The sequence below is a fragment of the Ornithorhynchus anatinus genome, chromosome 13 (genome assembly GCF_004115215.2).
Source record: "Ornithorhynchus anatinus isolate Pmale09 chromosome 13, mOrnAna1.pri.v4, whole genome shotgun sequence".
NCBI classification, from domain to species: Eukaryota; Metazoa; Chordata; class Mammalia; order Monotremata; family Ornithorhynchidae; genus Ornithorhynchus; species Ornithorhynchus anatinus.
Genome location: NC_041740.1, coordinates 41,115,430 through 41,369,066, shown reverse-complemented (window position 1 = coordinate 41,369,066; position 253,637 = coordinate 41,115,430). Strand labels below are relative to the sequence as shown.

The 253,637-nt window shown below is 52.8% G+C and overlaps 1 protein-coding gene and 2 long non-coding RNA genes across 7 annotated transcripts; 2 read left to right on the top strand and 1 right to left on the bottom strand.

Moving 5' to 3' along the window:
• Positions 1-12,564: 12,564 nt before the first annotated feature.
• MEIS2 (Meis homeobox 2) lies at positions 12,565-136,213 on the bottom strand. 4 transcript variants are annotated; one of them, XM_029078195.2, is made up of 13 exons: positions 136,062-136,213; positions 134,377-134,609; positions 132,507-132,648; positions 131,960-132,010; positions 131,597-131,647; positions 130,506-130,655; positions 119,165-119,279; positions 82,180-82,325; positions 50,535-50,611; positions 17,755-17,813; positions 16,233-16,343; positions 15,860-15,953; positions 12,565-12,698 (listed from the first exon to the last, which is right to left on the bottom strand). In XM_029078195.2, exons 1-12 carry the CDS (start codon positions 136,071-136,073, stop codon positions 15,895-15,897), a joined length of 1,206 nt encoding a protein of 401 aa, XP_028934028.1. In that variant the 5' UTR covers positions 136,074-136,213; the 3' UTR covers positions 12,565-12,698; positions 15,860-15,894. The 4 variants fall into 4 exon arrangements, with proteins under 4 accessions (XP_028934028.1, XP_028934030.1, XP_028934029.1 ...); XM_029078197.2 differs by having other exon boundaries at positions 16,233-16,322; XM_029078196.2 differs by lacking the exon at positions 136,062-136,213 and adding an exon at positions 135,175-135,277.
• A 3,145-nt stretch (positions 136,214-139,358) lies between these two features.
• On the top strand, positions 139,359-140,690 carry LOC114816196. 2 transcript variants are annotated; one of them, XR_003763966.2, is made up of 3 exons: positions 139,359-139,779; positions 140,197-140,322; positions 140,514-140,690. It is a non-coding gene; the product is annotated as an uncharacterized LOC114816196 (long non-coding RNA). The 2 variants fall into 2 exon arrangements; XR_003763965.2 differs by having other exon boundaries at positions 139,363-140,322.
• Positions 140,691-222,153: 81,463 nt separating this feature from the next.
• Positions 222,154-244,652, top strand: LOC114816226. The gene is made up of 2 exons (XR_003763990.1): positions 222,154-222,339; positions 244,489-244,652. It is a non-coding gene; the product is annotated as an uncharacterized LOC114816226 (long non-coding RNA).
• Positions 244,653-253,637: the final 8,985 nt, after the last annotated feature.

The window sequence follows — 253,637 nt, the reverse complement described above, 5'->3', positions numbered from 1 at the left end:
CTCTCCCCGCTGACCCCTTACCCAAGTCCTCCCTTTGGCCAGGAACGCCATTCCCTTTCCTATCCAGCCCCACCTTCAAAACCTTATTAAAATCTCCGCCAAGAGGCCTTCCCCGACTAAGCCCCCCCATCTCCTATTCCTCCTCTCTGCGTTGCCTAAGCACGTGGATCTGTCTCCCTCTCTAGACTGTAGGCTCGTTGTGGGTCAGGGAATGTGTCTGCCAACTCTGTCATATTGTAATAATTATAATAATGTTGGTACTCGTTAAGCGCTTACTACGTGCCGAGCGCTATTCTAAGCGCTGGGGTAGATCCAGGGTCTTCAGGTTGTCCCACGTGAGGCTCACGGTTAATCCCCATTTTCCAGATGAGGTCACTGAGGCACAGAGAAGTTAAGTGACTCGCCCACGGTCACCCAGCTGACGAGTGGCAGAGCCGGGAGTCGAACCCATGGCCTCTGACTCCGAAGCCCGGGCTCTTTCCACTGAGCCACGCTGCTTCCCGGGGACTTAGTACGATGCTCGGCACACGGTAAGCTCTCAATAAACATTACCGATAGATGAATCATTTGATTTTATTCAATTGCATCTGAGTGCTTGCTGTGTGCAGAGCACTGTACTAAACGCTTGGGAGAGCACACATAACAATAAACAGACACATTCCCCGATATTAAGCCCACCCGCAGCCCAGCAGAAATTATGAGCAGAACTTTATTCTCTCCCATTTCTCCTACCTGTAACTGATTTTAATGCGTCTCTCCCTCTAGACCGTAAACTCCTTGAGGACAGGGATCCTGTCTACCAACTGTACTGTCCCAAATGCTTAGTCCAGTGCTCTGCACAAGGTTAGGTGCTCAATAAATAGCACCGATCGATTGACCACTGTCCTTTCAGGATCCGAGTGTTGTAGGGTCCCAGGGCCAGTCGCGTGCATCTAGGAACTCAGTGAGGGTCAACGGGCCGTTCTCGAGGAGCTGATGATGATAGTATTTGTTAAGCTCTATGTGTTAGCACTGTTCTAAGCACTGGGGCAGATACAAGCGAATCAGGTTGGACACAGTCCCTGTCCCACGTGGGGCTCAAAGTCCTCACCCCCGCTGTACAGATGAGGTACCAGAGGCCCAGAGAAGTCAAGTGACTGGTCCAAGGTCCCAGAGCAGACAAGTGGCGGAGCTAGGATTAGAACCCACGTCCTACTGACTCCCAGGCGCAGACTCTATCCACTAGGCCACGGGAGCCGGGTTCCGGGCTTGGAGTGCAGATGCCGCTGAGGGGGGCTGAGAGATGCTCTCCCCCAAAGAGCCCTGGGGTTCCAGCCGGAGAGGAGCTGGACGGGGGGGGGGGTCCCCTTGACCAGGAGGAGGGGAAACTAGAAAGATCCGGGTTCCCAGTCCCCCACCACCCCCTGGGACCCCGACAGCTGAGGCTTTGCCGCCCCTGCCCGCCCCCCTCCGGACTCCCCACGTCCACCGGGACCCCCTGACTGGGCCTCGGGCCCCAGAGAGGGGAGTGAGGGACGGGGTCGGGAGGTGGACGGAGGAAAAGAGCAAAGCCACCCCAACATTGCCCCGCACCCCAAGCTCGGGGCGCGGGGGGGGGGGGTCCCCTCCCTCTACCCGGGGCCGGCAGGGCCCGAGCGGGCCGGCAGGGGGCGCTGCGCGGTCGCCTGTAGGCGAGGCGGGAAGGAGGACGAGGACCAGGTCCTGGACCGGGACCCCTCCCCCCGACCCCGGCCTTGCCCCCTGCCCCCCACCACGACTAGGGGCAAAAAACAAAGATCGCCACCCCTTCGCCCTCCCTCCTCGGACTGCCCCGGGGCCGCCGATGCCCCCCGGGCCACTTAGCCCTGGCCCCCCGGCCCCTGCACACATACACACACCCCCCCCTCCCCACCCCCCCATTAATGGCGCTTATTACAGGCCGCCAGGAACAGTCAACATTTTCTCCGCCTGTTAGTTCCGCTGAACCGAGCAAGATTTATCGGCCTTCTCACACCGGAGCCGAAACGCGCGGTCTCCCCGCCTTAGATAAAATTGGTCAAATGTTGATCCCCCTGCAACCACCCAGCACTTAGGCTAGTGATGGGAAACTAATGAGAAAATATCAGCTCGCCCGGCCCGGGGGGTGGGGAGGGGGCGGGGAGAGCCCCGCCAATTAACGCTCAGCTGATTGAGGGAGGACTAGAGGGGCAGGGGGAGGGGAGTGGGGGCTGGGGGGCGATGGGGGGAGGGTTGGGCCCAGGGGGACCTGAGAGTAGGGCAGGGAGGTTCGGGGGGCGACTGTGGCCCGGGGGGGGGGGGCATGTCGAAGAGAGGACTGGGATCGGGGGTGGGAGGGATGGACAACGGGGAACTCCACTCTACTCGAACCTCTGTTTAAAATGTCTCTCCCTCCTCAGACCCCCTTCCAGCCCCCTCCCTTCCCACCCCAGCCCCCCGCCCCTCACCCTCAATGTGCTTTCTCTGGGTCTCCCCGCCTCCCTCCCCCCCCCCCCCCACTCCCTTTCAGCATAAATATTAGACCTCTCAGCGACGTGATTGAACTAATTAGGAAATTTACATCATTAAGTCTCAGGGAGAGAGGGGGGGAAAGAGAAACAAAATGTGTCAGTCATTTTAAAGGAGACAGGCACCAGTGGAGTGTGAAGAAATCGGCTCTAATTCAAAAAGGCGGCCAGGCAGAAAAACCCTCAACGCTCCCCGGCTAGTTATTAATCAGAGACGGTTTCTCACCGCCTCTCCGCCTCCGTCTCGGTCTCTTGTGTGTCAGCCTGTCTCTTCTCTGTCTCTGGTCTCTGTCTCTTCTCTGTGGGAGTGTGTGTGTGTGTGCGTGTTTGTGGGTCGTAGTGCGGGTCTCTTTTCTCTCCTGTGACTGTTTAGGTGACTCTTCCCCGTCCCTGTCTCCGACTCTCTCTCTCCTCTGAATCTCTGCGTCTCTTTCCGTGTCTCTCCGTCTCCCCCTCCTGAATCCCACCTCCCCCTCTCCCCCTCCCACTATCCCCCCGCCCCGCTTCATTCACCCTCCGGTTTCCACCAGCCCATCTTCACCTGCCGCCCGAGACACCGAGCCGTTTTTGGGGAAGGGACAACCGGGGCATCACCCGAGGGGGGAATGGAGCCCCCCATCCGGCCGGCACCCACCTCTTTCCAGATAAATAAATAGCCGGAAGCGTCGGACCGTGCTGCTTTCCCGTTCCTTCTTCCGCGGAGCAATGCTGGAGCCCCAGCCGGAGGCACCAGATCAAAGTCTGTGTACCTGGATGCGTGTGCGTGGGTGTAACGGTGGGTGCGTGTGACTGCGTGCACGGGACTCGTGGGCCTATGTCCGTGTGCCCTGGGGGTGCTTGTGTGTATGTCTGGGCGTGTATAATCATGCTGGCATTTGTTGAGCGCTTACTGTGTGCCCGGCGCCGTTCTAAGCGCTGGGGGGGGGGGGGATACAAGGTCATCAGGTTGTCCCACGTGGGGCCCACAGTCTTAATCCCCCTCTTCCGGATGAGACAACTGAGGCACAGAGAAGTTCGGTGACTTCACACAGCTGACAAGTGGCAGAGCCGGGATTAGAACCCATGACCTCTGACTCCCAAGCCCGGGCTTTTTCCACTGAGCCAGTCTCTGGGGGTTTATGTTTGGGTCGTGTACCTATGTATATACGTCCGTGTGCATGTCTGTGTGTTTTGTAGGTGTATAGAAGGGTGCGAGTGTGTAGTTCTTATGTTTGTCTTACCGCCATCCCGGGCTCAGAAAGTTTCGTCCGAGGAAGGAGGACCCAGATCTCCCCCTCTCCGAAGGAATCGAGGGGAGAAGGGAGCGCCCCGCCCCGAATCTCGAGCCGGACCGGGGAAGAGGAGGGGAGGGATGTCGTCGGGGGGAGGGGGGAAGGAGAGGGATAATTATTTTCGATTAGCCCCAGGCTCCCAGAGAGGCCAGGTGCACTGGCCGAGGCCGAATTTGGGGAGGGGGCGGGGCCTAGTGCTCTCCTCCTCCGCCACCGCTATACCCGGGCTACAGTCTCTTAATAATGTTGGTATTTGTTAAGCGCTTACTATGTGCCGAGCACCGTTTTAAGCGCTGGGGGAGATACACGTAATCAGGTCGCCCCACGTGAGGCTCCCAGTCTTCATCCCCATTTTACAGATGAGGTGACTGAGGCACCGAGCAGTCAAGTGCCTTGCCCAAAGTCACACAGCTGGCAGGGATTAGAACCCGTGACCTCCGACTCTTAAACCCGTGCTCTTTCCCCCGAGCTAGGCTGCTTCCTCGTGTGCCTTTACGATCAACGAATCCCGGGGGGAGAAGAGTCTTGGGGGGGGGGGGTACCTGCTCCGGACCCTAAAACTCCCGTCCACACGTATACACACCAACACACACAGTTCCTAGGCGACGGGGAGGGGCGGGCATTTCCCGGCTCTGGAGCAAACCGTGACCCCAACTTTCAAGTCCGGAATCGGAGGAGGGGGGCGGCCTCTCCAATCAACCCATCGATCAATCAGTCGATGGAGGCTGCGGCGATAAAGGGATGAGGCGGCAGGTTCGGAGTAGGCCTCGGCCCCTTCCCCGAGGAGGGAGGGGGGTCCAGCCCCCTCCCCGGCCTCCTTCAGCCCCTGCCTGGGGGGAGACCCCCCTCCCCTCTGGGAGTCGGGGGTCAGGGGGCTGCGTCTCTGCCGGTCGGGACCCTCGGGGGGGGGGGCGGCGGGAGGGAGGGGGGGGTCGCTCTGTATTCGGTGGGTCCCTCATTGATCGGTCGCTGCCGCTAATGTAATTATCCCGGTCAATAGGGGCTGCGGGGAGAGTCATTATGTGACAGTGACAGTGATAAATGATCCCCGCCTCGGAGCCCCCGCCCCAAGGTAGCCATAGAAACACCTGGGGGGCGGGGGCGGCACAGAATAAAAACCCCAACCCCCGCTCCCACCCCCCGCCCCCCCAGGGGGCAGATAAACAGCTGGACAGCCGGGCGGGGAGGGGGGAGGAATCAAAGCTTCCCCCAACCGCAGAAAGGCCCCGATGAAACTGAAATGCAAGGCTGGAGGTGGGGAGGGGGCCGGTGGGGCGGGGTTTGATTGCTAAAACTGCGGGCCGCCCGGCCCTGACCCCGCCGGCGCTGGGGTCGGGTCACATCCATCTTCGCTGTCACCCGCGGCGGCCCCAGCAGCGCCGGGAGGGACGTTTCCCTCCGTCTGTCCCCTCCCCCGCAAACGCCCCCCCGGCCCCCGGAGCCCCCCACGCCCCCACGCGCGCCGAGGCTGCGTGGGAAAAAGCGGAATGAAGCGCCGGCGTGGGAACGGGCGGAGGGGCGGGGACAACCGCCTCGGATCCTCGATATAAAGCCCCCTTCCCCCCCTTTCCCACGCCCCTTCCCCCGGCCGGCGGGGCGGGGGTTCCCAGGAGCTCCCGGAATAAAAATAATAATAATGATGATGATGTTAGGTGTTTAGCGCTTACTATGTGCCAAGGACTGTTCTGAGCGCTGGGGTGGACACGAGGTGATCAGGTTGTCCCACGCGGGGCTCACGGTCTTAGTCCCCATTTTCCAGATGAGGGAACTGAGGCCCGGAGAGGCTGAGTGAGTTGCCCAAAGTCACCCGGCTGACGAGTGGCAGAGTCGGGATTCGAACCCACGACCAAGAGAATCTGCGCTCCGCGCCCCCTCCCCCAGCCCCCCGAGGCCCCGGGCTTCCCCCGGGGCTGCGGTTACATCCCTGGGACCCCTCCCCGTCGCCAGGCACCCCGGCCTCACCCCCAAAATGCTGCTCTCCGCCTTCTCTCCACACATCTCTCTGTCTCCTCTGTCTCTCCAGTGCTCTCAGTCTCCTCCTCTTTGTCTCTCTCCTCTGTCTCTCCATCATTCCCTCATTCCCTTCTGTCTCTCCATCGCTATCTCCCTCTCTCGCCTCTGCCTCTCCATCTCTCTGCCGCTTCGTCCTCCCTTCATCTCTCCTCGGTCTCTCTGCCTCTGTCTCTCTGCTATCTCTCTGGATCTCGCTCTAGAATCTCTTGGACTGTCTCTGTGTTATCTCTCGGGCTGTCTCTGGCTCTCATCTCTCTCTCCTGTCTCTCCACCCTCCCTTAGCCTCTCCTCTGTCTCTCCACCACTCTCTCAGTCCCTCTTGTCTCTCCACCCTCCCTTAGCCTTTTCTCCGTCTCTCCACCGCTCTCAATCTCTTCCCTCTTTCCATTACTGTCTCGTTGTCTCTCCGACGCCCTCTGAATCTCTCTCCTCTCTCTGCTTCTCCCGTCCCTCCATCGTCCTCCATCTCTCCTCTTTCCATCTCCCATCCAGGTTGTCTCTGTCTCTCCTCTGTCTCACCATGCTTCTCTCTGTTTCTGTCTCTGTCAGGCTTTCTGTCTCTGATTCCGTCTCCTCTCTCCCCATCTCTGTCTCTGTGCATCTCTCTGGCCTGATCTCTCTGTTTCTTTCTCCCCTCTCTGATTCTCCACTTCGGTCAGGCTGGGGGTCCTCGAAACTGCCCGTGGGAGGCCAGAAAGTACCCCGCCCTTGCCCCTTCCCCAGCTGACCCCGGCCGTCACCCTCGCATCTACGGACGATGGACCCTTCTGTCCATCTGGGTCCCAGGTTAAACACTATCGGCCCACCAAGCCGATATTATCTATCAGTTCTCAGTCGATCAACGATCAATTCTTCTGGCTCTCGGCTCTCGGCTCTCCATCAGCCATCGACCTATTTTTCAATCCGAGCGTCTCTCCATCAGTGTATCAATGTATCGAAAACTCTCGGAATCTATGTTTCTGTTTCTCTACCAGTCAACCCTATTGTTCAATCAATCAATCAATCAATCAATCCAGCTGTCACCCTACTCTCTATCCATCATTTATTCTCTCTCCCTGTCTGTCTCTGTCTCTGCCAACTTTCGGCTTGTTGTCTCTGCTATCTCTCGGGCTGTGGCTGCCTCTCTGACATCTCTCGGGTAGTTTCTGTCTCTCTGCTATCTCTCGGGGTGTCTCTGGCATCTCTTGGAGAAGGACCGTGGCTTAGTGGAAAGAACCCTGGCTTGGGAGTCAGAGGTCATGGGTTCGAATCCCGACACCGCCACTTGTCAGCTGTGTGACTTTGGGCAAGTCACTTCACTTCTCTGGGCCTCAGTTCTCTCATCTGTAAAATGGGGATGGAGCCTGTGAGCCCTCCGTGGGACACCCTGATGACCTTGTATCTGCCCCAGCGCTTAGAACAGTGCTTGACACATAGTAAGAGCTTAACAAATGCCATCATCATCATCATCATCTCGGTCTGTCTGCTATCATCTCTCGGGCTCTCTCTCTAGAATCCCTTGGGCTGCCTCTGGCATCTCTGGGATGTCTCTGTCCTGATATCTCTCGGGCTGTCTCTAGCATCTCTTGGGCTGTCTCTAGCATCTCTTGGGCTGTCTGCTATCTCTCGCTCTCTCTCGAATCTCTTGGGCTGTCTCTGCCTCTCTGGCATCTCTCTGCCTGTCTCCGGCTCTCTGCCATCCATCCCCCACTCCCCGACCCGCTCCCACCAAGCTTCCAGGAGGGTGAAGTGGGGAGCGGGGGGAGAAAACAGTGGGGCACAGAGGGGATTTTCGCAGAGAAATTGAGGACCGAGGGAGACCAGCTGCGTCCTGGGCTCGGGACCCAAAAGTCGGGCCCCCCTCCCCTCCAGCTGCCCCCAAACACCCGATCCTCTTCTACCCGGGAGGAGAGGAGCCCCCACCCCCTGCCAAGCGAACCCCAGCTCAGGTCCTACTCACGCGCCTCAGACCAAAAGTTCACATAAGCGCTTAGTACGGTGCTCCCATAAGCGCTCAATGCATACGATTGAATGAATTATTTAAATCTCGACCGCTTTTCCCATTCTGAGCCCCCCAACTCCTGCCCCTTCCCTCCAGAACTTCACTCCTGTCCTCCCCCCTCCCCACAACCTTCTGTTTAGAAAATACAAACCAGGAGATCTTGGACGGTGAAGTCACTTTCTCCTCATCCCGGGGTACAGAAACTCTCCCCCTCTCTGCCCCTCGGGGACAGATCGGAAATGGGGGACCCTCCTCCCTCTCCCCCATGTCTCCCACCCCTTTCCCTCCCTCCCCCCCGAGAGCCTCCCTGCCGCCTCTCCCCTCTCCCTGACTCCTCTCTTTTGCTGAGCCAAGGAATTTCTCTCGCACCGCGACCAAGGCCTCGCTATCAGTATACAAATATTTGCATGTCTAAATTTAGAGGCAGAAAATTAAGATTTGGGGGAAAATGCTAAGGTTGCAGATTTAGATGCACAGCTACCAGACAAGGCCCACGACGACTCACCTAATTTATCCGACAGGAACAGGTGAAAGATGAACGGCAGTAGCCATGTGAGACTCCGAGATTGGCCACTAAGATGGATTTAAATAAAAAAAATTCTGGCAACCTCTTCTATTAAATGAGATAAAAAAATTCCTGCATCCAACCTGATTTCCTTATATCCGCCCCAGCGTGTAGTACAGTACTTGGCATTTAGTAAGGGCTTAACAGATGTTGTTATTATTATCATTATTAATTGTTAAGGAATATATGATTATTAATAGTGGTAATAATAATAAACTCCTCAGCTTATGGACCCTCATTCACACATAAATAAAGCATTCCATCTACCCTCCAGAATGGAAGCTTGTTGAGGGCAGGGATAGTGTCTACCAACTTTATTGTATTGTTCTCTCTCAAGCTTCCAGCGCAGTGCTCTGCTCACAATAGAGTGTAAGCTCCCTGAGGGTAAGGATCATGCCAACTCTATTGCATTGTTCTCTACCTAGCGTTCAGTACAGTGCTCTGCACACAGTAAACTGCAAGATCCTTGAAGGCAGCAATCTCTTACACGAGACTCACCCAAGCATTTAATATAGTTCGCTGTACACAGTAGACGGTAAGATCCTTGAGGGCGGGGATTATGTCTACCAACTTGTATTGCGCTCTCCCAAACATTTAGTACAGTGTTCTGCATGTGGTAAATGCTCAATAAATATCACTGATCGATTGAGTGATTGATTGAGAGATGACTATAGGGCTACTGACCAGACGCCTAAGGGACCGCAGGCTTTTCCGAAGCTTGATGAGGCCTTCTGGTTTTGAATATTCAGGATTCCATTTCATCTACAAGTTTTGGAGTGAGCAAAAAAAAAAATGAGATTTAAGAATACCAGTGAGTATTTTGTACCCTTCAAAATTTCTTGAGCTGATGTGTAATAAAACTAAGGAAACAACAGAACCCAGAGCCCAATCTTTATTTTGGCAGAGATCAAATATGAATGGATTTATCCACAATAATGTTCCTCCCTGTTATGGCTTTTTTGCATTTGGATTTTCCCCATTTTTCACCCTTCCCTCAGCTTCCTAGCACTTATGTACATAACCGCTATTCATTTATTCGTATTAAAGTCTGTCTTCTCATCTAGGCTGTAAGCTCGTTGCGGGCAGGGAACGTGTCTAACAACTGCCTTATAGTGCAGTCTCCCAAGCAATTAGTACCGTGCTCTGCACACAGCACGGACTCAATAAATTCCATTGAATGATTGATTGATTGATGGATCGAACATTCGGGCAAAGAAGCAGAGGTGGGCGGGCGGGAGATCGTGAAGGTAATCTTCATTCGATCGATCATCAATGGCATTGACTGAGCAACTTCGGTGTGTAGAGCACTATCCTGAACACTTGGGAGAAGCCAACAATAATAATAATAATGTTGGTATTTGTTAAGCACTTACTATGTGCCAAGCACTGTTCTAAGCACTGGGGTAGATATAGGGTAATCGGGTTGTCCCATGTGAGGCTCACAGTCTTAATCCCCATTTTACAGATGAGGTCACTCAGGCACCGAGAAGTGAAGTGACTTGCCCGAGGTCACGCAGCGGACAAGTGGCGGAGCCGGGATTAGAACCCATGACCGCTGACTCCTTAACCCGTGCTCTTTCCACTGAGCCACGCTGCTTCTCTAATAGAGTTAGTAGACACAACCCTGGCCCCCCGAGGAGCTTACACTGTCCTGTGTGCCGAGCACTGTGGCGAGCACTTGGGAGAAGCCAATAGAGTCAGTAGGCACATCCTCCACCTCCGAGGCACTTTCGATCAATATTTACTGAGCTCCTACAATGTGTTGAGCTGTACTGAGCACTTGGGGGGTCCATTAGAGTTAGTAGATATCCTCCCTGCCTTCGAGGAGTTTACAGTCAACTATATTTATAGAGTGCCAAACCCTGTTTCAAACACTGGGGAAGAGTCCAGGAAAGATAGTAGACCCGCTCCTTGTCCTCAAGGATTTCACAACCGGTAGTGTTTCTTGAGCACTTGCAGTGTGCGGAGCCCTGTACTAAGAGCTTGGGAGAATATAATAATAATAATGTTGGTATTTGTTAAGCCCTTACTATGTGCCGAGCACTGTTCTAAGCGCTGGTAGATACAAGGTAATGAGGTATGGCTCACGTAGGGCTCACAGTCTTCATCCCCATTTTACAGATGAGGGAACTGAGGACCAGAGAAGTGAAGTGACTTGCTCAAGGTCACACAGCTGACAAGCAGCGGAGTCGGGATTAGAACCCACGACCTCTGACTCCCAAGCCCGGACTCTTTCCACTGAGCCACGCTGAGTATAATAGAGGTAGGAGACATGATCCCTGCCCTCCAGGAGCTCACAGTCAATAGTACTGAGTGAGCGCTTACCGTATGCAGAGCACTGAAATGAGTCGTGGGCCAAGGATGGAGAAGAATCTCTCAGAGCCTTCCCCCGTGGCATGGGTACATGAACACACGCGCACACTCACACTTTAATTCTTCCAAGGGTTTTCTGTCCTAGGGGCCGCCGGGTGGAACGTACGGCCGATTGGTCCCGACCTCATCTACATTAGGAACTGAAATCCCTCAGCCTCCTCTGAACTTGGAGGTAAAGACCTCATTTTCAGAACCACGTACACTCGCCCAAGGCAGTCTCTCCTGGAAACGATAAACACCACAAAACCCTACCAAAAAAAAAAAAAAAAATCAAAAAATGAAATATTTATTACCGCATTTTGTGACTTGAAACACCTTTTTTTTTTTAAACATAACGTCACAGTCCTCATACAAGTATTTTAATGTAAATTTGACAAAGCTTAAAGGTAACAGCATTTTCTTCTAGTGAGGGACACGTGCTGAGAAAAGAAGAAATTCATGGACATACAATACCAATTCCACAGCAGATCTGATACTAGCAAAAACATTCTTTTTTTTTTTCAATTGAGGTAAACACATAGAATATCTAACATGAAACAATTAATAGACCGAACTCTGTACGAAGTTTTACAGTTATCCTCTTGCTCGATTGGTCTTCCCCGGCTTGGAGAGTTCGTGATCAAAGTTCTAGGCCCGGCGCCGAGGCCGTTCGTCCGTAACGTTTTTTGTCGTCGAGAAGCGCTGCCCGACTTTACTGATAGATCCAAACCGAAGGCTCAGAAGTCCTGGAAAAATCTGTCAGCTCTCTTCGTATCTTCACCCTCGAGGCTCTTTGACGAAGAGTCCAAATAATAATAATAATAATAATAACAATAATAATAATTAACAATAATAATAATAATTATCGAGATCGGCTTATGAAGCACAAACCATAAAGATCTGTTCGAAACTCAAAGATCACACTGAAGAAAGAACAAAAGCCAGGCATGGAACACATTCTTGGAGCTGGACTTTGAGTCCCAAGTCCAGCAAAACTCTCCTCCTTCGGCTCTGGAGAAGCTGTTCTCCAAAATATTCCACCATCTCTCCTGGACAGGGACATTACTGACGAACCAAGATAGTCTTTTCTTTTGGGGACAACACACATAGTGTGGAAAACAAGGATATATTTTTTTTTTCTTCTTCTAAAACTATCTGAGGCAACATAATGGGAGCGATCGACAGAAATGTACAAGTTTAACTTAGTTCCTATGTTTATACTACAGTAGTTATAACTCTCAGAGTCTCTTTCTGCTTTGTTTTTGTTTGTTTGTTTTTTTTTCCCATCGGGCAGGACGAATTCAAGGAGCCCGTGATTTCTCGCCCAGGTTCTCCTCCGGTCCACTCTGCGGCTTGGTGACGAGCGACCAAGGTAAAAATAATCACAGCGGTCTGGGATTCCGTATTGAATGTCAGCGTTGGGTCAGAGTTCCAAAGTCTTAAAATAGTTTTTCTTTTTCGTGTGTGTGTGTGTGTGTGAGTGGTGGGGGGGGTTGTTGGTGCATGCGTGTGCATGCGTGTGCGTGTGTGTTTGTTTGTGTGTAGTTTCCGGTTCAGTGCGTTTCTTCCCTTGAGTTCCCTCAGACGATCGGCCACGAACGTCTGGAGGCCGCCCGCCCGCCACCGTGAGCCCACTGCCACGGGCCCACAGCCACAGGCCCACCGCCACGGGCCCACCGCCATGGGCGATGATGAATTGGACGTTTTCGGGGCGAGGGGTTTCGGGGTTGGGATCGGGGGGATCTCTGTACTGGTTCGGTCATTCCGGGTGAGGGATGGGGACCTGCCTGTATCACCACGGCTGAGGGGTGGGGACACACCGGCGAGGACGGAGCCGTCGGGGCGGAGGGCGGCGGTGGACGAGGTGGTGGAGGGGGTGGGTGGGGGGGGGTGGGCCCGGGTCTCGATGAAGGAGGGGGTGGGGCCATCCGGGGTGAGCTGTCACTCGGGCGAGGTCCCACCCATCCCCGTTTGGCTTTCCTGGGAAACACGAGTCCCTTGGCTGTGCAGACCTGGAGAGGGATGGAGAGGGAGATTGGGGGGAGCAGAGAGAGACAGAAATCCAGAGGGAGGAATGGGGGAGGGGGGGAGGGGGAGGGGGGGGGAGGGGGAGAGGAGAGAGAAGAGGGGAATCGAGTGGGAGAGAGAAAGAAGGGAGAATGGGAGAAAAAGGGGAGAGTCAGGGGAAAAGATGGGAGGGGAGGGGAGGAAGAGCAGTCGAGAAAGGGAGAGAGAGCGGAGAGAAGTTAGTCATTTACCAAAGCATATACTGCCTTTTCCCTTTCCCCAACAAAGATGAACTGGGAAAACACACACACACATACACACACATCCACACACACGACACTGCAAATCTTCTAAATTTAGCTACAGAGCCGTGCCAATGTTTGCAGGCATTCAAATTGTCGTTTGCATTTAATTTCATCACACGGCCGTATAATGCAACACAACAGAACTAAATATTTAATGCAGCCAAGTGTCATAAAGGGGCAACATTCCGTCCAAGTCCTCTCGGGGGCACTTCCTCGGTAAAATGCAACAAGAACGAAAAACTCTAAAGTCAAATTTGCCCCGCCCCATGGAGCGATCTCCCTCTCATCCTGCAGAAAAAGCACTGCAAAGGAGCTAGCGACACAACTCGAAATTTGACTGCATCTGCATTTGCTCAAGAAGAATTATTATGCGCAGGCGAAAGTCCAGTGTGTGTGTGCTTTCGGGGGTGGGAGGTAAGGGTCGGGGGGCGAACTGAGGTTTAGATTTCCCAGTGCCTACGGGTGAGGGAGAGTGAGTGTGTGTGTGTGTGTGTGTGTGTGTGTGTGTTTTATAGGGGGCCTGGTATCGCTCTGGCAACAGCCGGCCAAGGAGATCGCAGGGGTCAGAGGTCAGATGTGAAGGCAAGGCCAGCAGGCTCGCACAGCGGATTATACCTGCAAACCCAGGAGGCTTTTGGGGGGAGGCGGGGGAAAGCCAGGAACCACATCGCGTGGCCTCGAGAGCGGGACGGGATGGGGGGCGGGGCGGGGGCGGGGGGAGCGATCCGCGTCTGGGGCCGGTCCTGGCCGTTTCCCCTCAGCAGAATCTCGGGGGCGCCCGGTCGGAGAAACCCAACAGATGTTTCCGACCCCGTAAGCTGGTGACCTAGAGGCTCAGACGCCGCGGTAGCTTGGTCCAGGAGATCCGAGGCCCATTATTAACGGACAATCATGCGGTCTGCCTCGTCCCAGTCCTCTGTTTATTCCACTCCTAGAAGCCTGTGCAATGGATGATGTTAATTAAGTACCCAATATACCATATTGTGTGGCTGCATAATCAAATCAAGAGAGGATAATATTCTTCTGTATTAAGCTATTAATGTAATTGGTCATGAAGCATAAAATATGTTATGTAATTAAATAGGCTAGAAATGATATGGCCTTATATTAAGAACTACCCAAGCTGAGCAAATGTTTTCTCTGGTGCTGTTTTAGGGGACATTGCTTTCGACATTTTTGACAGCGTCAGGAGGGGAAGAGAATGGCTCTCTTTCCCTGTGCTCGGCCAAAGGGACACCCCCCCACCCCTCACCCCGACTCCCCCCCCAGCCCTCTCCCCAGAGATGGTCGATAAACCTCTGGCCTCTATTTACATATAGAGGGTGATTTAATCAAAGATACTTGTTGTTCTACTCTGCCTCATTAAACAAGGAAGTTTCTGCCTTGGACGAGATCTTCTCTGCTCTGGTGTCTCTCCTCCCAGAGCCCCATCCAGTCTGCAGACTCCGGATTTTTTTTTTTCAGATGCCAAAAGCACTTGAAGCTTTAAAGTCCTGATGGGCTTCCGTAATCCTAGTTCAGCCGTTCGGCACTGGTGAAAAATCCAGTCCTCCGTCTTCGGCTGCTCCTGGATGTCTCTCCCTTTAAATTTATCGACTGGCTTTGCCTGGCTTTCTGTCTCATGTCGAAAGTCAGTAGGCACATGTAAAAAATAATCAAAACACACCAAACTCCCTGGTGAAGAATCAATGGTGTCATTGCTGTCATAGATCTAGACTGTGCATAATGAACTACAGCATTTCATCTTTGCATATAAGATAATTTGGGCATCAATCCTTGCCTGACAGATTTATGTCACTCAAAGGACAGTTCCACTTTGCTTTTTTTTTTTTTATCGCTTCTCTGAGGCCGGCTTAATTTCACTCCAGTCAACTGGCGCCCCAACACGCTAAATTCCCTTCCCCCCAGTTGAAAAGTCCCGCGTCGCGGTGATGGCGGGAGACTCGGGACCCTGCTCCCCCGTCCCCCTACTCCATCTCGAAGGGGAGAAGGCCCTCCTGCTGACCGGTAGCCCCGGAGGACTGCTGTCACCTGCCCCTTTCCGAAGGGGTATAACGGGGGGCAATGCTGAATGGCTGCTTCTTCTGAAGAGCCAGGCTTCCTTTTGGCATGGCAGGCCTCTCTGGGAGGGGAAAAGTAAAAGCGGGGGGCGGTGTCTTGGATTTCCCAAGAAGGAACGAAGTGCTCGGGGAAGTCGGAAAAAGGAGCGGTGCTCAGAGCTAGCGACTACCGGCCTCCTGCCTGCCCGAGGGCAGGCCACAGGATTTGTCTACGCCTCGGTTTCCTCCTCCGTTTCCCAGAGCTCTCTGTGGGCAAGGGTGGTGTCTACCGACTCTACTGCATTGTACTCTCCCAAGTGCTTAGTGCAGTGCTCTGCACGCAGCAGGCACTCAGTAAATACCACGGATTGATCGATCGTTAATATGGGAACATCATTCCCGTTCTCTCTCCCTCTAGACCAGGAGATCCCAGTGAGTCAGGCCCTGGGTAATAATAAGAGTAGTATCTGTTTAGCGCTTACTATGTACCAAGAGCCCTGCTGAGCCCTGAAGTAGATACAAACGATCAGCTCCCTCACAGGGCTCACAGTCTTCATTTTACAGATAAACTAACCGAAGCCCAGAGAAGCGAAGTGACCGGACCGAGGTAACGCAGCAGATGAGTGGTGGAACCGGGATTAGAACCCTGGTCCTCTGACTCCCAGGCTTGGACTCTTCCCACTAGGCCACGGCGCTACCCACGCTGCATCCCACGCCGGGTCCGATCGGACTCTCCCGCACCTATCCCGGTGGTCAGCGCAGCTCTGGCACAGGGTCAGCACCCAATGGATCCCGCGACCGCCGTGGTCACCGTCTACTTACGTCCCCTGGCTCGGCGCCGGGTTCCCGCGAAGAGGTTACATGTAGTGCCACTGCCCGTCCATACCCATGTTCATGCCCATCCCGCTCATTGGCCCTGGACAGGAGAGAGGGGAGAGTCCACCCGGTCAGAGGTCAGAGCGCCAGCGGCCAAGGTGGGCGGGGGGAGGGGACGGGGGGGAGAGAGTCCGGTCAGAGGCCAGAGCACCAGCAGCCTTTGGTTTAGAGGGCCGAGGGGAACTGTGGGCATGGAGACACAGGAAGCAAAACGGAAGAGGTTCGAAAGCATCCTGGTCTTAAAGGTGAGGCCGTGACCCAGGCCGCCCCCTCCCACCCCCCGACGCAGAGGAGGCAGGCGTGGCCGCAGTGACCTTACCTGCAGGCCGGATCCCCATGTGCTGCTGGCCGTCCAGCACAAAGCTGCCCATCGGCTGACCCTCCGGACTATACGCTGCTCCCTGACTCACTGAAGGATCAAGAAGAAAACCTGATTGTAGTCAAAACCGGGGTCACAGAGGAGAAAGAAGAGAAGACACAGCAGGCGTCAGCAGCCGTTCCAGGTTCCAGGCTCCGCTCGGAAACCCTTCCTGCCCTGTTCTGGGCCGGGGGTGGTGGGGGGGGAGGGGGGCTTCGGCCCCGGACTGGGACCGGGAGCTTCTCTCTGAAGGGTCGGTGGGGAGGGGGCCTAGTGAATGGGGGTGGAGAGGGGGGCTCTGCGGACAAGTTTCATCAGTCATGTGTTTCCTGACCAGCCTTTCTACTGGGGAGAGGGGAGGTGTGAACTGACGCACGCGTGGTAAAACCCGTAGACACACGCGCACATCCAGGCACACACAAGAGCTCTGGGCCGCTCTGGGCCGCTCTGGGCCCCTCGAGGGCCACCACCCATGCTGGCCCTGGAGATAGTGACCTGGGCTGGCTCTCTTGTTTCCTGGCCCAAGACCCCCACCTCCCACCGCCCCCCACCATCCCCACACACACACCTGGCAGTGGACGGAGGGCTTCCAGAGCTGGGGGGGAGCAGGGAGAAGGGGCAGGGGCCGGGGGGGGAGGGGGGGTCGGGAGATGATCTTTTCAGAGAGAAAAGATCTTTTGGAGAAGCAGCGGGGCTCAGTGGAAAAAGCACGGGTTTAGGAGTCGGAGGTCGTGAGTTCTAATCCCGCCTCCGCCACTTGTCAGCTGTGTGACCTTGGGCAAACCACTTCACTTGTCTGTGCCTCGTCTGTAAAATGGGGATTAAGACTGTGAGCCCCACATGGGACAACCTGATTACCTTGTATCTAGCCCAGCGCTTAGAACAGTGCTTGGCACATAGTAAGCGCTTAACAAATGCCATAATAATAATAGCAATAATAACAATTTTTAACCCTTTAAGATGTAGCAGTCGGTAAAGTCTCCGAGATGTTTCATCTTTTGTGACACCCCTACATACACACACGCATACACCCCACCCTCCCCCTGCGGCCCCTACCTCCGCCAGCGGGGAGCCGTACGCACTGCTGTGTGGGTGTGGGGGGGGCTCCCCCGGCCCAGCCTGCCCGGCAATGTGCCGGGATGATGATGATGATGGCATTTGTTAAGAGCTTACTATGTGCCAAGCTCTGTTCTAAGCATTGGGGTAGTTACAAGGTAATCAGGTTGTCCCACGTGGGGCTCACAGTCTTCATCCCCATTTTACAGATGAGGGAACTGAGGCACAGAGAAGTTAAGTGATTTGCCCAAGGTCACACAGCAGACAAGGGGCAGATCCGGATTAGAACCCATGACCTCTGACCCCCAAGCCCGGGCTCTTTCCATTAAGCCACGCTGCTTCTGTCAGGGGCACGTGGAATAGCCGGGCTCCTCGGACCGGCCCGCATGGGCAGGGCCCGGAACTCAAACGCCAAGGTGGTGCTCACCTGCTCGGTTGGACTGATCGATCATGGGCTGTACTATCCTTCTCCGGGCATTGATGAACCTGCAACGGTCAGGACAGAGCGGGTGGTCAGCGGCCCCGTGGGGCGGGGAGCTGGCTTGGGGGATCACCCCATCCCCACCCCACGCACCCTGGCATCCCGGCAACCCCCTGCGACCCCTTGGCAGCCCTGCGACACCGCCGCAAACCTGCCATGTCCCGCAGCTCCCGTGGCACCCTGCATCGCCGCTTCAACCTTCCATCCCCCGCAATCCCGCAGCAGTCCCGTGAGTGGGGGAGATAAAAGTCGCGGTTTTTAAACCCTGCAAGGATTCCCGGACGAGCGTGGACCCGAGTGGCCAGGGCGCGGGATAGAGCGGGAGCCTCGGGGCAGACCACCCCGAGGTGGCGGCTGTCCTCGGAGTGGCAGGGGGTGGGGGGACCCGGTGGCCACTTCACCTCGCCCTCATCCCCATCCCCGGGAAATAGGGGCTCCCCCTTCACCGCAAGAGCCACTTCCGCCTCTCCGCGCCTTCCCGCAGAGGTGATGTCCACTCCCTGGAAAGCGTCACACCGGCCCTCAGAGACCAGAGGCGATGTCCACTGTCTAGGGAACGCCACACCGGCCCACAGAGACCAAAAGAGGCTACGTTCACTCTCTGAGGAGTGCCACAGCGGTCCACAGAGACCAGAGGTGAAGTCCACTCTCCGGGGAGCGCCACGCTGGCCCACAGAGACCAGAGGTGATATCCATTCTCCCGGGAGCGCCACACCGGCCCTCAGAGACAAACAGAGGCTATGTCCACTCTCTGGGGAGGGCCGCACCGGCCGCGGGGCCCTCGCGATGACCGGGGGCGATGCCCATTAGATGAGCCCCGCTGCCCCGCGGCCACCGCCCAGGAAGCCCGGGGTCACGTGGAGGTCAGCACCGGCTGGGGTCGCTTCGGCCCGAGGACAGACGAGGGAAAAGCAACAACCACAAGCCGAGACACCTTTCGACTCCCCGGGAAAGGCCGCCCTGGCAGGGAGGGATGGGGGTGGGGAGCTGCAGGGGGTGGGGGGTGGGGGGCAGGCGAGTCTGCAGGGCCTCCATCTAATTGTGCTGGAAACCCATGCCCCAGTGCCTACTTCATATTCCTTTAATGCTCAATAATTACCCATCAAATATTCATGCGCAAACTGAGTAAAACCATAACGAAATCTGCTTTATTTCCCCAAACTTAATAAAAACAGCCATTTCCTATCACTGCCGGGCCCCCTTGTCCTCGTGCCTTTAATGATGTGTGCGTTCTCCCACACATTTGCAAGAGAGAGAGAGAGATCTCCCCTCTCCCCGTTTTAAAAGATGACATTCTAGAGTTTATTCCCAGGCTTAATTCCAGCCTCGTGTTTCTATTACACTCACCCAAGTGCTCCTCGTAGCGCTCTGCACAGAGTAGGGACTCTGCACAGTGCTCTGTACAAAGCAAATGCCAAGTACAGCACTGTAAACGGAATAAACACCTAGTACAGCACTTTACACACAGTAGGCATCCAGCACAACGTTCTGCACGGAGTAGGCAACTGTTACAGAGCTCTGCACATGGGTTCCGTCGATACTATTCCGAGCCCGCTGTGGCCACTACGGGTTCAGAGATCTCACCTCCAGGAAGATCAATAAATCAATCGTATTTATTGAGCACTCAATGCGTGCAGAGCACTGTACGAAGCAGTTGGGCAAGTACATCACGACAACGTAACAGACACATTCCCCGCCCACGAATTTAGAGGAATCGAAAATGAACACCTCTGGCTCTCTCCCCCTCCACGTTCCCATTTCTCTTTCAAGTCTTAAACCTGAGATAAGCAGAGTGGGCTAGTGGGTAGAGCACAGGCCTGGGAGTCAGAAGGACCTGGCCTCTAATCCTGGCTCTGCCACTTGTCTACTGTGTGACCCTGGGCGAGTCAATTAACTTCTCTGTGCTTCGATTAACTCATTTGTAAAATGGGGATTAACACTGTGAGCCCCATCTGGGATAGGGACTGTGTCCAACCTGATTATCTTGTATCCACCCCAGCACTCAGTACAGTGCCTGGCACATTATAAACGCTTAAGAAATACACACACTCTCTCGGAAAAAATGAATAAATAAACAGTGGCGACTTGTGGCCAGCGCTGGAGGCCTCCTCCCGGCTCCGGGCCCCTCCTTCGGAAATGGTGCATCTGTGCGGCAGCCAGGAGTCCCGCACGGAAGGGTCACTTTCTCCGGACCGCCCGCTGGACCCCGGACCCCGAGGCCCTGTATCTGCACCCAGCAAGGGGGAGGAGGTTCCCTCTGGGCAGGTGAAAAGAAAAATTGCCAGAACAGCAAAGGACTTTTTTTTTTTTGCATTTTTCTGTTTGTTTCCAAAACAAAGGCCTTCTTTAAGCCTTAAGAGAATATAACACAGTTGTCAAAAACATCCTCTGCCTCAAGAGGCGAAGAGGCGAAAAACAAAGGGAGATACTGCCTGTTCCCCCTTACCCCCGCCCCCCCCCCCCCCGTGGTCCCCTCTTGAGATGGTGATTTCGCCTTAGCTGAGTTGGGAAGGCCGGGGGCCTGAGGACCCCCAAGATGATCATCATCATGGTATCTGTTAAGAGCTTGCTCTTGTGCCAAGCACTGTGAGAGCCGCTGGGGTAGATAGGATACAGCCGGTGGGCTTCATTTTCCCACCGTGCTGCCCCCCACCCCCTGGCGAGCCGGCCGGGGGTGGGGGGCCTTTAATCAGTAAAAGTTAAAGCCCAGGGAGATGAGCCGCAATCCTGATAAAACTGTTTTCTCTCCTCCCGGGAGACTCTAATGAAAGACCCAGATGGGATGGGGCTCGGGGGTGGGCGGTGGGGGCGGGAGGTGAGGATGGCGGGACCCTCCTTTATGGACTTGGAATTCCAGCTTGTTTCCCCCCCTCTTTTCCCAGCTGCCCACTTGTTAAGCAAAAATCGGAATTGCCATTTCTCCTCCCCCTTTTTAGTTTCTCCCCTTTTTTTTCTTTTATCATTCATATCTGGTGACTCCTCGCTTGCTTCCGTCTCCCCCTCCTAGTCCCCACCGCCGCTCTCCAGCAGCCTTGGGTCTCGGCGGGGGTCTCAGCAGGCCCCCCAGCCTCCCCCATCTTCAAACGAATAATTAAAGGGAAGGGTAAAGGTTGACCAGAAGGCCAATTCTCTGGTTACCGGGTCAGAGTGTTTACATTAAGGGGAAAAGCGGGGTTCCCACTCCTGAGCCCTTTGCAACGGTTTTTTTTTTTTAACACAACAATGGGTGTTATTGAGGGCGCATTCTGCCTCCTGGGGAAAAGCGGGCCAGCTGGTAGCCATGGAGTGGACTTGAGGTTCCTTGGGGTGGCAGAAATGGCTTTTTGCGGTCATCTTTTGCCGAACCGGGGCTTGGGGAAGAATGGCCGCCTCCCCAAATCTTTCTCTTCAAAGGGCAGCCAAAAGGTTGACTACTGCTACGCAACTGCTTTCTCAAACTAGTCCATCTATCAAAATCAATCAGTGATATTTAATGAGTGCAGAGCAATGTACTAAGCACCTAATTCTTGCAGCACCTACAGGTGGGGAGGGGGCAGGGGTCTGAATTGACCACTTAGGAGAGTGCGACAGAGGCAAGACAGAAGGGAGACACAGACCCAAAATAATTTGCCAGTAGGCAGAGAAAAAGGAAGAGAAAGATGGATAGATAAAACAGGGCTTGAAATAGTAGTGTGGCCTAGTGGAAAGAGCCTGGGAGTCAGAGGACCTGCATTCTAATCTCCCAGCTCCACCACTTGACTGCTGGGTGACCTTGGGCAACTCATTCAATTTATCTGGGTCTCAGTCATCTCACCTATAAAATAGGAATTATGACTTTGAGCCCCTTGTGGGCCATGGACTGCGTCCAACCAGATTAGTACGTACGTTGCATCTATTTATATTAATGTCTTTCTCTCTCTCTCTCTCTAGTCTTTAAGCTCTTTGTGGGCAAGGAACACGTTTACCAACTCCGTAAGTTGTACCATACTTTCCCAAGTGCTTAGTACAATCTGTGCTCTGCACAAAGTAAGAACCCAATAAATGGGAAGGATTGATTGATCTATCCCCATGATTAGGATGGCGCCTGGCACAGAGTAGGAGCTTAATAAAAAGCATCTTTTAAAAAAAGAAAGTCCCTTCACTTCTCTGTGCCTCGGTTCCCTCTTCTACAAAATTGGGATTCAATACTTGTTCTCCCTCCTATTTAGAATGTGAGCCCCATGTGGGAGCTGATTATCTTGTATCTGGCCCCAGGGCATAGTACAGGACTTGGCACACAGTAAGCGCTTAATACCACAATTATTAATAGTAGGGGAAGTAGGTCAGTAAGCTCCCAGGTGCTCCTGGTGGTGGTGAGGGCTTAACCGGTGAGGTGACAGTCGAGAGGATGTGGGCTGGATGGAAGAAGATTAATCAGGGAAGACTTCCTGGAGGAGGTGAAGTTTCAGGAGGCCAGTGAAGATGGGGATTGCTGGGAAAAAAAAAAATCCTCAAAAGCCCTTTCCAAAGTCCCAGCTCTCCGTTACCAAGGAACCCAGTCCGATCTCCTTTCCTCTCCAGAGCAGCATGGCATAGTAGATGGAGCAGGAGCCTGGGAGTCAGAAGGTCACGGGTTTTAATCCCGGGTCCCCCAATTATCTGCTGTGTGACCTTGGGCAAGTCACTTCACTTCTCTGGACCTCAGTTACCTCATCTGTAAAATGGGGAATTATAATAATTACAGTATCTGTTAAGCGCCTACTCTGTGCCAAGCACTCTTCTAAGCGCTGGGGTAGATCTAAGGTAATCAGGTTGTCCCATGTGGGGCTCACAGTCTTAATCCCCATTTTACAGACGAGATAACTGAGGCACAGTGAAGTGAAGTGACTTGGCCAAGGTCAAAGGACAGACAAGTGGTGGAGGCGGGATTAGAACTCACGACCTCTGACTCCCAAGCCCGTGCTCTTGCCACTAAGCCATGCTGCTTCTCTTATAACACAGAGTCAACAAAGAGATTTCTAGCGGTTGGGACTCCACTGGAAACAGAATTACTTTGAAAGTTTTACTCTGGACATTAAGATCCCGCTTCTCTAGAGAGACACCGACGGAGAAGAGTTGGGGAAGAGTCAGCCCTGATCGGATTGTGCGTTTACTTTGTGGTCCGGGTCTCTGGCATCAAAAGAGGAGGTCTCCTTTGGCAGACTCTCCGGAGCGCTCAATACAGCATTTTGCAAATAGTAGGTAGCAAGTCAACAACATTATGTGCCCAGGGCACCGGTTCGCACAGAGGAGATGCCCGGTCAACAGTTTTTTAAAACATCCGCCTCCCCCATTTGATTGTAAACTTTAGTGTATTGTCCTCTCCCAAGTGCTTAGTCCATTCTCTGCACACAGGAAATGCTCAATAAATACCACTGATTAATAATAACAATAATAATGTTGATGATGGTATTTGTAAAGCACTTACTATGTGCCAAGCATTGTGGTAGATACAAGGTAATCAGGTTGTCCCACGTGGGGCTCACAGTCTTAATCCCTATTTTACAGATGAGGTAACAGGCGCAGAGAAGTGAAGTGACTTGCCCCAAATCACACAGCTGAAAAGTGGCAGAGCCAGGATTAGAACCCATTGGAAAAGCCCGGGCTTTTTCCACTAAGCCATGCCGATCGATTGATCGCCTGTACTAGACGGGCATCCGGTACAGTTTTCCACAGAGGGTAGGCACCCAGGGCTGCTCTCTTCACTGCAGGCTTCCAGTAAAGTCCTCTGCAGACAGGAGGTGCTTGGTACAGAACTCTGTGGACAGTGGGCCCGGCCTAGGGGATCCAACTCAGGCCAGGGAGGCAGAAGGACCTGCGTTCTCATCCTGACTCCACCACTTTTCTGCCGCGTGACCCTGGCCAAGTCACTTCACTTCTCCGTGCCTAAATTCCCTCATCTGTAAAATGGGGATTAAGACTGTGAGCCCCATGGGGGACAGGGACTGTGTCCCACCTCATTAGCGTGCATCTGCCCCGGTGATGAGTAGAATACCTGGCACATATACAAATACCATTTTTAAAAAATAAGGCGTTCAGTGCAGCGCTCTGCAGATAAGTAGGATCCCAGTACAGTAGACACCCAGTACGGCCGTTCTGCACACGGTAGGAGCCCAGTACAGCGGCTCAGCACACCGCACAGAGTGGGAGCCCAGGACAGCAGTCTGGCACCCGGCACGGGGCTCTGCCCTTAGTGGGAGGCCAGGACAGCGCTCAGCACACAGTGGGAGCCCTCTGCTGACAAGAGGCGCCCAGTACAGCCCCCACCATTTGGGCCGATCGATTTTCCGCCAACAGGGCCGGCCGAAGCCATCTCCCGGCCCTGCCAGGGGGAATGGGTGGGGGCGAGGGACGGTGGGCAGGGGCAGGAGGTCGGGCTTTGAGGGGGGCGGCTCCGTTGGGATTTCTGTCCCGAGGCAGCCAAGACGGACCGAAGGGGGAGGAAGAGGGGGCCGCATCTCCCCTCTCTAACAGGAACAAGCTTTGACAGCGGCAACAGGAATTTTCTCGGCCCCGCCAGCGCTCTCAGGCATCTCCTTTGACGCTCCGTCCCGCCCCCTCCCCGGAGCCCCCCGCCCCGAGTTCTCTGCAACGCGGTGCTTATTGTAGAATTGAGCCTCTCTCAATAGGCTGGACTGGGGCCAGCCGGCCTGGGGCATAAACACACCTGTGTGAAAGAAGGCTGATTGTAGCAACCAGACCCAGAGCCGCCCCCTCCTCCCCAGCTCCCAACCCCCAGCCCCCCCAACACGCCCCTCCCCGCCAGCGGCCCGGGCCCCATTTCGGGCGGCCCTCGGCCAACACGAGGGCCCTTTCAGGCAGAGAGAGGCCCAGAGGCCCAGCCTGTAAAAAACGACCCCTTTCCCGCCCCCCCCCCCCAACTTCGATCGGCCTCCCCCTTCACACCCCAGATCAAACCCTCAGAAAGAACGTTTTTCGCCCCGAGCAAAATCATGATGATGAAGGTATTTGTTAAGCGCTCACTACGTGCCGAGCTCTGTTTTAAACGCAGGGATAGATACAGGGTTATCAGGCTGTCCCACGTGGGGTTCCCAGTCTTAATCCCCATTTTACAGAGGAGGGGACTGACGTCCAGAGCTGTTAAGCGGTTTGCCAAGGTCACACGGCAGACAAGTGGCGGAGGCGGGATTAGAACTCACGACCTCTGACTCCCAAGGCCCGGGCTCTTTCCACTAAGGCTGGTGGCAGAGAGGCTTCCCGTGGGGGCACGGTCGGCGTCTTTTCAGGGCCACCTCCTCCAGGAGGCCTTCCCTGATCGAACCCCTTCCCGGTCCTGCCATCCCACCTGCGCCCGTGAAGAGTCATGTACTCGTTAGCGACGGATTCGTTCGCTTGTGCCTGTTATTTCCAAACGGCTGCGCGTCAGCCATGTTCTACCTACCTGTCTCCTCTTCGGGATGACAAAGTCCCAGTTATTTCTCCCGAACGCTCCCCCAGGGGTCCAGTACAGTGCTCTGTTCATAGTAGACACTCAGCACAGCACTCTAGGCACAGTAGGCACCTAGCAAGGCACTCAGGACAAAGCAAGCACCCAGCGCAGTGCTCCGCATCCAGTAGGCCTCCAGTACAGCACTCTGGGCACAGAAAGCATCCGACATAGTGCTCTGTGCACAGTAGGCTTCCAGTACAGTGCTCCGCAAACGGTAGGAGTGTAGTGCTATATCGTTATGACGTTGGCATTTGTCACACGCTTATTACGTGCCAGCCCGTTGTGGGCAGGGACTGTCTCTGTTGCTGAATTGTACTACCCAAGCGCTTGGTACAGTGCTCTGCGCACGGTAAGCGCTCAATAAATACGATCGAATGTTTTAAACCCTGGGGTAGATACCAGTGAATCAGGTCAGACACAGCCCCTGTCCCTCCTGGGGCTCACATTCTAAGTAGGAGGGAGAACAGGCATCGACTCCTTATTTTACAGTTGAGGAAACTGAGGTGCCGGGAAGTTCAGCGACTTGCCCAAGGTCACACTGCGGGGAAGTGCCAGAGTCAGAAGTAGAACCCAGGTCCTCTGATTCCTAAGTCCAGGCTCTTTCCACTAGGAAACAGTGTCCCTTCTCCACATTGCTAGATACACTGTAAATGATCGGGACAGTGCTCTGCACAAAGTAGGAACTGAATACTGGGTTCTGTGAGCTCTACCGGGTGCTTTACTATGGGCAGAGTGCTATGCCGGGCACCCGAGAACACGCAGAAGAAGTAAAGAGAAGGCCGCTGCTCTCTGGCAGTTCAAAGTCTGCTGGGGAGTCAGGCAAACACAAATGGCAAACATACCATAGGAATAAGAGTAACAGCAGGGATACAGAAGTGAGCAATTCAATAAATAAACAGAGACTAAACGGAGGAATTCCCTCAGCAGGGTGACTCATGGGACGACCTGAGAGGTGGGGGGAATTGGGGACTGGCAGCTTCCACGTTATTATTATTACTATTAGTAGTAGTGACTATTATTATTATTATTATGAAATTTATCAAGCGCTTACTAAGTCAGGCACTCTTCTAAGCATTGGGATAGATATAAGAGAATCAGGTTGGACACAGTCCCTTCTCCCCCATGAGGCTCACAGTCTAAATAGGAGGGAGTAGGATTTAATCCCCATTCCACAGATGAGGTAACCGAGGCACGGTGCTTGACACAGAGTAAGCGGTTAACACGGGGCTCACAGTCGAAGTAGGAGGGAGTAGGATTTAATTCCCATTTTACAGATGAGGACACGGAGGCACAGAAAAGATAACCGTCTTGCCCAAAGTCTCACAGCAGGCACGTGGCAGAGCCGGGTTTAGAAGCCAGGTCCTCTGCCTCCGGGCCCACGCCCTTTCCACTAGGCCGCACTACCAAGCAGGGACTCTCAAACCCGTTCACACACATACCTCCCCCGTGCCCCCGTTCTGGTAATTTGGAGTTGCCGTGTTTGCAGCAGCGGAAAATGGGTCTCCCCTCCCCCTTCTCTCCCGTCTCCTCTGCCTCCCCCATCTCTCCCACCTCTCCTGTCAAGCAGGGTTGACCGGGCGACTAGGTAAGCGGTGGGTCCCGGGGTCCTGAGGGTCATATTCCTTTGGATGCCCCATCCACTGGGACACGACCATGAGGTGGCCCCTGATCTCTGCATCTGGAAATGCTCCCTCACCACACCCACGCACACGTGCTTGCACACACACACGTGCACACAGAACCCTGTTGTCTCCCCACCACCTGTGTTTTGTCCACCTGGGCAGATCCGTCCCGTGGGGTGGGACAAAGGTCGCCTGGCTCCTCCTTCAACCCGCAACGTGGCACCAGGGGAAAACCCTCGACAGGGCAGTCCTGGCACGAGGCCAGCAACTCCTCCACTAGGTCCTAATCCCGGCTCTGCCACTTGCCTGCTGTGTGACCTTGGGCAAGTCACTTCGCTTCTCTGTTCCTCCACTTCCTCATCAATCGCTCAATGGTATTGATTAGGCGCTTAGTGTTTCCAAAGCACTGTACTAAGTGCTCGGGAGAGTACAGTAAACCGAGTTGGTAGACACGTTCCATGTCCGTAATGAGCAGACAGTCTAGAGGGTCTGGTCTCTTTACTGCTGTATTGTACTTTCCAAGCACTTAGTACAGTGCATTGCACACAGTAAGCGCTCAATAAATACGGTTAAATGAATGATTGAATGGCTGCGGCCTCCTGAAGGGTGATCCCAGGAGCCTTCCCTGACTCTCCCCCGGGGGGATTCTCCCTCACATACTCCCACCCGGAGGCATCTCTCCCGATTTAACTTTTATTGGACAATTTGTTCAGCCTCAAAGCTCCAGCCTCAAAGATGCGACAGAATAAATCCGCCCTTGAGGAGGAAGGGAGTTCTGTGTTAAGAGCCGAGGTCCAGTCCTGTCATTTAATCGCAATGTGTTTACCGGTAGTGCGTTGTTTTGGGGAAGCCAATCCTCAGGGGAGGGGAGGGAGGGCAGAAGGTGAGAGGGAGACAGGGAGAAAGAGGCTGAGAGAAGAGACAAGGAGACCTACAGGGAGAAAAGTAGTAAGGCCTAGTGGAAAGAGCACGGACCTGAGTTCTAATCCTGCTCTGCTACTGGGCTGCTGGGTGACCTTCACTTCTCCGAGCCTCGGTTCCCTCTTCTGTAAAATGGGGATTAACATCTTGAGCCCCATGTGGGACAGGGACTGTGTCCCACCTGGTTAGCTGGTAATGATCCCAGTGCTTAGTTACGGTGCCTGGCACATAATAAGTGCTTAACAAATATCACTAAAAAAAAGAGGGAGACACAGAGAGACAGAGACAGAGAAGAGATAGGTGGAAGGAGGAAAGAGAGAGAGAAACACACACTGATGGAAAGAAGAGACACCCAGAGCCCCCAGAGGAAGGAGAGATAGAAGGTGACTCACCTAGACAGAAGAGACATCAGAAACACATGGAGAGAGAGGGAGACACATCCAGAGGGAAGATAAACAGAGATACAGGGAAAGAGGAGAGGCTGGGAAGACCTAACCAGAGGGAAGAGAGTTAGAGAGCAGAGATTTAGGGGCAGCCGGGGCAGGGAGGGGCAGAGGGAGGCCTAGCGAGGGGCAGAAAAGGGGACCGTACCTTCGCTGGTGTCTGTCGATCGTATTTACTGAGCACTTACTGTGTGCAGAGCCATGTATAAGTCCTTGGGAGACTACAATGGAACTATATAACACACACCTCCGCTGCCCACAACGACCTTATGGTCTGGAGGGGGAGAAAGATATTAACAGAAATAAATGAGAGATATGGGCATAGTGGTGTGGGGCTGGGCGGGAGGGGGGGAGGGGGAGATGAATAAAGGGAACAAGGCAGAGTGTCGCAGAAGGGAGTGGGAGAAGAGGAAAGGAGGGCTTAGTCAGGGCTCAGCGGATGTCCAGCGGTGACTTGTGTCTCCCCTCTCCAGTCTCATTCCCTTAGCCCAGGATGTTCACACCAGCCTTGACTCAGGTCTACCTCACCGGGGTGGGCCACAGGGCACTGGACCCTATTAGCCAAGGACTCTGTCATTCAGCACCCAGCAGCTGCAAGTCCAGGCTGGGAAACCGGAGCCACGGACTTTTCTGGGTGGGGGGCATTTGTCAAGTGTTACTATGTGCAGGCACTTTACCGAGCTCTGGCGTAGACCCAAGATAATTGGTTGGACACAGTCCCTGGAAGACAAGTGACAGAACTGGGATTAGAACCCAGGTCCTCTGACTCCTAGGCCCATGGTCCTACTCTGTGGGTCTGCAGGCTAGGCAAGGGGGGAAGAACTGCCATTGCTCCTCTCTCCAACTCTGACTGTTACCTCTCCAACCCTGACTCTCCCCTAGTGACGCAACATGAATCAGACAACACCCCAACTCTCCCCTCTCCATCCCTGACACTCTCCCAGTGACCCAGCATGGACCATGAGACATCCCTGACTCCTCCTTCTCCAACCCTGACTCTCTCCAAGTAACTCCCATACGACACTCGTGATCACCCCCCAGTGACCCATCAGGGACCATCCGACACCCCTGACCCTCCCCTTTCCATTCTCTACCCTCCCTCCAGTGACCCAGCACGGATAATCCAATACCCCTCATTCTCCCGTCCCCACCCCTGACTTCCTCCCAGTGACCCAGCGCAGACCGTCCAACAATAAGAGTGAGTTGAAATCGTCAGGGGGTGGATTGAGGACTCGGGAGAGGGGAGGGCAAGCGTCTCTCACTCTCCAACCCCACAGACCGAGTGCCCCCTCCTACCCAAGAGGCGGGCATCCCAAATACCCTCTGGAAACCTGGACAGCGCCTTTCTCGGCTGCTGTCTTTTTTTCTTTTTAAAAAATGGTATTTGTTAAGCACTTACTATGTACCAGGGATTGTACTAAGTGCTGGGGTAGACACACGCTAATCGTGTTGGACACAATGTCCCACATGAGACTCACAGTTTTAATCCCCATTTTACAGATAAGGTAACTGAGGCGCAGAGAAGTGAGGTGACTTGTCCAAGGTCACACAGCAGACAAGTGGCAGAGCCAGAATTAGAACCTAGGTCCTTCCGCCTCCCAGGCCCGTGCTCTATCCATTAGGCCATGCTGCTTCACTTCTAATGGGCACCTTACACAGCTTCTGGTTTGGTCCCCATACTGGGAGCACCTCGCCCCCGTTCCCCCACCCCAGCCTGCTACAACATTTCCCTGTCCCCATAACCTGTAACCTCCCTGACACCAACTTTCTTGTCTACCAACTCTATCGTATCTTCCAAAATGCTAAGTACAGTGCTGTGCACACAGCAGGCGCTCAGTAAATGCTGATTATAAGCTCCTCGAGGGCAAGGTTCATGCTCTCCCAAGCGCTTGGTCAATACCACAGATCGATGGATTGATTAGGGCCCTTGGAAGTTCTCGGGCCTGTTAACCTGCAGGCCAGATGAGCAGCAGGAACCTGACTGCAGAGCGAGAGCCCGTTTTTCTGTGCGCTGCGTTTGCTAATGATTAGTTACTCAGCAGGAGCAGTGGATCGCGCCCATAAATAGCGGCAGGGAGACAAGAGGGCATATCGATCCGCTGCTCTCGAGTAATTTTTTTTTTTTGGTATTTTAAGTGGTTACCATGTGCCAGGCCCGTTCTAAGCGCTGGGGTAGATGCAAGCAATCAGGTTGGACACAGTTCATGCCCACACGGGGCTCACAGGCTTAATCCCCTCTTTACAGACAAGGGAACTGAGGCACAAGAAAGTACCCAAGGTCACACAGCAGATGAGGGGCAGAGTCAGGATTAGAACCCAGGTCTTTCTGACTCCCAGGCCCTTTCTCTATCCACTAGGCCACATTGTTTCCCAGGAGTAATTGGCCTGTCCAGGGTCCCACGTCGAGGGGCGGCCAGTGCCCGGACCAGAACGTGGTGCTCTGGGGGCGGGGGGAGGGGGACGGGGAAGGGACGGTCTGACCCCAGACCCCAGACTCCAGTGATGGAAATCCCCTTACCGAGAAGACAGCCGACAGGAGGGGCAGGTCCGATCGCACCCGTGCCCTCCGCCTCCCCCCATGACCGGCTACCATGGTCCTGGGAGGGGGTCCGTCCCTGCTGTTGCCAGCATCCTCCCCCCTTCTGCTTCCTGGCTCAGGGACCACCTCCCCACACCCCCTCTCCCACCCCCCAGCTCCCTCCCAACCTGCTGGGTTCTCCCTGCGGTCCAAGGCCGTCTGGGTCCCAAGGTGGGGTCCTGCTGCTCCATCAGCGGAGAGTCTGGTGGACCGTGGGACAGGACCCCAATGGATCAGCATTCCCATAATCCCAGGAACCGGCCCCTCTCCCTCCCCACTTTATTATGGCATCTGTAAAGGGCTTACTATGTGCCAGGCACCAGTCTAAGTCCTGGGGTAGACGCAAGCTAATCAGGTTGGACACAGTCCCTGTCCCACGTGGGGCGCACAGTCTTAATCCCCAGTTTACAGATGAGGGAACTGAGGCCCAGCGAAATGAAGTGACTTGCCCAACATCACACAGTAGACAAGTGGCAGAATGGAGATTAGAACCCAGTTCCTTCTGACTCCCAGGCCCGTGCTCTGTCCCCTGAGCCACGCTGCTTCTCAAGACTCCTACCCTCTCTTTCCCTCTTCCCCCCTTCCCCCTATAATGCCCTCCTCCCCGTCCCCTCTCTCCCCCGGCTTCAGCTGATCCACTCACGGAACAACTCATGCTCGTTTTCCCTGTGTATAAACACAACCGACAGCTCAGGCGACAAGCCCACCTCGAGAAGCCTTGTAGGGCATTCAATATTGTGTCTCTTTGGCACTCATTCTTGTATCCCTCAAGGCTGTCTACCAATCCCTTTGTGAGGCCTGAGCTCTGGCTCCAGCAAGACCAAAAAAAAAAAAAAGCAGGAGAAGAAAGGGGAAGGAAGAGAGAAAGAGAGAGAGAGGAGGGAAGAAAGGAGGGAAGAAAGGGGAGGACGGACTCCGGTGAAATGACGCCGCTTGGTCTCATTTCAGTCAGCTTTTGCTGAGGGCTATAGAGTTGTGAGCTCATGAACACAGTTGGGGGGACTTGGGGGGCTGCGTGGATGTAGGAGTTTGGTGGGGGCTATAGTTTTGGGTTTCTGGGGGGCTGTGTGGACGTGAGGTTTTGGAGGTTGGAGATTTGAGGTTTTGGGGGCTGTGTGGATGTGGGAGTCTGGGACTGCAGTTTGGGGTGTCTGGGGGCTGTGGTTTTGGGGTTCTGGGGGCGGTGTGGATGTGAGGGCTGGGGGCCGCTGTTTGGGAGTTCCGGGGGGCTTTGTGGGTGTGGGGGTCTGGGGGCTGTATGGATATGGGAGTCTGGGGGGGCTTGCAGTTCTTGGCGTCTGAGACTTGATCTGGGGGTGTATATCCCTGATATCCCCGAGAATATCCAAACCGGTAAGGAGGCTGCGGAGGGGGACCGCGAGTCCTGCCATCTCAGGACCGGGAAGAGGGTTTCTTGGGGTCCCCTGGGGCCCCCCTCCATCAGGGCGGGGAGGGGGCAGGTAGGCCCGGGGTGCGGAGGCCGGGGAATTGGACGCCGCGGTGGATTTCTTCCCCCTTTCCCGTCATTTTCTGAAATCTGATTAAAAAAAAAACCCCTACCAAACCCAGCGAAACTGATTGTCTCTCCACTGGGGGAGGCGGCCGGGGCAGTAACCCCCGACTCGACTTTAATTTGGTTTTAATTTTATGGGTCCTGTTTTAACGGCGGATTTCCAGACCTTTATTTCTCTCCCAGCTCTTAGCAAAATGGGAGCTCATAAACACAAGCTCGGCTGTAGAGACTCTGCTATTCCAGCCCAAAGTATTTCCTCTTTTATGGCCCTGGTCTTTCCATCTTACTGCGTTTGTGCGTGAGTCACAAATCTCTCCGTTATTCCAGCGTGTGACATCTTCGCTCGTTTGGCGCTGCTCATTAACAAACAATACTGCTGTGAAATTGGTTTAATGACAAAGTAATAAAATTGCTATTCTGCTCACAGAATGCCTAAGGCAGTTTCCAACTCCTACAAGGCTTTACTGTGGATGCCAAGATACATTAAGCTGCTTATTCGTAAAAACTGCATCAGGCGTTTTTTCACCGACTCCTTCGCCTATCCAGCCCCTGCTCCTTTTTATCTTCAAATAAAAAGATATATTTGCTTATGTTCTTCCAAGCTGTCAGATTTTTACTTTCATGCATATTTCTGCAAAATGAAAGAGTATTTCATTTCCTCCACCCCCGCCCCCGCCACCCCACGAAAGGTCGCTTTGTCCCCACCGCAAGGGGTTTCTGGACGGAGCCCCCTCCCCCCCTAAATGGGGCTGGGGGGGAGGGAGGGGGCAGACTTATTGTCCTCTGTTAGGGGTGGGGGGAGCCGGAGCCGGGGTGTACGGATGGGGGGCGGGACCCACCGAGTCTGGGGGGGGGGATTAGGGGGACGGTTAGGGGACCCCCCTCTATGCCAAACTGCGGAGAACTGAGGGAGACCCCAAGGGGGGACAGAGGGACCCCAAGGCTTGTGGGGGGAGGGTAGAGGGGGACTTCGACCGGAGTGGGGATGCAGCCCAGATCCAGGGGTCGCCCCCCGACCCTCCCCCGGGGGTCGGAAAGGAGGGAGGGAGGGGGTCCCCACTATAGAAGGAGCGGGAAGGAGAAATCCCTTCGAGGGGTGGGGGGCGATTGGAGCCCAGTCTCTTCAGGGGATCTGTTCTCACGGCCAGTTACCCGTCCCTGGGGAGGGGGAAGGGTCTCCCCTTCCCCCAGTTTCCCCCTCCCCCATCTCCCATCTCTCCCCCTTTCTCCCCATCTTCCCCACTGCTCCCTTCTCTCCCTCCTCCTTCTCCCCGGCCCCCCTTCTCCGTTCATTAATTCGATCGTATTTATTGAGCGCTTTCTATTGCAGAACACTATACTAAGCGCTCGGAAAGTACAATACTGCAATAAAGCGAGACAATCCCACGACGGGCTTTCAGTCTGGGGTGGGGGGGGGCGGCGGGGAGGGGTGCAGGGAGGGAGCCAGACATCAGAACAAGTAAACAGGCAACAAGACGAATAGAATTATGGATTTATACACAGAAACTGCTGGGGAACGGGGAAGAGGAAAGGGAGCGAGTGGAGGGGACACGGAATAATAATAATACCAATGAAGATGGCATTTGTTAAGCGCTTACTACGTGCCAAGCACTGTTCTAAGCGCTAGGGTAGATACAAGGTAATCAGGTTGTCCCACGTGGGGCTCACAGTCTTAATCGGATGAGGGAACTGAGGCCCAGAGAAGTAAAGTGACTTGCCCAGGGTCACACAGCCGGTAAGTGACGGAGCCGGGATTAGAACCCACGACCTCTGACTCCCAAAGCCACGCTGCTTCGGAAGAGAGGGGGGAGCTGAGGAAGAGCTCTCTTCATCCCCCTCCCCTCCTCCCTGCTCTCCATCTCCCCTCCGCCCCCCCCCCCCCACCGCCCCCGTCTCCTCTCCCCTCGACCCCCGGGAGGGAAGATGGGGATGGGGGAGGACCCGCACTCTCTGACAGGTGGGAGGCCCCGGCTATTACAACCGGGGCATCTTCCCCCGGAGATGTAAATAAACACACCGCCCGCCGATCGATCCCTTTCCTTACTTTGACACGGCGGACACTCACGCTACCAATTTTCACTTCTCCTCTTTCCAAGGCCGCCGCACTGAAAGCTCCCGCCCCCATCCGCGCTCCTTTATACGGTCATTATCGCCGTGGCGATTGCGGGCCTTTGGCGGGATGGATGTTCTCCTTGCTATTATTGCTGTTTTGGTTGTTTCTACTATTGCTGTGGCGGCGGCTATTATTGCCGTTGTTATCGTTGCTGTTGTTATTATTGCCGTGGTTATTACTGCTGTCCTTATTGCTTGTTTTGGTGGCCGATATTGCTGCTGCCGTCGTCCTTCTCATTGCCGTGGCGGTAATTATCATCATCGCCGTGGTTAATCTGGGGAGGGGTAGAATCTTCTCCAATCGATCGACTGAGCTCCTAATAGGGGCAGCTCACTATACTGAGTCCTTGGGAGCGTCCAATAGAGTTAGGAGACAAGACCCCGGCTCTTCGGTGACTTGCGATCAGTGGTATTTATTGGGTGTCTACTGTGTGCGGAGCACTACTATAGTTAGTGCTTGGGAGGCGGTGATTCTAGTCTGTGAACTCCCCGTGGGCAGAGAGAGTGTCTGCCTACTCTACTGCGTTGCTTAGTACAGTGCTCGGCAAAGAGCAAGTGCTCGATAAAAACCAGCTGTTGATTGATTGATTGATGCCACTGAGTTAGGAGATGTGATCTCTGCCCTCGAGGAGCTTGTAATCGGTGATATTTACTGAGCGCCTCTTGTTGGCAGAGCACTGTATTAAGCGCTCGGGAGAGTATGATACGACAGAGTTAGTAGACGTGATCCCTGCCCGCAAGCAACTTGGAACATGTAGCATTTTTTGAGTGCTTACGGTGGTGCAGGGCACTTGGGAGAGTGCCGGAGAGTCAGTAGACCCAGTCCCTGTCCTCAAGGAACCAGAACTGGAGGGGGTAACACAACCTCCCCGTGAGGCAGAAAGAGTAGGTGGGCACCATCCCTGCCCACAGATTAAAATTACAGTCTCCAAGGCATTATATTCAGCAGTGCTCTGCACATAGCAGACACTCAATAAATACCACTGATTAAAAGTCCCTTGAGTGCAGAGATCGTGCCTACTAACTCTATTGGACTCTCCCAACCATAGTGAGCTGAACACAGTAGGAGTTCAATAAATACCACTGATGGACTGAAAAAGACTCCACCTTTCCAAAAATTATTATTCCCATTTTTCAGATGACAGAACGGAGACCCAGAGAGGTTCGGTGACTTACCCCAAGGTTACTCAGCAGGCCAGGGCCGAGCGGGGATTAGACCTCTGGCCCTAACACAAGTCTTGGGGTGACTGGCCCCTTGAAGGCAGCCATACCGACTGGCTGGGAGTGGAATAGCAAACAAGCAGCCTTCTTGGAGGGTCGGAGGGAGGGGGTAGACAAAGGAAGCCATCTCTTCCTGGTAGTCTTCCCCGATGAATTACTAACCTCCCCAGATCACATCCCCGACTGTCCCCCTCAACCCTTGTCTTCTCACAGTTCCTGGTTGCAATGAAGCACTTATGGGCCCCCCATCCCCATCCTACCCCCCGATTCAGGAGGCTGACATTTGAAGCAGTTTTCCTGGAAGAAGACACGCGCTGACAGCTCAAGTGGGAAGGGCTGCAGGGGCTCGGATTTGCTCTTGGAGCCACTTCCTATGTTCTGACATCTAGTACAGCCCCCTGCACTCATCAGGCACCCAGCACAGCCCCCTGAACACAGCAGGCATCCAGCACGGCCCCATAAATACTGCAGGCATCCAGCACAGCCCTTTGCACATAGCAGGTACCCAACACCATTTCCTGCACATAGGAGCACCTAGCACAGATATGATAGGTGCCCAGTACAGTCCTCTACATCCAGTGGGTGCTCTGTAGAGTGCTCTATACCCAGCAGGGGCTTAAAAAATGGTGAAAATGATGGCGACAAGAGCAAACCAGAATACGTTGGGCGGGTTGGTTTTTTTTAATGTTTTCATGGTATTTGTTAAACTCCGATTATATGCCAGGCACTATACTGAGTGCTGAGGTAGATACAACATAATCAGGTTGGACACAGTCCATGTCCCACGAGGGGCTCCCAGTCTTAATCTCCATTTTACAGATGAGGTAATTAGGGCACAAAGAAAGGAAGTGATTTGCCCAAGGTCTCACAGCAGAGCCATGGCAGAACCCAGTTCCTTCTGACCCGTGCTCTATCCACTAGACCACGCTGCTTCTTTATCATCCTTTCTCCCTCCCATTCCCATCCCCAACCCCAAAGACTAATGAACCATGAATTATCGTCCCACAGAGCCTGGACCAATCGCTGCCTTTTTGCCCTGGTCAGCCCATCCCCTGGCGAAGAGGACAAAAGCTGCTGCTCTGGGAAACTTCCTTAGGAATTCTCCTTCGGGAGGTTTGTCAGTCAGTCAATAGTCAGTCGTACTTATTGAGCACTTACTTTGTGCAGGGTACTGAACAACGCACTTGGGAGAGTACAATACAAAATATACACATACATTCTCTGCCCACAACGAGCTTACCTTCTAGAGCGGGAGATTTGGTCTAGAGGTTTGGTAGACTCCTTGACTTCATCCCAGGAAGGGAGGGAAGGGAAGGAGAGGTTTTCATCTTGGCTAAATGAATTTGGCCCTGCAAGACCGGCAAACGAACAGCAGACAATCCAGACCCTTCACTGGCCAGGAAAATGGGGAAAGGTAAGAGAAAGAAAGAGACGCAGGGTGGCCTACTGGAGACAGCATGGGGCTGGGAGTCGCTAGCACCTGGGTTCTAATGCCAGCTCTGCTACTCCTCTGCTGTGTGACCGTGGGCAAGTCACTTCATTTCTCTGGGCCTCAGTTACCTCAGTTATAAAATGGGGCTTAAGACCGTGAGCCCGACGCGGGACATGGACTGCGTCCAGTCTGATTAGCTTGTGTCTACCCTAGTGCTTAGTACAGTGCCTGGCACGTAATAACCACTTGACAAATACCATTTTTAAAAAAAAACTTCAAGTGACCGTCAGAATTACAATCAAGAATGAACTGGGCTGGTTGAAAACAGATACTTCTGCAAAACCTACTACCTCTAAGGTGCATTTTACTCCCTAGTAAAGCCGATGATGTTCCGTGAAAAGATGGGTGGAGGCCGGAATTCCAGGGGGACAGGCTGCAGCCCCGGAATTCTGACCCTGAAAGGCCCTTTCAGAGGAGGAATCAGCAGGGGATGTCAGAGGAGTCTCTCCGGTCAGATCCCCAACACCCCGCTCGGCCTTGATGCCCGCAGTCTCGGGGCCGACCAAGAAGGGGCACCCGCCGCTACCTGAGTTTGCTTCTTGGGTCCGATCAATCAATCAATCCTATGTACTGAATGCTTACTGTGTGCAGAACACTGTACCGTGTGCAGGGCACGGGAAAGTAAAGTAGAACAATATAACAGACACATTCCCTGCCCACAATAAGCTTACTATCTAGAGGGGGGCTTACGGTCAAGGGGATCTTCTCGCTTCAATTCACTTGGAAAGTGAATTGCACTTTCCAAGCGTTTAGTACAGTGCTCTGCACACACTAAGCGCTCAATAAATCCGACTGAATGAATGGGCGTGTGGGCATGCACTCGGCGTCCCCCCCAATCCTCCATCACACTCCACGCGGAACAGAATCAACCTTCCTCATTAGTGGCAAATTAGCAATCCCAACATGAGCGGGGCCGAGCTGGCCAGAAGCCTTCCTCCACCTTGTGTCTCTTCCTCCTGCTGCTTCTCCTCCTCCTGGCAACCTGATCCATCACCACCGGGCCTGGGATGAGAACTTTCTCGTCTCCCCACCCAGCTTCGGGCGCCCCACTCCAACCGACTGCCTGGGTTCAATTTCTGAGGTGGGGTGGCAGTCGTAAAGGGAAAACAAACTGATAGAGGGGGACACTGAGTCAGGCGTCTGGGAGGGGGTGATGGGGGAGGTGGCCTGAATTTGGCCCCAGGAGTGGCAAACGAGCCATTAATCATTTGGAAACAGCGTGGCCCAGTGGCTACAACCTGGACCTGGGAGTTAGAAGACTCTGCCACTCATCTGCTGGGTGACCTTAGACAAGTCACTTCACTACTGTGGGTCTCAATTATCTCATCTGCAAAATGGAGATTAAGACTGTGAGCCCCACGTGGGACAACCTGATTCCCTTGCGTCTACCCCAGCGCTTAGAACAGTGCTCGGCACATAGTAAGCGCTTAACAAATACCAACATTATTATTATTGTTAAGTAGGACGGAGACTGTGTCCAACCTAATTACTTGGATCTACCCCAGTGCTTAGTTACAGTGCCTGGCACATAGTAAGCGCTTAACAGATGCTTAACAATTAGTCAGGCAGAGGATCCCCCTTTTCTGGGAAGAAAACTTTCTGTCCAAAAACTATCTCCGTGGTTGTTCACAACAAGGACCAATGCAGCCTAGATGAAATCCGGCTTCCAGGCGGCAGTGGGGAGAAAGTGACTGACTGTGGGATAATAATTATGACATTGGTTAAGCACTTACTAGGGGCCAGGCACTGTACTAAGTGCTAAAATGCTAGTTAACTCATATTAACCCATTTGATGCCCTGGTGGTTTCATGTACTTGGCTTCCGGCTGGCTGGGGCCCTGCCGGGAGGGCTAGAAAGGGCAAATGGGGCAGAATGGAGTGGGGTTGGGGGAGGGGCGTCCCTGCCAGGAGAAGCCTACAAACATCTAGAGGTGGAACTCCAACCAGCGTGATCTCTTCTACCCAAGGGGGAAGGGGAGGGGTTTGAGGAAAGTCCCATTGGAAGACCAAGATGGTGGGAGGATTCTTTTTTAAGGAGACACAGAATCTCTCTGTCTGACTGTTGGTGTTGGTGGGTCAGGGCAGGGAATTATCTCAGGCTAGCAGCGTTACCAAAAACAGGCCACTGGGCTAGCACAGATGATCCCCGGGGCCAGGATAAGGAGGTGGCCAGAGATGGAGGCAGTAGGGGCTCAGGAAATACTGCAGTAATTTACTATTGTCATTATTATTATCGTTAATATTAACAATTATAATATTTATTCAATGCTTACTATGTTCCAGGCACCATACTAAGTGCTGGGGTAGATATAAGGTGATTGGGTTGGACACATTCCCTGGCCCACATAGGGCTCACTCTCTTAATCCCCAGTTTACAGATGAGGTAACTGAGAACCAGAGAAGTGAAGCGACTAGCCCAAGGTCATGTAGCAGACACCTGGCAGAGCCTAAATTTGAACCCAGGCCCTTCTGATTCCCAGAGCTGTGCTCTAACCACTTAGTCATGTCTGTACCTCGGGGTCGTGAGCATCATCATCCCCATGATGGGTCGGCGGAGCCGAGCAAACAGATTCCTGTCTGGTGGGGGGTGGTCCCCCAGAAGCCCCCCCTTGAAAGCGACCATTACCTATGGCCCCATCTCCCGTCCCCAGCTCTTCCCTCCCCTCCAGGTTCTCCCCAGTCGGGTCCTTCCCAGGGAATTGGTATTTATCGTGTGCTTACACTGGGCTGAGCCTGGCAGCCAATGTTGGGTTGGAGCAATATATAATTCAATCCAACAGCCCCCACCCTACCTGGGGTTCACAGTCTAAGGAAGAGGAGAGCGGGGGCTTTATCCCCATTTTACAGAGATGGGAACGGAGGCCCAGAGAGGTTGGGTGACTTGCCCGAAATCACACAGCGGGCCAGGGTCAGAGCCAGGGCCGGAACCCAGGGCTCCCGACCCCCACCCTGCGCCCTGACCACCCGGCCGCTCTGCCAGGACGGCATCAGGTGTCGGGCCCTTCAGGGCACTGGGGCAGAATGGCCAACGATTTCTGCTAATTTTAACCGCCTGTGCGGTCCCGGTCCAGAAACGGCGAAAGAAACACAATGCGTAAGTAGATTTTACACCACATTAGAGTTGTCCAATTTCTCATGTTCTAAATTTTTCTGCATGGCTGCAGCCAGGAAGAAATGCATGTCTAGCACAATTCCACCAGCAGCTGCAGCTGAGACTTCACCGTATCGGAAAGGAGGCTTGGTTGCAGTCGGGGGGAGGTTTCTCCTAGAGACTGCAAGCTCCTAGAGGGCAGAGATCAAGTCTAACAATGCCTTCGGATTTCCCCCAACCGCTCAGTACAGCGCTCTGCACCCAGTAGATGCTCATTAAAATATTATCATTATCGTACTGGTCCCAAACACTATACTGAGCTCCGGGGCACATATAGGATAATCAGATTGGATGCAGTCCCTCATCCCTCATGGGGCTCACGGTCTGAGGAGGAGAACAGAATCCCCATTTTACAGATGAGGAAACCGAGGCACAAGAGAACTGAAGTGGCTCGCCCAAAGTCAGATTGCAGACACGTGACAGGAGCCTGGATTAGAACCCAGGTCCTCTGACACCCAGGCCCAGGCTCTCTCCGCTAGACCGCCATGCCGCTTCTCAGTAAATGCCGTTGATGCGTGAAACCTTTCACATAGAGGCAGGGCACAAACCCAAGGCTCTTACTCCTGCAGGGGGGAAGACAGGACAAAGTCTCGAGCCCATCAGTTAGCGCCCCGATCTCGGGATGCTATTTCAGTGACGGTACACTCACGGCAAATTGACGGCCGTCTCTCCCCACTCCGCCGACGGATCTCTACCAAATCTGCCTCCTGCTACAGAGCCCGGCAGTCCCACCCCATCTCGGAAAGACCCCCGCCACCCACCCCCTTCTCAGCCCAGCTGATGCCCCGTCCCTCTCATTAACAGACACAAAACTTCTGCTGCTCGGTGCTTTCTGCGGTTTGCCTGTGGCCTGCGTGAGCTACGTCTAGCTTTCTCTCACCAGAGAGCCAGAGAGAGCCCGTGAGAAGGGGGGGAAGCCAGGGAGAGGTGAGGAAAGAGGGCAAAAGCCAGGTGCGGAGAGAGGCGAGGAGAGCCAGGGAGAGCCGGGGAGAGCCGGGAAGAGCCAGAGAGAGGCGGGGAGAGGGGGAGAAATAAAATAATAATAATAAACCCTGCCAAGTGGATTCAGTTACAAGTTCATAGCCAGCTAAATCATTCGCAATTTTATGCTACTGGTTATTTCAATTTAAATGTTTGTAAATGTTCCTATTAAAGATGGAATAACCACTCCCCCAGTGATCAAAATGAAAGATTGGCACGGATAAAAATATATTGTAACTTGTTTAGAGCTGCCACGGGGGATGGTTACCGCTACGTCGTGCCTACTCGGGGCTCCGTCTCTCTCCACTGATGCCCGGTATGGAGGACGACGACGACCTCTGCCCTCCACCTACTGCCCTCCGACCTCTAACTACTGCTGGCTGCCCTCTGCCTTATGCCCTATGACCGATGCCTTCTGCCTCTTCCCTCTGCCCACTGCCCTCCGACCTCCATCCTTTGCCCTCTGCCTGCTCCCTCCAACTTCTGTCTTCTTCCCTCCGCCCACTTCCCTCTGTCTGCTGCCCTCTGACCTGGCTCTTTGCCCTCAGACCTCACTCTAGGACTTCCGTCCTCTGACCTCTTCCCTCGGCTCTGTGCTGGGCAGATTCCTGACGGCAGTCCGATGGAGCCCCTGAAGGTTCTGAGGTCCCCAGCCACACCACGGGTGCCCCGACTTGCACCCGCAGCCTGGGCCCAACCCCCACAAGGTATGCAGCAGAGTGGCTGGATTTTCCTGGGTAGGGACCCCCATGGTAGCCTCTGCTGGGGCCCCAGCAGGTCCTCCCCTTCGGGAGGTCCTCCCCTCCCCTCCCCGTCCGAAGACCTCAGACACTGGACTGATCCAGGACCAGAGAAGATTGGAGGAGCATCCCTAATCATTAGGGTATTTCTTAGGCCCTTACTATGGGCCAGACGCTGTGCTAAGCATTGGGGTGGATGCAAGATAATCACATCGGACCCAATCCCCGCTCCCCGCCACGGAACAGGGAGGGAGAGCAGGGAGCTGATCTCCATTTTATAGAGGAGGGCACTGAGGCACAGAGAGGCTAAGTGACTTGCCCGAGATCACAGAGGTGGCCAGTGGCAGAACCCAGGTCTCAAGACCCCCAGTCTCTGTTTTGCCATCTAAGCCCAGGGCTGTGCAGAGGCCCATGACAAGGCTGTGGAAGAAAGAAGCCTGTCCTCTTGTCCCTGGGTTATTCACATGGAGAGTGGGGGCGGAAGGACTTTTCTAGAAGGCTAAGAGGGCATTAGCAGAGGGAAGAGGGGTTAGGGTGGTGGAAACTGGCTGAAGAATTGAGGGAATTTTCTGGATATTTTGGTCTCAAGCTCAACCTCCCTCCCTCTTCCCCTTTGGTTTGAAAAGTTGGATTGTCAATTTCTCAAGGGCAGGGGATGTTTCCTGTTTTTTTCCAAGCACTCAGTGCCATCTTCTGCACTCAGACCCATGCTTGATCCACTAGGTCACATAACTTGTCACTCTCTCTGCCACACACACCCTAGCAATCGCACACTCTCCCGGCACCCGGCACGGTCACGCTCTCCCATATTTTAGTAGTGGCCACTGGAACCCTAAATGGTTATGATGACCACCTCCTCAGGCGGCGATCTGGCTGACAAAGGCAACCTTTACACTACTGTGATGCAGAGTAAACTGTTTATACAGTGAGGTAACAGATGTGCAGTGAGACAATGGACTTTGGTTAGATAGAGGACGGGTAGGGAGACAGCAGACGTGCCTTGAGACAGCAGGTGTGCAGTGAAACAGTGGATGCACAGGGAGACAGCAGACATTTAGCAAAACAATAGGATGTGCAGCGAGATAGCCAGCAGGCAGTGAGACGGAAGACATGCAGCGAAAGTGGACATGTAGTGAGATAGCAGATGTGGAGGAAGCAGGATAATAATAATAATAATGTTGGTATTTGTTAAGCGCTTACTATGTGCCGAGCACTGTTCTAAGCACTGAGGTAGACATAGGGGAATCAGGTTGTCCCACTTGGGCTCACAGTCTTAATCCCCATTTTACAGATGAGGGAACTGAGGCACAGAGAAGTTAAGTGACTTGCCCACAGTCACACAGCCGACAAGTGGCAGAGCTGGGATTCGAACTCATGAGCCCTGACTCCAAAGTCCGTGCTCTTTCCACTGAGCCACGCTGCTTCTCCACGCTAGGATGGCCTAGCGGATAGAGACCTGGCCTGGGAGTCAGGGGGATCTGGGTTCTAATCCCTGCTCTGCCACTTGTCTGGTATATTATCCTGGGCAAGTCACTTCACTTCGCTGGGCCTCAGTTACCTCATATGTAAAATGGGGATTAAGACTGTGAGCTCTATGAGGGACAGGGACTGAGTCAAACGGGATTAGCTTCTACCTACCCTAGTTCTTAGTACAGTTCCTGGTACATATTAAGCACTTAACAAATACCATCCAAGAAATGTGTTGCAAAACAGTGGGTGTCCAGTGAGACAGCAAATGTGCAGTGAGATAGCAGACCCAGTGAGACAGCAGACATACAGTGAGACAGTGGACGTCACACATGGGGAAAACAACACGGTGTAAAATTCACCGTCATATTCTCGGTTGGGATACTGCTAGAATAAAGCACCAGTTCTTGGCCTGTCATGTCTGTGTTTGTGTGTCTGTCTGTCGCATGTGCCTGTCTGAAGTTGCTTCCACAGGACCCAGAAAACAGCCAGCCAGTGGAACATCTGGCTGATTCCCTCTGAGATGGAGAGAGAGTCACAGAGAGACAGGTAGAGACAGAGAGGTAGAGAGACAGAAACCTACACGGGAGACCCACAGAGACAGGGAGTGAGTCCGCTAGACTGTAAGCTCATTGTGAGCGGGGACCGTGTCTTTATCAACTCTGTCACACTGTACTGTCTCAAGCACTTAGTCCAGTATTCTGCACACAGTAAGTACTTAGTATATCCCACTGATTGAATGAAATGGTAATGAAGTCTGTTCCTTCCTCTGCCAACTGAGCTGAGGTGGACTTAAGCCCAGGTCCTTGCAGGGAGGACCATCCTCTTCCACCTTCCAGGACTCCCTCTTCCCTCAGGCAGTGGCTCTTTGGGCGGCCCGGCAGTCTGGACCATTGGTCAGCCGGCGAAGGCCTCCGCTCTCACTCCCCTGGCGGGGACCGGCCGGGTCCATGAGCCGAGCCCGAAAGCGGGTGGGAAACTTCCCCTCGCGGTGGGTTCAGGGCAGCTGGGATGGTGGGGGGCTTGGGGAGGGGGGCGTGGCGTGATTCACCTCACTCTCAGGCCAGCCACAGTGCAAAAGGCTGGCCCGGGAGAGCTGTCGGGGTCAGGGGGGCCCAGGGGCTGGCCGGACCCTTGAGCGGGCCAACGACGACCGTGAGTCATGTCCAGAGAGCAGAAAAAAGGCCCCTGTGACCATCGCAAGGTAACAGCCAGCAGGAAATGGAACTGGCAGTCAACTCAGAAAAAACACTTCTAAGCCCTTAGAAAGAACACATACACACACACACACACAAACGCACACGCGTGCTTGCATACCCACACACTTATACATCCCCCCCAGGCACACACCCCCATAGGCAGATACCTACAAACGAACAGATTCCCCCCACAGTCACGTACCCGCGTAGACAGACACTCACACACACACACACAAACATGCACACATGCATGCACGCCTGCTCGCTCGCTCTCTGCCCCCGCCCCCAGCCCCAGCACCCAGAAGGCGGAATTGTGCGTCATTCACAGCCAGTCAGGACACATTTCTGGGGTTTGGGGGTTGGGGGCCGGTAGAGCTGGGAGGGTGGGGAGGCTGAGGGGGCCCGGGAAGGACCCGGGGGATGGGGCTGGGAGGGCTAGGGGACCTGAGGGGCTGGGGGCGGGGTGGGATTTTTGGGACTCTTAGGGTTTAAAACCTGGGCCTGCACCTGCCCAACGAGTTTTCTCTCTTTTCTTTAGAACATAGGGGAAAAAAAAGTCCTTTCAGGGCTGGGAGGGCGTTGGAGTTTCTGGGGCTGGGAAGGTCTCCCCGGAGGGGCCCCTGGGCTCCGGACCAACCCCAAACCACTCAGCAAATTTAGGGTTATCACTTCTGTTCGGCCCCAGCCCCCAAACCCAACCTCACTCTGCCCCTCCTTGTCCTGTCCCATCGCGCTCCACCCCATTCCAATACAGCGCTCTGCCCCTCATTAATCAAAGTCTTACTGAAGCCTCGAATAAGCCTCAAATCTCCTCAAAGAAGCCTTCCCCAACTAGGCCCTCATTTCCTCCTCTCCTACCTGCTTCCGCATTGCCCTTGCACTTTGATTTGCACCCTTGATTCACCCCTCCCTTAGCCCCTTGGGGATTATGTCCATATCTTTAATTTATTTATTTCTATTTTCGCCTGTCTCCCCGCTAGACTGTAAGCTCACTGTGCTCTTGTCAACCACCTCTGCTTTACTGTACCCTCCCAAGCGCTTAGTTCGTGCTCCGCACCCAGTAAGCACCTAATAAATACGAGTGATTGTTCTACTGATGGATTTTTGAGCGTTTGCTGTGTGCAGAGCACTGTACTAAACGCCTGGGAGAGTACACTCCATCAAGGAATCTCGTACAGCTCTCTGCAAACAGTGGGAGCCCAGTGCATACTCTGTACTCAGTAATTGGCTTTAAAGTTCTCCATCACCTTGCCCCTCACCTCCCTTCTCTCCTTCTAAATCCCAGCCCACGCACTCAGCTCCTCTAGTGCCAATACCCTTCTCACTGTGCCTCGTTCTCACCTGTCCCGCGGTCAACTCCTGACCCAAAGTCATGGCCTGCAACACCCTCCCTCCTTAAATCCATCAGACAATCACTCTTCTCCCCTTCAAAACCCTACTGAAGACACAACTCCTCTGAAAGGCCTTCCCAGACTAAGCCTCGCTTTTCCTCAGTTCCTCCTCTCTTCCGCATCACCATGACTTCTCCCCCTCCCCACTCTGCAGCACTTATGTATATATATGTCAATAATTCTATTTATTTTTATTGATGCCTGTTTACTTGTATTGACGCCTGTCTCCTCCCCACCCCCTTAGACTTTGAGCCCGTTGTGGGCAGGGATTGTGTCTCTTTATTGCTGTATTGTACTTTCCAGGTGCTTAATACAGTTCTCTGCACAGAGTAAGCACTCGATAAATATGATTGAATGAATGAAGTGCCCAGCACAGTGCTCTGCATACAGTAAACAAACACCCAGTACAGTGCTCCACATATAGTGGGAGCCCAGCAGAGAACTCTGCACACAGTGGACATCCAGTACAGTTCAGTACTCTGCATCCAGCAGGCGCCTAATCCAGCATTCTACATACAACTGGCACCCAGTCCAGTGCTTAGCACACAGTGGGCAACCACTTAACAGTCCAGAAAGTAACTGTACCCAGGGCAGGGAAAAGATAAGGGAATCGAGGCAAAACTGAAACCAGCCGGTCTGGCAACTTGTCAGGAGCCGTGGAAGGGTGCGGTGAGAAGGACATCAAAGCGGATAGGACACGGGAAGCTTTCCAAATTCCTCTCTTGCCCCATTTTCCTGCCGGTAACCGAGATTTCCCGGAGGGACCAGTAATTTACTTTAATGTTTGTCTCACTGGCTTGGCTGTCAGTTCCTTGAGGACGGAGATCCTGCCGACTAATTCGGCTGTACACTGCCAACTGCTGAGTACAGCATGCTGCCCAGAATGGGCGCTCAGTGAAGACCGTGGATCGATTTTTTGGTTCTTGACTGGTGATTGAGCTAGCACCGTTTCCCCCAATCCCTGCTCCCTGGTCTCCGCGGTGGTTAGGGGAGCTCAGAAGTCTGGCTGGGGTCTTGCCTGAGTTTGAGGGGAATGTTCTGGGGTGGGGTGAGGGGATGGGCACTGGCCCGAACACAGTGCCGGCACGAGACTAACCTCAGACAGCTTCTCTCTCCCTGTGTCTTTCTGTCTGACTCTGTCTCCGTTTCCATGCTCTGCTCCTGCTCTCCCTCAGTTTCCCCTCTTATTTTCACCGTCCCCATGTGGGACAGGGACTGTGTCTGACCTGGTCGTTTTGTATCTACCCCAGTGCTTAGCACAGGGCCTCCAAGCTTTCTACCAGCTCGCTTCCTCTTACCTTTCTCCCTCTGCTCCCATGACACCCCAGCTCACTTTCTTTTCTCCTCAGAAACATCATCCTCAAGGGCATTCATTTCACTTGACTGCATGCCAATTCCTGCCCTGGGCAGCTACTGAGTGAAACGCACTGAACCGGGTACCTACTGTGTATTGGCCACCTCCAGTAGGTACCTAATACAGCACTTTGCTCACAGTTTTTACTTAATACAGTCTTGGCCCTTAGTAGGCACCTGGTACAGTCCTCGACACCAAGTTGGCCCCCCAGGACAGTGCTCTGGGTTGAAGTTGGAGCCGAGAGGTCTCAGCACTCAGTAATCACTCAACGGTATTTATTGAGCACTTAGTGCTCAATAGATACAGTTGTTGAAGATAATGACACTGCTGAGGTGAAGAGTTGTTCCATCTGCTGGTGAGGAGGTGTTCTGTCCACACCGCTGGTGGAGAGGTGTTTTCCATCCTCTCCAGTGGTGAGGAGGTGTTTTCTGTCTACACTGCTGGTGAGGAGGTGTTCTGTCCACACTGCTGGTGAAGAGATGTTTTCCCTCTTCCCCAGCGGTGAGGTGTTTTCCGTCTACACCCTTGGTGAGGAATTGTTTTTTGAAACTACCGCTGCTGAGGAGGTGTTCCATCCACACTGCTGGTCCAGAGGTCAGCAGAAGAACAATCACTCTCCTTCCTCCCGATGGCTTCCCCCAAAGCCCAGGATGTCTAGCTGGGAGGGACAGCAGCCTGGGCCTCTCCTCTGTCCCCCTCCAGGGCAGCCCGGTGTTGGGGGACCCACTCTCTGCAGCCCGGCCAGCCCACCCTAGGGACCCCTCTCGCCGCTCTGGGTGGCCTAGCCCGGCGCAGCTCGAGGAAGGGGTTCCGATGACCACGCCGGTTCCCAGGGTGTACTTTTTTCTTCTTCCCGCCCTCTCGGCTCTTGGGGACGACAAGTGCGTGAGTGTGTGTGTCAGCCAGCGAGTGAATGTGTGTGGGTGCACATGCGAGAGTGTATATGGGTGAGCGTGAGCGTATGCAAATGCGTGCGTGAGGGGTACGTGCGTGTGAGAGAGCACGGGGGGCCGGTCCCTTTCTGGGTTGTGGCCTAGGAAGACCACTTCTCCAGGAGAGCTCCCCCAGTCCCAGGCCTACACGTGCTGGCCCCCAAGCGCCCAGCCCAAAGGGGGCTGTTGAACGGAGCTGGGGGTCCGGGCTGGGGGGAGGGGGCGCAGGCCCCGGGTGGGAGGGTTTTCCAAGCCCAGATCTGCCCCCCTCCCTCGCCCCAACTGCCTTTTCTTTTCAGGTTAGGCAGTTTATTTCCGCATTAATCACCCTGACAGCGCCAAAGCAACTCAATTTTCTGCTTCTGTAGGTAGGTACATCACCACTTTCTGTACCGCGCTGGGCCTGAAAAGGGCTGCCGCTAAGCTTTGGTTACTCGGGTAATTGAAATGCACTGCACACTACAGGGTGCATTAAAGTCAGATAACAGCGGTTCCCGGGGCCAATATAAGTAGCTTGACTTCCCCGGAAAAAAAAAAAAAAGAAAAAAAAAATGGCCTGACAGATAAGGCAGACAAACTGGCTAATTCTCCAAGCATGTCTCTCATTGTGATCCTAGAAAAATGAGGAAAAAAATGAATCACAGAGAACCACAAAATCAATTGACCCTAAGGTAGCTCATCAACCAGCAGGGCTGATAAACCTAAAAGCTTTGTTAATGTCTGCCTGTCTGTATCCCACAGATAGAACACTTTGTAAATGAACCTGCTTTGATAAATATATTAAGGAAAGCTGTGAATAAAGGCAGCGACTTCTCATTTGTAAATACAACCCCTGCTACATGGAATTAGAATGATAAAATGGAGTTCCGTGTAATTAAGTTTGTATAAGACCTGAAATCCGTGCAAATACTTTCCCTGAATTTTGAAAGAGAACTGTCAGTTCAATTAATCTGAACATCACCCCGAGAATGTACTGAACAAAATTAAGCCGCCGATAAAAGCTGGACCCGTATTTTGATAAGTAATTCCTATATCATTTCTTGGCCGCTGTGATCATTTTATTTAACACCCCCCCCTCCCTTCGCCCCCTCCCTCGGCGATGCTCTAAGCTTCTTACAAAAGGGTGGGTGGCACCCCACATCGCCCAGAACCGGGGGCTGCTGTGCCATAGGACGGGAGAATCGGGGGCACGAGGGTGGGGGTGGAGGGACTCTCTCCCAGCCTGGGGTGAGAAATAGCAGAGGGAATAAATTCCCATTAGGAGGAGGCGTTTTAAAAAACCTGTCTCTTCCACAGGCCCCAGAGCCTGGACAAAGGGAGCTGGCTGAGGCCGGGGGGCCGGGGGGTCAGGAGCCTGGGAGCCCGGGGCTGGGATGGGGCAGACCACCTGAGCTTCCCTGGGCCGCTTTCGGTGGGATGGTTGGGGCCCGGAGGAGTAGGTTCCGGATCAGAGTTGGAGGCGGAGGCTGGGAATGTGGAGACATGTTTGAAAAGGCCTCAGGAGGGGAGAGGGAGAGAAGGGAGTTGGGGGCTGGGGAGCCGGGTGGTTTTGTGTGCTTGTGTGTGTCGAGAGAGAGAGAGAAAAACAGAGATAGAGAAGGGAGAAAGAGTGAGAGAATGGATGAGAAGGACAGAGGAGAGATAGGAAGGAGGAGAGTGAGAAAGAGAGAGGAAGAGAATATAGGAAAGATGAGAGAAGAGAGCGAGGAGGAAGACAGGAGGTACCAAGAAAGAGAGAGGAGAAAGACGGCAGAAATAAGAAGAGAATAATGGGAAGGAGAAAAAGACAGGAAGGTTACGAAAGAAAGGTGAGTAAGAAAAAGACAAGGGAAAATGAGAGAAAGGAGAAAGAGGAGGAGACGAGAGAAAAATGGAGGAAGAGGGAGGTGCAGGAAGGCAGCGCAGAGATCTTCCAAAACACTCTGCCTGGTTTTCCTCCCCCTGCCCCGCCCCATCTCTAAGTGTTCCCTTCAGCCCTAGAAGTGGACCGAGCCAGGAGTTGTGTTGTCATCCTCCTCCCCCCACCCCGCACCACACGCGCACACACATATACACACACAAACACACACACTATTGCTTCGGTACCGGAATGAAAACGAAAACAATTATTTAGAAACTGCCGTGCAGCAGGGGAGCCAAGATATCGACCGGCGGGTCACTCACCAGTTGTTTACTTGAAGGATGGTGAGTCCAGTGTCTTGGGCTAGCTGTTTCTTCTGCTCCTCTGAAGGGTAGGGATGCTAATGGAAAAACAAACGTTTTAGAAGATGAATCAGAAGTTAAGGAAGACACACACACACACAAACACACACAGATACACACATACACCCCCCCCCCCCCTTCAGCCTGCCCCTGCCACTTGGGGTGCTCAGTGCCTGCCGCTTGGACATTTTCAGAACAGCAGTTCTGCTTTTTTTCCTTTCTTTCAGACCCCCAAAGGCAGGAGCGACAGCTGTTTTCTGACAGGGATGAAGAGCAAAGCCAAAGACGGCTGAGTTCTCCACCCCACGTCCTCACGGCACATCTTAGAACTCACGCCAACAAAAGAAATGTACCAATCAGATGTGCGGTTTCTGTTTTGAGATCTGCCTGAGGTTGAAGGATTTTTTTGGGGTTTTTTTAAAATGGTATTTGTTAAGTGCTTATTCTGTGCCAAGCACCATACTAAGTGCTGGGTAGATAAAGCTGATCAGGTCATACACAGTCCATGACCCACACAGGGCTCAGAGTCTTAATCCCCATTTTAGAGATGAGGGAACTGAGGCCCAGAGAAGTGAAGTCACACAAGGTCACACAGCAGACAAGTGGTGGAACTGGGATTAGATCCCAGGTCCTTCGCCATCCAGGCCCGGGCTCTTTCCACTAGGCATCACTGCTTCTCGGGCATTTAGGTGATCAGTTCTCACTGGTTCTCTCGCTGACACTAACCCCCAGAGAAAGAGGCAACGTGGCCCAGTGGGACGAGCACGGGCCTAGGAGCTGGGAGACCCTGATTCTAGTCCTGGCTGGCTCCTCCAACAGACCCGCTGAATGACCTTGGGCAAGTCACCTAACCTCTCTGGGCCTCTGTGTCCTTATGGGAGAGAAGAGGGTGAACCCCACGTTGGGGGTGGGGGACAGGAAGACGGGACAGGGACTGGGTCCAAGCTGTTATCCTTGAGTCTGCCCCAGTCCTCGGCCCAGAGTGAGCACTGCACCAAGGCGGCCACGATGAGAGATTTATGAAGGATTTCCCAGAAAGCGCCGGGACATCCTGCACCTGGAGGATCCCCCCGACAGGTCGGAGGGCACCGCTCTCTGCCAGTGGTTCCACGGAGCTGACCGGCCGGTCGCGGGCTCAGAGAGAAAGACGGCCTCACTGTTGGTGATGGTGATCTGCGGACTGGCCATGGCCACACACGCTACACACAACGTGTACCGACAAGCCACTCCCCCGCCGCCCCGTCCGGTAGACACGGGAAGGCACCGGCCAGCACCCACGGAGAGCATAGCGGGCAAGCGGCTGCCCCTGCCCCACGTCCCAGCTCACAGACGCCCAAGGCCATCACGCACCTGACTCCCCCACATGGCTCCTGGGTCTACCTGCCAACCCCTCCCATTAGATGGACCCCCGCCATGCCCTGGCTTCCTGGGGCGGCACAGAGACCCCAGGTCTTGGAGCATTGAGGCCTCTCCATACCCACCGGGTCACAGCATCCAGCACTTGGCACAGTGCTCTGCACACTGTAAGTTCTCAATACACGTCATTGATTCAATGGATGGATTAATCGACTCGAACCCGGCTCTAGTTTTGACTCTGCCCCAGCCTGCTTGGTGACGTTGAACTAGTCACACAAGGATAGTAAGCAGCAGCAGCACTAATAACAGTACTTACTGAGCGCTCAGTAGGTGCAGTGCATGGTACTGAGCCCGTGGGAAAGCCCGACAGAAGCACAGGACACGTTCCCTGCGCACAAGGAGTTTCCACTTTAACGAGGGAGATAGGCATCGATCAATTAATCAATCCAAGGTATTTATATTGAGCGCTTACTCTGGGCAGAACACTGTACGTGATTCCTGCTCTCAGGAGCTCACAGTTTAGTGGGCACAAAATCCAGGCATAAAAATATTTACCAATAGAGAAATTAGAGTAATTAATTGACTGTGCAGCTGTTGTAAATGTATACACAAGTGCTGAGAATATAATAAATATGTACTCGCAAGAAGCAGTTGATGGGATTCAGATTGCTGACTAACCTCTCAGTTCCCCACACTATTTGCTCTCCCCTCTGTGTCACTTAACGCACCTGGGCCTCTACCCCTTAATAATCTTGCGACCCACCCCATCCCCATAGCACTTATGTACCTGTTCTCCCTCCTACTTAGACTGTGAGTCCCATGTGGGACCTAATTATCTTGTCTCTATCCCAGCATTTAGTGCAGTGCTTGGCACAGAGTAAGCACTTAACAAATACAACTATTATTATTATTATCTCCTACTCTGCCACTTCCCCTAACTATAATTTCACATTTGTCTCCCCTCCTAGATTGTAAGCTTTGTGTAAAATAATGGTATCTGTGAAGTTCTTACTATGTGCTAGACAATGCACTAAGCACTGGGGTGGACGCTAGCTAATCAGGCCGGACACATTCCATGTCCCACATAGCCTCAATCCCCATTTTACAGATGAAATGACTGAGGTGCAGAACAGTAAGTGACTGTCCAAGGCCTCCCAGCAGAAAAATGGTGGAGCTGGGATTAGGTCCCAGGTCTTTCTGACGCCCAGGCCTGTGCTCTATCCGCTAGACCACACTGCTTCTATGCTCCTTGAAGGCAGGGAATGTGTCTACCAACTCTATAACATTGTACGCCCCCAAGTAAGTGGCAAGAGCACGAGTTTGGGTGTCGGAGGATGTGGGTTCTAATCCTGGCTCCGCCACTTGTCTGCGGTGTGACCTTGGGCAAGCCCCTTAACTTCTCTGTGCCTCAGTTACTTCATCTGTAAAACGGGGATTAAGGCTTGTGAACCTCAGGTGAGACAACCTGATTACCTTGTAACTCCCCTAACGCTTAGAACAGTGCTTGGCACAGAGTAAGTGCTTAACAAATACCATCATTATTATTATTATTACTACAGTGCTCGGCACACAGTAAATGCTCATAAATGCCATTGATGGATTGATGGCTTAATAGTCCACGCATTTCTTTTCCCGGTGAATCTCTGGGTCTCTATTTCCTTCCCTGTAAAATGGGAATAAGAACGCTGCTCTCTCTTCCTGTAAGCTCCACGGGAGACAGGGACCGTGTCGAATCTGACGGTCCCGTATCTATCCCAGCGTTTGGTAGAGTGCCTGGCATGCAGTAAATAAGTAATCACAATAACAGCAATGCTGCTGCTGCTGATGATAGTGATACTAATGGTCAGTGATGATGGTGATGACGACGGTGGTGATGACATTGGCGGTGATGACAATGGTGGTGATGGTGTGGATGGTCTTGATGGTCACGATAATGGTGATGATGGCAATAACGGTGGTGATGGTGGTGTGGATGGCGAGGAGGATGATAATAGCGATGATAACAGTGACTGCGACGATGACGATGGCGATGGCGTGGATCACGACGATGGTCGTGATAATGGTGATGGAGGCAACGATGGTGGTGGTGGTGCTGCTGTTGATGATAGTGATGACAGTGGTGACTGGGGTGATGGTGATGATAGCGGTGAAAATGGTGACGGTGGAGATGACGATGGTGGTGGCGATCATGATGGTGGTGAGGATGATGACGGTGGCAATGACAATGGTGACGGTAGAGATGGTGATAATGGTGATGGTGGCGATGATGATGGTGGTGAAGATGATGGTGATGAGGATGGTGACCGTGGCAATAACGATGGTGATGATGATGGTGATGATGGTGACGGTGGCGATGATGAAGGCAGTGAAGATGATGGCGATGACAGTGATGAGAATGGTGACCGTGGCAACGGCGATGGTGATGTTGATAGTTACGACTGGCCATACCCCACAGGGACGTTGGGATATGAGCTCATTGATGGCATTTGGGGAGAGAAGACAAATCCACCCTTGTGGTACTTGACTTCCGATTAGTGAGAGGAGGGGCACCCCCTTCAAGGGAGACCCCAACTTGAAGAACGATGACCCAAATAAATCAATTGTATTCACTGAGCACTTACTGTGTGCCGAGCACCGTACCAAGCATTAGGAGAGTATGATATAACAGTTAAGACACATTCCTGAGCTTACAGTCTGGAGCCACAAAAGTCACAAGGTTGAAGGCGCCCCCCTCCTCTCCCCTAGCCAGCGAAAGGGGTTAACTCAACATGGTGCGGGGATGAGGGAGCCGGGCGTTTGGTTTTCGGCAAACGCGAACAAAGACGGACGACGAGGCTGTGTTAATCTGGGTGAAGGATACGATGAAAACCCATGTTTTCTGCTGGCTGCGAGGGTGTTGACACATTTTTGGCACAGGGACTGCCACCCCCGCCCCCACCGCCCCCAATCCCGATCCTGATCTGGAGAGCGGGCGGTGAATACAACCCAGACTCTCCCTCTCCCTCCAAAGCCGGTCCGCATCGGTCCTGACCCCTTTGCTGCCTCCAAAACCACCGACGGCCTCTGGCCTCGGCGCTGGCTCAACTGGAGTCCACAGTCCAATGACCACTCGCAGCCAGCGCCCGCTATCGGTTAGCCCATCATCACTCGTGCCTGCCATCAGTCACGCCTGACGCCGGTCGTGCCCGCCATTGGTCGCGCCTGCCATCGGTCATGCCCATCATCAATTGCACCCATCACCAATCACGTCTGCCATCGGTCACACCCATCATCGGCCATGACTGCCCTCGGTCACATCTGTCATCCGTCATGCCCATCATCAATCGCACCCATTACAAATCGCGCCCCCAGTCGTGCTCACCCTTAGTCATGCCCACCATCAGTCATGCCCATCATCAATTGTGCCCATCAGCAATCGCGCCCACCAGTCATGCCCACCATCAGTCATGCCCAACCCCCATCGTGTCCACCATCATTTATGTCAGCTGCGAATTGTGCCCATTACCAACTGTGTGCCCCCATCAGTCACACCCATCTTCGACTGTGCTTGCCATAGATCACCCTCTGCCGTCGTGACAAATGCCGGCCACCTGGTGCTGCCCCTGGAGCCCCCGCCGTTCTCCTGGGGACGGAGATGGTGGAGGCCACAAGAAGGAGAGAGTTGTACTGGTCAGCTATCTTGTGCCCTCAGGGAGCTTACAATCTAATGGGGGAGATGGATGGACAGACAGACACAGATTGTGTGCAGAAAGTGGGAGCAGGAGGAGAAACGAGGACAGATCTGGAAGGACCAGAAGAGTGATGGGAGGAAGCAACCGAGGCTAAATAGCTGACCGTACTGTACACCATGGGCACCTGGGGCTCAGGATTGAGCCGGCCAGATGTCTGGGGAGCCATCTGGGGGCCACTGGGAGTTAACCAGGGAGGGCTTCCTGGAGAGGCAGAGGGGCAAAGCAATCAACTAATCAATCAGTGAGAAGTGGCATGGCCTAGTGGAAAGAGCCTAGGCTGGGAATTCAATTGTAAAACCAGCTCCACCACTCGCTTGTTGTGTGATCTTGGGCGAGTCATTTAACTACTCTGTGCCTCAGTTTCCTCATCTGTTAAATGGGAATTCAATGCCTGTTCTCCCCCTTACTTAGGCTGTGACCCTCATGAAGGCCAGAGACTGTGTCTGACCTGATTAACTTAGGACAGGGCTTGAAAAACAGTAAGCGCTTAACAAACACAACACCATCACCACCAATAATAATAATAATAATACACCAGAAGCACAATACTTGTGCCCTCCACTCATGGAGCTTACACTCTAATGAAACTTGAATGGATCTGAACAGTCTCTGTGGCTTCAGAACCGAGGAATTCCTGGCCCCTCAGTTCCCAGAGCTGATGGGACTCTCCCGGCCTCTTCCCCTCCCCCCAACCCCAAATTTCCCAAATCATAAGATGGCCCACGAGCAGTCAGTATCCAGAGGGGCAATGTGTTTTCTATTAAATTACAAATGCCCGTCTCTATTCAGGGTCCCGGAGTGGGCTGGGCGGAATTCCCCCCACCCTGTCCGTCAACGTGCTCTGACACTTAATTAGAACAGACACTGTATTGAAACAATAAATGTAGGGGGGGAGGGGGCACCAGACCCCTCTGCTCTAGTGGCTAAATGTCCAACCAGCTTGGAGTTGAAATAAAACGTGTGTTTGGAAACTGGAAGGAGATCCCCTAGCAACAATTTGCCGTCAGTTTCCACCTCCTAGGGTCAAGACTATCCAGCCCCTAGTCCAAGGGTCCTGGGAATCCAGCTGGAGGGTGCCTGAGGTGTCCAGAGGGAGGGACCAAGGATGCCAAGATTGCCTGGTACCCGAAATCCAGGGACTCCTAGCACCGGCTGGGTCTCTTACCAGCTCAAGACCCCTTGGCTGTTGCCTTCAGCTTGGACACCGGCCACCATCCAGGGCGCTTGCTGGCGTCTGACTGTTGTCCGGTACTAGCCTGCCCCAGTCTGGCTTACTGGTTCTCTGAGGTCACAAGACCCTTGGACTAGGGGGTCCTAGAGGAGAGGCTGCTGACCTTCCTTTTTACTTGATGCTCGGCCCCTGCGGTAGCATGGGGCATTGGAGGGAGAGTGTTTTCAAAGAGGGGCTAGCCCCTGGATGACCAGATGGGCCTCGGTTTTCTCACCTGCGAAATGGGGTGGGATGTCTGCTCTCTACCCTGCGGGGCTGTGGGGAGACGCAGTGCGATCACAGGGGTGAAGGTACTTTGGAAAAGTGGAAATACTGAGCAAATCTACCATATCGGGGAAGGAATCTCCCCTCCCTGCTCAAACCCCTGCTGGTTCTCTTCTCCCTCTCCTGCGACACTGTTTCCAGGAGCCTTTTGTGGGCAAGACGTCCCTGCTGCTCCCCCAGCCTGGAACCCTCTGCCTTCCCAAATCGGCCAGACCAGAGCTCTCCCCTCCTTCAAAGCCCTTCTGAAAGCCCCCTGGAAAGTCTTCCCTGATTGGTTTTCACATCACAAGTCATACGAAGCCAGCAGCCCCCTCCAGGCCTGACGTCCCGCTCCCACCCTCCCTCAGAGGTGTTCTTCAATGGAACATCCCATGATTTCCTTCAGTTTCTCAAGTGGTCGCTATTTTGACAACTGTCCCTTCTGAGAGCACGGAAACTCCTTGTGAGGAGGGACACTGTCTCTTCTGTGTTGTACCTCCCATGACAGCGGGCACTGCACTGGACGGGGGGGTGTCACACTGGACAGTGTGGAGCATCACACTGGACAGAGGTGGGACACGCTGGACAACAATTGCTCAGGACCTTCTGTCCTGTGCTGCTGCTCCAGTCTATCATTATATTGTCCTCTCCCAAGAGCTTAATACAGTGCTCTGCATACAGTCAGTGCTCAATAAATCTAATCGATTTAAGTAAGAGTAAGAGGCTCCTGGGATACGGGGAGGAGTCCAGCACAGCTCCTGCCAGGGGATCTGGAATGAGTGAACGAGCAAGCGAGAAAGAGGAGAAAGAAGTTGGGGCAAATCAGGGCAAGCCACAGAGGATGCCGGGGGCCTGGGGGGTGGAGGTCTCAAATCCAAAAATGCCCCGAGGGAAGGTTTCCAGAAGGGCTAAGGATATGTTGGAGAAGCCAGTACAGCTGGAGGAGCCACATCCCCTCCCCCCTCCCACCCCCTTATACATACTCTACCTCTACATCCCCAACCACCCCACCCTCCCGTGGGGGAAGGAGCTGGATTCCATTGTAGGAATGGGGGAGGGCAATGAGGCCGCACAGAGGGAGTCTCCTCACCCCAGGCCCCTTTCCAATTCAGCCAACAACCAGGGGGAACCCCCAAAAGGGAAACCAAATCTACTCAGGAAATTCCTGGCTTTTCAAGTGGGGTCTTTCCAGTGTGCCATTCCAACAATTCCTATATTGATGACACCATGCCAGGGGAGGGTCACAGGGGGAGAGAGGAAAGAGGATTATATATGAGGTGGGTGTGGGGAGAGGGTGAAAATTTGTCCGAAGGCCACGGGTACCAAAGGCCTGCCTCACTCTCGGAGAGCCCCCGGGACAACTGTTCGAGAGAATGAGGCCTGAAAGGGTACACTGGACATCGCTGAGACCCTGAGGAATTCGGGGAAAAGAGGAGGGCCCTGGGACCACACCGAGTACATCCCTGCCACCTCAGCGGCCAAGCGGACGAAGAACAAGGAACGTATTCAAGCGGGACTCGACTTCCATAACGTCTAGACAAGTTCGGTGCTAGCAGCTAATCTTTTGACAACTACCTTATTTAACAGGTCCAGACACGGTGACACAGAAGGCCGGGTTCGAAGGGAAACGAGGATTAGCAATTAGCCCATTACAACATTTCTTTAATAGCCTGGAAAAGTCAGGAGAAAAGAAACCCGGGGAATATTAAGCCATTTTTAAGAAGCGGGATTACGAGTCACTGTAAACAACCGCAGAGCTGCCGGCGGAGTCGGAGATCATGTGGGAGACACAGGCAGTTGGGGTCACTTCCCTTCTGGAGGGCCTGGGGAGCCCTAATGGGGCCCGGAAAGGTGGAGCAGCTTGGAAGACACTGAGAGGGAGGAGGAGGAGGAGAAGGAAGGATGAAGGCGGAGGAGGGAGGTGAAAAAAGGGGAAGCAAGAGGAGTGGGAGGAGGAGGAGAGAGGAGGGAAAAGAAAGAGGAAGGAGAAGGGAAGAGGGGGAGGAAGGAGGAGAAGGAGAAAGGAAGGGAAGGAAGGACTAGAGGGAAGAGAATAGAGCAAGGAGGAGTGGGGAGGAGGAGGAAGAGAGGAAGAGGAGAGAGATGAGGGAGGAGGAAGAAGGAGGAGGAGGAGGGAGGAAAGAGGAAGAAGCAGATTCTGGACTGAGAAACTCCAGGTTAGGCAAGACTGTTTGAATCCCAGACAGGTGCCCTGTGGACAGTACTCCTTCCCAAGTTCAGATGGCAGTGACTTCTGTCCAGGGTGACTACCAGGCCCAACAGACAGCAAGCTCCGGGCATGGTTGGGGGGATCCTAGGGGGCCCAGGCCATGAGGAAGATGGCATCACACCAGTCAGTTGTCACGCATCGATCCAATACCATACAATCTTGAAGTCTGCCTCCGCGGGCCCAGAGGTGGGCTCCTCCTCCCAGTCCCCGGGGACACGGTCCCCACATCTGAGCCTCGGGAGTGGTCAAACAGTGGGCACAAAGGTGTCCGATGCCAAATGGCACAGACCGGCTGCACCCCAGCCAGTCCCCACAGGGTCAAGCCAGTTCCCCTCATGGGACTTTTCCCCTCTGGTGACCCTGGCACCAGCTTCTCCTCGACCCAAGTCGGCAGAGCCGTGTGAGACGATGCGGGGTGTTCGGGGATCAGTGGGACTTCTGCTCACCCACCATGCAGGCTGTAAGATGGCGGCACAGACCCGCCCTCACCAAAAGCCAAGTGTGGTTACGAGGGGCCTTCTGGGGGGTGCCCCCAGCAGGCCCGAGGCTTGTAAAGGGGGAGAGATGAAAGAGCTGGTGCCAGGAAAGGGTCAGAAATCAATTATTTTTCTCACAAGCCTTAGCGACTCGCATTATGCTTAATGCACATGCTTACAGGGCTTCACTCTCCGAGGGGTGAACAGGCAGGCGTTTGGATGCTGGAAGTAAGAAGAGTTTTTCCCGCCCCCGCAAGCCCCTTGCCCCACACCGGGGGGGGCTCCATCTCCTTCCCGATCTGTTCTCCTTTTCCCCAAGTCCAAGGGTTCGTGTCTATCCACTGTGTTCTACTCTCCCAAGTTCTAAGTCCAGTGCTCTGCACACGTAAGCACTCAAGCAATACTGTCGATTGATTGATTGATGGATGGCTTGATTGCCCACCCCCTCCGCCTCTGCAAACTCGCACCCACCCACGACACTTGTGTCCAGTGCCACTTGAAAATCAGACTGCGGAGGCAGGCAGCGCGGCCCAGTGGAGAGAGCACCGGGCCGGAAGCCAGGAGTTCTGGCTCCGGTCTGCTGTGTGAGCGTGGGGCAGTCACTGTGCCTCTCTGGGCCTCAAACCTCTTCAAAATGCCTGCGTCTCCTTCTCTTTGAGACTGTGAACACCTCACGGGACAGGAATGGAGTCCCACCTAATTAATTTGTATCTGCCCCGGTGCTGAGCACAGTGCTCAGCATGCAGTAAGTGCTTGCTAACTATCATGATTAATCGATATACCCCGGCTCTTTCACTTGGCAGCAGGGAACGGGCAGGTGTACAGTCGCTCTTGTCAGACCCCCTCCCGCAACCTGGACCCTCGTGCCGACCCCCCCCACCTCACCCAGCCGGAGGAGGGGGCTGCGGGCTCCATGGGTTTGGGGTTCAGAGAAGCAGAATGAAGGATAAGCAGGGGCAGCAGAGAAGCCGAGATTTCTGGCCGGGAGAAGTGCTCTCTCCCGGGAGAGACCAGACTGCGGTCGGTGGGATGCTGAGCCAGCGGAATCAGTCATCCGCCTCCAAAAAGATGTAAGGAGCTTAATTTGTTATTCGGTGTGACCCCTCTGGACCAGCCGCCGTCAAGGATGCCCACAGGTGTCAGGGAGTGTGTTCACTCTGTGCCCAGCACCGTGCTCAGCGCCAGAGTCGACACAGGAGGATAGGATGGGCCGTGGTCCTGGCCCGCCACGGGGCTCCCAGTCCCAGATGGAGAGAGGGGAAGCAAGAGGGCTGACCCCCGTCGATGGGGGAGCTGAGGTCCAGAAGGATTCAGCCACTGGCCCCAGGATCTCACAGCAGGTTGGGGGGCAGAGGCGGGCCTAGAAGCCGGGCCTCCTGCACTCTTAGTACCAAACCTTGCTGCTGAAACGTAAATTCCAATGTTCGCTCCTTCCCCCTCCCGCTGCAGAAAAAACACCTCACTGTGTGTGACCTTCAGCGTTTCTGCCTTTCCGAAAATCCAGAAGCAGATAGTATTTTTTTTTCCTCCTCAAAAAAGGAGGAAAGCTTTGATGTTGCACTTGTAGGTGGGGAGGGGTTCAGGGCAAGGCTTTAGTGACATTTCCTGTTAAAACACATTTCCCTCCAGTTCTTTCCCTGGAGAAGACCAACCTACCACTGGAGATGAAATTAGCGCCTCCGGGCTCCCTCCCGGGCCCGGCGGGGGTCTGCGCTTTGGGCCCGGGGAGCCCCCGTCGGGTCCCCTCACTGCCCGAGAGGCCGGGGCTGCCTTGGCAGAGACCACTTTGCGAGCCTCGCTCTGTTCTCTCAGAGACCCTCGCTCTCTAATTGCTCTTGCATCTGTCCAAATTGGTTTTAAATGACTCTGATCATAATGGTAAGTTTTTTATTAAAAAGATGTTTTTTTAAAAAATTCCAGTTTGAGACATTATTGTTCTGAGCCAAAATAATTGGCTGTTATGTAATTCTTCATGGGGTTCGCTGCGGGCTGCTAACTGTCCCCCTCTTCCCCCCCCACACCCTCCATCACACCCATCCTAGACCACCCGGCAAAGCTAACTAAAGGATATGTGTGTCGGTACACAGGTAAACACGACCGCTGTCCCACCCGCACACTCACAACCAGCAATGAGGACAGAACATGGGACAGAATCCAGAGACCTGGATTCTACTCCTGGCTCTGCCCATGGCCTGCTGTGTGAGTCCCTCCCCCAGGCCAGTTGATGAACCTCTCTGGGCCCCCATCCCTTCTCTTGTACAATTCAGGGAGGTCAGATCGCTGCCCTCCCTCCCTCTGAGACCAAGAACCCCGCAGGAGGACAGGAACGGCGTCCAGCCTGATAATCCCGTGTCTACCGGAGTGTTTCACACACGATAAGCATTTGGTAAAGTCCCCAAGAAATCACTTACACAACCCACGTGCTCCCCTCCAACCCGAGTCACACACGTCACCGAGGTTGCCCCTCTTTTCCTTCCCACATGCGGACACGGGCAGCATCTGGGCCCACGGAAACGGGACCGCTGATGACTCCGGTGAACGCTTTTATCCCTCGCTCGAAATTCCAAGATCAGCCTAGCCCCAATTCATGAGAACGAGACCCCGGACCTCACAGGGCTCCATATTAGACCATTAGATATCTAACTACCTCTGAACAATTTCAGTGCATTATCTCGTCTTCTCCCTGGGGCACAAACTTCACTCGTCCATACTTTTAATATATTTTGTCTGCATGAAGCAGATCGAGTTATTACATGCCAGCGGATCACGACTACAGGAATCTCATTGCTCCACCATAATGCGAGTAATATCTCTGCTCTCCACAGCGCGGAGAGGAGACGATCCAACAGGGGCAATTTTAGAGTAAATTAGCTGGATGGCTTTGTGTCAGACAGGCTAGCCGTTTGCACTTAGAAAATTCAAATAGCGCCCTCCCCTCACGGTCCCCCCAGCCCCCCACTCACACTCGGAATGCACGAGGGGCCAGAAAAGGGCAAATCTACACATATTTCTTTGGAATAAAAACCCCAGCTTCCTACGATACGGGCAGGTGAGGGTTCCTTCGGAGAAATGAATCCTCCCTTCCTCTGCGCTAGGATGGGTTTTTCTATTTAAGACTCTGCATACCTTATTCATTTTTGCCATGGCACTGCAGCCTCCCAGCCGGGAATTCATCGGCTGCGTGGAGGGAGGGATTCTGGGATGGAGATTTAACAGAAAAAAAAAAAGGAGGATTGAGAAGCAATTGACCCCTGAACCTTTTACCTGCATCACAAGACCATTATGCTCTTTTCTTTCATTAGCTTTGTGCTTCCGCGAGGCTGAACAGGAACTGGGGGATCCTTAGCCCTTGTCCCCAGAGGAACGGCGAGAGCCGGCTCGGCTTACAACAAGAAAAAAATTGGAAACGCCGAGCCGGAGCCGTTCGGAAACTTTATCGTTGGATTACGCGGGGGTCGCGGGCTGGGGGAGGCACGTGGCCTCGGGGAAAGAGATCAGAACGGGGTGACGCGCATTCTAGTCCCGGCTCTGCCACTTGCCTGCTGGGTGACCTTGGGCAACTCACTTAACCGCTCTGGGCCTCCTCTCAGTTTTCTCCTCTGCACAATGGGGATCAGATCCCTGACCTCCCTCCACTTTAGGCCACGAGCCCCGTGTCTGACCCGATTCCCCGGTGTTCACCCCAGCATACAGTGCCGAGTACCATCATCATCATCACGATCACCGTCTGCCGGGGACTGTCGGTGGACAAACGGACCGGGAGTGGGGAAGCCTGGGGTGAGGGGTCTCTCTCCCACTTCTGCTCCAAACGGCTTCAGCGACCAGAAAGGTCTGGGCTCTGGTCCCCCCCCCCCCGCATCCATCCCCAAGCCACCGATGTGAAAGTCTCCCAGCAGTTGACCCGCCCTCCCCACCCCAGCCATAGGCATCGCTGACCGTGAAGTGCTGAGCCAGGAAGTCGGAGCTATTGCCAGCGGCTTGGCCATTTAGGCGGGTCCTAACTAAACAAACGGCAGGGAGAGGTCATTAGGCCCGGAGACTAAGATGGTTTTGACGAAGGCCAGCTGCCCTCTGTTGACAAGGGTCTCAATTCTTCTCAGCAGCTCTCCGTGTCTGTGCTGGAAGAATGTGGAGCTGTCTTCGGCTGGGGGTAACAGCACTGGGGGGGCGGGGGATACGCAACCTTCACCGGGACCCTCCCCCTCCTCTTCCTCCACTTCCTCCTCCTTTCCTCATTTGTCTCTTCCTTCTCCATGGCTTCATTCTCCTCCTCCTCCACTTCCTCCTCCTCCATCCCCCAACTTCCTCTAGACTGCAAGCTGCTCCCCTGGACTATAAGCTCATTTTGGGCAAGGAACGTATCTATCAATTCTGTCATAGTGTACTATCCTCAAGCGCTTAGTACAGTGCTCTGCACACAATAGGTGCTCAATAAATATGATTGATAGATACAAATTATTTTCCCCAGAGGCGGATGGAAGGAATGGTCTGAGGTCTCAGGGTTAGTGAGTGACCCTGGCTTGGCTTGGCTCTTGACAGAGGGATCAGGAGAGGGGGAAACCAGTCTTTGGGGGCGGGCCCCAGGAATGCACGAACTCTATGTGGGTGTCCTGGCCCTTTAACCCGCAGAAGGCAGGGCCCCCGCAGAGTCCCGTAGAGACCCAGAACGGGGTGGGCAGATCCACAATAAATGCCCTTATTTATCCACTCTTCCCTCCCTCGTTTACGCATTCATCTCTCACTTATTTACCCATTCATCGCTCCAAACCTTTGCGATGGGCAGCGGGAAGTTTCTGTGAATGGCTTGTGCTTGTCTGCCCCCGTGTCCGACCAGAAGCTCCTTAAGGGCAGGAGAACTGTCCCGAGTGCTCAGGACCACCCTCCATGCACAGGTAGGGGTTCGGTGGCCCGGGGGACCCAGCCACCGGCCCACCACATGTCCGGCCCACCACACAGTCATCTGGAATCCCCATTTGGTGACATCTCCTCTTCCTCCCCCCTTCCTCCTCCTGTCCTTCTGTCCCCGCTCCCTCCAGCTTGTGACCTGCAGTAAGCCATACATTAGCCACTGGACTTGTGCTCCAGGTCTTCTTCGAGCCAGCTCCCCGAGACTCTCAATGGTCACTGCCACAACTGGGATGAGCATCCCCATGGGGCTGGAGGATTTGGAGGAAGAGGGGAGGGGGTGGGGGTCAGGGGTCAGCCTAAGGGCTTGGGGGCCAGGGAGGTCACACTCTTCCTGACACTCTCTGAACAAGAGGGGCCGGGAGTCAAGCTGCCCTCCCAGCTCTGAGCTTCCCTCCCACCACCCCAGGGGTCAGGAAGCCTCAGAGGTCAGAGGTCAACACAGCACCCTTTCCTGACTCGGTGCTGGGAAACCCCCTGGGGTCCTGCTTTCTGCCGCCACAGCCACGAGGGGTGGGTGGCCTCCCTCCCCCTCCGTCCTCAGTGCCAGGTCCCGAGAGGCTCGGGCAGGCAGCTAGGAAGCTGGGAGTCACCTCCCCCCGACCCCGGACCTCAAACATAGGTTCCCATGTAAACCGAGTCAGCAGGTGACCTGCAGGAATGTGGGAAAGGGATGATACAAGATAAGCTGATGGGGCTCTGTGTGTGTGTGTGTGTGTGTGTGTGTGTGTGTGTGTGTGTGATTGCTGCAGGAAGGAGAGGGGAGAATGGGAGAGCAGAGAGCCCGAGGAGAGAAAGAGGGAAAACGGCAATTCACACAGCTGATAGGGAGGCAGCTGGCCCTGGAGGCCACAGTGTGGAGTTGGGAGTCAGAAGGGTTGGGGCCTGGTCCCAGCTCGGAGCCTGGTCCCATCTCTTTCCCTGGCCTGCTGTGTGACCAGCAGCAAGTCACTTAACCTCTCTGGGCCTCAGAATCTTCAGCTGGGGATAAGATCGATGGGGAGACTTGTGTGGGCCGGGGACAGTGTCCAATCAGATAAGCCCGTATCTTACAGCGTCAGTAAGCCTCATTGGCACAGTAATATGACTGTGGGAAAGGAAGAGCTGATAAAAGAAGTACCACAGGATTTCTTTAAGGACCACAGTAACCTACCTGTGTAGCTAAATGAATCTGTTTACAGTTGCTCATTCTGTTAAGCTTTTGCTTAAGGGGTCTCTGCTAATTTGTCAGACACCCAGAGCCAAGACCCTAAGCAATAAAGCTCTCTCAAGAGGGATTCGGGGCTATTTTTTCCTGATCCAGAATCCCCAAGCACAGAGTCTTGGAACGTGGTCAGTCTCCCACTATCCGCGCTGAAGCAGTGCTCGCCTCCTCCCCGCCCGGTCCGTTGCCGGGTGGTGGCCGGGCGGGGAATGGATGCCGGCAGGACACCAAAGCGGCTTCGGTAGGGTGACCCGAGACTGGGAAACTGAAAGTCAGGAGGGCAGAGGAAACCCTTCATGACCCTGGCCCCGGGTGACGTCAAACACTGCGGGTTCGCTCCGGACCAGAGAGGCTCTTTCTATCCATCACCTACGGGCAGCAGGGGTAGTGAATAAATTTATTTTAGAGAAGCAGCGTGGCTCAGTGGAAAGAGCACGGGCTTTGGAGTCAGAGGTCATGAGTTCGAATCCCAGCTCCGCCACTTGTCAGCTGTGTGACTGTGGGCAAGTCACTTAACTTCTCTGTGCCTCAGTTACCTCATCTGTAAAATGGGGATTAAGACTGGGAGCCCCACGTGGGACAACCTGATTCCCTTGTGTCTACCCCAGTGCTTAGAACAGTGCTCGGCACATAGTAAGCGCTTAACAAATACCACCATTATTATTAGTGGTATTTAGGGAATGCCTAAGTGCAGTAATGGTATATTTATTGAGCACCTATTGGGAGTGAGGCACTGTATTAGACACGAGGGAGAAAGTCCAGCGGACATATGAGACTGACACCCTCTTTCCAAGGAGCGGGCTTCGAACTGGCTCTTTCCAGGCAGCTGGTAAATGCCCTGTACGGAAGCAGCAGCTCTCCCCTGGAGGCGGTCAGCGTGACCCCTGACCTTTAACAGGAGGGAATCTAGCCACCCATGCCCCTTTCCGGCCCTTCCCTCCTCCTCTCCCCCAAGGCCAGAGAGGGAATAGAACTGCTCTGAACCCATCCAAATCTCCTCCTCCTCCCCTGGCGGAGGTGGTGTTCGCTGTCCCGCCCTCTGTCTCCGGTGCAGTTTAGATACCTGTGATCGCCCCAGTGAGACCCAGGGGGTTTGGAAACAGAAAACCCATCCCCTCTCGCCCCTGGACAGGCCGCCAGGCTGGTCTCGCCCACTAAAGTCACTCTAAAAGCCATTTCCTTTCCGTGGCCTCGTCTTCCACCAAAAACTCAGGCTTCCCCATGGTTCTTCCCATTCCTGAGCAGAGACTGGGGGTGTGTGCATGTGTGCATGCATGTGTTCAGATGTCTGTGCTCACGTATGCATGCCTATGTATGTACACCCCTGTGAGTGCACATATGTCTGTCTGTGCTTGTGTGTGCGGAGAATGACCAGGGATCCTGACCCTGTGCTAGCTCCCTGTATCTTGGAGTTAGCCTAGCTTACCTACTTGTCAGTCAGCCAGTCAAAGGGATTTATTGAGCGCCTATTGTGTGCACAGCAATGTACTGAGCACTGGGGGAGTACAATATAACAATAAACAGATATATTCCCTTCCCTGTTCACCCTCCCTTTCAGAGGAGGGGCAAGGGAATGGCCCAGCCCTCTTCTTTAGTGGTATTTGTTGAGCACTTACTATGTTCCAGGCTCTATACTAAGCACTATAAAATCTAGTCAGGTTGGTCACCGTCCATGTTGCATGCACATGGACCTCACAGTCGTAATCCACATTTTACAGATGAGGTGAAAGAGGAGTGAGGTGACTTGCCCAAAGTCACACAGCAGACAAGCGGCACAGCTGGGACTAGAACCCAGGTCCTTCTGACTCCCAGGCCCTGAGAAATTACCTTCTTCTCTCCAAGTCCCTCAGACAAAGGCTCTATCAGCCCCTCGAGGGAAAGGATCGTGTCTACTAACTCTACGATATCACCCGGTGCACGGTGCTCAGTCTAATGCTCTGCACACATCAGAGGCCCAGTCCATACTAGCGACTGACCGATTGGCTGAAGCAGCTGCAGCTGGGCTCCACTTCTTGTTTCTACAGCTGCGGTATTGCCCCTGCACTTTCCCCACCAACACCCGCCCCACCATAAGCCCATCTTCCGGTGAGACGCCAAAACCTCAAGGCCAGTGGGGAGAGGCGGGGACGGGAGAGCGGGAGGAGGAGGAAGGTCAAAACTGGGAGGAGAAAATGACTTCTACCACCGACCTACCCTTCCTTCATCAACAATAAGACTAAGACGCTCCTCCACTAAGGCAACCCTATGTCAGCTTCTTCAGCCGCTTTCTTGGTTAGACTGGTGCCCTCCCTCATCTTGAACCCTAACCCTTCCCCAGCCTTCCATCCCTAAGGTGTTCGTCTTTGGTCATTTCTGGGAAAAGTCTAAAAGGAGCCTGCAAACTAGCAAATCAGCGCTCAGAGGTGGATGGAGCTGCCCCTTTCTGCGGGGGAGAGACCCCAGATGCTTCCCTGGAACGGTCACGCCGGGGTCAACCACGAAGGCCCCGGGCTTCTCCCAGACCCCCCAGCCTACAGTCTGGGCCCAAGCCCCCGCCTCAACCTTCTTTCATTACTCCGGAGAACCTTAATGGTTTTATGACCAAACATTCTTCCTCTGGATAATCTGAGCAAAGTGCAGCCTTAAACTGCCAATGTCTGCCTTGGCCGGGCTGCCCAGCCGATCGGATTTCCCAGCAGCCACTGCCCCGCTGCCCTTGCCCGGAGCCCGGGTCAGGCCTGTCGCCACTCTCCTAGTTGTGGACGCCGCCGTCCTTTAAACGGGGGGGTTGGGAGGCCAGCCCCCGGGGAAGGCCCTTCTGTCATCAATTCCCACCGCCCCCAAGAATCCTGCCTGACAACTTACTTCTTTAATGATCCCATTGTGAGCTCTCCTGCCAGATTGATGGGTGGGCTTGCCTTTCTGTCTGGAGAACAAAGCCCAGCGGAAAGCCATTCAAGATGCCCGCCTGGTGCCCAGCTCCTCCTGGAGGTGCCTCTCCTGGCCTCGGAAGGCCAGCCGGTCTCCCTGGGATCCAGAGGTGTCCACATAAACACCTGCCCATGACCCTTGACCTCTCAGTGCACAAGTGAGTGAGAATCAAGCCACCGGACCAAAGCAGAAGGAATTCCTGCGTCCCCAGAAATCTCTGCCCAGCACCCCCACCCCCGGGCTCGGCTCCAGGGTGGGAAGCGGTGGGTAGGGTGGGGGGTAGGGGTCTCCGGGAGTGCAGGGTGAGGTCGGTTGGGACTTTCTGCTCTAATCGACCGATGAAAATGGTCTTGGAATGTTTCAGAAAGTTTTTCTGCTGCTAAAAGGCAAAGTTTGCCATTTGTTAGAAAATGATCAAAGCAATTTTAGCTTATTTAGCACAGGCATTAAAGCTGCTGCCTGAAAACACATACGCACACGTATACGCATACCATGCGAGTGCACACACACACACATACACACACACGAGAGTTGGTTCACCTAGACATTTTTCCACTACCTAAATCAATCAGTGGTATTTTTGAGTGCTTACTCTGCACAGAGCACTGGACTAAGCATTTGGGACAGTACATTACAATCGAGCAGGAAGACAGGCTCCGCTCCCTATCCACTGCAAGCTTGCGGTCTAGAGGGAGAGACAGACACTAATACGAATCAAGAATTTATACTATATCAAATACCCCAGAAAAACCCATCCAGGTATAGTGTGGAGAAGTGGAAGTTTGTCTGGCTCATAAGGGGCTCCAAACCACAATTTGGAGTTTAGCGCGCACCTCGAATTTGTAAGCTTTACTCACCCCACCCTTAGCTTCACAGCTGTTTTAAAAATAATAAGAACAATAATAATGATTATGGTAGTTGCTAAGCATTGATTATGTGCCTAGCACTGTTCTAAGCACTGAGATAGATATAAGATAGGCAAGCTGGACAGAATCCCTGTCCAACATGGTAGGTAGTGAGATTTAATTCCCATCTTACAGAGCAGTAAACTGAAGCACAGAGAAGTTAGATGACTTGCCCAAGGTGACAGCAGACAAGTGGTGGAGTCCTCTAACTCGGAGGCCCAGGCTTTTTCCACTAGGCCATGCTGCTTCTCATCTACATATCTGTAATTTATTTGAATGCCTAAGGCACAGAGAAATGAAGTGACTTGCCTAAGGTCACACAGCAGACAAGTGGCAGAGCTGGAATTGGAACCCATGACCTTCTGACTCCCAGACGCTTGCTTTATCACCTCTGCCATGCTGCTCCTCACAGTAGGCACCAGTACCACACTCTGCATATAGTAGACACCAGTACAGTGCTCTGCACACAGAAGACATCTAGTACAGAGCTCTGCACATAGTAGACACCAGTACCATGCTCTGCACCCAGTAGACAACAGTACAGCAAGCAGCACACAGTAGATACCCAGTAGCGTGCTCTGTGTATGGCAGGCACAGAATAAGGCACAAAATAGAGAAGCAGGGTGGCTTAGTGGATAGAGCACAGGCCTGGGAGTCAGAAGGTCACGGGTTCTAATCCCGGCTCTGCCACGTCTGCTCTGTGAGCTTGGGCAAGTATCTTAACTTCTCTGGGCCTCAGTTACCTCATCTGCAAAATAGGGATTAAAAGTGTGAGACCCAGGTGGGAGAGGGACTGTGTCCAAACTAAGGTTTATCTATCCCAGTGCTTAGAACAGGGTTTGGCATATAATAAGCGCTTAACAAGTACCATAATAATTATTATTGTTCTTCTTCTTATTATTATTGTTAATAATACGTCCTGATGATGCTGGGGGTGGTGATGGAGGAAGAGGAAACTCATGCCACCACCGAGAATGGGTGGGAATCTCCACGTGCCAGCTCTCTCAAGCACAGAGGGCCCTCTCAGGGGAAACTGCAGCGAGGAGCGGGGATTTCTGGCTCCGGGTTATTCTGGCCGCTGGTGAGAAGCCCCTTCGCGGTTTTATCCGAGGCAGATATTCCCTCCAGGCGGCGGCGGAAACTTCCGCTGAAGCGGACTGGTGGCACGGACACGATTAACTTTCCTCCACTGCCCATCGGTGGCAGGTTAAATTTCTCCTAACAGCCTCTGTGGACGCGTGTGATCTCATCGCAGTATATGAAGCATGCCCGGTAAGAGGAGCGCGGATGGGTTGTTCATTCAATCTAGCGGCAGCAAAGATCTTACAGGGGCCGGACGACGGGGAGGTGGACTTCGAGGGCTAAGTCCTTGGACAGGAGCCATCTGGCAGGGAGAGAAGGACTCGGGTACTAATCCTGGCTCTGCCACTTGTCTGCTGTGTGACCTTGGGTAAGTCACTTCACTTCTCTGGGCCTCAGTTACCTTATCTGTAAAATGAGGAATAAGACCGCGAGCCCCCGTGTGGGACGTGGACTCCATCCAACCTGATTAGCTTGTATCTACCCCAGTGCTTATTACGGTGCCTGGCACAGTAAACACTTAACAAACTTCACTTTAAAAAAAGTCAGAGTCTGGGTAAGGTGCACACTCTTCACCAAACACTGTGCTAAGCACTGGGGAGCTCCCCATATTAACAGATCAGACACATTCCCTATCCTACTTGGGCTTCCCAGCACAAAATCTACAACTGCCTGTCTCTTGCATTAGATTAAACGGTACTTCCCAAGCGCTTAGTACAGTACTCTGCACACAGAAAGCGCTCAATAAATACAATTGAATGAATGACTGGGAGCTTCCTGAGGGCAGAGATTGGGTCTGTCTTCTGGTGCGCTTAGCACAGTGGATGCAGAGAACTATATTGAGCACTGTACTGGATGTTTGGGAGAGCACAGTAGGTAGTAGCCACGAGCAGAGATCTTATTCTCTTGCCGGCCAAGAACTGTGACTGTTTATCCCTGTCACAAACTCCAGGGAAGGAAATTTACTACTAGACCCAGAGCGATGCAGAGGGAATTAATCAGTAGCATGGCATGAGCACCCTCTATGTTCAGAGCACTGTACTAAGCGCTTGGGAGAGTACAACAGAGTTAGTAGACCTGATCCTGGCCACAAAGCACTGGGCTGAGACTGGAAGAGTCCAGTATAGTAAATCCTGCCCCCAAGGAGCTTACGGTCTAATGCACGCAGAGCACGGTATTGAGCGCTTGGGAGAATAAAATACGGTAGACTCAATCCTTGCCCACAAGGAGCTTACTGTGTGCAGAGCACCACACTGAGCACTTGAGAGAGTACAGTTGAGTAAATAGACACAGTCCCTACTCTCAAGGAGTTTACAATCTAGGAGGGGAACCAGATATTGAAATAGTTCACAGATAGGAGGCTGAAGAAGTGACTGTGATTATAGTCGAGTCCTTGAATGGTAGGGTGTGTAAGTCTTTATATTCAAAAGCAGTAGGGTGACCGTGAATGCAGAGACAGAGACACTGAGAGATAGGAGACACTGCGCTCCCTGTCCCTGGCTCCAGGCCCATTTCCTCTCCAGACAACAGTTTCGTTTAATTCATATTTTCTGGCTCCCCATCTAGACTGTAAGTTCGTTTGGGGCAGAGAATGTGTCTAATAAATTGGTTATTTTGTACACCCCAAAGCTCTTCGTACAGTGCTCTACACAGAGTAAGTGCTCAATAAATACAACTGATTGATTCTCGTTTCTTCTACAGTAAACCATCACAAAGGACATTATCATCCCTACAGGTGTGAGAGCTTCAGCCAGTCAGCAGAGGCACACCCCTCTGGCCCCAGCATATTCTGGAGATGCACCCAGTACAGAGGCTGAATTCAGGAAACGTCTAGCACAGCGCTTCGTATTCAGGAGGCACCCGATGTAGTGTTCTGCGCACAGTAGACACCTACTACAGTTCTCTGTACACAGTAGGCATGCCCCAGTGGAAAGATCACGGGCCTGGGAGTCAAAGGACCTGGGTTCTAATTCCGACTCGGCCGCCGTGTGTCCTTGGGCAAGTTCTTTCACTGCTCTGTGTCTCAGTTACCTCATCTGTAAAATGGGGATGAAGAGTGTGAGCACCATGAGGGACCTGAACTGTGTCCAGCCTGATTAGCTTGGGTTTCGTGGGACGGTTTAGTTTTTAGTTTAGTGTTTAGTTAAGAGCCTCACGTGGGACAACCCGATTACCCGTTATCTACCTCGGCGCTTAGAACAGTGCTCTGCACATAGTAAGCGCTTAACCAACATTATTTAGTACAGCGCCTGGACACATAGTAAGAACTTGAGAATTACCATTAAAATAAAAAAGTAGGCATCCAGTACAGTGATCTACTCACAGTAAGTGCCCAGCACAGCAGTCTTCATACGGAAAGTAGCCAGGATAGACCCCTGCACACGGGTGCCTCGAATAACGCTATAATTTATTTTAACACCTGTCTTCCCCAACTATACTGTAAAATTCTTGAGGGCAGGGACAGTTCCTGTAAAATCTTCCTGTAGATTGTAAATTCCTTGTGGGCAGGGATCGCACCTATGAACGCTTAGTACAATGCTCTGCACAGAGTAAATGCTCAATAAATACCACTGATTGATTGATTAAGCACACGGAAGGCACGATTAGGTCCATTAGGTCCGTCCTCCCCCAACCCCCCTGTGGGGAGGGAACGTGTCTACCAACTCCAGTGCTCTCCCGAGCTCTTAGTACAGTGTCCGGCACAAAGTAAACGCTCAGTAAATACCACTGATCAGGACTTCGAGAAAAAATGTAACAAAGGAAATTCCATCCCTGTAGAAATGTTCCGAGCCCCACGGGGCCATCACCAAGACGCTGAGCCCGGGATTCCGGGTGAGAAGATCCTGCCACTGAGCTGTGGTGGGACCCCTGGTCGTGCCAGGACCGGGGGACGGGCTTGGGGAAGGGGGGGAGGCTTCGTGGCTGGGGGGGGGGGACGGGAATTGGGGGATGGGGGCGGGTATTGACGGAGGGGGAGACGGGAGGGTGGGAGCCGCACGTTGGGAGGGGGGTTTGGGGTGGGGTCTGTGCGGGCCTGGGCCCGGAGAAGGTCTGGGGGCGGGGGGCTGAGGGCTGGGGGCCGGAGATTCCGTCTGTGTATGTAAATCACCGCCCGCCGCCGCCTGTGCGATTCACCGCCCGCAGCCTACTCTTCTGTGACGAAGGAGCGGGCTTAATTTGGCGGTGATTATGCGGTTGCCGGCCCTCCAAACCCTTTTGAACTTGTAATTGCTGCCGGTTTAAATAATGAACATTAAGGGGAGGTGGAATCATAAAACTGTGGATAATTACCATTTTTTTTTTTTTTTTTGCTTTTTCCCTTTGTTTCCACCCCTCCCGACTGCACGGAAACACAGGCCCCCTCCACCCGCCCGAGCCGGCCGAACCCAGGCCTCGGCTCGGCTCCGAACTAGGGCGGCGGGGAGGAGGGGCTTGGGGGGGAGCGGGGAGGGCTCGGTAGCGGGCCGGGAAGGAGGAGGTGGCGATGGCAGCTGTGGATATTTGAGGCGGGCCGGGGCGTCTGGACCTCAGGGCCGACCCCAGAGGTGGGCAAGAGGAGGAGCAGAGGACAACGGGTCGGGTCTAGGCCCGGCCAACCGGTCCTGGGGCCGGGCCCCCCTCCCTGCCCCTGGGTCTGGGGTCCCATTCAAAAGACCGAGGGAGGGGGACGTGTGTGTGTATGTATGGGTGTGTAGAGGTTCCCCATTTTTTTGCCGGACGCGTGCACATGTGTGCACGTTGGGGCTGGTCTGTGTATTGGCCTGGCCGGGGGTGGAGGGGGTGCCCCACTTTCTTTACTGCTCGGGATACAGGAAAAAGCCGATGCCGTAGGGGCGGGGGACGATTTAGGGTTAGGGTCTCTCCCCCCACCCCCCTCTCGTTGGGCAGACGGCCCCAGGCCGGCTGACCCGACTCCCATTTCATTCATTCATTCTTTCGATCGTATTTTCTGAGCGCTTACTGCGTGCAGAGCACTGGACTGAGCGCTCGGAAAGTACGGTGATCGAACAGACCGTCGACAGGGGGGAAGAAGGGGGTCCGCTCCTCCTCCCCGCCCTCCACCCCAACTCCCAGCCGCAAGGGCGGACTGAGATCCAGCGGTGCGCCCCCACACCTTCCGAACCAACAGAAGGCCCAACCGGGCCGGCCCACGCCACCGCCGGTCCCGGACAAGGCGGCCCGGGGAGATTGGGGGACCCTCGTGTCTCCCTGGGCCGCGAGCGGAGGCTGAGGCCCGGACCCGCGGGGAGGCCGCACCGCGCCGTAGCCGCTCCTGGAAGCGACGGCGATTTGCGGTGCCTGGGACAAGGGGAGCGGGGAGACCCCGGGACCTAGGCGAACGATCTCCTAGGTCCGCCTTGGAGAAGCGCTGCCCTGCCGCGATGAGCCCTCCGCGCTCGACAGAACGCGCAGCCGGGCCCTCCACCCGTTCAGTGAAACGCATCAAGGCGCCGCAGACGCGCGGATAACGCGCGGGGCGCGGCCCCTCCGCCTGCCCGCAGCAGGGAAGAAGCTCCGGGGAGAATTCGCGAAACCCACCCGAGGCACCACATGTTTCCAAGGGATCATCCTCGGGAAGCGCGCTGGTTCATTTTTGGACACAGCCTTTCGCACCACACATCCGTCGTGAGCTCCTTGTGGGCGGGGATTGTCTCTCTCTACCTTTCCAAGCGCTTCGTCCAATGCTCTGCACACAGTAAGCGCTCAGTAAATACCACTGAATGAGTGGACGGGCGCTAAAGGGTCCCAGGCACGCACCGTTTTCGCGTTGGGGCTGCCCGCTCTCTCAGGGCCGAGGGGCACCACCTCACCTGCAATCCCACCTGCTCCGACCTCCCCCTCTCCCGGGCCTGGGGTGGCTGCCCTGGCAGAACGCACCCCGGCGCCAAGGCTGAACCCCTCAAAGGGCCTGGGACCAGAGGCTGTGAGATGAAGAAACACCTCCAGAATAATTCAGACGCAACCGGACATGCAGCACAGTGTTCCACACAAAACAGGCGCTCAGGACTGTGTGGGGGAAAGGAGACGGGGTGGGGGGAGAGAGAGAGAAGAGTGGGAGAGGAGAGACATAGGAGAAAAACAGGAGAGAGGGAGAGGAGAAACATAGAAGAAGACAGGAGAGAGAGACAGTGGAGAGGAGACAAAGATAGGAGAGACAGAATAATAACGATGACATTTGTGAAGCGCTCACTAGGTGCCAGGCACTGTACTAAGCCCTGGAATGGAAGAGAGGCGGAGCCAAGCAGGAAACCCAGGAACCACTCATTCTCTGGCCCCCCTTTACAGCGACTCTTCAGTGGTTTCTTGGAGTCCACTATAAGAAGACCGAGCCCGAAGACTTCAAGTTCCTTGATGGCAGAGACCGCATCCCTTCTACTACACGTTCCCCTGGCAGAGTGAGGACTCAACATCAAATGCAAGACGGGATCACGGACAGTTGGCATTCTGGTACCTCATCGGCCTCCTAGCATTCAAACTACACTCAAGCTACTCTGGGCCGGACATGGGAGGAGAAGGAGCAGTGTAGCAGGCTTCCCAGACAGCTGCTGTGTGGAGAGCCGAAATTGGGACGCTGAAAGCCAGGAGGGCGGAGGAAGCGTTTTAAGGACACGGTAAAATAAAGTCGCAGACAGTGCTGCATCCCAAATGAAAACCGGGAGATAATGGCCGAGGACAGACCAGCAAGGAGCACTACCGTCAAGAAAGGAGTAATTCTAGTTGAGCAAAAACTTCCTCTGGAAGGAGAGACCGGGAAGCGCAAGAGAAAACGGCACCGGGCACTACAGACATTAAGCACAACAAGGGAAAACCTCTCTGTGTGCCCGATGTGGCCGGGACTGTGGATCCTTAATAAAAGCTTTAATAAAAACCGTATTAAAATCTCCTCCAAAAGACCTTCCCTGAGTAAGCTCTCAGTACAGTGCTCTGCATACAGAAAGCTCTCAATAAATACGACTGAATGCATTTCCTCTTCTCCCATTCCCTTCTGCGTCACCCACACACTTGGATTCGCATGCTTTATTCACCCCTCCCTCGGCCCCACAGCACTTATATTCTTCTCCATCATTTAATTCTTTATATTAATGTCTCTTTCCCCCCTGCTATACTGTTATTGTACTCTCCCAAGCGCTTAGTACAGTGCTCTGCACACAGTATGCCCTCAATAAATACCACGGATCGATTGATCCCGCACTGACCTTTTCAGCCCACACCTAGAGGTGAACTTCAGGGGTGTCTTCTTCAGATACAAAGGACAACTATATGTCTATGTGTTTTCAAACACATAGCAGGCACCCAGTGCAGCACCCTGCACCCAGTAAGAATCCAGTTCAGTGCTCTGCTCACCTTAGATGCTCAGTACACTGCTCCACACACCATAGACGCTCAATAAATGCCGTCGTCGAAAAAGATGTTGCACCAAGACATAAATGTGCTGTGTGCTCCCTCCAAACCAAACAGCACTTGCCTAGACACACTGGGATGGACCCCACACCCAGCTGAGATGTCAAGGGAGCCCCAATTTTTTAGCAACAAAGGCCACCCCCATGCCCCCAACACCACCACCTATTCTCTCCCAGCAAGCCAACGCCGAGGGAGGCAGATGCCCGGAAGGCCCGGCCTCCCCCAGCACCACTGGTCCAAACCTCTCCATCCGTCAGCTGGAAGGCTTCGGCTCAATCAACCAATCAGTGGTATTTATTGAGCACTTACTGGGTGCAGAGACTGTACTAAGTGCTTGGGAGAGTACAGTGTAACACAGTAGTTAGACACATTCCCTGCCCATAGTGAATTTACAGACTAGACGGGGAGAGAGACGTTTAGGTGCGGACAGGCTTGCAGGCTGCCTGAGGGGGAGAACGGCCCCCAGTAGCAAAAACCACCGGCCGCTCTGACCCCACTGCCCACGCACCCCCCGGTTCGGGTCCAAAATCGCTATGGAGATGGATAGAGGGTCAGAATCTCCAGACATGGGGCGAGGGCAGGCTGTGGGCACCCGAACCGTCTTCCCAGTACTCAAGCCCCCAGGACTGACAGCAGAGCGCAGACTGATGTCACTTCCTGATGCGGCACAGAGATGAGCCTGCTCCGGGAAGCGTGTGGGCGCATCTGCCCAAATCATTTGCAGATGTTGTCTTCCAGGGAGCAGGAAAAACAAGATGGGCAGGGCCCGGATAGGGCCAGGGTGGGGGCTGGGGACCGTGCAGTGGGGATAAGGGGGATGGGGTCTGTGGTTTGGGCAGTGTATCGGGGGGGGGGGGGGGCGGGGGAGGGGAGGATTGTGGTCTAGCATTTTCCTTTTGGCCTCTCAACCTCCCTCTGCAGGAGGGATGTGTTGGTCCCCATTTTGCAGGTAAGGAAAGTGAGGCCCAGAGGGGCTGAGACAGGTTCACCCTGCAGGCCTGTAGTCTGGCTGTCCCCGGGTGTGCCCAGAATTTCTGTTCTCCCCTGGCTGTCCAGGGGAGGTGAAGAGAGGTGGGAGAGCCAGAGGGATGGGCTGATAAAGCCCTCCCCCAATTCTGATTAAGGGTTTGATCACACCTCTAGACACACAACACACACACACACTCATACACACACACACCCTCTGCAGGGTCCCCACAAAGAAGGACTCATCCTCAGAAAGATAGACAAGACCAACCCCTGGCCTGCTGAGTGACCTTGAGCAAGTTGCTGAGCCTCACTGAGCCTGAGTTTCCACATCTGTCATATGGGGAGAATGACCCCTCCTGCATGTGGTGGTGAGACTCCAATGAAATGGACTCTGCCCTTTGCCCCCCAACCCCTTCCAAACACACACACACACACACACACACACCACCCAAGGAAGGGAGTACTTGACAAAGGCGGAAAATGTTGTTTGTGCTCCTCTGCTGTATGGAAGGATGACTGCCCAGGGGGGCACCAGGGGAGCAGGGAGATCTGGGGGGGCAGGGATGCAGGGGAGCCCGAGAACTGGGGATTATGATAGGAACCTGGGAGAGCAGGGGAGAATCCGGCACAGCAGAGGTTAACAATCTTGCCCGTTTAGAAAGGGGTGATCACAACAGATCCAGCCTCAGCGATTGTGGGACGGAGGGGGAGGGGAGGGACAGGAAGGGGAAAGGACAGGAGCAAGGGGAGAGGAGGGAGGGGGAGCAGTGGGACAGAAGGGGAGAGGGAGGAGGGAAAAGAGGGGGAGGAAGGGAAGGGGAGGGAGAAGGAGGAAGGGGAGGAAGTGGAGGAAGAGGAAGGGAAGAGGAGGGAAGAGGTGAAAAAGGGAAAAGAGGGGAGGGGGTGGAAGGGGATGGAGGGGAGGGAAGGGGAAGCAAGGTTCTTGTTTCTCGGGGTCAGCCGCTTCTGGACGATGAAACTGAGGCTGTGGACGGGACCCCGTGGGGCCACTGGGGAATTGGCCCGTGCTTGGGAGAGCAGAAGAGTGGGCCACTCCTTCATATCAGCCGGTCTAACAGTGCAGTGGTCAGTGAAGGCCGGCTGGCCATGGCCGGTCTCCAGCCCTGCTCCTAGTGCCCTGGTGCCCTAAGACCCGAATGTGCCCGCTGCACAAATTAAAACTATGGGAGCGGCCAGGCAGTTCCTCTCTCTAAGGAGGTGGAGTCTGTAGGGAAGGTTGGAGTGGGCAGGATGAAGCGGGAGAGGCCAGCCAGAGGACCTCCCGTGGGATCAGTTGGCCTTTGTGTCATTCATTCATTCATTCAATCGTATTTATTGAGCGCTTCCTATGTGCAGAGCACTGTACTAAGCGCTTGGAATGTACAATTAGGCACTGTGCCCAACTCTGTGAAAGTGAAGATCGTTCTTGCCAGGCCCAGGCCCCAGGGCCCAAGGCACAGGGTGCAGATCTCAGGGCACAGGCCCAGAGGAGATGAAGGGGAGGAGGCAACCCCTCCCACGCCCAGCCTGGCAGACCCAGATGGAGGGGCAGAGCCTCCCCGTGGCCCAGTGAAAGTGACTGGGTGGCAATTAAAAACATTTGGCTCCCAGCCCCAACTCTCACTATAGCATGAAAAGTCCCTTCTCCTCCGCACTGAGATCCCCTCCTAGATGACAAACTTTCCGAGTTCGTCAAATCCCAGCTGAGGTGGCCTACCAAGGAACAGCCGCAAAGTGATTTGGGTCTTTACGAGATGATGAAGAGCGGGGGAGGGAGCAGGGCAGGGGTTACCCCGACTCATCCGGAATAGATAAAAGTGATTAAAACCCTCCAATTACCCTTGATGGATATGTAATGGTTTTACACCCCTTTCAATAAGTCAGTATTTTCCCAGGACGAGTGATGTTGTCTTTGGTTAAGTGAGCAGCCAGAGATTCAAATTCTGTCCGATTCCTTCTGGTGGAGTAGCCCAGTCTCCATCACCAACCGAGTCAGCAGCTCATCCCGGCTCACAGTCCTCCCCGCTGCCCTGGCCCTTCATTCCAGATGATGGTTTGGGCATTAGTGATCGCCCTCCCTGCCCTCCTGCCTTGCTGTCACGCCTGACTCACCAAGCGCCCAGCTCTTCCTCCCCCAGGCCGGCTCCCAACCCCCAGCCACCTGCACACGTGAATGGGGTCTCCCAGTTGTCCCGTGCCCCGCCGGAAGGGTGCCCCCAAACCGGGCCAGGCTCAGAACTGGGCTCAGACAGGCCTGAGATCGCCATTGCCTGTCTTAGTGGCTGAGCAGTTGCCAGGCATTGCTGGGGCGGAGCCCTTTTATGGCAAGATATGCAAAATACTTGATGTGGTCAGGGAATGTGCCTGTTTATTGTTATATTATACTCTTCCAGGCGCTTAGTACAGTGCTTTGCACACAATAAATGCTCAATAAAAATGACTGAATGAATGATTGACAATGGCAATTGCTTATTTTCCTGTTTCCAACTGAACAGGAGAAGGTGAAGGAGGTGAGGGGTTCAGCAAGAGGGTGTCCTGAGGCCTGCGGAAGGGCTGATCACTTTCCATCAACACACACACACACACACACACACACACACACACACACACACACACACAACCTTGCCCCAGCTGTGGACAAGGCTGGCTTTCATGACTATGGGCTTGAAATAGACCAAGAAAAATATACTCTTTGAACCATCCTCCATCCCGGTGCCTTTGAGAACCTGTAATCCTCCATGGTTGTTCTTTACTCTAATAACAATCACTGGGCTATTATTAAGCTCTTACTATGTGCCAAGCACTACAAAGAGCTGGAGTTAATACAACATAAGCAGATAGGACACGGTCCCTGTCCCACACAGGGCTCATACTCTAGGGAGAAGGGAGAATCAGTATTTCATCCCCATTCTACAGATACTAAGGCCCAGAGAAGTGAAGAGTCTTGCCCAAAGTTACGCAGCAGGCAGGTGATGGAGCTGGGATTCGAACCCTGATACTCTGACTCCCATGCTCGGTCTCTTTCTGCTAGGCCTGCTGATTCTACCCACCACCCTGTCTCCTTCCTGAAGCTGCACTAATGCCCTCTCCCCACCAAACCGACACGTCCACAATGCTCTCAGATGGACGGTGACCACTCTGTGGCCTCCAAAGGTCTTCTTCGGTGCCACCCCTGGGCCATTCTCAGGGGCCCAGACCCAGGCACTGGCTCCTGTTCTTCCCAGCCACTGTTCCCCAAGTCATCTAGACTGGACTCCAGACCCCCCCTCCCCACCCTGGTCCCAGGCTATGTCCAAATCTGAGAGTGTCCAAGCAAGGATGAGCGGCACCAGGCCCGTCTGACTGATGGCCCTCTCCAGCCCGGCCCCATGCTGCCCAAGAAGACACTCAGTGAGTAGTGAGTCTGCCCGAGGGCACCATGAGCTGCCCAGGAAGATGCTCAATGAGGAGCAAATATGCCCGGAGGCCCTCCGAGCTGTCCAGGAAGATGCCCAGTGAGGAGCAAATCTGCCCAGAATCCCTCCGAGCTGTCCAGGAAGATGCCCAGTGAGGAGCAAATCTGCCCGGAGGCACTACGAGCTGTCCATGAAGATGCCCAGTGAGGAGTGAGTCTGCCTGAGGGTGCCCCAAGCTGCCCAGGAAGACGACTAGAGAGGAGCAAGTCTGCCCAAGGGCACCCTGAGATGCCCACTGAGGAACAATTCTGCCTGGTGGCAACTCGGGCTGCTCAGAGAGATGCCAAGTGAGGAGCAAGTCTGCCCGGGGGGCACCCCAAGCTGCCCAGAAAGAAGCTCGGTGAGGAGTAAGTCTGCCGGGGGTGGGGGGGGGGGGGGGGGGGGGGGGAGGGGGTGGTCTGTGACCCATGCCCTTGAGAGCTGCTCACGGGCCAGCCTCACTGTCCAGTGACCCACCGGGCTGCCTAATAGGCCTCTGGGAGGGGGGTCCCCTCTGGGGACGCACTTACCGTGAGGTGCTGGAAAAGCCAGGCCCGCATAATGTTGGTGGCCACCTTGGGGAAGATGCCGCGTTTCTTCTGACGTTTCTTGTCTTTGTCGGGGTCGTCGTCGTCCCCGGTGCCGGGGGAGGCCACGCTGTTGTCCAGCCCATCCCCTAGGAGGTAGAGCGAGAGGGTGTACGTGTCAGCCGGGGCCAGTGCGGGCCGGCAAGGGCCAGTGGGGGCCGGCGGGGGCTACCGAGCCAGCAGAGGACCAGGGTGGGGAGGGGCACTGCGGAGGTAGCATGGTGGATTCAGGCCTGCGGCCGTCCCTACCCCGTCGGGCCCTCTGAGTGTTAATTCCCCCCACTGCCCCGGCCCACCCCACCACCGGGAACGCCCAGGTGCTCGGTGCCACCACCGGACGTGGGCTCTGGCCACGGGGAGAGCCGGCAGGGAAGGGATGCCCGTCATCAGAAACGCCCTGGGCACAGCGGGCCCTGCCACTCCGAGCGCATCTACAGCAGATTCCTCCACGGTGAGCACTGTTAAAGTGAGCACACCTAGAGCGGGTACCGCCCTAGGGAGCCCTGTCGCAGCGAGCACCCATAATGGAGCCCACCCCAGTGAGCACCAGTGCGGTGGTCACTGTCACGGTGATCACAGCTACTAAGGTCACCTCCCCAGGGAGCACCGCCAAAGTGAGCCCACCTCTGAAGGATACCGTCACCGGGAGCACTGTCACGGGGAGCACGGAGCTGCCCTGAACGTTCCAGGCCCATCTGCACGGGGGACGAGGGCGGTGCCGATCTCTCAGACAGAAGCCCAGATCCCAAACCTGTCATTCCCCAGCCCCCACGCTTCCCACGCTTCTCGCTCCATCCAGCAGACGGGTCCGGCGCGAAGGACCGGCCGCCGGGTCGATCGCTAGCATTCAAATAAAGCTGAACACGAAGAAGAAAGGGAGGAGGAAGAGGAGGAGGAAGAGGAGGTGGAGGCGGAGGAGGAGGAGGAGGAAGCGGGGCGAGGGGCGCAGCGGGCTTCCACATCCCTTCATCCGAACTTTCTCTCAACCTTTTCTCTCTTCTGTGCTTTTCCCCGGCATTAATTGTGCATTAGCAAAAATCATTTACTTTTAACAGTCCTAGTTATTTTTTCTTGCCCTCCGGCACAGATGCCTTGAAAGCATCCCCTAGCAGGCATCTAAATTATGTATCTGAAAAACTCTTCTGGCCAGACACCCTAAGACTCCCCAGCTCTATCCAATTCAGACAAACCCGTCTCCCCGTTTGGGGGTAGGCGTCAATCACGAGCCTCGGCCCCCGCCACAGCCCGACATTAATATTTGAACTAATAACTTTAAGGAAGGGGACCGACACGCGATTCGACTGGTGGCTTGATCCGATGCAAAATGCATGAAGGGGGCCGGACGAGGGGAGAAGCCCCCCGTCACGTCTCGGCCCCGGGAGCCCGGAGGAGGGCGGCTGGGCAGTCGGTGGAGGGTCTTTGGGTCCCTCGCTGAGAGACGGTGGCTTTTGTCACGGCAGAGTGGCCGGTCATTAGCCGCAGAGGCCATAAATCCCAGGCCGAGTTAGAAACCTCGTCCGAGGAGGCCTAAAACAATAAACCCGGCGCGGCGGGGGGCTTCCTCCCGAAGCCCACCCCCTGGCCGGCGGCGCCCGGCCTGGTTTCGGGCGAGGACTGGCTCACGCTCGCACGTGGAAGCCCCGCGCCCGGGTGGCTGCGGGTGGCGACTGCGGCTGCGACTGTGGCGACCGCCTTCCTCGCCCCCCATCCCCGGCTCGCCCCGGCCCCCACCTCTCCGGCCGGAGGAGGGGCGGGAGATTAATTTTATTGACATTTCCATTTTCGCAGTAATGCGATCTCCTCGATCACACAGAGGGGAAGACCCTCTCCGTTTAAGGGCCTGGTGGCACTTCGTTACAACCCTCCCCCCGCCCTCTTTCTCCCCCTTCGCCTCCCTCCTCCTCTCCGGCAGCCCCCTGCCCTAAGGTACGCTACTTCGCTTCTCTCCCTCGGGACCAGACATCAGAACATGACCCTGTATTACTGCGATTTTCCCCCTGCCTTCTGCTAATGACCGAAAAAGAAAAAAAAAAAAAGGCAAGGAAGACAGGGGAATTGAGGGGTGAGGGAATAATCCAAGAATGAATCAAAGATCAGGGGCAAAACCGGTATCGGATATTCAAGGGAGCTGTGGATTGGATTCTCCGTTACTGGCTACCCCCCACCCCCCCCACCAGACACACACACACATCCACACACGAGTTCCACCCTGCAAGGCAAATTCTCCTAAACACTAATGGTTTCTGACGGCTCTCTGGCAACTTGAGCGCGTTAACCTGGGCGGCTGAGCCTCTGAAACCCCGGCTCGGCCCGGCTCTCCTCAGCTGCTCCTGTGACACAGATGGAGAGTGACCATTACGGGCTGGGCGCTGAGCCTTGGGGATCTGAGGTGCTGGACTGTAGCCTCCGGCAGTTTTGAAAAGCAGCACCCCGAGATGGGGGGCGGGAAGGAGGGAGGGAGGCGGTGGGGGGAGAGAGAGAGGAAAAATAAGCAGCGGCAACAGAAAAAAAAAAAATCCTCAGAAAAGTGCAGGTCTGAAGACAGTTTGTCCGGTTGCCCCTGGACAGAGAAACCTTTGTTTCAGGAAACAACAACAACAAAAAACTGTATTCCTTTGAACGCTTCTTCTTCCAGCATGTCCTCCTAGATTAACTCCCAGAGCCCCGGTTTATCTCGACTCCCTCCCACCACCCCCCAGCACGAATTCCCGTATTCACACACACACACCCCCTCCGCGGCCGAAAACGAATCACTACATAGTTCGGCGGGATGTATCGATTCACACACTCATTCTTCCATCGATTCACCTTACCCAGCTCCTGCTAAAATCCTCTCTTGTGTTCTTCCTCCCGCTCCTGCCCTGTGCACATCACCCCTGTCTGTCTCCCCGCCGTAGGCCGTCAACCCCTTGAGGTTGGGGAGATTGCCTTGGGTTTCCCGCGTGCTTCCGCTGCCCCGAGCGCTCAGCACAGTGCGCTGCACCAACAGGGGCCAGATAAATACCAGAGGCTGATTGACTGACGGGCAGGGGCTGGTAGCCAGAGAGCCTTTCTTTCCGTGGCTTCCCAGGGAGAGGTGGCGTGGTCTAGTGTACTGAGCGCTTAGTACAGTGTTCTGCACACGATAAACGCTGGATAAATACGATTGAATGAACAGTGGACGGAGCTGTCCTGCCAGGTGATCGGGTCTAGACTGTAAGCTCCCGGTGGGCAGGGATAGTATCTCCCAAATCTGCTGAACTGTCTTCTCCCAAGCACTCGGTACAGTGCTCTGCACACGGTAAACTCTTAATCCCATTGATGGACGAGTTGATCCGGGCCTCGGTGTCCTCCTCCCCGGTTCAGTGGGGATGAGCCCTCCTGCCCCCGCCAGCTCTCCTTCCCCCTTAGGCTTCAAGACCCTTGGGGGTTGGGGGTCCATGAGGAGTAGTGTGGCCTAGTGGAAAGAGCACGGGCCTGGAAGTCAGAAGACCTGGGTTCCAATCCCGGCTCTGCCACATATCTGCTGTGTGACCTTGGTTAAGTCACTTAACTTTTCTGGGCCTCGGTTACCTCATCTAGAAAATGGGGATTAAGACTGTGAGACCCATATGGGACGGGGTCTGTGTCCAACCTGTATCTACCCCAGTGCTTAGAACAGCGTTTGGCACATAGTAAGCACTTAACAAATACCCCACGTTATCATTATTATGCCCAACCTGATTATCTTGTTTCCAACTCAGTGTCTGGCGCTCAACCAGCAGCTCAACTAATGTTCCCCGAGTGAGTGGGGCCAGGTGTATCTCTTGGGTGTGGGCTGAGGTTGAGATGACCCATGTTGCTTCCCTGGTCAACCCTCACCAGAGATTTGAATGTCCCTCTTTGTAGAGGCCAGAAACCAGAGGGGTGTTGGGGAGGGGGGTGATCCCCACCAGTTCTCCCCCTCTAGACTGTAAGCTTGTCGTGGTCAGAGAATGTGTCCGTTCTTATACTGCACTCTCTCAAGTGTTTAGTACAGTGCTCTGCACACATTAAGCGCCCACTAAATACGGTTGACTTGGAAAGGGGCCTCCCTTGGTCTACAGTCCCCCAGATTGACCTCTGCCATTCTAGGGTCAACCAGTCCGGGGTCAAGTTGTGTCCCTCCTACCTCCCCACCCCCAAGGCCCCAGGGCTGTGCTCCCCACGCCTCTAGCAGCATGGAAATCTGGGGAATCAGTGGATGGGGGAATGAAGGGTTAGCCTGGCTTACCTAAGAGCTTGACTTAACCTTGTTGGGCACAGAGAATGTCTACCGACTCTGTTATACTCTTTTATTGTAATAATAAAGGTGGTATTTGTTAAGTACTTACTTATGTACCAGGCACTTACTAAGCGCTGGTCTGGATACAAGCAAATCGGGTTGGACGCAGTTCCCGTCCCACATGGAGCACACAGTCTTAACCCCCATTTTACAGATGAGGTAACTGAGGCACAGAAAAGTGAATTAACTCGCTAAAGATCACTCAGCAGACAAGTGGAGGTGCCAGGATTAGAACCCAAGCCCTTCTGACTCGCAGGCCCGTGTCCTATTCACTAAACCATGCGGCTTCATATTACACTCCCCCACGCACTTAGTACAGTGTTTTGCACACAGTAAGCTCTCAATAAATAAATTGATTAATAGATGTGGGGGGTCTGGTGCCCCACAAGGGCCTAAGCTGTCCAATAATAATAATTATTATTATTACCATATTTGTGAAGTACTCTCTCTGTGCCAAGCACTGGACTAAGTACTGGAGTAGATGCAAGCTCGATCAGAGTGAATGCAGTCCCTGTCCCACATAGGGGCTCACGGTCTAAGGGGGAGGGACAACAGGTGTTGAGTCCCCATTTTACAGAGGTGGAAACTGAGGCCCAGAGATTTGCCCAAGGTCGCACCTTGGTCCTCTGACTCCCAAATCGGCAGTCTCTCCACCAGACCATGCTGCTTCTCTTCGCTCCTGCCCCACGAGAGGCAAACACTTGGATTCTTTACCTTGGGCATTGTCAGATGCCGGTGGAGACTGAACCCAGCTTCGCTGCGTTTGGCTCATTTCATCCTCATGTCTTCCTTGTGCAGGAGGAGGGAGAACAGGAATCTCATCCCGGTTCCTCTCCTGGCTCCAATCCTGGCCCTCCCAGCCTGGACGTCGCCCCATCCCACCTCCTGGCGTGCCTCGATTGGGTCCCTGACATTGTCTCAGGGTTCATTCATTCACTCAATCGTATTTATTGAGCGCTTACTGTCTGCAGAGCACTGTACTAAGCGCTTGGAAAGTACAATGCGGCAACAGATAGACACAATCCCTACCCAGCAACGGGCTCACAATCTAGAAGGGTTGCATCCGGATGGGAACCCCGGGGATCCAGTGGGATTGTTTATCTGCCGGACAATTGCGACCAGCTCTGAGGGCTTTCCCAGACTTGTAACAAAAACAAAAACAGCAATCACAATAATAATAACAAAAACAGGAATAGTATTTGTAAACGGGGCTATGACTGGGTGTCAGCCACTTGGCCTTGCCAGCCCAGAATTCACAGCCCAACAGGGGCATCAACACACCTAGAGAAAGTTGATGCTGGTCACCCTCCTGGACACATACACTTGCGGTTGGCATGGACCATCTGACACCCGTGATTCTCCCCTCTCTGACCCTGAATCTCCCTAGTGACCCAACACAAAACATCTAACACCCCTGATTCTCCCCTCTCCGCCCTTGATCCTCCCCCAGTGACCCAGCCCATACAACCCAACTCCCCCGACTCTCCCCTCTCCATTCCTGACTCCCTGAAAGTGACCCTGCATGGACCACCCAGTTTCCGCTGCTTCTCCCCTCTCACGCCCTGACTTTCCCCCACTGAGCCAGCACAGACCATCGTCCATGGATCTGTCCAAACCCCCCTGGACCTGCAGGTGTTTCCGGTGTCCCGGCTCCATTTGAGAGCAGATTCCCTGTCCTCGCCCCCGCTCAGGGAAGAGGTGTTTCCGGCCATTTGCTCTGACCTCACTGCCCTTGAACTCCAGCTCAGAACAGCCCCCAGAAACAGTGCCTTTCCTTCCTTTCCCTTGTCCTGCGGGACGGCTTTGGGGGGACCACAATTCTCCGCATCCCTCATTCATTCATTGAGCACTTACTGTGTGGAAGGCACTGTATTCATTCATTCATTCAATAGTATTTATTGAGCGCTTACTAGGTGCAGAGCACTGTACTAAGCGCTTGGGATGAACAAGTCGGCAACAGATAGAGACAGTCCCTGCCATTTGACGGGCTTACAGTCTAATCGGGGGAGACGGACAGACAAGAACTGTACTAAGCGCTTAGGAGAGTACAGTACAACAATAAGCAGATAACATCCCTGCCCACGGTAAGCTCACAGTCTAGAGGGGGAGACGGATATTTAATGGATGTAAATCAATAAATGATAAATAAATTACGGGTTATAACTATTATAATGATTATGGTATTTGTTAAGCAGTTACTGTGTGCCAGGCACTTGTACTGAGTGCTGGGGTAGATACAGGGTTAATTGGTTTGAACTCAGTCCCTGTCCCACTTACTCCCCATTTTACAGATAAGAGAACCGGGGCCCAGAGAAGTGAAGTGACTTGCTCAAGGTCACACAGCAGGCAAGTGGCAGATCCAGACCCAGGTCCTTCTGGCTCCCGGGCCGTTGCTCTATCCACTAGGCTACGCTGCTTCTACATAAGTGCCTTGGGGCTGTTTCTGCCCTTTTGGGGGGGGGGCATTTGGGGATGGGGGGAGGAAAGAACTCGGGACGACACAGAACCACAGGCCACAGCCCGAGAGGGGGTGTCACCCCCACAGCCACTGCCAATAGCCCCAAGATATGTGACACTCAACTCTGGTGGGACCCTGTTGTTCTAGCTCCTTCACCCGTGGGGTATCTCACATGGTCATCCAGCATGGTCAACCCATATGGCCTCCCCGCACAGTCTCCCCACTTGGTCATCTTATACAGTCCCCCCTCATGGTTTCCCTTCATGGTCTCCCCACAGGTTCCACCCCACATGGTCTTCCTGCGTGGTCACCCAATATGGTCACCCCACAGGGTCTCCCCACATGGTGTCCCTGCATGGATTTCCCGCGTGATCTCCCCGGATGGTCTCCCTGCGTGGTCTTTCCACGTGGACACCCCACATGGATGCCCCCCCACAGTCGCCCTGCATGTGCCTTCTGCTCCACGGCTTTGAAACTGGGATATGGTGGAGGGAGAGCATTCTGCCACCAAATTCATCCTCAGTGATAATACCCTCTGTTTTGGGTGGCTGCCACGGGCAGAGCACTGTGCTGGACACCTGCTGTGGGCAAGGCGCTGTTGTAGGCACCTAAACTGTCAAAGGAACCCTAGAAAGTAGCGGGGAAGAAACGCGAGGAAACCCCGAGCGATTGCACAGTCACTTCTGTGAAGCAGCCTGTGTAGTTTAGTGGAAAGAACCCGGGCTTGGGAGTCAGTGGTCACGGGTTCTAATCCCGACTCCGCCACTTGTCAGCTGGGTGACTTTGGGCAAGTCGCTTCACTTCCCCGTGCCTCAGTTGCCTCATCTGTAAAATGGGGATTCAAACTGGGAGCCCCAGGAGGGACAACCTGATGACCCGGTATCTCCCCCAGCGCTTAGAACCAGTGCTTGGCACACAGTAAGCGCTTAGCAAATACCATCATCATTATTCTTATTCTGTCTGGGCGACAGCGTGGGGCCGGAGGGACCTACTCCGGGAATGGGATTTCCCGGGGAATTTCGGCGCGGGTTTGAAGCCGGGTTTGTGGGCGCGGTGGCCGAGATGAAACGCTGCGGTCGCAGACCACATTTGCCGACCGCTGAGCCTCTCCCGGCATGAAAGGGAGGAGAGGGGGGAGGACCCGGCCACCTCCTCCACACGCCACAGTCCGGGAACGACAAGCTTCCCGGCCTTTCCCCGGGGCACTGCAATCCAGGGAACGGAGCACGGACCTCAGGAGCGTGGAGTACAGGAGCACTGGAGCATGGAGTATGGGAGTACAGGAACACAGGGAAGAGAGTACGGAGAGCAGGAATACAGGGAACAGTGAATGGCGCGCAGGAGCCCGGAGCCCGGGAGCACAGGACACAAAGTAATAATAATTATTACTATTATTATTGTATTTGTTAAGCTCTTACTATGTGCCAAGCACCATTCTAAACGCTGGGGTAGATACAAGGTCATCAGGTTGTCCCATCTGGCGCTCACAGTCTCAATCCCCATTTTACAGATGAGGTAACAGGCACGGAGAAGTTAAAAGTGGCTTGCCCCAGGTCACACAGCAGACAAGAGCAGGGAGCCCAGGAGCATAGAGCACAGAATATGGAGCACAGGAACACTGAGCAGAGGAGCAGAGGGAAGCCCAGGTCCCCCGGGACAGGGAGCACGAGGGGCATTTAGCTCTCCCAGTGCCAGCTCCCAGAGCATCGGGAGGGCGAGTTTGGGACCCCCGGGACTGCGGACCCAGGATGTCCCCCCCCCCATCCAGGGAGGCAAGACGAGGCGCAGAGCCGGGGACAGTCAGCCCCGCCGCGGACCCTGCTCCTGGACCCTCGTTTCCTCCTGTGGCCCCTCTGGCGAGGAGCAATTCAGACCTCAGAGCCCCGGGATTGTGAGCCCACGGACACAGAGGAACACACGCGCACACACCCGCAGACACACAAAGGCGCACAGCTTCTCACACGTACAAAGGCACCCACCGATTCTCACGCACACATCCCCACACAAAGACACACAGATTTTCACACACACACACACACACAGAGTCTCACCCGCCCAGATACCCAGGGACCCACACAAACACACAGACACAAAGACACACACACAGATGCTCACACACAGGCACCCAGACACGCGCACGGAGAATATCACACACACATATTCACTCATGTGCTTGTGGAGGCTGTGGGGGATGGGGGGGGGGGAGAAGAGAGGAAGGGCCGGGGGGACAGGGGGAGGGGGTGAGACGGGGACCCAGACTGTAGCTTGGATGGAAACGATTTCACCCGCTGCCTGGAAATCCGAAGTGTAAAAACAGGCAGATGGACCCATTTGTAAATGTGGCTGTGTTTTTGGCTCCGGCGGGCGGCGTTACCAGGGTGGATCCATTAGCCGGTATTTTCCCCAGCTCTCGGGATCCTGCCGCCGGGACCCCAGGCTCCCAGCCCCGCGGGCACCTCTCACAGACCACGGGGGCCATCCCCCGGCCGCCGCGCCCGGGACCCAGCCGCTCTCCCACTGGCTTCCCCCCCCCCCGGCGGACCCCGAACGGCCCAGAACCCCCGGGCCTCGCCACCGACGCCGTAATCTGGGATTTCCGAATGCGTTTTGTAGTGTTGCGGCTGGGTTCCCCTCCGCTGATGATAATAATAATAATGACGGTGGGATTCGTTAAGCGCTTACTATGTGCCAAGCACTGTTCTAAGCGCTGGGGGGGAGATACAAGGTCATCAGGTTGGCCCACGTGGGGCTTCATCCCCATTTTACAGATGAGGCAAGTGGTGATGCGTCCTCACCCGTCGTCGAGACAAGAGAGGAACCGGCCTGGGAGTCGGAAGGACCTGAGTTCTAATCCCGCTCCGCCGCTTGCCTGCCGTGTGACCATGGGCAAGTCACTTCACTCCTCTGGGCCTCAGTTACCTCATCTGTAAACTGGGGGTTAAGACTGTGAGCCCCACGCGGGACAGGGACTGTTTCCAAGGTGATTAGCTTTTATCTGCCCCAGCGCTTAGAATAGTGCTTGACACATAGTAAGTCCTCAACGAATACTATCACTGTTATTACTATTGTTATTATTAAGGGAGGCACGTCGAACCGTGTAGGGGACAGGAAGCAGGGGGATGCGGGGTGTTCATTCAATTCTCCCGCCTCCACCCCAGGGCTCAGCACAATGTTTGGTACGCGGGGAGCGCCCCCCGTCCCCGTCCCCCAAAAATAATTTAAAAAATTGCATTTGTTAAGCGCTTACCGAGTGTCGAGCACTATACTAAGCTCTGGGGAAGATACAGGATACAGGATAAAATGATTGGACAGAGCCCCTGTCCCACACAAGGCTCACAGTTTAAGTAGGAAGGAGCTTAGGGACAAGAGCGTAGGCTTGGGAGTCAGAGGTAGTGGGTTCTAATCCCGACTCCTCCACTTGTCAGCTGTGTAACTTTGGGCAAGTCACTTTATTTCTCTGTGTCTCAGTTACCTCATCTGTAAAATGGGGATTAAGACTGTGAGCCCCGCGTGGGACAACTTAATTACCTTGTATCTCCTCCAGCGCTTAGAACACCGCTCGGCACATGGTATAATTATCATTTATTATTATTAACAGGTACTGGATCCCCATTTAACAGATGAGGTAACTGTGGCACAGAGAAGTGAAGTGACTTGCTCAAGGTCACTCAGCGGATACGTGGACCGGAACCCAGGTCCTCTGACTCCCAGGCCAGGGGTCTATCCACTAGACCACGCTACTCCTCTCCGATAGTCACAACCATGGTTGGGGTTCTGTGGGCAAATCATTTCAGCAGGTCCCCTCCCTCAAACGACCCCCGCCCGCAGGGCACCGGCCACTATACAAAACACCAAGGCTTAGGGACCCCCGTTCACTGAAATTACCCAGATCATTCACTAGTGGAGAACCAGACTGTGCCCCCAAGGCGTCCCCCCACCCCCACCTCAATCTCCACCCCCAGCTCTCACCTCTCTGACTCGATGAACAGTGTCGGACCCTGAAGACCCTCCCCATTATAACTCGCCCGCGGGCACTCTCTCAGCGAGGAGAAGGGGAGGGATGGGAGGGAGGGGAGAGGAGGAGGAGGGGAAAGGAGAAGGAGAAGGAAGAGAGGAGGAGGAAAGGGAAGGAAGAGAGGAGGAGGAGAAGGAGGAGGAAGAGAGGAGGAAGGAGAAGGGGAAAGAAGAGAGGAGGAGGAGAAAGAGGAGGAAGAGAGAAGGAAGGAGAAGGGGAAAGAAGAGAGGAGGAGGAGAAAGAGGAGGAAGAGAGAAGGAAGGAGAAGGGGAAAGAAGAGAGGAGGAGGAGAAAGAGGAGGAAGAGAGAAGGAAGGAGAAGGGGAAAGAAGAGAGGAGGAGGAAGGGAAGGAGAGGAAAGGGGAGGAAGAGAGAAGAAGGTGAGAAAATAGAAGAGGGGAAGCAGGGGGAAGAAGGGGAGAAGGAGGATGGGGAGGAGGCAGCAGTGAAGCTGGGCGTTTTGTCCCGAGGCTGTACAGGTTTTTGAGTGGCACGGAGGCGGTGGCCAGGGCCGAGGCCCAGCGGAATGCCCACCCGCCCGCCCGGCCCTTCCCGGCCCAGCCCGGCCTAGAAATATGTGCCGGACCTGCGGGACATTCACTGTCCGAGCTGGGCGGAACGGGCTCAGCCGCCGTTACATCTCCGCGGGAACAAATGGCCGTGGAGCCCAGGGGTGCAGGCACAGGGGCCCCAGAGCTAAAGCTGGCAGAGGGAGGCCTGGACCGTCCGTCCTCTTCCCCCCCCCCCACCCCTCCCGCCTCCTCCATCCCCTCCCCCAGGGCCTTCCTGCCGGGCCCGGCCAACGGGGGCGAGCCCCGGACCCCTGGGCTCCCAGACTCCGGGCTCCCAGTCCCTCAGCCCTGACACGGAAGGCCTCTATCTGCCAGTCATCCCAGGAATGCCTCCCATTTTATCATTTCCTTCCTGACGTGCAGAGACACACAGACAGAGACACATACACAGACAAGAGATACAGAGAGGAAAGAGAGACAGAGATGCACAGGGAGACAGAGTGACAGACACACAGAGCAGAGACACACACAGAGATACAGGGAGACAGACACAAAGAGACACATATAGAGACAGAGACACACACAGAGACGGAGACAGAGACACACACAGGGACAGAGGGAGGCAGGCACAGAAACACCCAGAGAAAAAGGCAGAGACACACAGGGACAGAGACACACAGGAATAGAGACAGAAACTCAAATAGAAACAGAGACACACACAAAGGCAGAGAGACAGAGCTGCACGCCATGACAAACATGCACAAAGATACATACAGAAACAGAGACATACAGTCAGAGACCCAGAGATACAGAAAGAGGCAAAAACACACAGAGTCAGAGATATAGAGACACACAGTGAGAGAAACTGAGAAACGCAGAGAGACAGGAAGCGGCAGAAACTCAGAGGCAGAGATTGACAGAAAGGGGATTTGCAGAGACGGGTGCTGGCAGCTTTCTCACCCCGTGTAAAGGCTAAAACTCCAAACCCTCAGGGGGAGGCATCAGGAGACTGGAGAGCCAGCCAGGGCCAGGCCCCAGGCCACAGAAACCAAGGCATGGGTAGGGACGCGGGACAGGAGCGCAGCACGAAGCTCTTTAAGAGATAGGGTCACCTCCCTGCCTGGCCCGGCCCTGCTCTGCCCTCCTTGATCCCTGAGATCTCCCCACCTCCCCGCCCTCACTCCTAGACCCCGAGGGGGTGAGCCCGTCCACTCTGCTCAGTTTCAGCCCACGAGGCAGCCCCTCCGATGGAGGACAGCATTGTGGAATGGTGTTCAAAGTATTTTCTCTCCTTCAGTAATTACTTTCGGGTAACTGTAAATATAAATAGTTGTTATTCTGTTTAAATTTTTAATCATGCAAAATATTGTCACAGAAAATGTCCTTCTGTTGCAGCCTAACTAGGATTTTCCTTTTTAACAATATCTGTTTATAGCCAGTGGGGCCTATTTTTAGGGTTTTGAAACCGGTTTCGTGGAGATGCCTCGTTGCCATCTCTGAATCAACAAGTCACGAAAGCAAAGAGGTGTAGCCTCTGACCTCATGAAAGATGGAGAGGGAGAGGAAGGCTTTTGTCCAAAACCAGCCCAAGCCTTACAAATTACAGCCATCATGGGCCAAGCCCTGTGCTAAACGCTGGGGGAGATACAAGATAATCGCTCAGGCCGGGGCATGTGGGGCGAAGTTCTCCGCATGGGATTGTCTAGGTCAGACCTGTTCCGTCACCTCGCCTCAGGGGTTCCCAAGCACTGCTTCCTTAGAGAGGCCTCCCGATCGATCCCTCACTAATACTGGCCGAGTGCCCACGGTGGGTGGAGCACAGTACTAAGGACTTGAGAGAGTCCAATAGAGTTAGTAAACCCGACCTCTCCCCTCCAGGACTTTATCAAACTCACAGTTATTGAGCCTCTTGAGCACTGTACTGACCACTTGGAATAATTCTAATGAAGTTATTAGACCCTATCCCCGCCCTCAAAAAGTTGACCATTAACTAGATTTACAAAGCATCTACTGCCAACAGGACACTGTACTAAGTGCTTGGGAGAGTTACTAGGCATGACCTCTGCCCTCAAGGAACTTACAATCAATGTATCTGCCGTGTGCAGAGCACTGTACTGAGCACTTGGAAGAGCAAAAGAGAGTAAGTAGACACAATCCCTGACCTCAAGGAGTTTACAATCTACTGTACGCAGAGCACGCACTGTACTGAGTCCCTGGGAAAGAACAATGAAGTTAGTAATCAGTCATATTATTGCAGACTTACGGTGTACACTGTACTAATTGCTTGGGAGAGTACAATTTAGCAGAGTTGGTAGATGTGATCCCTGCCCACAACGATCTTACAGTGTGGAGGGGGAGACAGACATTAATATAAATAAATAAATTCCGGCTGCACACGTAAGTGCTGTGGGAGTGAGAATGGGATGATTAAAAGGTGCAAATCCAAGCACAAGAGGGACACACGGAAGGAAGTGGGAGAAGAGGAAATGAGGGCTAGGTCGGGGAGATGGGCCTTCAACAAGACTAAATTTTAGTAGACAAATCTCCTGCCCTCAAGGAGTTTACAATCTAGCAAGCCGGGGTAAAAGTAACCCTGTGTAGTATCTATAAACTGCCCTTTGTTTTCAAACATCATCCAGTTTCTGGGAGCTGTGGGAACCCTTGTGGGCATTTACTGATGGTTACAGGAGAGTAAAGTTTCAGAGAAACACGTTATCTGTAAATCATTTTTATCCATCACACCGACTGGACTATAAAATGGACCGGATCGATCATTTGGCCACTGTCCTACCTGGGAAGGAAGTCCTATTACCGCATTTCCCCCAGGCTTTCCAGCGATGGCCAATCTGATCACCTTGCAGCCACCGCGGAGCTTAGTACAGAGTAAACACTTCGCACAAAGTAAGAATTTAACAAATCAATCCGTGGTATTTATCGAGCACTTACCGTGTGCCGAGCACTATAATAAGTGCTTCGGAGAGTACAAATACACGCCATCATACCAACGTCATCATCATCCTAAAACCTGCACAAAAGTATTTGTGGCTGCCATTTTGGAAGAGGCGACCAGTGGGAATGACCCATCTCCTTTGATCCTCTGGTGAGGGAGGGGAGGAAACAGGGGTTGTGGAGGAGGAGGCTCTTAAAGAGGGGCAGCTTGTAGGCGGGCCCAGGTCCATCGGAGATGCTCGGGACTTGCCTGGGCCGTTAAACGACAGCCATCTGCATGGAGGCGGAGTTTCCACCAGGGCCGAGAGGGAGAGGTTCGCCTGCCAGCCCCTGTTCCCACTTGGTGTGGCACAAAGCCCCTCCGGCTGATCTGGGCCACGGCTCTCCCGTCTTGGGAATGGCCATTTGTCAACCACTTTCAAAGACGATCCTCCCACTCCCACTCTTCCATAAGGCGGGGGAGGGGTGGGCGTTAGGGCCCATAAAGCTACGCGGCCCAGTGTCCTTCAGAGGCTGCTTTACCAGCCGCGGGGCCCGCTGCTAAAACCTGGGCCTTGACGGCTGCCCCTTAAAGTAACTCCTTGGTTAGACTGTAATAAAGATAATCACTTCAGGGGTTATTTGTTAAGCTCTCACTGTGCCAAGCACCGAACTAAGCTTTGGGGTAGATAGAAAACCACCAGATCGATGCGGTCCCTGACCTATAGTGGGGCTCATAGTCTAAGCTGGAGAGCGGGTAATGAATGCCCATTTTACAGACGAGGAACCTGAGACCCAGAGAAGTGAAGAGACTTGACTGGGGTCACTCGGCAGGCAAGTGGCAAGCCGAGATTAAAACCCGGGTAAATTTCTTGAGGGCAGGGATGGTCTCTTCTATCTCTTTTACTTTTACTGGTCTCCCCCAAGAGCATACTGAAACACCCTACCGTCGGTAGACACCCAGTAAAGTGCTTAGCCCACCACAGGCATACAATACAAGGTTTGACACACAGGAGGTGTCCAGTACAGCACTCTGCCCACCACAGGTGCACGGTACAGTGCTCTATACATCATAGGTGCACAATAGGGTGCTCTAAGCCCCCTAGGTCCACCGAAGAGTGGTCTACACTCAGTAGACACCCATTACAGTATTCTGCACACCAAAGATGCTCAATAAATACTAGAGAATAAATGAGCGAATGATTGGGAGCAAAAGACTCCAGGTGTCTCTACCCAACCCTGGCATGGCACTCTGGCCACTGAACGTGCCCCGGGGGGCGGGGGGGAAGGAACGCCGGGCTCCTGGGGAAGAAAAGGGAGGGGGCTGCCGTTTCCCGAGAGACGGGATGGGAGGGGAGGAGAGGGGGCTGTTGGGCCAGCTGGTCGCTTCTCACACCTCCAGAAAACTGCCCTGTTCCCTGGGCTCGCGTCTGCTGCCACGAGATCAGATCGAGGCGCTCCCCCGTCAAACAGCTGCCTGGACGGACTCTGCTGAGTCTGTAGATTTCCAGGTCTCAAACGCGCGAGGGGAGAGAAGCCACCACTCTCTGCGATGAAGGCGGCAAAGACGCTCTGGAGAGGAAGGCTGGACGTGGAATGACCAGCTGAGGGCAAGCTGCACCACTCAATCCGCACTGCACGAGGCGGCCCCAGGCCCACGCACCCCATCTTCCCGGGACGGGGGTTGAGGAGGGAGGGGGCAGGTGGGAGGGAATTAGGGCAAAGAGGAAGGGAGCTAAGGGAGTAGAGAGAGAAGAAGAGAAGGGAGCAAGAGAGAGGAGACGGTACAGCACTGTGCACACAGTAGGTGCTTACTACAGCACTCAGCAGCCTCCTGGTTCAGCGATCTGCACGCAGGCGCTCGCTAAATACTAACAGTGATGATGATGATGATGATGACGACGACGATGATGATGACCACCCCATTTCTGTATGTGCCACATTTTCTGGGGACATTTCGCACACTCCCCCATGACACAAAGAGAAAGGGAGTCACTCGACGAGGCCCATTTTAGCAATAAAAGAGTCACTCCACTCAGGCTTTCCTCCCGACCGGCTGCCCCCACCCCTCCCCATACCGCCCCTCCGGCCGAGCAAGCTCTCCGATAGCTTTATCTCTGTACGGGCAGCTGATAAAGAGGCAAAGTGGAAGTGAGGCTGGGCAGCGGAAGCCGGGGCCTCCGATAAAGCGCGGAGATGCTTTTGTACAAAGTCAGCAGCTAGAACTGTGGAACAACTGTAAGGGGGGAAGAAAAAAGAAAAAAGAAGCCTTTGAAACCAGTCTGGGAGACTCGATTTCCAACGGGTGGAGGGTGGAGGAGGCGAGGGAGAGGAACAACTGAGGCTCACACCCCTTACGGCTCCCCCCGCGCCCGCTCGGCCTCGGGCTTGGGGGCTCGAAGCCTGGACCTGCGGTAAGCGCAGCCAGAGCAGGCTCGAGAATGGAAGGAAAATGGCCAGATCTCCCAGACCCTAGCCGATTCCGCCCCAAGGCCTCGGGATGGGTAGATTCTCCCGGGGTTATGTCGGCAGCGTGGTTGTCATCTGGGCTGCTGGAAGTCACGTACGTGGCTGGGACAACCGTGGGCTGCTTGATGCCTAAATGAACCAGGAGATTCACCCACACTGCTGCCATGGGGACAAGGACTTGCCCCTGAACCTTGCCAGTCTGCCCCGGCTCTGGCATTTTCCCCCACCCCGGAGCTCCCCAGAGTGGCAGCAGGAGGGGAAGGGCAGGGCTGGAAAGCAACACCTTCCTCAGGGTTCCACTACGGCGCTCTGCCCACTTAAGGCATCCAGTTCAGCGATTAAGAAAGAACAAGAAACCGCCCCGTTTTAGTGGGCAAACTCTGCAATCCAAGGGTCCACCCTGGTTGCCCCGATGTTTTGGGTCCAACTCACCAAAAGTCGCCCACCCAGGCCAAGCCAGGAAGACTTTGCGGTGATAAACTGGGTGCGGTTTTTCCGGCCTTTAGGGGAAATGAGACAGATCCTCCCCGGGGGGTGCCTCTTGTGACTCCAAGAAGACACTCCCAGCCAGGTTGTCTCTGCCTGAACCCCGCTACCGTCCCCAGACTATACCCCCACCCCGGCCTCCGTCATTTCCCCGGCCCAGAGCAAACACCATCACCGCTAGTCAGATGGCTTAGTGGATAGAGCACGGTCCTGCGAGTCAGAAGCTCTAATCCCGGCTATGCCCCTTGTCTGCTGTGTGACCTCGGGCAAGTCACGTAACCTCTCTGTGCTTCGGTTACCTCATCTGTAGATTGATAATAATATGGTATTTGTTAAGCGCTTTCTATGTGCCAAGACCTAGATTAAGACTGTGAGCCCCATGTGGGATGGATATTGTGTTTAACCCAACTTAATTGTATCCACTCCAGCACTTATTACAGTGCCTGGCACACAGTAAGTACTTAACAAATACAACAGGTATTAGTCATAACATTAGTAGCAGTAGTCCGCAGCAGTAGCCCCAGTAGCAATAGCGTCTGCCGTAGCTTTCTAGGAGGGTTAATGACTCTGGGAGGAGGAAACGAGTTAAGGACACGGTAACAGAAAGCCTCATAGAGCTCTGTGTCCCACAGGGCGAGGCTAGACCCGGCTGGCACCCCGCCATCCGGAAATGGGCCACTCCACCGGAGCCGAAACTTCCTAAGGAACGAGAGACAAGAAAGCGGGAGAGAAAACAGCGCCAGGCGCGGCAAAAGGGATGACGGCACAACAAGGGTCGGCCATTTTGTGTGCTCCCGGGACCACGGATTCCTGCCTTGACTTCTTTGGCCATATATGACCCCCGGAAGTGAACCTCACCTGCCTCCTCTGTCGAGCACACAGGCCGACTCGGCATGCGTCAACAGAAAAGGCATTTATCTAGAGCTACGCATGTACTGAACGCTTGGTTCGTCCCCCTGATAGAAAATCCGTGAACCGTGATGCGGAGGAGGGAAGGGGAGGCACGTGGGGCCACTGTCCTCTCTAGTTCTCAAGCAAGCATGACGCCCTGGTGTGTCTGACCCCACAGTTCACTAGCCCCCGTGGACCCGGGCTGAGCAGGACGGGAGCCGTCCATCCTCCTGTGGGTCCAACTCCAGCTCCACCTCCTCCATTACAGAGGAATTAGTTAACGAGCCCACTCCCGCCCCCCCGCCACCCCTCCACCACCACCAAAATACGCTAATTGGCCCCGGAGGTTATTTAGTTGCTCTAGAAGACTTAAAAAAAATACCTCCATCTCCCGGGGTGATTCGTTCGCCTTTCTCTCTACCAGCCCTGGCACCCTGGGACCGCTAAATTACATACTATAATTGCCATCAAATATCTGTCCCATCAGTGAATATCTCTATTAGCATCAAAATCCCTCCCAACTAGAGTTGCTCCGTGTGTTATTAAACATAACCGGTTCTAGGTGCTGCTCGGCTAATTACTCAGGATGAGCCCGAGGAAGGAAATGTGGGTCAATGTTAAATTAATTGGAATGAGCATAGAAATTAGCAGAGCAAACTGCCTCGATTTTCCTACCCAGGGCCTCTCTTCACGGAGAGAATAAAAACGGGCATTACCCAGCGGAGGCCCCCGGCTGGGGTGCCTGCCAAGTGGGGCCCCCGAAGATCTGGCTCCCAGGCTGCAGGACGGTCTCGGGACGCCAGTCCGGGGACAGGGAGGAGGCCCGGGCTCCGGAGGGAATTTCAGGTTCCGTGTTTTTCCAGGCACGGCAACCTCTCCTAATTGAGCCCCCTTTCGGGGATGGGCGGGGCCAGGGAGATAAGCTCACCTCATCCTCCTGGGGGCAAGAGAGACTGCCCCAATCTGAACCCAACGAACCGAACCAATTCTTTTATATGGTACTCTTCCAAGTGCTTAATATAGTAATCTACACGTAGAAAGTGCTCAACAAATACGATTAATTGATTGACTGTGCGGCGAGAAGGTCTCCACGCCACCCGGTCGGACCCTTGGGGCGCAAGGCCACCCTTCCCCGTCCAAGGCACGTTTTCATTCACTCATTCAATCATATTTATTGAGTGCTTACTGTGTGCACAGCACTGTACTAGGCACTTGGGAGAGTACAATATAACAATAAGCAGCCACATTCCCTGCCCACAACAAGCTTACATTTTCTCCCTCAGAGGTGGGGAGGGAAGCAAGGGAGATGGGGACCACCGCCTTCCCAAGGCGGCCTCCCAAGGCCAAACTGGTCATCCCCCTGGCAACTGCCTCAAACCAATCCGCCATCTTGGATCTCAGAAGAGAGCACACGCCGGCTAAGCGCTCAGCGCAGCACCTTCCCCAGTGGGAACTCTATATGAATACCATTTCCACTAAAAATAAATAACACAAACACCACAGTCCAAGAAGACCTCTGCCAGTTCTGTGGACGATCATTATGGTATCTGCACAGTGCTCGCCGAGGAACGTGACAGATAGAAAACCACCAGACTGGACACCAGCCCCGTCCCCCAGGGCACTCCCAGGTGAAAAGGGAGGGAGAATGGGGATGTCAATCCCACTGCATGGTTGAGGACACCAAGCCCCAGAGAGATTCAGTGTCCCAGGCCTCGAACCCGGCTCTCTGGGCTACCTGTCGCTTGCCCTCCCCCCCGGGGTCGTGCCACCTTCTCCGAGGTGGGACTTGTACCAGTCTGCCAGGCTACCAGCCCTCACTTATCATTCAGGTGGGAAGAGACAAGTAGGGCCGACGCCAGCCCCCTCACCGGGTTAATGCGGATTCCCCGGCCTCCTCAGAACAAAACTCCCCGAGTTCCTCATTACATGAAGCGAAAAGGATCTCCTCAAGGCCCTCGTCGGTAACGGGGAGATTACTGAATTGATGGATCCTTAGTTTAAAATGCAGCTGTTTTATTCTGCTTTAGTAATTAATTCTTTTTCCGATACCGTATTGATTAAGCGTAGACCCTGATAAAGTTCAAACTGAGAAGGCTCTCCTGTGGCACATCTCTACTGGCTCCACGGCTCAGGAGAACTTCCTCCAATTTCTTGAACCTCCGCTGACCGCCGAGCCAATGAGCGGCGCTCCCTTCCCCCCTCCGGCCCCCACCCTTTGCCCCCCATAAATTAGTTAAGCCGTGCAGAGCTGTATTCTCCGATTGTTGCTTTTGTCTCTCTCCTTGCTGACTGCCTTTTCACTTTTGCATCCTTTGTGCTGCCCCAGACTAAGTCACAGAGCAGCAGTGACCCTGCTTAAGAGAGACAACCAAGGGGGAAGAAGAATTTGGGCAGACTGTGGGGGTTTGGGCATTTCTCCCCCTCCCCCCGGTCCCACCCTGTTCTGTCCAGCTGAAGCTCCCCTGGCCAGCGGCCGTGGCCGCCGAACTGAGCGATCGGAGACCGGGCATGCAGGCAGGCGGAGTACTGGACTTAGAAGTCAGCACGGAAATAGAGGCAGAGGAAAAGGTGCACGGCATGGTGCTCTGCACAGTGCAGGCACCCAGCACAGTGCTCTGCACAGTGCAGGCACCCGATATAGCAATCTGCACATTGCAGGTGGCTGGCACGGTGCTCTGCACACTGCAGTCACCCAGCACAGTGCTCTGCACACTGCAGGTCCACCACACAGCTCCCCGTATATTGCAGGCACTCAGCACATTGCTCGCATCCAGCACAATGCTCCGCATACTGCAGGCACCCAGCACTTCAGTCTGCACACTATAGGAGCCCAGAACCATGCTCTGCATACCGCAGGCACCCGGCAAATACTGGTGGTGATGAGTGAGGGTGTGGGAAGCATGTAGAGGCCTCCCCTGTACTGCTTAAGGGGTGCTCGGTCCACAAATCAAGTGAACCCTTCAAACGCCTCCAACCAACTCAAGAGAAAATCAGGGGGCGAAGCCGGGAAGAATGACAGACCTTTAAATAGATCAAAGTTGCTCTGCTCCCAGAGGAGTGCTGAAACACAGACAGGAAATGGTAACTGGGGGTTGAGCCAAAGGGAAGATTTAGGCTTAAGAATGAAACCCAGCAGGAGGTGTTGGCCGGTGTTAAAGGGGAGCAAAATCAGACTGGCCGTCGGGTTGACACAGGGGCTCGCCCTGGTGTCTGGCCCAGCCCCCCGCCCATGACTGGTCCCCGGCACAGGCCTCTTGGGGGAGAGAAGTGACAGAGCCTCCATGTAATCCTTCCTACTGTCCTCTCCCAAACCCTTAGTACAGTGCTCTCCACCCAGTGAGGGCTCAATAAAGAAGCAGTGTGGATTAGTGGCTAGGGCCCGGGCTTGGGAGTCAGAAGGACTTGGGTTCTAATCCCGGCTCTGCCACCTGTTTTCTGTGTGACCTTGTGTTACTTAACTTCTCTGGGCCTCAGTTACCTCATCTGCAAAATGGAGATTAAGACCTCGAGCCCCATATGGAACAGAGACTGTGTACAACCTAATTAACTTGTAACTATCCCAGCACTTAGAACGGTGCTTGGCACATAGTAAACGCTTAACAAGTAACATAATTATAAATGCCAGTGATCGACTGACTGAGAGGTCCAGAGAAGCTGGCAGACATTCATTCATTCAGTTGTATATATTGAGCGCTTACTGTGTACAGAGCACTGTACGAAGCACTTGGGAGAGTACAGTAAAAAAAAATAAACAGACGCATTCTCTGCCACAACAAGCTTACAATCTGGACCCCTAGTTCTTTCCGGCTGAACCACTCAGGAAACATGCAAAAAGAAATGGGAAATATTCTGGAGGGTGTCTGAGGGAAGCTCAGAGATCAGCTGCATCTACGCCAGGAAAGGGGAGTGAACTATTACGGCAAAGATTGGGGCCGTTTAATAAACACCACTGCTTTTACTGCTACGAGCGGATCCTCGATAAAAACTGTTCTTACCCCTCAACTCTCCAATTCAAGAGGGCCGTATGCACCTGACCTTCGACCCGGGTCCAAACGTCGAGAGGACCAGAGCTCCCAGCTGGGATGCCCTCTCAAATTAGAGAGTTAGAGATGACTGCTTCAGTACTGGGGGGAGGACCTGCAGGTGCGGAGGATGCTGGAAGACTCTTGTCCTTGAACCCCAGGCCCAAGGCGGTCCCTCGATTCCCCAGCCAGTAAGATCTGCCTTCCACCAGAGGTTAGAGAAAGGGGGCCAGTGCAAACCTTTCCTGTAATTGTGGCGCAGTGGCAGGGTGGGAGTGCGGGGGGCAGGGGGAGATTGTCATGAGGGGAATCCGGAAACACAATGGCCTTAGGGGAAAAACACGGGCCTGACGGGTCGTAAAATCGGCTCCAATTTTAAAATCGGCTCCGCCACTTGCTTGTGTGACCCTGGTCGAGTCACTTGACATCTCTGGGCTTCATTTTCCTCACCTGCTAAATGGGAAGAGGACCCTTGTTCTCCTTCCTTCTTAGACTGTGAGCCCTATGTAGGACGGTGACTGCGTCCGATCAGATTATCCCATATCTACCCTAGCACCCTGAGCAGTTCTTAATAAATATAATCGTTGTTGTGGTTTACTGTTGATCGATTGATTGATTTGACACCTTCTGTTGCTTGCCAAGGCAAAGCAGCAATAATTGCAAAGGGTTGTGCTGGGAGGGCAGAAATACCCTAACTGTGGTATTTATTAAGGGTTTACTACGTGTCAAACATTGGACTAAGAGCTGGGTGAGGTCCAAGATAATTAGGTCAGACCCAATCCTTGTCCCTCATTCAAAGAAGTGGCAAGTCCTCTGCCCACAAGGCTCTTACCTCACTTCTTCTTTTCTTCTCTCCCCTCCCAGTTGGAACTCATGGAGAGACCCCTCCCACTCCCTGCCCCAAGGGGTGTGGGCATGCAAGAGGAGGGAGGCAGAGGTAACTCTGACTGCAGAGGTCACTACCCCTTTTTCTTTTCTCCCCTGGGCTGCCCAGCAAGTCTGCCCTGCTTGGCTGCCATCTTCATGCACTCACCCTCCAATGACTCCTTCCCCTGCTCCGACTTCTTCCCTATCCTAAGAAGCCTCTCCTCGAACCCGTGACACCCTCAAGTTATCACCCTATCTTCTTCCTCCCTTTCCCGTCCAAACTCCATTTCCTCTCTCTCCTCAATCCCCTGCAATCTGGCTTCTGCCCCCTCCACTCCACAGAAACTGCCCTTTCTCTCTCTTTTTTAAAAAAATATTTGTTATGCACTTACTATATGCCAGGGACTGTGCTAAGTGCTGCAGTAGGTAAAAGCTAGTCAGGTTGGACACAGTCCCTGTCCCACAGCCCTAATCCCCATTTTATAGATGGGGTAACTGAGATACAGAGAAGTTAAGTGACCTGCCCAAAGTCACTCAGCAGACAAGTGGCAGAGGCAGGATTAGAACCCGGGTCCTCTGACTCAGAGGCTCATGCTCTTTCCCCTAGGCCATGCTACTTTTAAGTCTATCTCAGTTCTCTAGGGTTACCAAGGACCTCCTCCCTTAGTTACTTCCCCTACCTGAAATTTATTTTACTGGCTTTTTCTCCACTGGACTGAAAACTCCTTGAGGGCAGGGATCATGTCTACCTGTTCAATTGCACTCTCCTCAGCACTTAGCATAGTACTCTCTGCACAGTTGTCTCTCCCAGAGGCCGAACTAAGGGGGAAGAAGATTTTTCCCAAAATTAAAGGGGAAAAAAACCTGCAAATGATTCAGAGAGTATCTTTTTCAAACCCCCCAAAATCCACACTCTGAATATTCATAGACCAGTAGACCAAAGACCAGCAGGCATTTAACGGATATGAATTAATTGACCAAGATGATAATGAACTATAAATACCAGAGTTTTGATTCCAGGACTGTTGGGATTAGACTAGCACTTTACACAAGAATAGTCAATGTCTGGAAGACATTTCTGTGAGAAAAATTGCTTCTACATGATTGAAGATTGCTCACCCCCTCTCAGGAGCCTGTGATTCATTCTTCCCACTCTTCCCAGTCTGGCCAGCCTGTCTCAGCACAAGGGTATTTATCTGTTTACTGATTGTCTATCGATTCACCTGTTCGCTTATGTCTTTTGTTTATTAAACTGTTCTCTCTCAACTCTGGTGGAGTCGTCAGGTTATGCTACCGTTTCCCCAGTTTGGGCTGTAGGCTCCTCAAGGTCAGGGATTGCAAGTGCCCAGTTCACAGCATGATACATGGCAGGAGCCCAGTCCAGAGCCTGATACACAGCAGTTGCTCAATCAAGTGCTCAGCACACGGGCGAATGTCCTTGGGTCACCATTGTTGGGGCCTTCGAATGGAATGGATAGTAATAGTAACAATAAGATTATAACAATAAGAATAGTTGTATTTGTTAAGTGCTCACTCTATACCAGGCACCGCTCTATACGCTGGGGTACCTACAAGCTAATCGGGTCAGAGTTGTTCCCTACTCAACATGCGACCCAAGGTCTAAGCGGGAGAGAACAGAAATTTAACCCCCATTTTATAGATGAGGAAACCGAGGCCTAGAAAACTGAAGTGATTCGCCCAAGGTCACCTAGCAGACAAGTAGTAGCTGGGAGAAATATCCAGAAAACCCAGATTCCCCAAGGAGCCCCAATCACCTTGATTGACACATGCTTGCACACGCGCGTGCACACACACACATTTGCAAATTCAGGAAGGGCCCACAGGGGCAATGTGCAAACCCTGAGGTCAAACCAGGGTCACCTCTGAGGGAGCTGCTCCAGGTGACCCTAAACCCTGGCATTCCCCGAACCCCATCAGGGCCCCTTCCCCCGATGAAGTCTCTGAAGCCTAAGTAGGAACGCAACGTGGTCTCGTGGGTAGAACATGGGCCTGGGAGTCGGAAGGACCCAAATTTTAATCCCGGCCTCGCCGCTTGTCTGCTGGGTGGCCTCGGGCAAGTCACTTCAATTCTCTGTGTCCAAGTTACCTCATATGTAAAATGGGGATTATTACCGTGAGCCACATGAGGGACATGGACTGTATCCAACCTGATTAACTTGTATCTAACCCAGTGCTTAGTACAGTGTCTGGCACATAGTAAGTGCTTAACAAATACCAATAGAAAAAAGTAAAAGAACGATAATCATTTCAGACCATCCCTGTTGCACATTCCGTTCACAGACGAAGAAGTGAGAAAACTGGGAACTTCTCCCCATTTTCCAGATGAGGAGTCCGAGGCCCAGAGAGGTTAAGTGAGTGGGCCAAAGTCACACAATACACAGGTGGCAGAGCTAAGACCAACACCCAGGTCTCCTGACTCCCAGACCTTTGCTTTTCCCATTAGACCATTAGACCTCACTGCCCTAGTCCACTAAATTAAAAGCAGTGTGGCCTAGTGGAAAGATCCCAGGCCCGGGAGCCAGAAGGACCTGGGCTCTAGTCCCGGATTTGCTACTTGTCAGCAATGTGACCTTGGTCAAGTCATATAACTTCTCTGTGCCTCAGTTACCTCATTCTGAAAATATGGATTAAGATTAGGAGCCCCATGTGGGACAGGGACTGTGTCCAACCTGATTATCTTCTACCAACCCTGGCATTTATTACAGTGCCTGGCACATTGTAAGCACTTAACCGATACCATTAAAATGAAAAAAAGTCCCTCTTTCTGTGCTTTTCCTTTTCTCCACAGGCAGTAGGCACCTAATAGAGTGGAGAGATGTCTAGTACAGTATGTCGCACCTAGGCCAAAAGAAAGGGTGGGCCCAAGGAGCGGGAGACTCAGGTTCTAGTCCCGACATCACCAATGGGGCCGAGCCGTCGGCGGGGACGGTCTGCGGCCGAGGGACCCTGGGGCGTTCCTCGAGGGGGACGGGCCCGGCGAGAATCCCGGCACATGGCCAGCTGATGTGGGCAGAAGTGACCGCGGTGGCCACCGAGACCTCCGCCGCTCCCGACCGGAGTGACCGGCGGGTTTCGCTCTCGTGCGTAGGTTGGGCTGGGCGAGGTCACGCCTCCAATCAACCTCTGTCTCTTCCCTGGGAGGCTAGATCATAGCCAGGGAAAATTGGGAGGTAAATACCTAGATAAAAACCGGCTCTGACATTAAATGGTTTGTATTATTGCCGGCTGAAAGATCAAAACAGCTTTTAAAACACCAAATTGAAAACAAATGTCCGACTGCGGGGATAGGGGAATAAAAATAGCTGCAGCCTCCGTTTCCCCCAAACAATATGAAATTCCTAGAAACTTTTTGGTTGGAAAGGAGGGTAGGGAAGGGAGGAAATTACAGAAAATGAAATCAAAGCACTGACTCTTCTTTCAAGGCTGAGCAACGTCAGTGAAGAGTAGAACTCAGTTCTGCTGGGTGACTTTGGGACCATCACTTAACTTCTCTGGACCTCAGCTTCCTCATCTGGAAAATGGGGATAAGGTCTCTGCTCTCCCACCACCTCAGGCAGGGAGCCCCTCGGAGGATGGGGGCTGTGTCTCATCTGATGGTCATTTGCTCTCTTGGTGTTTGGTGTAGGGCCAAACACAGAAGGGGCACTGAATAAATGCCTTACTAATAATAGGACCCCGTATTAGATACTCCGGAGAGCTGTCCAAGCATTTAATATAGTGCATGTCATATCCTAGGCATTCAGTAAATACCCTTTTCTACTATTACTACCACCATAGAGGAGCCTGCCTGGACAAAAATCAATGGAAAAATCATTATAAGTCAGTCAGACAAAGGTATTTACTGAGCCCTTACTGTGTGCGGAGCACTGTACTACGTAGTCATCATGTTAACAGACTTCAGGTTGTCTGTTAAACCGCCCCCAGTCCCTGGGGCACAGACCCCCTCCCCCCCCACCCCAATTTCATCTGCCACAGAGCCATGGAAGGGCCCTGATAGATCACATTCAAATCCTTCCTAAAATCCCACTTCCTCCAACGAGCCTTCCCTGATGGATTTCCCAGCATCCTGAGCCAAATTAATCAACCATTTAACCAGTGGTATTTATTGAGCAATTACTGTGTGCAGGGCATTGTACTTAGCCCTTGGGAGAGGGCAATACAATCATCTCTTGAACCGACTCTAAACCTTTGGAAATATTTACTCCCTCCTCAGCAATCGTGTGTGGTTGTATGTGAACTTTTCTGTCTCTCTCCTTAGAGTGGAAGCTCCCTGTGTGCAGGGAACGTGTCAGTTGACTAGTCTGTACTTCTCAGAGGCGCCTAGTACAGTGCGCCTCACCAAATGGACAGTCAATAAATACTACCGTTTCTACTACCACCTCACCCCTGCTCCCCAGTGTGGGCACCTTGGACAGGTGGACGGGTCAATCAGCCAGTCAATCAGTGGCATTTATTGAGCACTTACTGGGGGCAGAGCACTGTACTAAGCACTTGGGAGAGTACAATATAGCAGAGTTGTTGGACACGTTCCCTGCCCACAGCTCTCTTCCAATCAACCGGTGAAATTTACTGGACACTTTCTGGGTGCAGAGCAATCATTCAATCAGTGATATTTATTGAATGTTTACTGGGCACAGAGCACTGTTCTGAGTCCTTGGAAGAGTACAGTGCGACAGAGTTGGTAGATCCAATCCCTGCTTTCAAGGAGTTTGAAGTCTGGTTCCCCCAGCCAAACAGCACTCAGTTTTTTCATTGTTATTTGTTATGCGCTTACTATGTGCCAACCACTGTACTAAGTGCTGGGGTAGATATAAGGCCATCAGGTTGGACACAGTCCATGTCCCCCACTTCACATTAATCCCCATTTTACAGATGAAGTAACTGAGGCATAGAAGGGTCAAGTGACTTGTCCAAAGACACACAACAGACAAGTGACAGAGAAGGGATTAGAATCCAAGTTCTCTGACTCTTAGATCCAGGTTCTTTCCACTCGGCCACGCTGACTCTCACTTATGCATACCCATTGGTGATTTATTTTAAGGACTGCGTCCCCCTCTGGCCTGCAAGTTCCTTCAATCATTCAATCATATATTCTGAGCGCTCAATGCGTATTTGGGAGAGTATAGTGTAACAGAGTCGGTAGACAATATAACAGAGTGAGCAGAATTGCCCACGACAAGCTTACAGTCTAGAGAGAGACCGTCATTAATATGAATGTATTACGAATATGTACATAAATCCTTCGGGATTGAGGGAGGAGTAAATAAAAGGTGCAGATCCGTGTGCAAGGGAGACACCGAAGGGAGTGGGAGTAGAGGAAAAGAGGGCTTTGTTGGTGAAGACCTCTTGAAGGAGATGTGATTTTAATAAGGCTTTGAAGGTGGGCAGGAATCATGTCTACTTATTCTATTATATTTTTACTCTTCCAAGCGCTTAACTCAGTGCTCGGTGCACAGTAAGCACTCAATAAATAGCACTGACTGATTGACTGATTGATAGATTGAAATGGGGCAGGCGAGTGCTTGGGGCTTCAACTCTTAAAGGACCCAAGCAAGGCCTGCTGCTCCCTCCTGCCGCTCAGCCTCTGTCCTCGGAGGGCGCTCAGTAAACCCTCTTGGGTACTGGCAATTGCCCTTCAACCATTCTTCAATCACCTCCCCCACCGTGTCTGCTTTCTCTCGAATGTATACTTTTCCTGACCCTGCTAAAAATTCCCCAAAGATACATCTGTCCCCTATTCGCACATCTCGGCGTCTTTACCCAACTCGACCGGGGACCGACTGTGAGGAAATGATCTGGTTTATTAGCTGGGTTTCCTTGCCCCTTCCAAGAAAAAAAAAAAGAGTGCTAATTTCTAAGTTTTGAATTTGACACAAGATACGAAAACGGGTTTCCTCTGACTCAAACGGCAACATATCAAAGTAGGCAGAGGGCGGGAGGGCGCAGGGAGGGACGGCTGAGATGGTGGGGAGTGAGGCTGGGTGATTATCACATTGTTTATGGTAAGGGAGTGCTCCGAATGGTACCGTAAATCCGGCCCTGATTGTACTGTTCCAACCAAAGCTTCCTCCTCCCCCATCTCTCCCGCCCTCCCTGTCGCCCCTCACTACACACACATACACACACACACACATTTTGTTGGATTCTAAAAAGGGTTGTGCCCTGTCTTCAGAGAATGACAGTTTTTCATGCCTTGATTTTCTCCAGTTTCAAGAAAATTAATCAGCTGCACAAGCCTGTTGTCAGATCTCACTTGCCGCATGGCACCAGCGCGCACAGTCATTGTCTGCTAGAAGAATAAATTTTAGTAATTTTTCCCCATGTCAATATGAACATTAAATTGACCCAATTAATATGAAACGCTTCTCTCCTGCTGGAACAGACAGTGCTACAGAAACAGCCATGTGCACAACCTGTTCGTGATTATGGACCATAAGGACACAAAGATGGGAGAGCCGCTTGTGGACTCTCTGAATTCTTCTACGGAAAAGGGAGGGCTGGGGGCGGCGGAGGTGGGGCGGTGGGGGGAGGGGAGGGGGGAAGAGGCGTGACGGACTGACTGTCGAGGGTCATGTTTTTTCATCCAGAGTATTGGACATGTAACAAACACACCAACAGAGCTGATCATTTTGTTTAATCGCCTTCTGGATTTTCGCCAAATGGTCTCTACTTCGAACGCGGTGAGGAGGAGGGAAAGAGGAGAAGGGGGGAAAGCGGGAAAGGAAAGAAGGGGGAAAGGGGAAAGAGGGAAAGGAAAGAAGGGGGAAAGGGGGAAGGGGGAGAGAGAGAGGTGAGAGAGAGGGAAGGAAGAGAGAGGAAAGAGAGGGGAAGAGGGGGAAGAAGGGGGAGGGGAAGAGAGGAAGGAGGGGGGAAGAGAGGGGAGGGGAAAAAGAGGGGGAGAGAGGAGAGGGAGATGGGGGAGATAAGGGGAGGGAGGGGGAGAAGAGGGAGAGAGAAGGGGGAAGAGAGGGGAGAGAAAGGTGAGAGAGAGCGGAGGGAGAGAGGTGAGAGAGAGGGGAGAGGAAGGGGGGGAGAAGGGGGAGGCAGAGGAGAGGAAAGAGGAGAGATGAACAGAGTCTAACATGTCACCAGAGCGTCCTCGTAAATGTCTGAGAACGGAATCCAACAAGAATTTAGTCTCTGAGCAGAAAGAGATACATTTAAAAACTATGTGCATTTACTCTACTTTTCCCTATAGATTCCTCCCTCGACATGAATAATTTACCCACTCTATGCTAATGGCATCATGAAAGTATCCCTCTGTCTTCAGTGCTGCTATTCTCAGCCGTCAGTAATTACTCCACCCAGAGAAAATAGCACACGACTTCGTAGTTGGGGAGGCCTTACCGGTACCTGACAAGAGAGATAGGGTTTGGGGGCGGCCAGGATGGGGTGCAGGAGTTTTGGAAGCTTGGTGGGGGGAATGGTTTGGAAGCAAAGGGGAGTTGGGGGCAGGGAGAATAAATCCCAATAAAACCAGCTCTTGGGTCCCTTCCAAACCCTGCCTTCTCCACCCTAGGACCCCTCTACCCCTAGGCCCCCTCCACTCCAGGCCCTTTGGAGAACCAGGGCGAAGCTCATAGCCTGCACCCCCTTTCTCATGGTATCAAGGTGGACTAGGGAAGGGAGAAAAAACATTCAATGGGGGCACCTCAGTCGTTTTGTTGTTTGTTTGTTTTTTAAGCTTGGCTCGAGGCAAATGGACGGGACCATAAAATCAATCAGAAGTGTCTTCTGGCACATCCAGAAAAATCCCTGGCAGTTTTTTTTTCCCCCTTTTCTTTTTATTTCCTTGAAATCGATGGCCGAAGTCTGGTCTCTGACCTCTGACCACCAGGAGTCGGCCCTCCAGCCGCGTGGAAAGGAGCAAGTTCCAACCCTCGGACACATGGGGAGGTGGGCGTGGGTCCTCCCGATGGGAAACGCGGCTGCTCATTTGTGGGATTCGGGTTTATGAGGGGCTAGTCAACTTCAATTACTCCGTTAAATTCAGCTCGAACTGGCAGCGGGAAACACCCCTTAACATTGCTCAGTTACCGATAATAATAATAACAATAATAATAGTAATAATAATCCACAGTTTCCAACTCTGGCTGGCAGAGAAGAAGTGATTCGGAACTCGCCCCAGAATGAAGAGCTCTGATCCGGACCCCTCAGATCCGCTTTTAACCCGGCGGCCTTCCATTCCACTAGCTGGAGTCGGGGAAAGGGGGTGGGAAGGGGATGGGGGCAATTGGGGGAGTGTAATCTGGCTCTTTTCCCGAAGCCCCCCTTCCCCCTCCACACCCCCTATAACGCCACCCCGAATAGCCTTTCCCTTCTTTTCCCATCCTGAAGGGCAGGGCAGAGATTCATGCCATACACCCCCCCACCCTCCACCTCCCATTTACCCCATTCCTCTGTGCCCAAACAGTAAGTGACCAGCTTTGGATTAACGCAGCTGAAGGAAAACGAAAAAGTTAAAAGCAACACTAGCAAAGGCTCGCGCCAGATGGTATCTGTCATATTGTATTTAGGGTTATTTTAAAGAGATGCCTGCCATTATGAAAACATTTCATTGACAGAGTTTTCCTCGGTTGCATGAGAAATCCCGGCAGGCAGGACGCATTGTCAGTGTTTCTTAATAACGGATATATTTTTAGGAGAGACACATATTTTTGAGCGGCGGCGGCACTGAGGTCGGCCCGAAGAAACGGCAGTAGCGCGTTCTGGGGGGAGGCTGGACCTGTTACGCCTCCAGTTCCACTGAACCCCGCCCCCAAAAGCCAGTGTCTCTGCAGGCCAGGACCGGCCCGGTGGATCCACGGAGATGTCCCGGGACCGTCCGGGAACCGTGATTGGCTGAGCGGGATGCGGGCACTAGGAGACGAGGGAGCCCGGAAGATGAGCAAGAGGATGATCAAGAGGATGCGGGACCCGGCCGGGCCGAACCGGGCCGAACCGGGCCGAACCGGCCAAGGCCGGCAGCCGGAGAGTTAACGCGCGGGTGGGAGCCCTGCAGATCCGGGCTGGCTGCCTCGGTATTTCTGGGAACCCTGCCTACTCGCAGCCCTGGGCTTGTCCAAGGGCGGCAAAGTGTACAAAATGAATTTCGGCGAATGAAAAGCCCCCATTACAGCGCCTGAACAGCAAAGATGTCAACATCAATTTCTCCTCCGTGCGGGGCCGATGATTAAAACGGCAGATTCCACGCGCCTAAGACAATCCGATTCATACCGGTCCATCAAAATATTGAAACCCGGCGCTCTCTTGCGCCTTCCCATCCATTCACGGCGGCTGAACCTTTGCATGGTTGGAGCCGGCGGAAAGAAAACAAACCGCTCTTCAATAGTCTCCAATTTGTCAACATCTCAATTATAGCGGAGGAGAAAAAAAAAATGTAAATTTCGCCGGCTCTGCACACTGAGGGAAACGCGCTCCCCTGCCGATTCACACGCGCAGAACCCGTCCACGTGAATGGGAGCGTCAACAAACCACAGCAACAAAAACAACGACTATAATAACGATAATAATAATAAGTAATGGAAGTAATAATAATAATGGTGATGGAGGCGATGGGGAGGCTAGACCCTCGGGATCTTTAATCCGAGCGACTCCCTCTGTCCTGAGTTCCCCATCCGCCAATTCCCAAGGGGGAAACAAAGTCACGAGAAAGTGAAGTTACTTCCCACCAGGCCGGAACGAAGCCGGGAATGGGGTAGCGAACACACGGTCACCAGAAGCTCGGTCCAGTATCCAAACAAGTCGACGGCCTTCTCCCCCACCCCACCGCCTTCTACTCTGCTCCCCTGCAGAGAGCTGCAAAAGAGGTGGGGGTGGGCGCGTTTTAACGCTGCATCACTCATCAGACATGGAGCCTGCCATCAGCTGCGCCCTCCTGATGCTTAAAAATGATGGATGGCCCGGGAAACTTTATAGAGGAACTGTTACTTTTCTGGCATGACTGTGGGCAGTAGACTGCTTCGTGACCCTCGGGGAGACCGAGGTGACCTTTCACCAGCGAAGGCCCAGCTCTCACCCTATCAGGTCATAAAGTAAGGTATTTTGAGGTTACGAGTCAGAGATTTGCACAAGGCCCTTGTAGTAGAAAATAGTGGAAACCATAATGAAAACCCTATAAATGCATGTATTGTTTTATAACATATGGCTATTAAACTTTAATTAAAAATGTGTATGAAAACATTGTTCTATTTAGTACAATTCATCCCTAGTTTTTTCTGTTTATCGTAATTTGTTTTTGAAACTGAAGCGTTTTACAGTTTCCCATATGCCTGTTGTGCTGATAAATTTTGAAGAACCAAGAAAGAACGTCTCAGAACGACCCATTCATTCATTCGCTCCCGTGCAAAAGTAGCCAGGCTGCAAACTCCCCGCTAACTCTCCCAAGGGGCACCCACCGGGGACAAGCGGGGGCGATATCAGTCGGTCACCTGGCTGGCTTTACCCGGAAGCCATCTTTCTCCCAGAAAGCAAATGGGGCCAGACCTGTCGGGACTGGCCCTCTAAGGAAGCCTGCCAAGTGAAGCAGGTCTAGTGTATAGAGCCCGGGCCTGGGAGTCCGAAGGACCTGGGTCCTCATCCCGCCTCTGCCACTTGTCTGCTGTGTGACCTTGGGCAAGTCACATAACTTCTCTGGGCCTCAGATACCTCATCTGTAAAATGGGGATTAAGTCCGCGAGTCCTATGTGGGACTGTGTCCAACCTGATTACCATGTATCTACCCCAGTGCTTAGTACAGTGCCTGACACATAGTAAGCTCTTCACAAATACCATTTTAAAAAAAAACCAAAACAAAACATGAGGCAACGTCTCCAAGGCTGATTTGACAAATTGGCTGGCCCAGCCCACTCCCATGCTGCTTACACATTGGCTACCGCCAGGCCGGTCCGCCACACTCTGAAGTGAACCCCGCCTTTGCCCTCGAGTAGGGGGAACCCACCATCCGATCCGTGGGGCCGAACTCTGCTTTGTCCCCTCACTGGGTGGGAGCTCCCCTTTCTGCTCTTCTTGAGCTGCGAACCCCTCCCTCGGCGGAACAGGGTGGTGTCTGATCTGATTAACCGGTGTCTGCTTCAGCGCTGGGCCCAGCGCTTGGCACACAGTAAACCGTGGATCGATTCTGTCATAATTGCTCTTCCCGCTCCCAGCCTCCGTCCCCTGATCGCGATGTGCTCGTTTCAAGCAAAAACGCTTCGCAGCGTTTCTGAAGACCCACAAAGTTGTGATGGAAAAAGACACCAAGTGAAGTCCTCTAGGGACCAGCACGCCTTCCTCCCTCAGGAGAGCTTCCCGAAGACACCCACACTTCCGGGGAAAGCGGAGAGAAGATCACCCGTCCCCTCCAAGACAACAACTACGTCAACTCAGGCCTTCTCCTCCTCTCCCCAAAAGAAGAGGTTCTTGAGAAACCGCCCACCTTAAGAGTCTCCCCCCACACACCACCCAGCTCCTTTCTCGGCCCCCACACTCCCCACTCCTGTCATCACTCCCCTCGCCCACCCGACCCGGTCAGTTTTGAATTTCCGTTCGGCCGCCGGTGACCCGTTCGGGACGGCGGCTGCCCTGAGTAAGAAAGGCTTGAAGCGTTAACGTGACTGCAAGAATAGGCCAAAAAATCAGCGCTGGAGGTCAGGGGTCAGCCGGCACCAACAGGCCTCTGGGAGAGGCTTTCACAAGGCCCTTAAATCAACGTCCCCTTTCTCCTCCTTGGGGCCGGTCTCCCTCCGGCCATTGGCCTGGCTCTCAGCCATCAGTTTTAACCCTTTCTTCCTCGGCACCCAGCCTTTGGGAGGAGAATGAGAGGAGAAGGAGGGTTATAGGGCGGACTCTCTGGAGAAGAGGGGAAGTGAGATTTCTACCACTGCTACGGACCCGCTGGTGAGACCGCCGTGAGGCCCTTAAGGGGGCGGGAGGGAGGGTCCGAGGGATTCGGGAATTTGAGGAGGTCTGTTTCCCCTCACCCAAATTTGAACAGCCCCCCGAAAAAGCCCCAGTGTGGCCTCCACTTCCAAGCGGACCGTCCGACTCCTTAACTGCAGGGGTCATGACCCGTGACCGGCTCTGGGCCCGGGAGGGCCTGCCCGGGCCTCTCCCGCCCCGGGACAAAACATTAACCCTCTCGCGTCTGCCACCCAGGTGTCTCCCAGCTGCCCGGTGATGAGCCTTCGACACAGACCCGGCAACCCGCTCTCCAGACCGCATTGAAACCAGCATAGACCGCTACAATTCAAGCTGTTAAACAGCTCTCCACTTGGAAGGCTAGCTAATGCTTAAGCATCGTGGCCATAAACATAGTCATAATAGAGATGAAATAGGCCTAGGAGAGCAGACCCCATCCAATGTAAAATATTAAAAACTGAAATCCATCCGTTTGTCTGGCCCGCGTTCAATCATTTGTCTTCCCTCGGGTCACCTCGTGGCGGGACTCAATGACCAATTACAACCCCCACCTGGGGGCGGGAGGTGGGGGGGCGGTGAGCGGGATGGTGGGGAGAGAAGAGAAGGGGCAGGGGATGGAGAATGCAACCTGGCCTCCCCAGATTTCTGGAAGAGAAATAGCGAAATGAGACCCTCACCTCCTTCCATACCCCAGAGCCTTCGGGTAGGCCACTTTTCTTGCTGGAAACTTGGCGAGCAGGTTGGGGGAAAGGAGAGAGGAGGGGAAGGGAGAGACTACGGGCTCCCGAAACCATACAGACGGGATGGGGGGGGCCTGGGCGGATGGGCTCGAAACAGCCGGGCTCCTGGGTCTCTTAGAAGGGACTGCCGAGAGGGAAGAGCCGGGGTTGGGGCTGGGAAAGGGGCTGCGACCTCCAAGGGGCCTTTTCCACGGAGAGATGTGTGTCTAGCCCTGCCCACATTCGCACCTGCTCGCCCCGCCCATAGACATCTGCGCCCCACCACCAGCGGCACGTGATGCGCCCCCACCTGAAGGAGGCATGCCGACCACCCACAGGTGTCCCAACTCCTGTCCCTCATCTCTTGCTTCTTGCTGCCTCCCCAAGAGCCGGCCACGACCCGCTGCTCCCTGCCCCCACCCTCACCCACCAGTAATAATAATAATGATGACAATAATAATATTAATTGTGAATTTTGTTAAACACTTGCTATGTGCCAACCACTGTTCTAAGCGCTGAGGTAAATAGAAGATGATCAGGTCCTATTTGGGATTCACCATTGTCACCACTTCCCCTCCAGGGACGTCATCAGAATGCATGAGAGGAGCGAGAACCCTTCCCCCCAACTCCCAAAAACTCTCTTACACGGAAGCCCGGGAGATGGGAGTGGGGATAGAGAGCCTGCAGGGATATGGTGACCGAGCTGGGATGGGTGGGAGGGGATGGGTGACCGAGGTGGGGTGACGTCCCTGGTCAACTGGTTAAAGGTGAGACCGGAAGTCTGGTCACTATCAGGGGATGTCATTTCCACCTGGCTGACCCGGAACTCACCCGGGTTCTAATCCCATCCCTGCCACTGGCCTGCTGTGTGATCTTGGATCAGTTACCCAACCTCTCTGGGTCCCAGCTGGCCCCATCCCAATACCCAGCACGGCATGCAGCCCTTTAATCAACATACTGAATAATAACATTGCCTGCTGAACTCGCCCTCGACGGTAGGCTGGAGGCATTGGGGTCCCCTGTGGGAACCCCGGCCCTCACCCCAGCTCTGAGCACGCCCTTCCCAGAAGCAAATGGCACATAACCAAGTTCGTCAAACGGATTAGCAGAATGAAACGCTTGCTATTGCACCGGTCGCAGAAAGATGAGCTATTTCCCCTGGAAACGACTGGAGAGGAAATCCTCACGGAAGCCAGTTCCTCTGGGGACAGAGAGCAACTCCCCTACCGAGGGTCCGTGGCAGCCCACCCACCCTGAGCCGGGCCGAGGCAGCTGGGCTGACGGCATCCAATGCCCCTTGACTTGTTCTAACCACGCCTCCTGGGCCCGGCGGCTGGGGGAGGGATCGTTTGACCTTTTACCTTGCTCGCTACTGTTGTCGCCACTCTGCGAAGCGTGGCCACCGCTCGAAGGTCCGGGAGTGCCTGCCGAGTGCGTCGAAGTTGCGTCGTCGTGATCTCGCCAAGACGCGGGGTTCTGGGGGTTGGCGGCCGGAGAGCCGTCATCCCACGGTGGTGGGAAAGGAGGGGAGAGAGAGGGGAGGGGGGAACACAAGAACACACGTGTTAATATGTGGGAGCCTGGACACACGGCAAGGCCCAGAAAGTTGTGGTGACATCTATGGAGGTGGGGAGAGAGGGTCCCTTTGGAAAGTCTAGGCGGCAGCTCTTAAACAGAGTCTGAAGGAGTTTCAACTCTCACAGCAGCCCCCATCCCAACCCCAAGGCATCTCCCCCCTTGTAGAGTTACCCCAATCCTGCTTCCCCCCCACCTCCCGCCTCCCCAGAGCAGCAATGAACCGAAAGGAAGAGACTCAACAGCTCATAATAATAACGTCTGCAATACTGAGTCACTGTGTGCTAAATGGCAGGGCTGATATAAATTGATAAGCTCAAACGTGATCCCTAACCCCCAGGCAGGGCTCTTACTCCCATTTTACTGATGAGAACACTGGAGCACAGAGAGGGGACGTGACTTATCCAAGGTAACGCAGCAGCCCAGTGGCAGACCTGGAACTAGAACCCTGGACTCCTGATTCCCAGCCCCGTGTTTTTTCCAAGAGGGGAGAGGGGAAGGGTTTCATTAAAGCTTTCAGAGGTGCTGTCCTCTAACGGGGGGCTTGAACTTACTACTGGGGGTTCACAACCTGGCCTAGTAGAACGAGTGTGACGCTGGGAGTCAAGGGACTGGAGTCTGAGACCCGGCTCTACTCTGGCCTGCTCTGTGACCTTGGGCAAGGTGCCCAATCTCTCTGGGCCACGGCAGGCAAATCTGGCTCGGGGCGAAAGGGTCAGAGAAACACAGAGCAAACTCGAGCCAGGACGACTCTCCTGCCGGTCCTCGCTCTGGTCCCCTCCCTCCCCTTCCCTCCCCTTTCCTGATCAGTCCCAATACCCTGCTGCTCCCTGAAGGAAAACAGGAATTCCCATGTACAGGAAGGGCTTTATCAGTGCCACATGAAGGCAGGCAAGAGATGGAATTTCCTCTGGCAGAAAAGGAGAGAAAGACACATGAAACCCATCCGGCCCAGTCACCTGTAGGCAGCAGATCCAATGAAGCTTGCTGGACCCTCGTCAGAGTCTGCAGCCCCCCACACCCCAAAACAGACCCCCCCAGCCATCCTTCCAGAAACAACACCCCTACCCCTCTCTCCCAAAAGAGCATCCCGAGCCTTCCCTCCAGAAACAGCCCTCCCCGGCCCTCTCTCCGGAACTAGTCCCCTGCCCTTCCTCCAGAAACATCCCCTCACCAGCTCTCTCTCCCAAAATACCTCCCTCCCCCCCAGCCTTTCCTCCTTTTAGAACTGCTCCTCCAGCCCAGCCCCTTCCCAGTCCCCACTCCAGGACCAGCCCCAATCCCCCCAGTCCCATACAAACCCAGCCAGTCCGATCTAGGGCTGGATATGTTAATGCACACTCACATATTCAGGACAGACAGACATGTTCAGGCTATATTTGCACAGCACAAGAGATCCAGAGCAGACAGACAAGGGCAGACTGTATTTTCACACACACACACGCAACCAGGATGGACAGACAGACTTATCTTCAAATCCCTTCGGAAGTGACTTTCCTCTACGAGGGTTTCCCTGACTAATCTATCATCTCCCCACTCTAAAGCCCTCCCCTTTCTGCCGCTCCTGTATTTCCATAGTCACCTAAGCACTTGGACACTCACTATCCTCCACCCCTCTACCAGCGATAGCACTTACATATGTATTTTCTACCTGTAGCGTGTTGGATGTCTGTTTCCCTCAGTAAATTGTAAACTCCTTGAGGGAAGGGGTTGTGCCTACTAACTCTATTGGACCCTCCCAAGTTCTTGTTACAGGGCTCTGCACCCAGTAGGCACTCAGTAAATAGCATTGATTGACTGACTGATTGACATGTTCAGGCTATATTTACACACACAAAGAGAACCAGGACAAACAGACACAGGCAGGCTATATTTACACACACTTATAGATACCAGACAAACGAACACGTTCAGATTCTATTTACACAAACACACACATACTCACAGATTCAGGACCGAAAGACAGGTTCGGGCTATTTTTACAGAGAGCGGGAGAGAGAGAGAGGGAGAGAGAGAGATCGAGGACAGGCAGGCACTTTCAGGCTATATTTACACAAATACACACACACACTCACAGATCCAAGGCAGACAATCAAGTTCAGGCTATACTCACACAAATACAGACACATACACAGATTCAGGACAAACTCGTTCAGGCTATATGCACACATACACACACATATACACACACACTATGGGAGATCCAGGACAGACAAACACATTCACGATACATGTACACACACACACACCCCCATAGAGATCGAGGACAAACACATTCAAGGCTATATTTACACACACATACACACACACACACACATACACACACACAGTCAAACGACACACACAACCCTCCCCGCAATACAAATCTGAATGGCGTCGGAGACGTTCACCTTCTGTCTCACTTCGGCTCTGCTTTTCCAGAAAGTGAAAAACCGGGACTAGCGCCCAGAACCCAGAGTAGCGTCCAGAACCCGAACAAAAGCCCAGAACCCGTCTCGGTCCCACTTGAGCTTGCGCTCATCTTCTCTCTGCAAAGGTCCCCCTTGCCCGGCCGAACTCCGGCCCCAGCCCCCAGCCCCCAGCCCCCCCAGCCCCACCGGAAGGCCCTCAAAAGGGCTGTGGTAGAAAGGCAGAGATCTCTCTCTGGGGGAGAGAAAAAGGGTGGATTCCAACTAAGGACAGCCCAGATGGAACTGAGAGCCCCTTGCCTCCGGCCTGCACCAGTCCAGACCCTCCGGGGTGGGGGGTAGGGGCTGGGAGTGGCTGTGAAGGGACAGAGCTTGGAAGACTGGGGAGCTGTGGGCTGCGGTGGTGAGGGGCTGGGGCTGAGTTTGTGTAGGATTGAGGGCTGGAAGGCATGGGGGAACTGGGGTGAGGTGGAGGGCCGGGGCTGGGAGGAGGGGGAGGAGACTGGGGGGTCCCGAAGGGAAATCTCTGAGGCCCCTTAACCGTCCTCCCTGTGCCCGAGGGCAGGCCGATAAGTGGCTCTGGGGTGACATGAGAAGGGGTAGAAGGGGTAGCCAGCTGAGATGTCGCCCCCTTCCCCCGCAACCCCCGCCGGGCCTGCGCCCTCTTTCCCCAAACGCGATCATAGCCAAGCTTTCGGAGGGTCGAACCCTGGGCCTCTCGCAGGCCAAGTCAATACTAATCAGTAAAACAATAATAATGACGGTACTTGTTAAACGCCTACTATGTGCCAAGCACTGTTCTAAGCGCTGGAGCAGATACAAGGTAGTCACTTTGGACACAGTCCCTGTCCCATATAGGGTTCCCACTCAATCCCCATTTTACTGATGAGGTAACTGAGGCTGAGAAAAGTGAAGTGACTTGCCAGAGGTCACACAGCAGACATGTGGCAGAGCTGGGAGTTGAATCCATGACCTTCTGAGTCCCAGGCCCGTGCTCTATCCACTAAGCCACGCTGCTTTGGCAAGCTGCCCACTGCGGAAAACCTCCTCCCTCTCTCCATCCCTCCCCCGCCCTCGTGTCCCATCCCCCTCCTCATCCCAGAGGGGTCCGGGAGCCCCCTGGCAAAAGCCTCCCGAATCTCTTCGTGCCAGCCCCCCTTGAGGCCCCCAACCTAGGAATCTGGTTTCGGGGAAGCCGAGGGAGTCGGTTCAGGGGTCACGTGGATTAGGGGACAGAGAAGCCCCCCGTCAGGTCCCCCAGAAGAAGAGGACACCCGGGTCTTCCCTCCTATCGGTAAATTATTCAGTGTCCCCATATGGCGGGTCGTTGGCCCCGGCGGAACTGTAAGCTCCTTGAGGGCAGGTAATAATAATAATAATAATAATAATAATGAATAATTATGGTATTTGTTAAGCTCTTACTATGTGTCAAGCACTGTTAACGTCTTTTATCCCTAATGTAGTCGCCCTGGAGCTTGGAGACTGTAGTGCTCCTCGTCGTGGAGGCGCTCAGTCGATATGACTGATGGATCGATCCATTGATTGATTGGTTGACAGCCAGCTGTTTACGGGACGAGCCGAGCTCTCTGCCTCTGGACTAACCGTCCACTGTCACGTTCCCGGAAGAAATTATTCGCTTCCCCCTCCCCACACGTCTTCGGCGGTGTTTGTCAGCCCGGGCTCCGGGACTTGAGACCTGGCTTGGGAGATCTCGGAGCGCTAAATCATGCAGGATTTAGCTATTTGGGAAGGATAAAAGGATTTGATCCCGCTGTTCTAGCCTCTAGGTATCCCAGAGCTCAATCCGGCACCGCCGAGCGACCTCGCCTCCTCCTTCCCCTCCACCCCCAAAAGCCAGCCTGCAACCTCACCAGGGAGGCGTCTACCGGGACTTCGAAACGTTTAATATATACCATTACTGCTGCTGTTACTACTGCTTTACTCCCACTCCTACTCTAGAAACAAGACTCCCTCTCCAAATACTGACCCATCTCTCTGTCCCTGCTCCCAACCCCCTGCTTGGCAGAGTTAAAATACCAGTGCGCCCTACACAACTCGCTCCTTCCTGCGACAGTTTCCCAAATGTCTTCCTGATTCCCTGCCCAAGGAGATGCAGAAACGTTACGAATCTCGCCACGGAACTGGCGTCCAGCAAGCAGCACACCATCTCCCCCAGCAAGTGGTTTCGCTCTTGACAGAGGGGATCAAGTCCATTTCATTCCTCAGAGACTCCGGGCTTCGGATCCGAGGCCGGAAGGTTTTCCTGGAGCTACAGCGGGGGGCTAGGGGGTCCCGGGTCTTGGGGGAGATGGGCAGGACCCCCCTGGCTTGGAGAGGACGGATAGGGGATGGGGACTGCGTGGGGGGCAGCGGGCGGTCAGCAGTGAGCGGTCTTGTTGCCTTTCTGAGAGCCAGGCCGGCTCGCCCAGATCTCCCCCAGCGAACGAGAAAGCTTTGGGCCCTTGGTAGCCCCGACCATGACGGCCGAGTGGCCCGGGGCTAGGCCTCTTGGCGACAGGGAGCAGGGCCTCGGGCCCGGAGAGGTATGCGGTAGAACGAGCCGGAAAACGGAAAGCAGAAAGCGTTTTCGATTTGCCGGCCTATCGGCCCGCGGCTGATAATGCAAGTTGTAATTAATAGAAAAGCGGGAGACAATCTGGGGAGAGGGCGTCCTCGCAGACCCTCGAGAGATCACGTTCAGACACACACACTGACACACACACACACCTCTGAGTTGAGCCCGGGTTTCCTTCCTAGGACGTTCAAAGAGAAAAGAAAAAATCGATTTGGCCGCTATCACTGAATCATGCTCCGTCGAGAAAACTGCACGGAAGACCGGGGGTCTCTGGGGTCGGAGGTGGGGACCACCCCCCCCCCCCAGCTTCTCTGTCTTCCGTCGCCCCCCACCTCCCTACCCTTTCCGGGCCTAACACGGTCCTGGCTTTTAAAGCCTCGCCGGTCCACCTTCATCTCAAAAAACTGGGCCAACTCGGTGGTCAGAACTGCCGTCTGTCCCGCCGGGCCCTCCGGACGGGCCGCTGAGGGCGGCAGCTGGGTTTTCTGGACACGGCTCGGCTCAGGGGAGGGTTTGGGGGGGCGGGGGGCTGCCCGCCGCCGGACCTAAGCTGGTCTGGGGAAACGGCCTCGAATAACTCGGGGTGCATGTGCGTGCGCTGAGAACCCGCTGCGGGCCAGCGCGGGTCAAACGGGAAACTTTGGCTCGACAAACAGAGGCCAGGGACCTAGCTGCGGGCGCAGGGGTGGGGGTCTGCAAACTACGGCGAGGCCCAAGTCGCCCCCCACCCCGTGCCCGGCGCTCCGCATCTGGACCCGGCCGGGAAGCCTAAGGAGGTACAGGCCGCCCCCCAGGGGGCGCCACGTAGCATCCCCCCACCCTCCCCCACCCCACCTACCCCCAGCCCAGGGGCGCCCGGACCCCTTCGGGAGCGACGGCAGGCGATCTGTCAATCAGCAGGACAGCCGGCCAATTTAGGGGGCTCGAACAACGCCCCTTCCCCTCCCCTCCCAGGACCGGCCGCGCATCTCCAACGATTCCCGTTCCCATCCCAGACTCTCGGCTTCTACTTGATCCTCCTCTCTTCTCCACACCCCTCTCCATCCCTCCCCACCTCACTCCATCTCTCCCACTCCTTCCCCTACTTCTCCTCTTCACCCCTTCCCGCCCCTTCTCCTAACGCCTGCCCCGGAGAAATGACCGGGCTGGGGGCGATTGGACTACCAGCCCCAGTCTGCCGCTAGCCCATCCAACTGCAGGTATAGCAGCCGCTGGCCCTTGGGCGACTGAGACGGCCTCACCGTGCTGGACAGGGAGCTGATCAGAAAGTCACCAACTCTCAGAACCTCAATCAAATCCAAAGCCTCGCCGCCAGTCGAGCAGGCGAACCGTTCCAGTCCAGGACCGTCCAGAACCATCCATATCCGGGTGGGTGGGGGTCTTCAAGGCTGGAATTCCAACACTGACCTCGCAGCTCTGGTCCCCCTCCTCTTTGTTTCCGAGCCCCAGTAGACCCCACGGGGCCCGGGATGCCCCCCTCCGGGTCCACCCCAAGAAAACCCCGATATGGACGGATGCAGAATTTTTCGGGCCCGAAAAATCATTAATTTTCTGGACCCAAGGCGATAAGAAGAGTCTTCCGAAAGTGTTTGGGGGGCGGGGGGAAGCATCCCTCAAAAGTTCAGATGTATAAAAGAAATAGCGTGAAATATTTCCGGACCCAATTACGAACACAGAAATTAATATAATATTAATATTCCCCTTTATGGTGACGATTCCAGACAGCTAATCTATTAAGGGATCTTTTATTAATTATTAATAAACGGAGATATATACACGGTCCTCGCTATCTTTAATTCATTTTTATAAATGAAGACCTAGTTGTATCCATAGAGCTCCATTAACTTGGCCGGGGGAGGGGTGGCGAGGAGCGCGAACATCAGACCCAGAAGACCCCCGCTCGTGATTCCCGAATGATTACTACGCCGGGTTTCATCTGTCGCTAGACAAAGCTATGGGCAAAACAACATGCGAATTCGCTCCGGCACGCCGAATTTCAAAATTCAAACACCATAACAAATACAGTTTTCCGTCAGGGATCAGAATTTTTGAAAATAATCTTTTGACATGTTTATTTTCAACAATGATCAGTCGGAAGGGCTGCAAACTTGACTTGACTGTTGGAACGATTCTTTCTTTTTCCCCTATGTGCCTGGATCTCTCTGTCCCGAGTCCCCTCTGTCACTCCGTGTCTCCGTCTCTCTCTTTCCATCTCTCTGCTTCTCTGTTTTCTGTCTGTCCCGCCATCCTTCTGTCCTTCGGTCTCTCTGTATCAACCCCAGTTCTCCTTTTTTTATTTAACATTCTGCCTGGCCGGGGTTACTCCTTTGCCACTTCCAGTTAAACTCTGAAAGCCGGATTTTTGTTGTTGTTGTTGTTATTTTTAAAGCAATGTCCCGAATTGAAATGTTAATCGTGGCTGTTCTATGTGGGACCCTCACCTCCCACGCTCGCCCCCCGGGACTTTCCCCTTCTCCAGGGCTGGAACGGGCTGGGCTAGGAAGGCTGGACCTCCCAAAGTGCCTGCCCGCCCCGCACCGGCTCTGCCCCTGTGCCCCCCGCACCCTCAGTGCCCTCCGTGCCGGGTCCGGTTCTACAGATCCGCCGCCGGCCTCGTCCTCCGAGTTAGCCTCGAAGTCGGTTCCCTGATCGCGTCGGCAGAGGCGAATTGTTCGTCTCCAAGGGAGAGGTTTTGCCAAGGATCCGGCAACGGGCAACAGTCCCGGGACGGTCCCGCCCGGCGCTGCCCTTCCGCGATCTTCCAGACGCGGAAATGAGGAGATTGAAAACTCCTTTGAGACCCGAATATTCTGCTCCGACTTCTTTCTGTACCTTCTCTCCAACCTCCTAGCCAGATAGCCACTCTCTCTTGCTCTCTCTCATCTACACCCGTACAAACGTTCCCACATAAACACAACCGCATGTCCACCGGTTCACACACAAAGCGAACACACACAAACGCCCGTAAGTGTACACTCGCGCACGCACACAAACTCACACACAAACACACCTGCACACAGATACACACTCGCGCACGCACACTCGTTCCCTCGCGCACACACAAACCCCCCCCCCCCCCAACCTCCTCACACACACTCACACATAATGTAGCTTGACACCACTTAATAAGAATAGAGGTGTATGTGTTTTGGGGGTGTCAAACAGCTGTCACAAACTGTCACCTCCACAAGAAAGACCTTGGCAGACAACAAATTAAACTCCATTTCTTTTTAGCTGTCATTATTCCCAGCCAATCAGTTGAAATGTTCTCAGCATTTCATGTGCAAATAGAGGCAGAGACAGCTCCCGGATCAGAATAGCGGGCCAGCAGATAAAACGAGGAAGTAGCAACGGGCCGTCTCTGTCCTTCTGAAGTGACTCTTCCCATCCCCGCTACACCAACTTTCACCAAATGAGATCAGCCCGGGGCTATGTATTAAATATGCATATCAAAGGAAACCAAAGCGTATAAACTTGGAGATTCCGCTGGGCCATTTGCATACTGGATCTGGACTCGCAGCGTTGACTGCGTCGGCCTTTTTTTTTTTTTTTTGGTAAGGGGGTGGAGAGTCGGGACAGAGTTCAAAACATGCCCCACGCTGACCACATGGACCAACGAGTGGGGAGGGGGTTCGACATGTGTCCCCACGAGGGGCTTTCCCGAGGCTTTGCGGGGGTCGGCCCCGATTTGACGAGCGGACTTGTATCCTTGTTCCCCTCCTCCGGAGGGGTGCGAGGCTGCTGAATGTTTCAAGCTCACCCTCCCGTCCACGGCTGTCGAATGGTCCTCACGTGTCCCTCCCCACCCCCAACCCCCGCGGGCCAGCCGAGTCCAAGGCCCCTCGGGACCCTCAGCGCGCCCTGGACACACTCCGGTTAGGAAACCGGGTTAGTTAGCCACAAATTCCCCGTCTCCCTCCCGCGGTCGCCACCTGGGACGAGGGACCCAGAATATCCCATGGTCTGCATGGGTCAATCCCAGCGCCCATTCATTCAATCGTATTTATTGAGCGCGAACTATGTGCAGAGCACTGTACTAAGCGCTTGGAAGGTACAATTCGGCCACAGAGACAATCCCTGCCCAATAACGGGCTCACAGTCTAAACATCCGACTGAACTAGCTACTCCTCCTCTCCGACCCCGGAGTCGGGGAAGGCTCCAGCCCAGGGGCCGGGCCCAGTCAGGCCCAGAAATCAGAATTTAGGAGGATGTTTCACGCCTCTTAGCCGACCCGCATCCTTCCTTCCCCTGCCTACCAGCTAAACATGATTCAAGGCCGCGTTCCCAGCCGACCCCTCGCGAACAAGCCTCTCCAGGCCGAGTTTCCCCCCTCCCCTCCCCGGGGGGATACTAGACTCCCAGCTCGGGGGGTCTCCTCCCCCGGGACTGCCCGCCCCGAAAGGTCAAACGTGTCCCCCGAGCGGCCCAAAGGGCAGTGACTTAGCCCCTATTAGCGACAGTGGCGGCTGTCCCCGCCCCCCACCCAGAGCGCTATAGGCGGGGGCCCCAGCGGCTTCTCCAGGCCCCATTCAACCACGCGGGAATAAATCCCCAACGAGACGCCTGCTCGCCCCAAGGAGAAGGCTTTCCACCCCTCTGGGCTAAAGGCGAACTCCCCCCGCCCCGTACCTTCCCTAAAAATAAAACCTCTAGCCTCCAGCCCCTCCCCCAGTTAGCCACCACGCACGCCCTCTCCCTCGCCTTTCTCGGCTCCGATTTCCAGCCTGGCTACATCTGGCTCCTCTTTCTTTCTTTTTTTTTCTTTCTTTCTTTTTCTTTTTCTTTTTTCCCCGGGTTTGCAGGAGTCAGAACGGGAGTCAGACCCCACGGAGCCGAAAGCAAACCCCTTCCCCAGCCTGAAGCTGCTCTCCCCGCCCCACACCACCTCCCGGCCGCTCGCCTCCCCTGCCCCGCTCGGCTAATAATGGGTTCATTAAGGCGACCGTCGCGCCCTGGGGAAGAGCTGCAGAGGCGCTTGGCAGGAGACCGGGTGTTAACAATCAGTTTATCCAGAGCAAAAAGTCCGGGAAACGCGGCTGGGAACCTTCTCCCTCCCTCCCTCCTTCCTTCCCTCCCTTCCTCCGTCCTTCCTCCCTGCCTAGGGGGTGCTCAGGGTTCCTGGGACCGGCGAAGTCTGACTCTCGATACAGTTAGTTGTCTGGAAGTGGGAGCCAAGCCCTCCCACCTCCCTTTCCCTCCGTTCTACTATTCGCAACCCCCCTTCTTCCCCACCACCCAACCTCCGGCCCCTCTCCCGCCTCGGACCTTCTCCCCCGACTGCGTCGATTTCAGGGATGGAAAATCAGAAAAGGCTCAGGCCACCACGTCGAAAAGACAATTTGCTGACACTCCAACTCTCCCAGGTCCAGGAAACTTTACAAATCGCGCGCACAAATCACCCTGGTCCACGACACCCGGCAGCCGCGGTCACGCCGAGGAGAGACCCAAAACCCCAACGGCGAAACAAACCTTTTCCAGAGAGCGCACACAACCCGGCCTCCCGTACGCGTACACAAACACACTTATGCCTACACATATTCATGTTCACCTGCACACACGGTTACACAACCACACGCTTAATTATTCCCAGTTTTATACGATTACACACACACATCCATTTCTACACACTCTTCACCAGTTACACACACTCGCACATAAACGCGGCTACACGTACAGTCACAAACAGATAAACACCCAGTCACACTTTCGGGCACTCAGTCATTCATACTCGCTCACACGCAGTTACACACACTAATACATACATTCCCACACATGAACGCACTTACCAATACGTATACAATTAGGCCTGCTCGGACACTCACAGTTGCATATAGACACAGACACATACACACAGAGATTCAAACAGTTACTCAAAGTCTCAGAGACCCCTCTCCCGTAGGACACCGAGTTACAAGAAATCACACACAGAGACACACACGCACCCAGCTACCCGAAGTCACACAATACCCCGCAGATACACGCACAGTTACGCACCAAAAATCAGCCATGGGACCTATCCCTCTGTTCCCGAACTTGCTGAGGGCCAATCCCCGGACCGCGGTCCCGGCCCACCCTCGCCCCCCCGCCCCGGATCCCTGACCCCAGGCCCCCCCCCGACTGTCCCCCGGCCCCGGGGACACTCACGTGGTCGGCCAGGTTCGTTGAGGATCCGGACAGCTCTTCGTGATCAGATTTGGAACTTCCATCTCTCTCGTCGATAACCAGGTCGATGGGCATCTTCCCTTTCAAGCAGCTAATGTACCGGTGACAGAAGTTGTCGCACAGCTCGTGGACCTCGGGACAGGAAGAACATCGTTGCCAACGGCGGTCGAGAGAGCGAGGCCGGGAGGTAGGAAGGCCGGGACTGATGAAGAGGGGCAGCGAGGCCCAGAGGCCGGGTTGAGAGGGGGCAAGGAGGCGGGGAAATAACGGATCGCAAGCTTGGTTGGAGGATGAGCAGCTCTCGGAGTGTTCCATCCGGGAGAAATTAATCAACGGGCTTTGCCCGATGGTCGCAGGAGTGAAAAAAAGAGAGAAACGGGGGCGGTAGATAATTTCTTCGCGGGACCCGTCGGCGCAACAGGTGAGAAAGTAGGGGAAAGGGGCCCGTTTGAGCATCTGGCTCAAACCGAGGGTGGGGGGTGAGGGGGGGCCCGGTTCGGGTTCCGACAATTCGGAAGCGGCAGGCTGAGCTCTTCGGGGCCGCTGCTAAAGCGCACTCCTTCCCCGCGGCAACGCTCCCGGAGGGGAGGTGAAGAGAGGGAGGGAAACCGGGCCGAAAACAGCTCCTTGCCCTTCGAGGTGAAGGGGTGCGTGCGTACACACACACCACACACACACTCACACACACACACACACACACACAGAGTTCTGCACGTTTCCCAAGGAGGGTCGGGGGCTGGAACGAGTTAGCAAAGAGACCCGGGCTGTCCTCTGAATTAATCGTGTGTTGATTTCCAAACACCAGCCCTACCGCAAGAGGCGGGTGGCGGGGACCGGGCTGGAGCGAGGGAAGGAAGGAAAAATTACATGTAAAAATACTGACTGTTTGGGGGTCGGCCACGTCGAGGTGGGAGGAAAGGGAAGGGCAGAGGGAGAGGTGAGCTTTCTTTGGCTTTTGGCTCCCTGCCGACGAACACCGCACCGCTCCTTTCTCCCCAGAGCCCCCCGCCCCATCGAAAACTGGTGGGAATAGAGGAGTGTCAGCGACCTCTGAGCTCCCTTCTGCCGCTCACCTTCTCCAGCTCCAGAAGGTGAAACCTTAAGACTTGTATGGCTTGGATCATCTGGAAGGAAAAGTTTGGAGTCCCCAGTTAGAGGTGTCAAAGGGGCAAACCGGGATGGGGGCAGGAAGGGATGTCGGGGCACCCCGGAGGGGCCGGTGCCACAAGCACCAAGGCTTTCCCTCCCGATTCCGGGGTCCAACTGCTCCGGGCTAGTTGGCGGAACCCCCGCCCCCCCACCCCCCATTCCCCAGCCTTCAGCCCTCTCTATCAGTGAAAATCAGGGGAAGGGGCCCGCCGGCGCCGGGTGGGGGCTGGGAAGAGGGGACTGAGGACCGGCGCCACGGGCGCCCAAAGAGCAGGCTGGACACTCACCAAATTATCCAGCTCCGGGTTCGAGGAGAAGAGAGGTTTTTCGGCTCGAACCTGCACGGAGACAGGGAGAGCGCGCTCACTATGGATGCTCCCCAGCCCTAGACAGGAGCTAGTAGAACGGGCTCAGGAACTGGGGAGCGAAGTCAAAACGAGGAGACGAGTCCTCAGCCCTGCCTGGTCCGTATCCGCGGCCCCCGGTCGGCCTGACAGCCCCTTTCCCCCCGACTATCCCGCGCTTTCCCGGGCCCGCCGGGCCTTAGGCTGGATTTGGGGACTCTCCCTCCAACATCCCGCGTCCAACATCCTCCTCCTCCCCAAAGAGGCCCGGTACTTCGACTCCGTTTTTCCCCAGTCTAGATTAGATAGACGGGGGGAGGGAAGAGATGGGGAACCGGGGCCGGCTTGAGCCCAGGACTTGGGCCCGACTCTAACTGGGGCGGGGGGGGGGGGGCCAGGAGGAGAGGTTGAATTCGGGGAGGGTCTCCCCGCATTTTCCCCAAAAAGCAAGGCCCGGGCGGGGGAGGGGGGGAGGTCGCTGGGGGGAGACCTGTTTAGCGAAGACGGCGATGTCCTCATTGAAGGAGTCCGAAGAGCAGACGTCTCCGCCCGCCACTCCAGGCTCCCGAGGGGTGCATGTAGCCAATTCGCACTTCTCAAAGACCAGGGCTAGCAGGGGAAACAGCGGGTGCCTGACGGGTAACGCCACACACACACACACACACACACACACGCACGCACACACACACACACACACACACAACAAAGGGATCGAGGAACCCACAAAGAAACAGAAACAGGTAACAACACCCAAAGACACACATACACACACAGACACACACACAAAAGGGCAACAAAACGCAATCCACAAAGAGAAGGAAAGGGAGAAAACCAAGGCACACATAGGCCCGGACGGGCAACACAACACCCAAAGACACACACCGAGGAAAAACAGGCAACGCGACACAGAGAGACACGCGGAGAAACCGGACCACACAACCCACAGAGATGCACATAAACAGGCAACGCACATACACAGAGATCCACACGTACAGAGAAACGGGGGTGCGGGAAGGGGGGAGAGAGGGAGAAAGCACTGTAATCAACAAGTTTTGTGAGGGTGTGTGTTTGTGTGTGTGTGTGTGTGTGTTCTTGCTCTAATCAACCTAGGCACACGCAGGCCGAGACTCTTCCCCGGCGCTGGTTGCCAGGATCCGGGTTGGACGCACGAAAAGTCAAAAAGAAAACTCCTCTCTCCTTCCACCGACTTAACGCCCCCCTCCCTCCCGGGCCGGGGTCAGGACAGCCCCCCAGCCCTCTCGCTACGCAACAAAAACAGCAACACCTTTGAAACAACCTCCAACGCCACGCAACGCCCCAGCCCGGGGGCCCCTACCGTCACCACAAGCGAGAGAAAACCCCTTTTTACTGGCTAGACTCTGTTCCAACAAAACCGATTCCCCCTCAACCCTTCTCCCCTCTCTGGCCCTGGCCCCGGGCCGCGGGGTACACACGAACACACCCACACACACATACACACACCAGGGCGAAATTGTCTCATCCGGAGGGAGAGAGCTCAAATTCCCGGAAAAAAAAAAAATCAAATAGGAATCGCCCCCGGTTCAAGTGAAATAGGGAAGGCTTTGGGGGAGGGGGGGGAGCAAGAATAGCATAAAAAATTAAAATAAAGTAATATTCACTTCCAACTTTGGGAAATGTTTCTTATCCACTCCCTCCTCCCGACTGCCTTCCGCGTCCCCGAGTTGGCGACGCTGGGATCCTATTATGTGCTGAATGTGTTTCTCTTTGTGCGGAGTTCGCGGCCGCTATCGCCCGGCTCCCGGCTCAGCTGCCGCCGCCGCCGCCCTTTTCCCGGTTTCTCTCCCTCCCCGTTTCCCAGCTTCTCCTTCCCCGTACTCGGGCCCTGGAACGACCCCGGGAAAGGCAAGGCTCCGGGCCACTTTCCTTGCTCCCTAATCATCAGGGCGGAGCCCCCTGCAAACGCCCCTTCGCCCCCCGAAAGCTCTGCGGGGCAGCATCCCGCGGCTCCCGGGTTGGCAGAGATGCGGGGGGCCGGGAGAGGACCGGCCCGACTCCCGGCGGAAAAGGGGAAAGGAGGAAAAGAAAGTTGGGTCCCCGGAGCGAGAAACTTCCCTCTGTCCGGCCCCGCGACCCTCTCCGCCCCTGTGGGCGCAGCCCTGGGTGGATCGCCCCCACCCCAGCCCCGGGATCCGGGTGCCGGTCACGCGTGGGCAGTCGGAGGCCTGGGGTTGCGGGACCGGGGCGGACTCCCGGCTGTGGGGAGAGGCGATGCCTTCTCCGGAGGGGACTTTCCATCTCGCCACCGCCCCGTCCCTCCTCGCGTCCCGAGAGGGTCTTTCCACCCGGGCCCCGTTGCCCACGCCGCGGGCCGGACTTACCCGTAGATCGCGTCCTTGTCACGCTTCAGGGCGTCGTTGACGGCGGAGCCCATGCTGACCGGCATGGTGTTGGGGTGGGGGGCGTGGGCGCCGTAGTGCTGGCCGGCGTGCAGAGGCGGTCCGTGGTTCAGGTGGTGCACGGGAGGGATGGGCCGGGGGGCGTGGGGGTCTCCGTACATTGACGCCGGGACCCCGACAGCGTCCATCCCGCCGTAGTGAGGAAGCTCATCGTACTGGCGGAACCGGTCAGAAGTCGGGGAGGGGGGCGACGAAGGGGGAGAGGGGAGGAGAGAGGAAAATCAATAATAATAATAATAGTAAACCCCAAACACCTGAAAATGCGAACCGGCTGGGCCGAGGAGGTCGTCGCCGAGCGAGGCCGGTTTCCCGCGGGTGCTACGAGCCCCCCTGGAAAGTTGCGGGGCCGAATGACGCGGAGCCATGAGATTGCAAAAATACCAACTCCCGGATCCAGTGATTGGGGGCGGGCGGGGGTCGCCTCCGGCCGCAGGAATCAGGGAGACACCCCGAGGCCCTCTGGATCGAGGTCCGTCCGGACTACCGACCGACACCCACCCCCTTCCACCGCCCCCACCTCCAACCCCGGGACCCAAGAAATCCAAAGGCGAAGCGAAGCCGCCCCCCCGCCCCCCCGAAAAACCGACCAAAAAAAAACGGGAGGGCTGGAAGCAGCCCCCTCCCCGGGCAGGGCGGTTCAGTGACCGGACCGGACCCCGGCCCTCTCCTCCCCTCCCGCCCCCTCCCCCTGACCAGGCCCCCGCCGTCCGGGAAAGTTACCAGAAACATGATTTTAGCGGCCGGATCCCCGCGCCCCGGTCAAATCCGGAGATCCGAATCCGGGAGTCCTAAAGCCTGCGGGGGCGGAGGCGGAGGCGGCGGGGGCGGTGGGAGCTGCAGCCCCCCGTCCCGCTCCCCGGCGGCCGGGCCGGGGGGGACCGGGGGGTGGGGGGTGGGGAACGGAGGAGGTCGGGGAGGCCGGGGAGGCCGGGGAGGCCGGGGAGGCCGGGGAGGCCGGGGGCCCGAGGCTCGGCCCGAGGCAACCGCACCGCCGCCGCTGCCGATGCCGGAGCTGAAGATGGAGCTGGGGGCGGGGGGGGGGGGGGGGGGGGGAACCAGCGTGTAACAATTGCACGCCCAGCACACACACACATATACAGTCACACGCAGGCACACACGCACTCACACACACACACCCGCTCGCTCTCTCTGCCTCTCTCACACACCGCACACAGACACACACACCCACTGCACACCCTCTGCACACACACACACACACACACACACAGGGGGAGAGACGAAGCCGATGAATAATTTTGCTGCTATTTTTTAAAAATCCTGGCCGCCGCCATCCTCCTCCTCCTCCTCCTCCTCTTTCTCCTCTTCCTTCTCTTTCTCCTCCTTCTCCTCTTCCTCCCCCCTTCCTCCTCCTCCTGGTTCTCCTCCTCCTCCTCCTCCTCCTCCTCCTCCTCCTCCTGATCCAGCCGAGGCAGCGGCGGTGGCAGCGGCGGCGGTGGCGATGACGGCGGCGCCCCCCACCCCCACCCCCCCCCCCCGCCCCCCCCTCCCGCCCGCCCTCCCGCCCCCTCCCCCCCGCCGGCTCGTGCGGCCCCTCTGAGCCCCGGGCCGGGTCGCGGTAAGTGGGGGGGAAGTTTCTCGGGACCTACCCTTTGCGCCATCGGCCCTCGTTCCGCTCAGTTCCCGGGGCCACTTCGAGGGCCAGGGGCACCCCAGGCCGGCGTGGAAAGTGTTCAAAGCTGCACAGTCTCGGTCTCCTCCTCCTCTTCCTCCTCCTCCTCCTCTTCCTCCTCCTCCTCCTCCTCCTCCTCCCCCCCCTCCTCCTCCTCCTCCTCCTTCCCAGCCCACTCAGACACGTCTTCGCTCCAGTCCGGGTAATAGTAATAACAACAATAATAATGATAATAGGAATACCACCGCCACCACTCCTGCTATTACCACTACCACTGTTGGTAGTTTCTAGGCCGAAGAGTTTGTTGGCTTTTCGAGGGGGGGGGGTCTTCTTTCTTTTCTCCCCCTCCCCCTCCTCCTCCTCCTCCTCCTCTTCTTTCGCCTCGCCACCCCCCCGCTCCCCCTCCCTCGGCAGCCTCCCCCCCACCCCGACCAAAAAAAGGGGAAAAAAATCCGACTCGGTCAAACCCCCGGACGGGAGTTTAAGACAGGCCCGAAAAAAGCCCGCCGGTAGCCGGGCTGTCGGGTTTCATGGCTTTTCTGCGACTCCGGCTGTCAATCAAGGCCGAATGTCAAGGTGCTGACGGATAGAGGAGGAGGAGGAGGAGGAAGGGAAGGAGGAGGAGGAGAAGGAGGAGGAGGAAGAAGATGAGAAGAGGAAGAGTGGTGGAAATACCCCTGCTTCTTCCAGGAAAAAATAAAAAGCCCCAAAACTCTTCAGAGTCTCCGCTGGCCGGGTTTGAAATTTTGGCTCGTCTCTCTCGCCCCCTCCCCCTCTTTTCTTTCCTTTTTTTTTTCCCCCCCTCTTCTCTCGGATGCCTGGGTGAGACGACCCCCCGCCTCTCCCTCAGGCGCGGTGCTGGAGCCGCAGGGAGGGAAGAGCCAGAAGCCTCGAAGAGTTTTGCAGGAGCGAGATGTCTCTCTTTCTCTTTCTCTCTTTTCCTCCCCAGGTGGGATTTTCGTCTCTCGTCCCCCGCGCGTCTCTGTCTCTGTCTCTGTCGGCGGGCCGAGTGAGTGTCCCCGACCACCCCGCACGGCGGCAGAGCGGTTTGGAGAAGAGATTGGGTTTTGCGGCGCTGAGCGGCGGGAGAATGAAATGACGGAATCCGGAAGTCGTGGCGGCCACGGGCAGTTCTCCAACAGGCTCAGACGGGGAGAGGGGAGAGGAGGGAGAGGGAGCGTGGAGCAGAGCACAGCCTGGAGCTTGTGATACGGAGGGTGTGCAGTGCACTCAAGATTGCTTCAACTCCACATGGACGGGGGGGAGGGGGTGGCTCGGAGGGGGGGGGGAGGGGGAGGGGAGGGAGAGTCGCACACAACGGACCAGACACATAGCAAATCAGCGCTCCTTTCCAGACCGGGGAGACAGAGAGGGGAGAGAGGAAGAGTTGTGTGTGTGTGTGTGTGAGGTGTGTTTGGGTGTGCATTCATGTTGGGTGCCCGCATGGTGGGTGAGTGCGTGGGTGTGGGTGTGTACTTGTGCACGTGCATGGAGTTTCTGTGGGTCTGAGTGGATCTGGGTGGACGCCTACGGTCTGTGTGCCGGCCGGGTGGGTATCTGGGGCGAGGCACGAGGTCGGTGTGCCGGCCGGGTGGGTATCTGGGGCGAGGCGTGGGGTTGGTGGGCTTGGAGGGTGCCCGCGGTCGGGTTTGGGGGGGGGGGGGCTCGTGAAGGCACAGGGTCCGGGTCCGGATTTGGGGGCGTGGGAGGTGTGGGTGAGATCGTGGCCGCGTGGGGGGCCGCTGGGGGGTTGTGGACCTGCATGAGGTTGCCGGGTGCGTGTGCGTGTGTATGGGAGATTGCGTGCCTGAGCGGTGTGAATGTGCGTGATTGTGTGCATGTGCGGTGGATGCGGGTGTGTGAGCTTGCGTGTGCGCGCGCGTGAGAGAGAGGGAGAGAGGGAGGGAGGGAGGGAGAGGCAGGGAAAGGAAAACGGCAGGAAGCAGGGGGAGAAGTGTGATCCGACCTTAGACCCGCCTGGGTCTTTCTCTCCCCAAGATCACCTTACCGATCAAACTCAGTGGGCCCGCCTGGGTTACTTCGGCGTATGTTTAACACGGCCCCCCGACCCCCTCCCCCTCCCCCCTTCCCTCCTCCTTCCCTCTTTTTATTTTAAATCTCCTCCCGCCCCCTGCTGCCTACGGATGACCCGGGGAGGGGGTGGGGGGCGGGGAGTTGTACCCTGCGGGGGAGCGACGGAGCTCCGGGGGAGGGGAGGGTCGCGGCTCGCTGCGGGGGCGGTGGGTTGCGGGGTAGGGTGGGGGTGTGTGTGTGTTGGGGGTAGGGGGGGAGAGATGGCGTTTGTGTGTACACGGTTGTACGCGGTTGCTGATTCTCTTTCTGATGGAGCACCGCTCCTCTCTGCCCGGGCCCAGAGAAAGATCTCGGCGAGGACACCGAGGACGGGGGGCGAGGGTCCTGGGTCCGGCCGGGGCGGGCGACCTGCGCGGACACTTGGTTCAGAGGCTTGCGACTCGGGCCCGGGGCGCGGGGAGAGGAAACGCGCGGTCTCGGTAAACTCTCTCCGCTCTGTTGTGGCTGACCGCTTTACAGCGATAATGTCTGCTAATGGCCGCGCTAATTACGGGGGGCGGGGGGCATTAAGGGTCTGAACACTCAACGAACTTTTCCCAATAGAAGAGGGGAAGGAGGAGGAGGAGAAGGAAGGGGGGAAGAGGATGAGGAAGGGGGTGGAGGAGGAGGGAAAGGGAGAGGATGAGGCAGGGGATGGAAAGAAAAAAAAAATAAAACTCAACAAACCAGCCCCACCACCCCACACGGTTTGTGTGGAAACTCATTTTGGGTCGGGCCCTTTTCGCCCAATCATTTTGCCGGAGCTCAAACATGTCTTAGCTCAGAACAGTCAATTACCAGGGAGCCTAGCGACATCCATCACCCGGGACACTGGAAGTTTGGGGGAGGAGTGGTGGGCAAAAACTATCGATTGCTGCAGTGTGAGAGTGTGTGAGAGTGTGGGAGGGTGGGCGAGGGTGTGCGCTGTCCCCCTCCCCCATCTTTCTTTCTCTCTCTCTCTCTCTCTCTCTCTCCCTCTTCTCCCTTTCTCTCCCTCTCTCTTTCTCTCTTTTTCTCCCCGTCCGTCTGTCTTTCTCTCCTGTCTCAGGCTCTCCTCCTGCCTTGTCTCTCGAAGAGCGCAGTCTTTTTGATCGTGTCTCTTTCACTTTCTCTTTTTTCTCTTACTCTCCCCTCCCTCATCTCAGTCTCTCTTTTTTCCTCTTTCTGCGCCCCCCCCCACTCCCTTTCCTCTGTCTCATTCCCCTTTTCTCTCCCCTTCTCCCCCTCTCTGGAGCTCACGGTCCCCTGCACACAAAATTCGAACCAGACCACCGCCCACCCCTCTTTCCCTCCTGGGCTCAGCTCCCCGGCCTCCCGCAGCTCCTTTCCCCACGCCCCGCACCAAGCCCCGCGCTTTCAAGCGAGGGGGCGGGAGAAAGTCGTGTGTATGTGTCCCCCCCCCTTCAGAGGGGGGCGAGAGAAGCTTAGGCTCGGGGCGGGGGGCGGCAGTGGGGGTGAGACGGGCTCGTTTCTCCTGCTCTCGTTCGCTCGCGGCCGCCCGCCCGCTCGCGGAAGACGATTTCGGGGGATCCAGGACCAGATTTCGGCTGCGTGTGCGGGGGACCAGAAAGCCGAGCCATCTGGCCCCCCGTCTGCACGGGGTGTGGAGATGCGCTCCAGAGGTCAATAAAGCCCCTCCAAAAATGATAAATGACCGGGTACCTGCGATGATGCGAGTGATTATCGGAGCAATTAAACCGTTTGATTAAATGAGCCGTCATAACAATGATGGCTTCGGGAAAACCGCCCGCACATAAAGGAGGCCGGTCCTGGGAGGGGAGAGGTGATTCCGCTTCGCCGGCCGGGGCAAGGAGTCCGAGCCGGCCAGTCCGAGTCCGGGACCCGGGCCAGCGGCCACCGGGCCAGAGAAGTAGAGGAGAGCTGGAGCTGGTCTGATGATTGGTTTTCAAAAAGAAGACTCACCCGGCTCTTCTGAGCCTCTCTTAGCGCTATCAAAGCCAGCAGGAGCGCGCACCTAAGGCAGCGTCCACCCGGAGTATCGGGGTTCATCTTTTCTGTCCTCCTTTCCCTCTTTCTAGGGGGCCCCCGCCCCGCCAAACCACCTCGGGGGCCTCGTCCCTTTACTCCCGGACGGGTGAGGAAAAGGTGAGTCCGGAAAAAGAGGAGAAAAAGCCGGCAGGTTCGCGGATCTCGTTTCAATGCCGGTAAGTTTGCAGGGAGCGGGGAAGCGGGGAGAGGCTGACGGGGAGGGTGGGAGAGAGGTGGGGGTCCCCCCCCCACGGGTGGGGGGGCCGCCTCGGACATCCAGGCCGTGGAAACGGACGGACGGACGGACCCGCCCTGGGGATTAGGCCCCTGTGGCGCCGCCTCTTCCCGCTTTCTCCCCTTCCCACAGGAACAGGGATTTCTGTGAATTCGCAGCAGCGGAGTTTTAGAAGACGGGTGATTGTCACCGTTGCGGGCCACTTCGACTTCTCTCTCCTTCTCCCTCTCCCTCCCCATCTCCTTCCGCCCGGAGAAATTCTGAAACTTTTCCTTGAAAAAAATCCAAAAACTAAAAAAAAAAAAAAAAAAGCGTTCGTTGTAAAAAGCCCCGGTCTTTCCCCGGCCCGCCCCATCCCGGGTTATTCGGATTTCATTCTCCACCCCAGTCGCCGCTCGACTGCCGAACACTGATCTTTCCCCCACCCCGCCCCAGTCCTAGTAGAGGGCTCCTCCAGATTTGGGGGTGGGAGGTGGAGAGAGTTTGTTAAACCTACGGTTGGGGGAGGTAAGCATGCGGGATTCCCTCCCCCCTCGAAAGGGGCTTTTTGGAAAACGCTTAAGCGGTAGAGAAACCACCCGCCTTCCTCCCCCTAATTGTGCTGACCGCTTGTCCTTGTCCTTCGAATGTCCGGCGACTGCGGCGGGGGGGTGGGGTGAGGGGGTCCTCCCTCCTATTCCTGAACGGGGGTGACGGGCCGAGGGAAGGGAAAGAGGGAAAACGAGTTATGTTTCCATCTACCTTTCCCACTCCGATCGGTTCGAGACCGCGCCAGGGGGCTGCGGGTTTTAATTCGGGGGAGTTATAGATTTCTCCTCTTTAAAGCCTCCTTCAATTTAAGAGGTTCAACAACCCTTCCCCCCGCACCCCTTTCCGCCGGGCTCCCTGGAAGTTTTCTTTTTCCCGCGGAAGTTTTCTTCTCTCCGCTCCCCGACGGGATCGAGGTTCCCGTGGCTCGGGGCGCCGAGGGGGCCGGGATCCCCTAACCCTAATTTCGGGTCACCCGGGGTCCTGGGCCGGGGCGCGCAGGGCCTCATTGGGGAAGCCGCTGCTTTTCCCGGCCGAATTTTTGCCGCTCGGCAGCCCGGGGCAGAGAAAGGGAGCGTTGTTCCCGGCGTCTCCAGCCAGGGCGACCCGCTCCCTCAATTTGGGGGGAAGGGAGAGCGGGAAGAAGGGAAGGAGGGGGTCGGGGTCCCGGGAGAGCCGGAGCCCCCCAGCTGGCGGCTTCTTCCCGGGCGGAGAAGGTCCCAGTGGGCGTAAATCCCTGTCCCGGGACGGATTCGAGGGCAGGGGTTCGTGGGTGCGGGGGAGACTAGTGCCCGGTAGTCTCCGGGTACGGGGCCCCGAAGGCGCTGGCCATTGCTGAGCTGACCCTCGACGGCGGCCGCCCCAGAGCAGGGAAAACCAAGCTCGAGAGGATGCGGGGTTCGGAACCGTCTTCCCGGTTTCCACTCCCGCTTTTCCCAGACCCCTAGACGACCCGGGCTGGGGATCCTCTCAAACTGGAGCGGGAGGCTGTTTTGCGACAGAATGGAGTCCGCCCCACCCCCCCTCCGGATTTGTACTGATTTTCCTACTCCCCCGAATTTCTTCTTCCCCCGGAAAAGCGAACTCTCCCAACAGGTAACATATAATAATAATAATAATAACAGTAACAACAATTATAATAATAACGGTAAGGCCAATGAATTTCTCCCAGTTAAGCATTGAATTTTGCTCCATTTTTTCCCCCCCGAATGCCCGTCGCGTGATTTCACTCGAACCCTCCCGTAGGGGACGAGGCGGGGGTCCGGTGAGAAATAACCGGCCCTCTGGGTGGGAAAATCTTTTTTCCTTTCCTCTGGGAGCAGAGAAATCAGAGTTGGGTAAAAGAGGCCAGCGCCGGGCCCTGGGAATCCGGGTTATTGAGTTGGCGGGTTACAATTCGGTTCTCCCGCCTCCAGCGGTTGCAGACTCCGACGCTCAGGGCTGCCCTGACCCCGATGGCAACTTTATCCGGGCTGGGCTGTGGGGGGGGAGGTCAGGCAGTCGGGGTCCCCAACCCTCGTCCACGGCGGGGGAGGTGGAGGATGGGAAGGGGGAGGGCAGGGAAGCTTTTCCGCTCTTGGAAAATTGGGGCTGAAAGAGGGAGTGGGAGGAGAGGCTGGAGTGTTTCGGGTTCAAGCGAGCGAAGACTCTTCTTCTGCAGGGAAGTTCTCTCCCTGTCCTCGCGGGACCGAGAATCCGGAACGGGAAAATAATTCGGATCCTGTTTTCGGGATTCGTTCACATCTTGCCCCTCGCCCGGGGGCCAGCACCTTTTCGGCCGAGCAGGGGGAGGCGGTGGCACAAGTCCTTGGAGGGTATTGCGGGCTCTGAAGCCCACCCCCTCATCTCCCACCCGCAGCCCCCTCTCCCGTCTTCAATGTCTCGCCGTCCCTTCCTCTCCGCCCGGAGGCCGACGGGGTCATGGGAGAGGAATTAGGAACAGGAAAATGGCCTTGGTGGGGAAATTTTCCGTTCCCCTTCTCTCCATCTCCCGCCCCTCTTTCTCTGCACCCAAGAGAGCCAGAGACACCCCGAAAGAGACCAATCTCTTCCTTGCCATTCCGCGCCCCGCTTCAGCCCCCTCCCTCTCCAACCGGATTCACTTTTGCAAAATCGTACATCGTGGGGTCCGGGGTGGAGCGTGGGGGAGACAGAGACAAAGTTCCAAAAGAGATAAAGAGACACTCGGAGACATTAATCTTTTCTCCTCGGGGTCCTCCCTATTTCCCAAACCCGTACAGCTTTCGAGCGGGCTGAGTTGGGATTTCTTTTCTTCTCTTTCCTTTTCCCCCTTATTTCTTTTTCTCTCCGGCGCGGAGTTCCCGCAGGAGACCAGGCCGGGGGCGGGCGGCTCCAAACGCGGCCCTCTAGCGCTCCCTGGCGGGGCTCCAGCGTGCCGGGATGTGAGCGCTCCGGCTCCCGTCCGGTCCTCGCCTTCTCCAGCTTTTCCCCTTTCTTCTCCCCCCCTCACATGCCCCACTCCCCACGCCCGATTTCCTCCCCCGCCCGGAGCCTGATTTCCCCCGCCCCACCCCACTCAGAAGAGGGACTGAGGGGTCCCGGGAAATGCTAAACGGAAAAGCCACCCCCTGCCCAGCCCTTCTCTAGAGGCAGGGAAAATAACTGGAGAAATAAGGACCTGCTGAGGCCGATTCTGGTTATAGATAACATGCAGGCAGGTGGGCGTGGGGGAAAGCAGGTAGGTAGCTAATGTAAGGAGATAAGTAGGTGGGTAGGTAAGAAGGTAGGAAAATAGGTAAGGTAAGTAGGTGGGCCGACGGATCTCTTTCCCTGTGGCCAGTCCAAGTGGGGTAACCAGGAGGAAGGTGAAGAGCTAGAAAGTGGGGCAGAGAAACATTTCCGCTTTTTTTGAATTCACCTGTTTCTCAGAGCTCAGAACCACTCGGGATTATGGGGGGCAGGAAGCCAAGCACTGGCACCCCCACACACAGTCACACACAGAGCCACACATGGGCCCCAAAGTGTGCACATGCACCCATACCCACAAACCATACAAGCGGGCACACACTCACACACACAATGACACGCAGCCACTTTGCGCCTCGCATGAGCGCGCTCACACACACACACACACACACACACACGCCTGCACCTCTACCCTTACTTCCACGCACACATCCACAGCAACACAAACACACACACACACGCCTCCCACCCCTTCCTCAACTCTTCTCCCCTCCGTCCAGTGGGCCGGAAGTGGGGCAGGAGAGAAGATGAAGAGCTGAATTTGGGGCGATTTTCTTTGGTTTCCGTTCAATTTTCTTTAAAAGCAGACCCGAAACGTTAGCAGGAGGCTCGGTCAGAGCCGGAGAGGCCCGGATTATCATGAGCGTCGACAGGCAGATAGTAGCCCGATAGTCTCGCAGCGAACAGGTAGAACTGTTGGCGAGACGGGTAAAGCCCTAGATATTAGGACGGATAACTAGATATTAGGCAGGCGGGGAGAGGGACTCGATTAGATAAATATTGAGCATATATATAGATGAGATAAATTAATATTTATTGAAGGTGGCTAATGTTAGCCAGGTGGGAGATAGCTAGGAAGAGAAAGGGGGGCATCAGAGGAGAGACCAGAGGGCTCAAGCGCGGTACGTAGGTAGGCAGACAGGCAGGAAGAGAAGAATCGAATTGGCAGGGGAGAGGGGACAGTTGGACGGGCAGTACATTGCAGTATTTCGCAGAAATTGCCCGAAGCCGGGGGCTCCAGCATTGAAACCCCGCCCCCACCCCCCTTCAGGCCCCCTGCTCCATCCCCCAGCCCCCGGCCCCATATTTTCAGATCCAAACCGCAGGATCGCAGTTTTTATGGCTACATCATTGGTGGATCTGAACTAGATACTGGGTTCAAACCCGGATTTGGCGATCAGTCCGGGGACGGGGAGCATGGAGCAGAGAAGGAGACAAAACTCCTGCCTACATCTCTGTCTCTGAATCTCGCGGCCCTTGTACTTCTGTATCCCTCCTTGCTCCGTTTTTGTATCTCTCTCTCTTTGCCTCTGTATCTCCCTGCCTCTGTATCTCGCTGATCTCATATATCTCCGTACCCCCCTCCCTCTATATATCTCTGTATTGCTCCGTCTCTGTATCTCTCTCCCTGTCTCTGTTTCTCCTTGTTTCTGATTTTTGTTGATTCTGTCCCTCCCTCCCTCTGTGTATCTCCATAACGCTCTCTGCCTCTGTAGCTCTCCGTTTCGGTATCTCTCTCCCTGTTTCTGACTCTCGCTGCCTCCGTCCTTCTCTGTACCTCTCTGTCTCTGTATCTCTTGGCCTCTGGGATTTTTCTCGCGCCGCCGAGAGGCAGGGGAACACTGGAACCTCCTGGAAGGCCGTGGAAGTTGGCCGGGACCGGCGAAGGCCGCCGCTTCCGTGGCGTCTGCCTTCCTCTCGGAGCCGGGTTGGTTGGGAGGGGAGGGCTGGGGTGGAGAGAACGGGGGTCCCAGACCCCTCGAAGAAACGCTCCGTAAAAACCAGCCGCTACCAAGATCCTTTTCCCACCAGCGCAACCAGTCCGCCTCCACCCGCTCCCTACACCCCAAACTCGGACTGTTTTCGGCTGTGGGGCGATTCGGGCTAGGATCGGGGGGCCGGGGGTTGACATCTCTCTCCCGCGATCAGCATCGAGCTGGGAGTCTTCCCCCGCCCCCAGGGAGGACGTCTTTTTTTTTTATGGTATTTAGATATGGACTCAATATTTATCCATTCGCGTCCCTCTCCCCGCCTGCCTAATATCTGTGTGTCAAACGCTGTTCTAAGCGCTGGGGTAGGTACAAATTAATTAGGTAGGACGCAGTCCCGGTCCGGCAGGGAGTCACGGTCTAAGTAGGAGAGAGAACAGATATCCCCAGGGCCCTGCTCTCTCCACTAGGCCACGCTGCTTTTCTAAGGGTTAGGAGCTTTTGGAGGTGATCTTCCTCCAAGAGGGGCTTCCGGAGCCCAGAAAAGATTGGGTTCTAATCCCGGCTCTGCCACTTTTCTGCTGGGTGATCTTGGGCAAGATACTTCACTTCTCTGTGCCTCAGTTACCTCATCTGTAAAACAGAGATTAAGAGTGCGAGCCCCGTGTGGGACAGGGACCGTGTCCAACCTGATTAGATTGTATCTACCCCAGCGCCTAGTACAGTTCTTGGCACACAATAGGCGCTTAAAAATACCATAAAACAACAACGGCAACAACAAGAAAAAAAGCACTCCCCAAACCCTCTGTTTCTGGAGGGGACAGTGGGAATGCTGGCAACTGTCACTGCCATCTAGCCGCGTCCCGGGATTTTCGGAAATCCCGGATCCACGGCCCTCGGGAAGAGCCAGCCGGAAGGCTCCGACCTTCCTGGAAACGGGCAGTCAACCCTCGAGTAACGGCTCCAATCGTTCCGGGGAGCCAAACGGGAGACCCCCGAATCGTTCGGGGAACGGACAGCCGAAAGGAAACCCCGCGAATTGTTCGGGAAACGGGGAGCCAAAAGGGAAGCCCCGAATCGTTCGGGAAACGGGGACTCAAACGGGAAATGCCCGAATCGTTTGGGAAACGGCGAACCAAAAGGGTACACTCGAGTCTCCTGGGAGGCGGAGGAGCCAAACGGGAAATCTTCCGGGAAAACCGGGGGAGCCAAACGCCAAGCGGGAAATGCTAGAATCTTCCGGGGAAAGGGGAGGGGAGTCAAACGCCAAGGGGGAAATGTTAGAATCTTCCGGGAAACGGGGGAGCAGAGCTCCAGCCTCATCCCGGTGAGAGATTTGGGGACCCGTGGGCTACTTTCTCTGTCTGTCCGCTCCCGGCCTTCTCAGGGCACAATTAGCCCTGATAATAAAAGCGAGTGGGAGAAACACAGAGGTCTCGAAGATTTTCATTGCGTTTGGCTCGGGGCTGAACGATCCGCCCGCTCGCCCGTCCACTCGCCCGTCCACTCTCCCCCCGTGAGCTGCAGGAGCGCTTGCCCCGGTGACCCCGGGTCAGGCCGGTCCCCGTTCCCGCCCCAACACCGCACTTCAAAGGGGGCGGCGGCTGCCGGTGCTTCTCCGTCGCGGGAAGAGGATTAAATATTTGTCATCAGAGGGATAAGGACCGGGCGGACCGGAGGACGGGAGGGACGGGAGGGACGCTGAGTTCTCCGCCTTCCACGGGGTTTCTGCGCGGGGCTCCGCCGGAGGGGTCCGGTGGGCCGGAGACCGGGGCTCTCCCCCGACCGGGGCCTCTTCTCTCTCTCTCTTCTCTCCCCCTCTTTCCTCCTACTGATTCTTTCCACATTTCTCTATTTCTCTCTCTCTCGCTTACTCTTTCTATGTCTCTGTCTCTTCCCTCCGCCTCTTTCCTCCGACTGTCTCTTTTCCTTGTGTTGTATTTCTCTCTCCCTCTCTCCTCTCTATGTGTCTGTTTTTCTCTCCGCCTCTTTCTTCCTACTGATTCCTTTCCACATTTCTGTATTGCCCTCTCTCTTCTCTATGTCTCTGTCTCTTCTCTCCGCCTCTTTCCTCCTACCGAGTCCTTTCCACATTTCTAAATTTCTCTCTCTCTTTCTCTCTGCTCTCTCTCTCTTCTCTCCACCTCTTCCCTTCTACTGATTACTTTCCACATTTCTGTATTTCTCTCCCTCTCTCTTCTTTACGTCCCTGTCTCTTCTCCCTGGCTCTTTCCTCCAGTGTTTCTTTTCCTCGCGTCTGTAGCTCTCTCTCTCCATGTGACAAGCACTTACTGTGTGCCAAGCACTGTACTAAGCACTGAAGTCGATACAAGCTAATCGGGTTAGCCCACGTGGGGCCCAGTCTTAATCCCCATTTTACAGATGAGGAAACTAAGGTACAGAGAAGTTAAGTGATTTAGCCAAGGTCACACACAGCAGACAAGTAGCCGAGTAGGGATTAGAACCCACATCATTCTGACTCCCAGACCCTCGCTCTATCCACTAGGTCACGCTACTTCTCTCTCTCTCTTTCGCTCTCTCTCTCGGTCTCTCTCTTTTTCTCAGTGTCTCTCTGTGTGTGCGTCTCTCCGTCTCCTCCCCTCCCGGTCCCTTACTCCACCGGGTCCTGTCCACGGCGAAGCTCAAGGCTGACTTTTAATGCCACCAATAAAAATGGACCGTGACCTTGATTCGCTCCAGTGTGACTATCTCATTAACCTAATGACTTTATGTCACCCAGGAAGCGGGCCAGTTTCTTCTTGATCTTTACCCCCATTCTGCACTAAGCATTTCTTTCCCTACCTGGCGTCCGGACAATCAATGTTCCTGTTTCAGCTCTGGCTCTGGCCCTGGCCTGGGAAGGCCGGGGCCGGGCGGACGCGGGTGGGGAAGGAGGGAGATTGGGAGAGTGTTGGAGTCGGCGGCTGGATGGAGCAGGAAAAATCGATTTTCCCAGTCTCAGGACTCCTGGTTCTTAAACTTTCGAGGGCCCTTCTTCCAAACATCCCCGCCTCCAGCGCCCCATGGCCTCACCTTCCCCCGATGTGCCTGATTACTTGTTTTGATGTGTATATATTTTTAATTCTATTTATCTCTACTGATGCCTGTTTACTTGTTTTGATGTCTGTCTCTCCCCCTTCCCCTGCCCCCCGCGCCCCAGACTGTAAGCCCGGTGTGGGCAGGGACTGTCTCTCTTCATTGCTCAGTTGTTCCTTCCAAGCGCTTAATACAGCGCTCTGCACACAGTACGCGCTCCATAAATACGATTGCATGAATGAACGAATGAATTCTCCCTCTATGTCGTGAGGGGAGGAGGACAAGGGATCTCAGAGGGTCGGGGGGAGGAGGGGGGCCGACACCTCAGACGGGCGGGGGGCGGGCACACACTTCAGAGACCGAAGTTGCCACCGTGGGCCTTCTCGACTCGGTTGGGACACCCTCGGATCCGTTCCGAGGTCTGAAGTTGGCTCGGCTGGACGTCCGGCTCAGACCGTCCTTACTGGGGTCCCTCCGTCCCCCTCGCCCCGAGGAGCACCTTAGAAGCCGTCCGGACCACGTTTCCCGTGTTCAACTAGAATAGCTCCGTTCCCCCAGCGGCATGACCGTGTTCCAATAAAACAACCTGCAAATAAATCCAAAACAAAAGGGCAAACGCAGAGACGCGAGGGCCGGAAGCATGCATACCAAAAAGCAAAGTGCAAATTAGATCTGAATATTCATGAGTCACAAATCATTGACAGTTTGAAATAATGCAAAACAGCTTTATAAATGAGGTTAAGGCAGGGGACACCCCAAAACGCATCACTAAATCAATAGCAATTTGATTGTGCACCGACTTGTAAATTGCCGTCACAGTTTTTGTGACACAGGAGAAAAAAAATACCCAGTATCTGATGAAGGAGGAGGATGCATAAATATTCCTTTTGTGCATTGTTACATTTTTGCAACTCAGCATGGGCTGGAGCAGACGTGCATACAAGGATGGAACAACCGAGTCTCCCCCCCTCCCTGTTGCCGCCCCCCCAGATGGATTTAAACTTTCCTCTGCTGGTTAATCTCAGATTGCTCTTATTTGCTAGGCTAGAAGGCAAAAAAAAAAATGAGAATAAAATTCGGTATTCCCATTGCACTTTCTAAAATAAAAATAATTACCCATCTTCCAACCCTGGACTAGGTTGGCACTGCATCAACTGAGCACCTACCATGTGCAGAGCACTATCCTGAACACTTAGGAGAGCCTGATAGGGTTAGTAGGACACAATCCTTGTCCTTGAGGAGCTTCCAGTCAAGTGAGGGAGAAAGACACTAAAATAAACTACAGAGAGGAGAAAGAAGGAAAGTAGATATTTAGGAGAGTTGTCCAAGTGCCCTTCAGCCATTGCATGTCCTCCAGGAAGCCTTCCCCGATTCATTTCTACACTCTCTACTAGAGTCCCCACTTTGGCCACATTTGAGTACCTCAGTATTTTCCCAGCACTTCTGTACTTATCTTACACACCCTGCCACATAAGCACATATCCACGCTACTGATCAGATGCAAATTGCAAAACTGTCTCAGTCCAGCTGGTGGTGATGGTCGGGATAGTGATGCAGAGTAGAGGGATGGTTAATGGGCTGTGGTTGTCATGGTGATGAGGTGTGGTGGTGTCGGAGATGATGGGGTGTGTGTGTGGGGGGGGGGTGTGTTGGTGGTCGTTTTGGGGTGTGGTGGAGATGGTGGAGGATGGTTCTGAGAGGGGACCTTTTCTGGGGGTGGGCACTAAAGTGAGATATTGGGGCCAAATGGTCATTCTGAAAGCTGGAAGTCAGCTGAGTCAGTGGGTTGGATCTGGGGAGAGGAGTGGGGGCATAGAATTGATGGAGCAGAGGGATCCGATTGGCGGGGCGGGGGGGGGGGGGTCCTTTCCAGTCCTTCTTGGAAGTTCTCAGATACGGAGATCCGAGAATCTGCCCCAGGCAGCTGGCAGGGCGACGATGGAACCAGGGGCCTCTGGTGCAGAACCAGGGTGAACCAGGTTCTGAGGTGGAACCAGGGGACCCTGTCCCCATCGTTCCACAGCTGGAACCCGGGGGCACGGGCCCCGTTGCCCCCACAACTGGACCCTGGGAACCTCAACCTCGCTCCCCCCCGGAGCACTGACCTGCCCTCCTCCCCCCCCCGCCAAGGCCCGAGACCACGCTCTGAGAAGGCCGCTTTGCGTTACCACAGCTGACTCTGAGTCCAGGCGAGCCAGGAGACTAAACGTAAAAGCTGTTAAATCCCTTTATCCGCCGACCTCCCCGTGCCCTCCCTTCCCCCACATCTATTTGCTTTTCCTGGAGGGTTTGAGAGTGCTCCATGACCACTCCCAAGGGCAGATCGGGATAGCCCTCCCTCAGAGTGGCCCTGAGCCCTCCAAGTCTGCCAGCCTCCACCTCCGAGCTCTCCCAAGCCCTGGGAAAGGTCCTGGTCACATCCGCTCACTCTGGCTCCCTTGGCTTGTGGACAGTCACGCTAATAATGGCGGGAAGCAGCGTGGCCTGGCGGAAAGAGCACCGGCCTGGAGGAAAGAGGACCTGGATCCTAATCCCGGCTCTGCCACTTGTCCGCTGGGTGATCTTGAGCAAGTCACTTGACTTCTCTTTGCCTCAGTTACCTCAACCGTAAAATGGGATGAAGACTGCGAGCCACATGTGGGCCAGGGACCGTGGCCAACCTGATTATCTTGTATCTACCCCAGCGCTTAGTCTTGCACATGATAAGCACTTAAACAATACCGCAATTATTAGTAGTAGTAGTATCCGTGAAGTGTTTACTCTGTGCCAAGCACTGTCCTAAGCGTTGAGGTAAATGCAAGATCATCAGGTCAGACAAAGTCCCTGACCCATAGGGAGCTTAAAGTCTAAATAAGAGGGACAGCAGGTAGGAAATCCCCATTTTACAGATGAGGGAACCGAGGCACAGAGAAGTTAAGTGACTTACCCAAGGTCATGCAGCAGGAAAGTGGCAGGACCAGGATTAGAACCCAGGTCTCCTGACCACCAGACCCATGCTCTTTCCCTGGGCCACACTGCTCCTCACAAATGAGAATCCGCGGATATGCTTCAGTGTTCATCTGTTACCCAACTTTCTACCTCTGGGGAGAAACTCCTTGAAATCATGGCAACCCTCTAGCTCACGGGTCTGCTTTGCTGAAGCTCTGGCAGTGATGAAGCCCTCAGTGCCAGTCTGGCATGTGATGGGCAGCGACTCCGAGGGTGGTCAGCCTCCCGTTGCGGGAGGCACAAGACAGATCCTGGTCCTGTTGAAAAGTCTGAAAAGCGAGCTCTCCTTTCCTACTTCAAGCCATTCAGATGGAGCCCTAGAATGGGCTCGACTGCAAACTGAGGCTCAGCACTGCAGTTGCAAGCAACACCCGTGGAAAGTGCCCAGTTGGAGTCAGAGGACCCGGGTTCTAAATCTGACTCCATCACCCATTTGCTTCATAAATTTGGCAAATCATTCACCTTCTCTGGGCCTCAGTTTCTTTATCCATAAAATGAGAAGTAAATAGCTAAATACTGTTCTCCCTCCCCCATAAGCCGTGAGCCCCATGTGGGACAGGGATTGTGTCCCATCTGTTTACCTTGTATCTACCCCATCGTTTAGTACAGTGCTCGGCACATAATAAGCACTTCGTAAAGGCCAGCATTATTATGATCATTATTATTGCTATCCTTCTTATTAATAATAATACTGTAATCTTCACCATAAGTATTTTCTTCAATCAGTGAATTAATATTCAGCCACGTGGCCAATATTCAGTCATGGAATTATTATTCAGCCAAGTGGTTAATATTCAATCATGTGATTGATATCCAATTACATGGTCAATATTCAGTCATGTGGTTAATATTCAAACACGTGGTTAATATTCAATCATGTGATTGATATTCAATTATGTGGTTAATATGCAACCATGTGGTTAATAATCAATCATGCGGATAATATTCAACCAGGTGATTAATACCCCATCACATAGTTAATAGCTTTCGAGAGAGTGAGTTTCATTCTCAGACCTGTGGATGCGATAAAGGGTGCTATTAAAGTCGGCACGATGTTTTTTTCCTGCAGGCATTCTTAGTTGTGAAGAGACGGGATTTTCCCGAATCGGGAAATTCTCAGTCCACCTCACTCGGCGCGATACGTACTTCTCGGTACCATGGCGGCTTCAGAAACGAGGGGATTGCACGAATAGTAATGGCACTCAGCAGGCATGAGACTGGGAGCTCGTTGTGGGCAGGGATCGTCACTGTTTATTGTTGTATTGTTCTTTCCCAAGCGCTTAGTACAGTGCTCTGCATCCAGTAAGCACTCAATAAATGCCACTGAATTGAATAAAATGAGAAGCAGCATGGCCTAGGGGACAGAGCACCGACCTGGGAGTCAGAAGGACCTGGGTTCTAATCCTAGCTCCGCCACTTGTCTTCTGCGTGACCGTGGACGAGTGACTTCGCTTCTCTGTGTCTCAGTTATCTTATCTGTAAAATGGAGATTAAGACTGTGAGCTCCATGTGGGACAGGGTCTGTGTCCAACTTGATCAGCTTGTCTCTACCCCGGTGCTTAGAACAGTACCTGGCACAGAGTAAGTGCTTAACGAATACCATTAAAAAAAAAACAAATATAACCCCCACCCCCGAAAAGACCCAGCTGTCTCTCCACCTTCAGAGCTCTTCTGAGAGTCCATCTCCTCCAAGAAGCTTTCCCTAAATCATCTTTTATCTCCCCCACCCAATCTCCCCGACTACTGCCGTTTCAGCACTTCTGCAATACCTAAACCATTCTTTTTTCAAAATGGTATTTGTTAAGCACTTACCGCGTGTCAGGCAGTACTAAGGTCTAGGGTAGACACAAGCTAATGAGGTTGGGCACGATCCACGTCCCACATGGGGCTCATAATTTTAATCCTCATTTTACAGATGGGGTAACCGAGGCACAGAGAAGCTGAGTGATTGCTCAAGGTCACGCAGCAGACAAGTGGCAGAGCCAGGATTAGAATTCAGGTCCTCCTGCTCCCAGGCTCGTGTTTTTTCCAATCAGGCCACACTGCTCTGCCTGTGTTTCTCGCCGTGACCCTTTTGTACCTATATTTACGCTCTCTGGCTTCCTTCCTGTGTATAATTTCTTTTAGCATCTGTCTCCCCCTCTGGATTATAAGGGCAGGTTTCAGATCTTCTGATTCTATTGGTCTCTCGCAAGTGCTTAGTGCAGGACTCTGCACACAGTAGACACTTCATCAATACTACCCAGCCGGATGGACCGACCACTGCAAACTGCTGATTCCTCTGGCGCTCGAATAGATTCGCTTCGGGCCCGGACTGGGGCCTGTCTTCGGAAAGCCCTTCAAAGGTTTTTCAGCCCCTCGGCAAAGAGCCCTCATTCCTGACCTTGTCAAGTCTGGCTGGAAATACAGACTCCCTTATTTACCCACGGGCAGTTTCCAGTAGCACTTCCTTTAAGGTTTTAAAACGACAGCAGCCATAAATGAAAGATTAGGAATCTTTACCCACTGTTGACTTCCCTGGTTGATTTGTGGGAGAGTCTGGTTGTGGGAAGAAACTCCAAAGCTTCTTATCTCTGTCCCGACACCCTCTGTACAGAAAGGGGCATGGACTGGAGGAAGCCAAGTTGAATATTTACCCCTTTTCCGTCCAACTCAATGCTGCTTGGATCTCAGTGAGAACTCGGGCCGTGGCCGCCAGACCAGCTCCAAGGGAAGCCTACAGTCTGCGTGTTTGTGACCTGAGCAGAGGCATATACGGGGGGTGGAGGAGGGGGAGATATCACCCCAGATCTTAGCATGGGCTTCTATCTGTCCTGCAGTGCTTAGGTCAGGCAGTCAATCTGCCGCTGCTTGGTTGGTTCTGGAGTCGAAGGGAGCACTTTGCCAAGCAAATGGCCGGCTTGATTTGTTAAAACGTGAATGGCACTAGGATTTATAAAGGCGGAGAGCTGACAGTGGGGTTAGGATGGAAGGGGGCACGGGAGACGTGGATAGCTATGAACCGAACCCATTTTAATCCGTCTGTAATACTTACTGAGCACTTACCAAGTGCAGAGCACTGCACTCAGCACTTGGGAAAGGACGATATAACAAAATTCGGTGATATAATCTCCGCCCACAAAGAGCTTACTGTCTATGGGGGAGACAGACATTAAAATGAATAACATAAAGGGGAAATAGTACAGGAAAAGGATATGGACATAAGTGCTGTGGGGCTGGGGGTGATTATCAAAGTGCTTAAGGGGTACACAGCCAAGTGTCTAGGTGATGCAGAGGGGAGGGTGGATTATGGGAAATGAGGAGATGGAAGTCAGGGAAGGCCTCTTGGAGGAGATGGGATTTTAGGAGGGCTTTGAAGGTGGGGAGATCGGTGGCGTATTGGAGATGAAAGGGAGGGCGCGAAGCAGCGTGGCGCAGTGGAAAGAGCACGGGCTTTGGAGTCAGGGCTCATGAGTTCGAATCCCAGCTCTGCCTCCTGTCAGCTGTGTGACTGTGGGCAAGTCACTTAACTTCTCTGTGCCTCAGTTCCCTCATCTGTAAAATGGGGATTAAGACTGTGAGCCCCACGTGGGACAACCTGCTTCCCCTGTGTCTACCCCAGCGCTTAGAACAGTGCTCGGCACATAGTAAGCGCTTAACAAATACCAACATTATTATTATTATCTTCCTGCAGGTACTTTCTGTCTTCAGGTTTTCATGTTGCTCAGATGCAGTGGTTCCACCTCCAAGGATAGATGAAACCACCCAGGAGCTTCCCTCCGGCCTCCACATCTGGGAAGGAGCTGATGAGCCCCCAGGAGAGGTCACCGTCCCGTCCCCCCGCCCCCCGCCAAAACACAAAACCAACCCTCTACTCCCTGCCATGTCTTTCTCTTTAGTACCACACCCTGTTTCACCCTCCTCTGGGCCTTCCCAACTGAAATCCTCAAGGGAAAGCCCAGCTCACTCTGTTGAGTGGCAAGGCCAAGGCTCAGAGAGGTTGACCATGAGGCTGAAAATCACACAGGCAAAGCTACAACCCAGGTCTCCCCGGTGCTGCCTCCCACCCATTTTCCCATCTCCCCATGGGAGGAGTCATAGAGTGCCCGGGGAAAATCTGGGGATTCCAAATACCCCCGGCTCCTCTAGACTGTAAGCTCGCTGTGGGCAGGGAACGTGTCTACCTACTCTGTTGTATCGTACTCTCCCAAGCGTTGAGTACAGCACTGTGCCCACGGTGAGCGCTCCATAAATACGATTGGTTGATTCTCCACCTGGAGGAAATTTCTTGAGATTCTCGTCTCTTACACTGTAGGTTGAGCGAGCTGGACTCCCACTGCTGGCTCTGACGATGAATCAGGACACTCAGTACGTAGAAATTTCCCAGCGAGGACAATGTGTTTCGTTCTCCTCCTTTGACACTGGGAAGAAAAACCACGTTGATAATAATAATAATGACATCTGTTAAGCACTTATTATGTCCCAAGCACTGTTCTAAGCGCTGGGGTAGATACAAGGTAATCAGCTTGTCCCACGTGGGGCTCACAGTCTTGATCCCCATTTTACAGATGAGGGAACTGAGGCACAGAGAAGTGAAGTGACTTGCTCAAAGTCACACCGGGATTAGATGTCCTCTGACTCCCAAACCTGGGCTCTTTCCGTTAATCCGAAATGCACCTGGAACGAAGCCTCCTAAACATTCAGTTTAAAGGCGCTTAGAACAGTGCTCGGCACATAGTAAGCGCTTAACAAATACCAACATTATTATTATTATAAAGGGTGGCATTTTTGCGTCCCTTGTTTTTTTTTTAAATTATTATTATTATTATGGGACCTATCCAAGTATGTCTTCCAGAAAAGGTAAGTGACTGGCCCAAGATCACACAGCAGGCAAGTGGTGGAGCTCAGTCAATTGGATTTATTGAGCGCTTACTGTGTGCAGAGCACTGTACTAAGTTCTTAGTTACCATTTCCTCCTCCCTCTAATTTATCCTAGGTTTGGTCTTCCCCACTAGACTGTAAACTCCGTAAGGGCAGGAATCATGGACGCTAACTCTATTGGACTCTCCCAAGCATTCAGTACAGAGAGTACGATATAACAGTACAACAGAGTTAGTAGACGCATTCCATGCCCTCGACGAGTTTACAGACTGGAGGAGGGAGAGGGGATTAGATCTCAGGTCCTTTTGACTCCCAGGCCCGCGCTCTTCCCATTAAGTCATACATGCTGTGTTTTGGGGGGGACAGGCCCGTGCAGGGAAAGGTGGGTGCAAAGGAGAGGGTCCCCAGAAATCCCGCAGTGCCTCCCCTAGCCGGGAGCAGAGAGTCTTCCGCCCGGAGTTAGCTCAGGACACCATCCTGCCTTCGTGGAACTCCATTCCTTCATTCATTTAATCCTATTTATTGAGCGCTTATTGCGTGCGGAGCGGGTGTCACAGCAGACAAGTGGTGGGCTCTGGATTAGAACTCAGGTCCTCTGACTCCCAGGCCCAGGCTTTTTCCATTAGGCCACGCTAGTTCTCGTGTCCTTCCACCAAAGATCTGGGCATTTCCTACCTCTTCCTTTCATCGTCAAAACTTTCCCCTGTTTCCCGTTATCGACGTCTTCGAGGGTCGGCGTGAGGCTAGTGGTGTCCGGCAGCTCCTGCGAGCATCGGCAGCGGGCGAGGCTTCACCGGGTAGCTGTGATTGGATGGATTCGTGCTTCGCAGAAGGGAGGGCTCAGGAGAAGTCTCAAAAATCAAATTCAGACGTTCTGTGCTCCTGCGCTCCTGGAGAGAATCAAACAAGGGCTCACAAAATAATAATAATAATGTTGGTATTTGTTAAGCGCTTGCTATGTGCAGAGCACTGTTCTAAGCGCTGGGGTAGACACAGGGGAATCAGGTTGTCCCACGTGGGGCTCACGGTCTTCATCCCCATTTGACAGATGAGGGAACTGAGGCACAGAGAAGTTGACTTGCCCACAGTCACGCAGCTAAGTGGCAGATCACAAAAGTGCCCAGGACTCTGGTGTGCACCCAATGAGCATCCAGTACAGTGGTCTCACACACCAGGCTCCCTCAACAACGTTCTGCGTGCAGTAGATGCCCAGTACAGCACTCCGCAGCTGGTAGGCGCCTAGTACAGGACTCTGCATGCAGTAGACGCCTAGTACAGCCAGTACAGCAGCGTGGCTCAGTGGCAAGAGCACGGGCTTTGGAGTCAGGGGTCACGGTTCGCCACTTGTCAGCTGTGCGGCCGTGGGCGAGTCACTTAACTTCTCTGTGCCTCAGTTCCCTCATCTGTAAAATGGGGATTAAAACTGTGAGCCCCACGTGGGACAACCTGATCACCCTGTATCTTCCCCAGCGCTTAGAACAGTGCTCTGCACAGAGTAAGCGCTTTACAAATACCAACATTATTATTACAGTACAGCACGCAATAGGTGCCCCATACAGTGTTCTGCATGCAGGAGATGCCCAGTACAGTGTCCTGCAGCCAGAAGGCGCCTAGTACAGTACAACTCTGATTTGGATTCAGAGTTACCGAGCAGGTTTCCAGTCGAAGAATAGACTCCAAAGATGCTTAGTCCCAGATTGAAGGACCCCTTCCCCATTTGCCTCCCTTTTCCCCTCTCCCTCTACTTACCCCCTCCCCGGCCTCCTCTTCTCCCCTCGCCACATACTCTGCCATTCATCTTTTCTCACTTTTCTGTTCTTGGAGGAGCTCACACACTCCTGGCCAGGACGCAAGATGAGAATTACTTTCCCACACGTGAGTTATTAGACATTTATCTAAATTAAATCTCGTTCCTTTTCAACCTCTCTCCCCGCCCCCGCCAGCTCCGGCTGGAGGGGGCGGCCCTTCCAGGTTTGCGGTGCTCAGACCGATCTACCCCGCTCTACAGGGTACTTGTTCGCAGGTCAGTCAGGTCCGGCCCCACCCCAGGTGGATTCTCCCCTTACCACTCCCCAAACCTGTCTCCCGAGTTCACAGGCGAGGGGCAGAATGATAATGGGGCAGAATCAGAGCACATTCCGAGCCCAGTCGTACCACAGTCAGAGAGATTACGAAAGTGTTATCAGAGTACAATAAGAGCACTTATGGAGCACTCCTGGAGGATTATTGGAGCACCGTTGGAGCCCAGTCAGAACCCTTTCGGAGAACTATCGGCGCACAGAGACTGAGAGAGCGTTATCTGAACATAATCAGAGTGCTATCGGAGTAGAGTGAGAGCGTTATCGGCAAACGATAACCTCCCACTACAGTGTCCCACATGCAATAGGCCCTCAGCATACTGCTCTGCTCACCTTAGGCACTCAGTACAGCAGTCTGAGTCCGGTAGACATTTCATCGAATGCTCAATAAAGTCCTCAATAAGTACCGTCAATCAACCGATCAATCAATCGATTGCTATGGTGGTGTCTCGTTCCTTCGGTTGCATTTATTGAGCACTTATTGTGTGCAAAGCACTGTACTGAGCGCTTGTACCTGCAGAGCTACAATGGCCGCTGAAGCTCTCCCCTCCCCACCGTGGAAGGCTATAATAATAATTAATATGGTACTGGTTAAGGGCTTACTTGTCAAATACTGTTCTAAACCCTGGGGTAGACGCAAGTTAATTAGGTTCCACACAGGGCTCACGGTTGAAGTAGGAGAGAGAACAGTTACTTGAATCCCATTTTACAGATGAGAGGAGTGAAATGACTTGTCAAAGGTCACACGGCAGATTAAAATCCGATTAAGTTCAAAATCCAGGTTTTCTGACTCCCAGGACCGGGCTCTTTCTACTAGGCCACGCTGCTTCTAGTCACGCACGGAGCTGTCGAGTCAAATAACGATCCTCTTCCGGCCTTGTCAGTGGACGCTCTGCCCAGGGAGGGGTCTCGAGACCCCAGAGATTCGGGACTTCAGTGGCCTGGGAATGATTGATCGTTGCTCTGACTCATTCCCCAACTAACCTCTCACCTCTCCAAGGTGGGTCCCTCGACCTCTTCAGCTCTTTATCCCTCCTAAGAGCTTGAGTCTTACCCTTGCCTTCAGCCCTTATGCCCATATTTTTACTCTACCATTTCCTCCTCCCTCTAATTTATCGTAGGTTTGGTCATCCCCACTGGACTGTAAACTCCTTAAGGGCAGGAATCACGGACGCTAACTCTACTGCACTCTCCCAAGCGTTCGGTACAGTGCTCTCTGCCCAGTAGATTCAGTAAACCAATTGGTTATCATCTCCTTGGGGGCAGGGATCCTGACTACTATCTTCACCGAACTCATTCAGGTGTTAAGTACAGTGCTCTGCACCCAGCAGGTGGTCGATATTTTTGATTAATATTGATGGATTGACCCCCAACCCCTAAATCTTCTCATCGTCTCATCGACTCAGTTCTTGTCTTGCCCACCCTGCCCACCTGAAGGACTCTGTACCAACCCCAGAGACCCAAGGTCTTCCCGTAGCTCATCTGCACTCAGGGCTCAGCACCTGCACCTTCATGTACACGGAGCACTGTATTAGGCGCCTTACTATGTGCAGAGCACTGTACTAAGGGCTTGGGAAAGTGCAATATGACAATCCACAGATGCATTCTCTGCCCACAGTGAGCTAGCAGTCTAGAGGGAGAGACAGACATTAATATAAATACATTATATATATGTGTGGGTGCTCTGGGAGTGGTATGCATGCTCCTTGCTCTCAAGGAGCTGGCATTTTGCAGGTGGAGACACCTCAGGTGGTAAACCGATGTGGCAGAACCCCCCAGAATTTCCCTTGTCAAAGCATGGGGGAAGGGAGGGCGGGGAAGTCTCGGCCCTCCACACCCCACCCAAACCCGTGCCCCCGGCCAACCCCTCCTTTGGTAATGGCAAATCGTAAAAGTCTCCCACCAGACAGCGGAAAGCGGTTTCCTGCATTGTGCTGCCTGCCTTCTCCCGTTTGAACCTTGAACCCTATCAATCAGTCAATCAATCAATGCTAATGCTACTGCGTGCAGAGCACTGCACCAAGCACTTTGGAGAGTACAGTACCGCAGAGTTGGTAGACCCGATCCCTGCCCGCAACCGGCTGGATTCGGGCAAGGTTCACCGGCCTCTGTTACTTTCTCCTCTGAAATCATCACCGATTTCGATATGTTCACTGAAATCGTGGTTCTCCCCGACAGCTTCGTGCTAGTAGAGTGCTCATCTGAGGTCTCTCTTCCCCGCCTCTCGCCTTTCCCTCGACCCTCTCCTCCATCCGGAACCAGGGCTGATTTCTTTGTTTCTCAGCCATCTGAAGGAAGGGGGGAGATCAGAGGACCGGGCTGGCGTGGGTTAGTGCCTTCCGGTGAAATGAGTAGCTCACCCAGGCCCTGCCACCAAGAATCCCGTGGGAACAGGAGAGGGCTCCTCTCTCTCCCTCGCTAACCCCGTGTCTCCTCACATCATGCCCGGAAACTTTTCCGGGTTGTGAAAACCCTGAGATATTTGTTCCACTTTTTAATTGTTCAAGTCCCGGAGTCAAGCACCGCAGAGGGTATTTTTAGTGCTTCCCCCTTCCCGCCCCCTCCCCACCCCCAACCGGCGCCCCCCCCCCCCCGCCTTCCTCCGACCAGAGCTCGGTGTAGGAATCAGAAGGAAAAGAATCAATTCTGGCAGAACTGGCGTGAATTAGAAATTCTGTTTTCGAGCCGTTTTAAAATATTCACTTTTTAACCTCTTTTTAAAAGCTTCCTCTTGCTCTATTTTGCTTCGGCGAGGGCTTAATGCATGATGGCTACACATGTGTACATAATATACTCTCCACCTTTTGTCTTTAATATTCCTTGGTTTTTAATTATTAAAGATAAGTATTTGAATTATAAATATTCTAGTTATACAGGAATAGGCAAAGCAGATCTACGCCCTCAGGCAATATTCTTCCATTATCCATAATCCCGTCTGCTTGCCTGCTTGTTTCTCTCCATCTCCCAAACCCCCAGCCTGCCCCCCCCCTCAACTCCCGCCCCGCTGCCACCCCACAATTCCCTTCTCAATATGAATAGGGCTTCTCCCTTGAAGCAGGATGTCATAGTTGTCCTAAATATAATAAAGTACTGGCTTCAAGGCTGCTCCACATCCCAAACACTCCCCTGAAACCCGGCAAGCCCTCCCTGGGAGCGGGAGCAGTGTCACAAATCTTAGTCCAGAAGCCGCTTTAGAGGGAATCATTAACATTGTCAGGAATGACTTGGCAGAGAGAAAAACACTGTGCATTAGAGAGCTGGGGGGGGGGGGGGAGGATATACAAATGGCAACAGTGTCATTTCTATCCTGCGGTTTCACAAAAGCTCAGGACTGATTAGTAGGAGTTTATTACCGAAGGAGAGGAAGGGGAAAGAACCGAGAGACACAGAGAGAGGAGACACAGAGAAGGAGGCAGAGAGACAGAGAGAAAGGGGCAGAGAGAAATAGAGTGAGGCACAGAGAGAGACAGAACGAGATCAAAAGAGAGAAAGAAGCACCAAGAGGTAGAGATACAGAGAAGGAGAACAAGAGAGCAAGAGAGAGAGGCAGAGAGTCCATGAAGGGAAAAGAGACAGGGACAGAAGGGCACCAGGAGATGGAGAGAGAGGAAGAGAGAGCGAGGATACGTTTTCCTACCCATCACCAACGTTGGGATTTCTCAGTGGCTCCACTGAGGACGAATCCAGCAGGTGAGTTCTGATGGCAGTAGCTAAAAGACCGTCAAGTGGACACAGTGAACAGACGTGTGAAACAGACATGTGGAGTGCGCGCACACCGTAGACACGTAGAGTGGACGCATAAAGTGGACGTGTTCTGAAGGTATGTTTAGTGACCACGTGCAGCCGGCGTATATGTTGTCCGCATGCAAAAGCAGAATGTATAATGGGTACGTACGGCGAACGTGTACAGCGGACGGGTACGATGTACACATAAAGCAGACATATGCAGTGAACAGGTAGGATGAACATGTAAAACAGCCACAGAAAGCAGACACGTACAGCAGACACGTATGGCTGCCATGTACAGTGGCCATATCAAGCAGACACATATAGTGAACACCTACGGTAGATGTGAACAGCAAACATATCGCAGCCAAGCAGACACATTTTGGCAGGCATATATAGCAGACACGTTCATGTAAACATGCCAGTTGCGTGCCAGCTTCTGACCACCCATGGAATGGTTTCCATAGTACTGCCCCCAGACCCCTGCGATGGACACAGTCCCTCCCCACACCCTGATTTCCCAGGGGGGTCTCAGAGGCCAGGGCTGCTTGTTGCTCATCTGGTCTCCGCTGGTTGCTCCCGGGGTTCGGTCGCCCGGGGGTGGGGCCAGGGCGGGAAGGTCAGCACTGGTGAGGAAGGGACTGGACCCCAGAATCTCCAACAGTTCCCACTCCACATGGGACCCTTCTGCCCTTCTCCATCCTGGGGGAGGAGGCTCAGGGGTCCAGGGCTGGCATCGGGGCGGCTGGCTCGGTACCCGTCAGTCTCACTGCCGCATTTTGCTCCCACCTCCAAAGCCAGACTGAGCGGGGGGGCACGGGTAGACCCCGAATATCACAGGTGCTGAGAGCCAGCGTCGCCTCAGGGCTTCACCTCACAGTCCTGTGGAGAGAACTGAGATTCTCTAGAAAGTAGAGTAGGGGAGAATCAGGCTGAAACAGCTAGCAATCCTTTAGGCTGTTAGCTCCTTGAGGGCAGGAAATGCTTATTGTCCTTCCCAAACACCTAGTACAACGTTTAGCACCCCTACAGTGCTCTGCACGGTAGGTGTCCGGTACAATGCTCAGTGCGTAGTAAGTGCCTGGCCTCCAATACAGCATTCTGCGTGCAGTAGGTGCCCCCCAGTAGGTGCTCCATACTGTGCTCTACGCAAAGTAGACCCGATACAGCTCTCTACTCCCAGTAGGTGCTCAGTACAGCCCTTTGGACAGAGTAGGTACTCAGTACAGTGCTCTGCATACCAGGAGCGCTCGGTAAGTACTCTGGAATGAATGAATGGTCCACAACGGTGACCTCAGCAGCCTCCCCGGTAAGCACCACAGGTAGAGGAGCTCAGTAGCCATCGGCCTTGGGAGGGTCCTGCAGCCAAATGCTAGAGGATGGTCAGGGCCCAGACTCAGGGCCCACCGTCACTCGGCTGACCGAATGTCTCCTCCTGGCAACAGAGGGTCAGCCCTGCTCCCCGGCACCCCCAACTCCCAGTACAGAGGTGGGCACCCTCCCCATCGCCCTGAGCTAGTCTGGGCCCCAGGGGGTGGGGGAACCCCACTGGTTGCCCTTGGCTCTCGTTGGAAACAAAGGGGTAGTAAATGGGAGTCGTCCAGCCTGCTGTGGTTCCAGTCCCCCCTCCTCAGCCCAATCATTAGCCGGGGTGACCTCCGTCGACAAGGCCCCCGGGGCTCCCCGTGCCACTCCGGCCGAGTCTCCTTCCCATCCCGCGTCCTCATCGTCCCCGCCGTCGTCGCTGGCGTAATTAAGAGGTTGCCACGGGGACAACGGGAGTAAGGGGCGAGGGGCGGGCAGAAATGCTAATGAGCCCGAGAACTTGAGAACAGCCTGTGATTAATACTCCCCCAGCCATTGTTCCCCCGCAATGACAGCCACCATAATACGGCCGGGCTGGGGCTGAGTCCTCTGATCGTGACAGCGTCTCCTCGCACATCCTCTGGGTGCCAGAACCTCTCAGCGTCACCTCTTACAGGATCCACACACGAGGAGCCGACGGGGGGTGGCAGGGGCACAAGACGGGAACAAATCAGCGGGTCAGATGGGCCGGAGGCGGGAGGGGGTGGGGACCTGGCCCGGGAGCCGACCCGGTAAACTCCAAATGAGGGTCGACCTACTTATTCCTATCTGTGGGAGAAGGGTGGGGATTCTGGAGTCCGGGCCTGGATTTTGTCCACTCTCCGGTGAGGGCGGAGGGTTCCGGGGTGCACCGGGAGAGAGACTGGGGCCGACGGGTGGGACAGGATTGCCCGAGCACCCTGGGCTGAAGGCCGGGGAAGGGCCCGGATGACCTCACAAGATCCCTTCCGGCACAAAGGTTATGGGATTCCTGAGAGGACGTAATGATAATGTTGGTGTTTGTTAAGCCCTTACTATGTGCCGAGCACTGTTCTAAGCGCTGGGGTAGATACAGGGTAATCAGGTCGTCCCACGGGAGGCTCACGGTTAATCCCCATTTTACAGATGAGGTGACTGAAGCACAGAGAAGTTAAGTGACTAGCCCAGAGTCACACAGCTGACAAGCGGCAGAGCCGGTATCCGAACTCATGACCTCTGACTCCCAAGGCCGGGCTCTTTCCACTGAGCCATGCTGCTTCTCTACGTATGTGGTATTTGCAAGGTTGGGGCATTTGTTAAGCGCTTACTAGCAGCGGGGCTTAGTGGTAAGAGCCCGGCCTTGGGAGTCACGGTCTGTGGGTTCTAATCCCGCCTCCGCCACTTGTCTGCTGTGTGACTTTGGGCAAGTCACTTAACTTCTCTGGGCCTCAGTTACCTCATCGGTAAAAGGGGGAGGGAGACTTGGAGCCCCACTTGGGACAACCTGATAACCTTGTATCTACCCCAGCACTTAGAACAGTGTTCGGCACAGAGTAGGCACTTAACAAATACCATAATAATTATTATTACTAATATTTTCATATGCCAGGCGCTCTATTTAGCACTGGGGGAGAGACAAGATAATCAGGTTGGACGCAGTCCACGTCCCACATAGGGCTCACAGTCTTAATCTCCATTATACGTATGAGGTAACTGAGGCTCGGAGAAGTGAAGTGACTTGCCCTGGGTCACGCAGCAGACAAGTGGTGGAGCCGGGATTAGAACCCTGGTCCTTCTGGTTCCCAGGCCCACATTCTAGCCACTAGGCCACGCTGCTTCTCCCGTGTATTTGTGTGACTCTGGGTTTGTATATTTGTGTATCTCTGTGTGAGTATTCAGATTTCTCTAGGTGTGGGTAGGGTTGTACGTTTACAGGTGGGTAGCTATGTGTCTCCGGGTGTGAGAAGAGTATAGCACATAGCACATAGTATAGCACATAGTCATCCATAGTCATCATTCGAAGAAGACACCAAGGACCCTATAAGTGCATCTGAGAAGAAGCATGACCCAGTGGATAGAACGCGGGCCCGGGAGTTAGAAGGACCTGGGTTCTAATCTTGGCTCTACCACTTATCTGCTGTGTGACCTTGGGTGAGTCGCTTCTCCGCATCTCAGTTACCTCATCTGGAAAATGGGAATTTAGACAGTAAGCCCCATGTGGAACATGGACTCTGTCCAATCTGATTAGCTTGTATCTACCCCAGTGTTTAGTATAGTGCCTGGCACTCGGGAAGAACTTAACAAATATCATACACAAAAAGACGTGTGGCTGAAAAGGCCAATGTTGGGTCCATAATTCTGGCCATGCTGGATACACAAAAAAGCTGTCCCATCTTGTGCTGTTGGGCTTAATATTTGTAACACCTGGCACTGCTCCTCTTTTTCCTCTTGCGAAGCCGCATGGCCTAGTGGAAAGAGCTTGGGGCTTCTCTGTGACCTTGGGTGAGCCTGGGCCTCAGTTCCCTCACCTGTAAAATGGGAATTCAATGCCCGTCCTCCCTTCTACTTAGATGATGAGCCCCAAATGGAACCTGATTATCGTGTGTCTATCCCAGCACTTAGCTCAGTGTCTGGCACATAGTAAGTGCTTAACAAATACGACCGTTATTATTATTGCTATAGTAAGCGTTTAACAAACACCATACCAAAAAAAAGAAAAAAACCCAACTTGGTTGAGGAGGCCTGCCGCAAGAATCTATCTGCCCTCCCACTGCCATGTCATCGCCTCAGGGCGGCCCACCCCACAGCTGCAGGCTCCCAGGGGCAGGCTGGATCCGGTCCCCGCAGGGGTGGGTGCCAACCCCAAGCTAACGAGCGCATCCTCCGCAAAGCGAGGCACGGGGGGACTGGGCCCCGGGAGCCGTGATGCCTCTCGGGTGTATAAATAGCCCCGGCCGGAGTGGGCCGGGAGCTTAATGATACTCTTCCTTGGGAGCGCTCTGAGTTTAATGCCAGTGCTAAGGCGGGAATAAAAATAACAGCAAGGACGGCGATAATGATACATCTCAGCTAAAATGGTGACTCTGGCCTGGGGAGAAGAGAGGCTCCCGGGAGGATGTTTGACAACCTCAAGGCCTAGTGGATAGAGCACGGGCCTGGGAGCCAGAAGGTCATGGGTTCTAATCCCGTCTCTGCCGCTTGTCCGCTGTGTGTCCTTGGGCAAGTCACTTAACTTCTCTGTGCCTCCGTTTCCTCATCTGGAAAATGGGGATTAAGACTGTGAGCCCTGTGTGGGACAGGAACTGTGCCCAACTGATTGTCTTCTAACTACCCCCACACACATAGTAAGTGCTTAACAAATACCATGATTGCTATTATTATTAGCAGGAAGAACCTACCCGGGTCCCAGTCCCAGCTCTGTCTTCTGTGAGACCTGGGGCAAGGTATTACCTCTCTAGGCCTCGGTTTCCTCATCTGTATAATGGAGATTAGAGTCCTGCTTTCCCTCTCCGAGAATGCGTGCCCCGTGGGGACAAGAATTGGGTCCGATCTGACTTTATCTTAAAACAGACCTAACACAGTGCTTGGCAGAGGAAGTGCTCAGAAAAGATAGTAGTAATAAATGCTGCAACTGGATGGACGATTAAATTATCATCTGCTAGACCGTAAAATCAGTGAAGGCAGGGATCATTTCCTCTAATCCGCTCATATTCTTCTGAGCGCCCAGTACAGCATTCTGTACTCAGTAAATACTACTGACTGTAGGGTTTCTTGAGGGCCGGGATTGTGTCTACCGACTCTCACGTACTCCCCCAAGCCCTCAGGTCAGGACCCCGACATGGTAAAGCCTCAATCAACATGAGTGATCGGTTGACTGATCTTTAAATTCTCCCAGAACTGAGCCGTTGGAGCCGGACGGTTTCCAATGGCACCATCAACTTTTTTTATGGTATTAAGTGCTTACTCTGCGCCAGCCCTTGTATTAAACACTGAGATAGATGCTGGTTATTCAAGCTGGATTCAATCCAGGTCCCACATGCGGCTCATAATTTTAATCCCCATTTTACAAATGACTTAAATGAGGCACCGAGAAGCGAAGTGACTTGCTCAAGGCAAGCAGATACATGGCAGAGTTGGGATTAGAAACCAGGTCCTGGTGCCTCCCAAGCCTGGGCTCTTTCCACTAGGTCTTGCTGCTGCGACGCATCCCATTCTGCAGGCCCTGGTTTTGTTTCCTGAAGACAGTGATGCTCCCAGAGGGCCAAGGTTGCCTCTTCCCTCTTAAATCAAGCCGGTGCCCTTGGGCCCTGCCCCTGAGCCCCTGGGAGCTGTTGCTGGAAGGGGCACTGATCACACAACTGGCCATCGGCCCGCAGGGAGCCAGTTTCCACCATCAGCAGCTCTGAGCTCTGGACAGGGCAGGGGGCACACGCTGATGAGCCGGGGGCTGAGCTAATGGAGGTGGGTAGGTGCCCCTGGGGAGTGACAGGGGCAGTTTGACACGCGAGCTCTTGGACCACCTAATGATTGTGTTTTTAGTGCCCCTCCGGTCTCTCACCACTGAAGGAAAGGGATGCTCCCAGAGCCACTGCAGGGATTACATCCCCAGTACCCAATATGAACAGCGGCTGATTACCTTTGTGCAAGCTACATTTTTGGAAAACAGATCAGAGTCATTTGTATAAATCACGGTTTATTACATAATCCTTTGTGAGAGCCCCAGTTTCCTTTCCCAAACTGAAGACACAGACACACGCGCACACGCACTCACAAAAACTACACGCAAACCAACAAGAGTCTAATGATTCGGTCGCCCTGCACAATTCTGTCTGAAGACTGGAGGCCTAAACTGATGCGAAAGAAATGATTTTCCAATAAATTCCTCCACAGAGCCATATCTGTTCTAATATTTCAATTGACTATTATTTATTATCCCCATAATTCTTCCAGGCGGTTACCAATCGCACGGTGGGATAGTTTGTTATTAGATATTAGTTTGGGGGTTTGGGGTTTCCCGGTTGGGGAGGGATCGGCATGGGGGACCAAGCAGAGGCAGGTCATAAATACAAACTTGGAGAGAAGTCATTGGCAGGGGAAAATTTGGGCAACTTCTATTCGTCTGGAATCTACACTAGGCTGGAAAAAGCACCCACGATTAGCTTCTCAGGAGAATCAGTAGAATAATTTGTGTCCCTCTGAGGGTTTCAGACCCATAGGGATCTTCTTCTCGCAATATCTTGCTTGCCCTTCATGGTTGACTATGACACTGCTGGTGATGAAGCTCTCAGGTAGATCAATAGTATCTATTGATATATAGTATAGTATAGAGAAGCAGTGTGGCTCAGTGGAAAGAGCACGGACTGGGGACTGATCCCGGCTCTGTGTGACTTTGGGCAAGTCACTTCACTTCTCTGTGCCTCAGTTCCCTCATCTGTAAAATGGGGATGAAGACTGTGAGCCACACCTGGGACAACCTGATCACCTTGTATCCCCCCAGCGCTTAGAACAGTGCTTTGCACACGGTAAGCGCTTAACAAATAGCGTTATTATCATTATTATTATTGAGGCCTTACCCTGTGCAGATCACTGTACTAAGTGCTTGGGAGAGGACAACGGAGTTAGTAGACCTGATCCCTGCCCTCGAGGAACTTAGCACGTCGCTGGAGGGAGAGTCAGGGATGGAGAGGGGAGAGTCAGGGAGGTTGGATGGTCCATGCTGGGTAACTGGAGGAGAGCCAGGGTTGGAAAAGGGAGAGTCAAGGATGGAAATGGGGGTGCCCGGGGTGTTGGATCGTCCGTGCTGGGTCCCTGGAGGAGAATCAGGGGTGTGAGGTGGTTTATCTTTAGCCATGAGGGTAGATATCCAGGAAGGCAACAGCACACACTTCCTCCTTTACTATCATTGGAAGCAGAACCCTGAACCATCAGTGAAAAACCCTGGTCACTACTCCCTGACTCTCATCCTCTTTCCCATCTCTTTGCCCGTGCTGAGGGTCAACTGCAGGACAGTTTGTGTGTTGCAGGATGTTTCCCCTCTGTTAGTTTCTCTGCTGATTTAAAGGCACAAATGCTCGCTCGCTCACTATCTCACCTCTCTTTCCACACTGTCCTGAACCAACAAAGAAGAGTGGGGAGGGGGCCTCTGGGGAGCCGGAGGGCTCTCTTTTTCAGCTCAGGAAATCAACAAGGCGGCCTTTTAAATCAATATTTAAGGAATCTGTCCCTGGACCTGAAAGACTTCGCCTCCCACCTGGCCCGCTCAGGTCTCAGGTGATGGGTTGCAGGCTCCCGAACTGATGGCGAGGTCATAGGTTGATTGGGATCAGTGGGAGTTTGTCAGACAGGGAGGGGAAGCATGGTCTGGCTCCTTGGAGAGTTTGTTTGTCTAGGAAGAAGCAAGGGAGTATGTTTGAGAGGACCCAGTGAGTGTGGGTGGGAGTGTGTGTGTGGCGGGGGGGGGGGGGAGAAAGAGACAGAGAGAGAGAGAGAAGGGGTGGCATTTGTCTTGTCATCTTATGTTTCCACTTGGAACCTTTGAATTTGGGCAGAACCCTTGTTTCTCAGACCCAGGCTGTAAGCCATTCTAACAGGACATGCTTCAGCCCATTAACCTCTGTGCAATAATAATAACAATTGTGATATTTGTTAAGCGCCTACTACATGTTAAACAGTGTAGTAAGCACTCGGGGAAGACCCAAGCACGGTTAGCTGGGATGTCCCAACTCCTCGGCTCTCATCTAGCTAGACTATCTGTCTAGACTGTAAACTCCAGGAGGGCAGGTCTCGTGTTCACCGACTCCAGTGTACCGTGCTCTCTCAGGTGCTTCGTACAGTGCTCTGCACACAGAAAGCACTCAGTAAATATCATCAATCGATTGGTTGGTTGGAGAGGAAATGAGGCCTTTGGGAAAGAGCACAGAACTTCAGGAGCTCTGGGTTCTAGTCCCAGCTCTGCCGCTGGCCTGCTGTGGGACCTTGGGCAGATCTCTTAACTTTCCGAGGCCTCGATTTCCTCAGCCGTAAAATGGGAATTAGATCTCTGCTATCCCTCTCTTACGGACCGTGAGCCCCATATGGGTCAGGGACTGTGTCTTGTCTGATCTTCTTGTAATAATAATAATAATAGTGGTATTTGTTAAGCGTTAACTATGTGCCATGCACTGTACTAAGTGCTGGGGTGACACAGTCCCTGTCCCACATGGGGCTCACAGTCCCAATCTCCACTGTATCGACCAAGCACTGAATAATAATAATGTTGGTATTTGTTAAGCGCTTACCATGTACAGAGCGCTGTTCTAAGCACTGGGGTGGATACAGGGTAATCTGGTTGTCACCCGTGGGGCTCACAGTTAATCCCCATTTGACAGATGAGGGAACTGAGGCCCAGAGAAGTTAAGTGACTTGCCCACAGTCACACAGCTGACAAGTGGCCGAGCCGAGATTCAAACCCATGACCTCTGACTCCCAAGCCCGTGCTCTTTCCACTGAGCCACGCTGCTTACTTAGCACGTGCTCAGTAAATACTCCAAGTAATGAATGAAATGCCCTGAAATGCCAGCCCGGGAAGGGTCTGGCATTCCCAGCCCTCTCCTCAATCCCGGGGCGGCTGCCAAATAGGTACCCATTTTCTACTCCTACTTAGACTGCGAGCCACGTGTGGGATAGGGACCGTGTCCTGAGTTTTTGTACAGTGCTTGGCACATAGTAAACACTTAACAGGTATCATAATTATTATGAATTATTATTCTAGCAGTAACCACTGGGTGGGAGGCCAAACAGGAGACTGAGTTGCTTCCAGAACGATTTAGTTTTCCTGGGGGCCAGGCTTCCAGGTGCCCAGCTGGCAAACAGCTGGCATCAGGTCTGTCTCTCTCTGCAGCTCCCCGCCGAAGGCCGTGCCTGGGCCTGCCGCCTCGTTCGTGACTTGGAGCCTGCGAGGTCCTGTCTGTGATCTCACCCAGGGAGGGTGCCTGGATCCAGAGTCTGGAGGGAAGGGGGGATGTATTATAGTAATAATAATAATAACAATGGTATTTGTTAAGCGCTTACTATGGGTCAAGCACGGTTCTAAACACTAGGGGAGATACAAGCTTATCAGGTGGGCACTTACCTCTACTGCTAGCCACTTGTGGGGATGATGGTCCCCCTTTGCCCGCCCCCCAAGGAAGCCCGTTCCCTCTCGTTTCCATTCAGTGGATTCGCCAACCGACTCCTCTGGACTGGAGTCCAGAAGGCGGCGGATCTCCCGGCATTTCCTCAGCTTTCACGGGAAACAGCAGACAGATGGATTTGTGGCTCCGAGGGCTTCCACATTTCTGGAAAGTGATAGGTGCGATGTAAATAGATATAGAGACAGACTTAACACCTCTGTTAATTGTTGACTCTGCAGTGTCATCGGATCTCCTCCGGCGCTTTTAGCCACAGGTCCTAGGCGGTTCCCCATCTCGTTCCGCACCTGTGTTCCTCCCCGCTTCCCAAAGTCAGACCCAGAGATGATGAAGGCAGAATCCACGAGGCCCGTGCCTAAGTCCACCATCTCAAGATAGGAAACGAGCTCCGGTCGGTGGCAGCAGGGTGAGGGGGCAGGCTGGAGGGCCACGCAGGCCCTAAATGCTGCCCTCCGGTCGATCCTGGGCTCGCAGCGGCTCTCTTCACCAACTGCGCCCTGACCGAGCCTCCGTCCCTGGGGGCAGGGATAGACTCAGCTCCAGAACTAGTGCCCGTGAGTCAGATCCACTCACGCCCATACTGGGGTAGATACAAGCTAATCAGGTTGGACACAGTCCCTGTCCCACATGGGGTTCACAGTCCGAATCCCTATTTTCCAGATGAGGTAACTGAGGCGCAGAGTAATGAAGGTATTATCATTATCTTAGCATCCACATACAAATATGCCAGCATGGTAAGATTGGCAGGAAGACCTCGGGAAGAAAGTTTCATACAGTTGATGAGGCTGTGACCAAGCCAGCAGTTGCCTTAAAGTAGCCACTGGTTTAGCCACATGCTGAAGGAGCAATGGGGATGCCTGGGTCCCATTTCTGATGCTCACGGGGTCTGGAAGGAATTTCATGTAAGCCTCCGCTCTCCAACCTTTTTCTCCTGAGATTAAACAGACCACTGAGCTCCCCATTTTCAGAGAGGAAGGAGGTGGATTCACTCGGGACCCTTCCCCAAACTGGGTACCGACAACAGGAAGATGATTCCCACTTTGACGAGGGTCTTGGGTCTTGGAGGACAATAAAACAAACGGTTTTGATTTATTGGCCCTCTAGACTGTAAGCTCTCTGTGGGCCGGGATCATGACTACCACCTCTATTGTACTGTGCTTTCCTAAGCATTTAGTACAGTGCTTTGCAATCAATCAATTAGTTTGATTTATTTTGTGCTTACTGTTGTGGAGCACTGTACTAAGCACTTGGGAGAGTACAACAGAGTTGGTAGATTGCTTCCTTTAAAGGTTCAATAAATTCCACCGATTGATTGACTGACTGATTACTGCATTCCTGGGAGAAGGTTCCTCCCCTCCGAATCCTTAGAGAAGGAAACTGGGAGCAGATGTAAAAGAGAAACTCACCTCAATCCCGTTCGACTGGCAGCTCCTTGTGGGCAGGGACAGGTTTCTTGCTTCGGTTGAGCTACCCCAAGTGTTTTGTAATAATAATAATAACTGTGGTATATGTTAAGTGATGATGATGTTGGTATTAGTTAAGCACTTACTAGGTGTCAGGCAGTTTACTAAGCGCTGAGGTGGTTACAAGTGAATCTAGTTGGACATAGTCCCTGTCCCACGTGGGGCTCACAGTCTCAATCCTCATTTTACAGATGAGGTCATTGAGGCACAGAGGGGTGAAGTGACTTGCCTAAGGTCTCACAGCAGACAGGTTGCAGCGTGGGATTACAATCCATGACTTTCTCACTTCCTATTTACCGAGAACTGTACTAATCGCTGGGGTAGATACAAGATAATCAGGTCCCACATGCGGCTCGGAGTCTAATTAAGAGGGAGATCAGGCATTGAATCCCCATTTTGCAGATGAAGAAACTGAGGGATCGAGAAAGTGAAGTGACTTGCCCAAGTTCCCAAAGCAGGTAAGTGATGGAGCCAAGTTTAGAACCCAGGTCCTCTGACCCATCCCTGGGCTCTCTCCACTAGCTTGTGCTGCTCTGTACTGTGCTTTGCACTCAATAGGTGCTCGATAAATACCATCGGATGGTTTAGCTTGATGAACACTTGGGCAGACACCCTAACGTGTACCAACCCAACACCAGGATGATAAAATCCATTTCCAGCCCAAGTTGGACTGGTGTGGTCAAAAAGTGAGTCGATGGATGATTACGATGATGGTATACGTTGCCCCCTTGACTCTGTGCCAAGCGCTGTGCTCAGCTCTGGGGCAGATACAGGGTGATTGGAGCGGACATAGTCCTGTCTCCTCGGGGATCACTGTCTAAGGGGGAGGGAGAGCAGAGAATCTCTTCCCCACTTTGCAGAGAAAGATGTTGAGTCCCAGAGAGATGAAGTTACTCGCTGGAAGTTTCACATCAGCCAAGGGCAGCCTCAGGACTAAATCCGGGCTCTCCCGTCCCCCAGTCTCCCATGCTTTTCACCATTCATTCATATTAGTTAGGTACTTACTGTGTGCAAAGCACTGAACTAAGCTCTTGGGAGAGTACAATTCCCCAGACCAGGCTGCCTCCTCTCTAAGCAATGAGCCCAGATGTTGAATTTACTGGGCTTTCAGTGCAGTCAGTTATTTCGCATGAGCTAATCAATCAGTCGATCACATTTATTGAGCGCTCATTGTGTGACGAGCACCCTTCTAAGCGCTTGGGAGAGGACAATATAAGAGTTGGCAGGAACGTTCCATGCCCATAAGGAGCTTACAGTCTAGAGACGCTAACAAATCAATCGATCGACCGTTCATTTATTGAGTGCTTACTCTTTTCAGTGCAATGTCCTAAGCTTTTAGGAGAGTACAACACAACATTATTATATTTCTCTTTATCTGTGGTTGAGTGGTTGGGCAGGTGAATGGATCATTGAAATTAGACTTTACTATTCTCATGTTCTTGCCATTTTGTCCTCTCAACCCTCTCCCCTCCCGCCCCCCTCCGTTAACTCCCCCCACCCCCAGCCCAAACCCCCAGGGTAAATTCTCCTTTCAGTGGCTGCCATGATTCCAATTAAGCCTAATGTGGATTCAGTGCCTGAATCCAAAGGAAAATCTCCCACCGAAAGGATGTTTTGTTAACGTGAAACCTAGGGGCAATAATGAAAAGCTGCTTCTGCTGCTTCCCCGAGCTCTCCACAAAATATCCAGGCTGTGCTGTACATGAAAAGGCACAGATCTGACCCTGGTTGAAGGTTCAGACAAAATTCCACCCTATCTGTAATTTATTTAAAAGTCTGCCTCCCCCTCTAGACTGAAAGCTCCTTGTGGGCAGGGATCATGTCTGCCTACTCTATTGCATCGTCCATCCCAAGCACTCGGTACAGCGCTCTGCACACAGAGAGTGCTCAAGAAAAAAAAAAAAAAACTATCAATAGCTCAATTTAGCGAGCCACTCCGGGACCTCTTCCCTCTTCCTAAAACACTTTCCCGGGAGAAGCGGGGGTCGCCTAGGCATTCATTCATTCATTTATTCATTCAATCTCATTTATTGAGCACTTACTGTCTGCAGAGCAGTGTACTAAGCGCTTGGGAGAGTAATAAACAGACACATTCCCTTCCCACAACGAGCTTACAGTCTAGAGGCATCTAAGAGGCTCCCAGTCTTCCCCTTCTTTCTCCAAGCCCCGACTTCCAGGTTCTCCTCCGTAGCTCCGTTCCCAGCCGGAGAGGGCCCTTCTAGGCAGGAATCTGTATTCTAATGAGATGTTAATGAAAAAAAATGTTACGTCCTTCTGTTAATTCTGGTGGAGGCAAAACGGTCGTCGTCTTCAAAATCCAGATTCCAACCAGTTTTTATCTTTATGGGTCTTTGGGAGCAAAAAAATTCTACCTCAAGAAATTTCTTTAACAAAGGGAACATTATTTCAGTTGCTAACATTTCTGTCTGCCTATTATCATTAGTCATAAGCTAAGCCCTACACTAAATGTCTAGTGAGCACAGATAATGTTCATTTTGTCTAGAAGACAGGCTGCCGTCTGTCAAGTAGAGATGGAGTAAATGACAGGTTTGGACTCTGTGCCTAGCAGACATATTAGGCTAAGAAATCGCCAACACGATGAAAAATTATTTTGTCAAAAATCTGTAGGTCACCCATCATTGTCTAATGTATTCCGTGATTAATTGCGAGCATACATCAGCATTATGTCCTTCGAGCGAATCGCTTAATTGTGCTCTGCTCCCTGCTCTTAATGTAATGACAAGCCACCCGGGCACCCACCCGGGCTGGAAATGCCAAGGCCCCGCGTCGACGCCGGGAGACCCCGACCGTTCCGCCTCCAGAACCGGTGGAAATGAAAAACTTCACCAGAGCCGCCGTCTCGCGGTGCTTTTTAAGGGCGTGGGTGCGGGAGGCTGAGTGTCCGTGTTAATGTATGTAGATTTTATTTCTGATGAGTGATTATTTGACTGCTCATTTTACGAAGATTTATGGTGTCCTCTCTATCTCCTGACTGCAGTGCTCCTCTTATCTTTAATAAAAGAGATGAGGGCATTAATCAGGGATTGTCAGAGCTCCTGACTAAGACATTAAATGTACTGTATGGCAAAGGTAAACACGTACCAGATCCTTCTCGTCTCCGTCAGATCAAGCAAAAAACACTCATTATATTTATCATAATTTCACATCTGCTGTTTTTGAAGCAATGTACCATGAGGCCATAAACTGTATTACAACTGTGCATAAATTCAACTGATTTGTGGTTGGAGGGGGCTAATTCCTAAAGTACATTTTAGAAAAACAAGCAGTGAGGCCTGAAATTGCAATTCTATAAAGGCACTAAATTACCGACTGCAGAATCAAAAATTGACTTGATGGGTTGGGTTCTGCGGTGACCATTTTATGAAAAGTGACAGTGTGGCTGTGATTGAGTCAGTAAAATAAGAGCGAGTGAGCCGTACCTTCCGACGAGATTAAAGAGAAAGAGTGTGACGGAGACAGGCACCTGGGGTATAAATAGACCAAAGCGAAAACCTTCCTTTACCCCACCCCCATCCTTAGACTCTCCCCTCCCCACGAAAGCTCCCGCCCACCCTCAAAATGGCTTTAGGGGGGGCCACTGGTTCGAAGAGAAGATAGTCGTTTATTAGGGTCTGGTTTGATCTCGGGGTGGGGGTGGGGGGTGTCGGGGGGGAAGAGGAGGGGACTTTCTGCTTGGGAGAGAAGCTTTCATGTCAGAAAGATTGGCTTGCTCCGGGTCAGGGCAGGAAGCATCTTGTGGAGAGATGTCGTGTGTTCTTAACGGGGCCCTGGATGAGGCCTTCTCCAGCTGTGAGCCCCTTGAGGGCGGCGACTGTGTCGGCCTCCTGTCTCAGACTCCACCGAGCGCTCAGTACAGCGCTCCGCGCCCTCCCCATGCAGCCTCTAAGATCGCTGCGGGCAGGGAATGTAGCTGTTTCTTGTTACATCTTACTCTCCCAGGCGCTTGGTACAGTGCTCTGCACGCAGTAATCGCTCAGAAAATATGAACGACTGAATGACCGACCCGAAAGGAGAGCTCCGTACGGTGCTCTGCACCCAGCAAGTTCTTGGTAAATGCCGTTAACTTAAGGTCCAGGGCAGGGATCATGCCGTCTAACTCTACTGTGCTCTCCCAGGTGCTCAGCACAGTGGCCTGCACACAGCAGACGCTGGGTAAATAGCGTTGATTTAGACTTCTTGAGGTCAGGGGTCACGTCTATTAGCTCCATTGCTCTCCCCAAATTCTCACAAGAGTGCTCTGCAGTCTCTCAAGTGCTCACTGGAGTGCTCTGCTCAAGGTATGGGCTCCTTGAGGGTCAGGGGTGGCATTTCATAACTCTATTGGGCTCTCCCAAGCTCTCAGCACAATGCTCAGCACACAGAAGGCTCTGGGTAAATACCTTTGCTTGTAAGCTACCTGAGGGCGGGAGTCCCTTTTTCTACTTTTTATGTTCCCAAGCCTTTGATTCGGGGCTCTGCACTCAGGTGGCGACCAATTAAGCGCTCAGCACCCAGATGACAGTCTGATCGATGGTCTTCAGTGGGCACCCACTCTGTGCTAGGCACTGTGCTAAGCATTTAGGAGAGTACAGCAGCAGCAGAGCACTTGCGCTTGCACTCACAGTTAACAATTAATAGGGGGAGAGAAATGAAATGGATTTAAAGAGAGCAAAAGCCAGAGGAAGAACAAGTGTAAAGCTCGAAGCAGCACAAACACATCAGGCAAAACGGCTGAACAAATAGAGGAGCAACGTGATCCGGTGGATAAAGCCCAGGCCTGGGAGTCAGAGGACCTGGGTTCTAAACCCGGCTCCACCACCTGTCTATTGTGTGACCGTGGGCAAGTCACTTCACTTCTCTGGGCCTCGGTTACCTCGTCTGTAAAATGGGGATTGAGACCGTGAGCCCCATGTGGGACACGGACTGTGTCCCACCTGATTGCTTGTATCTGCCCCAGTGCTTGGTATATTGCCCGGCACATAGCAAGCGCGTAACAAATACAGTGAACGAAAATAGCTGAATGGACGGAAATATAAATGAATAAATCATTGAAATGAATGAATAAATGGAACTGTCTCCCTGTTCACTAGTGCTGAGGAGAGGCAGGAGGCTCGCAGTGCCGAGCGTGGGAGCCGGCTGGATGCGATGGGGTCCAGGGGAAGGCTACCTGGAGGAGGTGGGATTTCAGGAGGCTTTGAAGGTGGGGAGAGGCTGTGGCCTGGTGGATTGGGTGGAGCGGGAGCGCCGACCTGGGGGAATGACACATAGGAAGCGCTTAACGAGTACCATAAAAAGTCTGTCTCTGTCTCTCTCAAAGCGTATAGATACGACTGTCTGATCAACTATCTACCAAGTAGCTACCTCTTTGGTATCCCTCCACCTATCGCCTATCTAAACGCCTGTCTATCACCTATCATTCTGGCTGTTTATTTCTCTGTTTATCGATGTGTCAATCATCCTTCTACCATTTATCCATCACCTGTCAATCATCTACCTGTCCCTCGCTCCACCTAGCACACATCTAGTTGTCTGTCTACTGTCTGCCTGTCTATCTGTGAATGTGTGTGTGTACCTATCAATCATATGTCTATCAATCATTCTATCCACCTATCAGTCAATTTATCTACCCACCTGTCCACCAATCTACCTGGCTATCTGTACCTTTGCCTGTCTGCCTGTCCATCTGTGTCTCTCTGTCCTATTTGTCCTCTACCTTTCTCACCCAAGTGAAGCTTTCATCCTTTCATTTATCCCTCACGTATCACCCCTCTATTGATCGACTCACGATCTCTCTATCAAGCTCTCCCCCTTTCTCTCTCTCTTTGCGCGCGTGCCAGTATTTTTTTATGGTATTCGTTAAGCTCTTACTATGTGCCAGACTCTGTATTAAGTGCTCAGGCAGATGCAACATAATCAGCTTGGATGTAGTCCCGTCCCACGTGGGGCTCTCAGTCTTAATCCCCATTTTACAGATGAGATAACCGAGGCCCAGAGAAGTGAAGAAGTGACTCGCCCAAGGTCGCCCAGCGGACATGTGGTGGAGGCGGGATTAAACCCCAGTCATTTGACTCCCAGGCCCGGGCTCCTTCCACTAGGCCACGCCGCTCCTCAGTGTTTGTGGGAGAGTTTTGCGGGCATCCGCACCCCGGGTCAGGTGGTTGGTTTACGATTAGACGCCTTTGGAGCAGGATGTCGCTGGGGAGAAAAGAGGTAGGATGGGTCGGGGGAGGGCTGGGGGCTGGACTCCCCAGGACAACGCTGTTGCCTGCTGGGCCCACGGTCGGGGAGGGAAGAGGAGGCGGGGCAGTGGCCGGGGGGGGCTGGTTCTGGGCAGGTGTGGAACCCCTCCCTCCCCCTCCATCACCACATACCCCCCACCCAGCAGCTGAACCCCCTTCTCAGGCATGGGCTGCTTGGCACCGATGGGGTTGGACCCTAACTGGAAGTTAGTCAATCGATAAACCGTTAGTGACAAGAAACCCGTGACAGAAGACATTTCAAATTCCAACGAGTGTTACTTAGGGCCTGCCCAGGTGTCCGCGCTATGGCTCTGCCCCACATGGGATTCTTCTTCACGACACATCCGTTCCGATTCCACCAAAACGTCAGCTTCCGCTGGATGTCACGCGGGTCTCGGCCTTACGACCCGTAGGTCTCGGCTCTAAGACACCAGCCTCCATCTGGTGTCAGCTTCGGGGGTGCAGGCCGCGACGAAGAGTGCAGGGGGTCGAGGGGAAATGGGGAAACGGTTTCAAGCCCCCGTTGTTTGAGTAAGAGTAGGGGGCAGTGCAAGTGGGGAGTGGGAGGAGAGAACACATCTCCAGGATCAACCACTGGGGTCCAACTGCCCATTTTCCTCCCGATGACTTCAAGGACAGCTGCTTGAGCGCGGATCCCCCCACCCCTCACACCCAACCCCTAGTCTGCGTCACTGGGTCACTATGGCAACCACAGGGTAGCCAACCTCACGTCGGGAACCGATTCCCCCCATTGGAACCCTGTTCCTCCAAGAAAATCGGATCCGATTTACAACCATTTCCGGGGATTGACAGTGGGGTCATCCCTTCCGCCTTAGACCGTGAGCCCAAGTGGTACAGGGGATTTCCTCCGTTCTGTTACCACCGCATCTACCCCGGTTCTCAGTACAGCGCTTGCACAGAGGAAGCGCTAAATGAATGCCACGATTACTGTTATCGACAGCAGAGCCTGGATAATGGTTCCCCCGCCTCGGGGGAGCAGGACAGACAGACGGACAGGCTGTCATACCTGCAGGCAGCCACTCCTCCCCACCGCCTCTAGGCTTTGTCCCGCTTTTTTGCGATTCCTTCTTCGCCGTGCTGACTGCAAAATATAATAACTTCTAAGCAGTGTGTAAAACAAAGTGCTCAATCCACTTTATTAAAATATCCAATAATAATTGATTTAAAGGCAATAAAATGTGTTCATTAGAGGGTTTATATTCAAGAAATATTGAAAGTATACCTAAAACTGTCACTTTTATTGTGAATGAACAGGATAATATAATTTCAAAAGAGTGTGATCATACTAAAGATTTGTCCTGCAGCATTATCTGATAGCTCGTAAAGGGCTGAAATTTAATATGATGCTTTCAGTCAGTTTAATTGAAATTTAATTGCCACTTTGGGCAGAAGGTTTAGATCTGATCAATAAAATATTAAAGATTTTCTGCTTTTCCTCCAAACGCCTCTTTTGGCCGACGGAGCGAAAGGAGGCTCCGTTCGTAGGAAATATTTGTTTGTTAGGGTGCGCTCGGCGCTCGATATACCTTTCGAACCTGAGTGTTCTAATGGGCCGTGTGGATAAATAGTGGAAATGATAAAGCAATAGTTGATCCATTTAATCGCCGACCGACGGGAAGAGAGCCGGTCACCTTCAGAGCCGTGGCAAAGGCAAGAAAGTCGGGGAGCGATAAAGAGTTGGAAATGTCAAACCTCGAGAAGATGGAGCCTGGCAGGAGGAGAACCGTAAATCAAATCCGGGAAAGGACCGGGGATAAAAAGCTGGTTCTTTGGTATTTTAGAAATAATTACTAATACAAAAAGGGTAATGATGAAACGATAAATTACGTTAAAAGGGGCCATTAGAGGAGAATTAGTTTATAAAGCTGAGGGATGGTTCTGGAAAATTGTCCTGCTTGGTTATTTCGACTTTTCATTTCCTATTACCCATGGGGGTGTGCCTCCCCCCACCACCCCCACCTCCAGCCCCGGAATCTCCCGACAAACGAGCCGCTAATTGATTGTGACTTTGCCCCTCCGATGCACCAACCAAGTTGGTGCCTCTCAAAGGTGAGGTCGGGAGGGAAGTGGGGGGGAGGGGTTACCCCAGTTCCATTCGGCTCACGCGCTGGTGGTGAAAGAGGAAGGGTGTTTCTTCCACCTGGAGGAATTCATCGGGTGAAGGAATTTCTATCACCAGTGGAAGGAGGGATTTTGCGTTTCTTTACACCTGCGGCCTAGGACTAGTCTTCTCCCCAATTCAAAATCATCATCTCCTCACTGTGCACTTACATGCACACACACACAGATACACAAATATATCACCTGTCTTCTATGCGAAAATCCTTTTGGGACTGTCTCTCCGCAACAAGCGTTTAGTAGGTGCTACATCAATATGATCGACTGATTGGCTGGCCCCTTTTCTCTCCCAACCAGCTCCTAGCTCCTCACCTTTCTGAAAGAGATCACTCTATCTTTGGTCACCGAGAGAGACGCAGGGACTAACATCCATCGTCATCATCATTATCAGTTGTACTTATTGAGAGCTTACTTGTGTGCCGAGCGCTGTACTGAGCCGTTGGGGGTTGTACAGTGCAAGAGTTGGTAGACCTGTTCCCTACCCACGGTGAGCTTACAGTCTACAGGATGGAGGGGAAGAGTCGGGAATGAAGAGGGGAGAGTCAGGGGTGTTGAGAGGTCCATACTGGGTTACTGGGGGAGAGTCAGGAATGGAGAGGGAAGAGCCGGGGTGTGGGATGGTCCATACTGGGTCACCGGGGGAGAGTCAGGGGTGATGAATGTTCCATCCTGAGACACTGGGAAAGAGGCAGGTATGGAGAGGGGACTGTTAAGAGTGTGAAGATCTACCCAAAGCCACTGTTTTACAACCTGAGCCCAGTCTCCACATGCCTCGATTTCCCTTTACTCCTCTCTCTCCCCCTGAGTCCCAAGATGGCGATCCAATGGTTCTCTCTCCCTGGTCCACCCAACAGCCGGCGTGGTCACTCTGTCTTTTCGTACACTTCCCCGTCTCCTCCCGTCGGGGTCCTTCACATCTCCCAGGAGTGGTTGCCGCCGCCCAGCTCTGATCCGGACTCAAAACTGGTGTGTGGGGGAGAGACCCTGGCCCCTCTCCTCCTCTCTCACTTCGGCCCGGGGAAGAGAGGCATAGAGATTTTGGGTGAGAGGGATTGCTGCTCCCTTTGAGAAGATTCATCCCCTGGATCATCCAGAGTCTGCTGACAAGAACCTTGTCGGGTAAGCAATCATCTCGGGGGGAGATTGATTTTTGATTCCGGCTGGCATGCGCCCACCTAGAGCTCGCGCGCGCGCGTGTGTGTGTGTCGGACGGGGGCGGGGCGATAAGAGTAGGAAAAGACTCTCTTTTCTCACTCTGATCTTAACTCTTTAGCTGCCACCCCCTCAGGATCGCCTCATTGATTTCTCCTACCCACAATTTATTTTAGTGTCTACCTCCTCCTCTAGATTGTAACGATAAATGATTATTGTGGCACTAGTGTTACGTTATTATGGGGATATTATTGTTATATTGCACCCTCCCAAGCGCTTAGTACAGTGCTCTGCACACAGTAAGTCCTCGATGAATACGACTGACTGACCGAATGGTATTTGTTAAGCTCTTAATACGTGTCGAGTGCCGTGCTAAGCACCGGGGTAAATACAAGTTCATCAGGTCCCACGTGGCGCTCACAGGTCGAGTAGGAGGGAGAGTAGACATGGAATCCCAATTCTTCAAATGAGGAAACTGAGACACAGAGGAGTTAGGTGACTTGTTAAGGACTCGTAAATTCCTCAAGGACAGGGATCATGCCTACTAGTCGCGTTGGACTCTCTCAAGCACTCCGCACAGTGCACCGCGCAGAGTGAGTGCTCAAGAGATTCTGTTGATTCATGAATTGGTTGAAGATGCATGGCCTAGTGGAAAGAACCCGAACCTGGGAGTCAGGAGATCCGGGTTCAAATTCTGCCTCCACCACTTGCCTGCTGGGGAAGCTTGGGCAACATTTAATATCTCTTTGCCTCAGTTTCCTCATCTATAAAATGGTGATAGGATCCCTGCTCTCCAACTCCCTTAGACTGTGAGCACTGTTTGAGAGAGGGACTGTGTCTGATCTGATTATCTCGTGTCTATTCCAGTGTTTAGCACAGTACTTGGCACATAGTAAGCACTTGAGACATATCACAAGTATTTTGATCATCCATATGGATTGGTTCTCAGTGTGACTGTCGGCATACATCAACGCCCACTCTGGCAGACTGAGGGGAGCAGTCCGCGTTGGATTCCCATCTTCCCTCACCCCAGCCTTAGACAGTTTCCACTTGACAGTTTCCCTTCAGGGCCGAGAAGACCCCAGATGGCGGCCGTTGGCTCCGTGGAACCCGACCCCCCGGCCCTCATCTCCCTCTCTCCCGCCCTCGGAGTGACTTGAAAATTTCTCTCTGAGGCTAAGAAGATGCAAAATGGTAGCTGTTGGCTCCATGAAGCCTACTCCCTGCCCTCATCTCCCTCCCTCCCACCCTCAAAATGACCTGAGAGTTTCACTTTGGGGCTGAGAAGATCCAAAATAGTGGCCATTAGTTCCATGTAGCCCAACACCAGGCCCTCTTCTCCCTCACTCCTGCCCTCAGAATAAAAAGTCCGTCGGCACCTACACTGACATGACCTCCCAGCCAGCCTGACTGGCTGGTCATCCAAAGTTCATGAAGCCAGGTCAGAAAAATTGGAACCACACCACCTAAGCCCTGATCCTATTGCCAGGATCTTTCAATTCTTGCTTCCCATTTCCCATTTCCTGGCTCCCGGCTCCCACACCTCCCTCCTCAGAACTCCAACCAGGACACAAATCGTTCCCTGCCCTCGGCTTGGAAGAAACACTTGAAGTCAAGGCGTCACGTCGGAAGCGACGGTTCCTATTACCAATTGTCCTCTGGAAAAGACGAGGTGGAAGGGGAGCCAGGTGATTTATCTGCTGTTCGGTTGATCTATGGCCATATAACCCCGCCAGGAACACAGATAATGTCACCCAATATTGCAACATATATTTCCGGTCGAACATTATAAGACAATAAGGGATGAATGGAAATTAGAGGGAAAGGGGCACAGATTTCAGGATGCACTCTTTCCTTCAAGTCAGAACCACATGGGTCGCAGTGAGATAAGACCGGGGACGGCGCCTCACGAAATGGATCTGTAAACCGAGGGACGAGTTGGGCAGACACCTGAAAAGAGGAGGACCCGGGTTCTCGTCCCAGCTCTGCCCCTGGCCTGCTCTGCGACCTCGAACAAGTCACTTAACCTCTCTGGGTCTACAGTTTCCGTACCTGTTAAATCTGTAAAAAGCCTCTCCCAACTTCAAGGAGATGTTGTGATGCTGAAAAGGGATCACTGATGTGAAAGTACTTTGTAGAAGTAAAAATTGTTCTTACAAAAGCAAGATATCTTATGCTTAATACTATGACTACTGTTATAGATACCTTTATGCTTGACCCGATCAGTTAGAGTAGAAGTTCCTTATGGGCAGGGAACGTATCCTTTCCTTGTTGTATATTTAACAAGGGCTTAGTATGGTGCACACTCAATAAATATTCCTATTACTAACACTACTATTATTTATTTGTATTAATGTCTGTCTCCCCCTCTAGACTGTAAGCTCACTGTGTGGGAATGTGTGTGTTTATTATTATAGTCTACTCTCCCAAGAACTTTGTACAGTGCTCTGCGCAAAGTAAGTCCTCAATAACTATGATTAACTGACCGATTACAGTTACTACTATTATGAGCCCGTTACTGGGCAGGGATTGTCTCTATCTGTTGCCGAATTGTACATTCCAAGCGCTTAGTACATAGTCTGCACATAGTAAGAGCTCAATAAATACTATTGAATGAATGAACTACTCTTGTTGTCATTGCTGAAAGTACATTATCTAATAATTTCTGACTCCCGGGCCCAGGCTCCCCTAGATGTGCCATTGTGTTTGACTGGACTGGACCGCTGCCCCTTCACTTCACTATTCCTTTGACCGGTTTCCTCCGGAGAGATCACCAGGCGGAGAGTGTCCATCCTCCCTCTCCCCCCGCCCCCGCTCCCCTCCAGCCCCCGCCCATCCCGTGATTTCATAGAGAGGCCCAGCGGGATTTCACGAGTGTTTGCAAAATACCCGGGATTAAGAGCGAGACGTCAGACGTGCCAAGAGCCCCTTCCTCCTTAAAGAGAAGGTGGCTTTGTCTGGAGATATTTATCCCAGAGAGTCAAAGTATTTTTCTTTCTTGTGGCAAGTACACGGGAGTAATTGAATCAGACGTACTTAAGCACTCCCGCAAATGAATTACGTTTTCTGAATTGCATGAATGTTGCACTTAGCATGACTCTGGGCATGTTATGGATTTACTGTGTCACACACACATTGCAATTATTGATTTACATAAGTATCGCTGTTTTCCCCTAATGGAACAGATTTGAGCTGGAAAGGGCTCCACGCCAGAGGCTGGCTGGAGATCCGAGACGGGAGCTGGAGAGGGGAAACCCGGACCCCTGCTTATTTCAGGTTCGCCGCTCCCCACCACGTGATATCTGCTGGTGCCCCCACATGAATCACCAACGTAGGTAGGGCCTCTCTTTGCCGGCATCATGGAAAGTCCTCTGCTTTTTAAAAAATTATGGTATTTATTAATCACTTATAATGCGCCAGGAACCGTACTAAGCACTGGGTAGACATGACATGATGAGATTGGACTAGAACCCGCACCTCTCCATCCCCTGAGCCCCCGCCCTTTCTCCCTGCGACCCCCAGCGGGGCTCCTGTGAAGGCTAATAATAATAACTATGCATTTATTAAGCACTTACTATGTGCCAAGCACTGTACTAAGCACTTAGTAGCAGTTGGGACACGGGCCCTGTCCCACATGGGGCTCACAGTCCAGGTAGGAAGGATTAGGACTTAATCCCCACTTTTACAGATGAAGACACTGAGGTACAGAGAAGTTAAGTGACTGGCCCAAGGTCACTCTGCAGACAAGTGGCAGAGATGGGATTAGAACCCAGTACCTCTGACTCCCAGGCCCGGGGCTCGTTCCACGAGGGGACACTGCTTCTCTGCAGCATGAGATCCAGTTCATTAAACCTCCCCATTTATCTCGATAGAGTCAGAAAGCTGGGCTTGAAGCAACAGCCAGAGAGATGGGCCCAGGCCCAACATCCTAATGCCAGCTAACACCGCCCAGTTCAAACGCACGAAGGAAACAGTGATCGATTCCCCGGGTTCTACAAGCCCCTTTCCCCTCTGGATCTGAAGAGGCTTTGCGCTGCCACGTGCGGGGCTCACTGGTTAGAGATTGTGGCCGTGTCGTCCCTTGACACTGGCTTCATTCCCAGAAGAATAACTTTCAGAAAAGAGATGTAAGCGTTCGCAGGATTGCTCAGAATCCTTGAATGCAACAGCTCCTGGCCCCCTTCCAACCCAATCCCTTTTGAACTCTCACAGTCTAGGGAGTCATTTCATCTCTTTTTTTTTTTTTTCATTTTTTTCCTCCTACCTCTCGTATGTGCCAGAGCGCTTGTGAGAGAACCGCAGAATGCCTGGAGGATGTCTCTCTGCTCCGAACGGAGGACCGAGCCGCTAAAAGATGCTGATGATAAGGGTTCCTCATCCTGCATCTGTGAAACGAGCTCATCCCCCCGAACCCCACCCGCCCCCACACGCTTTTTTTAATGGTATCTGTTAAGCCCTTACTATATGCCAGGCACTGCCCTAAGTGTTGGGGTAGATATGAGCTAATCCGTTTTGGACTCACGGGACTCACAGTCTTAATCCCCGTTTTCCAGATAAGGTAACAGGCACGGAGAAGTAAAGCGACTTGCCCAAAGTCACACAGCAGACAAGAGGCAGAGCCTGGATTAGAACCCAGGTCCTTATGACTCCCAAGCCCATCCTCTATCCACTAGACCACGCTACTTTTCTAAAAAAACCCTAAGCGCTGGGGTAATAATAATAATAATAATAATGTTGGTATTTGTTAAGCGCTTACTATGTGCCGAGCACTGTTCTAAGCGCTGGGGTAGACACAGGGGAATCAGGATGTCCCACGTGGGGCTCACACTCTTAATCCCCATTTTACAGATGAGGTAACTGAGGCACAGAGAAGTTAAGTGACTTGCCCACAGTCACACAGAAGCTTATCAGGTCCCACACTTGGCTCATAGTCCGAGTAGGAGGGATAACACGCATTGAATTCCCATTATACAGATGAGGGAAGGGAGGCTAAGAGAGGTTAAGTGACTTGCCGAAGGCCACTCAGCAGGTAAGTGGTGAAGCTGGGATTGAAACTCACAACCCTTGACTCCCAGACCTGTGCTTTTTCCACAGTACCACCCAGCTTCTCTTAACGGGCATTCCCCAGCCGGGTTGGTACTCGCTCTTATATTACAGTGCCGGCGCGGCGCTTCGTACGTTCTAATCGAGCAAGGGTATTTCTTGAGCGTTGACTATGTGTAGAGTGCTTGGGAGAGTTCAGTACAACACAGTTGGTAGGCACGCACCCTGACCACAACGAGCTTACAGTCTACCGGGGGAGACAGACGTGAATAGAAGAAAATAATTTACAGCCCAGCGTGGGGGAGACACGAGGCCATCTCGTCCCCACGACGAAAAGGAACCGTCCTCAACGTCCCGCCTCGCTGCCCGGCCACGGAACCACCCAGACCGAAGACGTCTCCTGATTAAGAGCTGCCTCCTCCTCCTCCTCCTCCGGGCATCAGCAGCTTCCAGATGTGCCAGTGGCTTCGGGCCAGGGAATTTAGCGACCTGCTCCCCTCTCCGTGAACAAACGCTCATCCAGCTCTCCCAACCCTCTCCTTGCTGAACGCGGCCTAATCCAGATGGTCGGCTGAGCCCGGAAGAGCTCCCCGGGGGCCAGGGAGGAGGCCCCGGGCTGCCCCCCTCAGCCGGACGACCGGGCCGTCCTGGACCTCCCGCCTCTCCGTCCGGACGTCGTCCACGGGAGGCTGGACCCCGTGTTTCTGCCACCTTTTCAGTATTCACTCCCTGCTTTTATGCGGCATCAGATAGCGAGTGTCAAGAGAAATTTAAAATTATAGTTCATTTTCTCTGGTTAAACATAAGGAGGAAAAAGCAATTACTAGAGCAAAACGGGGGCATTACAGATTCTTTCCGCGACCCAGCTGGGTATTTAGGGTCTGATGAGTGCTGGAGAAGACGAGTCTATTCTTCCCAGAGGGCAGCATCGATATCCATCGAGGAACAGAGTCCAGTCTAGACACAAGACCTCCACCGTATTTTTTTGTGGTATTTATTATGCATCTACTATGTGGCGGGCACTGTTCTAAGCACTGGGGGAGACATAAGCTAATCAGGTTGGACACAGTCCATGTCCCACATGGGGCTCACAGCCTTCATCCCCATTTTACAGATGAAGGAACTGAGGCACAGAGAAGTGAAGCGACTCACCCACGGTAACACAGCAGACAAGCGGCAGTGCAAGGACTAGAACCCAGGTCCTTCTGACTCCCGGGTCTGTGGTCTATCCACTAGGCCACGCTGCTTCCTACGGCCGGTAAACACAGCCCATCTTTCACTTTGAAGTCTACAACTGTGTGTCTGAAGCAGGAAGTTGCTCTTTACCAGCTCTATTGGACGGGACTCTCCCAAGCGCTTAGTACAGTGCTCTGCACCCAGTTACTGCTCAATAAATACCACCGATCAATCGATTGATTGCCTCTAGACTGTAAGCTCGTTGCGGGCAGGGAATGTGTCCGTTTGACTGTTGTGTAGTCCTCTCCCAAGTGCTTACTACAGTGTTCTGCACTGTGTCAGTGCTCGATCGACGCCCCTGATTGATCGATTTCCTCCAGACTGCAAGCTTACTGTGAGAAGGGAATGTATCTGTTACACTGTTGTGTCGTCCTCTCCCGGGTGCTTAGTACAGTGTCCTGCACACAGTAAGAGATCCATAAATACGACTGATTGACTGATTTTGGAAATGGGCCCCCATCGTTGACCCCGCCACGGAAAATCCCCGCTGGGACCAGGTGGCTTGAGATGACTGGGGCCGGAGAAGAAATCTCGTAGACGGTTGGCAGGGCATCACAAACCTAGAATCCCAACGAAGCAGAGTCAACGCAGTCTTCAGATGAGGATAAAATGTTAATTAGTTTCGTTTAATTACAGACTCGCTACATGCTCGAAGTGGAAATTAAATGGATCGGTGATTCAATTTGATTGATCATAAAAAATGACGGGGAGTGTATCCCGACGGTCGTGGGGACGGATCTGGGCCCGGGGAAGCTATAACTCAGCTGCGGTTCGGAGCGGCAGTGGACATGGAGGAAATCAATTAATAACCGAATGCATCAAACCCGCACTCATCCGAACGATTTGCATAAATCACTTGATTTCATAAACGACCGAATGATGGGCGCGCCGCGCTCCGTTAGCGGATTTGTGTGTGTGTGGTGTGGGGGAGGGAGCGGGGGGAGGGGGCCGAGGAAGACCGATGTTGGGGAGGGGGGCTGTCAGCGACTCAGGGAAGGGTGTTCTTTGGGAGAGGAGGAGCGGCTACCGCTGGAAGGCTGGGCCCCCTGGTTTTTTTTAATGCTATTTGTTAAGGGCTTACCGCCAGGCACTTGTCCTAAGCACTGGGGGTAGTTACAAGATAATCAGGTTGGCTACAGTCCCTGACTCATGTGGGGCTCACAGTCTTCACCTCCATTTTACAGGTGAGGGAACTGAGGCCTAGAGGACTGAAGCGACTCGCCCAAGGTCACACAGCAGATAAGTGGTGGAGCCGGGATGCGAACCCAGGTCCTTCTGACTCCCAGGCCCGGGCTCTATCCGCTAGGCCGTGCTGTTTTGGCTTGCATATCTCATCAGCTTCTCCTCTTGTTCATGCCTCTGGCACAGGCAGACATTCACCATCTCTCTCGCCATTTACCCTCTCCCCCATCCTGCCCTCCCTCCTGCCTGGAATTCCCTCCCCCTTTACCTCCGGCAAACTGCCGCTCTCCCCATGATCAAAGTCCGAATAAACTCTCATCTCCTCCAGGAAGCCTTCCACGCCTAACCGCTCATCCCTCCACCCGATTCCCCGTCCGTTCTGAATCACCTATGCCCTTCTGTTCTCATCCCAACCCGCGGCCCCACAACATGTGGTCTAGTGGAAACGGTACTGAGAGTCAGAGGATGTGGGTTCTAATCCCTTACCTGCTGTGTGATCTTGGGCAAGTCACTTCACTTCTCTGTTCCTCAGTTTCCCCAACTACAAAATGGGGATTCAATACTTCTGTGGGCCGGGAACCTGCCGGCTTACTCTGTTGTATAGCACTCTCCCAAGCACTTAGCACAGTGCTCTGCGTACAGTAAGTGCTCAGTAAATACCACTGATGATGATAGAATCTGAGCACCACGTGGGACCTGATTAACTTGTATCTACCCTGGCGCTTAGTGTTTAACAAAGGCCACACAGTTATTCTTCTTCTCCCCTCTAGACCGTAAACTCATCATGGGCAGGAAATGCGTCTATTTATTGTTGCACTGTACTGTTTCAAGTGCTTAGCATAGTGCTCTGCACACAGTAGGCACTCAATATATAGGATTGAATGAATGAATGATGTCTACGCATCTGATGGCTTTCCCTACATTTATTTTAATGTCTGCCTCCCCTGCTAAACTGTAAGCTCCTTGAGGGCAGGTATTATGTCTCTATTGTATTTTCCTGGGCTTCTCCCACAAGAAGCAGCATGACCTAGTGGACGGAGCAAAGGCACGGGAGTCCGAAGGACCCGATTTCTAATCCCGTCTCCTCTACTGGTCAGGTGTGTGATCTTGAACCGGTCGCTTCACTCCTCTGGGCCTCACTTCCCTCAGGGATTAAGACTGTGAGCTGCACGTGAGACAGGGACTGCGTCCAACCTGATTATCTCGTCACTACCCCAGTGCTTAATACAGTGCCTGGCGCATAATAAGAGCTTAACAAATACCATTTTGAAAGAAAAAAAAAACTCATTCATTTCATAGGCACGGGCCAGTCCTGCCTCCTCGGTCTTATTTTTCAGACTCTTCCTCCAAGGGCAGGGCAACTGCTTCTCTCTTTGGAATGAGAGGCTTGGAGGGCCTGGGCCCGATTCTTGACAACCTGTATCTGAGGATGATGTTGTTGATGATGGTGGGTGTCTTCCTCTTCTAGGCCTCTTTTCCCCTTCTCCCACTCCCTCCTGGGTAGCCTGGCCCTCCCAGCCCCTCCGCACTTACGTACATATCTGTAATTTATTTCTATTAGTCTGTCTCCCCTTCTAGGCTGTAAGCTCACTGTGGGCAGGGAATGTGACCACTGTTATATTGTACTCTCCCAGGTGCTTAGTTCAATACTCTGCACGCAGTGAGTGCTTGATATATACGATTGACTTAGTTCTCGGGAGAGTGCAACAGAGCAGAGTTGGCAGACACGTTTCCTGCCCACGACGAGCTTACAGTCTAGGGGGGAGGCAGACAGGGCATGTACTATGGTCACAGCACTGTATAGGCACGGAGGGTGTGCAGAGCACTGGACAAGTTTTGCAGAGCCCTGTGCTGAGCACCTGCTGTGTGCAGAATGCTGTACTGGGCACCTGCAATCTGCAGAACGCCGAACCGTGCTTATACTTCTACAGAGTGCCTAACTCGGCACTTACCGTGTGCAGAAAGCTGTGCTGAGTGCCCTCAGAGAGCATCTCCTCCTTTAACGGCACCTTTTCCCATCGTGCCGGTGCCCCCGGGAAGAACGGAGGAGTCGAGTCTGGTTCAGTGAACACTGTTCCAGGGACGATCAAATTGAATTCCATGGTTTATGCAGCATTATGCCGTTCACCATCCTTATAGGAACATATAATTGTATATTAAAGCCCGTTAATAAGCTTGAGCCCGAGTCCCATCATTCAAGCCGGAAGCAATGGAGGAAGGCTCAGTGCCCGTCCGTTTATCTCATATCGGAGCGTGATGTGATGCCGGCTGGCTCTTGGAACCTTATCCCGCCTGTGCAGCGTTACACCCGGAAACATTTCACGGTGGTGTTTACGTAGAAAATGGATTCAAACCATCCACGCACGATGAAGAAGATTCTGAAATGCGCCCTTGTCTCTTTTATGGTTGTTAGTCTTAAACAATCAGATTTGTGCAGTCATCAACCGTGTGTGTGTGTATGTATTTGGGTATGTGCTTGCATGTATAGACATGTGGTCATGTGCTAGTGTTCATTTCCATGTTTATCATGGGCTCTAATCCCGGCTCTGCCACTTGTCATTGTGTGGCCTTGGGAAAGTCACTTCAGTTCTCTGGACCTCAGTTACCTCATTTGTAGAATGGGGATTACGTCTGTGAGCCGCCTGCGGGACAGGGACTGCGTCCGTCCCGATTTGCTTGTCTACACCCCAGTGCTTAGTACAGTTCCTGGCACCTATTAAGTGCTTAACAAGTACCATAATTATTATCTGTGAGTGCACATGTGCATGTATATTCATGTGCGTGTGGATGTATACGTGCATGGGTGTATACGTGCATGTGTATATATGCATAAGAGCAGGAACGCTTACCTCTGTGTGTACTTGTGTAGTGCGCATATGTGTGTGTGTTTGGGGTGAGTGGGGGGGGGGGGGGTTACTGTGGGTCTCAGGGTCCTGCCCGCTTTCTGTCTGGGAGAGGGAACTTGGCCCTTAAATAATAATGGCAATATTGACTACGTGGTCATCATATGGGACACAATTCCTGTCCCACTCTCACCACTTTGCAGACGGGGCGACTGAGGCCCAGAGAGATTGTCATGAGCAAAAATAGCATTTATCCAGCCCTACTGGGTGTAGAGCGCTGTACTGAAAGCTCGGGAGAGCCCTGGAGAATTAGTAAATATGGTCCCTGCTCGCAAGGAGTTACAAGCTAGAGGAGAAGACAGGCTCCTAAATATATTACAGGCCTTCCCCCACTAAGCCCTCGTCTCTTCTACCCCCTCTCTTTTTGGCATCCCCCTTGCCCTTGAATTCGAACTCCTTCTTCACCCCATCCCCACAGCACTTATGTTCCTCTCCGTATCCCCCTCTAGATTGCTGGCTCCCTGTTATAGTGTACTCTCCCAAGCACTAAGTACGGTGCTTTTCGCACAGCGAGTGCACAATAAACACAACTGATTGAGGCGATAGAGTATAAAAAGCATAGAGACACTTAAAGGAGTGTGAGAGGACTAATGCTCGAGTGCTAGTGACTCGCCCCAGGGTCCCGTAGCAGGTCGGCGGGAGCACACTGGAACCAGAACCCGGGATTCTTGAAGCAGCGAGGCCTAGTGGAAAGAGGATAGGCCTGGGAGTCAGAGGACCTGGGTTCCAATCCCGGCTTTTGCCACCTTCCTGCTCTGTGACCCTGGGCGAGTCACTTCACTTCTCAGGACCTCGGTTTCCTCGCCTGTAAAATAGAGATTGAGACTGTGAACCCTGTGTGGGACTGAGTCCAACCCGATTATCTTGTATCTAGACCCCAGTGCTTAGTACAGTGCCTGGCACACGAGAGGCCCTTAACAAAATACCGCAGTTACCGTTATTACGGTTATTATCACCCGTCCCACTAGGCTGTGTTTGCTATTCCTTAGCCCAAGTCAGTTTTTACGTAGGGAAAATCTGGGCAGGGAAGTACATCTTGGAGTGTCTAGTGTCCCGGATTGCCCAGGTGGAAGAACGGAAGTTGACACTGATCTCTTCCCTCGGCTGGACTCTTCCCTATGAGGCAGAACAGCCTGCGGGAAAGAACGAGTGATGGAGAGTCCAGAGAGCCAGACGTTCTGCGCCTCTGCTGCCGGGGGTATGCGTGACCTGGGGCAAGTGCCTTCACCTCTCCGGGCCTCAATTTTCTCATCTGTCAAATGGGAATAAGCTCTCTGCTCTCCGTCCCTCTGAGACTGTAAGCCCCTGGGGGACAGGAACTAGGTCCTGTCTGATCACCCCACATCGAACCTAGTACTGAGCACGTAGTAAGCTCTTAATAGCTACCATTCCTCTCCTCTTCTTGGGTGTTGGAAATGCCTCTAGTCCATAAATTCCTCGTGGACAGGGATCGGGTTGACCTGCTCTTTTGCACCGTCCCCTCCCAAGCGCTTAGTACAGTGCTCTGCCCATAGTAAACTCTCAGTAAACGCCACCGACCGATGGACTGACGGGCCTGCAATTGTTGCACTACTAATCTCTCCTTTCTCTACCCTTCACCCTCACCTCCCCGCCTTCCGAGAGTCACCCCCCCCCAAAGCCTCCCCGCTCCTCCAGCCCCCAGAATTAGGTCAGATTTTAACGTCGTTAAATCGCCGTCATCTGGCAGACAAGCAACTCTCACTCATCAGATATTCTCTAAGACCGTTAACAAGAACGCATTAGGCGTTCCCCCACAGGCAGCTAATTAAGGGACGGAGGGGCTGGCGGGATTGTGACAATTACACCTGTAACAACACCCCCACCTCGTCGGGACCCTCGTGCCGGCTGCTCGAAGCGGGGACCCCGGTGTCGGATGGTCAGGACAAATTGAGAAGCACGGAACCGTCGGGCTTCGAAAGTGATCATCCAATTAGGGGCCCCGATCAAACCAGCCGCGAACCATCCCTGTAGAACCCCCTAATTTTCCTTCTTGCCTGGTGAAATCTCGCAGAGCTCAGATTATGAAGTAGGGAGAGGTAATTCAGTTCCAAACAGTTTTCTCATCACTGCTAATTATACTAATACATTGAACTGCCTCCTACAAAATGCATGAACCTTGGCAGCCACCTCATTAATGTGATATAATTTTTGCCAGGATATATATCAAACCTATTATCACCACAGGTTTTCTCTAGCATCCCCCCTCCCGCCCCCACTTCCCCCCACTCCCAAACGTCTATCAAAATCTTAAAAAAAGTCGGTTCCCAGTGACGGGGGTGGGGGTGGGCCCACCTCGGAATGAACTCCTTCTCTGAGCCGCAACGGCGGCCGGTGGTGTTTCGCGGCAGTGTGGCCTGAGGCCCTGGGAACTCGCCTGACCCGGCGTGTCAGGGAGACCCCGTGGTGGCTCGTTTTCTGAAGCCTCTGTGGTAAATGGGGCATGTTCTCCGCTGCGCCAATGAGTTATGCAAGCTGAAAGCGGCGGTAAAGAGAAGCATCACCTGAAACTAAAATAAAGACAGATTTTATGGTATTTATGTCAGTTAATTTAACTGCTGGTAAGGGCTTTTGTTGAAACATGCGTTAGTTCCAGTGTTTAACCTTGCAGCATTAATTTATGCTTTATGACCAGAGCAGTCTATCATTGGATCCTTTGGGGAGACAGTTAACTCATTAGCCGGAATTTAATGAAATGCAAGGATACACTTCTTAATTTCAAAGATTACTAGAACACAAATCAGGTGTAAATCTCAAACTGCCTGTCCCTCCCCGCCCCTGTTTTTTTTTTTTTTAAAAAAAAAAGGTTCGTTTTGCTCTCGGATCCCAGACCCCGGTGGGGAAGACTTCTCCTTCGAGCCCCACTCAGCCGGAAAACTTGGTTTAACTTGGCGGCTGGAAATTGCGATGGCCTTTTTCGCTCCCATCGAATTCCGGGGCTCCTAGTGGGCAGGGATCACGTCTACCAACTCTGTGGTCTTGTTGTTTTCCAGGAGCTCGGCGCAGTACTCTGCACGCAGTAAGCACTCGATAAATACCCTCGATGGGTTGATTCCCGACATTGATTAGGGAACGATAGGAGAGAGCCGGTGGGATCTGAGCCCGGAGGGCTCTGGCCAGAGCTCCCACGGCATACCCATTCTGGGTAGGACCTGGGCCCGGGAGTCAGAGGGACCTGGGTTCTAATCCTGGTCTGCCACTTGTCTGCTGTGGGACCTTGGACAAGTCACATCCCTTCTCAGTTCCCTCATCTGTAAAATGGTGATGAAGACTACGAGCCCCATGTGGGACATGGACTGTGCCCAACCTAATTCGCTTGTATCTACCTTAGAGCTTAGTATAGTGTCTGTCACATAGTAAATGTTTAACATATATCATCAAAAATACCTTATTAAAAAGCCTCCCCTGCTTTTCTGCGGCTCCGAGAGAGTCTACTTACTTCCAGTCTGTCCTGCAGACTGAAGATTTTTTCTGGGAAGGAACTGTGACACCCAACTCTGTTCTACCGTCCTCACCCAAGTGTGTAATTCAGTGCTTTCTGCACACGTTATAAGTGCTCAGTAAATACCACTGATGATGGATTGATTGTGATGACTGGCAGGAGGGCTCAGTAGATTCATTGTAATAGAAATAATAATCGTGATATTCGTCAAGCATTTATTGCGTGCTAAGCACTGTGCTAAGTGATGAAGTAGATGTAATACGGTCAGATCCGACACAGTCCCTGTCCTACATGGGATTCATTAAAAAGAAGGTCATTAAATACGGGTTAAATCTAGTTTCCTTGTGGCTCTTGCTTTTTTACTGGTATAAACTCTTGCTTTTTTTTTGGTATTTGATAAGCGCTTATTATGTGCCGGGCACTGTTCTAAGCACGGGGGAAGATATAAATAAACAGGCCGGTCACAGTCCCTGCCCCACATAGAGTTTACAGTCTTAATCCCCATTTTTCAGAGGATGTAACTGAGGTACAGAGAAGTGAGGTGACTTGCCCAAGGTCACACAGCAGACAAGTGGAGAGCCAGGATTAGACACATAATGGGATTACGTGGGATTATGGTATTATTATGGTATTATGTGGGATGTGGAATGGTAGATACATTCCCTCCCCACAAAGAGCTGACAGTCTGAGCTAAGCAAATAAATCCCTATCGATCAGTGGTAATTACTGAGCGCTTACTGTGTGCAGAGCACTGTACTGAGCACTTGGGAGAGTATAATAGAATAGAGTTGGTAAAGACATCCCCTGCCCACAACACGCTGATAGTCCAGAGGGTCCTCCAGAAGCTCTTCAATTACGGACGGAGGTCGCCAGCCTCTAGCTCCGGAGGGAATCCCGATGTTCCCACCGTAAATCCCGAAGCACTCCGCATCCTCCGATGCAGGCCGGCTGGCCGGGGAGGTCTTTTTTTCTTTTAACAATTCCCCAAGACTTTCATTCCTCGCAAAATCAATAACGCCTCTTCAGCAGAGGAAGGCCCGGGAATTCAATATCAATAATGCCTTCTACTTACATAGCACCTTTCCCTGCTGATCTCAGAATGCCTTACAGACATTAACTAATTCATCCTCAGACCCCTGGGAGTGAAAGACGGAGCCCGAGAGGGAGCGGGGGAGAGCGGAAGAGAGAGGAAAAAGAGAGATGGGGAAAGGAGAGAGGGAGCGAGGACTAGAGACAGGAAGGAAAGGGAGAAGAGGAACCGACACGGGGAAAATGAGAAGGAGTGAGGAGAGAGAATGGGAAAGGCAGGAAGAGAAGGATGGAGGGAGAAAAGGGCCGAGGAAGGGGCCAGCGTGATTGAGTAGTCCTGACAAGAGGGAAACTGAGGCCAAAACAATTTTTCCAAGGTTATCTGCTCTCTGCTGGGTCCCCGTTCCTTATTTCCGGTAGATGAGTCGATGATTAAAGTGTTTTAACTTCCCTAAGAGACTGGACCCCTCTCAGGGTTGCACCTGGAGAGTTTCCAGTACTCTCCCAGTCTTGACTGCGAGAGGGAGAGTCAAACGGAGGCATATAATAGTGTTGGTATTTGTTGAGCACTTACTATGTGCAGAGCACTGTTCTAAGCGCTGGGGTAGACACAGGGGAATCAGGTTGTCCCACGTGGGGCTCACGGTCTTCATCCCCATTTTACAGATGAGGTCACTGAGGCACAGAGAAGTGAAGTGACTTGCCCAAAGTCACACCGGGATTAGATGTCGCCCACAGTCACCCAGCTGCGCGGAAGGAGGCAATAGTAAACCATTTCTGTATTTTTACCAAGGAAACTCTAGGGAAAACTACCAGAATGATTGCTGATGGAGGTGGGAGAGATATGTCCATGGCGTCGCTATGGGTCTGGGTTGAATCGACAGCCAAGGACAAGACAAGAGACTGGAAAATGAAGAATAGACCTAGAAGCTCAGGCAGGGTAACTGCTCTTCTTCACCTTAATCTACAGGGAGAATTTGGGCAGGAACACTCAGCTCGCCTCCCCACATCGGTAAAGAGGGGATAAGATCAGCAAAGTTTGTTTTTTCATGAAATTTAAGCACTTACTATGTGCCAGATGCTGTACGAAGCACTGGGGTAATGATAATAATAATGTTGGTATTTGTTAAGCGCTTACTATGTGCAGAGCACTGTTCTAAGCGCTGGGGTAGACACAGGGGAATCAGGTTGTCCCACGTGGGGCTCCCGGTCTTAATCCCCGTTTTACAGATGAGGTCACTGAGGCACAGAGAAGTGAAGTGACTCGCCCACAGTCACCCAGCTGACAAGTGGCAGAACTGGGATTCGAACTCATGACCTCTGACTCCAAAGCCCGTGCTCTTTCCAGCGAGCCACGCTGAGTTAATCAGGTCGGACACAGTCCGTGTCTCACTTAGGGGCTCACAGTCCTAATCCCCATTTCCACGGATGAGCTGAGACAGAGAGGAAGTGAAATGACTTGCCCAAGGTCACACAACAGTCAGGTAGAGGAGCAGGGATTAGAACTCAGGTCCTCTGCCTTCCAGGCGCGGGCGAAGTTGTAAAAATGAGGAATAACCAATTAGGCAGTCAGCCAATTGTATTTATTGAGTGCTTACTGTGTGCAGAGCACTGTACTAAGCATTGGGAGAGGGTAGCAGAAATCAAAGACACGGGCCTTTGTGGAAATCATATTATTAAGTTTCCTCTCGAAGCAGGACACTGTACTAAGCGCTGGGGAAGTACAAAACAAGCAGGGGACAACATTCCTTTCCACTGGGCACTTACTCCCTGACAGGGAAGGCATACATGAAAGTATTTAGAGAGAAATCTAAATGAATAATTGAATATATGGTGAAAGAAATGTATATATCTATATACACATTTATATATATGTATATATATACACATTTCTTTCATCATATATTCAATTGTATATATGTATATATATATATATATATATATATACACATTTCTTTCACCATATATATATATAAGGGCTAAGGATAGGGACATAAACTACATTAATGATTCCTACCCTCAAGGAACTTTCAGTCTAATGGGAAGGGAGACAACAAAAATGATTCACAGATAGCGAGAGAAGAAGGAAGAACAAAGATAAATTAGGTAGTGGACTCAAGACGTCAGGATGAGATATCAGAATAAATGACTGCACAACTGACTCTCTCTCTCTCTAGTATATATCGTGCTGAGGATGGCCATTAATTAATTAATTCAATTTATGGTATTAGTTAAGCATTTACCACATTCTTCACACTGTACTAAGCACTGGTGTACTTGAGCACAGTCCAGGTCCCATATGGGGCTCACAGTCTTAATCCCCATTTTACAGATGAGAAGCAGTGTAGCGTAGTGGTTAGAGCATGGTCCTGGGAGTCAGAAGGACCTGGGTTCTAATCCTCATTCTGCCATTTGTCTGCTGTATGACCTTGGGCAAGTCACTTAACCGCTCTGGGCCTCAGTTACCTCATCTGGAAAATGGTGATTAATAATAATATAATGATAATGGCATTTATTAAGCACTTACTGTGGGCCCAGCACTCTTCTAAGTGCTGGGGTAGATGCAAGGTTATCGGCTTGTCCCACCTGGGGCTCGCAGTCTTGATTCCCATTTTGCAGATGAGGTAACTGAGGCACATAAAACCGTATGCCCCATCTGGGACAAGGATTGCGTCTAACCTGATTAGCGTGTAGATACCCCAGCGCTCAGAACAGTGTCTGGAACATAGTAAGGGCTTAACCAATACCATAAAAAAAAAATGAGGCAACCGAGGCCCAGAGAAACTAGGACGAAGCAGTTCGAGGTTCCTAACTGAGCCTTTAGGCGGGTCAGATCACCCTCCACCGTCCTCCATTTCCTCTCAGCCTTGAAAGCTTTCTACTCAAAGACGGACTTGGTTTCCAGTCGGCATTAGGTTCTCTGCCATTTTTCCACCAATAATTATTGTATCCTCCCAAGAGGAGCGAGGCTGAAGGGCAGGGGCAGATTTCGGGGGAGTGGGGCTGGGGCGGGAGGCCGAGGGGAGCCTCGATTGGGCGGCGTGCATGGCCCAGAGACCCGAAGAGCGTTACCTCCTGGCAACCTGACAAGTTGACCATTAGCTCCTTCGGCTCCCCCTCCGGATCAACCCGATGGAATTTATCTCACATCGTCGTCTCGTCTCCGGCCGCTCTGCGTTCGGCCTGTTGATTTATCGGGTTGGATGGCCGTCACGGGAGGGATACCGCTGACCACAAAACTATATTTAGTTTTAATTCTTTTAGGGATCGGAGGGTAATGATTTATCCACTTAGTCGTGGAGGATTTAATTTTTAGATTTGACTATTCATAGTGTCATTAATGAAGAAAAGCTGCAAAAGAAAACAGACCATTTTCAGGAATGTGATTCAGAACATTAACACCTTAATTTACATAAAATTAGTTACATCCTGCTGCAGTAATTTAATTTGTCTGACCAGCACTCTGCAACTGTGAAAAATAGATTCAGAAAGGCCATTGGAGGGGACTTGTCCATATTTTCTCCAAATGACTAGTCTCAGAATAATACGCCTCGGAGAGAATTAATTACAAGACGATCCAGAAATTCCTTGGTGGTACCTTGGAAATGCATGGCTTGGAATGAAACGAGCTTTTTTTCTCCCCAGAAATCTTTATAAAATGCCTGTTTCATGCTTGGGGGGAGGCCCGTATTTTTCTAGCTTTAGGTCCTACTCGTGCACAGGAAAGATAATCAAAGGGAAATTGTAAACGCGGAGCTTTATGTGCTACCCTGAACCGACCTGGCTTGGCTGGTTCTAATGTGACTTTCTAAATAACCACATGCATGCCAACTTCTCAAAGTGAATTGATGGAGCTCATCAGCAGGCAGCTTAGTGCAGTATAGCTCTCCTGGGTGGGTGGGATTATTATTTTTTTTTTGCAATGGCATTTGTTAAGCACTTACCATGTGCCAGGCACTGTCCTAAGCGCAGAGGTAGATATAAGGTTGGACACAGTCCCCGTCCCATAGTCTTAATTTCCATTTTACAGATGAGGTAACTGAGGTACAGAGAAGCGAATGACTTGCCCAAGGTCACACAGCAGACATGAGGCAGAGATGGGATTAGAAATCTGGTCCCGCTGACTCCCAGGCCCAAACTCTATCCGGTACGCCGCGCGGCTTCTGCCTCACATCTCTATTCCCCTGCTGTGTGCGGAGGACTGTACTAAACACTTGGGAGAGTACAACAGAGTTGGTAGACACGTTCCCTGCCGACAAGGAGCTTCCAGTCTAGTTGCGGTATCTGTTATGTGCTTAGTAAGCGCCAGGCAAGCTACAAGCTGATCATATCGGACGCAGTCCCCGGCCCACATGGGATTCACAGTTTTAATCCCCATTTCACAGGCGAGGGAACGGAGGCCCAGAGAGGTGAAGCGACTTGCCCAGGGTTACACAGCTGACAGATACATTCCCCGCCCACAACAAGCTGACAGTCTAGAGGGGGAGACAGACACGCTTAGAAATAAATGAATTATCTTGTGATGCAGCCGGGGAGGGTGAGAATCGATCAGTTGTATTCATTGAGCGCTTACTATGTGTGGAGCACTGTACTAAGTGCCTGAAAGAGTACACTACAGTAATAAACAGACACATTCCCTGCCCACAGCGAGCTTACAGTCTAGAGAGAATGAATGAACGATTAGTACAGTGCTCTGCACCCAGTAAGCGCTCAGTAAATATGACTGAATGAACAGCCCTGGTTGCTGGGCAGAACGGGGTGCGGGGAAGAAGCTGGCACTGGTCCTGGCTCCCTTCTGGGAGTTTTCCTGTCCCCCATTTCCTCCCCAGCTCATCTCCCAGTCCCCCTCCCCACCCACACTTCCGCCCCCCCCACCTGAATGCACCGCCTGGGTATCGGGAAAGTCACTGTACTAAGGACTGGGTAGATACAAGCTAATCAATTTGGACACTTTCCCTGTCCCACGTGGGGCTCACGGTCTTAATCCTCATTTTACAGATTAGGGAACTGAGGCCCAGAGAAGTGAGGTGACTTGCCCAAGGTCGCACAGCAGACGAGTGGCAGAGCTGGATTTAGAACCCAGGTCCCTCTGATTCCCACTATTTCTCTCCCAATCTGTGAGTCCTCACCCCCTCCGTCGATCCAACGATCAGTGATATTTTTTGAGCACTGATTCTGTGAGCACTGTACCGAGCACAGGGGAGAGTTCAATTCAGTAAATAGATAAGAACGGATTTGATTGATTGAAGATGACGCTTTTGGTATTGTACAGAGTGAGAGTGGGTGGGCCCCACAGAGCCTCCTCTGTCTATAAAATCTGAGAAGCAGTGTGGCCTTGGGCAAATCACTTCCCTTCTCTCTTCCTCAGTTCCCTCATCTGTAAAATGGGGATTAAGACTGTGAACCCCATGAGGGACAGGGACTTTGTCCAACCTGATTTGTCTGTATCCACTCCAGTGCTTAGTATAGTGCCTGGCACATAGTAAGTGTTTAGTAAATACCACAATTATTATTATTATAATTAATCAAGCCCCCGGCATCCCACTTGGAAATCAGAAAGGAGCAACTGAGCAGACCCATTAAACCTGAAAAATTCCTGTTCACTAAGCGACCTCCTGCTTTAAAAAAAAAATAGTATTTAAGCCCTTACTGTGAACCAAACATCCTATTAAATGCCGATACAAGTTAAGCAGATCAAACACAACCCCTGTCCTCTATGGGGCTCACAGTCTAAGTAAGAGGGAAATCAGGTATTGAATCCCCATTTTACAGATGAGGAAAGTGAGGCACAGAGAAGTTAAGTGGGCAAAGAACAAGTCTACCAACTCTGTCGCACTGTACTCTCCCAAAGGCTTAGTACAGTGTTGCGCGCGCAGTGAGCACTCGATAAATATTGATCTCCCAAGGTCACTTAGGCAAACAACAGAGGTAAATTGGAATCCAAGTCCTCTGACTCCCAGGCCCCTATTCCTTCCAGAATCGACCCATCAATCAGAGCTATGGGCTTAGGGCCTACCCGCTCTAATAATAATGGTATTTGTTAAGTGCTTACTATGTGCCAAGCACCGTTCTAAGCACTGGAGCACTGGGACAGAAACAGCTGCGGGACGTTCATTTGGGTGCAACACCTGAGACAAACACCCCCTAAACCCAATCCATCGAGAATCACACAGCTCTCTGTTCCATCTCCTCCTTTTATTCCCCCCCCCAACTGTGTCGTGCGTCTTGTGGAATATCCCAGGCCTTAAAGGGGTGGGTAATTGATTCAGGGTGCGCGCTTAAATTAGGTTGCTCTTTCCGACTTCAGCTGGTTTCTATAGCTGCCTTCACTCCGTCTTTCACAGGTGACACATTGTCTCCAAATTATCCCGGGACGGGCAGGTTAGACGATCAATTCTCAAATTCATTTCAATATTTTAACCATTTGCATAACAATTTCCAGGGGCGGGGGCCCTTCTGCATCACACACTGTTTCAAGGAAATTGTCAGAGTACTTTGGAATATTGTTAATTATTGTGTTTGCAACAAAGCCCGAAATCATTTTTTTGTAATGTGACCTCGTGAATAGGAACACAGGGCTGTTTATGCTTCTGAATTGTTATTTTTCCTAGAGAATGTTGGAGCAAATTAAGGGTAATTAAGTTTGAATAAAGATACTTATTTTATTTTTCAAAATGAAACACTTTCAAATGTCTCCCAAGCACAGTCGATTTGATTTTTCCTTTTCATTCCTTTCCTCCATCTTTGGTAATGGCACCAATTATGAAGACTTATTTCATCAAGAGAATCATCTTGTGTTTACCAAAATTCATAATCGTGTTTTCTGTTGTGCTGGAAATCATATATTTTTTTTCTTCGGTTTGAACCAGCTCACAAAAGTTGTGCCTTCTCCAGGCAGGATTTGATTCTAGTTTTCCAATTGAGGAACACTTATCTCTCTGCGCGTATTGGTAACAGAGGCATAACAACAGTGTTTAGATGCGTTGATAGCATGCTAATTTTGCTGGAAGAGACCTCTCCTTTTACAGGCTAGCTGTATCCCTTTTTCTTTTTACTTTTTTCAAGAAAAGAATTGGGCTGTTTCCAGTTAAATTGAAACCCAGGGTGGAAGTTATCAATCAAATGTAATTATTTTGTAGAAAACAATTTGATCAACACATTTGACACGTGCCATAGAGGGGGAAAAAAAAAAAATCCGTTCTTCCGCAGTCCTCTTCCATCTGAATCCTGCTAACCTAGACCTGCTGGGCGGGACTTCCGAAGGTCAGTCGGTCCATTCCCCTGTCTCTGGACCATCTGTAAATCCCCCCCTGCGAGGAGAATACAGTCTGAAGGGGGAGATGGGCAGACAGGGACCGAGTACGTGTGCGGATTGGATGTGCACATCTGTTTTAATTAGATGTTGCCAATCTTTACCAGAAGGGAGATGACGCTGAAAATAAACTACCGCTTGAAGGTCTCAGGATTGGCCCCGCCGAGAAATTGCGGCCTCGGTTGTGAACTTTTTTCACTTCCATCACTACCACCGCCGTCACCCCCAGGCACCGGACAGACAGACAACCCACCGAAAGCATTTACCGTGCACGTCCGAGCTTTCTGGATTGTCTCTTCCCCAGGGCTTAGCACGCGGTGTGCGCTCAACCAATACCACGGTTCTCACTGCCGTCGTTATCATCCCCATCATCAGAACGGGGAAGGAAGAGGGGATCTGGGGAGGCTCAAAATGGCGTGGACGGGGGCAAGGCCGGCGTTTTCCTTCTGATTCACCTGGAGGGCTTCTGGGAGGAGGTGGGCTTTCGGGAATCCACGGTTGATGACGGGGGGAGAGTTCAGTGGGGGGAGGGGAGGCGAGGGTGGAAGAGGGGGCTCTGCTGGGTATGTGACCTGGTTTCCAGAAGCCTAAACCTTCCCCGGCCGTGGGTCAGCGGCCGGTCTGACAGACGCCGGCGGGCAGAGGCGAGGCCCCTGCCCTGAAAAACGTCGCCCGTCTCCGGCGGTAATTTAGGCGGCGTGAAAAACCGCGCAAATGCTCTTTTCGGTCATTATGTAATTGGGGAATGCAATATATTTGGAGCTGAGCACACACACGCGGCTTGTCGAATTTATTTGTTTTTAACAGATCATCTTTGAAAACCTCCCTTCTTTATCCCAGCTGCTTCTCCCATCTAACATATTTATCATAAACTATTTTGTTTATCGAGTTTTATTTCCCGTCAAGAGAGACAGGCACGGATATAATGTTTAAAAAGATGTCTATTGATGTGAGAAAAATGCAAAGCCGTGTGGAGGAAGATCAGTGAGTTGGAGAAATGTAAATCCTGCCTCCATTTTATCTCACATGACAAAATGTATTATGGTCAAAATAGTATCTTGTCTAAGACACAGGTCCCTAACATCTGCATAATAGAAACCGGATTCTAGTTATGCCTTTCATTCGGCAAGCAACCATTTTGTCTTGCCTGCGAACGGCTCCTTGGGAAGATCTTTCACGACCCTCTCTTAGACACGGCCAGCGTGGATACATTAAAGCCAATTATAATTACCCCGGCTACATAAAACAAGCGCTCCTTCTGCCAGGGAGAGGTGAAATAGAGGGGTGCGGCTTATGTGGGTGACACAAGCAAGCTATTTTCATCAGACAATTAGAGTTGTCTCTGACGGGCGGTCTGCTCTTCCCACCAATTAGTACAAACTGCAGGGGACAATTGCAGGATTTTGCAGCGCTAGCAGCTAGCGGTACAATGTGGAATTTAGGGCATTTAAATACCAGGTGAAGTCCGATAAATATTCCGCTTTACTTCAATTTGTTCGAATCGATAGTCTGGGCTGCGGGGATGTCGTTTCTCTTCGACGAGAGCGCGCCCATGGATTTTAGTTTTTGTTGCGAAATGAATTTTTCTCGTCAATAGAACGGTCAATTTTCATTTTCGCCCCTCTAGTCCCCCGAGGGCCGTCTGGGGCTATTTATTAGCCGAAACTTACAGCGAAGACTACGTGGTGGGGTGGGTTGACGGGGAGACGGTTGGGGGGTGAGGGGAGTGGGACAGGGAGGGGATTGGGGGACCGGAGTCAGCGGGGTCTGTTTCCCCTCTTGGGTCACCCAGGGTGGGCGATGCTGAAGGGAGAGGCCCAGGTCGAACTGAGGTGACCTGGAGAAAGGGACTAGCTACCCTCGAGCCGCATCCAGGGCCACGGGGATAACTTGGAAAGGATCCTCCAGGTGCTGGATTTCCACCTCCTGTGAAGTCGGGACGTATTCTAGAAGTAATCTGAGGAGTCCCGAGCTACGTCGTGCTGCAGGCGTGAAGGGACGGTCTGGAAACTAGCGGAGGAAGAGCTAGGAGACCGAAGAGTGAAATACCACTGCTCTTCCTAACCGTGATTCGAATCCCGGCACCGACGGGGAGGAGCCCAGAGTTAAGGAAATCGGGATTGTGAAGATCAAGCAATCAATCGTATTTATTGAGCTCTCACCGAGCACTGTATTGAGCCCTTGGGGGAGGACTATAGAACAGAGTTGGTAGATATGTCCCCTGCCCACAAGGAGTTTACAGTAGAGGGGGGAGACAGATAATTAATATCAATAAATAAATCATGGATACGGAAAAAAGTGCTGTGGGGCTGAGGGAGGGGTGAATAAAGAGCGCAAATCCAAATGCGAGGCAGATGCAGAAGGGAGTGGAAGAAGAGGAAATAAGGGCTTAGTCGGGGAAGGCCTCTTGGAGGAGATGGGCCTTCAACAAGGCTTTGAAGGTGGGGAGAGTGATCCTCTGTTGGACATGAAGAGAGAGGCGAGAGGTTAGCGGTGACATAGATGAGATCAAGATGCAGTGAGTAGGTTAGCATTAGAGGAGCAGAGTGGCTGGATCGTAGTAGGAAATCAGGGAGTTAAGATGGGAGGGGATAAGGTGATTGAGCGCTTTAAAGCCGATGATAAGGAGTTTCCGTTTGGTGCAGAGGTGGATGGGCAACTACCGGAGGATCTTGAGCAGTGGGGAAATATGGGTTTGGTAGAAAAACGATCCGGGCGGGAGAGTGAGGAACGGACCGGACCGGGGAGGGACGGGAGGCGGGGAGTCAGCAAGGAGGCTGATTCAGTAGTCAAGGTCGGGGAGGTAGCGCGGCCTGGCGGGAAACGCGGTGCGGTCGGCAGTCCGAAGAAACGGGTTGGAGTCCCGGCTCTGCCCCCGGCCTGCTGTGTGACCTCAGCCAAGCCAACTAACCTCTGGGCCTCGGTTTCTTCATCTGTACCACGGGGACGAGATGATTCCCGCTCTCACTCCATCTTAGACCGTGAGTCCCGTGGGGGTCGGGGACCGTTACCGATGTAGTCATCTTGCACATCCCGCTGAGCTGAACACAGTGCTTGGCACAGAGTAAGTCCCGATTACACGTGGTAATGCCCTGATCCCACCGCTCCGAGTTGGGCCAACCCATTCTCACTCCTCAGCTCTTGCTCAATAAATACTATTGATTAATTGATTAATTGACAGAGCTATAGATTGCGGATGAAAGAGGGCTTCGGGGGCTTCCTTCACTACATCCCAGACTCCCTGGGTGGTTCGAGATGAGTCCCATGAGACTCTTTGCCTCAGTTTCCCCATGTGAGACACACCCTTTCCTAACTGAACCCTCCAGGGTCGGGTGAGCAGCAGCGGTGGTCTGGTTCAGCAGGGGTCTCAGGGTCCCGGTAGAGAGCCACAGATCCCAGCCCTTCACCCCGACCCCAGCCTGCCGTGGAGAGTCCGCCAAGTCAATCCATCAATCATTCAGTGGTATTTATTGAATGCTTACTGTGGCAGAGCACTGTACTAAGTGCTTGGGAGAGTACAAAATACTCCAGTTGGTAAACACATTCCCTGTCTACAACGAGTTTGCAGTCTAATGGGGGAGACAGACAATCCTATTTGGAAATAAATTAGATCACGCCAAAGGCATTCTCCAGACTGTAAGCCTGCCCTCTAGACCGTAAGCTCATCCTCTAGATTGTAAACTCTTTATGTGCTCTCCCAAGCTCTCAGTACAGTGCTCTGCACAGAATAAGCGTTCAATAAATATGTCTGATCGACCGATTGATAGGACCTGAGCGGGTGACATTCTGGGCCTGCCGAGAGACTGTGGACTGGACTTACCTCTTGCGCCGGAGTCGGAGTGGAGGGGAGAGGGTGGATGGGGGTGCGCATAGGTGCTCTTCCCAAATATCCTTTCCGCAGGCTCAGACCCAGGCCGGGCTGGGTAGGGAAATGCTTCTGAACTACCTAGGATGGGCAGACCAGCACGGGACAGGATGGACAATTGGCTGGAATTAGCACTTGGATTTGTTTTACCCAAGTGCCTAGTACAGTCCCCTGCTCACAGCAGGCTCCCAGTACAGTGCCCTGTACAGAGTAGGCATCCAGCACAATGTTCTGCGCACGGCAGGGGCCCAGTACAGCACTCTGCATTTAGTAGGCACCCGGTGGAGTGGTCCACATATTATAAATGCTCACTACAGAGTTCTGCTTACAGTAGACAACTAGTACAGTGTTCCATAACACAGTAGATGCCTAGCACAGCGTCCTGTACGCAGTCAAGCCCGGTCAAGTGCTTTGCCCTGATTTGCTCCCTTTATTCACCTCTCCCTCGGCCCCACAGCACTTACGTCCCTATGCGTATTTGGCTTTTATTTCCATTAATGTCTGTCTCCCACTCTAGACTGTAAGCTCGTAGTGGGCAGGGAACGTGTCTACCAACACTGTTAATAATGTTGGTTTTTGTTAAGCGCTTACTATGTGCAGAGCACTGTTCTAAGCGCTGGGGTAGACACAGGGTAATCAGGTTGCCCCACTTGAGGCTCACAGTAGTCTTAATTCCCATTTTACAGATGAGGTCACTGAGACACAGAGAGGTGAAGTGACTTGCCCACGGTCGCACAGCTGACAAGTGGCAGAGCCGGGATTCGAACCCGTGACCTCTGACTCCCAAACCCGGGCTCTTTCCACTGAGCTACGTTGCTTCTCTTTATAACACTGTTATTTTGTACAGGCCTGGGAGTCAGAAGGACCTGGGTTCGAATCCTGGTTTCAGCACTTGCCCGCCACTTCACGTCTCTGTGCCTCAGTTCCCTCATCTGTAAAATGGGGATTAAGACTGTGAGCTCCATGTGAGACCATGTCCAAACGATTGTACTCCATCTATCCCAGGGCTCAGAACGGTGCCTGGAACATAGTAAGCACTTAACAAATACCGCAGTTATTATCATTATTATTCCTGTAATTCTACTCTCCCAAACACCAGGTACAGTGCTCTGCACAGAGTGAGCTCTCCATAAATACACTCAATCGATTGATCTGCTCATAACTGGCACTCAGAACATGCTCTAGCAGGATTGTGGACAATCTTCCATCAGGGCCCCCAAATCTTCCTCCCCTCAGAGGGGTTCATTCAGTCGTATTTTTTTTTCATTCGATCGTATTAATCGAGCGCCTACCGTGTGCAGAGCACGCTACTAAGCACTTGGGAAAATACAGTGCAACAATGAAAAGTGACATTCCCTGCCCACAGTGAGCTTGCGGTCTAGAGCTGGGGAGAGAGACATCAATACGAATAAAATTACAGAGAGGTTGTAGGTCTTCCCTTCCTACTTCACTCTCGGGCCAGTCTCTCCCAAGTCCACCGGCCTATCAGGGCGGTGAAGTTCTAAGCTCCTAAAACCCATTAGCATTAATGGGAGTTATCCATGTAAATCCCCTCCCGCCGTCCGACCCGAGAGCGGCCCCTTTTGATTTTCGAAGTCTTTCCTGCGAGGATTTTCCCTGATGTCTAGCGCAGGCATATAAATGGCCATTTTACTGGATTAAATATGTATCAAATCCATCGTTCTTAATGCCGCCCCGTGATGTGGGCTCCTCTGTTCTGGGATCAGATCAGAAAATGGCTCGACCTGGCAAGGCTACAAAGAGTCAGTTGGGTAAACCGAGGACCCTTGGCCAGGAAAACCTTCGGTACCCATTCACACAAGATTCCCTCCTTCCTTGGGAATTGAGGCAGGGCGGTCTAGTGGAAAGAGCCTGGGAGTCAGAGGACCTGGGTTCTAATTCCGGCTCTGCCACTTGTCGGCCGTGTGGCCTTGTGCAAGTCACTTCACTTCTCTGGGCCTCAGTTATTTCATCTGTAAGATGGGGATTAAGACTGCGAGCCCCATGTGGGGCAGGGACAGGGACCTCGTCCGACCCGATTATCTTGTATCAAACCTAGGGCTTAGTAAAGTGCCCGGCGCAGAGTAAATGCTTAACAGATACCATTAAAAAAAGAAAGGAATTCTGCATGGGAGTTGTGGGTCTGCTGGGGGTGATGTCCAGCTTCTACTCTCCACGACCCTTGTTGCTGACCACCCCTGGTCATTCTGTTAATTCATAATATTAATTGCGGTATCAGGAAAGCACTTAGAATGTTCTGAGAACTGAACTAAGCACTGTGGTGGACACGAGACACAGCCTCAGTCCCACGTGGGGTTCGCAAGCTAGAGGAGAGGGAGAATTAGCATTTAATCCCTATTTCACGCGTGAGGAAACTGAGGCCGAGAGAAGTGAGGTGATTTGCCCAAGTCATTCAGCGGGAAGATGGTGGATCTGGGATTTGAACCCAGGGGCCTTGACTACCAGACCTGGGCCCTTTCCAGTAGACCACGCTGCTTCTCCACTAGCCTGGCCGGGACCAAGCTCTCTGGAAAAAGGAATTCCTTAACGAGATGGCTTCCCGTGATTAGACGAGAAGGTCCACATGTTATTCAACTTTTTTCTCTCCCACTTTGCAGATGAACCCAGAAAACCTTCCCGTCTCCAAGCATCCCTCTTTATCTGCCGGGTCTCTCGCAAAAAGAAATCAATCCGTCCATCAGTCAGTGGTATTTATCAAGCCATCTCTGTGAGCAGAGCACTGTACTAAATGTTTGGGAGAGTATAAAGTAACAGAGTTGGTAGACATGTTCTCTGCCCACAGAGAGTTTACAGACTGGCGGGGGAAACAGACATTAATATAAACAAATAAATTGCAGATATGTCCATAAATTCTGTGGGGCCGAGGGAGGGGGGAATCGAAGTGCAAGGGAGATGCAAAGGGGTTTGGAAGAAGAGGAAATGAGGGCTTAGTCGGGGAAGACTTCTGGAAGGAGATGTGCTCTTACGCACTTGTCTGCTGTGTAGCCCTGGGCAAGTCACTTCACTTCTCACGGCCTCAATTTCCCCGTCTGTAAAATGGGGATTCAATACCTGGTCCCCCTCTCCTCTCACCTGTGAGCTTCACGCGGGACAGGAACAGTGTCCGACCTGACTAGTTTCTACTCCAGTGTTAAGTACAGTGTTTGGCATATAGTAACAACTTAACAGATGTCGTTATTATTATTATTACTTACAAATAGTAGGAGCGTGCGGAAGGTCAAGGATAGAATTAATAGTGGAATATTTATTTGGGGATACAGCAGTCAATCAACGGTATCTGTAGTACGGTGCCCTGCACACAGTAAGAGCTCAATAAATACCATCTATTAATTGACTGAGGATCAGCGGGACGCAAAACACTGTACCGAGCACGGTGGTTTCAGTACAGAGCCCAAGTTACCCAGAATGTCACTTCCTCACATCCTTTCCCTAACCCCCAATCCTTCTCTGGAGTTTTCCTCCCACTTGCGTCCTCAATCTTAGCCTACCTAAGTACATCTTCATTTATTTATACATATTTATCTGCCCATTCTATCATGTGTTCCGATGCATCCATCCGATGAGTTTGCGCTGCTTCCCACTTTATCCCTGTTCTCCGGTGCAAAAGCACATCTTCATTCATTAGTACATATTTATCCGTCCATTCTGTCGCAAAATCAGACGTATTCATCCGACGTGCTTGCGCCGCTTCCCGCTCCATCCCCATTCTCCTTTCTCTGGCTTCGACTCCCCGAGGATCGTTTCCGCGTCTGCTTCCTTCAGTAGAGTGGAAACGCCTTCCAGACAGGCTGTGTGCCTCGTGCTTCCATTGTGTCCTAAGAAGCCGCTCGGTACAGTGTTCGGCCCTCAGGAGGTGCTCAGTGAATAGCCCCGGTTGGCGACCGGGTTCTGGGGACCTCCTGGGGAGTGTGGATTTATGCTTAACGGTGACATTTCTTGAATAGGGGCCTGTCTGAGACAGGCCCTAGTTTCCCCCAGGAGAGACGGTCATTCTTTCTCGGCGTGGCTCAGTGGAAAGAGCCCGGGCTTGGGAGTCACGGGTTCGAATCCCAGCTCTGCCACTTGCCAGCTGTGTGACTGCGGGCAAGTCACTTAACTTCTCGTGCCTCAGTTACCTCGTCTGTAAAATGGAGCTGAAGACGGTGAGCCTCCCGTGGGACGACCGGATTACCCTGTATCTACCCCAGCGCTTAGAACAGTGCTCTACACATAGTAAGCACTTAACAAATACCAACATTATCATTTCTTATGTGTCCGCTGTTCCCCTCGAGGCTACTCGGGGTGAACCGGTGGGTGGGCTAGCGGAACACCGGGCCCGCTGAACACCAGGGTGAGCGTTCTCAGGAGGGCGGACGGGAGACGGGGTACCCTTCAACGGCCCTGAACTGGGGGAGTCGGAGAACTTACGATCCAAGCGCGTGGACGCGTGCGAGAGGGGGCGGGGTCCGGGGAGACAAAGCCCAGAGAAATTCACGTTCGGATTTACAATGGTTTTGCTTCAAGCATGTAGAACTAACGGGGTTTAGATTAAGGCGGCCTAATTAGTGTCATGTCAGCCTGGCCGTGATCATCAGACAAGAAAGAGGTCACTCTGTCATCTGTGTGGTCCTTTGCCCTTAAATGGAGAGAGGCATAGAGCACCATCTCCATCTTGTTAATGGAAGCAGAATATGTATAATCTGCCCATGAAATGAAAAGAAAATGTGTAAGGAAATTTCGTTTTCCCATTTCCTCGTCAGGAGCTGTGAATTTTAGTGCGAATTAAAGGGAGGCTAATTTTGCAGTCATCTCGTGCCCTGTCAGGTTAGTTGACACTTTCCTGCTTCCAAACGCAGGTCTTCAGCTGCTTCTAGTTGAGTGCAGGCTTCGCCGACTGACAGAAAAATACCAGCCATGACAAGAAAAAAGAGCATAATGCCCTTTTCACCCATCACTACTCAAAATTGCTCAATCTTTACTGACATATTATTATACATTGTTTCTCTGAAAAAGCCCTCCTTTCTTTTCTCCAGAAGAAGGAAACTTTCAAGAGAGGAGAAACCTCCCTTTGAAAAAGATTAAAGCCGGCAATTATTCTAAACGGTCGATTAATATGCGCCGGGCGGCCCTCGGGTCCAAGGCGGGGTGGGACAGCGGGGCCCCGGGCCGGTTTGAGCGGGGGGGGCCCCTTGCCGGCTCTTTTCCATGCCGGGTGGGCCACTGGGTCTGGGGGGAGATGGTCTTCCGCTCGGAGACACGTGAGGCGGGGGCGAGGGAGAGAACTTTACTCTGAAAGAAAGAAGACAGATCGGAGCCACCGTGAAAGTTGGATCTCCGCTCCCATCTCTGCACGGCTCAGCTCTCACACTCCCTCACGAGTTGGCCCTCGTGCCCGGAGGCGCTTCCGCCTTCCTTCCGGTTCCCGCCGTTTGTTGCCCATTTCCGCCCAAGTGTCCTTCATGCCCAATCGGAGTGGAGAGCGGTACTCTCGCTTGGGTCATACTCCTCCAAATGACCGGTACGGTGCTCAGACCCTCAGATGGCTCCCGGGGCCCATCGGCCATTGATCCGCTCCGTGGACTGCAGAGTTTGGGGGTGCGATGGGGTTCATTAAGCTCTCACTAGGTGCAAAGCACTGCTGTCAACGCCGGGAAAGAGTGCCCAGCTGATTGCTGACATTAAGAGCTCCTTATCTCAGAAGAAGCAATGGGGAGGGGACTGGCGAAGGACACCGAAGGAGAAAACGAAACAATGGAAACACCAAATCAACGTACAAGGCGAGGGCGAACATAGAGAAAGAAAACCGTATGCTCGCTGTGGGCGGGAAATGTATCTGTTATATTGTTATATTGTACTCTCCCAGGTGCTTAGTATAGTGCTTTGCACACAGCAAACACTCAATAAATATGAGTGAATGAATGAATGAATGAACCATAGGAGTGAAATTCCCCTAAGTGCAGGTTCAGGTCTCAGGTGTCAGTAAGGTCCAAAGGGGGTCAGCGGGCAGACTTGGACACTAGCCATCATCCCCTCCTGCGGGCCGGACTCCTGGGCTGGCCTCTGGGATCGACGGAGACCCCCCCAGTGGTCCCACTCGGGCCCCTAGACCCTAGAGGCAGGACCATCCCAGGAGGCAACCATTTGTGGCGAGAGAGGGGACCTTCCTCTTCCGAGTGGTCCCGTCCAAGCCAGAGGAGGCCCGAGACCCCTGTTTCTCCTAATCCACCACCCTTCCGAAATGCATTTTCCCCCAAGTGGGGTAGGTATTAATCCATCACACGACACTGCTTTGAAAAATCTTCCCGGTCTCCGCCATGAACCTCGATGCATTATGCAGCGAAATCCACCCCAGGATTCAGATTTTTGACACTGCCTCTGCTCTAAAGGGAGACGTTACCCGCTAACTTCCTGTGAAATTCTGGAACGACTGCTTGGTTAATATAATCCGTTGAAAAATATTTATGTAGTTTGTTTTCTTTTCTGTCAACCTTGGTATCTTAGGAAATTTTTTCAAATGGCCAGTAGCTGAAGGAGTGACTTCAGTTTGACTTAATATTATACCACATTTGACAGATGAAAATTCCTTCTAAAAATGTCATTTGAGTGCTCCGCTCATTTGCATTTAGCGCGAAAGCTTTTAGGGCTTTGCACATATTCCCATTATAAACATTTGGGTGAGCATTAATACCCCTGCTAAACAAAAATGCTATTCACTGCAACCATTTCTTCCACTACATAAAAAGTATAAATGATCTCTGACTAAAAAAAAAAAAAAATTTGAATGCAACCCGAAAATCAATTATGGTAACTATTTAGAAATGTAAAGGAAAGGCAGTAAAAAAGTGACAAAAAAAAATCTTTAATTGTAGGGAAAATGTGCATCTTTTTTTTTCCCCCCAACACGTCAAAAAAAAAAAATGCATTTCCGTCCTTAACAATCCCGGCTACAATGGGACCGTGCGTCTCCCAGGAAAAAATTGACAATTTGATTATGACTTGTACTTTGTGCAGGGGCCATGGAAGTGGTTTATGTTTGAAATGTATCAGCTGGAAAGTACTTATTACTCATAAAAGCTCTGCTATTTCACTTTCTGCAGAGTGAGCTGTTAACAGATACGATTTGAGCAGAATAAACCAGAGGAAGCCTTTTGATATGTAGAAGAGCTGACCTGGTGTTGAGACTCTAATTGGGTTTTTAATTTTCCAGACGATCTGACAATATCAAACATGATCCGAGGACTTGAAATGTTGACTGGGGGGCTACGGAGGGCTAAGGAGACACGAAGACAAGGTTCCGGGGAGGGAGAGGTGGGTAGATCTCAGGTGGGCCGGCAGGTGCGGGGCACGGGCCGGGGCGCGCGGGTGGTCCCCGAATGTCGTAGCTGCGCTTTTTCAATGCCGCAGAGCCGGCCATTCCGCGGGGGGCAGCGGAGACGCTGGAGGATATTCCTCCCCTGTGAGGTCGTAAGCCTCTTACCTTATCTAACGGGATCAGTTCAAACGAATCGGATGGGGAGGACGGGGGGGGGGGTGCAGAGAAAAAAATCCAGCCCGGGTCCATTGGAGCGGATTTCCCCCTGCAAAATCCATCCGGAATGAGAGCGACGTCTGCGAGAAAATAATTAATTAGCTTCTCATCCCCTAAAGGCCTTGACCTGCCGCCGTCCCCTCCCCCGGGAAGGTTCTTTCCCACCTCCCTATTTGAGAGTTCTCAATATTTCACCAAAGTTTCTGAGGAACGGGGCTCGTTTTTGCACCTTTCGGCGAGGACGCGGGCCCGCTCTGGCCCGAAGACGCGAAGGCTTGAGGGTGGTACCGTTTCCCTTTTGGTGTCAGGCTGATTATTCAGTCAACAATTTTGCATCTGCTCACTCGAAAGGAGAAAGCAGAGAATGAAATCGAATTTGTTATTTTATTAGAATCCTGGGTTGGCGTGAGGCAGGACCGTGGATTTAAGCAATCTCTAAATCTCCTTAATAAAGGCCCGGGGAATTATTAGGGAGGACGAATGAAAAACGCTCTCGACGGTTACATTTCCAAAAGAAAAACACAATAATCTCATTAAAGAAATTACTGGCAGCAGTTCACAGCCGCTAATGGTTACAGCAACAAAGGACGCCATGATCAGAAAGCAAAGATTACTTTTCTCTTTCTCTTCTTGGAAAATTTTACTATCGATCTAACTTATTGAACATATAAAATAACAAATTACAGTTTCTCGCTGTCCAGACTTCATCCTCGGAAGCCCAGACAATTCTGAAGGAGGAAAGATACTTAGGCTCTCTGCGGCTCCTATAATTTAAACACAAAGACTCCTTCCACCCCCAGAGAAAGGGGTTTGGAGGAAAATGATACTGGATGTGCAGAGTAACAATTATAGCCGATGAAAATGGTGGAGGAGGCAAAAAATATTTGCATCCACACGGGTTCTGGCAGGAACGATCTCCGTCTTGATGAATGCCCAGGAAACCGTGGGGGTGAATTTCAAAACCGGAGATGGGTGTCTCGGTTTTTTTTCCCTTTATTGCCGGGCAGGCCGCCTCTTTTCCCATCTCCAGAAAAGGGGAGTCAATTCAGAACTTCCAAAGGCCAAGGACGCCCAAGTAAACAATAAGGGAGGAGATTTCTTTGGGCCGTGCTTGCCCCTTCCTGTCCCACCTCTCCGATTTCCTCCTACAACCCAGCATGCTCGCTTCGCTCCTCTAACGCCAACCTACTCAGTGTACCTCGATCTCGTCCGTCTCTCTTCCAACCCCTCACCCACATCCTCCCTCTGGGCTGGAACTCCCTCCTGCTTCAAATATGACAGACCGCCACTCTCCCCTAGTCCAAAACCTTATTCAAATCGCATCGCCTCCGAGAGGCCTTCCCTAAGACCTCCTTTCCCCCACTTCCTCTCCCTTCGGGGTCCCCCTGGCTCTTGGATCTGTATCCTTTCCCACAGCCCTCCCTCGACCCCCACAGAGCTTACGTCCATATCCGGAATTGATTTTAACGTCCGTCTCCCCCTTTAGACCGTAAGCTCCTTGTGGGCGGAGAACGGTTCTACCAACTCTGTTGCACAGAACTCTCCCAAGAGCTCGGTAGGGTGCTCGGCGCAAAATAAAAGCTCAATAAATCTGATCGATTAATTGATTTGGGCCGCAAAGCCGGGCTAATAAGATCACCTCGCTGTCTTCCCCGGACTCGTAGCGGGGAGGACTTACCCACTGTCGGCTTCGGGTCGGTCTGCAGTTGCCCTGGCACAGAAGGGGGTGGCCCAGCGTTGTCATCCGTGCCCAGCTTGCCCCTCGATCCATTGGTGGCAAGTACTGAGTGCCTACCGAGCGCTAGACCCTGAACTGAGTGCTTGGGCCGGCACAGCGGTAATCAGTCACGGTCTCCCTGCCTCCGACAGGCCTCCACTCCAGTCGTCCCAGACGATCGAATCTGTTGGCTGAGAAAGTGAGGCAGACACCCTATTTGGGTGGTCTTCCTGCTTCTTGTTGTCATCCCTCTCACCATTCAGGACCGGCAAGGCTCTCACCACCCTTCAGAGGCCCGCGGCGGTGAAACTGAGGCACGGAGATACTCGGAAACAACAGTCCTGATCTCTTTGAAAGGGTAGGACTGGTCCTTCATCCTCCAGGGCCCCGCTCAGGTCATCAAGGACTATCCGCGAATGTTCTTTCCCACTCCGGGACTCAGTCGATCGTTCTATTCATCATTAGTATTCGTTGAGTGCCCGTTGTGCGCGAATCATTGTTCTAAGCACCTGGGAAGATCCAAAAGAGTTAGTAGACACGATCCCTGCCTTCAAGGAGCTTACAATCTATAATTTATTCTGTGAAGAGCACTGTAATGAGCACTTGGGAGATCTATAATTTACTCTGTGAAGAGCACTTGTAATGAGTACTCGGGAGACCAGACTAAGTAGACCTGATCCCTGCCCTCAAGGAGTTTACAATCAATAGTTTACTCTGTGAGGAGCACTGTAATGAGCACTTGAGAGAGTAGAACTGAGTAGACCTTATCCCTGCCTTGGAGAAACTAACAATCAAGAGAAGCAGCGTGGCTCAGTGGCAAGAGCCCGGGCTTTGGAGTCCGAGGTCACGGGTTCGAATCCCGGCTCGGCTGCTTGTCAGCTGTGTGACTTGGGGCAAGTCACTTCACTTCTCGGTGCCTCAGTTACCTCGTCTGTAAAATGGGGATTAAGACTGTGAGCGTTTCACAAATACCAACATTAATAATCCCTACTTCGCCCTTTGTCTGCAGCAACAACCTTGGGCAAGTCATTTCACTTCTCTGGGCCTCAGTTTCTTCATCTGTAAAATGAGGATTACAAATGTTAGTCCCACGTGGGACAAGGACTGTGTCCAACCTGATGAGCTTGTATCTACCCCGGGGGGGGGGGGGGGGGTAGTTCAGTGCCCGGCACATAGTAAGTGCTTAACAAACACCATTAATAATAATAATAAAAATGATAAATAGCATTGATGTATCAACTCTACCAACTCTATTGCTCTGCACTCTCCCAAAAGCTAAGCCCAGTCTCAGCACAGGGTAAGTAATAAATACAATCAATCAATCGACCGACTGATTGCACGCACAGGCTGCCTCCCATCGTGTGCTGTGTTTGCTGTTTGCAGGTCTGATGCTGCTTTCGGAGGTTGGTTGATTTTACCGGTTCTTGGAATCATTTCCCTCGTTCAGGGTGAACTGCAGCTGCCTGTCCCTGCCTCCTGTATTCAATTTGGTGCCTCTGTTTTTGAGCATTTTGGTCCCAGCTTTCTCGAGTGAGCAACTGGTTGGATTTATCGAGAGCCTACTGTGTGCAGAGCGAGTACTCTACTAAGCACTCAGGAGAATTCATCCAAGGTAAGAGACACAATCCCTGTCCTTAAGGAGCTCGTCCTCCACCAGAGGTTATGGACAGGAAATAAGGAAGAGAATGGAAAGATGGATAAAGGGAAGCAACACGGTCTCGTGGAAGGAGCACAGATCTGGAATCGGAGGCCCCGGGTTCCAATTCTGGCCATTCCAATTGCTTGTTGCGTGACCTTGGACCAGTCACTTCACTTCCCTGGGCTTCAGTGTCCTCATCTGTAAAAGGGGGATTCAACACCTGGTCTCCCTCCTACTTAGACTGTAAGCACCTTGATGTGGAACCGTGTCCAACCTGATTATCTTGTATCTATCCCAACACTTAGTATAGTTCTTGGCACAGAGAAAGTGTTTAACGGAGTACTACGATAATAATGATGATAATAATAATAAAAGATTGTGCGAGTGCTGAAATAGTAGAGAACATTAAATGGAAATACATAAGGGGAAGGGGAGTTCCGGGCTGGGAATTAATGATAGGAATAATAACAACTGTAGTATTTGTTAAGAACTGGCTATGTGCCAAGCACTGTACTAAGCACTGGGATAAGTGGCAAGAGCCCGAGCTCGGGAGTCAGAGGTCGTGGGTTCTAATCCCGACTCCACCACTTGTCAGCTGTGTGACTGTGGGCAAGTCACTTCACTTCTCTGTGCCTCCGTTCCTTCATCTGTAAAATGGGGATGAAGGCTGTGAGCCTCACGTGGGGCAACCTGATGACCCTGTATCTACCCCAGCGCTTAGAACAGTGCTCTGCACATAGTAAGCGCTTAACAAATACCAACATTATTATTATTATTACATGTTAATCAAATTGAACTCACTCCCTATTCCAACCAGGGTTTGGAGAGGGCATGAACTGTGGAGAAGTAAGCTAACCAAGGAAGACCTCATGGAGGGGTAATATTTCGGGAGGACTTTGGAGGATGGGAGAACTGAGGTTTGGTGGATTGGAAGGGGGAGGAAGTGCCAGCGAGAGAACTGACAGGATCGGAGGTCCAGAGGAGGGAAAGGACACAGGGAGAAATCGGGAAGATTCGCAGATGGGGGAAGAGATGCAAGAGGGAGAAATCTGGAGGTAAAAACCTGGAAGTCAATGGCTTGATGCGGGAAGAGACGGGGATTCGCTCTCCGGTTTTCTTTTGCTGATGCTCTTCCTCCCTACCACCTCCTCTGGCCTTTTAATCATTATGCTATTTATCATCAATTATCAATTGTATTTATTGTGTGCATACTGTGTGCAGAGCATTGTACTAAGCACTTGGGAGTATACAATACAACTGAGCGGGCAGTCCCGCTCTCTGCCCACAACGAACTTACCTTCTAGAGGGGGAAAGATAATCGGGTCTCAGTCTAAGTAGGAGGGAAAACAGGTGCGAATCCCAGTTTTGCAGATGAAGGAACTGAGGCCCAGAGAAGTTAAGTGATTTGCCCAAGATCACACAGTTGGTGAGTGGTAGAACTAGGATTAGAACCCAGGTCCTCTACCTCCCAGCCCCTTTATGGATAATGAACAGTGATGATATTTATCCAGTCATGTGCGAAGCACTGGGGTAGACTCAGCATTCTCAGATTAGACTCAGGCCTACGTGACCAATAGATAAAGTAAGTTGACCCCATGCTCAGCCTGACTCTTCCACCGAATGGATACCTGCCAGACCTCAGCTCGACCCAACCGCAAAGTCTTCCCGAAATATCACCCCCTCCAGAAGGTCTTCCCAGATTAGCTTTTCCCTCCTCAGATCATATTTTCCCTCACCCACCTCGGCGCTCAAAGACACCCTTACCGCTTTGGGATATGCCGGTTTACGTAACCTGCTATATTTAAAAACTGATTTATTCACCTGTTCATCTTTCTATTCCCTTCCTCCTAACAATAAATAATTTGGGGTCTGTCTCCCCATGCAACTGCAAGCTCCCCGAGGTCAGGGATTCATGTCTTTACCTCCACTGTACTCTCCCAGGTGCGTAAGACGGCACACTGCACCCGGCGGTTCTCCAGAACACTTCTCCTCCCAGAAAAAGCTCTCGGTAATTTCCCTCTCTAGTCTGTAAGCTCCTTGCGGGCAGATTCCGTGTCTACCGGTTCTATTATACTGCACGTTCTCAAACTCTTAATATGGTAAGCGCTCCATCAATGCCATCAATCAATCTGATTGATTGATGTTCATCAGAGCAACAGACTGAAAGGGGAGGCAGGAAGGAGCAGTGCAACCGGAGCAGGAACGTTTGTGAGAGGGGTCTCAGCCGTGACTCGGCCCAACAGAGGGGACACGGAGAACCATCATGGACCAAGGGGACTGTGGGTAGAGAAGAGCCCGGGGGGAGGGTTGCCAACTGCTGCCCACCTCCAGATCACGATATCCCCTTGGCGGGAGGCCGGTTGTCTCAGCCCTCTGTCTTCCCAAGTGATTCCCAGCTAACATCGCCCCCCGGAAACCATCCCGATTGACTGTGGTCTTGGTCCCCACCGCTCAGGGCTAAAAATCTGGAATTGGGAAGGGACGTCTGAGGTAGGCCGAGGGTAGTTCCAGACAAAAAGCCCAGCTTAAACAGAAGAGGACGCTTGAAGAGAAACGGCTTCCCATCCGTCGGGTTGGGAACACAACGGCGTCCGCCATGCTGGGAAAGGGCTGAGACGCACATCTTTGGAGAAGATGATGTATGTGAAGAGAAGTCCGCGGAGAGGACATTATGATGTCAAGACAGTGACAAAACAAATTCTAATGCAAATCTATAGAGACCGCATTACAGTGTCAAGGAGGCGGCAAAATCTAAGTCTAAGGAGACCATTTTACAACGTCAAGACGGTGGTTAAACAACATTGCGGCGAGATATTGGGACGCCATCGCCATGCTAAATCACCGTGTCAAAACATTATCATTGCCAGTCTTTACAGATTAGGTACCCCTTCGAAGAGAATAGCAAAACAACGGAGCCAAGAAATTCTGGGTAAGTTCTCGGGACTATGGCAAGAGGATGGGAAAGAAGGAAACAGTCGACCCCATCAGGGTCCAGGGATCAAAGACGGGGGACCAGACCACTACCGAACTCCTTGTAGACAGGGATTGCGTCTGTCTACCTATTCTACTGCACTGTGCTCTCTCAACCCCTCAATACAGTGCTCTGCACACAGTAGACTGTAAATTCTTTGGGTGGAAGGGATCATTTTCACCTTTTCTATTGTAGTGTATTCTCCCAAGAGTTCAGTACAGTGCTGGGCATACAGTAAGTGTTCAATAAATGCCACCGATTGATTGGGGTGAACTTACCTGGCTGTTTTCCCGGTGAGGTGGGATGCGGGATACAATTCGAGTTCCGTTGACATGGGTCCCATTCCCTGGGGATGTGAGATCTCCCCATCTCCCCTGTTTGGGCCTGAATTTTCATCCCACTCCCAACCCTCTCCCACTCTTTATGAATAACATCCGCCTGTTTCCCTGTTAGACGTTAAGTTCCTCGAGTGTGGAGAGTGGGTGTCCCACCTCCGTTACGCTCTTGTACAGCACTTGGCATTCAGGTGCTCAGCAAATACCTTTAATTCATGGGTTGGGGACAATAGGGGTTGGCCGGGAGCAGGAGGTAGACTTGAGACGGTGGGGGCCAGAGGAAATCTTCCTCCTCTTGCTTCCCTTTCTTCTCAATCAATAATATTTATTAAGTGCTTACTGTGGGCAGAGCACTGTGCTGAGGGCTTGGAAGAGTACAATACAACAGAATTGGTAGGCACGTTCTCTGCCCACGACAAGTTTACAATCTCCTTTTCTCTGCCCTCTCTCCTCCCCACCTTTCTTCTCTTCCTCCTCTTTTTCTTCTCCCTCCTACTCTTCCTCCCCCGCCTTTCTTTTCTTCTTCCTGCTCTTCCTTCTTCCCCTACTTCTGCTCCTCTTCCTCCCTTCCTTCTCCCCCACTCCTCTTCTTCCTCCCTTCTCCTCCCGTTCCTCCTCTTCCTTTGTCCTCCTTTTCTTCCTCCTCCTGCCTCCAAGAATAAAAGCCAGGGAGACCGCGAATGCGGTTCAGGAAGTGAACCTAGCGGAGTTCAACTTGAGCGAGTTGCTGAAGCGTCATATGGACTTGAATCCGGCATTAGAATATCAAAGGAAAGTACGGTGTGACGGCCAATACGAACTACAGGGGGCTTTGCGTATGATGTCGGGCCACAGATATTGGGTGGAAATGAATTTCTCTGGGAGACAATAGTGGCCACGGCTGGCCATGGCAGCCTCTTAGGGCACCCTCGCCATTTTGTTCTGGAGTTGAAAGGCCCGGCTCGTCCTCTTTGAGGTGCCTTCCATCCTAAAACGTGTCCCCGGCCTCCTGCGGGGTCCGTGACCAGCTCTGGATCCGCCGCGGCTCTGCAGCATCTTTCCTTGAGAAGCAGCAAGCCTAGAGTACGATTGCCCGATTGTACATTCCAAGCGCTCAGTATTATTTATAGTATTTATTGAGCGCTTACTATGTGCAGAGCACTGTACTAAGCGCTTGGGATGAACAAGTCGGCAACAGATAGAGACAGTCCCTGCCGTTTGACGGGCTTACGGTCTAATCGGGGGAGACGGACAGACGAGAACGATGGCACTAAACAGCGTCAAGGGGAAGAACATCTCGTAAAAACAATGGCAACTAAATAGAATCAAGGCGATGTACAATTCATTAACAAAATAAATAGGGTAACGAAAATATATACAGTTGAGCGGACGGGTACGGTGCTGTGGGGATGGGAAGGGAGAGGTGGAGGAGCGGAGGGAAAAGGGGAAAATGAGGCTTTAGCTGCGGAGAGGTAAAGGGGGGATGGCAGAGGGAGTAGAGGGGGAAGAGGAGCTCAGTCTGGGAAGGCCTCTTGGAGGAGGTGATTTTTAAGTAAGGTTTTGAAGAGGGAAAGAGAATCAGTTTGGCGGAGGTGAGGAGGGAGGGCGTTCCGGGACCGCGGGAGGACGTGACCCGGGGGTCGACGGCGGGACGGGCGAGACCGAGGGACGGCGAGGAGGTGGGCGGCAGAGGAGCGGAGCGTGCGGGGTGGGCGGTAGAAAGAGAGAAGGGAGGAGAGGTAGGAAGGGGCAAGGTGATGGAGAGCCTTGAAGCCTAGAGTGAGGAGTTTTTGTTTGGAGCGGAGGTCGATAGGCAACCACTGGAGTTGTTTAAGAAGGGGAGTGACATGCCCAGATCGTTTCAGTGCAGTACAGTTCAGTACAGTTCAGTACAGCTCAGTACAGTGCTGCACATAGTAAGTGCTCAATAAATATTATTGAATGAATGAATGAATAGTGGAAAGAGCACGGACCTGGGAGTCAGAGGACCTGGCTCCTCCCCATGTCTGCTGAGTGACCTTGGGCAAGTCACGTCACTTCTCTGGGCCTCCGTTACCTCATCTGGAAAATGGGGATTAAGACTGTGAGCCCCACGTGGGACAGAGATGTGTCCAACTTGATTACCTCGTACCTACCCCAGCACTTAGTGCAGTGACTGGCACGTAGTAAACGCTGAACAAATACCACTATTATTATTAATAGTAGAAGTAGTAATATTTCCCGCTGGGGGTTGGGGTGGGGGTGAGAGCTCACTGTTCCCTGGGACGAAAGGAAACGATGGCCTTTGGCCGGTGGCTGACTGCTGACGCCGGCATGTTGAGCCAGATCCCATCACCGGCTCCAGCGGTCGGCCATTAGCCAAAGAATGTAATAGCAATAATAATAATAATGGTTATTATTATTATTATTATTTACTGGGTGGGGAATACCCACATTGGCCACCCAACATCGCCCTAGTGGTCCGAGGCTCCTCCCTGGATCCTCCCTCCACCGGTCAGTAACCTCTGGCCCCGGAACGGTGCGGACACTTACTCGCCCAGCTCCCCGGCTTTGCTCCAGAACGTCTCTGGCTCGTTCCGGGAGGCCGTCGATAACAAAAGCGTGAGATTAAAACCTAATGACATGGAAAAACAAATGTGTTTTGAATTAACCTGTTATTTTTGCAAATGAATGCAATTCCAGATATGAAAAAATGGCACGCGGTCGCAGGAAGTTAGCCTAACGTTAATGCATCTTGCCGCATTAGCGTGCATCGTCTCCACATCTTATTTTATATTAATATAACTGATTTCCTATTAACATATTTAAAAGCCGCTTGTCCGGGAACCCCACAAATGAGCGGGTTATAGAAATATGGATATGGAGATGGAGGAGAAGGGCCAGAGACCTGATGTAGCTAGTGGCATTGTCCAGCGAAGTATTTAAGTTGGGTAAATCAATAAGAGATACGGTGCTTAATCCTTAAATGTTTCGATATTCCAATCATTGTCTAAGCCCCTCTGGACCGGGCCATCAATAAATGCTGCACTCACTCTGGCATGAATAAATTACGTGTTTTGGAAACTTACAGAGCTGAGACGGAGCCGAGTTGGGCAGGGGTGGGGGGACTCCTGAAGCAGAGACCCCTTGCACCTGATTCTCTCTCACCCGTATCTCGGTTCCCGAGTTTTTCTTCTCCCAATCCCTTCTGCATCCCCCTTGCATTTGGGTTTGCACCCTTTTCCACCCCCCTGCCAAGCCCCGCAGCACTAATGTCCATATCCATAATGTCTTTATCGATATTAACGTCTGTCCGTCCCCCTCTAGACCGTAATAATGATGTCGATATTTGTTAAGCGCTTACTACGTGCAGAGCACTGTTCTAAGCGCTGGGGTAGATACAGGGTCATCGGGTCGTCCCACGTGAGGCTCACAGTTAATCCCCATTTTCCAGATGAGGTCACTGAGGCCCAGAGAAGTGAAGTGACCTGCCCACAGTCACACAGCTGACAAGCGATAGAGCCGGGATTCGAACCCATGATCTCTGACTCCGAAGCCCAGGCTCTTTCCGCTGAGCCACGCCGCTTCCCCTAAGCTCGTTGCGGACAGGGAACGTGTCTACCGACTCTGTTACGTTATACTCTCCCAAGTGCTCAGTACAGTGCTCTGCCCAGAGTAAGCATTTAATAAATGCTATTGATCGATCGCTTATGCGGAACCTCTCATTCTTCTTCTCATTTGGGGCATTTGCTTCCCGTGCTGTTGAAAATGGCGCTGGGAGCGGGTGGCCCAGCCTTAGTTGCAGTCTGTAGTCCGAGATAGGAGGCAGGAGTCATCCGCTCAGTGGCAACTTTGACTTCCCCGAAGTCGAGGGGGCCGATCGGGAAGGTGGGGTCGTCCTGCTCTCCCATCCAGGACAGGACCACGGGGCCCATCTCATTTTAGGGGGCCAGGCCATGTTGCGATAGCTCCTTGAGGCAAGGGACTAAGCCTCCTGGTCCTCATGGACTCTCTCAAGCACTCAGTACAGTGCTCGGCACCCAGTAGGCACCCGGTGCAGCACTCTGAACCCAACAGGGCCGCAGGCCCGTGCTCTTTCCTGTAGGCCATGCTGCTTCACTCCTCTCCCTGCCTACTCCCAGGGACTGTCTCTATCTGTTGCCGACTTGTTCCTTCCAAGCGCTTAGTACAGTGCTCTGCACATAGTAAGCGCTCAATAAATACTATCGAATACTCCAACTTCACCTCGGCCCCTGATTCCACCTGCACTCCCACTGCCCTCTGGGAATGGGAGCTTAGCACAGTGTTCTGCACACAGAGTGTTCAGTAAACATGAGTGGTTGAATGATTGATAAGCAAGACAGAGTGTAAAGTTCTTCGTGGGCGGGTAACCTATCCTGTCTTTAGTCTGTATTTCCCGAAGGTCTAGTACAGTGCACTCTATCCACTGGGCGCTCAGTACGGACCATCAGGGATATTTCTAGCTTAGGGCGAGGTGTACTTCTAAAGCATAGATCTACGGCTTCTCCTAAAAATTAAGCCTACGTCACGTTTTTTCCGCAATTGAGGATACCATTAAGAAACGTTGGAGGAATAAATGTATTCCAATAATCATTACAATGATGAAAAAATTCCTTGCTTCAATAATTGATTTATGCTTCATTTAAATATACGGAGGAGTGTTCCAATATCATTTCTTATTAGCTCTAATGACGGATTTTAAAGTAGCATGACTCTGAAATAAAGATGAAAATTCTCCATACAAGTTATTACATTTAAATGGATTTAATATTTAATATTTAAAAAATCATTTGATGTAAATAGCCATCATGAATCACGGCAAATATACTAAGATGTAATTAAACGTTTTCCCCTTTTAACCACATCTCGTTGTTTCATAATACATTTTTTTTTTCCGCTCTTCCCTTTTCTTAGCGGAAGATTATAGTCCAGATAGTCGGCTCAGAAACCTGCATGGCCCCTTCTTGTGCCTGTTGGAAAGTAGGACCAGAAAGATGTAATAAACATTTTGAGAAGCAGCGTGGCTTGGTGGAAAGAGCACGGGCTTGGGAGTCAGAGGTCGTGGCTTCTAATCCCAGCTCCGCCACTAGTCAGCTGCGTGACTTTGGGCAAGTCACTTAACTTCTCTGTGCCTCAGGTACCTCATCTGTAAAATGTGGATGAAGACGACGAGCCCCTCCTGGGACAACCTGATGACCTTGTATCTCCCCCAGTGCTTAGAACAGTACTTGAGACACAGGAAGCGCTTAACCAATACCATTATTCTTATTGTTACTATTATTTTGGAATCGTGTCTGTAAACTCACATCCTCCGCCAGTTGAACAGAAGCAGAAAATCAGAGGGGTGAGAAATGAGACGATTCTGAAGTGCCCTACTAGAAATCTTTTCCCTGGGACTGACCAACTTTCTGATCTGATCTTGACCCATCCCCGAGATCTGCTTTCATTCAATCAGAGATATTTATTGAGCCCCTCCCGAGGGCAAAGCACCGTAGTGAGTACTGGGAAGATGAGAATTAGACAAGGGGCTTCAGCACAGCGAAGTGGGTAGAGCGTGGGAATAATGTGGCTAGCAGAAAACCCTTTGGCTCCCATAGTAGCAGCTTGGCCTTGTGGAAATGTGTTACATGGCAAGCAACTGGCAGATGGGGATTAGAAGCCAGGTCCTCTGACTCCCAGGCCTGTGGTCTTTCCATTAGGCCACCCTGCTGTTTGACATAATTATCATATTAAATATGTTATATATATTATATATAAATATATATTGCCTACACTTACGCACACACTTCTATATACATACCTAATATCATGTATCTGATCTGACGGTCTTTTACTCGACCCCAGCTCTTGGCTTAGAGCTTGTCACACACCGTAAGAAGACTATAGATAGAACTAATTGTACTTCATGTCAGTCGATCAAATCAATCTACGGTATTTACTGAGGACTTTCTCTACGCAGGAGCACCGTACTAAGCGCTCGGTAGGGGACGATCAAGTAAATGCACTCAGTTCCCGCCCTCACGGGGCTTATTAATTCATTCAGTTGTATTTATTGAGCGCTTACTATGTGCAGAGCACTATACTAAGCGCTTGGAATGTACAAATCGGTAACAGATAGTGACAGTCCCCGCCCTTTGACGGGCTTCCGGTCTAATCGGGGGAGACGGACAGACGAGAACGATGGCGATAAATAGAATCTAGGGGATGAACACCCCATTAAAACAATAGCAAATAAATAGAATCAAGGCGACGTACATTTCATTAACAAAATAAATAGGGTTATGTAGGCTTACATAAGTCCACTACGTGCAGAGCGCTGTACTAAGTGCTTGGGAGCATCCGATAGAGTAAGGTGGCATGAAGACGCCACTGATGGGGAAATTCATTCCTCGGTGCATCAGTGGCAGAAAAGGTCACTGGGGAACCGGGAGTCTTAGCCACGTTGTGCACCCTAAAACGCTATCCCTTCAGCGCCTAGAACAGTGCTTGGCACATAATAAGCGCTTAACAAACACCATCATTATTATTATCGTCGTTGTGTGACTGTCATTTTTTTAATAGTATTTGCTGAGCATTTACTATGTGTGTACTAAGCACTGGGGTAGATACTAGCTAATCAGGTTGGACACTGTCCATGACCCACGTGGGGCTCACAGTTTTAATCCCCATTTTACAGATGAGGTGACTGAGGCCCAGAAAAGTGAAGTGCCTTGCGGACAGGTGACAGTGTGGGGATTAGAACCCCCGTCCTCTGCCCGCCAGCGAGGCCACACTGCTTCTCCGACGTTTGCCGTGACAGGCGGCGTCTTTGCGTTCTGCCTCCCTGTCTCCGTTCTTTACGAAGCTTCCACTCCAACAGAGTTGCCTCCGCTTTTTTAATTTCATGGACGGGGAGCGCAAGGACCAAAAAATTCTTACTCAAAGAGACTCGGACCGACTGCAGAGTGGGGAAGAGGCGACCCCTGTCCTGCCCGGAGAATTTACGACTCTGGGGTTTACCCCAGACTCCGGACGCTGAGAATGCAGCAGTCACGTGTTCGACTAAAAATATGTTCCGTCCATAATGTTGTCATACCTTGTAAGACGTATTTAGGCAATTTTCTGTGCATTGAAACTCTCTTCTGGAAAAGCCCGGTAATCATATGCTTAAAAAGGAACACTGCAGAAGTGTTAAGTAAGGGCTAAAAATATATAACCATATAAATTATGTTGCTTCTCTCTACCTGTGAGGTGCTCAAACATAAAAATGTTTAGCAGTCTATTACAAAGCAATCTTTTATGCCATATATTACATTAAAATGACATGGTAGTTAAAACATACTTCAACTGCAGTATATATTTTTTGACTTGATAAAATAATTTGAAAGATGTCAACTCGAACCACACAAAGCTGATTATTTGAGGAAAATGAGATGGAGGCACTCGGATTCTAATCAGGAATCTCGCGGTCTGGAGTCACACCTTCCCCGGCTCTCTCACCGCCCTCTCGCTTTAGGATGCTTTTAAAACCCGCACCTCCGATTCCGCTACCTTATTTGGACGGTGTTAATGACACTCAGAGGAAACCTTCTATTAGCTCCGTACTTGAACGGGATTTGTTTAATTTCAGCTGTCAAACGACGTGGGGCGTGTGGATGGCCCCAGGATGGCAGAGCCGCTCTCGGAGGGGCAGCAGACAGTCCCCAGATGGTGCGTGGGGGACGGCCCCTCAAAATCTCCGTGGGGGTGGGGCGCGGAGAGGGGTCTGGACGTGAACGCTGGGGAGCAGGAGTCCTGGGTTCGACTGGGGATTTCTCAGGATTCCATCATCCTTCCAGAGAAGCTGAAGGCAGCGAGGATCGGGCCGGGCTATGCACAACTAGGGGCAGTGCCATCTCGATCCCGTCCCCTCTGTCCCCTCGACCCTGACCTCTCACCACAGAGCCAGTGCCAGGTCGTAGCACCGGGACTAGAACCCTTATCTCCCCTGGAACCACTGCAGGCCTATAAAACAATATACACAACAAAACACAGCGTGCCAAATCGTTCTCGGCACATCATTCTACACCCACCTCCCCATTCCTCAAAAACCTCCAATGGCCGCCCATTCCTGTCTTAGCAAGCAGCAGAAACTCCTGACCTAGGGGATTTAAGACGCTCCGTCGGCTCCCTCCCGCAGCCTGTCCCGGCTCCACTCCCGCTAAAATAATAATGTTGCTATGTGTTAAGCGCTTACTATGTGCCAAGCACTGTTTTAAGCGCTGGGGTAGATACAGGGTAATCGGGTTGTCCCACGTAGGGCTCACAGTCTTCACCCCCGTTTTAAAACCCAGCCTGTGCCTCATTCTCATCTCTCCTGAGGCCAGGCTCTTGCTCACCCCCTCCCATCTGCCCGGATTACCCTTTGATCAACCGATCAATGGTATTTGCTGAGCGCTTACAGTGTGCAGAGCACTGTACTACGCACTTGGGAGAATATAACGGATTTGGTAGACAAGTCCCCTGCCCACACGAGCTTTCAGGCTAACATCTAACATTTTTAAAGTCTTCCAGACCACAGCTCGCCCCAGGCTTCCAGGTCCTTCTGAAGGCCCATCTCCTCCAGGAGGCCTTCCCTGATTCATCTTTCTTCCCCACCTCTATATCCCCAGCCACGTCCACTTCAGCACTTCCACGTCCTCTAAGTAGTTGGGTATTCCCATCCTCCTCCCATAGCGCTTCGTGTAATCGATCAATCGGTCTTATTTATTGAGCACTTACTGTGTGTAGAGCACTGTACTAAGCACTTGGGAGAGTACGATATAACAGAGGTGATAGACACGTTCCCTGCCCACACTGAGCTTACAGCCGAAAGGGGGAATGTAAGTATCTTCATTCTCAATCGCTTCCCCCAGGCTGCAACTGGAGGGATGGGGCCTGCTAACTCTAGCGGACTCGCCCGAGCTTTTAGTCCAGTGCTCTCCGCTCCTCCCCACACTAGACCCCCTCCTAGGTTCTCCTCCCCAGGCGACACGCATGATCCTAGCATGACCTCCCCAGTTGGTGTTCCCGCCTCAACCCACGTGGTGCTCCTTTTGCACCCCACTCGGTGCTCCTGCTCCATCCCGGCTGCTGATGGGCCCCGCGGACGGTGAGACTACTATCACATCTCCCATCTGTTCCATATTCCACCCCCAACGCCTACCCGGAACAGCCTTCTCCCTCTTCCCATCTCCTTCCTCTTTCGAACGCAAGCCTCCTCCTTGAAGTCCTCCCAGACCACCCGACTCGCTGCTGCAGCTGCCCTGGGATGCCCCGGGGTTGAGCGGTCTGGGGCTGGGAGGGGAACTTGGGCCCATGGTAGGGTCATCCAGGTCCGGCAGAAGGAGGGATTAGAGGGGCGGAATTAGCACCCCCCTGCATCTTGGGAGGAGGATAGTTTATGGAGCGCAGTAGCTCGGCCCATCACACTGCATATTTCACGGGCCTGGGAGCCAGAGGACCCGGGTTCTAGTCCTGGCTCCTCCACTTGTCTGCTGTGTGACCTCGGTCAAGTCATTTCATTTCTCTGGGCCTCAGTAACGTAAACTGGGGATCGAGACTGGGAATCCCATGTGGGACAGGGACAGTGTCCAACCGGATTTGCTTGAATCTACCGCAGCCCTTAGTAAGTTCAGTGCCTGGCACACAGTAAGCGCTTAACAAATACTATAATGGTTATTATTATTTAGTGTTTTAGTGTTTCATTACTCTCAGTTTGTCCAGCCCCAGCCCTCCTCCCCTTCCCCACTACCCGCATTAATTGATTGGGAGCCCCTCAATCAATCAACCGATTAATCATATTTATCGAGCGCTTACTGTGTGCAAAGCACCGTACTAAGATTGAGACATGGGACAGGGACTGTGTCCAACCGATTTGCTTGAATCCACACCTCAGCGCTCAGTACAGCGCCCGGCACCTAGTAAGCACTTAACAAATATCACAATTATTATTATTATTTCGACTTCTACTATTACCGCGAGTATTAGTGCAGCTGATTGGAGAACGAAAGCTCTGAGCCCGCAGTCAGCGGCCCACTCCCCTCGCGACCCCAGGCCTCGGACCCGGACGCCACGGCGGCCACCGCCCCCCGCTCCCGCCAGCCCCTTCCGTCCACCCGCTCCCACCCGACCTGAGGCCCAGTAATGCCCCTGCCACCTCAGTGGGGTCCGGTTCTGGGAGGGTCCTTTCTGGTGGGGGCCAGGTTCGGCACGATGCCCCGCAGGCTGGCTCTGGTCAGTTGTCCACCGGGAGACAGGACCGCAAGGAGCACGCCGAGCGGCCGCGCTGGTGACCTTTACCGGGAGAATAAAACATGAGACATGCCTCCCGTCCATCAATGGCAAGTGCTCCCGGCGTTCCCGGCTCGATATGTCAGAGGAAATGGATTTCATGATCTTTTGTATAATGCATACCTTCCAAGTGGCTTCTCGGGTCGCATTTATCGCCTCCGAGTCAGACAGCTCTCGGGGCCGTTTGGGGGGTTGTTTGGGATTTATGGTGTTTTTTGGTATTGGTTAGGCACTTACTATGTGCCAGGCACTGCACTAAGCCCTGGGACGGATCCAAGCCAATTGGATCCGGCCCTACACGGGGCTCACCGTCTCAATCCCCATTTTACAGACGAGGTAATTAAGGCCCAGCAAAGTGAAGTGACTTGCTCGAGGTCACAGGGCAGACAAGTGGTGAAGCTGGAATTAGAACCCAGGTCCTTCTTACTCCCAGGCCCGTGCTCTAACCACTAGGCCACGACGACAGAAAATATGGGGGAGGAGGAAGAGGTAGCATTAAGGATTTCAATAACTCTGTGGCTTTGTGGCTGACGTGATCGGATCCAGCAGGGGCCAGTGATCGGATCCAGCAGGGGCCAGTGTGGGACTGTCAGTCAATCTTATTTTTTGAGTGCTTCCTGTGCGCAGAGCACTGTACTAAGCACTTGGTAGAATACAAAAGAACAATATAACAGACACTTTCCCTCCCCACAAGGAACTTACAGTCTAGAAGGGAATCCCTCTCCCCCCTTCCCCACTCTTCCCCCTTCCCCTCAGCACTGTGATCATTTGTATACATTATTTATTACCCTATTTATTTTGTTAATGAGGTGTATTTCTCCTTGATTCTATTTATCTTGACGATGTTGTCTTGTTCTTGTTTTGTTCTGTTTTGCTTTGCCGTCTGCCTCCCCCGTTTAGACCGTGAGCCCGTCACTGGGCAGGGATTGTCTCCATCTGTTGCCGAATTGTACATTCCAAGCGCTTAGTACAGTGCTCTGCACAGAGTAAGCGCTCAAGAAATACTATTGAATGAATGAAGGGGAGACAGACATTAACATAAATCAATCAATTACAGATGTGGACATAAGTTCTGTGGGGATGGTAAGGGGGTTGATGCTGTCTCCACCTGTTGCCGATCTGTACATTCCAAGCGCTTAGTACAGTGCTCTGCACATAGTAAGCGCTCAATAAGTACTATTGAATGAATGAATGAATGAATAAAGGGAGCAAGTCAGGGCAAAGAAGAAGGGAGCGGGAGCCCTTTGGCCCTTCAATATTTCCGCCCTCAGACTTGGGAATATTTTGGAAAGTTCCCGGTTCACTGTCACGCCGAGTCCATCGGACCCCAGTGAGGCGGACCGAGCAGCATTTTGGTAATGGCGCTGTCGGCAGTGAAATGGGAACTAGGCCTCACCGACACCATCCCATCAACCCTACGAAAATGGAAACCCCAAACGACAACGATGGCGGGCGCGACTGCCCCCTTGGGCTCGTCAATCTAGGCCACAGTCACGGTGGTGTCTGATAACAAGGGCCGGGCGGGATTCCCAGATCCCCGGCACCTCCCTGGATTTCCCATCCCGTGAGCTTCCCATTTACATCACAACAACACTGTGGACAATGCGGCAGAGCTGTTTTATGTGATTAGGAACTGTTTATTCTGGATTCGTAATTAATTTAATTGTAACATCGAGAGGGCTGCAATTTTGAAAAACTTTCAGCCCTGATTGCTTATTATTCACAGTGACAACACTGAAATGAAGTGACAGTCAGTTCAGGGGAAACAGAATAACCAGTCACCAGGCCTTGGTCGCATTTGGAAGGAAGAGGCGGTGTGAGTTCTATCGAAATCCCTTACGGGATCTATAAAAAGCATATACAAATGGAGAAATCGTGGGACATCATTCAATAGTCGGCTCGGTTGTGTGGTTGGTTGTTTTTTTTGACTACTCTATTTTTAAGTATTTCTAGGTCGGTTTCTCCCTTCAGAGCGATAGCTCCATGTGGGCAGGGAACGTGCCTCTTCGTCGTTTTGTACATCTCAGGTACTTCTTACAACACAACGGTTCTCTGTATTTGAAGAAGACACGATTCAAGATGAAATTCACCTACCTGGGTGTGCCTGCGTATAATGAATAAACAGTTCATTATGAGAAATGTTTTCTCTTTGGCCTCCCGGTCGCAGGATCCTTAAGAAGTTCCAGCTTCACCAGAATCTCCCCTTTCCGGATGGCAGGATGCCGGACTGTTCTAGCCTCAACCTTTGCTGAACTTCCGGGCTTCAGCTTGGACGCGGCAGTGTCTGGGACTTTGTGTTACTCTATCATTAACACGCTCCCTCCTCTGTCCTCTTTGCTGTTGCTTTCCCAATTTCCGCACAACTACTAATACTGCTAACATAATTATGGTATTTGTTAAGCGCTTACTATGTGCCAGGCACTGTTTTAAGTGCTGGGGTAGATACAAGGTAATCAGGTTGTCCCACGTAGGGCTCACAGTCGTCATCCCCATTTTACAGAGGAGGGACATGAGGGTCAGAGAAGCTCATTCATTCATTCAATCTTATTTAAGGAGCGCTTACTATGTGTGGAGCACTGCGCTAAGCGGTTGGGAATTACAGTGCAGCAACGGTGAACTGACTTGGCAAGTTAACTGGCAAGTTCACAAGTTAACCGACTTGGCAAGGGCACGCAGCGGACACGTGGCGGGGCCGGGATCAGAACCCATGACCTCTGACTCCCGGGCCCGTGCTCTACCCGCTAAGCCACGCTGCTCCCTACTCATTATTCTGATACCGGTCTCGTAGACGGTAAGTTCCTTGTGGGCAGGGATCTCATCTGCCAACTTTCACATTGTTCTTTCCCAAGCGCTAAGCACAGTGCTCTGCACACAGGAAGAGCTTAATAAATGCCACTGATTAATTAATAAACCGGCATTATCACTGCTAAAACTATTAGTATTATTACTACTGGGATCTAATCTATTTTAATATCTGTCTCCTCCTGTAGACTATAAACTACTCGCGGGCAGGGATAGCGTCGGCCAACTTCTGTACTGTACTTTCCTAAGTGCTTAGCGTAGTGCTCTGCACACAGGAAGCGCTCAACCAATACCACCGATTGACTGATACGATCGCTGGCGCTACTGGTTTTACTAGTAATACTGAAGCGGCGTGGCTCAGTGGAAAAAGCCCGGGTTGGGGAGTCAGAGGTCACGAGTTCTAATCCCGGCTCCGCCACTCGTCAGCCGGGCGACGCCGGGCAAGTCGCTTCACTGCCCTGGGCCTCAGCGACCTCATCTGTCAAATGGGGATGAAGACTGGGAGCCCCACGTGGGACAACCTGATTTACCTTCTAGCTCCCCAGCGCTTAGGACAGTGCTTGGCACATAGTAAGCGCTTAACAAATGCCATCATTATTATTACTACTGGTACCGCTGTTGCTGCGGCTTCTACTACTACTAGGCGATTTGGGAGCGCCAACAAGAATGTCCAGCCCTCTCCCCGCTCCCCACCCCACCCGGGGCATGGCCGGGACTCCTGCCCCCCCCCCCCGCCACGCCTCCCCTTCCCCCCTCCCCCCTTCCCCCCGTCTCCTCCTGGGCTTGAACTATAACTCGGAAGCTTCCATCAAACATTAAGAGGAAGTCATTAATTAGCCCTGGCCCATCAACCGAGAAAAATGACTGCGCGTCCCCACCTGCGGGCTGGCCGCCCCCGACCTCTCCCAAATGGCCCTGAGCCATTAGGAGAATTGATGGAAAGAGAGAGCGACCGGAGCAGCTTGGATGGGTAGTGCGGGGGGAGGGGAGGTGGGAGAGCGGAGGGGCCTGGCGGGGAGGGCGGGCGGCGGCGGGGGCCAAGGTGGAAGCAGGCTCGGGTCCCCTTCGCTGCACGTCTTAGGAGAGATCAAGAAGCCGCTTCCTGGCCAGAGGTTGTCAAGCCATTGGCTTTCCACCCACGGGTCGCAGGTTGGGGGTGAATTATTATGGAATTTATTAAGCCCTTATTAGGTGCTAGGCACTGTACCGAACTGAGGGGTACGTACAAGCTAATCAAGTTAGACGCAGTCCGTGTCCCACGTGCGGCTCGGAGTCTTAGTCCCTATTTGACCGATGAAGTAACTGAGGCCCAGAGAAGTGACGTGACTTGCCCAAGGTGACCCGGAAGGCAAGTGGTGGAGTCAGGATTAGAACCCCAGTCCTGTTGACTCCCAGGCCCGGACTCTATCCATTAGGCCACGCTGCTTCTCGAACCCCATCCACCACCATTCCAGAGGCACCGTCCTCCTTCACGACCCCCGAGCGTCCCAGAGTCCACGGGCAAGGCTTCTCCCCCTAGGTGCACCTGCCCCCTGCCATTCCTCATTCCTTCACCCTGGTCCAGCCGAACCCTCGCTTGCACAAGCCCTCTTTACTCCCTGCTGCCCTCCCCAGAGAGCCCATCTCCTCCAGGAAGTCTTCCCTGACTAACCCCTCATCTCCCCACCCTAACTTCCCTCCCTATTATCAATTCAGCTCTTCCAGGTCACCCGGCCGCTGGGCACCGCACATCCCGACAAACCTGAGGACTCATGGACGTCTATTTATGCTCTTCTGCTCCCTTCTTGGGATAAATCACCCTCCTTAGAGAAGTTTGTCAGGGGCCTGAGGCTTCAGCCGGGGTGGCCACGGAAAGCACGGTGACCCTGAAGGAATCCAAGAGCGAGGGGGATAGGTTCACTCCCCTCTCAGCTACGCCGTGGAGGCCGCCACTGAGATTGCGAGAGTTTCTCGAGTCGCTCTCCTCACGGTCATTTGGACACGTCCCCCTCCGTATGGAACTACTCAGGTCCGGGGTGTTAGTGGATGATGTATATTTTGGAGTTAATGGAGTTGAATAGATCTACGCATTTCACAGCTCAATGGGTGTCTCCTCCATTTTCTCCCTCTCACGCCAGCTTCTGCCGCGAAGGTCTTGTGGTTTTTCCATCACAGATAAATCCCCAACCTGGCAGGATCGGGGAAAGCTGTCTGGGAGTTAGGGCGGAGGCTCAGAGAGGGGACGTCAGTGTCTACGGGAGGCTTGCACGGGCAAGACGAAGGTTTGGAAAGGGTTTGGAATGAAAAATGGCCGGTGGGTGGGTGGCTCCGGGCTCCGTGACCCCCCCGCCCCCCCAGGGAAGGTTCGAGCTCTAACGATTAGAGGAGAAAGAGGGAGTCTCTGGGGCTAGTGTGGAGGGGTCAGAGGGAAACAGTCGTCACGCACGTGGGCGTCGGGCTCATGGATTGCGGTGCTTACCTATTGGCTCTGGTGACTGGGACGGGCCCGTTGGAGATCAGCTCAGGCCCGAACGGGCCGACGGGAAGACAGTAAAGAGTCCCAAGTGATTCCTGTGGTGATTTGGGCTGACTGGCCCGTGGTAAAAAGCAGGGACCAAGGAATTCCAGCAGACACCAAGGGAGGGGAAGCCCGGGGGGTCTGGGAAAGGGCCCAGCCCTGCCCAAGGTGGAAGGAAGGGAACGTTAAGGGCTCCGAGGGAGCTCAGAGCAAACCGGAGAGGAGCTGCAGCTGAGGCATTAAGAATGGAAAGCTGTCACCTGCTAATAATTGAGCCGGCAGCCGGGCAAGCCCCGAGCCCCCCCGCGGTAGGATTCTGGGATCTGCGGGTGGGGGGGGTCCCCTTCCACACTGCCCCTCCTCACAAGAGCAGGGAGTGGAAACCCCCGAAACAATTTGGAGAGAAGCGGAGTGGCTTAGTGGATAGAGCACGGGTCTGGGAGTCAGAAGGATGTGGGTTCTAACCCGGGGCAAATAACTTCTCTTCTCTGGGCCTCACTTACCTCATCTGTGAAGTGGGGATTAAGACCGTGAGCTCAATGTGGGACAGGAACTGTGTCCATCCCAATTTGCTTGTCTTCACCCCAGAGCAGTGCTTGGCACATAATAAGTGCTTTAACAAATGCCATCATCATTATTATTATTATTATCGTAACATTGGGAATGGGGTTGAGGGGAGAGAGAATTCCATGTAACAGCAGCTCCAATGTCAGGAACAGAACAGCAAAGAAGACCCCACTGGCAGCCTCCTCTCCCATGGAGACAACCTCCTGACAGGTCTGATGTTTCGGCTCCACACCCCCTCTCCCTCCAACTCATTCCTTCCTGTCTCTCCCCCTGCCAGGCCAGGTGAAGAAGTCAGTCGTGTTCTGGCCATTCAGGCTTAAATCTCAGGAGTCCTGAGCGGTCCAGGCGTCTCTTACAGTCACCTACTGAGCTGTGCTATGGGTCCTGGCAACAGGAATCAACCAATCAAACCAGACTGACTCATTCTGGCCAAAGGCCGTGGAAACCTGGGACCAGTGAGGAGGGCCAGGAGAGCGAGGGAGGATGAGGGAGGGGCTCAGAGTTAGAAAAGAAGTTCAGTCTGGGGATAGCGGGGGGGGGGGGTCCCCCAAACCTGATCCGACCTCCTTCCCACATCCAAGCCCCCAGACTGGGCTCTGAATCAATCCCTGCCCCTGCATACCTTATTCTATTTTTATTCACTATGGTATTTATTAAGCACTCACTCTGTGCTAAATGCTATGGGCTAAACAATGTGCGCTAAACACTATGGTGGACATAAGATAATCAGATGAGACACTACTCTTCCCCACGCAGGGCTCAGTCTAAGAGAGAGGGAGAGCAGAGCTCTTATCCCCATTTGACAGATGAGGAACAGGAGGACCAGAAAGGTTAAGTGACTTACCCAAGGTCACACAGCAGGCCAGGAGCAGAGCTGGCACTGGAACCTGGGTCTCCCGCCTCCCCGGTCCTGCTTTTTCTGCTAAGCCACGTTGCCCCCTGCTGAAGACTAGCACTAGGAGGCCAAAGAAGGATCTGGGGGGGGTCTTCTGGATAATAGGCTTTAGACTGTCGTCCGTCCCTAACCGAAAGGATGGATGATCGAGGAAGATGACCATCCCCAGGTTCGTCCGAGCACGTGGACTTCTTGAGCCATTGGTCTGAGCCAGAATGATTTAGAGAGATGAGATGTAGCATGGCTGGTAGAGTGAGCCTGGGTCTGGGAGTCAGAGGATCTGGGTTCTAATCCCCACTCCGCTTCTTACCTGCAGTGTGAGACGGGGTAAATCATTTGACTTCTCCGTATCTCAGCTTCCTCATAAGCAAAATGGAGATTCGATACCTGTTCTCCCTTCTACTTAGACTGTGAATTCGTACTGATTATCCTGTATCTACTCCAGAGCTTAGTACAGTGTTTGGCATATAGTAAGTGCTTAACAAACACCACAGTTATTATTGCTTTAATAAATGAAAGCAGCGTGGCTCAGTGGAAAGAGCACGGGCTTTGGAGTCAGGGCTCATGAGTTCGAATCCCAGCTCTGCCACTTGTCGGCTGTGTGACTGTGGGCAAGTCACTTAACTTCTCTGGGCCTCAGTTCCCTCATCTGTAAAATGGGGATGAAGACTGTGAGCCCCACGTGGGACAACCTGATTCCCCTATGTCTACCCCAGCGCTTAGAACAGTGCTCGGCACATAGTAAGCGCTTAACAAATACCAACATTATTAAATGAAAGCCAAGGACACCTGGTGATCTTCCTTTTGACCAGAACCCTCACTTTCTCTTCAAATCATGGAGCTCCCCCTGTTCCAGATTCTTCAGTCACTCTGATACCAACTGATCAGTCATCTGGACAGAACACAGTACCAAGCACTCGGGAGAGTGCAATAGATTTAGTAGACATGGTCCCTGCCCCCTCCAGAGTTTATAGCCGATAGCGTTTACTGGACACCTACCATGTGCACAGCACTGTGCTAAGACTTGGGAGTTCATTAGAGTTTAAGAGATACGATCCTCACCCTCGAGAAGCTTACAGTCAGTGGTGGGATAGAGAACCTACGGGGTTCAGGGCACTGTACTGAGTACTGTTCTGAGCACTTGGGAGATTGCAAGAGAGTTAGGAGACACCATCCCTGCCTCTTCGGTTTGGTAGAGCCACAGTTTGCAATTTGACACAATTCCTCGGGTCTCACCAGTCTCACCTAAAATGTTCCAAAATTGGGGTCAAGCATCACAGGGGAGTAGCCTGCTTATCTGGCCCTACTCCGGCACTTCCTAGAGTGCTTGGCACATAGTGTGCGCTTAATACCGTATACTATTATTATTATTTCTTCAAAAACTTGACTCGACTTAAATAGCTCAGGAACTTTACCGTTCCTTTCTAAATCGAATGCTCGGGGCTTGATTTTTGGTCTTTTCTCACTTCCTACCCCCTTTAGATGATCAGCTAATCTGTTATATTAATAATATCAATGACATAATAGTTATGGTTATAACATATTAGACGCTAGATTATAACATAATAATCATAACATAATAATCAGTTATGTCCCTGAGGACAGACATTGAGTCGTGTCATTTCTTCTTTTGAAGCTTTCAAGGGTGTCCAAGTCAGGGCTCCGCCCGCAGGACCCCCCGTGCGAATGCTGATGAAGGGGAAGGCGGCTATCAATCAAGCCTCTTGATCCCATGCCTTCTGGCTGGCCACCCAGTGGAGAAACTGAGGCACAGGTCAGCCAGACGAGTGTGGAGAGAATAGCTAGGCAAGGTCCAGACTCTAGTTCCTTCTGACCTGCAGATTCTTCTGCAAGACTCCCTTCTGTAGTCTTAGCACCCATCCGGAGGGCGAGGGGGGGGGTGTGTGCGTTTGTGTGCGCGCATGAGCGTGTATGTGAGAGTGAGATACCTCCATAGTAGCAAATTTTCCTAACGGAAGCAGATGAATTCAAGTGCACACATCAACACCCACACATATATTCACACTCATATATACACACATATTCCCTCACGCACATGCACACAATCACACACACACAATCTTGCTTGTGTAAAATATATGCAAACATGAAAAAACAGTAATAAAAGCCTCCGGCCGCTAAAATGTGGGCTACATGTTCATTTTTCCCAAACCCTTAACAAAGCGACTGTTTTAAGTCTACCTTTGTCTTTGGTTGCAAAAGGGAGACAAGGAAATTAATATTTTTGTAATATAGATGTCATCTTATATTTCATGCCTGACTCATTTGAAAATGTAGATTAATTTGCAAACAATTTAGAGAACTGAACTATTGAATCGGCCCTCCAAGATTTAGGGTTTGTCATCTTTTAAAGGTGACACTCACTGAGAGCCTGTCAATTACAAAGAAGTGAAATGAGGTGAAAATAAGCCCCATCTCCATCTTCTCGTTATATGCTTGGTTGGCTAGAGAGAGAGGTGCCGTTTACAAGCTGAAAATAATTACTCTGAAAGTTATGTTTCACTCGACAACCAAATTTAAAGGGGAAAGGGGGCCGTTTCCCCATGGCGACGCAGTCCAGCGGGGAGAGAGCGCCAGTGTGTGTCTTCCATAAAATCCCGGGGTTCGCTCGTGCTCAGCCGTCTTCCGCAACGTCGGGACTCGGGGCAGAGGCTCATGGCTCTGATCCCATTCCCCTTTCGAACCTCTAAGCCCCTCAAGACCAGAGATCGTGTCTCCTCACTCTACTGGGCTCTTTCGAGCGCTTAGTACAGAGCTCTACACGTAGCATATGCCATTGACCTATGGATGGCTCGACCTTGGGCAGACCTCTGAACATCTTTGGATCCCGGTTTCCTCTTCTGTACAGTGAGGGACCTTGGGCAGGTCACTTAACTATTCTGTTCCTCAGTTACCTCATCTGTATAATGGGCATGAAAGCTATGAGCCCCATGTGGGACACGGACTGTGTCCAGCGTGATTCCCTTGTGTCTACCCAGAGCTCAGAACAGTTTCCGTCACATAGTCAGTGCTCAACAAATACCATAAATAAAAATGTGGGATAAGATCCTTTCGCCCTCTCCGTGTCCCTACTACTATGAGCCCCGTGTGGGACAGGAATTCTACCCAACCTGAACTCAGAACAGTGCTTGGCATCAGTTAGGCACTTAATAAAAGATCAGTCAGTCAGTCTTATTTATTGAGCACTCACTGTGTCCAGAGCATTGTACTAAGCGCTTGGGAGAGTACAATATAACTATAAAAAGCTACATTCCCTGCCCCCAATGAGCTTACGGTCTAGAGGGCTTGAAATTAAACCAGCTCAAGGACTCAACCAGAGGGCGGGACAACTGGCACGGCGATATGGTTTCCGGTTCTGGATTGGCCGTCCTTCAGATAAGAGTAAGCCGGACTCCTCCCCTGTCCTGCAGAAGCAATGGGAGTTGGAGATCTGGATAATAATAACAGTGGGTAGCCGTGGCATTTACTGAGCTCCCGCCACACTGTGCTGTAATAAGCACTCGGGAAGTGCCACAGAAGCACGAGACTCATTCCCTGCCCACAAGGAGCTTCCGTTCCCAAAGGTCCCGACAAGAAAATCACTGCAAACAGAGTCGCCGGAGCACCTGTGATGCCACTGCCAACACCGTCGCTGGTTCGAACTCGTGACCCAGCGGGCCCAGGATTCTGCCCCGTGTGGGCCCGCCCCATCCTCACGGGTTGGAGCGGATCTTCCCTTCCCATCTCCCTTGGGGGGGGGGTGCCGCCCCACCCAGCGACGAGAGTCCATTTCACCCCACGTTGTCTGGGCAAATGAAATGCGGGGGCCCAAAGGGAGAAGATTTCATTTTCCCAAACGTTACAGGATGAACTTGCTAAGGTTGTAACGATGTGTTGAGATGACATTTAATTACAGTGCCGGGTAATTCATTTTACCAGCTAAGAGATCTCGGGCTAATTGCATTTATTTATGTTGGATCACCGGAGTAATAAATATATACACCCCCATAGATTATAGCAATCTATAACGCATCTATATTAGAGAGGATAATGCACAGTCATCATTCAGGGTTCGTCTGCCATCTCTCCTCCGGAGTCTCGCTGACTTTCGATGCTAGTGGGAGATTCCGACAGTAGGATGGTCTCCCGTCCCCCCGTCCCTCGCCGAGGAATGTTTTGATCCATCAGGAAGTCGAATTGCCTTCTGGAGATGGCTCTTCATCGCGACTGGGGCCTGCCCTGAGGTGCCACAGACGGTTTTTCTCATTCCGCCGTTTACTCTGGCAGTAAACTTTCCGTTTCACCCAGCAAATGCTCCTCAGCTGATCTCTGCATACAGTGACGGTCAGGCACTCTTCTATCTGATAATAATAATTAACAATTGTGGTATTTTTTAAGAGCTTCTTATGAGGCGAGCACTGTGCTAAGCGCCGGGGTAGATACCAGATAATCGGGTAGGAGCCACTTCCTCTCCCACATGGGGCTGACTGTCTAGCTAGGAAGGAGAACAGATATTATTATGCAGAAGAAGAAACTGAGCCCCTGAGAAGCTTAGTGGCTGCCCCAGGTCATACAGCAGGCAGATGGCGGAGCTGGGATTAAAACCCAGCTCCTCTGACTCCCGAACCTGGGATCTTTCCACGAGACCGTGCTGCTCCTGTTTAAACGAGGCTTTCTAATAGTCCAACGTGTGTTTTAGCAAGCTGGTCTTCGAGTGCCTTCATTATTCCTTCTCTTTCCAGGTTCGCCGATGAGTGGTTGGAAGCGTCGGCCTCTCCCACTCTCCGACGTCGTCACCGGGGGCGAAGATATCACACGTACTCCCAGCCGAGTTATTTAAGCTCAAGAAGGATCCTCTACGCTCTGCGTTCAGCTCTCTAAGGAGGGAAAATAAAGACTGTTCCTAGGAAGAAAGAGGTGTCATTTCTCCAGCAGGGAACAACCATCTAGCCTAGCCAACAACGCACTCGTGTGCTCACAACCACCACCGTACACAACCAATCACTTCATCACTCACTCTCCTACATATCTGCTTCCCTCCTTCTTCCTCTCCGAAAATTTTTACTATCTGCCTCTCCTCCTTGGCTGAAAGTGGTTATGGGCCGGGAACCTGTCTACCAACTCTGTTCTGTTGCACTCTCCCAAGAGCTTAGTACGGTGCTCTGCCCTCGGTGATAACAATAATAATAACAATTATGGTATTCGCTAAGTGCCTACTATGTGCCGGACACCGCGCTCAATGCTGGGGTGGGTCCAGCGCTTAGAACAGTGCTCTGCACATAGTAAGCGCTTAACGAATACCAACATTATTTTTATCATTACAAGAAAAATTGGGTTGGACACAATCCCTGTCCCACGTAATAATAATAATGTTGGTATTTGTTAAGCAGCGCTTACTATGTGCAGAGCACTGTTCTAAGCGCTGGGGGAGACACAGGGTAATCAGGTTGTCCCACGTGAGGCTCACAGTTAATCCCCATTTTACAGATGAGGGAACTGAGGCACGGAGAAGTGAAGTGACTTCCCCACAGTCACCCAGCTGACAAGTGGCAGAGCCGGGAGTCGAACCCATGACCTCTGACTCCGAAGCCCAGGCTCTTTCCACTGAGCCATGCTGCTTCCCCATGGGGCTCACAGTCTTCATTCCCATTTTACAGATGAGGGAACTGAGGCCCAGAGAACTGAAGTGACTTGACCAAGGTCACACAGCGGACAAGCGGCGGGGCTGGGGTTAAAACCCATGACCTTCTGACTCCCAGGCCCATGCTCCCTCCACTACGCCATGCGGCTTCTCTTGAACCTAGTAAATGCTAAATAAATACGATCGATCGATTGACTGGGGGCAGCGATCGTGACTATTAATGCTGTTGTAATCTCCCAAGTGCTCAGAACCGTGGTTTGCAACGGTAATTATAACTGCGGTATTTTTTAAGCACTTATTATGGGACAAACCCCTCGTTAAGCACTGGGGTAGATGTAAGATATAAGATAGATGCGAGATCCCATTTGGGGCTCTCAGACTAAGTAGAAGAGGGAACAGGGATCGAATCCCCATTTTGCAGATGAGGGAACCGAAGCCCAGAGAAGTTAAGTAGCTCACCCGAAGTCACACCGCAGGTAAGTGGCAGAGCCGGGATTCGAAGCCAGAACTTGCGACTCGCAGGCCCGTGCTCATTTCACTGGACTACGCTGCTTCCCCAGGGAGCTTACAGGAGCTGTCATAAGTGCCGTAAATACGGTAAATAATAATACTAATGTTGGTATTTGTCAAGCGCTTACTCTGTGCAGAGCACCGTTCTGAGCGCTGGGGGAGATACAGGGTCATCAGGTGGCCCCACGTGAGGCTCACAGTCTTCATCCCCAGTTTACAGATGAGGTAACGGAGGCAGAGAGAAGTGAAGTGACTCGCCCACAGTCACACAGCTGACAAGCGACAGAGCCGGGAGTCGAACCCATGACCTCCGACTCCCAAGCCCGGGCTCTTTCCGCTGAGCCATGCCGCTTCTCGTAATGTTGGTATTTGCTAAGCGCTCACTATGGGCAGAGCACCGTTCTAAGCGCTGGGGTAGATACGGGGTCATCGGGTTGTCCCACGTGAGGCTCACAGACTTCACCCCATTTCACGGATGAGGTAACTGAGGCACGGAGAAGTGAAGTGACTTGCCCGCCGTCACACAGCCGACAAGCGGCGGAGCCGGGATTCGAACCCATGCCCCGTGACTCCCCGGCCCGGGCTCTTGCCACTGAGCCACGGATGTGACTGCTGCAGTGCTGTCCCAAGCAGCGTTGTTCCTTGCAGGCAGGGGATGTGCCTTGTGATTTCACGACGGCTCCCAAGCTCTTAGTACAGTGCTCGGCTTTCAGGGGGAGTTCAGTAAGTACGGTTCCCGGCAACCATCCTGCCGCCAGGTGAAAGCTCACCGGCAGCCTGGGCTGGGGCGGGCGCAGGAGTGGGCGTGCGGAGGAAAGCTTCAAATCTCAGAAGCTGACTTGCCTTCATCTGTATTTTCACCCAGCGGCCAACAACAATTCGAAACACCCAGCGCTTTCCTCCCCTCCTCCCTCGCACACGACTCCCATCCCAAGTGCCGAGAAAACCAATTTTCACCGTTTCCTTTAATAGCAGAGACCCACACACCAAGTGTGAGATTTAGATTAAGAGACGAGATTCGTATTTATCTTAATTAATTTTCCGCAATTAGCAACGCTCACCAGTTGTTCGAAGAGTTTTCCTAGCGGCAGGCCGCCCGTTTCCACGCGAATCATCTTCATGCCCGTAACTGAAGGGCCTCCGTGGCGGCGGCGTCTGAGGGGGCTTGAGGCCTGTGGCTGGACCACAGGCGACCCCAAGAAGTAGCCCCGTCTCTTGGGAATTTGTGTCGGCCAACGTTTTCCACCTGCGAAGGGAGGATCAAATACCCGTCTTCCCTCCTACTGAGTCCGAGAGCCCCACGTGGGACAGGGACCGTGTCCGATCTGATCATCTTGTGTCGACCCCTGCGCTTGGTACGGTACTTGGCCTATGGTGAGCGCTTCCGGCACGGTGAACAGAGCATGGGCCCGAAAGTCAGAAGGACCCCCACCCCCCCACCCCCCCGGGTAAGCAGCGTGGCTCAGTGGAAAGAGCCCGGGCTTTGGAGTCAGAGGTCACGGGTTCGAATCCCGGCTCGGCCCCCTGTCGGCTGCGCGACTCTGGGCAAGTCACTTCACTTCTCGGGGGCCTCAGTCCCCTCATCGGTAAAATGGGGATGAAGACCGTGAGCCCCACGTGGGACAACCCGATTCCCCTGCGTCTACCCCGGCGCTCAGAACAGGGCTCGGCACATAGTAAGCGCTTAACAAATACCAACGTTAATTAATTTGTCCGGACTCCATTAGGGTCTGCTGGGTTCCCAGGCCCACGGCCTTGGATCTGGCCACTCAATCACACGTCTTCCCAGAAGTCTATTATCGTCACAGAGGAGGAAACTGAGGCACAGAGCGCCCGGGCCCAGGTCATTCTACGGGCCTGCGGTGGGGCCAAGACCAAAGCCGGCTCTCGCGACAGCCCTCACCCCGTGCGCTTTCCACTACGCACGCTGCTTCTCCCCAACCAGCTCGCCGCCGCCGAGCTGCGAGGAGGTCTGGCGAGGGTCTGGCTTTAGCGACACCCTGGGTGAGCCCGAACCACCCAGTCCCTCCGGCAGCCGGGCGGACGCGGACAACACCGCCGGCTCTCCCGCCTCCGCCTCCCCCTCCAACGTCCCCGTGGAATCCTGAAGATCCGGCCTCCCAGATGCCGGTGTCTCGTTGCCAGCGTTATTTACTTCTTGATTGAAAACACGAAGTCGTCTCTATTTATGACTGTTTTCTTGTAATCCATTCTGGCATTTCTCATCTCTGACGCGTGCAGTCTCCTCTTATGAAACGTAATGGATGTCAGAGGTGTGGACTGCCGGAGAGACGGAGAGACGAAGGGAAGAGCTGCAGCTCGGCGACACGGTGTCCCCCAAAGCCTCGCCGAGGGGGATTCCCCGGCGACCCCCGGGAGGGCCCCTCCCTCCCTCCCCCGATTCAGACGCGTGGCCACAGGATACCGGGAAGGCCTCGATAATGGTGCTGATGAAGCGCTCACCATGAGCTAGGCACCGTGCTCAGCAGCGGGGCCGACTGGGGATCATCCCACGGGACACGGTCCCCATCCCCGTGGGAGCACACTGCCTAAGAGGGAGCAAGAACGGGGATCTCCTCACCAATCCATCAGTGGTACTGTGCAGAGCGTGTACTAAGCGCTTGGGAGAGTACACGAAATGGGCTTGGGAGTCACAGGTCATGGGTTCGAATCCCAGCTCCGCCACTTGCCGGCTGTGTGACTGTGGGCGAGTCACTTCGCCGTGCCTCAGTTCCCTCATCTGGAAAATGGGGATTAAGACTGTGCACATTAATGGGGGTTAAGACCGTGCACATGGTGTGCACAAAATGGGGATTATGGGGATAATGTGCACAAAACGGGGATTGAGACTGTGCTCGTAGCACTTAGAGAAGCAGCGTGGCTCAGTGGAAAGAGCACGGGCTTGGGAGTCGGAGGTCATGAGTTCGAATCCCGGCTCTGCCACTTGTCAGCTGGGTGACTGTGGCCGAGTCACTTAACTTCTCTGGGCCTCAGTGACCTCATCTGTAAAATGGGGATTAACTGTGAGCCCCACGTGGGACAACCCGATTTACCCCGTATCTACCCCAGCGCTTAGAACAGTGCTCGGCATATAGTAAGCGCTTAACAAATACCAACATTATTAGTAAGCTCTTAACAAATACCAACATTATCATTATTATTATTACAACACCACAGAGTTGGGAGATACACTCCCTGCCCACTATGAGCTGACTGTTGGGGGATAGACTGTGTTTTCAGAAGATGGAGCCGAGGCCCAGAAAGGGTGAGGGACTAGCCCGAGGTCACACAGCAGGCCAGGGGCAGACCGGGCCTAGAACCCGTGTCTCGGGACTGCCGGTCCCTGCTCCCCTCCCCGGACTTACCCAGATTAACTGGTCTAATTGGGTGTAAACCGTTGTAAGGAGAAGGGAAGGGAGGGAGAGACGGGGAAATCTGTCCGAGTCCTCAAGATGCAAATGCCCGGTTGACTGGTCTGCTTAGCGGAGCTGAAAGCGGGGGCACGGCACTGCCGGGGTGGGAGATTTCACCGGTGGCAGCCTGCCTCATTTGCAAGCCCGCCTTGGTGCCTTTAAAGGGAGATTTAAAATTCAAAGCGACAGGAGGGCGTAAGGGCGCCGATCCGACCGCTACTTGGAATCCGGCAGGAGATTCTCCGGCTACTTCTCCCTCTGCTCTGTTGAGAGCCAGAATGACCGTCCAGTCGATGCGCAGGATGGTCTCGGTGACCCTGCGGGCTCGGGGAAGGGGAGGGTCCCGGAGAGGGCCGTTCCACTCGAGACGGGGTGAGGAGGGACGTCCCGGGTCAGCTCTGGCGATCAGAGCGGCGGAAGGAGACCTTGGCTTTGTCACTTGCCTGGGAGTCCTCCACGCTATGGTCACTCTGCCGGCACTGTCCAGAACATAGACCCTCGGGAGTGTCACAGTCTCTCTGGGCCTCGGTTTCCCCCAATGTGAAATGGCGATGCCTCGCTGGGATGTGACACCGATGAGTCCCTCTAGGGTCTTAAGGAGATGAGGAACTTAGCTACAGAGTGAACAAAGGTTACTTACGGGAGGGAGTGCTCTGACTAAAATGAATTTATATATTCATATACAAAGGTAATTAATCTCCTTGCAGCATTTCTACTTAGACTAGGACACAAACACCACCCATTCGTACATACTGACACTCAAACTTGTGAGAGTGAGTGTAATTTTAAACGGGCAGTGAGTCTCCCTGAGGAAAGCTAATTCCTCCAGCCTCACTTTTTCCACTCTAGCAAAACTGCCCGTTCACTCCACTCCCTTAACTTCATCCAAGAGAAGTCCCAATCCTCCCCCTGGCTTTTACTTACTACGAAAACCCCCAGGACTGCTAGCATCCTTTATTATCATCATTACCATAATAACAATAATAATGGTGGTGTTTGTCTGTTATATTGCTAATGCTGTCTTCTCCCAAGTGCTTAGTACGGTGCTCTGCACACGGTAAGCGCTCAATAAATACGATTGACTGTCTGACTGACATAATGTGCCCTTGACAAGGACCACGATGATGATTATTAGAGCGGAGGGCTAGCCAAAGCTTTTACTCGCCGGACCTACTGACGGCCGAAGCCAACTCGGACCAGCGCCAGTCCGCGTGAGCCCACTAATTTTCTGGATTTCCTCTGGGCTGGTCTAAATGATCAAACACCAGTCCGGCACGACACCCACTTAGAACATATGACCCCCCTAGGCCAGGGGCGAACCTCTCCAGCTGCCCCGCGTTTCCGAACTGGTAGCGACAGCCATCGGTGGGGTCCAGGAGTCCCGGCTTCCATCAGTTCGTCAGCAGAATGGAATTAATTACATCATTCAGAGTTCAGTCCGTAAATACCAGGACGCTCATCGACTGGATCTGATTTGATCGATGGCGAGCACCGGGGCTTGTAACTGTCCACTTTTGGCCCAGTGAAGTTGATTAAAATGTTTTTTAAGCGCTTTTATGACTGCTTAAAAAAAATCCATATTTTTGAATAGCTAACAGGCTAACGCGTTACACCGTTGTTATCTATAAAAAAATTCGGACAGCCGTACGAGGATGGGTTTCTATGCGCCTGAATCGGGTGACCTTCGGTGCCCGGCCCCAGTGAGCAGTGTCGGAATTAGAACCCAGGTCTCTAGGATCCCAGACCTGCTCCCTTTTTTAATAATAATAACAATAATGGTAATAGTAACGGTACACGTGTATTTATGTGTAAGTACACGTGTATGCTATTTGTGTACCTATCTCTAAATATTATGAATTATTCATTTGTTTTAATGTCTTTCAAGACTGTTAGCTTGTTGTTGGCAAGGAACGCGTCTGTCAACTCCGTTGTATGACGCGCTCCCAAATGCTTAGTACGGTGCTCTGCACATAGTAAGTGCTCAATGAATATCACTGATTGATTGATTGATTGACTGGTTAGTATTTATTAAGCACTTATTGTGGGCATGCACTATATTGAGCACTCAGAGAGAATACACATGTGGGAATTAGACATGGTGCCCCGGATCATGACTAGATTTTTGTTTTCATGGTATTCGATAAGCACTTATTATGTGTCAAGTACACCAGGGAAGATACACGTTAATCAGATCGGACACAGTCCCTGTCCCACATGGAGCTCGCGGTCTAAGTAGGAGGGAGAACAGGTATTTAATCTCCATTTCACAGTTGAGGAAACTGAGGCACTCAGAAATGAAGTGACCTGTCCAAGGCCACACAACAAGCAATTGGCAGAGCGGGGATTAGTACCCAGGTCCTTTGACTCCCAGCCCGATGCTCTTTCCACCAGGCCATGCTGCTTCCCTGCGTCTGGCACTTTTCTTGTGCCAAGCACTGTATGAAGTGCTGGGATAAAGACAATATAGGCAGGTCGGACCCAGACCCCCAAGAAAGACCACCTACATCTAAAGATTTAAAGGCAATCATGTTTGGGTGTGTGTTGTGTGTTTTGTGTGTGTGTGTGTGTGTGTGTGTGTGTGTGTGTGGAAGCACATTTTATAGAGAGAGACAGTCCACTGGACAAAAATTAAATCGATTCCATCAAATTTACAGTCAGCGGCTTCCAGAATTTAAGTCACAATGGGAAGTTTAACATGGTTAAAGAAATCATCAATATCCACAAAAGTATTTTTACACAAAAGCAAATCGATTCCATCTCCAGTGGGCTAGGGTAAGCAGAGAAGAGCTCATTCTTCAGTAGCCCCTGAATTCCCGCAAAGAGGAGCAACCATCCCATCATCGGCGCCTCGATCGGGGGCAGGGGATCGGCGGCACTCGACCAGCACCAACACCCCCCCCCCCCCCCCGCCCCACCTTTTAGACTCCTCTGAAAGATAATTAGAATTCCCCTTTGTTGCAAATAAGATGTAAAACAGCCTGAACTACTGGTGATGAAAGCAACTTCCATACGGCTCCATTATCACCGACGGATTCCTCCCGTGCATAATTTCACCGTTTTAGGAAAACACAAGGCATGCCTCGAAAATTCAAATGGTCGAGATAGCTCGAATGAAAATTAGGAATCTATTTAGGCACTCTTTGGAGCCGGCTGACATGTAAAATTTAGAGTGTATTTTAATATAATCATGAAGTAATAGTGCAGGTCATAGCTGGTAAATGTTTGGCAGAGAGACGGGGAGAGTTTGTTTGGGCATGATGCTGGATAATTCAGCTTTTTCTTCCAAAACTTCCCCAGTTTGTAATAGTAATAATAGTATGATTACTATGGCATTTGTTAAGCACTCACTATGTGCCAGACACTGTACTCAGCACTAAGGTAGATACAAGATAATCAGTAAATGCCAGACGCTTCTTACCATTCTAATTAAAATCCCCCGGGTACCATAGGACACGTACGCTCACAACACACATATATACACAGACACACACACGCGTGGCCACACACGTGTCTCCGTAAAGTTTCCTGTCATTCTAGGGTCCCTGAGCCGGAATTTTTCCCGCTTCATATTTCACTTTGAGCTGGTACCCTGTAAAAGTCAAACGTCTCTATCTTTTTCAGATAAAACAGCAGATGTATATCCAAGAGGTTTTCTTATAATTGCCTTTGAAAATATGACATTTTCCAAATCCTCTAGTAAAAAAATGCCTTTTAGAGAGGCATTTCACTCTTCCGCTTTCATCGCGCTTTTCGGGGAGTCTACCACCTCGGCCCAAATCCATCCCGGTCCAGAGATGGGGTCAGAGGCCAATTTCCGACCACCACCCCCCCCCCCCAAGATTTCTCAGCATCCTCCCTTTCCCCTGGGTCCCTCCCGCCACCACCGCAGGGTGATTCATAAATATTTGTTCTCCGAAGTGATGGCAACCTGGGATCGATAAATTAAACTCCGGCAGTCGCAAGTGACCATCCCTTCCAAGGAACGGTTATAATTATAAAATCAAATCCGCACCCGGCTCTGCCGGGGAGCTGTTGGGGAGGGAAAATGTTATTAAAGAATCTTACAAATGAATAACCATTTTCCACAACTCTCAGCGGCACTCCCAGCAGGCAGGGCTAAGAAATGGGGAAAGTTTCCAGGCCCGGCCCTGATTAGGAGGCTGGCAGGATGGAACAAAGCAACCTCAGGGGAAAAAATTTTCACCTGCAAGGAGCGGCGTTAAGAATCGTCTAGAACCGGCGATTGCAGGACACTGATCTTATTAAGGACTAATGCTAATTTGCACACTGTCTCCCGCTGAACTGGAGGCAACTCCGCCGCTGGATT

Bases quoted from the DNA above. Each gene is read 5' to 3' on its own strand.
- MEIS2 (XM_029078195.2), bottom strand. The intron at 50,612-82,179 runs GTAAGTGCGTCC...TTTTTCCATTAG, and splicing joins GGCTTTTCCAGCACCTCACG to CATCCCTACCCTTCAGAGGA. The intron at 17,814-50,534 runs GTGAGTGACCCG...TGACCGTTGCAG, and splicing joins ATCCTTCAAGTAAACAACTG to GTTCATCAATGCCCGGAGAA.